Consider the following 288,358-nt stretch of genomic DNA (forward strand, 5'->3'; position numbering starts at 1 on the left):
GGCCTGCAGCCTTGTTGGAGTGGAGTCTCCTCAGCTGTCTTCTCACCTGGTCGGCAGTGAGGCCCACAGAGGTTACAGGTGGGGGAGGGGAGGAGTCATCAGACTGGAGAGAGCTGTTAACCTGAAAGCCAGAGGAGGGGGGGTTGGAGGTGTTTGAGGGCAGACAGCAGCTGAGTTAGTGGGGGGATGGGAAGGAGCCATTGAGTCAAATCTGTTAAAGAACAGATTAAGTTCGTTGGCCCTGTCCAAGCTGCCTTCAACTCCTCTGCTGCCATTCGGTCTGAAGCCAGTGATGTTCCTCATGCCGCTCCAGACCTCCCTCATGTTGTTCTGCTGGAGTTTAAGCTCCAGCTTCCTCCTGTACTTCTCCTTAGCCTCCGTGATCTTCACCTTCAGGTCTCCCTGAATGGCCCTCACCTCCTCCCTATTCCCATCTCTGAAAGCCCTCCTCTTAGCATTCAGGATGTCCTTGATGTCCTTTGTTACCCACGGTTTGTTGTTTGAGTAACAATGGACAGTTTTTGCTGGGACAGTGTAGTCCACATATAAGTTTATGTAGTCTGAGATACACTCAGGAAGCCCATCTATGTCCTCTCCATGTGACTCACAGAGTGCATCCTAGTCTCTCACCTCAAAACATTCCTGAAGTGTCTCATAGGCTCCTCCGATCATCCCTTCACTATCCTTGTAGCCTTTTCACCACAGGCACATAGCAGGGAATGATGTGGACCAGGTTGTGGTCTGTGGCGAAGTCAGTTAGTCTGGTGGTCGTGGTGACGTGGTTGTCACCCGAGATTACTATAAGGGCACTCAGGTGTTGAGTCTGGAGTTCAGCAATGGCGGTGTGGATGGCGTTACATGCCAACGTCGGGTTGGCAGAGAGTGGAATGTAAACAGCAACAGTGATTGCATGCACGGTTGGCGCATGCACACTTGCACACTATATTATATTATTGTAGAATTTAGAATCAGAATAACAAACCCTTTCTCAACATTTTACAACAATCAATTACTTGGGTTTAAAAGGAGATTTTTATTATTACCTATTTCAGTGGACATTATAAGCTAATTACAGGCCTGGAAACTATTACCTAATGATTTACAACCTTTTCTGCCACTTGAGGAGGGGACACAAACATGCTAGGACGGCCATAACAACACACTACGATACTACTGCTTTGCTCATAAGGACTGTTGATATGCTAATTGAAGACCCCAAACTATCAGAAAAAACCATCCCATCTTTTTCTCCTGGTCAGTCTTTTGTTGGAAATGTGTGTGCAAGCATGGTGTTTGAATTTGCCTCCCTTCTTGACAGCGCACCACTGAACACGTACTGAATACACTGATGAGAAAAATAACATTTGTTAATTAATGTTTTTTGAACATTAAAGCATGTAAACATTTTCTAGTAGAAACCCAAATTTAAGTATGACTCTGAAAATGAGCGTAATATTACGGAGTTTTAAGATACATTTATCTGCTGTTTAATAGCTGCTGCCCACAGCAGCAAAGCAGCTTATTTGGTGGAGGAAATGCTCTTCATGTTGATGGGAATATTATCATCTGTATATCTGTCAAAAAAAAATAAATCTGAATGAGACACCAAAACATGAGCATGGACTTTTAGTTTTAGTTATAAAGTTAATTAATAAGAAAATACAACGAACTGTCCAAAAACCATAGTCACTCAGTTCATCCACCTCTAATCCAATCACCTGCGCATATGTATACACCTGTTGTACACCATTCTCTCCAATTTGTCTCAGTTCTCACATTCCTCCAACCCAAACCTTACTTCTACCCTCTAAATGGGCAGTATGGTTGCTAAGTGGTCAACGTTATGGCCTCATAGCAAGTTTTAACCTCAGTTGTCCCAAGTCCTACAGCAGCTCTGCAGGACTGTTTTTGGGAGCACAGATTGAAGTGTGTTCAGAGAGGCCACCACCCAGGAGAGCCACATCAACCTTGAGGAATATACATGACCATTGACATCATACATCAGAAAATGTGTTGATGATTTGGTGATCACTAAAACGATCAAATCATTCCCCAATGGAGAGGCGAGGGCTCTGTCCAGAGCCAAAAAGCTGCTTTTTGGTCGGGTGATAAAGAAGCTTACAGCACTGCCAGAGTCGAGACTGCTGGCATCAAGGAGGAAAAGCGGAGACATCAGCAGAGACTTGAGAGACACCTCAACACCAACAACACCATTGTGATATGTGGCAGGCCATCAAGAACATCACAGGCTACAAAAGCAGGAGCTCCCCCATCATGTGTGAGGCCACATTACCTGATGAACTGATTTTATGTTTGCTTTGATCTCCTCAACAAGGAGTCAGCTGTAAAGTCTACTGCATTTCCAGAGGACCGGCCGCTGTCAGGATCCACAGCAGATGTAAGGAGAGTCCTGCTGAGAGTGAATATGAGTAAGGCCCCATCCACACTACTGCGTTTTTGTTTTAAAACGGAGACCGTTTGCAACGTTTTCACCTCCCGTCCAGACTAAAACGGCAAAAATGAAGACCTAAAATGGAGAAGTTTTAAAACGCTGCTGATCCCGTTTTTCAACTCCTGGTAGCGTTTTAGTGCAGATGGGCAAAAACGGAGGACTTTAAAAACAATGATGCAGCCGCTCACGTTTGGCTCTCTGATTGGGTCTTATAAGTCATGCAAAGCAGAAACACAATGCTATTGTCAGAGTTTTTGATTTGGTATTTTTATTAAAATGTCTTGTACTGTGCAAACAACACTTAGAGCCTACATGTCACGATCCTGACCTGAGCTTGTCTGTGTTATATTATTTTGGCCATGCCTTCTCTGTGTTTTGATTTTGGTTTCTCTGTGTATGGGTTTCAGTCCTGTCTTTGCCCTGTGTCCATTATATGTTATATAGTTAGTCTGTGTTTTGGGGTTCAGTCATGTCTTGTGTCTAGTTTACTCTGTGTGTTTGTGCTGGTCAGTCTGGTACAGTCTGGTTGTGCGGTTATGATCTGTTTAGTTCATTATGATTTTGATCATTCTGCTTTAGCCTCCGTGTAGCCTTGTTTATCATTTTGTTCATCCGCATCTTTTAGTTTACTTAATATCTGTCTTGTATCTTAGGTTTAGCTCTATCTTAGCTCCTCGTTCTGTGTCTCAGTTCATGTCTTAGTGTTTTCTCCGGGTCTGTGTACTTCTGTGTTGTTTTACCCATGCCTGCTCTGAGTTCTGTTTTATCCCAGCATCAGTCTGTTTTCCCTGTTGGTGTTAGTTTTGTTGTGATCTGTCTGCTTGTGTCTGAGTTAGTTTGTTAGTTATTTCTGATCTGTTACATCTTGTGTTGTGCCTGTTACCCCAGTAATCCCTCTGCATGTCAGTCTCTCTGTTTTCCCCTTTGCTATTTCTGTCTGCCTGCCTCTCTCTGTTTTCCCTGCTGTCTCTCTGTCTGCCCGTTAGCCTGATGTCCCTCACCTGTGTTGTTCCCACCCTGCTCGTTAGTTCCTGTGTGTGTATATATGCCTGGTGTTTCTGTTTACTTCTTGTCCCGTCATGCCAGTGTTCTACAGTGTGTTGCAGTTTGTTGCTCTCGTCTTGTGCCCTGCCCTGCCCTGCCCTGCCCTGCCCTGCCCTGCCCTGCCAGTTAGTTGGAGTTTGCCTTTTGAGTTCTTTTGGATCACAGGTTTCGTTTGGATTGTTTATTTATTTTGGATATGGACTCAGCCACTCAGTTGTAAGTGTGCTCACTTTTTGTTTGCTTTAATAAATCACTGAACTGCACCAGTCGGCCTTCGTGTCCTGCATTTGGGTCCACCAACCTGCTTACACTGCTCACCACACAAACTGTGACACTACACTTGTAAGTTACTGTGCATGTTGGCTTTACTTTACAACGACTCCCAAGCCCAATCCCAATGTCCACCCTCACAGACTCACAGACTCACAGACTCACAGACTTTGAGGCACGTTCATGGTAAGTCCTTGAGGGCTTAGGGCTGTCCCACTGTCAAATCATCAAGTGCGCGAGGGCTCTCTCGCAGAAATTTTGAGCCCTTTTATAGAGCCTTTTCGTAAGTCCGCATTTCTGCAGACTTTGGCTGAGGGAATTGCCCACAGTTCATAGCGGTATGACGTGAAACACGGGGGTTACCAGGGGAAGCCCGGAAGTGAGAGAAGTATCACGGCAGATCCGCGTTATAAGTCTGAAGGATTTATTAACTACCTTAACATGGTTAAGGATACGAGAACATTATTTTTCTGAACTCATTACTACACTTAAACACAATCCCAGGTTTCTGTTGAAGACTGTGGATCAGCTGGTAAACCCAACCCCTCCTTGTGCCTCAGCTGGAAGTAATCATGACTGTGAATTGGTTTTCTTATTTTACCAATAAGGTGGTGTCAATCAGAGCCTCTATTACCCCCGCGGCCTCTTACTCAGAGGTTCCTCACCAGCAACAAGAGAGTTTTAACCAGTTTTATCCCATCGACTTGTCTGAGCTTTTTAAAACAGTATCACAAATGAGTGTCCTCCAGCTCACTTGATGTAATACCTACAAAGTTTACTGAAAGTAATGGATTCTGACGGCTTGCGTGAACCCACTTTTAAAGAAACCTGGTTTAGATCCCTCCCTCCCACAAAATTTTAGACCAATTTCAAAACTGTCTTTTATTGCAAAGATTCTAGAAAGAATTGTGTCCAAACAGCTGCTCACTGTACTGGAAAATAACAAATTATTTGAAAAGCTTCAGTCTGGTTTCAGGAAGTACCACAGCACTGAGACTGCCCTGCTTAAAGTCACCAATGACCTTTTAATGTCTGCTGATGAAGGTATGTGCTCAGTCCTGGTACTCCTGGACCTTAGCGCTGCTTTTGACACCATTGATCACAACATCATGTTAGACAGACTGAGGCACTGGGTGGGGATCTCTGGTACGGCCCTAGAATGGTTTTCATCCTACCTGTCAAATAGTAAGTTTTGCGTGTCTGTAAACAACTGTCTCTTCGTTCTGTCCAGTTAAATATGGTGTGCCTCAGGGGTCGGTCTTAAGACCCATTTTGTTTTCCTTGTATCAGCTCCCCCTTAGACATATTATCCATAAACATGGTATTTCTTTTCATATTTATGCTGATGACACACAAATGTACTTGCCTGTCAGATCCACAGAGCCTGGAATGCTGAGTTCACTTAACAACTGCCTTTGTGAAGTTAAAAAATGGATGTCAAATAATTTCCTCCAGCTGAACTCAGACAAAACAGAAATCCTGGTCATCAGGTCCCAGCAGATGGCAAACCAAATACTGCCATCTGCGGGTTCCCTAGTAAATCACATTAAGCCTGTTGGTGTCTGGTTTGATAGTAATTTAAATTTCGAGCAGCACACCACAAAGCTTGTTTAATCATTTTTTTTATCAACTTAGAAATATAGCAAAAACTCGATCTATGTTAACTTTTAAGGACACAGAGACTATTTTACACGCCTTCATCTCATCATGCCTGGATTATTGCAACAGCCTTTTCACTTGTTTAACCCAAAAATCTACTGATCGACTCCAGACTGTCCAGACCTCAGCTGCCAGGCTTTTAGCCAGAACAAAGAAATATGACCACATTACCCTTATTTTAGCTTCACTACACTGGCTCCCAGTATGTTTTAGAATTGATCACTTTTAAAGCGAGGCCTCTCGCCTTGTTATATTTCTGACCTTTCAGTCCCATACACACAGCACATACCTTGAGATCCTCGGGCAGAGGTCTGTTGTCTGTTCCAGAGTCTCGACTGAAAACTAAAGGGGACAGAGCGTTTGCAGTCAGGGCCCCGAGGCTCTGGAACAGCCTGCCCGGGGAAATCAGGTCGGCTGAGTCAGTGAACTCTTAAGTCCCTTCTTAAAACATACTTTTATAGGAGAGCCTTTCCTGATCTTATTTGACTTTATTTTATCCCTTTTATTTTATTCTATTTTACTAATTTTATATTTATCTTAAACGTGTATTTTAGTCTTTTCAATATCTTCTTGCTTTTATCTTGTATTGTTTCTGTGTTATTCTTTTTTGGGTATTAATGTCTTTACACTTGTTAAAGCACTTTGTAACTTGTTTTTGAAAAGTGCTCTACAAATAAAGATTATTATTATTATAAGAGAAGAAGAAAACAGTAAACAAACAAGCATCAACACCTACGCTGATGTTAACATTGTTGAAGGTTTTCTTAACTTAAGATGGTGCATAGAACACATGAAGTCAGAGGAATGCAATCACCTCATTACACACATTTATTTTAGTTTTTGCTTAATGATGCTAGTGTATTAGTGTATTGATTATTGACAAATATATATTGACATTTATCTCTCCTCCACTCTAGGGTGAGAGCCTGCAGGACTTTAAATCAGGCAAAAACATAAAATAAAAAGTGTGCAACGTGTTTCAGCGTTGTCAAGGTGATAAAGTGGCAAAGTGCTGTCCCATTCCTGTTTACAGCATTTTGAGCCCTTGCAGCCTCTTAAACTCAATCACTTTCCGAGTGACGTCATTAAAGTCTGTGAGGGTTCAGGGCTTAGGGGGGACATTGGGATTGGGCTCCAGTCTGTTTTCTGACGCCGCACTCGCTTTCAACTCCCGTGTTATATTCAGTAACAGTCCCAGCTCATTATTGGTCCATGCAAAATAAAATCAGGTGTGGTTCTTCGTCTGTCTACTTTATTCTTTTTCGCCAAATCTTCTGTAACTACGGAATAGACCATCTGCGTCATGTTTACACTGGCACGCGCGTGCCCAGTGCGCGTGAACGGCCACTAGATGTGTGTTTTCAGTCATTTTAATGTAGACGGAGATCAACTCTGATACGCAGCTAAAATGCTGCTGTGGACGAAGAGGTGTATTCGTTGTACGATTTTCAACATATCACTGTCTCAGGAGAGGGTTCCCACCTGCTTCAAGACAGCCAACACAATCTCCCAATGAAATTGATCAGCAAACTCAGCACTCTGGGTTTAAATACAACACTCTGTAACTGGAATTTGGACTTCCTCACAAAAAAGTGATTTCTGTGATGAAATTACATACGAAAACTGTAAAATATAAAGCTTTCTGTTGCTGGCCTCTGTCAGGCGTGCGTAATGATGATGCAGTAAATAGTGAATATTCTCTCTGACCAATCAGCAGTCTGCTGTGTTTTCACGTCACATTTTAGTATCGCCTCAGCTCGCCTGGAACCTAAACGGAGGTGATATGAAAAAACTTCCACACCAACTTTTCTGCAATAGAAAAACAAAGGCGATTCGAGTTGAGGCGAGTCGAGCTGGTACTGTGCAGTGAAAAAGGGGCTTTAAACTCTAATTCATCCTCAGCACTGCTCCATTGAACATAGTTTATTTCTGTTTACCATTTTTATAATTGCTTTTAAACAACTGTAAATTGTCTGCTATGTCACAGAAGGGAATTACAAACTCAGTTTCACTCTACAACCTGTTGTATTGTGACAAATAAATCTACGCAGTACCCTTGTCCTTTCTCTGTGGAGTTCGCAGATTCTCCAATTGTTGCTTTTTTTCTATCATAGGAACCACATTGGGATGATGATGATGCAGATGCAGGCCTATTGATATGTGCCTCCCAAGTTTTTCAATTTTAACCACCTGAAAAAGGAGGAACTGCTCACTGATCACTCATCACTACTTGTAATTTGAGGTCACAAGTAGACATTGCTCCATTAAGGGTCACAAGTAAATCATTAACCTCCTTTAAGGGGATTTTCCTGTTATGGGCATCACCTCGATGACAAAGTGAGGCCATGGCTCACTGCTTCTCCTCCTCTGTTTGTTCTGTATCTTCCAGGCGAGTATAGCACTGAAGACTAACTCTGCTTCCATGTCTTTCTTTATGTGAGTGTCTCTCTTTCCAAAGAGGCCGGGAACTGGAGAGCTTTCTATTTATAGAATCTTACCCGCCTGTTCAACCTCCCACCCCCTTTGGCACAAAGAGTTACACCCACAGGCACGCATAAAGCATCCGTGGACAGCATGCATGCAAACACAACATATGGAAGTTGAACAATAATGTCCAAAGCACGCTCTTGCACACACGTTCTGAAACAGAAAGCGAATTCATGCATTCATGAACAAATGCAGGCATAAAAATGTCAAGTGCAAGGCAGTGCCTAATAAAACCCAGAAACAGACATCATAGTGCACATACTGTAGCATTAATAATGCATACTTAGTGATACATAGTGGAGAAAGAGGAGCACTCCCTGTTATGGATCAAGGGGGAGGGGGCTTCTACAATGTAACATGACAATTCCATTTCTTCATCTTCCCTTCCCTGTGTGTGTGTGTGTGTGTGTGTGTGTGTGTATTTAGAATATCACTCTCAGACACGTCTACCACAGATAAACACTAAAAGTACTACCTTGTTGCAGCTCTCTTATATCAGCATGTGATGGCCAGTTAGACCTACAGTATGCTTGTATGTGCATATAATAGTGCAAATTACCATTAAACTAGTGTTCTACAGAGCAAGGTGTGGTTTAACTAGCATTTCAGTGTATGCTTTAGTCCATTGTGGGTACCCTGTAGAGTTTCCTGTAAACAATCACAGTTGTTTACATTCAGTGTTCTCACCAGTTTTAGTGAAAACAGTATGTGGGGCACTAGTTCACTGGTTTATTCACTCTGATATTCTTTTAGCTCTGTTTTTGGTCTCTTGCTCTTTATCTACTAAATTTATTTCAGTTACTGTGCTAACATGAAATGTTTGTGGTTTGGTCCACACTTGATATACTGGGAAATAATTAGTTAATTCATTAAATAAAATAAATTTTTTGTGTTAACTAACTAATTAGAACTGCCCTAATTTGTGCAACTTTCAGCAAGGTGTTGGAAACATGCCTCAGAGACTTTGATCCATATTGACCTGATAGCATGACACAGTTGGTGCAGATTTGTCGGCTGCACATCCATGATGCGAATCTCCGGTTCCACCACATCCCAAAAGGTCTCTATTGGATTAAGATCTAGTGACTGTGGAGGCCTTTGGAGTTCAGTGAACTCACTGTCATGTTCAAGAAACCAGTTTGAGATGATTTGCGCTTTGTGACATAGTGAATTATCCTGCTGGAAGAAGCCATCAGAAGATGGGTACACTGTGGTCATAAAGAGATGGACATGGTCAGCAACAATGTTCAGGTAGGCTGTCATGTTCAATTTGTACTAAGGGGCCCAAAGTGTGCCAAGAAAATATTCCCCACGCCATCACACCTCCACCACCAGCCTGAACCGTTGATAAAAGGCAGGATGGATCCATGCTTTTCTGACCCTGCTATCTGAATGTTGCAGCTGAACTCAAGACTCATCAGATCAGGCAATATTTTTCCAATGTTCTATTGTCCAATTTCGGTGAGCCTGTGTGAACTGTAGCCTCAGTTTCCTGTTCTTAGCTGACAGGAGTGGCACCCGGTGTGGTCTTCTGCTGCTGTAGCCCATCTGCTTCAAGGTTTGACGTGCTGTGCGTTCAGAGATGGTATTCTGTATACTTTGGTTGTAACAAGTGGTTATTTTAGTTACTGTTGCCTTTCTGTCATCCCAAACCAGTCTGCCCATTCTCCTCTGACCTCTGACATCAACAAGGCATTTTCATCCACACAGCTGCCTCTCACTCTCTTTTGATGGTTGTGCGTGAAAATCCCAGAAGATCAGCAGTTTCTGAAATACTCAGACCAGCACCAACAACAACAAATGTTCAAACATACCTAACTGCATTGAGTTGCTGCCATGTGAGTGGCTGATTATTATTTATTTGTGGTAACAAGCAATTTTACAGGTGTACCTCATAAAGTGGTTGGTTAGTGTATGTTAAGGTTTGACTATTCATCTTTACTTTAATGAATACAACAACTTTGTGATTTGATTGTGGGTTTTTTAAATGAATGATTAATTTATTAACAAACATGTTGTGTCAGTTCAAATTTCTTGTATCAAATTGAGGCCACTTGACAGCAAGTTCCTGTTATTTTTTTGCAAATCCGCCGCTGACTGTCACTCAAAACAATAACATTATTCTGGGGTAGGTGTCTCTTTAAGACAGGGGGAGCCATCATACCCAGTGATGGAGGCTCTGTGATGCATGACTTGGACAAGATGAACAGTTAAAATACAACAGTGGGTTTGGAAAAAGTGTTTTACCAATCAACCTAGCCTGCATGACTTTGGATGGGGAACCCACGCAGACAACATGCAAACTCCACACAGAAAGGCCAGGGCAACCGGGGTTTGAACCCACAATCTTCTTGCTGTGAGGGGACATTGCTAACCACTGCACCACCATGCCGCCCACTTTAATGAACTCCTCCTAGAGAATTAATCCGATCGACTTCAAAGAAACGCATCAGTTCCTTTTTAGTTGTTGGCTGAGGGAACTCCTGCACAGCAAGAATTTTGGCGTGCACAGGTTGGCCAAGTGGTCACACTTTGCTGGATTGACTGTTAACTGTGCCCAGACCAACTTGTCAAATAGTGCACACACACGCTGTACACACACGCTGATGTGTCTCCCAGGTATCTGAATATACTACAACATCATCCAGTTACATTGCACAACCAGCCAGACCTGAAACTACCAGATTCATCAGCCACTGGAAAGTAGCAGGAACATTACACAAACCAAATGGCATTACCTTGTAACAATATAAACCAGAAGGAGTTATAAAGGCAGCAATCTCTTGTGCTCTTTTGGTTAGTGGCACTTGCTAGTGTCCTTTCAACAAATCAAACTTACTTACATATTTAGCTGAACCCACCTGATCAATACAATCTTCCATTCTAGGCAGTGGATACACGTCAGCTTTTGAAAGACTGTTTACTTTACGATCATCAGTGCAAGGCCTCAAACTGGAATCTGATTTTTTAACCAAGAGACAAGGGGAGGACCAGCTTGAACTACAAGGCTCTGCAATGCCATTATCAAGCATGTACTGAACTTCAGCCTCTAACAACTATTTTTTGCTTCAGATACCCAATAAAACCTCTGCTTTATGGGCTCAGCACCACTCATGTTCTATAAGGTGGGTCTGGGATGGAACATCAGGGAAGAGAGTGGAATATCTCTTAATGAGCGAGATCACTTCCTCATGCACCCGCCAACCTCTCCTTAGCCAACACACTTGCCCTGTACAGTTTAAATCTAAAGCCGTTCACATAGTCAATGAGGTTCTGGGAGGGGGGTAATCAGGTAAAAAACCATCCTTTGGAACTGCTAGTGGGCCACGCACCTTGAGTCCAAACACCAAATCCTTTGGACTGAAACCTGTGCTTTCCTGGACCACTTCACAGGCAGCAAGCAACAACCATGGAAGCCCCTCCTCCCAGTCACGTGACAACTCAGTACAGTATGCACGTAACAAAGATTTCAAGGTCTGATGGAAGCGTTCCAGCACACCCTGGCTCTGAGGGTGGAACACAGTGGACTTTTTGTGTTTAACCCACAGCTATTTAAGTACCTGAGCAAAAAGGTAAGATGTAAAATTGAAACCTTGGTATGACTGTATTGTCTTTGGAATGCCAAATATTGAAATGAACTCAATCAGTGCCTTTACCACAGCCCTAGCTGCGCATGGAAAAGCAGCTGGGTACAGTGCCCCCTCACACATCACTGTCAACAAAAACGTGTCCTGATTTAGAACGGAGCAGGGGACCAACGCAATCAATAATTAAATTCTCAAAAGGCTGTCCCACTGCTGGAATGAGATACAATGGTGCTGGTTCCACAACTTGATTTGGCCATGGGAGGTCTGGAGTACTTTATCACACAGCTGTGTAGGGACAACAATCATCTTATGTTCATTAATGAATGTTGCTACACGGTCAACCTGTGAAACTCTATCTGTTGCCACCTGCTGACCATGCTCAGACAGCTTTCCTTCCCTGACAAGCCCCAAACGGAACTGCTGAACCTCTAGTTTTGCTTGTTCAGTTTTCTGCCTCATTGATTCCAATTCTACCTCTTTCTCATACCTCAGACACTCTAACTCCACCTGCTGTTTAAGCTGTTGCTGTAACAATTCCTTCTGTTGTTCAAAAGTCAGATTAGCTGGGTCAGGTACTAAATCAACTACTGGGATGCTAACTGGCTGTCCCAAAAGCAATCCAGCCTCAATAAGTCCCTGCTTCACACAATTCTTCACACTGTCCTTATATTTCCTATCTACAATCTCAATCTGGTAATGCTCCGCAATCTTCAAAAGCTGCTCCTTAGTGCACTGGTCCAGAGCAGACACTGAAGTAGCCTGTAGGAACCCCTCAACAGAAGCCATAATATCAATCAACTGCAACCTTCATTACAGATAACAAACCTGGACTATCTGAGCAGAAGACTCCCCCCATACCTATCCTAACTTCAACAATGACTAATTAGCTAACTCTCTCCTAGTCTTCGTGCAGCTAGTTGTGGTTGGTACTTATGCACTCAAAACCAGTGGGGTGAAAAAGGGCAACCAGAAAACCAGTGACCCTCTCACAGCCATGGAGGTGCTCCCGAGCAAAGCTCTACCCATTTTCACCGCCACCTAAACCACCACACCACAAATTACCTAAGGGAAATCGCTGTTAAGCCTAACAGGGGAAAGTACTCCTGCTCACACTACAAAACCCAGGACAGAAAATAGGGATCCAAAAATTACACAGAATATATCCGTCACCCTGACAAACAGATTCCAGAACCCCTCGGACCTGAAGCGAGGATCGCGGACGAGCCCCCACTTGTCACAAGCCAGCTCTTAGCCCGTGACAAAAAGGAGGTGAGACACAACAGGTTTTCATGCTAAAGAGATGATTTATTGTACAAGTAACAGAAAAGTCAAGTAATCATCAAAAATATGTGGTGTGGCAAAGTATAACTATCAGTTGTGTCAGCAGTGAATGGATGAGTGAGATGTGTGTGTGTGTCAGTATAAACCAAAAGAAAGATACAGGACAGACCCGATAAGATGCCAGCCTAGGAGGAGAGAGAACAAAAGACTGATCAGTCCTGGCTAAATAAGCTCAGAAGGTAGAGCTGCACAGCCACCTGCAGGAGAAGAAAGTAGTAAGGGGGAGGGGCCGTAACAGTATAATGTCCAGACATACCAAAAAGCCTCTTGGTACGATGCCCTAAACCCAACAGGAAGTCAGCTATTTTGAATTTCATGGCCATTTTTTGATGATTTACACATTCCATACTTCAACAAACTCCGCACAGATAATTAGTCGCATCGACTTCAGATTTTTGCTGTGCAGTCTAAACCCATTGACAATTAAAAGTTGTACAAACAGTAACAGTAACAAACAGTAACAGTTTTCATGTAACGGCGTGCCCATGGCATAGCGTCCAATATTGATGTTTCGCCATGAAAGAGGAAGTTGTTATAACTTCAGTGTACATGTTCACATGTGCACCAAACCTTACATGGGTGATTAGAGTCCCACCCTGAACACGTCTACAAGCTAATATTCACTCATAGTCATAGCACAACCCGCTGGCAACAGGAAGTGTCTATGCTGTGATGAAGCACTTCTTGCCGGTTGGCTATATCTACTTCAAAACTATCTCAGAAAACTCTTAACAAATTGATGATGTCATGTTGTAAATCGTGTTTTTATTTAACTGCGTATCCGTGGCATTGCAACTGGAAGTTGTCACTACTTCACTGGTCATGCTCAAATCTGGACCAAAATTTATGTGCTTGATAAAAGTCCCGCCCCAAACACATCTACATGCCAATATTCAGTTATAATCGCAGCGCCAAGTGCACTGTAGCGCCACAATGGGGGCACAGGAAGTGACGTTTTTGCACCTTTGTGCAGCTTCCGATCGCTTGGCAAATTCGCAGCTGCACTGGCAGAGCTCCAGAATCTGCAACACAGCTGCCTCACACTTCGACGCGCTACATGTGCGAGGGCCCGTCCAAATTGTAGCTTTAATTATTATTGTTATTAGCACACACACACAGTCTGAAATACACACACATGCACATGCAACAACACATGGAGAGATGTCAGAGCGAGGGGGCTACCGTGTGGTATAGCACCTGACTGGTGAACTGGCACCTCTAAAGCTTCCAGTCCACACCCCGTATCTCTGGTCCGAGCTGGACTTAAATTGGCGACCCTCCAGTTTCCAGCCAAGTCTTTACGGACTGAGCTACTGCCACCCACAAGAGGCTGTTATTGTATCACCAGAGTAATGGTCCTAAAACATTTAGAAAAATGTCATTATTTGGCTTTTAAGAATTCTAATCATATCACATCATATTAAAAACTATGTTAAGATGAATTCATGAACACTAATGCACAGACAAACAAAAAAATGTGCGAGCCCACACTGCTGTGTAGATGACTCAGCCACTGGCATTGCCATGGAAACACTGCCTCTTTGCAATCAGTCTCTTAGTAACTGTGCAGTTGCTGAGAAAGGAACTTGAGTGTAGTGTTGTGTGTGTATAAATGAGTGGATACCAGTGGATACAAAATTAGAGCAATTATGAACAAATAACCTTTCAAATGCACTTCTATTCTACTATTCTATTCTATTCTATTAATTAATTAATTAATTAATTACTGAATGGTAAATAGGCTGCATTTATGTGCCTTACAACACATGCCACCATTCACCAGTTCACACACACATTCATATAGAGATGGCAGAGGCCGCCTTGCAAAGTTTATACAACCTGCCAACCTGCCAACCTGCCAACCTGCGCGTCAGGAGCTGTCTCATTGACAGTCAGCTTTCTAGTTCTCCAGAGATTTTGTTACCCATTTCCCCAGAGACTCTGGTTAGCCTCCCTGAGACTTAACTAATCAATGCTCCATAGACATTGCTATTCAGCTCACCAGAGATTCAGTTGATTAGTACCCCAGAAACTGTACTTGCTAGCACCCCTGAGACTATGATATTTCGTACCGCACAGGTACCAGGTCTGTCTGGTTCTCTGTTGGCGGCACGGCAGATACCTGCTCCTGGTTCTTTGTTGGCTGCCTGGCCAACACCTGCTCCTGGTTCCCTATTGGCTGACTGACTCCTGCTCCCTGTGCTCAGTCAGCGTTCCATTTGAGCTTTAAATTACTGAATCACATGAGAGTCCCCAATCACAGAACTGCAGCAGCTTTCTGTCCTTGCTAAGCTACAGCAGACCAAGAGGGTTTCCGCCACCTCCAGAAGGGTTTTGCTTTGGTCGTCGCACTACTGAGGGGCTGCCGTTGCCGGTTCCCTTTTGTCAGTTATACATTTGTTCTGTGTTCTCTGATATTTTGTTAAATCCATCCTCAGGTTGGTCAGATTGTTTACTTATGTTTGTTTAGAGAAACTCTGTTTCTGTTGTGGATTATGTATTTTTGTTCTTGCCTCCCTTCTCAGTTTGGAATATTGCTTTTCATTGAATAATTGGATACTGTTTATTTCTAGGACTGCCTGCCTCACCCTCCATGTAAAGCCTCATTTATACTTCTGCGTCGAATCAACGGCATAGCCTACGCATAGCCTGATATACACCTCTTCAAAAATGTAACTACATGTCAGCGCGACACGGACTCTAAGAACTGATTGGTCGGCTGGTTGACAGTGTTTTGTTAAGAACAGTTAACTTGAATGCACTGGACAAATTTGTGCATTGGTGTTCCTGATACTAACCATTCAACCATGTCTCCCAGGCTGAACCAACATGCAATAGATGCCGTGAGTACAGAATATTCACAACAGATAGTCATAGTATATACAATTATGATTACAAATAGCATTCATAGCTTGGCGCTTTTAGGGTACAATGGCAGAGGATTAAAGAAATGCAATAAATATTAAACAAGTTTGCAGTTTGTTGTTGACTTCATGTTGACTGGATAAACATGGACTGTAAGTAAACTACTTACTCAAAGTAAAGTAGTAACAGGTATGAGTAGTGAGGGATAAGTACTAGTTGAAAGGTAAAGCAACATTATGTAAGATTTGTTTTGTTATTTGTGCAATTTGGTGCCCGCACTATTTCAGAGGGTAATTCACCACTGTCATAAAGAAGGACAGCTTTACATGTGCATTTGTTATAATTACATTACTTGTGATTAAAAACTAGCAAGTCGCCAACTTTGCCAAAATCAAGCAAGTGTGACAACACAAGACATAGCAATATTTCTTATTAATCCAACAGAAAGAACGCCAGCTCAGTGATTGTCTTTCAGACTTTTATTTGATGAAACTCTCACCAACATATGGCAGCCTCTTGCCTCTGCCATTTGCTAATGTTATGTCCATAGAGGCTGCTGAGCCCAGTTATGTTGTTCCACCAGCTGTTATTGCTTATGGTTGAAAAATTACATAATATTGCTTGAAACTTGGGTGGCAAGCCAACAAAGCCAGACAGCAATCGAAACACTTCCAGCTAGCGGCTAAACCTCTGGCTGGGAGATCCGTATGTCATTTTGATTACATATGGCGTGTTGGCAAAATAACTATAAAAAAGACATGTAGAAATAAAAACGGCTGGAATGCAATAAAATAGACTGAATAATGAAAAACTGAAAATGTGCTGACTTTTCAAAAATGGTTTGGATTATTTCAGTTAGATAATTTGTATAAATGTATATGATTCTCTATTTCATAATGTTCTTTTATTCAATATTGAACACCTTGGTACTATAAATGTTAGTCAACCTACACGGCCTTTTTGGTTGTGTCTTTTCTTACATGTATAAAAATGAACCAAATCACATTGTATTCTGTGGTGACCTGAGCCTGAGACCTAAAACATAGACAAAATGCACCATGAGGTTAACTCTTAGGAAGATGTTCTGTTAAACATAAAAACTAGTATTATATTCTAAAATTTTTATCTAAACCATCCCTCCTTTCCTCATAACCAATTAAGATCAGTCCTTCAGCAGTGTCCACTTCACATTCACGTGCAAGATGGCGCTGCTCAGGGCAGCCATGGTATTTTGGTGCGCTCTGTTTGTTTTTTTCATGTTTGTTAACATTGCATTTACATTTTTCTGTGATACCTGGAGCTTTTTCTCCAGAGAGGAGGTCATAAACATCAGGGGAACAACACTAGCGGATTTCATTTCTTCTGTCATCAGTGAAATTATTGGACATTCTGGTCAAGGCTTCACTTTTCGCTGTTCATGCAGTGAGATGCAGGAGGAGAGATAAGAGGTCCGACACGCTGGTGCGACTACACCGAAGAGGACACCACTCGCCAGGAATATTTCTCTCCAACGTGCGCTCACTGTGCAACACTGTCCCCGCAAGTTTGCTAGCTACTTTCTGCTCGGTCTTTACATTGCACCGCACACCAATGTTCACGATGTGCAGCACATGCTGGCCGACAAGATGCTAAACAGCTGTATGCAGAGAGACTACAACACCAGTTCTCAAGGAATGACTCTGCTTCTGTCTGGAGAGGATTCAGACAGTTTACCAGCTACTAACCTAAATCACCCCACTCCATGAACAACTCACGCCTTGCCAACGAGTTGAACCAGTTAGTCGTGTTGAAAGACAATGAGACAAACCTGACAGCATCCCCCGTCACACCACTGATCGGCCACAGTCCACCTTCTCATCCCCCACCTCCTCCCTCTCTCTTGCCATCCTGGAGAGGGACGTCAACTGACTGTTCCTACAGGTGGGAGATTGACCATCTGGTGACCTGGTGCAGCCAGAACAGTCTGGAGCTCAACGCTCTGAAGACAGTGGAGATGGTCGTAGACTTCAGAAAGAGCCCAACTCCACCCTCCCCCATCATCCTGTTCGCCCGTCACCACTGTGGACTCCTTCCGCTTCCTGGGCACCATCATCACCATCTGGTACGCTGCTGCCACTACCAGGGACAAGGGCAGGCTGCAGCGCATCATTCGCTCTGCAGAGAAGGTGATTGGCTGCAATCTTCCTTCTCTTCAGGACCTGTACGCCTCCAGGACTCTGAGGCGAGCAGGAAAGATTGCAGCTGACCCCTCCCACCCCGGACACAAACTGTTTCAGACTCTCCCCTCTGGCAGGAGGCGGCAGTCCATCAGGACCCAAACCTCTCGCCACAAGAACAGTTTCTTTCCGATGGCAGTGGCCTACATCAACAAGGCCCGGGTCCCCTCTGTCACTGATTCTCATGGCCCCCTCCCCAAACACACACACACACACACACACACACACACACTCATACACACTCCTGACCTCACACTTTACAATAACGCTCCACTGTGCTTTATGCTCATGTTGTGAACTTTTGCACATACTTGTCAGTATTATATTATAGTATTATTGTATTTTTTGTATATTTGTAAGTTTTTTGATCTCCTTACTTTTTAATTTTTTATATATATTTATATTTATGTTCATGTGTTCTGTAAGGACCAATTTGTACCAATTCCTCGTAATCCTCGCAAATTCCTCGTATGTGAAAATGTACCTGGCAATAAACCCGATTCTGATTCCGATTCTGATTTGGTCTCTGAAAAGACAATCACATTCATTAGTGTGAGTATGAATTCTGTAGATTGTGCTATCTATTTTCCAACCCTTTCTAGGAGACAGGGTTGTTATTTTCATTTCAATAAAAATGATTGAAGAAGCAGGGTGAAATAACATTTCATAACAATGTTCTAACTTTTAAAAAATTGATTATTTTATTTCGTTTTATAGCTATATTACATCTACCTATCTCTACCTGGGCCCTCGTCCCCTCCTGAACCCGCTGTGTCTTTGTTGTCCCTGGAGTCAGAGTCCTAGGCCCCATTTCAGAAAACAGGATTGGTGAAAATTCTGAGTAAGTTAAGCCAGAGACTGAGATCAGATAAACCCTAGTAACTCCGGTAACTGATGCTGTGTGTTCACAGGACAAGTTGGTTTCTCTCTGACTCCTCCCCTCCTGCAGAGCCTGAGGCCGCTGTCTGACACACCGTTTCATTTTCTCATTCATACTGTTATGATATCAAAGCACATATCTGAACGCATTTTATCTTTAATATTTACATCTTTAAAAACATTGAAATCCTGGTTAGATAGGCTATTAGTTTTCTACCCAAACATGATCTTGAACATGACCGCTTTTATGATCAATCTGTCAATGATGTAAGGACAGAGACAGTTATCTCCGAACATCGTGGATTTTTCCTCAGCACAGAATAAAATCTATGTCCTTATTTAGGTATAACACTGTGACAGTGTGGACAGTTACACAGAAAACACTGACTGTGAGCTACATTACTGCATTGATCACTGTTTCAACAGTAATCTTTCATATTGTACTCACACTGATTGGAACTATCATAGTTATCATGCTGTAGATGCTGTGAATATTTATGAGTGAGGATGTCTCTGATGCAGCTGAAACAAATGTAATTTCATAGTGCATTTTTCATTATTAGCTGCATATATTTTGAACGTGTTTTGACATAATTTCATAACATACGAAATGAGCATTATTTTATTAATGTAAAATAGATGTAAAACTTTACAGTCAGTTTGAACCTACAGACACATTTTCCACTCCAAAAAAATAATGAATAGGCTAACCTACTGGGTCAGACTGTGACTTTACAATCATAGATCTATGAGTAAACTCCCGCGTTTTAATATAAATATAATGTTCCCCCCCACGCACGCGCTTCTATCAGGTTCAACACACTCAGAGTCAATTGAACTAATTCCGATCAGCTGTTCTTGAACCGACCTCAGGCTCAGTCAACTCAGAGCTCAGGGATAAGCTCAGAGTTTGTTTAGGCTGCTTTCTGAAACAGGGCCCCCGTCAGAGCCGATGTTTCTGTTTATGTTGACAGCTGGTTCAAGGAACTGGAGAATATAGTTGAATATTCTATTCAAATAATAATAGTTTTGCTGCTATAAGCTTAGAAGTCCATCCAGACTTGTTCCACTGGGGTTTCAATTGAAATGAGGTTGAGCATTACATTCATACAGGTAGCCCTGCAGCCTCTGTGATTTAGGGAGGAGATCTTAATTCATTAACGGGACAATTTCTGAGATTTAGCCCATCTGTATTATTGAATTATTCTGTTCTAAATGTTTTCACATATTTAAATGGACTACTTTACATGTCCACAAACTATAGAGCTAGGGAGGGGGGTAATAATCTGAGAAATAAATTCCAGCATGAAAATGGTAAATTTACAGGAATAAAACTCAGAAATTACCTGAGATTAAAGTCACAAAAAATCCAAATTGCTCGGGTGTTTTCTTCTTAATTGGCTCAGTTTACAGCAAAGTCTTTAAAGTTGTGGTGACTGTGGGCTACATGCCAGCAAGAATCATAAACAGAAGAGTTTTATTTTGTTTGTTTTTTCACTTCGCTCAAATGTGAATGCATTAAGGCTGAATAGCCGAATGAGGAATTATTTGAAAAGAGTCAACTACAAAAATCATGAATGTTGATCTCAATAACATGAAATAACGTATGACAGTGTAGTCAACTGTGGCTTATCAGCATTATGCTGTGACTGCGGATTGATCGGAAACAGTGCCAAAGAACAGTGCCAAAGAACAGTGTGCTGAAAAAAACAATGTTGCAGAATGTAGAGCACACATGATGGAGACTGTGTTAGAAACAAGACTTCCAGAGCTGATTAAAAATAAAACTGTATATCAGAAGAACAGAAAGACTGTGTCCAATTTGTGCAGTATGGAAATGGCAGAAAAAGACTCCCCTTCCTCTCTGCTGCCCAGCATGCTCCATTCATGCATTTTTGTTTCTGTTTTTTTCAATGCCATTCACGGTGCTATGATACCTAGCAAAGCTACAGGCGGGGATGCAGCAGCTAACAGACCCAGCTAGCCCACCCATAGTCGGCTTCTCCTCCACACAGAGCCCTGTTTGTTTGGATACATTGACGTCATGGCTGACGCACGACAGCCTAGAGTGGCCGGCTCCATCAAAGGCCTGTATGCTCAGGCTTGAACAGAGGTATTATTAGCCAGCAGAGGGAGAGATACACACAGAGAATGGGAGGAGAGGGGATGGAGGGGTTGTGAGGCGGGCTTTTGAATCAACAGCAGAATAACATGCAGTCACTATCTGTCATCAGATGTGATATCTCATGTCACTTAAGTGCACAGGATAAAGGTTATTTATTTGTTAGATTGGTTAATTATGGGGGACAACAACTGTAAATATTTTGCATAGACAAAATGCAACAGACTGAATACAAGGCGTCATGCTCATCCCGGCCCCAGACTTTGGTTAGGCTTTTGAAATCAGAGTTAAACAAAATTTGATTTTGATATTGATAGCAATTTGATAAAACACTTTCAACTGAAGGTCTGTTTAATATCTGGTTTGGAGCTTCTGATCATATCACATGACTGCCTCAGCAGATGGAGTTGCTCAGTTGTTATGGAATTGAAGCTGTTCAAATTTCTGTATTTTTCTGAGCACCTTAAAGACTAATTGTCTCATCATAATACATAATAATAAATCTCATACTTGTTTACAAGAGTTTTGGTAGCTAATGCTACCGTATTTTAACTTAGCACTTTGCTCGGTGTGTCAGATGTTCAGTTACTCCTCTGCCTCCTTTAGAGGTAATGGTAGGTGTATCAAGTGTAATTTATTTCTAGCCATGTCCAGCTCCGCACCTTGTTCACCTTGGTCTAACGATCAGTCGTTAGCTACTGAAATGAACCCGACGGGTCAAATACTTGCAAGCATTGAAATTTATTCTCATAAATAAGGTGAACAGGAGGACAACTTACATTTAAATTGATGCCGTTTTCAGTGCATCAGTCGAGCAAATACGAGAGCATACTTTCTTATTGCCTATTGTTATCATGTTCGTTGCCTTATTGAGCCAAACGCTATGCGCCAGCGTTTGGATGTGATGAGCTGCTTGTAAAAACACATTATGGAAAAATAACTTTATTGTATTGTCATTTACAACAAGCCACAGTCATATTTCTTTTAACTCATCGGCAGCCTCGTTAAGTGGTAAGTTTAAACACAAGTGGAATTAATTTGGTTTACTCTCTTTTCAAACAGGGGAATCCACGTCTTGCGTGTGTGTGTAACTCCAGCCAGTGACGTCACTACTCGTTTCTACACACAGTTTTATAAATGAGACCCCAGATCTGTACCAAACTTGACAAGTTTCATAAGAGTCCCGAGTGCCAATATTCAGTTACAGTAATAGCAGCAAGTGCTATGCAGCGCCACAAAGGAGGCACGGGAAGTGATGATTAACAACTTTGTGCAGCACCAGAAGCGCGAGGCAAATTCAAAGCCACACCAGCAGAGGTCTAGAATCAACGTCATAGCGCCACCCACTGGTAACAGGAAGTAAGCCGTTTCAGACAAAACGTAGCCACCTCATACCTCAACGCGCTACATGTGCGAGTGCCCGCCCAACGCTGCTTGCAGCTTTGATTCTGTTATATTTTCACGTGTGTATATCCTCATGTACAGCCTAGCCTACAGTTAGGCAACATCTACATATTTTTTTATTTTATTACAGCCACTAAATGTAGAAAGTAAAGTGGGTCAAAATATAGCAAATATAATAAATATGAAAGAAATTAGGTTAGGCTATACCTTGGTGCCTAGACCTGCCAACAAATGCCTATTGTTAGAAGAAAACAAAACACCCCACATTTCCTTAGGCCTGTAGAACAGAATCAGTTGCCCTGCCAATCTCCTGCTTCTCTCTCTCTCCTAAAATATTTTCCAAGATCCATCTGGTCAATTAATTGAAGGACACACCAGTACAATAGCATTAACAGAGACACTATGGCATTTAGTTTTCACTGTAAACTACGTTCTATGGGTACTGATTTTGTTTTGCAATACTATAGAGATAGGACATATCAATGGTTTTCACTGTAGCTAGACTAGTGTTTTCCATAGCCAACTAAAACATCCCCTTCCCTTTACCTCAAGCAAACGTAGTTAAGTTCAGTCTGTTGACTTACAGTAGGCTAGTTAATAAGCTGTCATTAATTGCATTGCACATTACATGGTTGTGCTCTGTAAATGAAAAACAGGTTACAGTTACAGAATTACTTATAGCCATGCAGTTTTATAAGTAGCCAGGTTTGGACACAGCAGGTGATACAACACTCATTATACCCCGAGAGACTTGAGACTTGACTGGAATCTTGCTCAGAGACTTGACTTGGACTCTAGCTCAAAGACTTGAGACTTGACTTGGAATCTTGCTCAGAGGATTTGACTTGGACTCTTGCTCAAAGACTTGAGACTTGACTTGGACTCTTGCTCAAAGACTTGAGACTTGACTTGGAATCTTGCTCAGAGACTTGACTTGGACTCTTGCTCAAAGACTTGAGACTTGACTTGGAATCTTGCTCAGAGACTTGACTTGGACTCTTGCTCAAAGACTTGAGACTTGACTTGGACTCTTGCTCAAAGACTTGAGACTTGACTTGAAATCTTGCTCAGAGGATTTGACTTGGACTCTTGCTCAAAGACTTGAGACTTGACTTGGACTCTTGCTCAAAGACTTGAGACTTGACTTGGACTCTAGCTCAAATACTTGAGACTTGACTTGGACTTTTGCTCAGAGGACTTGAGACTTGACTTGGACTCTTGCTCAGAGACTTGAGACTTGACTTGGACTTTTGCTCAGAGGACTTGAGACTTGACTTGGACTCTTGCTCAGAGACTTGAGACTTGACTTGGACTTTTGCTCAGAGACTTGAGACTTGACTTGGACTTTTGCTCAGAGGACTTGACTTGGACTCTAGCTCAAAGACTTGAGACTTGACTTGGACTCTTGCTCAGAGACTTGACTTTTGCTCAGAGGACTTGGGACTTGACTTGGACTCTTGCTCAGAGGACTTGGACTCTTGCTCAGAGACTTGAGACTTGACTTGGACTCGTTCTCAGGGGACTTGACTTGGACTCTAGCTCAAAGACTTGAGACTTGACTTGGAGTCTAGCTCAAAAACTTGAGACTTGACTTGGACTCTTGCTCAGAGACTTGAGACTTGACTTGGGCTCTTGCTCAGAGACTTGAGAATTGACTTTGACCCTTGCTCAGAGGACTTGAGACTTGACTTGGACTCTTGCTCAGAGACTTGACTTGTACTCTAGCTCAGTGACTTGAGACCTGTCTTGGACTCTTGCTCAGAGACCTGTCTTGGACTTTAGCTCAAAGACTTGAGACTTGACTTGGACTCTTTCTCAGAGACTTGAGACTTGTCTTGGACTCTTGCTCAGAGACTTGTGAGCAACTCTGGTGCGTAGTAACGTTGCTCAGCAGCTTGGCAGAGATGCAATGAAATCAGCCTCCCTTAGGGTCATAGTGCCCAACCATAGTAGGGATTTTTATTACGATTATTATTTTAAGCCAATAAATACAAACTATATTTGTATATTCTACCACATTTATCAGTGTTCTTGCTTCACTTTGTTGAATACATAAATGGACTGTAAATAAAATAGGCCTAACCATGTCCGTGGTCTTGCACTCTGTCGGCTTGGAACACTATTGGTATTGTATAGTATTATTGTAAAGTCAGTACTGTATTGCCTTTCAATGATGTTATTGTTTATTTATTATGTTTAGACACTATTTTTTAAATACTTTTTAATGTTTATCTTCAGTCTGTTTTACACATGGGAATCCTGAATTGTACGAGTTTCCATTCCATCTCTACTAATGTCTTTATTTATAATGTTCAATAGTAAAGTTTCACCACCACATCAATGTTACATCAGCTTTTGCGTAAATACTTAGCTTAGTGGACTGCAGTTGGATTCTCTGTGCACCATTGCTGTCTTTTCCTAAGTCCTTATGAATTCCCCATTACATCTTTCCTTAACCTCATAACGGTTTCCATCGAGGTCAAGGGAAAGTGTTTAGGAAAAGACATGTACATTTTTTGACTACCGCGGCCAGAATTCAGTTTTTTCCTACCGAGCTTCTGCTCCACACTCCATTCCGTCAGGTGGCGGTACTGTACCTATACGCTGGTTTGCCAACCGCCTTTAAGACTCGAAGAAGAAGAAGAAGCTCAAAGAAGAAGAAACATTACCCTAAGCTAGCTATTACGACAAGTTGCTAATCGATTAGGAAGACTTTACAAAACATTGCAGTGAAAAGTAACGTTTGAAGAGAGACAGAGTTACCGCTGCCAGCGGGTCATGCAGCCTTCTAAAAGGTAATGAGCCGTAAAGCCTTGGGGTCTCGGCTCAGCGGCGCCCACAAACTGCAGCCACACTGGAATGACTGGCAGACCAGGTTGGTGTTCTGCTCCGCGGGAGGCTGGTTGAAATAAATCGGGGAGTCTTTGGGCCTAACCTTATGCTAGGCTGCTTTATTAAGTTGTGGTCACATAGGAGGGAAAGGCTTTGTGTATTTACCATAACATTAAATGTTCACACTTGTCTGAATGTGGTGTCTTGTTATAGCGTGATCTTTCAATAGCTTGCCAAGCAACACAACGTTACACAAAGTCATAGCGTTTTATCCAGGGTTGAATGTTTTCGAGCCCGCCTCGCGGGCTGCAGAGCCCGGCGCTAACGTTAGCTCAGTTTGTTTAGACAGCATTGATTAGCTAAATGTTGGCATCAAACGATACGAGACATGTTAGCAAAAACGATAATGCTATCTCATGAACCGCGATGATGAATCAAGTGAGCGATTTTGAATTTGCGTTGTCCACAAGGTGATAGACATACTTAATGAGCTAGTTTGGCTGGTTAGCATTACCATGATACTGTTTGCGCTGGCTAACGATAGCCCGCTAGCATGGGGAAGACGCCAACCTACTTGAACGTTATCAACTTACCAGGGAACTTCCGGGTGTATTTTTAAAACGTTTACATAAAGATGTATGACAGTGTTGTTCTTGTAACTTTCCGAACTCATTATAAATAATAGCAAATTCGGCACATCAATTATTGTAGCATTAGACTCATTAGTTAGCTTCACATGTATAACCTCACTTCAAGACATTTGTAAAATCTGGAGTTAAGTATTTAGTAAGTACTTGTTAAGTCCAGACCCTTAGGGGTCGTAATGGCCCTGTATGGCCATAAAATAAGTTCAAATGGTAAGAGCCTTGGCTCCTACATCTTTACCAAAACCTGAGACCCTGTCTTGAAAGTTTGTCAAACTATTGGTAAATAATTTTGAAGAAGGACCTGAAACTTACAGGTCCACAGTTTAACACAATGACAGGGCCAGCAATTAATTAAATTCTGACTTTGTGAGAGGTGCCACTCTAGGCCACAAGCACTAAGTTTAGTCCTATGTTCACTTGCTACTTTCCAGACTGCTCGGAACTGGGAAGTTTCCAAGTTAAAATAGCCGACTTCCAAAACCTCAGTGTTCCAGGTGCATGGAAGTGCATGATGCCAAAAGTGAACAAAAAACATGACTGATCGTGACAAAGTCTACACACAGTTGCACCCTCAGCAGTGCCCTCAGCAGTGCCCTCGGTGTTAATTAAAAGGATGGCAGTTGAAAACAACTGACATAAATAGCCTACACCTTACTTGTTGACCGTGTACCCATCTAGCTACATCACTTAAATGCTGTATCCTATACCTCCTACTGTTTTGGCGTTTTTAACATTTTACTCTTGAATAACTTTTGTGCTTTTGGAGTTTTTTTTTTTTTTTTTTTAGTGTAACCACCTACCTAATGGTAACAGATTTCTACATCAGTTGACATGCAGAACAGGGCCCTGTTTCAGAAAGTGGGTTTAGTGAAAATTGAGTATATTAAGCTTGAGATGAGGGGAAACTGTGAAGGATAGGATAAGGATAAGTTGGGAAAACCGTCAGTTTCTCTCTGACTCCTCCCCTCCGGCGGAGCCTGAGGCGCCTGTCTGACACACGGTTTCATTTCCTCATTCATACTGTCGATTTCAAAGCTCATACATATCTGAATGCATTTACATCTTTAAAAACTTTAAAATCCCGGTTAGATAGGCTATTAGTTTTTTACCCAAACATGATCTTGTACATGACGCTGTTATGATCAATCTATCATCGATGTAAGGACAGATCTCTGCACATCGCGGATTTATCCTCAGCCCAGAATAAAATCTGTGTCCGTCTTTAGGTATAACCAGGGTCCGAAATTAACACCCGCCAAGCGCCAAATGCGGGTAGATTTTCCGTTTGGCGAGTAAATTTCAAAAGGCTATCCGCCACACTGGCGGGTGAATGTTCATACCAAAATAGTAATGTAATAATCAGTGTTTTCCCTACAATGTATTCATCATCACCGCTGCAAAATCTTTCCATGATCAGTAATATCGCGACATTCACTTACACTCTTGCTAAAGATAAAAACAGAAACAACTCCGAAATAAAACGATGAAACTTGAGAACATTCGTGACCATGAACACAGTAAGTGCCTGCGTGTCTGTGTCTCTGGCTCAATCTGAGCCTCTACTCTCGAAAACTTCTGTGACAGCGCTAATGGCAATGTCAGAGCAGACCAGCAAGAAGATGAAGCTACTGTTTAGGACTGTACATGCCATGCCACTTTCTGACTTTGAGTGGATGTGCGAGTAAGTGAAACTGTTTTTCCTCCTGTAATGTTTGCTAGACTAACATTTTATATGAAGCTATGGTAGGGTGACCATCAGTCCTGTTTTCCCAGGACATGTCCTGTTTTCACGTCCTGTCCTGTCCGCCCTGGCTGTTTTCCTTTTCTTTTTATAAATGAATACATTTTCAATAAACTGCTGGGAAAGATCAGCTCTACAGCAAAATATATGGGCAAAAATGGACAGGATAAAGAGGAAGAAAACTAAAGAGATAAATATATTTGTTTTTGTAAGTTTTCGCAAATAGCACAGCTTTTCATCGTCAATGCCTTTAGAAGGTACAGCAGAAATTTGACATCGATCCGACTAAATCCCTAGGAGGAGTTCGTTAAAGTACGAAGTGTGTAAATCATCCAAAAATGGCCATAAAATTCAAAATGGCCGACTTCCTGTTGACTTTAGGGTATGGGTTCTTGAGGCTTTTTTGTGCGTCTTGTTATGATACATGTCCCCATGTACATGTAGGTTGAACGTGAACGAAGGGATAATCTTAAATTTTCTAGGTGGCGCTAGCGAGTCATTTTGCCACGCCCATGCACGGAACCCATAAAATACAAAATTTTTCACCAGTTCTGACATGTTTGCAAAGTTTGAGTTTTCGAGTATGTTTAGGCCCCGACAATGGAGCTTACTTTGCAGAGAGGGGGGGGGGGGGAATAGATATATAGAGAGAGAGATATATCTCTTTTCATTAGCACGGTCGTGCTCGGGCCCTAATAAACCCTATAACTGCCATTGTCATCACATCATCAATTTAAAGTGCTCATACACTGCTGACGACTCCGGAATTTTGTTTTCCCTTTGATGAGAACTGGAGCGTTGCATTGACTGCTGTGAGTGGAGGTCAGGTGTGTGTGTGGGGAAAACCCTCAATATTCAAATCCCAAAATAAAAAACTTGAATACCTACCGCACGAGCGAATATTCAATGATTCGAATATTTGGGTCCACGTCTAGTTTTACCATGAGATTGAATCATGAGATTCTTAAAGATTCAGTTGTGGCGTAAAGGAGTGTTATAACTGATAAGATGATAACCAGAAACACTAAATGCAATGTGAGTTTATGTGAATCAATGGAGTTACTTCAGTTACAGGATTTGTCTTTTTCTTGTGTGTGTCTGTCCATGTATTCAGAGTTGACAGTGTGTCATCCAGCCAGGACGGAGTGAAGTCCAGAGAGCTTGGTTCAGCACAATTTTATGACGTGTTGCCCTCCACCTTCCCTGACCAGCCAGTGGTGTCCAGCAATGTCTATGCTGCTCCAGAGACACACCAGGAAGAGGGTGAGGCCTCCTTTTGGTCATTTGGATCATAAGTAATGTATCTGCCCCTATCCCCAGGAAAGAACACCTCAAATAACATACTCAAAATAAATCGGGTGTAACTCCTCAACCATTATTATAGGTTTATAAAACTAATGATTGTGAAAGGTTTTTGTTACATTGCTCTTAAGAAGGTGAAACAAGATGTGCATATAACCACTCAGTGTATTCAACCTTGTGCCGCTGCAGGCTTGAGGTTTAGCTGTGTTAGAAGAGTAACACAAATGTTACAGATGCATCCTAGTACTACTGTTGTCATGACTTGCTATTGCCATCACATTTACTAGATGCACTGGTAGCAGTAGATTTGGGGGAAGAAAATAAATTGAGAATCCACTAGGGGTGTGTGACATTGACAAAAATGTCATGGTTCAGGTCTGTTGTGGACAGCTGACTCTCAAAGCTTTTCACATTCTTGATATTCCGTGCGGTGGTTAGTTTGCGGTCTTCAACGGCAACCGATTTCAACATCTCTTTTTTTCAAAGCCAAGCCACCTCCATTTCTGAGGTTGACCCATGTCTAGAAAAGCAGACGTAGACTGCGAGCCTGGTGGTATCAGTGTTTTATTTCCTGGCAATTTTGTTCATTCATTTTTAGGGCTGACCCCCAGTAGGCGCAGATTCGATGCTTCGATGGGCGGAGCCTGATTCGACTGTCAATCTCACAGTCGACGCTTCGCAGCGAAACAAGGATCATGCCATTTGGCGATACGGGGGTGATCAACGTCCGACTTCACATAGAACTACCAGTTTTCTCCCAATAAGTTAATGTGCAGCCTAATACAATATACAGTGGGTACGGAAAGTATTCAGACCCCTTTAAATTTTTCACTCTTTGTTTCATTGCAGCCATTTTCCAAAAATCAAAAAAGTTCATTTTATTTCTCAGTAATGTACACTCAGCACCCCATCTTGACAGAAAAAAACAGAAATGTAGAAATTTTTGCAAATTTATTAAAAAAGAAAAACTGAAATATCACATGGTCATAAGTATTCAGACCCTTTGCCGTGACACTCATATTTAACTCAGGTACTGTCTATTTCTTCTGATCATCCTTGAGATGGTTCTACACCTTCATTTGAGTCCAGCTGTGTTTGATTATACTGATTGGACTTGATTAGGAAAGCCACACACCTGTCTATATAAGACCTTACAGCTCACAGTGCATGTGAGAGCAAATGAGAATCATGAGGTCAAAGGAACTGCCTGAAGAGCTCAGAGACAGAATTGTGGCAAGGCACAGATCTGGCCAAGGTTACAAAAAAATTTCTGCTGCACTTAAGGTTCCTAAGAGCACAGTGGCCTCCATAATCCTCAAATGGAAGACGTTTGGGACGACCAGAACCCTTCCTAGAGCTGGCCGTCCGGCCAAACTGAGCTATCGGGGGAGAAGAGCCTTGGTGAGAGAGGTAAAGAAGAACCCAAAGGTCACTGTGGCTGAGCTCCAGAGATGCAGTCGGGAGATGGGAGAAAGTTGTAGTAAGTCAACCATCACTGCAGCACAGTCGGGGCTTTATGGCAGAGTGGCCCGACGGAAGCCTCTCCTCAGTGCAAGACACATGAAAGCCCGCATGGAGTTTGCTAAAAAACACCTGAAGGACTCCAAGATGGTGATAAATAAGATCCTCTGGTCTGATGAGACCAAGATAAAACTTTTTGGCCTTAATTCTAAGCGGTATGTGTGGAGAAAACCAGGCACTGCTCATCACCTGTCCAATACAGTCTCAACAGTGAAGCATGGTGGTGGCAGCATCATGCTGTGGGGGTGTTTTTCAGCTGCAGCGACAGGACGACTGGTTGCAATCGAGGGAAAGATGAATGCAGCCAAGTACAGGGATATCCTGGACTAAAACCTTTTCCAGAGCGCTATGGACCTCAGACTGGGCCGACGGTTTACCTTCCAACAAGACAATGACCCTAAGCACACCGCTAAAATAACGAAGGAGTGGCTTCACAACAACTCCGTGGCTGTTCTTGAATGGCCCAGCCAGAGCCCTGACTTAAACCCAATTGAGCATCTCTGGAGAGACCTGAAAATGGCTGTCCACCAACGTTTACCATCCAACCTGACAGAACTGGAGAGGATCTGCAAGGAGGAATGGCAGAGGATACCCAAATCCAGATGTGAAAAACTTGTTGTTCTTTCCCAAAACGACTCATGGCTGTATTAGATCAAAAGGGTGCTTCTACTAAATACTGAGCAAAGGGTCTGAATACTTATGACCATGTGATATTTCAGTTTTTCTTTTTTAATAAATTTGCAAAAATTTCTATATTTCTGTTTTTTTTTTTCTGTCAAGATGGGGTGCTGAATGTACATTACTGAGAAATAAAATGAACTTTTTTGATTTTTGGAAAATGGCTGCAATGAAACAAAGAGTGAAAAATTTAAAGGGGTCTGAATACTTTCCGTACCCACTGTACATTCCAACATACAATGCTGGGAATAAAAAATGAGAAGAAATAAAAGCTTTTAGTAAATGTTTTTAAAGTGCGTGAATAAATCCAGAATTGTAACCCTCATGGTAGGGGGCATCAGTGCGCATGTGTAGGCGTAGCGTGTGTATGTGAGTGTGTAGTGGCAGAAGAGGAACTTGCGGTTGAGATGGAGCCTTTACTTCACCGTGGTTGTTTTATTATTTTTTTTATCACAGTTTATGAACCACACAAAGAATATTAGTGTTTTTAAATAGTACTTGAAATAGACCGTGAGGCAGCTGTCGGCCGCACGGCATGCATGCAAAACTGCATAAGACCGGTGAATGGCAGGCGAGCAGAGAGAAAAGGGTCAACAATAAGACTGTTTAGCTGGAAATTTAGTTAGTGACTAATGAATAGAGACTACAGCTTTGCAATCGCAACACGAACACAGTACATGATTCAACTATCAGTCGACTATAGGCAAGACTTGACAATTCTGATTCGACTATGTAAATCCTTAGTCGGGGACAGCCCTACACATTTTTTAAATTCAGTCAGGAATTTTTCACCAGCTATTGTTTGTTTTTATAGGGGCTGTATGTAATTTCTTATTAATAAAGCAAATTTTCCTTTTTTTTGTCAGTGGGCTCTAACATCACTTACAAATGAAGCACATGCCTGTTTTCAGCCACTATTGTGCTGTTAATGTGAGGATACCGGGTCGGGATGCAGCCCTGTGCGCTCCCGAGCCTCTCTCAGACTACAGTGACACCACAGCTAACGACATGCAGTCCACTAACACCACAAAACAACCGGCTACCAGCAAAACGCAGACTCCAACATAAACTCCACGTAAGGATAAAAACAGCGAAGTTTTATGTGCTGAAGCCCATCAGACCAAATGAGATTCAGACGATGTCGAGTGAAAACGCAGTGAACATCAGAAAGGCTGGAGAGAAAAGTTAGCTCACTGGCTAATGCCGAACCACATTACTATCCTGTGTACCGCCAGAATTAAGTGTTTATTTAACCTGCACGAAAGGATGTAACGGTAAAAAGCAAATGTGGAGTGGTTTGTTTACTAGCCTATAGTAATGCAAGGCATGGGCAGCCAGCTAATGCTACATTAGCTCAGACCTGCCACTGTTTGCTTTGTAATGTTCAATTTAGATTTATTGTCTTTTTACCGATACTCAGGTACGCAGCTTCTCCACCTCTCAGTCGCTGTAGCTAACATGACCCACATAATATAAAACACTGCAACAAAATGGCGACGACGACACAAAGGAAGACCCATTCACTAACACTACATCAAAGTTACTTACCACGGTCTTACTGCTACAACAGTTTCATTTTCGTGCAATACATTTAGCTGTGTTGACATTGCTGAGCCTCCAGTGAAAGATACACAGATAGTAAAGATAGTTACTGAAAGCAGCAGGTGAGCTAACGCTATAGCACATTGGCTAAATGCAGTAAATGTACCGTGATCATGTAACAAGCATGGATTAGTTCAACTGCTGTCACACTCTTTCTTTTTTATTTATTTTTTTTCTGGGAGGATTGTGCCAATATTCGACTCGCTGTGCTGTATGAAAGGTACGGTACCTCTGAGCCGGGAACGTTGAAGTAACACAGCCTGAACATGTCTGGAGAAAAGCCACAGCTTGCATGCTGGTGTTTCTTCTTTCATTGCAGGATCTCTTTATGAAAGCGGTTGTGTTTCATAAGCAAGCAATTGTGCTCGCTCATAAGTTAAAGCGACCGTATGAGCACACGCCTGGTTGCAATCTTAAAACCGCAGTGCTAGTGGCCGCTGGAAACTCCCCCATTATATTGATGATGGCTTTGTATTTTTTCATCCCCACGCTAATAACCCCACGATAATAACAATTTTGTAGTAGACAGCGATTCACAACGTTTATATAGTTTCCCAGCTCTCAAAACTCTGACTGTTAGCAAAGAATTGCACCCCTAAGTGGGTAGAATGAAATCTCAAGACTATCAAGGCATTCTGGAGGGAAATGTGCTGCTCAGTGTCAGGAAGCTTGGCCTCAGCTGCAGGTCATGGGTCCTCCAACAGGATAATGACCCAAAACACACAGCTAAAAACACCCAAGAATGCCTAAGAAAAAAACAGTCTGGAGAAGGCACCCTTCGAACCCTGAAACAGCTGGAGCGGTTTGCTTATGAGGAGTGGGCCAAAGTACCTGTTGACAAGTGCAGAAGTCTCATTGAGTTACAGAAATCACTTGATTGCAGTGACTGCCTCAAAAAGTTGTGCAACAAAATATTAATTTCTGGATACCATCATTTTTGTCCAGGCCAGTTGCATTAGATTTTTAAAAATGATTCTGTTGAACCACAATTAAAGAGCAATGTCTGAATTTAATTTAATTAATTAAATTTCAGTAAGTTTTTATTTATTAATTTTGTCAGTTTCAAGTTAATTGCAAAATTACACAGTGCCTCTCGTTTAGTTATTAGCTGTTTTTATTTTTTTATGTTTATTTCGAATTTATGTAAAAAGAACATCCGACAACAAAATGAAATCAAGTAGACAAATCACACAATGCAATTAGCAATGTGATAGCTTGCTTCGGTAGCATGATTTTTGGCAGTGGCGAAGACTTTAAGGGTGTTGGTTGATGGATTCAGCCTTGTCTGCACCATCCTTGAAAGTTTTCTCATGTTTGGTCTCGATGGCGTTTAACACTCAGTGTTAGGCAAACTACATTTTTGAGAAAATAGTACACACAGCACGTCCTTCTGAAACACAAAACCCCCGTTCTTCAGTCCATGTTGGCTGAATACCCCTGATTTAGAGGAAGGGTACCAACAATTTTGTCCACATGTGTAGTGGACCTAAGACATAACAGTAAATTGTTTTTCTAAACTTACAAGGTGCTTATTAATCATTTAACTTAAAATCTTATCTCTGCTGACTTTTAATCATTTCACTTTAACATCATCAGACTGCTCACTCTTAACAATCACTCTTTGCACGGTCCAGGAAGTATGGCCTCCTGGTTCTGACAGAGTTCTGGTGCCATAGCTTTTGTGGGATTAACAATTTTTTTTATGCAGTCTGTGGATCGTACTCCTTGCTAAAAAAAAAAAAAACCCTTAAAGCACGACTTTCATAGCTCCTAACACAAGTCGCTTTCACACTGCATTTTTTCCGGGAGCGTTGCACCAATATGCCGGTTTGCTGTTCTGTATGGAAGGTAAATGTAGATGCTCCGTATGTGTGTAGCGCCTTTCTAGTCTTTTCGACCACTCAAAGCACTTTTACACTACATCTGCATTCACCATTGACATCCACTCAAACAGAAACTAACATTCACACACATTCATACACTGGCAGAACAGCCACCAGGGGCAATTCGGGGTTCGGTATCTTGCCCAAGGATACTTCGACAGGCAGCCCGGGACTGAACCGCTGACCTTCCAATTAACGGGCAACCCGCTCTATACCTCCTCAGCCGCTACAGGTGAGGAGCTGGAGAGAGCGGGCTCAAATAGGATCCGCCTCTGAGCTGGAAATGTTGATAGTAATAGAGGTGGAACGATGGTAAAAAGCCACAGCCGACATGCTGGTGTTGTTACACGTAACATTCTTTTTCTACGTCACTGGTTCCGGTACAGCCAGATCGCTATGTGAAAGCACGCAGGGTTGCAGGATTATGCTGCAAACATTTGTTATTATTATTATGAATAATGCTGCATTTGCCGGATATTCTTTCTGCGTTTATTGCGGGATATGAAAGCGGCTACACTCTCCTCACCTTCGCTTCCGACTCCTATCTCCTAATGCCCACCGTCTTACAAATCTATATATCTCATAGATTTATATAGATCTATACATCTAAAGGAACATAAACAACATTCACTCCCTAATCTGTATGTCACACAATATTATATCTCTGAGTACAGCAGGGCCAATCTCAGTGCCACACACAACAATCAGGAACACTGGGCTGATGTTAGTTACCATCAAGGACATATTATATGGCAATATCATGCCAAACGCATAGCTTTCCAACATTTAGCCACCAAAGGGAAAATCTACCCGCATTTTTGCACTTGGCAGTTGTTAATTTCATGTCCTGATCGTAGACAATGCATATCGCATTCTCACCTGTCAAAAGCTGAACAAAAATGTTCATGCAGTTCTTTGTAACTTCAATTAAAATCTCAAACATGCATGAAACAAAAGTTGCATCTTGTTTTACAGTGTATGTGGCTTCTATGTAATACATCAGTTTACTCAAACATGGTTTGTGTTCCATAGGTGGATATGCAGCTGGCCAGGGTGTCTGTGATAATATGTTTGGTTGGAAGTCGGTGGGGCAAGAGTTGAGGCCCAATGACGTAACAACGGATTTGATGCCTTTTCAGCATGGAAACTGTGCTTTAGCTTCGAAGGACATGAAGAAATCGCAAGGTAAGCTCTGACGAACAACACAACAAGAGATGATTTTAGTGAAAAGGGCATGAGCATAAGATGTGTGCCCAGGATTTAGTTCCCACATATCCAGGCTGTTACTGAAAGTCTTCTGTGTTTTTTTTTTTTTTTTTTTTTTTTTTTTTTTTTCTTAGTGGTTTGGGATGCAGCTCTCTATCAAGGTAACTAGGGATGGGGATCGAGACCCGGTTCCAAAATTTCTCAAAACCCGATAAGGTTCGAGCTTATCGATACTGCTATCGAGACTTTCGGGTCCTATGATGTAACGTTATGTCTCGAGCGTCATTTCGTCACAGTAGTATCTACTCATGAGAAATGAGCAGTATCATCTGTCGTTGATTTTTAGTTCATAGCCGAGTCAATATGGGACTTAAAATACTAATGATGATGCGCAGTTGAACCTGCACATGGCAGCATGTGATTGTACAGAGAATGAGTGTGTGTTCCTGACATGCAGTGGTGTTGTTGCAGACAGAGGGATGGCTCACTCAGATGAATCTCGGCTGGCCAACCTCCTGCGTCGAGTCTCCAGAGAAGATGATCGCGACCGCAGGCTGGCCACCCTCAAACAGCTGAAGGAATTCATCAGCCATGGCGAGAGCAAAGTGGTCAGTCAGACTGTAAAGTGATTATCTCCCTCTTCATTATAGAAATAGTCTTAGTACGGTCAAAATTATTCTTCCCTCTTCTCTAAGGCTCCACATTTTAGAAAAGTGTTCCTGTGTGGCAGTCAAGCATACAGTTACTGACCAGCTGCCTCAGACTCTATTAAACAAGCTCCTGCAGCCCTCATACTCCCTCCCGGACTCCAGTACTGGTCTCTTTTTGACTTTTTTAATCTACCGTGTTTCCCACAGAATTAGATTCCAGTTGTGGTGGTAGCTGACGGGAGGGTGGGGCATGTGTTCAATTATTTTCCAAACCTCTCGTGATGTACCCAGTGTCCTGATTTAAATGATCAGCTTGTTATCAAGCAGCTTCAGCAATTCATAACGAGGTGATCATTTCCAATAGGGGTGCACCGAATCTTTGGCAACCAAAGTTAAAGGTTAAGTCTGTAAGATTTAGTGATATCTAGTGGTGAGGGTTGCAAATTACAACAAATTTCAACCCCGCCCCTCCCCTATCCAAGCTAGTAGTATAGTAGCTAGTAGTATGCCTTCAATGACGAAAAATATGACTGGAAAAATAGTCTGATTGGACTGAAACCACAAAATGCTAAACAATGTGGGTGCATTTTGAAATGGTACGTACAGGGTCTGAAATTGTCTGCCACTTTTAAATATATGCACTAAGTGAAGGAGTAACATTCTGCTTCATTTAATGTAAATAATGTTGTCATTCCATGTTCAATATATTTACACACAAACAAAAGGACACATGTCTTTTAGTACATGACAATTACTGCACCTTACTTAACAACCAGGTATTTCAAAGGTACCAACAGACGACAAGACAGTCAGCGCTCGGTTAAAAAGCAAGATAAGAAAAAATAGTTTAATACAAAAGTTGGCCAATGAAAATAAAACCAAGTGACTATTAGGTCTACTGGACAAGGGGCAAAGCAGCATCACACTGAAAATCAAAGTAAATAAAGTTTGATCCAACCTGAGCGACTTTTATCACACAATGTCAGTCAGTAGTGTGTATGGCCCCTATGTGCCAGATTCACTTCCAGCAACGTCTAGGCATGCTCTCTTGATGAGATGGGGAATCTCCTCCCAGACCTGGATCAGGGCATCAGTGAGCGGCCCCTGCGGCTGGGTTGATGCCCTTCTACAATCCTGTCCAGCTCTCCTCGTCCACGGCCTCCTGGGATCTCCTCCGTGCTCTTGAGATTGTGCTGGGAGACACAGCAAACCTTCCTGCGATGGCACATGTGGATGTGCCATCCTGGGGGAGCTGGACTACCTGTGCAACCTGAATGGGCTGCAGGTACTACCTCATGCTACAAGTAGTGACAAGGACACTAGCAAAATGCAAAACTAGAGAACAGTCTATCAGGAAGGAGAAGGAGAGAGCAACTCTCTGTTGCCACAACGTGCAAAACCATTACCGTTTTTGGGCTTACTGTTGCCTCTCCAGTGCACCTGTTTTCACTTTGATTTGCACCAAAACAGATGACAGTGATTCACAATCTAACTGGACAGATTGATATCTCTGAAGGTTAATTGACTTGATCTTATGCTGTGATGAGTGTCCCATATTTTTTGAGCAGTGTACTAACGCATCACTTTCCTAATGCTTTGTATTTTCTCTCGCACAGACCCTTGCCAAACAGTTGGATACCATCCTTGGCACCTTGAATGACATTCTTAATGAGAGGTAAAAGAAAGCTGGGAGTCTAGGTTTAATAGGCTCAGGTTTTGTCAGTACTGGTGGAAAGAATGTCAGAGTCCATCTTGGTCAAAATCCAAGTAAAATGGAAATAACAAAACAATATTCACATTCAGTCAAACAACTCCGTCTAAGAACCTGCCTGCACTTTTGCCTAGGGGGTAGATGTTTTCTATCCCTTTGCTGTCAGAACTGGGTTTAGCCAGAGTGGCCAGCATACTGACAATTTTAAACCGATCAGAAATCACAAAGGCTTTTTGATCTGTTTGATTTTTCTGCTACATGACTTAGTTTTTAGGAATACTGGCAAATACTCGATATGCAGATCAATGCACATCATTACACAAAGGCAGAGCCATGCCAGACATTCCAACATAAAGTACAACAATGTAATAATAAGAAATGCTGTATTCCAGACAAGAAGCAAGTTATAACATAAAAAAACAGATTATTTTGTGATAACGATTATGTTCGGTTAGGATTTTTTTTTGTGTTCATTCTGAGGAAGCATGTCAGCCTGAAACGTGTGCATAAAAAAAGATTTCATTGAAATGCTCTCCTACTGAAGATTTTTGAAATGCATGTAGTGCTTATATTTAGGGCCAGAGCACCAACTGTGTGAAATTGTAAAGGATTTTTTTTTTTTTCCCCTGCAAAGTAAGCTCAATTTTGGGGGCCTGAACATACTCGAAAACTCACCAAACTTTGCACACATGTCAGAAGTGGTGAAAAATTTCATATTTTATGGGTTTCGCGCATGGGCGTGGCAAAATGACTTGCTAGCAACACCTAGTAAATTGGAAAAAATTAGCCCCTCGTCCACGTTCAACCTACATGCACGAAATGTTCAGGGGTCATGTATCATATCAAGATGTACAAAAAAGCCTCAAGAACCCATACCCTAAACCCAACAGGAAGTCAGCCATTTTGAATTTTACGGCCATTTTTGGATGATTTACACACTTCGTACTTTAACGAACTCCTCCTAGGGATTTAGTCGGATCGACGTCAAATTTCTGCTGTACCTTCTAAAGGCATTGACGATGAAAAGTTGTGCTATCTTTGAGTTTTCGTCGATGGGCGTGTCCGTGGCGTGTCGTCCAAAATTGATGATTAGCCATGACACAGGAAGTTGTTATAAACTCAGTGTGCATGCTCAGATCCTTACGAAATTTTACATCTTTCATAAGAGTCCCGCCTTGAACACATGTACATGCCAACATTCACCCATGGTCATAGCACCACCTGCTGGCAACAGGAAATGATCTTTAACGAAGCAGCCCCCGCCGCACGTTTCACCTACATGTATGAAATTTCTGTGGCACATGTCCAGACGTACCAAAAAGCCTCTTGGAGCGATGCCCTAAACCCAACAGGAAGTCGGCCATTTTGAATTTTACGGCAATTTTTGGATGATTTACACACTCCGTAGTTTCACAAACTCCTCCTAGGGATTTAGGCGAACAGACTTCAAATTTGTGCTGTGCCTTCTAAAGGCATAGAAGATGAAAAGTTGTGCTATCTGTGAGTTTTCGTCAATGGGCGTGTCCGTGGCGTGGCGTCAAAGATCAACTCTTCGCCATGACACAGGAAGTTGTTGTAACTTCAGTGTACATGCTCACATCTGCACCAAACTTTACGTGCTTGATAACTCTCCCACCCCGCAGACATCTACACACCAATACCAATTTATATTCATAGCGGCAAGTGCTATGTAGCTCCACATAGGGGACACAGGAAGTGACACATAACACCTTCATGCCGTGTCGGAACCGCGTAGCCTCACCGGCAGAGCTCGAGAATATGCAACTCGGCTGGCGAGGGCCCGCCCAACGCTGCTTGCAGCTTTAATTATATTTTACAATTTAATATCAACAACCTAACGACTATCACATGGATGAGTGGAAAAAACTAAATGTAAACGGGGATGCATGTCTTGAGACATGACAATGGTCTGGAGAACAGGTTGTCTCAGAAACATGACATGACTCTCACCATAATGCACACCTTGTTATTTCAACAATAATTACACTCTGCTAGTCCCAAATTCCATGTGGTCTCTAACATGTGGTCTCCTTGCCGGTGGTGTGACGTGTTTAGCAGTAAGCTGCTGTGGGAGTTGCGTCAGGACGCAGCCGCCTGCCTGGGTCTCCTCTGCACAGTGCTCAGCTACGAGGCTGAGCGCATCTTCAAGTGGCTCTTTCTCAAGTTCACTTCAAGTAGCCGTGATGAGGTGAAGTTGTTGTACCTGGTGGCAGCACAGCATGCTTTGGAGGCTGCTGGAGAGAGGAAGGGCTTCTCTCACGTCATGCAGGTAAGCACATGAAGGGGCTTCAGTTGACTTCTGTACAGCTCATTTATAAAACTGTATTGGGGGGGGGGGGGTTAAAAAGACACCATAACGTTGCATACGTCCAAAACATAGAAAGTGCGTACACACAAATATTGTGATTTTTACAGTGCGCATGCACGTCCTACGCCGATTTCTCGTTATTAACCGCAGTCTACTTGAAATGTGCCGCGTGTGAGCCGTCTCCTTGTCTGACGGCAAATTCTGGCAGAAAAGCTAAAAAAATAAATTTACCCATTGTGACACTGACGTTCCTTTTGGTGAGGTTGAAGCAGGAAAAATTAAGTTGTTTGGTGGGTAAAACACACACACATAGGCAATCCTTCTGCACCAGAGGAAAGGGAGCATCGGAGCTCAACCCCTTTTTAATAAGTGATCTGCAAGAAACCGCTTCCCTACTCAGTAGTGACGGTGGCGGAGTGGGACGCATAAGATGCACTGGATGACCCAGATACATAATTTGGATTCCCCCATTTGAAAAGATTAAACTAAATGTATTCCACTGTTTACACATTTATTTAGGCTACACAAACAGTCCACTCACTGAACGAGGCTGAGTTAAAAGAAATATGACTTGTTTTACGTGACAGAAGAACACTGATTTACTTAATAAACAGTTATGTGTTTTTCCATACTGTGCTTTTACAAGCAGCGCATCCACATGCTGGTGCACAGCGTTTGGCTCAAATACCATAAGGTAACGAACATCTGATAAAAATATGTGAAACTATGCACTCGTATTTGCTCGACTGAGGCAACAAAAATGGCATCAATTTAAATGTAATTTGTCCTACTTTTCACTTTATTTACGAGAATAAATATTTGGTACATTTTTGTACAAACATAAATAAATATGTTTGTATTAATTGTCCTAAATCATGTTTCTCTTTGTGTGCGCTGCAAATGATCTGAAATTATGTTTTTATTGTGCACTTCAGTCAAACAGGTTGTTAAGCCGCAAAGGCTTTCATCTGTTTGGCAAATGAACTAATAATATTAAATAAGTTTTATTGGGCTATAATACTCAGAGGTAATATTTCGATTTATTTAACACAATAGTAAGCCTATTCATTTCAAACCGTTTCATCATTCTGTCATGTGAGTCGCCGTTTCTCATTTCTCCAATTTATGTGCGTACCCATGCCTCAGAGTTTGTGTGGAGGACCTCACATTCTCCTGTCAAGTTTGTTTTTTATTAGAGCTGCACGATAAGGAGACAAAGTCATACTGTAATGGAACAAATGGTACTGAGTCTACTTGCTTGATTATCAAGGAATGTGTGAAATACTGACATTTTGTAATATGCCAGTGTATTCCTAAACTTGAATAACATTAAACAATATAGAAAACAATAACAAGTAAAACAGAACAAGGGGAGCGTGTTGCTCTACGGAGGAGGCAGCTGGAAGCAGCAAATATTGGCACACCGGCTCAATGTACATCTGTCTGAGTCTCTGTCCACAACCTGGAGGAGGAACTGTACACGAGTGTATTTTATAAAGAGTATAATGTTTAGTTAATAGTTTACTGTTAGTATAAAAATAATATATTTAATTACTATAGTCATTAGAATTTCATATAATAGTATATTACTTACCACTTGATTATTAAAACCAGTTACACAGCGAACGTTAAATGGCCAGCGAGCCAAACCCAAACCTTCCTTATCTTGCCCTCTGTGGCCATAAAGATGGAGCTATCCTAGTTTTATGTCAGTTGAAATAGATACTGTACCTTATTGTATAGAACTCATCACATGTAAGGTTGGGTTCCAAGAGCCCGTTCCATTTAGAATCCACTTCTAATAATACCGTGTACCTCTCATTGAATTTTACCATATTAATACCACAAAAAAACCTCATGTACATCATGCTAGTACAGAAGTGTATACTGGCGGGTGGCAGGTAAGGACTGAGTGTTTTGTTTTTCTTTCAGCTGGTGATGAGCAACCTGCAGTCCATCCTGGAGAATGTAGACACACCAGAGCTGCTTTGTCAGAGTGTAAAGTGTATTCTTCAGGTTGCTCGCTGCTACCCGCATGTCTTCAGCACCAACTTCAGGGTGAGTGTCTCCGCACTCATTGGTCCAGCTATGTCTCCTTTTACTTTATTATACACTTATACATATTACAGGGCTGTCCGCTCAATGGTTGCGTTATTATATAGTTATTATTAGCACAGTTAAAAACAAAGTGTTGCTATGTCTAGGCCAGAAGACCCTAGTGTAGGACTAAGAGAATAAGGAGTTAGATAAAAGAGGAATATTTACTGCGGGGTCGAAGGGATGGAAGATTGAGCTGGGGAAGAGCGGAATATTAGGTTTGTGCCGAACCGGGTTGGTGGCTGCTGTGCACAGCAGGTTGGAACTGTACCTACCGGAGAGGATGAATTGAGCCAGTCCACAGCACAATACAGGAATATATTAGACAGACAGGCGTCCATGGAGAGCAGACGGAATGAGCGCTAGTTCCGGTAAGGGGACTAAAACAACACGTTACGTGTTATCACTTAACTTTTATTATAGCCTACTTCATGGTTTTCTTTAATCGGCCGAATATAAACTCAGCAAAAAAAGAAACGTCCCTTTTTCAGGACTGTGTATTTCAACAATAATGTTATAAAAATCCAAACAACTTTACAGATCTTCATTGTAAAGGGTTTAAACAATGTTTTCCATGCATGTTCAATTTACCATAATCAATTAATTAACATGCACCTGTGGAATGGTCATTAAGACCTTAACAGCTTACAGAGAGTAGGCACTTAAGGTCACAGTTCTAAAAACGCAGGACACTAAAGAGACTTGTCTACCGACTGTGAAAAACACCCAAAGAAAGATGCCCAGGGTCCCTGCTCATCTGCGTGAACGTGCATTAGGCATGCTGCAGGGAAGCATGAGGACTGCTGATGTGGCCAGGGCAATAAATTGCCATGTCCGCACTGTGAGACGCCTACGACAGCGCTACAGGGAGACAGGAAGGACAGCTGATCATCCTCGCAGTGGAAGACCACGTGTAACAACACCTGCACAGGATCGGTATATCCGAATATCACACCTGCGTGACAGGTACAGGATGGCCACAACAAATGCCCGAGTCACACCAGGAACACACAATCCCTCTATCAGTGCTCAGACTGTCCGCAATAGGCTGAGAGAGGCTGGACTGAGGGCTTGTAGGCCTGTTGTAAGGCAGGTCCTTACCAGACATCACCAGCACCAACGCCGCCTATGGGCACAAACCCACCTTCGCTGGACCAGACAGGAATGGCAAAAAGTGCTCTTCACTGATGAGTCACGGTTTTGTCTCACCAGGGATGGACGGATTCGTGTTTATCGTCGAAGGAATGAGCGTTACACCGAGGCCTGTACTCTGGAGCGGGATCGATTTGGAGGTGGGGGGTCCGTCATGGTCTGGGGCGGTATATCACATCACCATCGGACTGAGCTTGTTGTCATTGCAGGCAATCTCAATGCCTTGCGGTACAGGGAAGACATCCTCCTCCCTCATGTGGTACCCTTTATGCATGCTCATCCGGAGATGATCCTCCAGCAGGACAATGCCACCAGCCATACTGCTCGTTCTGTGCGTGAGTTTCTGCATGACAGCAATGTCAGTGTTCTGCCATGGCCAGCGAAGAGCCCGGATCTCAATCCCATTGAGCACGTCTGGGACCTGTTGGATCGCAGGGTGAGGGCTAGGGCCATTCCCCCCAGAAATGTCCAGGAACTTGCAAGTGCCTTGGTGGAAGAGTGGGGTAACATCTCACAGCAAGAACTGACAAATCTGGTCCAGTCCATGAGGAGGAGATGCACTGCAGTACTTCAAGCAGCTGGTGGCCACACCAGATACTGACTGGCACTTTTGATTTTGAGCCTCCCTTCATTCAGGGACAGATTATTCTCTTTCTGTTAGTCACATGTCTGTGAAACATTTTTCGTTTATGTCTTATGGTGTTGACTCTTTTAGTGTTCATACAAATATTTACACACATTAAGTTTACTGAAAGAAAAAACAGTTGAAAGTCAGAGGACGTTTCTTTTTTTGCTGAGTTTATAATGATTTAAATGTGTTCATTATGTTGTTGTTAGTAAAAAACCCTCAATTCAATTTTATTCGCCAAATCACAACAGTTATCTCTGAGCGCTTTTCAGAAAAGAGCAGGTCTAGACCGTACTCTGTGATGATATTTACAGAAACCCAACAGTTCCCACCAAGAGCAGCACTAGCGACAGGAAAATAAAAATTGAATGTGTATCCAACGATCATTCGGGTCCAGCCCTAATAAATAATAAATTAAATGAATTGGAGATCCATCCCAGAGATGGACAGTGAGTGATAAATTATCATAAACTTTGTCTTTACCTGCTGCCATTTATATTATATTGTTAGGCTTTTGATACTATTTATTGGTTCTTTATCTATACTTGGTATATTGTTTTTTTATTACTAATAATTGCTTTTTAAAAATGTCATTTAAAAAAGAATAAATTTCGAACAGTAATCAAATTTAAATTAACTGAACATTAAATATCTTGTCTTTGTAGTGTATTAAATTGAATATAGGTAGAAAAGCATTTGCAAATGAATGTATTCTGGTTTTATTTACATTTTACACAACGTCCCAACTTTATTGGAATTGGGGTTGTATGTAAACATTAGGATCAATAGAGGAAAAGTCTCAGGTGGAGCGTTTCTGCCTGTGAGGCTGTGAGGTATGGTATGATAAGGACATCCAATGCCAATGCTACTTGCGCACATGTACCTCTCCATCCTTCCGGCAGAGTTTGGTACAGCTGGCCACTCCCACAGCACCAGTACAGGTCAGGAATTTCACAGAGTTGGTGTAATAGCATATCAACACTAGGCTTGTATGCAGCGTGGCAGTCAGTGTGGTTGTCTACTGTGCATGAAGTGGTGCAGTCCCAGGTGTGTGAGCCCAGGGAAATGCCCCACTGACTGACCAGCCGTTAACCTTTGAGTCTCACAAGGAGTGGACATCTAGCATAAGTTTCATAAGTTTTGAACAGGGTCGTTTCAATTTTGTAGCCGCGTTTGAGCATGCGTGCCCAGGCTGGGGTCTGGCGAGCGTCAGAGAAATTTGGAAACTACATGTGAGCATTCCGCACAGGCTGTATAAGGCAGTATATCTTTCCCTGACATGGTGTTGGATGAATGAAATCCAACATAAAGTAATGAAAAGGCTTGTCTGGTGGTGGATGACCAGCCGCTGGCATGTAAATAGCCCCTTAGCTGCCCAAATGTACATTTCCTGCAAAAGTCCTGGGCAAAAACGGAAAACCCCCATGTGTACCACGCAGAATTAATTTCTGAGCACATCCCCCCTCACGTCATCTCTCCCATGAGCCAGTTGAGCATAACAAGGGTTGAGAGCATGTGGCAAACATCAATCCACACAGAGTTTTTGAACAACGCCCTAGATTTAGCCCACTGTACACGCTCCTGTGGAGTAGAGAGACTGAATTGTGTGAACATCATCATCATGGAGACACCTCATCCGGTTTATCCAACATTAAACAGCATGGAATAAACCTGGAGGCCGGACACTGCTGCTGTCTTAGCAGCCGCATCCGCTGCAGCATTTCCTGTGGAAATGGAATCTGTTTTGTTAGTGTCCATCACATTTTCTTACTGCAATAGCAGTAGAGAGCAGAACAGCGTCCAGCAGGCCAGACGCAAGGTTGTGGTGTGCTATTGGTTTTCCTGCAGATGTTCGAAAATCTCTGACGCCATAAAGCAGCACAATCATGAATTGTTGCAAATGCATAACGTAAGTTGGTGTAGATGTTGTTTTACCCTTAACCAATTTGCAGGCTTCTGTGAGAGCCACTAGCTCTGCAGCTTGATCAGAGAAACTTGCAGGTAATTTACCACTGAACAATGTTACATGCAGAGTGACAATTGCAAACCCCACCAAACCTTCACCAGTGTCTAAAAGAGCAGGACGCCGATCCATCCACGAACAATTCATTTGCCAGAGGAATGTCCGTTATATTTGGTCTGGGAGTGCACACCTGGTTTATGGAAACTACACAGTCATGGTGATCCCCATCTGCTGGGGTAGGGAGGATGTCTTTTGTGTGTGAAACTGCATGCGGCACCAGGAGTGTGAGACCACCATATCCTACAATGTTTTGTGATGCAACCACTGCTTTTTCTGCTGCTGCTACAGCTCGGAGGCATAGTGGTAGTCCAACAGCAACAGGGTCAAGTCTGGAGGGAAAATAACCTACAGGTCGTTTTCCCCCATGATCATGAGTCAGAACAGAAGTCATGCACCCGGTCGGGCAGGTTTTGTCCCATTGTGGGCCAAGATTGTAAAGAGCCCTTGAAGTCTGTGAAAGCTTTTTCTGTCACAGACTTTTACCATGAATCATGGAAGAGAGGGGAACCTCTCTTTGAGAGTAGTTTGGCAGCCATTGTCTACAGTATGACGTCATTCCTGGAAATCTCATCAACTGTTTCTTTGTTTTGGAACAAACTGAATAGTCAAAAGACGTTTGGGGGAGAGAGAGATTTGCCTTCTGCGGTGACCCCGTGCATCAGATGCAACGAGGGGAAAAATATTTGATGCCCCTGCTGATTTTGTACATTTGCCCACTGACAAAGAAATTATCAGTCTATAATTTTAATGGTAGGTTTATTTGAACAGTGAGAGACAGAATAACAACCAAAAAAATCTGAGAAACGCTTTTCAAAAATGTTATAAATTGATTTGCATTTTTATGAGTGAAATAAGTATTTGACCCTTCTGCAAAACATGGCTTAGTACTTGGTGGCAAAACCAGTGTTTGCAATCATGGAGGTCAGATGTTTTTTGTAGTTGGCCACCGGGTTTGCACACTTCTCAGGAGGGATGTTGTCCCACTCCTCTTTGCACATCTTCTCCAAATCTTTAAGGTTTTCGAGGCTCGTGTTTGGCAACTCAAACAGCGAGTTGAGCTGATGCCAAAGAGCTCAATTTTGGTCTCATCTGACCACAACACTGTCACCCAGTTCTCCTCTGAATCATTCAGATGTTCATTGGCAAACATCAGACGGGCCTGTACAAGTGCTCTTTTGAGAAAGGGGACCTTGCGGGCGCTGCAGGATTTCAGTCCTTCATGGTGTAGTGCGTTACCAATTGTTTGCTTTTTTGTGATCCTCCAGTGTAGTTCTAGACTGATTCCTTACTGTTGTCATGATCGTTACAACTCCATGAGGTGAGATCTTGCATGGAGCCCCAGAACGAGGGAGATTGACAGTTCGATTGTGTTTGTTTTTTTTGCGAATAATTGTACCAACTGTTGTCACCTTCCAGGCTGCTTGGCAATGGTCTTGTTGTCCATTCCACCCTTGTGTAAGTCTACAATCTTGTCCCTGACATCCTTGGACAGCTCTTTGGTCTTGGCCATGGTGGAGAGTTTGGAATCTGACTGATTAATTGCTTCTGTGTACAGGTGTCATTTATAGAGTTAACACACGTGATTAGGAGCGCTCCCTTTAATAGTGTGCTCCAAATCTCAGCTCGTTACCTGGATAAAATACACCTAGGGGACAGAAATCTTTCTGATTGAGAGTGAGTTAAATTCTTATTTCACTCAATTAAAATGCAATCAAAATCAATTTATAAAATTTTTGACATGCTTTTTTCTGGATTTTTTTGTTCTCTCTCACTGTTCAAATCAACCTACCATTAAAATTTTAGACTCATGATTTCTTTGTCAATGGGCAAACATATAAAATCAGCAGGTGATCAAATAATTTTTTCCTTCACTGTAACTCATTTCTGTCTTGGCGAACTGCAATTTGGACAGACTAGTCTTATGGCCATTGTTGGCTAAAAGCTTTAGCATCACAATGGTATCAAGTTTGCATGCTTCACGGGAGAGACTGCAGACCAGGATGTCATCAACGTACTGCAGCAGAATGGAACCGTGCGGTAGATGTAAACTATGGAGACTATCACGTAGCGCGCTGTGGAAAACCCCAAGTGATTTGCAGTATCCCATGGGGCAGCACGACCACGTGTAGCTTTTCCTGTCAAAGGAGAAAGTAAACCATTACTGGCTATCTTTGTGTATACTGAAAAATGTGTGGCATCTAGTGGAACCTGATGACCAAATTGTGTGAGGTTTTGCCACTTCTGGTGCTCGCAAGGGTGTTCAGCTGCGTTGACTGCCTGCAGGTCTTGGACAAACCGCCATTCTGTAGGTTGATCCTCTTCACAGATTTTCATTACAGGAAAAATGGGTGTGCGCGCAGGGGAGTCGGGACATGAGACAATGACTCCAGCCTGTAGCAATAAATCAAAAACTGGTTTAATACCCATGGTGCCTAAGAAACCTGTTACTGGACTTACCTCAACAGTTCAACCAATTAACCATGTTAATACATTACATTTTCATTTAGCTGACGCCTTTATGCAGGTTTTCCTACTTACAAAACACGTAGAGGTCTGTAATTTTTATCATAGATACACTTCAACTGTGAGTGACGGAATCTTAAACAAAAATCCAGAAAATCACGTTGTATAATTTTTAATTAATTTGCATTGTATTGCAATACAGTTTTGTATTCATCACCCTCTTTGCTGTACAGTGTTTTCGGATCCCATTTGACGGACTAGTCAGTCAGCCGATTCAAAGTGTGATTACATGTCCTCAAATCCCTCAATCTCCAATCAGCAGACTTAGCCAACGTCACATGCGGCAGCCCTGCTTGTCCAATAAACATACTGTAATACTGTGTTTCTACCTTTGGACTGTCCCTATTCCATAATTTCTCAAATTCCTCATCCTGTCCTTGTGTGCAGGGAGCATAGGTGTCATTTACACTGGGGATGCTGTCCCCACCACTTTTTGAAAGCACTTTCTGTAAATGAGCTTGCAAGAAATGTTAAATAACAAATAAAAATTCTATGAGAGGTTTACTTGCACAGTAGGAAAACATGAAATACAATGTAAATACAGAAGAAACAGATCTACCTTGTCCAAAACAAAAGTAACTTAGGCTAAAGAACAAGCTACTGATTAATGCATTATATTTGATATTTTTGTTGCCTATTATGAGTTGCCACCGGCCACATGAATTTTGTTTCCCTTTCATATCAGTAGACATTTCCACCATAAGCTGGTGCACAAAATGTCTCTAGAATGCAGGAAATTAAGTGTTTAATTCTCAAAACTGTGGGGGAGGACTCCCAACCCCCCCATTCAAATACCCTATTTCATCAATGAATAGTTCTTCTAAATAGCATTTGAGTATTTTGTTGTCTTGTTCTCGTGACTCCAATATTGTGCATTATCATGTGTCGTGGACTAAGTGTTTGGTCACACCCCTAATCTGAACCCTTAAATGTCCCCACCACTTTTCAGTACAAAGTGACGCCTTTGGCAGGGAGTCATTTGGTTGGTATTCAGAGGACTGTGTTGTTTTTACGAAGGCAGTGAGTTGTGGTACCACGGCAGACACAATAGATGGCGCCAAAGCCCACTCATAAACAATGCTCACTGCCTCTGGACTGTATTTCACCATTTGAGTGGTAATTGCTTTCTGGTCACTTTAACTAAGGATGAAACGATTACCGGTTTAATGATAAACCATGGTAACTGGGTTTGGTTACCACGCCCTTTTAAACTCACGGCAAATACTGTTAGCAACAGTTTCCCAGAAGCAGGCGTGCATGCGCAGAATGAAGTGGGTTTGTTTGGCTCAGCGCTGCAGAGATTTTCCAGTCACTCTGAATTCTGGTTGTATTTTATGGGGGAAACTTGATTGAAGAAAATGTGTATGTATATAGTGAATGCAATTGAGTTATCTTTTAGCTTTGGTTTGTCTGTCTGACTTGCTAACAGCTTGTAAACTGAAGCTCTCTGTTGCTGCACTTGTAAAAACACTACATGTTGTTCTGCAACTGTGGGTTGTGTGTCTGCAGACTATTCGTCCACTGCACATGATAACATGTTACTCAGTTTCCAGCAGCTATCAAAGTAGTTGTAAAAGTGCCAGAACAGGAGAAACGCTAGAGGGCTCAGTTACTATCATCGTCTTATTTTTCATGTAATTGTACATGGCTTCATTGCATTACCTATATAATATAAAATCTTTAATGCATACTTGAGAGGGTTTTCAAATGTTTACAAAAAGGTGTATTGGCTGTTAATAGGACAGTTCTCTGATAACAAAAGTGAGTGTTTCATCCAGTAGTGCATGACAATTGTGTCGTATATTGTTCTGAAATAGGGATACCTCCTGACCGCACAGTTTTGCAGTGCAATTGTCCACTTCTCTTTGGTAGAATTAGTACAGCCGATTTTTATCAAAACTGATATGGTGGCCCCGGGGTCGACTAAAAACACCACAAGATGTCCTGCCATAGTCAGTTACAGTTTGAGATGAGCCGGTCTGTCCCCAGGGTTTGCTCTGCCTCCACTCCTTCATTCCGATTTCACATAACCCCTCTTTATTTCTTTTTGCGGACGTTCATCCCGCCCATATCCCCTTTCTCCGCAATTCCAGCAAATATCTGGGTCGGCTCTTCCAAAACCCCCTCGGCCACCCCTCTTGCGGCGGACTGGGCGAGGCTCCTCTCGGCCTGGGGCGGTGAGAAATTTAAACGTGGGGAGAAGCGCGTCCTCCGGCTTCTTCTGTTTCCCTCAGCTGGTCCTCAACATGGTCAGCGCGTGCTCAAATAGCGTTTCAAGCGGCACTACTCTCCATTCAACACAGCCACTCCTTACCCCATTGGAGATTTCTCGGGAAATTCTCTTTCAAGTGCACTTCATACGGGAGCATCAGATTAGCCCCCATCAGCCAATATAACGATGTGGACATTAAAAGCCTCTGTCAAATGGGCTAGATACGCCCTACAGGTCTCTGTTGGTTCCTGCTCCACAGCAGTGATATTTGACAGATTCATCCGCACTGGGAAAGCGCCTCTGCCAGCCATCGTCAGTCCAGTGATTGCATCTAGGTACCCAGCATCGTCTGCATGGCTGTAAATCACTTCACAAGCACATCTGTTAAATGGCTATCTTGGAAAAATCCGTCTTGAACATTTTGCTCATTATGTTGGACTGGTATTTTCTGGCAAACTTCTCCATCTGCTTAGCAAAGTTCTCAAAGTGCTCTTCCTCTCCCTCAACTCTGCCTCTTCCCTCCGTACCATGTAAGCTTTCCAGTCGGCTTTAAATGGATGATTTTTCTTCTGCTGTTTCTTGGACAAGGCTGCATGTTTATCTGCCTCTCTCCTTTCCTCCACCTCTAAACGTATCTTCAGCTGCTGGAATTGATGTAGGCTAAAGCTCCCCTTTGCTGGGAATCCAAATTCAACCCACTTATCAAATTGTCCCATTTGAGTTTACGTCTTTTTCAGCTGGGGAGTGTAACAAGGGAGCGGTGTCACACTCAGTCCTTGCTTTACTCTGACACTTCCACATACTGTCGCTAGTCAGTTTGCCCCTGGCACCACACAGCAGTTAATGGGTCCACTAAGTTTGGTTAAAGTCTGAGGCTATGCGCTGCAAAGCTAACTTATCAGCTGGATCCCCAAAAACTCTTGGGCACGGCACTAAGACTAGGACACGTCTGTCCGCGAGCCAACTCAACTTCAGGCTCCCTCTGGACCCCACTTGTAAGTTTACACATGAATAGAGGTGTTCTGCTTGAACGGGGTGTAAAATCTAGGCCTATTTATACTTCCTCCACTCTGTTCACTCTTTGTCTTTTCACACTTATCTATTCATTTCTCACCGCATAAGTTCTTATCCAGGACCGGAGCGATGGTCAGTCAGTCTGGGAACGCTCATTTGTGCTGAGAAAAGAGGTGGATGCAAATCTTGGCAGGTAGCCTACATCTGTTCTGACAAATTATGCATTCACCTCTTAAAGGTCCTTTTCAGATACTGTGCTTTGGAAGCGACAATTATCACCGCATATTTGTTTGCTGAATCTCAATGAATGCTACTTTTGCTGAGTGTAATAAATTATTAACGACTCTACACGTTCATAATAAATATGCACGCATGCACACGGACGTAGTCATCGTGACATCACTGCCGTTTTGAAGCCTCGAGGTTGGCCGGTAGGTCACCGCCATGTCGAGTTTTTGCAACCAGGAAGTGCCCGGAAGTGATGATACGCCGGAGCTAATGGCCGTGTGCGGAGCTAGCTAGCTTGCTCCGCACACGGCCGCATCCGCATCTGTAACTGTCATTTTAACGGAGATGATAACTTTGTCTAGCGAACAACAGTCTTAAAACTAAATGTACTCACCAGAGAAAGTGAACAGCCGACTCCTAATAAGCTTTTTCAACGGTGCTGGCTAAATTTACTCAGTGCCACGGGTACGAGTCGGCTCTAGCCTGATTGACGGGTCACCATGGTACTTGACTTGTCATTCATAGATAATCCTGCCCTGAAACATACTCTGCTTTCTGGTCCATTTTAAAATAAATGGGACCATTATTTACTAAATGAACATTATTTTGTATTGAAGAAGACTTGAAACTAGCGACTGAGACCATAAACTCATCAGGAAAGTGTTTACTGGGCTAATTGTTCAGCTGAGAAGTAGAAACATTTTCCCATTATTTCTAATGTAGCCGGACTTCTTTTTGCAACCAGAAGAGTCGACCCCTGCTGGATTTTCAATAGAATGCATGTTTCAGGGACTTCTGCATCGGCTTCATATTGTAGACCGGAAGCTTCCGTGTATAGATTTCAGACGTTCCCATCCAGTCAACCAGAATAGTGTTGTCAAAGCACAGGCAGTGGATACCAGTGTTTCCCCTATATGCATTCAGGAGCGCATGTAGAGGAAACTGTGCAAAAATTTCACATAGTTGTTATATCAATGCATGGCTCGCTTCCTCTCCTCATTCTTCAAAGGACATCTACGAGACAGGTACTTTTAGTCTATAAGAGCAACGTAACTCCAATCGGGAGGCGCTCGTACGTAGTGAGTGTTTGATTGTCCGAGCAGCAGAAAGTGACAGTGAACGTGAGTGGAAGAAAATATTCTGGCAGTAAATATACGGTGTCTGTTACAGTGTATTAGCTTCTCAAGACCAAGAAAAGTCTGTTTCCCACCTGCTGGAAAAGTGAAGCCGGTTAGCGAACATCTCCCCTCCCCTTCAGACTGCGCTGAGCAGCTTCTACAGCAGCTACATAGCTGCTATGCAACTTAACATTAGCTCAATTTATAGAAAGTAACTGGAAGCTGTATTTTATTACTGCCTACTTGTCCAGTGTTCAGAACATCAGCTACAAACTTAGACTAAACTGACGTGGCCTGCAGCTCTGTCCTGTACAGACTGATTCAATTATTATAATTATATCAGTCTGAAAAAGTGGTTTTGGAAAAGAAAGGACGGAGGTGACTGGAGAAGCTGAGCTTTGTAAAGCTAATTAGTGATACAAAGTAGTCCTTTTAAGCTAATGAGGAGACGTCTCTTTTTGGATTTTAATGTGCAAATAAAACGCACCTCAGAAGGGAGGAGGTTTCTCATGTTGCCTGTTATTTTTATTTTATTTTTTTTATATTAATGTCTACAGATAAATGTCAGAAGCTGTAAAATGAAGACACAAAAGGCAAACATGAACAGTCGTGTGTGTATATATAATGATTCTGAGGTCATATTAACAGGGTTTTCCTGCCGTTAAGGCTTAGGGGCGACGCCCAAAACATGCTGTGCCATCACTGTGGAGCAACAGCACCAACCAATTGACTTTCTCCAGATCTAAAGGTTGTAGTTCCTCCAGTAGACTGATCTTTGGGTGTTGTTTGTTTATTATCTGCTCTAGCTATTTGTTCAGAGATATGGTGAAAATAATGGCCCAATATGATGTGAATTACATATTTTTCATTGAAAAACTTAAAATTTTCTTGGGGCTGGTCCCCCAAACCCGTGACCATGACTAACACGACCACCACCAACACATTCCTCTAAAGCTCTCAAAAACCTATGGGAAAACACTGAAATTACTACTACTACTAACTATTCTAATGTGCGTCGCATGCTCATGGACAATACTGCATGAGCAATACTGCTGAGACATGTTGTGTTGGAGCTTTCTAATCAGACATACTACGCACGCAAAAAGAAAATTTTGCCTCACCTCCGCTGCTACAACTGGATATGGTCACTAATTTGAAATATTTGGGTACTATGTTTGATAATCGTCTGAAATTTGACTAACACTGGGCCAACAACACATTTTTTGTTTAAGGAAACTTACTAAATTTCAGATTGAATTTTTAGAAGACTCTAATGTCATTATCCTATAGAGCTTTAATTGAAGCTGTCATTTCATTTTCCATTATCTGCTGGTATGGCAACTTGGAATCAAAGTGAAAAATGCCCTGGCTAAGATCACTAAAGTAGCCAGTAAAGATGGTGGGAGTTTAGTTTAGCAGTCTGAACTATATATTCATTAAATGTGTGCTTATAAAAGCAACTGCTATTTGCTCAGATAGTGCCCATCCTCTTAACTCTGAGTATATTCTTCTACCATCTGACCTGCGCTTAAAGCCCCATATCGCCAAAAAAAACAGGTATAAGAACTCCTTCATCCCTGTCTCCATTCAAGCCTCAAACGGCAATAGCAGAAGGAGGTAATCACCCTATTGATTGATGATAGGGGGATGGTTGACAACAATCATGTCAAGAGATCGGGGAGGTTTTGGAATGTACTGATAGGATATAATGCATATCTGTGGTATCTTATCTGCAGTGGTTATATTTTATGTTGGGTAAAAGTTGTGAAAATATCATACTGGTAGTGTGGGGTAATTGTTGTAGTGCAGAAGGTTAGTGGTATGATATATTGGATTAGGTGTACATATATTTCATAACTGTCAGACTGAGACAGATATGTTGCGTAAGGGTGATGTGTATATAACACAAAGGGTCAATGTTTTAGCTTGGATGATCAGCGTTGGTGTAAAGAACCCGGTGTATGCGTTCACTGGGGGGGGTTTCTGTATTGTATGTTTGTCATATTTATATATTTGTTGTGTGTTAATATGCCTGCTGCAGCACAAATTGCCCATTTGGGACAAATAATAAAATTATTTGATTTGAAAAAAAGAAAAATTGGCCGTTTGATAGAATGCAGGTTTAAGGCACTTCCGCATTGGATTCACGTCTCAGATCGGAAGTTTCCCAATTGGTCCCAGTCAAAGGAAGGTGAGGAACAGCTAGTGAGGAAAACAATAAAACAACTTCAAATCTCTGACCTGAACCCTACACATGTGGACAGACTGGGATGAGTATACTAATAAAAGGTTAAAGATTAAAAACAATATAAGACAATACAAGAAAATGGTACTTTTATAAGTACTTGCCTAAAAAAAAGTTTGCAGATGACACCACCATCATCGGCTGGATTTCAAACAACGATGAGACTTCATATTGGGAGGAAATTGATAATCTTGTAGAGTGGTGAGGACAACCTACTGCTCAACGTCAGCAAAACTAAGGAGCTGATCATTGATTTCAGGGAGAAGGAGATAAAGACACACACTCCTGTCTAGATCGGTGGAGCAGGTGAACAGTTTCAGGTTCCTGGGAATCAGCATCACAGAGAACCTGACATGGTCGTCTCACATCTCCACGCTGCTGAAGAAAGCTCAGAAACCACTGGATTTCCAGAGGAAGCTTAAGAAGGCCAAATTCTCACGCCAAGTTCTTGTCAGCTTTTACAGAGCAGCAACAGAAAGCATCCTGACTGGAAACATCACCAACATGGGATGTGCACGGCCCAGGACCGGAGGGCTCTGCAGCAGGTGATTCAGACTGCTCAGAAGATCATTGGTACCCATCTCCCGAGCATCAGTGATATCAGTGAGGTGAGGTGTCTGCAGAGCCCAAAGGATACTGAAGGACAGTACCCACCCAGCCACAGCCTGTTGCCTTCTGGGAGAAGATACAGAAGTTTCTGCTGCCGTACCACCAGACTGCAGCGCAGCTTTTCCCCCAAGTTGTCAGACTCTTAAACTCTGATTCATCCTCAGCACTGCTCCACTGATTGTTTATTTTTGTTTACCATTTTTGTAGATGTCTATGAAGATTCTCAGTCATCCAGGTCATAGTTATCCAACGAAGGTTAAAGTCAAGGGCAACTGGAATTGGTTGAAGATACTGGAAGATGTTTCGTCCCTCATCCAAAGGACTTCAATTCTGACCATTTTTATAATTGCTTCTGTATTGTATGTATATTGTCTGCTGTGTAGCAGAAGGGAGTTACAAAACACAATTTCATTACATGTTACATTGTGACAATAAATGGACCTAACAACCTAAATTTTAAAGTACAAGTAAAGTATCTCTGCTAAATAGGCTACAGACAGAGATTTCGTCTTAGCTTTATTTTTAGTTTTTTAGTTTATAACAAACTAGCTATTAGCCGAGCTAGCACGTGTGCTTGTGTAGACCGAAACACAGCTGCGGGGGATGAGACAGAGAGCAGATTAAATATTGCTTAGAACACGTTCCTGTTTGTTGTACTGATGCAGTATCAGCCTTTTACTAGTACTACTACTGCTGGTTTTGCTGCTTACTTACAGTAACAGACGTAGTTAACGACTCACTCCGCTCTGTGTGTGTTTGCAGAGCTCTGCTAAGAGAGGAAGGGAGGGGCTGCAGCGTGACTGCTCGCTCATTCTATTTTCTGCTTCCACACTATATTCAGTGTTCAGGTTTTACTCGCGACTTGTAACCAGTGAGCTAGTACTGTGGGCGGGTCATTGCATGAGCTCACAGAGTGGTGAGACGGAGAAAGGCGGCTGCAGCAGAGCCGAAGGAGCGCATTTTTTAATTGATTATAACCGCTATCTAATTTTGAAATGACCGATGCAGATTATTGGTAAATGCTGAATATCGGCCATGATAATTGGCGGGGCCGCCCCCTACCATCCACCATAGTCTCTCCAAATCCTGTGGGAAAGACTGATTTAAAAAGCACATTTTGACTTAATTTATGCAGTGGTGAAAACGGTAAAGTTTTTCATCACTCTGTTTCGACTTCGACCAGGAATTTTCATTTCTGTGCATCCCTAGTTATGGCTAGAGTAGTAGACCCAAATGCAGGACTAAGAGAAGGAGGACACTAAAGATGGATAAGAGAGATTCTTAGTGCAGGGTTGAAGGGATCGCCTATTGAGCCGGGGACCAGTGAGGCAAAATGCCAACTAATGCCAACTCCATAGCTTATTGATGTTTGCTGTTTTTCCACAGGACACAGTGGACATCTTGGTAGGCTGGCACATTGACCACACACAGAAGCAGTCACTGACTCAGCAAGTCTCAGGTCAGTTGGATTTTATTGGCCCTCAAAACATTTTCAAACTTGTGTCTTTTTGTCTCTCTCTGCTGGTAATAACTGACATTGGTGTATTCCACATTTTTGGGGAAAAATGTGTTTAATTGAACAATGCATTTAATGTCTTGTCTACACAGGAGGCTGTTCAGCCATGTTGTTAGTTGTCCGTATGTGTGCGTCTGATGTTTAACATTCGCTTTTGTTAGGGCTGTGCAATTTTAATCACAACTTCGGATTCCAATGATTATAAAAACAAGGTAATTGAAATCATACGATTATTGCGCCACATGCTGTTTCACAATGAAACTTGTTTTGTCGTCTTATAAATCCAGTGCATCCTTTCCTTTACAGCGCATACTGTCTTAGCCAGGTTTGTTGCAGTTCAGCTCGAGCCAACTTGAGGGGGTTAAAACAACTACAACTTGCTAGTCATCGTTATTAGCTTAAGTCATTTTACACTTCATAACTTTTCCTCTACTAATAGCTTAACAATTTACTTATTATATTGTTGTGAATGTAATGTATATTATAAGTGTGTTAAGCCTTGATTTACCTGGTCTGGGCTTGTCAAATATTCACTGTGTCCCCGTCTTCTAATGTATTACCGGATTTAAACTTTTCTCTGCGTTGGTTTAAGTCACTGCATCTCCCGACATAACAAGGTTTAATTTCAGTGTAACGTAACGAGTTGTTGTCCACTCAAGTAGTTCAGCTGTCACCTGCTCTGCTACACTCCGTCTCTACACAGTGTGTAGCCCAACCCCAACAAGGTAATTCAAAGTGCTTTACATAAAACATAAAGGCAACATGGAAATATAAAAAAGTAACATAAAATATAATAAAAGTTACAGTGTTACAATCAGGGTTAATAGAGTTAAATGGATAAAAGCAATGATAAAAAGATAAAAACAAAGAAAAAGAAAACAGGACAGTAAAAGTTACAGTGCAGTGTAAGTTATCAATAAAAATAAAAATCTTAAATATTTGATTAAATGCTATGGTAAAAAGAAAAGTCTTCAGTCTTAATTTAAAAGAACTGACAGTTTCAGCAGACCTGCAGTTATCTGGGAGTTTGTTCCAAATATACGGAGCATAATAACTGAACGCTGCTTCTCCTTGTTTAGTTTTGACTCTGGGCAGCAGACCTGTCCCAGACGACCTGAGAGGTCTGGATGGTTCGTAACGAACCAGAAGATCGGAAATGTATTTTGGCCCTAAACCATTTAGTGCTTTATAAACTAACAGCAGGATTTTGAAATCAATTCTTTGACATACAGGAAGCTAGTGTAAGACCTCAGAACTGGAGTGATATGATCCACCTTTTTGGTCTTGGTGAGGACTCGAGCAGCATTCTGAATCAGCTGCAGCTGTCTGATGGATTTCTTAGTGAGCCCTGTAAGAATTGTAAAACACCGTCCCCCGGCAAAAAATATAAATTTTACCGCCATGTGGAAGGTTTTAATCACCACCAACATTATTCTATTCAACAATATATAATTATGTCTGTGGAAAATATTGTTGCGTATTTAACGCGTGATATGTGTGAAGTGCCAGTCCTGTCTGTTGGTGAATGCACAAAAGGGGAGTGGCACTTCCAGACTATGTGGCCACTCATTGGTTATTGTAGGCCATTGACTGGGCATCGAATTTTCTATTGGGTCAGTAAAGGTGTCGCTCAAAAGGTCAAGTGTACTGTTTTTTAAATTTTTAAAAAAATTTTGTTTACATGCTAACTGTAGTGAAACGATGTAAAGCAGTGGGTGTGTATGTATTGATATAAAAATGCGTTTGGACAGAATATTGTACTGGATTGGATCATCTGAACCTTGGCCGACATAACAAGGCCAGTTTTGTCGGAATGTAATCCATCGATAGGCTACAGCTTTTTTGGCAAGTGTTTGGTAAATACTTTATTACGGCAATTTTAACTAACTCACTATAAGAACTAAGATGACATAAAATAGTCTCTAGAACCTGCACCACTAGGGCTGAACGATGAATAATTTTCAAATCAAAATTGCGATTTGAAAGAACGCGATGAGCTAATCATGAAGATGAAATTATACAGTGTGTCTGACCTGTTTTTAAAAGTTCAGTGTGTAATATTTCTGAGGATTTATTGACAGAAATGCAGTATAAGATCTATAAATATGTTTTCAGTGGCGTGTAAAGACCTTACATAATGAACTGTTACAGTCCCCTCAAACTATTGTAACGGTAAGACAAATTCCTTTTTTTTTTTTTTTTTGTTCACTGAAGACATTTGGTTTAAGATCAAAAAATGAGTGTGAGAAGAGTTCAGAATTTCAGCTCTCATTTCGTGGTATTCACATATAGATGTGTTAAACATCGTAGCTACGCACGTAGACCCTACGCAGGAGTATAAATCAAGCTTTAACTTCAGCAGCTCGGATAAAGTGCAGCTCACAGTCCCAAACAGAGCAAGTCAGGGCTTCAGCTTTTATCGTTATATTTTTTTCCGTTACCACTTGCTCAATGCAATTCACAGCGCGAGGTGGGTCCACTTCATTAATCTCACACACTCGCTGGCAGTGTTGGGAGCTTTTTGCTGTAGCGCAGTAATATAACACATTACTTTCGATAATATTAGACCCATTAAAATCTCGGTAAAGCGCGTTACAACATGTTTTAACAGGAAATAAAAAGTGTTTTTTTTTTAAATAAATCACCAACACTGAGAAACATTTCAGCAGCAGAAAAACAAATCTATCCTCTTCTTAACAAGAGGGTAGCTCCCCGGCCCTGATGAATCATGCCTCAATAGATATAGGCTGTGTGTTTGTGCTTTAACGAATTACTTTCATGATCAGAGAAGCTGCTGTCGGTGCATCCTGACCGATCCTGTGTCGGAAATTCAACTAATCAGTGAAGGTTTGCTGCTGTACCTCGTGCGTAAATGTCTTTCTTAATGGGAACACGATTCATGCTATTTCACCCATCCACCCCGCCCCACCCCCCGCTATAGTAAATATAAAGTAACGCAAAAGTAGTGTAAAGCATTACAATTCAGAGACAGTAATATTGTAATATAAGTAATTATGTCAAATGACACTAACTAGTAATCTATAATGTATTACATTTTGTAAGTAACTTGCCCAACACTGCTTGCTGCTGTTGCATCAGGTGCTAGCTGCTCAGTTGCTTTCAGGGGAAGTCCGACAGCGGAATATCCATTGTGAATGTGTAAACACGGCGATAGAAAGCCGTTCACGGTATGTTCCTCCGATAAATTAACGCTTTTAAAAGAGACATTTTCAAGGTTAGAGTTTACACAGTGAACACCACGTGGCTGAAATTTTACAGATGATAGCCTAGAGCTCTGACTTCCCTTTTCATTGAAGGCAGCACAGAGCTGCGCCACAAGAAGCTGACAGAAACACAAAGAGAAGAGTAGGCTAGTTACAATTCACACCATCTTGTCCAGTCACAGTGGAGTAAACTGGCAGGTTTTAATGTTGCAGACCGCATTTTTAGTAATTGAAAGTTTAAACTGGTATTGTTGTAAATCTTTGCTGTAAATTCGCCTTAAAGTTTTCACCTCAACAAACGCCCCCCAAAAGCAGCTCAGCACCCCCCTTTCCAAAATATTGCTTCCAGCAACCCCTGGGGGGCGGTACCGCCCCTGTTGATTATTAGCGCCAACTAGAGGCCGATTGACACAAAATTTCACAGAAGCCCTCGGGAGGCCGTGCCAGAAAAGATCCTCGAGTTTGGTGTAGATCAGCCATTGCAAACCTAAGATATGACGTTGCATCCTGTTTTCAGTGTTTTTGCAAATATTTGTTAGCTTATAATTGGGACATTTTTTGTTGGATCAAAAACTGTTATCGCCTTGGTCCAGAGATGCTCTGTACGACTTTAATCTGCAATAACAGCGCCACCAATGGGCATAATTGGATGAACTTTAGTCCATGGAGTCAGGGGACCATCCTGAACAATTCAGCTCAACTTTCATGTTGTTGGACCGTGACTTTAAATGACCCTTTTTAAGCTATGTGTAGTCCTTGGACCTGCGTGTTCTTTCATGAAGCAATAGGAGAAGATGTTTTTGGTCCAAGTTAATCAGTTTTATTACAAGTAAATAAATAAAGCTTACAGAGCTCTGGGTCGATCTTCCTTTCTCTGACAAACAACAAGCTGTATCAGTTTATGAAGTCTGACTGGCTATCTCTCCCTGACCCAGTGTTTTAGTATACATCGTCACGTCATAAAACAATAAAACAAAAGTGTAGGTTGGTCCATGTCCTCTGACCCCGATGTTTGTCCCCTGAGTCCACGAATCACCATGCTTTTGTTGGGCAGATTACGAGCGTAGTTCCTGAAATGAGATATTTTGGAGAAGAGATGTTTTGTTACCACATTCCAAACTCACCCCTCACCCATTGTTCAAGTCTCCTTATCTGATCATGCAGAGACCCCCTGTTTCTGCACCTCTCCAAAAAACACACACATCAGGTCTAGTTTAATAAATGATAAACCAACATATAAACTTCTACCTATAAAATATCAGATCAGTATAAGAAAACACAATACTAGTGGTTACCCTGAGTAATACACAAATCATGCTATCATAATCTCAATGTCAATGCGACTTGTGGTTATAGAGGAACTAATCTTTCAGGTTAAATATCGCCACAGAGGGGCGAGTTGCACCAATCAGCATCCATCAGTGCTTGAAGATTGGTGTCAGTCATTGTCACAGTCAACACATGACATCACTTCCTGTTTTTAGCGTTTTTCGCAAACATTTGTTAGCATAGAATTGGGACATTTTATCGTCAATCAGGATTTCCTCTACAAACTTTTATGGGCTTGGTCCAGAGATGGTCCGTGCCAAATTTGGTGCCGACCAGACTTGCGGTTTCGGAGGACTTGATCAAAAAAGGTTTTTTAAATTTTGCGCAAACAAATTATAGATGGAAATGGGCGTGGCCTATACCACGAGATTCAGCTCGATCCCCCGAACGCGTGGATATAAGGTTTTTGATATCTGCCTTTGAGAGCGGGAGTTCCAAGCCCAAACACGTTGACCTTGCTTATGACTGTAGTGAATGCTTATACCTATGAGTTTCGTGTCTAGGCCGCAGTATCAGTTTTCTTCACGGAAGAAGAATAATAAAAACCAGAATGATTCCAATAGGGTTCCCAGCCCACTCTGGCTTGGAAGAGGAAGAAGAAGACGAAGAAGAAGACAGTCTGAGTAGTCATCTGATTTATTAAAAATAAGAACAGAAGTGAAATTTGGACAAATGGAGGACTACACCTATTATTTAGCATGAGCCGACAGCGTGTGGCTCGTCGGAGAAAGAGAGAGAATTGTTGTGGATTTCCCCGATGGAAGGAGCTGATGCAGGACAAATGTTTTCAAAGCGGCACTGAAGTTGACTGTTTGTTGCTGGACAGGTAATTAAGTTAGTGTAACTTTAGCATTGGTAATATACTAACTGGCAATAAAACGGTAACATAACACAAGCTCAGATCAGCCAGCTAAACTTCACATTTTACTGACCTGCTAGAAAAACTATAGTTGCATTGTAATTTCATGTAATGTTATTTGTTCTCCAGTGCTTTGACTTACTGGTGGACAGAAATGTCTGTGTTCGTGAGGCAATCGGCTGAATATTATTGGAAATAAAACGGTACGGCATGGAAGTTCATGTTTTACTGCCGTGGTGCAGTAAAGAACTCTTTACTGCTAACAGCGTTATGATAAAAAGACTGTGTGGAGAGAGCCTTGATCCTCACCTGACAATGCCTTTGTAAACTTCATGTATTATGTGGTTTATACTGGACTGTGGTAGAAACAATGAGGCTTACATTGTTGTGATATCTGTCAGTGGTCATACTTGATGCACTAGATGTGATTGTTGAGATGTTCTTTGCTGTGGTATGTTAGTCCCTCCCAAGTTGGAAAATACTGTATTACAGGAGTATGAGACATCATGTAGCACTTCATTTCTTGATGTTGCTGTTGTTTTATGAACAATTGGCAATAATATTTGCAAAATCATGGTTTTCCTGAATAATTAATTTCTTAATATATCTATGTAAGAAAACTCATTTCTTGAGTTAGGACTTTTTTTGCAATTTGCAACCCTCACCACTAGATGTCACTGAAACTTACACACTTAACCTTTAAACGGTCATGCAGTTACAAATTCATTCTGTTTTCATCCTTGTGTGAGAGACCTGCTCGCCAATCACATGCCCCATGCGCCTCCTGTTACGGTCACCAATCACAGGGGTGTACATTTTACAACAACAAACGAAACTAGAGGAAAACGTGGAACACTGGCTGAACCCACACCGGCGGCTGCTGTGCCTCGGTTTTGTCCGGTGTCAGCTCATGCTTAAGCATTGAAGCAGCGGTTGTTAATTTGTCCTTCTGTGTGCTTCAACTATGGGTAACAGCTGTCTGTGAGCTAACTTTACATATCCACATGGAGCATTTCAGAATAAGAGCATTTTGCCCGTCTGATTTTGCTGACTTGTTCAGATTGTGGTTATTTGTTCAGTTGTCCTTGATTTGTGTGCTTCTACTATGATTAAGTAGGCTACGTAGTAAAATTGTTTCATTTGTTGCTTGTTTTAACTGTGGTTGTTGTTGATATACGATCGGGAATCTGTAAAGGGTGTTTTTATTTTGAAAATTGACTGGATTCTCTATCGTTCTGACTTCCTGCCCGGTTTAGCTGCTCTTTGCTGCTTGACACGGCTTCTGTCAAAAATAGGCTGGCAGTGAATATTGAACTTGAGCTGCGAGAAGCACACAGTTCAGCACCTCTGCTCTCACTCTCACTCTCTCACTCTCACTCTCTCTCTCACTCACACACACTCTCTCTCACTCTCTCTCTCACACTTTCTCTCTCTCTCTCTCTCACTCTCACACACACAGACACACCTTCAAATTGGCTCCTTGGCTATAATCTAGCCAGGAGCCTAGCTATAAAGGACAGCTATGTTAACTTTAGAATACGGCTGGGTTGTCGAGGTTAGCACTCTGTACATAGCTGCTAGTCAACATCGATTGCATCGATTATGTTTGACCACAATACTGCACGTTTAGCAAAACGGTTTACCCCCGCTTTGGTAAAGAAGATCTGGATACTAGTTTTAATCCCCCCTTTTTTCAAATGTGAGGGAGGTATCACATGGCTTGTAAACAACGACACAACAAACCTTTGAAGGGGGAAGGTTTTGCGGGAAACAAAGATGATAGGTCAATTTTGCAAGTCGCGGTGAATTCATGGGGATTTGTTGAATTTGTGTTAATATTTGCGATTGTAAAATCCTGGAAGGACTGATAATGACTCGCGCCTTTTTATAAATGCCTCAAAACTTGTTCTACTTCAACTGCTGCCAAAACATAGGTGACCAACACTGTGCCTGAACACATCCTGCTGCTGCTCTGGTGACATCTGGCTTTCACCACACTGCCTGTGTAGACAAGGTGTAAAGGCATAATAGCAGCCAGTGCTTTTTCTGTCTGCCACTCTGCTCTTCCTGTCTGTGTTTAGGCTGGTTACAGAGTCTGGAGCAGTTCTGGGTGGCAGACCTGACCTTCTCCACCACCCTACTGGGACAGTTCTTGGAGGATATGGAGGCTTATGCAGAGGTGAAATTAGTCCAGAGTCTTACAGCATGCTGCCAAGGCAAAACTGAGCTCTCAGCAGTCATGCTATAATGCCAGTTTCACTCATCAAGTATCATAAAGCAGCCTTTACTGGCTGGGACAACACATTTATTTGCAAGTCAATATTTGTGATTAAGACTGTAAATACTGAAGATCTTCAAGAAATATTGTTAAAATGATATTCTGTTCTCAAAATGATGAAAATCAGGTGTAGATAATGCCACGATAAATGAGTGTTTTTGCTGAAAACTTGACCGACTATATTCTCTTTTTAGGATCTCAACCATGTGGTGTCAGGCGAGGTACTAGATGAAGACATCCCTCCTCCCTCAGTGTCACTGCCCAAGCTGGCAGCTCTACTAAGGGTTTTCAGTACAGTGGTTCGCAGTATCGGAGAGCGATTCAACCCCTTCAGAGGACCACCCATTACTGAGGTCTATGTCACAGATGTAAGAGCCACACCAGAGGGACTTGTATATTTTTAAGAGAGTGAGCAAGGGCAGTGGTGCTGCAGTTTGCACAACAAGCGGATAGGAGTGTGTCAGTCACACTATGACTGTGTATGTATCACTATGAGAGCGCTAATGAAACAGCGGAGCTGGAAGACCCATGTGCAGGTTACTGGTCAGTGAATGTTACAACAGCAACGGAGAGACAGTTGTGTATGAGACGAGGACCGTATATATTTCTAGCAGCCTTGAGATGCAAAAACAGAACAGGGTGAATAATCACCGAAGCAAGTGGCATTTTATTACATTACTTTATCTAGCCAAGGTGTAACAACTCAAACTGCAAAATTTATTTTACGTTTTTGGTTTCACACCATAAAAGTTCTTAGTGCGACACATATTGTATTCATTTTATAGGTGTATCTACACTGGGGACGCTGGAGACATGTTTCCATTTACTTTTTTAAAAGCATTTGTTAAATATGTTCTGAAAAAATGTTTTGAAATGCTTTGAGAAAGGTTTATCTGAACAATAAGAAGACATGCAATGTAAATATAGAAGAAACAAATGTGCGTTGTCCAAAAAAGTTAAACAAGCTGCTGATTATTGCATTACAGTCTGTTTGAATTGTCACCTGAATTTTCTGTTTCACTTTATAGACAATTCTATCATAAATTGGTGCATAAAACGTCTCTAGAATGCAGTAAATTAAGTGTTAATGCTCCCAATTTTGTAGGGCAGGACCCCCAGACTCCCCATTTATATATTTCAGCTTTCAATATTTCATCAGAATAGTGTTGAAATATCTTCTTGTCTTGTCCTCTTGAACCCAGTATCGTGCATGTGAGCTAAGTGTATCATCACACCCCTTATCTGAACCCCTATGTCCCCACCACTTTTCAACACAGTGACGTCCTTGATTTATTATGTTATTGGTACAGACACACCCCAAAAAGCTATAGTTTATTAAATATGAATGTGAATATTAAATTAAAATGTTTTACAAAATCCATGGAAAATTTTCTCAGGTTTAAAATTCATACAGATTACCATTATACAGCTGTAAAGTTGGCTTTAAATTTAATCCTAGGTTCTATTAAAAAGGTCTTAAAAGTCATCTCAGGGCACTTTTCTTAAAGAGCAGGTCTAGACCTCCGCCAGTGTATGAATGTGTGTGAATGCTGAATGCAGATGTAGTGTAAAAGCGCTTTGAGTGGTCGAAAAGACTAGAAAGGCGCTATACAAATACAGAGCATTTACATTTAGACCGTACTCTTTATAATATTACAACAAATTCTAATTGGATGTTATGCTTAAATTGGGTGAATTTATGAAGACTTTATGGCTGAGGTTACCAGAAGTATCGGCCTACAGTATCTTCGCATCAGTGGGACAAAGAAGAGGATGAACCATGCCAGTTTATTGTAAAAGGCTTGCAGCCTTTCTGAACAGTCCAATGGCTTTAGGTGACCATTAATTAGTCTGAGACTATGTAAAGCTATTCTAATCATTGCCTATACATGCTTGTCATTGACAGAGGGTGTGGTTTTAGTCTATATATAAAAAATATTTACATGTTTTTGTTTACAAAAATAACCTATATCTTTCAGTAAATGACAACTACTCCACCTTACTTAACAATCACTAACAACCACATTTTTCAAAGAAACACAACATAGTGTATTATAGTCAGTGCTCAGTACAAAACTCGCACTTGAACCACCAATGGATGAGTCTTTATCTCAGTTAAAATCGCCACAGTAGTCCATATCTCATCAAAAAAGCTGATCAACACGGTATGCTAACTATGGGCTAATATTTGTGTCCGTAGAAATGGAATTTGAATTGCTCACCTTGAATAATTGTATTGAAAATCTGAATAGCATAATTTGAAACTGTTGAAACTCAATTCCAGTAAACTTGAAACTGAATGAAATATTGTGAAATAGAATTCAGTTGCAACTGAAACGAACTGAAAAGAGTCCGACCAATATGGGTTTTTGGGGGCCTATGCAAGATATATTGGAAAAAGAGACAATTTACGTCTCAGCAAATGATTGGCTATTTTTATTATTATTTGTCATGTAATTAACGATATTTCAATTTTGAGAATTATTTGGATAGTAGACCCCTTTACTGCATAAACTACACTTAGGACAGGCTGATACTGAAAGCTGTTCTGTATTTGGGCTATAAAACATTTTCCTGGATGGATTATGTTAATAAAATAGATTAGTCTCAAAGTGAGCATGTTGAAAGGTGCAGCTTTTTCAGCCAGCTGCAAAGAGTGAGAGAGAATAAACGTGTATTTCACTTTACACATAATCTGTCATAATTTCAATGTAGCATATATTTACATCTAGTTCATCCCTTTACAAGCACTCTAATTCTAACCAAAGCTAGGAGAAACCCTTTCTCAAGCACAATCGTCTAAGTCACGCCATCTATGAAACAGTGAACTGCTGTTAAATGCATCCAATACTTCATGACAGTCTACAACAAGGACCTGAAACTTTGAGATTTCATTTAACTACAACTACAGCCAGAACCGCTACGGCTCTGACTACAGTGTTTAACATCTACAACATCGCTCAAAGAAGAGCTAGATAACTTTGTTAGGCAGGAAGCCGTGTTAGATTCTTGTTCAGCTCACATTTATTCCACTTTATTCCACTCCAATGAAATAATTTCCGACATCTTAATAACACTAACTGCAAACACCGGCGGCTTGCAGATAACTGCTAGTTACGACATTTCTTTTTTAATAGTACTATATCTGCGGTTATAAACTTCTAATGCTGATTAAATGCAGTCGCCTCATATCAGCCGATAAATTGGTCGGGCTCTAACTGAAACTGCATTTTAGCTTCACTAAAAATTCAACTTTCTGTTCTCCCAATTAGGGCTGTTGTGATAACCGCAAAATTGATTCTACTGATGCAAATATCATCCCATAGCTAGCCTTACTACTCTTTCTGCTGGGTAGCTTCCCTGCCCACCACAGTGGTGGATGGTCTGACGATTTCACCCACAGCCACTGCCAGCAATTTACCTGCATGTGGCGGGTTCCATTTTCAAATCCTGCTTATCTGTCTACAAAATGTATTTCCCTCTTCACATCTTGGCATTTGTGAAATTAGTATTATTAGTTAACGAATTTGTAATTGCCGCAACAAATAATTATCTGTTATGGTTATGAGCCCTGAAATTCCATATTGGTGCATCTTTACTCACATGCAAATGCTTTCTATTGCTTAAAAGATCTATGGCAGTTACAGTATAGTGAGGCTTATAGACGAAGTCACTTTTAATCATTCATTAATGTGTTTATTATATTTGCAGCAGCAAAATTATCAATGTCAAAACAATGACCACATGAGTCACAATCTGTGTGTTTTTTATTTTTTTTATAGGTTCTGAACCGGGTTCTGGTTTGTGTGACCACAGCGAAGCAGGTTCAGTTTTCTGAGGCAGTTCTCACAGCAGGGAATGAGTGTGTGGGTGTTTTGCTGGCTAGTGTGGAGCCCTGTGGTCAGCTGATGGAGGATGTCCTAGCCTATGGCCTGGACCAGCTGGACTGCTGCCGGTCCTGTGGATCAGACTACAGTCTGGCGGTGCTCAGCCTTCTCACTCTGGTACTTTTCACTTGCTTTATTGGTTTAGTCACAACTATTGTTTGTTTGACTTTGATCTGAACCACAGTGGTACTCATAGTCTGGCAGCGAAACAACCAACAAATCTGGTTTCAGTTTTACACTCATGAGCATGATGAACCAAGCGGATTGGTGCTTTTATACTGAAATTTTCAGTGTAGTTCGCCCTGTCTTTATTTTATTATGCTCAGTTTTCTTTGTTTTTCTGTAACATTTTGTTGAATTCATTGTCAACTCTGCATTTTTGTTCAGATTGTGGACCAGATAAACACAAAGCTGCCTGCGTCCTTTGTTGAGAAATTGTTGGCACCTGACTCCCAGCTGCTGAATCTGCGCTTCCATCGAGAGAGAGAGGTGTGTGAGTGCGTATTAATCCACTGCTATTCATGGCTCGACAATGCCAGTATTTTTCTCGTTGGGTGGTGCTGGTGTATCATGTAGTCGTCTCTGGTTCAAAAACCACAGGTCCCACAAGCCAGTGATCAGGGTTTTAAAAAATTGTCCATGTCCAAAAGTCTTCAATGTTTTAGAAAGCTTTGTCAATGTTTTAAGGCCTTTAAGGCCTATGCCTATTGTCTAGATAGTACGGTCTTCCACTTAGCTAGGTTTTATATTTTCACATCATAATTGCATACACAAATGTATGTACCGTCTTATGTATGTTTTACTTTATCTGTGCACCTAAATTTATGTGTGCGCTCTTAGATTTTTTTTCATGTACTCCCTGTGAGAAAAGTTAGAGTCCTGCCCTGCTATAACAACCTCCACCCTTCTGGAACGGATTTTCACCAGATTTTCTGGCTGAAGGGATTTGCTCCCATTTAACCACAAGAACATTAGTGAGCTCAGGCACTGAGGTTGGCTGATAATTTAATTTCTTACACACCAAACTGGGAAAACCATTTTATTTATGGATTTGGCTTTGGGGGCATTGTTAAGCCCTAAAGAGAAGGATAATTTAAACTGGGGTTTGGTCAGGGTTAGGGTTGCCCTTGGTTATGGTTGCGATTACATTAAATAAAATGGAGCCATATTTGTGTGTATATGTGTGTGCATGCTTTCCACAGGTGATGTCAGCTGTTCATGGCGTGTACCAGGCGCTGCTAAGCCTGAAAAACATTCCAACACTGGAGGCAGCTTATAAAATGGTATTGGGTGAGATGGAATGTGCCCTGTCTAGCCTTATGGTAACCTTGGAGCCCAGTGGTAGGGCCCAGGCACCTGGCTGTGTCTGCCCCAGCATCCAGCACCCTGCTTTTGCCTACCTCACCTTACCCCTGGAGAAGGCTCAGTTCACCCTCATCTTCAACCTCAGTACCCTCACCACCATTGGCAACACCAAGAACTCTCTCATTGGGGTAAGTGCCACTCTGCTTTTCTATACTGCTGATTACAATGGTGTAACGATAGGTGTCACAGAACAGGTAGTACTGGCAATATGATTTGATTTAACTCTAAGGGATTCAGTTGCCTATTAAGTTATATGTTAATATTAACACATGTAAATGCCCTGGTTGCCTCTCAGGAAAAGTGTAAATGCCTAACTCATCACAGATGAGCTCTGCCAGCTTTTTGCTGTTGATTCACTCGTTCTCCCTCTCCAGACTTCCTCTTATTTTGGCAACCGTGCACTGAGCTCAGTTGGTTTCAGTTAATTCAGGTCAAATAGGTGCAGATAGATAGGTAACCAAAATACTTTGGGGATGCATTGTTATATTAGATTGCCCATCACAGTTTCAACAAAAAACACAGCCTGTTCCACTTTGAGGAATTCCTCAAAGTGGAGGTATGTCTGAGGCCTCAGCCTCCATCATGTCCGCCCGTGGTGGCTCGCGGCTGATGGGAGCTGGATGTGGCTTTTGGGGTGGCTGTCGACATTCATGGGTCTTGGCTGTTAGCCACTGCCACTCTCCTTTCCAGGATCTTTTCTGGCATTGACGCACAGTGAGGGCATGATTGAGGGTCAGCCAGAGATGCCTGGGCGTGTTTAGTGCCCATGCAGGCTATGCACTTTTGCTGTAGAATTTTTGAAAGCAAGCTTAAGGAACACCATTTCATCTACACTGTTTTACCTCGGTCTCGTTGCACATCTTTTGATTTGAAATAATCAAATAAATCTTAAAGTTAACTTCAGCCGAAGAATGGGATGCTAACTGACAGTTACTGGACAATGGTAAGTTAATACAGGGAGGCCGGGGGAGCGGTTCGCCTTGACGCAGACACCGTTCTGAAATTATTATGCCATAATTATGCCTAAGGTTTCCTTTTCAATAACTGAATAATTCAGCTGGTGTTTGTTAAATTTCCTTGAAAAGAAACAGACTGGCTTGTCAACCCCCAAATCATCAGCCTGCAAAACGCCTCAAACACTCTCAAATGCCTTCTGACACTCTGCGGACCAAACATATTTAACATTTGCTTTCAACAGGCTTGTGAGAGGAGCAACAAATGTAGAAAAATTCCTACCAGAACACCGGTAATAAACCACAAGCCCCCAAAAAACGCATGAGCGCCTTTGTAATTGGAGGCGGGGCACAGTCATCAATAGCCTGCACTTTTCCCCGAATTGGACACACTATCCCTTACCCCACTACATGGCTCAAATAAGTGACTGTAGCTTTCGCAAACTCGCACTTTGCCAGATAAAAGGTCAACTGTGCGTGAGCCAAGCGGTCAAACAACCTCTTGATGCGGTCAAGGTGACATCCCAATCATCATGAAAAAATAACTAAATCATCCAAATACACAGAACACCTATCCAAATCTCCAACAACCCTGTCCATCAGGCGCTGAAAGGTCGCTGGGGCATTCCGCAAACCAAACTGCATCACTGCATATGAATGCAAACCAGCAGATGTAATAAATGCAGCAATCTCTTGCGGTCTTTCTGACAAAGGGACCTGCCAGTAGCCTTTCAGTAGACCAAACTTACTGACAAACCTAGCAGACCCCACTTGGTCAATGCAGTCTTCCATACGGGGAAGCGGAAAACAGTCTGGTTTTGTGACATTGTGTACCTTCCTAAAGTCTGAACAAAATCTGGGAGTGTTATCGGACTTTGGCACAAGCAAACAAGGTGACGCCCAACTGGAACTGGAGGGCTCCGCAATACCGTTCTGCAGCATATACTTAACCTCAGCATCCAAATGTTTCCATTTCTCTGGGTGAACACGATAAAACCTCTGCTTAATCGGTTTACAATCCCTAACATCTACATCATGCTCAACCAAATGTGTACGGGTAGGGGTGTCACCAAGAAGACATGGATATTGATCAGGTCAGCTAACTGGCTACGCAGAGACTCCTCTAAATGGCTTAACAAGCCATCCAGATTCCACATAGAGTGAGTTCTTAAGCCGAACATTCATCTGGGCCTAACAAATCCTCCTCCCCTTGACCTACCACAGACTGATTGGACACAGATACAGACAAGCAAGCTGGATGCACATCAGAATGCTGTGCTTCAACTGACTGCTCTACACGAGCATAGTATGGTTTTAGCAAGTTGACATGACTGAGCTTAGTAAATGATCTATGACTGGGAATAGCAATCACATAATTCTGGTCTGACACCTTTTTCACCACTGAGTATGGCCCTGAAAACTTTGCCTGAAATGGAGAAGTAACAATGGGCAAAAAAGCAAGCACCTGATCTCCAGGCAAAAAGACACAATCCTCAACTCCCCGGTCAAAGTTTTAGAAATAGGCAACACACAGTTCTTGATTATATTACAGTGAATTTATTCTCTAACTAATGTGATATCAAAGGGTGGTTAAATACAGGGAAAATAAACAATGACAATGGTTTCCCAATGATTGTGGGAAGCATTTGACTCATACGGCAGAGGAGAACTAATGAAAGTAAACTATGAGTTTAGGAGTTAAAAGGGAAATTAACATTATGGGACATCCCTGACCACAGAATGTTTGTTAGGTCTTACGACTTGTCGACGGCCTGCTTTGGCCTGTTGCACGGGTCCCACGCTAGCTGCCCGATCCTGGCTTTTTGCTAGGGATTCTCTGGGATTCTCCGTGTCTGAAGAAAACGCTGTCCTCCGTCTGGCAATTCGGCTGTTTTCAGGTTTTCTTCGTTGCCGCTGGCGAGACCACGTGGCTTGGTCTGACCTCGGTGAAGTTGGCTCGACGAAAAAGCTTAAAAATGGAACTTTGTCGTTCCTGAATTAGTCCAGTGTAACTTAACGTACTGATAACTTTAACAAAACAAAAGCGAGAAAATAAAACAAACTGAGGGGCAGATCGATGTCGCGGCACTTCGCGTGTGGAGCTTCAAGCGAACAAAGGCCTGTTGCGCTGGTCGAACTCTTAGGCGTTGCCTGGTGAGGCACGCCGGACGCGTGCCGAAGCGTCCAGAGAGCAGAACGGAAGACAAGAGCACGAGGAGAAGAGCAGAGAGAGAGAGAGAGCACAACGTTGCGTGTCTCTCTTTTGTTGCCTGGGGCGTGGTTCCCCAGAGGGCGTTTCAGGTTTCCCGAGGGACTGCCTTTCTAAACTTAATGTCTAAAAGAAAAGAAATCTATTTGCGCATATTATAATCAAATATTTTCCACAGTCAAACCTCAATGGTCAAACAGTGGTTTGACAATTTTCGCATTATTGGTCAGGATATTTATACATTTAACGGCATTTCCAACGATGGTATGTAATATTTATTTCGTCCACTTGGGGGAGCTCAGGTTACATGAGGAAAACTTAAAAAACCATCTCTCCTTAGGAACTGGGGAATTTAGAGTATAGTATGACATTTCTTTATCATCATTTCTAAAGGAATTTTGTAGGAAAGTATTGTGAACAAGCATTGATTACACATTAGATGAGGCAGTGTCTTGCTGAAAATAAAAACACTGCAAAAGTAACTTATTTAGATTCTTTTCAGCAATAATATCAACAGATAGCAACAACATGGTAACATAACTACTCAAATAGAGGCAATCGTAATCAAGTAACTAAAAGATTTAATTAAACAGTTACTGCTTTGAGTCTTTGGAGACTGCAGTCTGTCCTGGGTTATGTCACAAGTGGGTGAGACCAGGAGTATCCCTTTGATGGGGTAATGAAACACAGACCCAGTTCAGTTGCCACGGTTACATGTGTGGGGGAAGCAGTTTTGATTTGATTCAGGGAAATGCTAATCGCTGGTTCGTGTCAGTTTAACAGTCAGGGGGGAATTTGGAGTAGCTCCAAATTTATTCAATATAAAATGCACAAATCCACACTGTTGTCCCACTACAACCTCTTTCCATTTATCCTGCGGTAGTGCTAAAGGACCCCGTCCCCTATGGCCAAAAACAAGATCATTAGGGCTAAACCCTGTACTCTCGTGGACCACCTGTCTGGCAGCCAACAGCAACCATGGCAGCCCCTCTTCCCAGTCTGTGTTCATCTGTATACAAAATGCACGCAACATGGACTAAAGAGTTTGCTTACCACGCTCAGAGCCAAGGTGCATTAGAGCGTTCTCATCAGGTGCCTGATTGTGCTCAATGCGCAACCGCTTCAGAACCTGTGCAAATAAGTGTGACGAAGAATTGGAGCCCTGATTGAATATATATGCAGGAGGTAAGCCTTATGTGACAACCATCATTTGATTTACATGACATTTTCATGTTGTAAATGTGGTGCTTACCTACCACCCGTTTGCACACCCCATCATCTTATCAGGTCACTATGTCTGCTGCCCCTTTCACTGCCAGGTGAAAGGGTTTCCAAACAGACCCTAGGTAGCAGAACATGAAGGGGGGAAAAAGAAACATGAATTAAAAAATTTCACCTTCATTATTTAGGCCAGTTTTGAAAGACTGAAGAGATAGCTGTTCAATATTAATCATTGAGGCTATCGGAAACTCCAATTGCTTCACACTGGTTAGCTGGTGAAAAGCTGCAAATGTGAAGCAGCATCAGGATGTGTTAATGTTTGAACTGCTGTTTTATCTGACCATGCACATTCATGTGTTCTATGTATTTAGATGTGGGCGTTGTCTCCTACGGTCTTTGCTCTGCTTAGTCACAATCTGATGCCTGTCCACTCTGAGTTAGCAGTCTACTACCCTGCCATCCAGTATGCTGTGCTCTACACCCTGTACTCCCACTGCACCAGGTAAAACACACACCTATATTGTGAACAACAAGCCTGCTGTCCACTACAGCATTCTGTATTGTACACACCTGTTAAGTGTCAAAGTGACTAACTAACCTCCGTTTATTTTCTTGCATATTAAGTTGAGCTGGCACTCATTCTAAACCTTGTAGAAAATTGTGGCTAGAAGAAGCTGCTAAAGTAATATTTAGATGGATGTTTGCCAAGCACTACTATTTAAGATCACTGTAATAAATGTATTATCTCCAACATTTTCTGATGTACAAAGAAAATAAAAATAAGTTTTTTGATAAACACGGTACAAGGGATGTTACTTATTCAACCTGGTAAGATTACCATCATGACATTTACAAACATGACCAGGGTTCTTATTCAGACATGACATCTGTATTGAATTGCCATCAGATTAATGTAAAGGGTGCATGTGTGAAAAGTGCTGGTTAGTCCAACAATTTAGTATTGCACTTCCATGAAGTTGGGTACTTGTGAGAGACAAAATAAAAATGAGTCAATGCAGAAGCCGAGATATGTTGACTTTTAGTCCCTAGCATGTGTTGTGTATTTTTTATTTTCCTTAAAGCACTTGTAATAATTTTATTGATTTAAGTATTATATATGTTTAAGCGTCAAAGTGTGTTCCACAGGTTGAATGACTTCACAATTATTTGTGTTCTAACCATAGTCAACTATTTTAAGCATTCTGCACTCTGAGTTAATAAATGGTCCAAGATCAAAAGCCTGAAAGAGATGAGAATCCAGGTGCAAGAAGCGAGGTGGTGTTTATCTGTGTATGCAGTGAACTGACAGACTTAGCAGAGCCATAAATTACAGAAAGGTGGTTTCAAGGAACGCTTCTGAGAAATAATGAGCATCCTCTGCCAAGAAAAGCCACCTGCAAGAAATATTGATCATTTTGTGCCAAGAACAACACTTCACAGGGCTAGAAAATAAAAGATCCTGTTAAGAGACCCAGTTGTTAGTAAAATATAATTATGTTTTGCAGAAGGGTCTTTTAAGCACAAAGGTTGATTTAAAATGATGGATTTTATGCAATAAGTGATTAACTGTGATTGTACAAGTAGAAAATGTTTAGATTGTTTTGAATATGTCAATTTGTCCCCTTTAAAGTTTTAATTTATGCATGCTTATCTTTACAAAATGTATCTCGACTTTGTGAAGTTCTAATGGTTAAGACTAAACTACCCAAAAAATTATTATGATTAGGTTTCACAAACGGTATGGCCCATGCTGACATACAGAAGTAACATAAAATATAGTTAGTTGGAAGAAAGTTATAATTAGTACCTAAATGTGTATACTAGATGGTATTTGGTAGTACTGATGGAAAGCTACAGATGAGATAATGGAAAATTACCAAGGAAGAAGATTTTGGAGTGGAAAAGTACCACAGTAGAAGGTTCCAGAGAATTAAGAACATTGGGCGAAAAAAGGCGAGAATTGAACAAAGACACCGCCTAAGTAGGAGGATATTGAGGATTATAAAATATGTTTGTGAACTGTGCACTTAGTTCATCCTCATGCCTGGTAGGATGTAACTCGGGCATAAAAACTCTTTTGCACCGAGTTTTGACTGACTCCAGAGAATTTTGGACTACAAGTTATTTACTATTTTGGCGAGTTTCTTAAAGTGGTCGAGACTGTTTTTTTTTTTTTTTTTTCTCGGGTCTTCAGCTGGCCTAGCCCCGACCTAATCCTCATCACATGAATCAATTTCCAAAATTCCTACATTCTACACTTTCCTTATCATGCAACTCGATAGCGTCTTTCAATAGACCATCCACTCCCATGTTTTTCAAATTCCACACATCCAATTTGTAACACAGGCCTTCTGTTTATGACGAGTGAACTGAGCTTCATATGTAAATGTTTGTGCCTTTTATAACCCTTATCTTAGTTCAAAGGATTCCTTCTGTTACCACCCATCCTCATAGTCTTGTTTAGTAAAATCTCAACACTGCCGTTCTTTCCTGCTACTTTACCATAAGGACTTGACTGATGAAGAGGTCACAGAGAAAGTCCAGATTTAAAGAGGTCATATTATGATTTTAGGCTTGTTCCCTTTTTATTGTGTTACAAATCTGTTTTTTGCATGTAATAGGTTTGCAGAGTGAAAATGCTCACCTCAAAGGTAGTCCAGCCTTTACTTTACTTTTTTACACTGAGCTGCAGCACACACAGTGACAAGACGTCCCTCCCTACCGAACATTAGATACCCTCCAGGCAGTCAGTGGACATAAGGTTGTTACTGTGGTGGAGAGACCGTTCAAACATTATGTATGAAAGATACATTTGCTACAAATTAACAGCTTACTACTTTGAAACATCTTGCTCCTGTCACGGTTGGGAAGCTGGTTCAGGTTGTTTTGCATGTGTTTCGGGATCATATTTGGCTGAACTGAAGCAGTGGTTATCGGCTGAAGCACCTTTTGTTTTGGATCACACTGCCTTGCTTGTTAGGACCCGCCCTACCCTGCTTCTGATTGGCTAGTAGTCCTAACCTAGGTACTGCGCATGTGCAACTCCCAATAAAGATCAAATAGAAGTGAGAGGCTTCACTCGGTAGATAAAACTGAGTGTTCAACACACACAGGATGAGAAGAGGTGATGCAGCAGTGTGCACTATCATAAAAATATGATTTTTGAGACTTAAACCATGTAAACCTGTTCTGGTACAACACACACAAATATGAACCTGAAAATGAGCATAATATGACCTCTATACAGTGCATAATAACATGGTGAAGCTGGTCTTGCTCCTCCGTTGTTACTCTTCTTAACTGGCCTTGTGTTTGTTTATCCAGACATGATCATTTCATCTCATCCAGCCTGTCATCATCTTCTCCATCCCTGTTTGATGGCGCTGTCATCAGCACCGTGACCACAGCAACAAAGAAACATTTCAGCACACTGCTAAGCCTTCTGGGAGGACTGCTGGTGAAGGAGCACCTCTACCCCGAGGCCAGGTTCTTTCTCTTTCTGTCTTTCACACACAGACACACTATGGGGATGTGTAAAGTGTCATGGAGCATGAGACGCTCGTATGTACGCTCATTTGATGACTTCCTGAAAGTCCCACACGTGTGCATGCATATGAAGCTGCATGTGACTCTTAATTAGGGCCCTATGAAATCCATTTTATAGTAGAGGAGAACTGCAAGGTGCAGAGGAGGAACACTTGCAGTAGTGACGCACCAGCTTCAGCAGTGTTGTGGCTAGTTGTCGGCACCTCACGGGACGTTGGGATCATTTATCACCATTGATGAACCACACAAAGAATATATCCTTTTTAAATAGTATTTGAATTAGACCCGTGAGCAACCGCGACTTGCATTTAGCTGTCAGCCGCACGGCATGCACGCAAAATCTCTGCACAAGACCGGTGAATGGCAGGTGAGCAGAGAGAAAATGATTAACAATAAGCCTCAGTTTAGCTGGACATGTACAGTTTAAATGAACTATTGTTTAAATTGGCTATTGTGTGGAAACCCCCCCCCCCCCCCCCGTGCGCTCGCAATCGCAGTGCACAAAGCAAATCACAAACACTATACTCGACTATAGGCAAGATTTGACAATTCTGTTTCGACTGTAAATCCTTAGTCGGGGACAGCCCTCACTGTTTCCAACTGGTAGACAGAAATTAGTGGTATGCTGTGGAAGGACACTAGCGTGTCTGGTTGACACATTAGGAGATGGCTCATTATTTGCCGGTTTCTATTTATTTATACTTTGTTGATTGAAACACATTTATTCTTCAAATCCAAAGCAAACTCCAAAACTAACAGATTATAATTTCACTGATGTCGGGAATCATTTTATCTAACTATAAATCACTTAATCCTGGCTGCTGAAGCCTGCGTTAAGAGTCACACATGCGCCCGCCTGCGTGTTAGTAGTTGCGCAAGCGCTGAATTGTACTAATGATGATGTACCTGCCATCTAAAAGAACTGAGCAGCCAAAGCCACATTTGAGGGGTATTGGAGCAAAACTGTAGAGGGAGATAAGGTGGCGCTCCATCCAATACTCTCATTCACAGACAGACAGACTTTAGCAATATCACCTTTGTGACTAGAATCTATCTGGCATTGGCAAACACTTCAGCAAGACATCTTGGTTACTGGATTCAAATGATATGATAATTTTGTGTTGGTCTCAGGAGGCTGCTGCTGACGTGGGCTCAGGAAATCTCTGTGCTGATGAAGAAGTCAGAAACTTATAGCCCTCTCTTCTCCCTGCCCTCCTTCAACAAGTTCTGCAGGGGGCTGCTGGCTAACGGTGAGCCCAGTGTCAGCATTTCCAACAAAGACGTTTTTCACCTTGTGTTTTCCACAGGCTGACAGGCCATCAGTAATTCTTCAGTAATGTTGAATGATTTTCCTCCTCATTTTCTCTGGAAAGGTCTGAATGAGGATCAAAGTATCTGCCTTCAAACCTGCCACAGCTTACAGGTCCTCTCTTCATCTCTGTCCAATGAGCTGCTGCAGAGGTGAACGCCATACTTATACACACAAGCTTAAACTGCTTTCAGACAGTCTTTTAAATTTGATCTGTAAAGTAGGCATGTTTTCTCGCTGTTAGGTGTCTTGATGTGTGCAGAGTCCAATTGGTCCATTCAGCAGTGAGGGTGAGGCAGGCCTATGGCAAGCTGCTCAAGACAATCCCCCTTGATGTGGCTTTAAGGTAAGACAACTGGGGGGCATCCCAAATAAAATGAAACTATTTGCCATATACCAAATCTGTTTGACATCTTGTATATACAGGGTACCCGCGGGGTCTTAAAAGTATTAAATTTCATATTCCAAAGTATTAAATTTCGTTCACCAAGGTCTTAAATTTGTTGTCCTTTCGTAGAATTAAATAAATGCCGTAACATAGATAAACACTTTTTATGTGTGTGACTTTATCTTTTACTCCGTTTGGTGTGACACTGTTATACGGCAGTACAGATAATGTTACTGTTTACGTCAGTGTTCAGCTTTATGCTCTGAACTGTGGAGTGTTCGCGCTGCACAAGCTCTGTCATCCAGCTCTGGGCGAATCAGTCAGTTAGGGAAAGTAAACAAAACGTTTCTGATGGGCTACTAACAAGCTAACGCTAGCTCGTCGCCTGAGAATGGGAAAGTGTCTGAAATTCAGAAAGCCAGAGACGGACAAGTGGCAGTTGATGCCGAGGACAGTGGCTGCAGGTTCCTGGTCAGTTAATGTTACAACAGCAATGGAGAGACATTTGTGTATGAGTACAGTGTCTGTGTGTCGGCGTTGCGCCGCTGTTGTAGTGTAACAAACAAACCAGAGCCCAACTCCTTATCCCTGCTGCTTTCAAGCCAATACTATATAACGCTATATTTCAAACAGCCTTAAGATGCACAAACCGAAGAGGAGGAATAATCACATTAAATTACATTACCTTATCTAGCCAATTTGGAACTAATTGTAACAGCTCATACTGCACAATTTGTTAGTATTTTTGATTTCACCCCTTAAGAGTTCTTAGTGCACAAATATTGGATTCATTTCATAGGTGTAATTTACACTGGGGATACTGGGGACATGTCTCCATCACTTTTTTTGAAGCTTTTTTAAATATGTTCTGAAAAATGGCTTGCAACAAGAAATGTTTAAAAAACCCCAATGGAATTGCTTGAGAGAGGTTTATTTGCACAGTAAGAAAACATGCAATGCACATTAAATATAGAAGAAACAAATATGAATTGTCATCTGAATCACTTTATATAAATAAAGACAATTCTACCATAAATTGGTGCGGAAATTAAGTGTTTAGTGCTCAAAATTTTCTTGTCTTGTTTTCGTGAACCCAATATTGTAAATCGTGCATGTGAGCTAAGTGATATGAATCAAGGACGTGACTTTGTGTTGAAAAGTGGTGGGACATAGGGGCTGAAATTAGGCGTGTGACGATACAAACACACCCCAAAAAGCTATAGTGTGTTAAATATTAATGTATTATAATAAAAATGTTTTATTAAATAAATGTAACTTTGTAAATAACTTCCTCTGGCATTAAAATTCATACAGATTTTTCATTATACGGCAGTGAATGAGTTGGTATTAAATTTCATCCTAGGTGGTATTAAAAAGGTCTTAAAAAGTCTTAAAATTAACTTTGAGAATCCTCGGGGTACCCTGATATAATAATATTTACAATTATCATCATAATACCACAACCGAGCATGGTGTGTGCACATGCAGAGGCCAGTAGCTCCTTCAAACTTTAAAACAATGTAGCAATCTCAATTTTTTACCTGATGTGAAGCACATCATCTCTGGAAGCAACAGTTACATGAAAAAAGACACTAATCAATGTTGGAAAACTAAGTGCAGGGATTGGAATAAGTGCAGCAGACCTTGACACCCAGCCAGTCCAGCTGGACCATACATCACGGCAGTGGTGCAGTTGCCACAGGAAGAGGGGGAAGAGAGGTGGGATATGGGCTAAACTGACCCAGCATGAACTATAGGAAGTCTATACCATTACCCATCTGCGTCTCTGCGTTGACTTTGTATGTAATCGTGCCGCCTCCAACGCTTGCTTCACTTATGTTCTTAAAAGCCCCATAACTCTGGCTAATGTCAGGTTGTAGGAAAATAAACTAGATGAGTAAATGTTATTAACAGACTTGGCTCTACCACAACATCCCAGATCAAGCTATTGCACTTGATCTGTGGTCCGCGGTTTACTTGATCGGGCACTACTCTGAAAATAAATGAATGATCTATAAATAAAAGAAGCATTCAATTATTTCTGATAGATTGACCATTTCAGGGTGTCTGCAGGGTCTTAAAAAGTCTTTAAAGTAAATTTTCGCAAAATTTAATTATTAAGGCCATTCAAAAGTACTTAAGTCTTAATCGCCATTTAACAAGGTATTAAATTTTGAAGATATATGTGAAAATCCTGTTTGTCCAAAAGTTTGTTTGCTAAAAGTGTAGGTGAATGTATTTATTTATAATGCATAGCCAAAAATACTAGACAGGCAGAGAGTAGCGACTGTGTGTTAGGCGCAGGGATCTACCATGCGCCTATTTCACCCTTAAACGCTCCAAAATTTGTACAACCGACCATAATCTCCAACCCCGCAATGCCCGGTTGGCCGGTGGTCACTTGAACAGCCCCGTTCCTGAAAAACAAGAGTGAGATGCTCAACCAGCAGCTGAAACGGTAAGACAGAAGACCACAGGGAACATTCAAAGAGCGTGTGGGTTTGGCTAACGTTAGCCAGCTTTTTAGCTAAATCGGTGCTTTTTATTGAAACAAATTCAACTTTTCATAAAGCCGATGCTCTTGTCATTGTCACTTTTTGTGAACAGATCAATCACAGCCTGGCTGGAGCGGGATTTAAAGAAAAGTTTGATGTGCTGCAACAAACTTTATTGTTGAACTCAATGTTCTGCATAAACTGTTATGATTACGGAAGAGTTAGTAGCCTGCCCAAAATCAAGGTTGGAGACTATCATGTAGCCTAGAGCAATAAAAAACAACCCCAAACTGAAACAGTTGTAATTTGAATTAATATTCAGGGCTCAACGTTACGGCTCAGGAGGTAGAGCGGGCCCGTTAATTGGAAGGTCGGCGGTTGGAAGGCCTGGCTCCTCCTGGTTGCGTGGGCAAGATACTGAACCTCGAATTGCCACTGGCGGCTGTTCCGCCAGTGTATGAATGTGTGTGAATGTTAGTTTCTGTTTGAGCACTGAGCCTAAGTGCTCAAACGGAAACTAACATTCACACACATTCATACAGTTCAGCTCAGTGTATGAATGTGTATAACTGTTGAATGCAGATGTAGTGTAAAAGCGCTTTGAGTGGTTGAAAAGACTAGAAAGGCGCTATACAAATACGGAGCATTTTAGATTTACCTGGCCAGTGGGTTTGAAACTTACTGGCCCGAAGACAATTTTTACTGTCCCTCCTCCAAGTGTTATTTATTTATCAGTGTTACAACAAAACCAAACACTTATAAGTTATGTTATACTGTTAACATGTTTAATTGGTTATTAAATATATCCTGGATATTAAAAAAACTAAGCTAAAATGTAATCAGTTAAAATTATAAAAAAAATAAAAAGGTTGACAAAACAATTTACTTTTAAAACAAAACATACTGACAGACTCAAACATGACGTGCTCTCTCTCCTACTGACAGCCGTTTAATAAAAACAACTGTACACAGAGCAGCAGATACAAGTCGCCTCTATCCTGATTGACAGGTCACCATGGTAGTGACCTTTCAATCACAAGGTAGTCCCGCCCAAAAGCATATGCTGCATTATCGTCCCCCTAAATGGGACCATCATTTGTTCAATGATCATCATTTTATGTTGAAGAATACATGAAACTAGCGACTGAGACCATAAACTCATTAGGAAAGTGTTTACTGAGGTAATAGCTGAGAAGTAGCAACATTTTACCATTACTTCTAATGGAAAACGACTTATTTTTGCCCCCTGCTTGGCCGTTAGAGAATGCAGTTTTGAGGTTCGTCTGCATGGTTTCACTTTCAGACCCAGAGGTTGCCGCTTGATTGAGATTAGAGAAATAACATTTCACAACCGCTCGTCACATAACTACAAATCTAGATTGGACAATGGTGCGTGCCATGAGCTGCAAAACAACTGCAGGATGTTGAGTTTCTAATTCTTTATTTTTTTTTTAAAAACTAATGTGTTTGCACTGGCCCGATCGGGCCAGTAAGTTGCTAGTTCAACTGTTCCGACGTTACTTTTTACTGGCCCATTATTGTCGAGCCCTGATATTTTACAAGTGGTAAGTTATATACTACTATGTGAAATTATATTGAATATAGTAACATAATGAATATATTAATATCAAACTTAGTTTTTTACTATTCAATTAACAATATACTTTTTTAATTTACTGTTGTAATTTAAACTAATCCTCCTCCAGGTTGTACCTGTGCTGCACCGCCTACACTACTTACATTGTTCATCACTCAGTTTATTCTCTTCATCTTTGTTCCTTCCTGGCCTATTTGAATTTTGTTGTATTGATCAAGTGGTCGATGAAAGTTATCACGCATATCATTGCAGGCAAGCTCACATGATTAGTTTAAACAAACTAAAACACAAAATTACACTGTTTCACTTGATTTGCTGTAATGTTGCGTACTTAATCGTCATACCTTAGGTCCATGCACACATGTCTGACAATAACTTCTATGACCAATTCCAAACTTGTTTCTGTCCCTGCCATAGCACAAAAACAGCTCTGGTAAAAATCACCAGTGATCTTCTCATGGCAGCTGATTCCGGACTTCTAACTACTCTCATCCTCCTTGATCTGAGTGCAGCCTTTGACCCCATCTCTCATAACATCCTCCTTGACAGATTAGTCTCTGTTGGATTCACTGACACACCCTTAGACTGGTTTAAATCATATCTCTCTGGCCGCACTCAGTTCATCCAGCTCAAGCATTTCAAATCAGAGCTATCCCCTGTCACTACCGGGGCCCCTTCTGTTCATCATTTATCTGCTTCCTTTGGCCATATCTTTTGTAAATTTAACATCCATTTCCACTGCTATGCAGATGACACCCTGCTCTACCTGTCCACCAAACCTACCACATCTCTCCCACCCGACTCCCTCTCTGATTGCCGGAAACGGAAATCAAATCCTGGTTCTCTTGCAACTTCCTCAAACTTAACAGTGACAAAACCGAGGTTGTCCTCATTGGCACCTGATCCACTTTGACTAAATCTGACAGTTTTTCATACTATTGACAACTCTACAGTTTCCCCCTCCACTCAGGTCAAGAGTCTGGGTGTGATCCTAGACCGCACTCTTTCATTTCAAGCTCACATTAATATACTTCCATTTACGTAACATTAATTGTCGACCGTCCCTCTCACCCACTAGTACAGCCATTCCCATTCACACACTGGTCACATCCCGCATTGATTATTGTAATTCTCTTCTCGTTGGTCTTCCAATCCATACATAAACTTCAACTGGTTCAGAACTCTGCTGCCCGTATCATCACCAGAAACCCTTCTATTAATCATATTACTCCTGTCCTTCAGCAGCTTCATTGGCTCCCAGTTAAATACCGCATTGATTTCAAGATTCTGCTCCTGACCTTCAAGGCCATTCATAATCTCGCTCCTCTGCAAAGTAACCTCCAAACTTTGCACATAATTCAGGCGTGGCGAAAGATTTTGTATCTTATGGATTTTGCGCATGGGCGTGGCAAAATGGCTCGCTAGCGCCCCCTACAGAACAGCCCCTGGACTAAGTTTCAATCTACGTGTACGAAATTTCTGTGGATGTACAAAAATCCTCCTTAGAGCGATGGCCTAATCCCAACAGGAAGTCGGCCATTTTGAATTTTATGGTCATTTTTGGATAATTTACTCACTCACTCCGTACTTTAACAAAATCCTCATAGGGATTTAGTCCGACCGACTTAAGATTTTTGCTGTGCAGTCTAAACCTTTTGACGATTAAAAGTTGTACAAATGGTGAGTTTTCGTGGAGTGGCGGAGTTCCATGCTTCGCCATGAAACAGGAAGTCGTCGTAACTTAACTGTACATGTTGAAATCTGTATCAAACTTTTGCCTGCTTCATAAATTTCCTGCCCCGAACACATCTACACGCCAATATCCACCTGTAGTCGTAGCGCCAAGTGCTCCTAAGCGCCACAAATGGGACAAAGGAAGTGACCATTAACAACTTTGTACAGTATCCGAAATGCGTGGCAAATTCACAGCTGCACTGGCAGAGCTCCAGAATCTGCTACGTGGCCGCCTCACATCTGGACATGCTACATGTGCAAGGGCCCCGCCTAACGCTGCTTCCAGCTTTAATATTATTATGTTAAATGTGCATCATCTATTGGCAACAGGAAGTAAGCCTTGTGTGACAATCAGAATTCAGTGTTTCGAAATAAGTAATCGTTGCACCCATCCTCTCATTGTCAGATCTTTTACACATGTAGGTGCAGAGTCCAGTTCAGGGCTGCATCAGCCAGCCTTAAGTTATGTGGCCGCAGCTGTCGCTCCCACCGAGCTTTAATTATTCTTCTTCTACTTTTGTAACACGTTTTTGAGTTGCTTAGGATTCTTGTTGCACAATGACAAATTAGTTTACCTTGAATACTAATCAAGTCAATTAAATTGAAAGTTAAAGCTGAAGAAAGTCATTCTCTAGTACTGCTATGTTTCTAATTGTTAATCTTAGGGTTAACAAAATACAGATCAATGTGTCATGGGTCAATGATTTCATTCACACGATTGGGTCTTATTAAATATACGTGTGTGATTTTTGTCCACAGTAACCACAGCCACCCTGAGATGAGGAAGATCTCACTGGCCATCCGCCACCACATGAGCCGAGCTCCAAGCAGCACCTTCCACCCCCAGGACTTCAGCGACCTCATCAGCTTCATCTTATATGGAGTCCTGCACCGTGGAGGGTACCTATCTTGGTGACACAGCCATTAATTGCATAGGTTTTACACAAACTACTTGGCCTTTGCACTTACAGTCCTTGGGATAGAGATGGATTCAGCATGGGTCTGTACTGAAGCATACGGTTTGACAGATTGTTAGGCTGTAATAAATCTTGCTAAATTTAGCTCATGGTGAAGTTTTTAGTGAGTAGTTTCTAGGGGGAAAATACCAGTTCACATAAGAATCATGATTCTTATCTTTAGATTCTGAATTGACTTACAACTTCCACAAATCAATTTTTTTTCATCTATTTATAGTTTCTCCTCACTGCTGTAAATGTTGAATTACTATGTGTCCTTTTGGGCTTCTGTAAAACACAGTTGCAGTAAGCATTGTGGCTGGCTACTGGCTAGTTAGCGCTCGGTCCAAAATTAGCACTTGCCACCTGCAAATATAAACTTAAGTTGGCAAATAAAATAAATGAGTTCAGGTTGACATGTTTTTGAAATAGATCTACTTAACTTCAAACTGTTATCGCCACAAAACATCGGTTAACTAACCACGTTTTGTTTTGTATCTCCTCTACACAGTGTAGATGGAGATGCATGTAACTTATGACCGTCATTAATTGTATCGGAAGTCTTTAATAGACCCTCGCTCATTGTTTCTGGTCTTGGTTAATCATCTGTGACAGCGAACGCAACACCTTAAATAACTATTCCGCTGCCACATTACTGCTCACAACAAACCTGCCAGTCTACATCACACTCACACACAACATGTACATGTTTTAAATCTGTATCAAACTTTTGGACCTGGACCTGCAACTATAACTACAATGTTTCACATTTTTCAGAGGAGCTAGATAACTTTGTCTGGCAGGAAGCTGTTAGATTCTTGTTCAGCTCACATTTCTTTACATGTCCGCTCTAGTTTAATAATTTCTGACACTCCTAGTGTAACTACAGACAAATGGCTCGTAGATATATTTAGAATACCCTACCTACCTGATGTTAGAGAATATTTAGAAGAGATGAACTAGGGAGAAGTAATAGGACTGTTGACTAGAACTGCCACACTGTTTCAGAAATCTACAATCATGTCTGTTAACAGAGTTGACAGAGGAGCTGCAGAGGGCCCTCTGGTGGGCAAACTATGCAGCACTCATGACATGAGTGAAGGATCAGACTCTGTATATCTGCGGTTATAAACGCTGATGATTTAAATGCAATTAGCTCCTATTATCGAACGACCGATGAATCGGTCGTCGGGCTCTACTGCACACATGACACAGCAGCAGAACAACGTGTAGTGTTGCCTTTCAAACATTCGCTCGGTATCTCACTATAGGGGGTACGCCCCTCTGCGTAGTCCTCAGAGGTCCGATTACAATACGCCAGCCCCACTGACTGGCAGTCTTGACGACTGCATCAGGAGGAGGGACGTCTTCTCCCAATAAAAGGGATGATGCAGAGTCATAAGCTCATTCAAAAACCTCTTTTCGCTCAGAGAGCTACATCTCTCAACGCGACTGCTAACGGGAATGTTGATTAACTTTCCACAGATTGAGTTAACCACTCGATCGCCGGACGCTAATTGTTCTGTGTCGTGGACGGAATCCCGATCTCTTCACCATAGAAATCTGGCATTTTCAGTGAGAAGTCTTTTACACTGCTGTTGCTGCCTCCATACAGCTAACCGTAGCTACTTTGTTAGGCTTTTGCCAAACCGTAACACCAAGCACCTTAGCCCAGCTAGCCACCTCACTAGTGTTGGCTAAGCCTCCACACTAGCAGCCGGGTTGCTAATTTCTGCTTCGACTATAAGTCGCTTACCATGGCGCTCTCGAAGCTTAACATACCGGCGGATAGCACACCAGCTACACCGCTGCTTGCCCCCGTGCCAGCGATAAAACCCCCACCACAGGACTCCCTTGCTCGTGGGATTCAATGATTGCATGCCAGCTGATCATTTTGATTCTCTACTGGGAGATGAGATGACAAGGAATCTGGCAACTCTAACATCTTGGTCGACATTCTCTTCTCCGAGGGGGAGGACGATGATGATCCCTCCTTCGCACCGGCACAGTTTGCTCAACCAACTGCGTCTCTCCCAATAACCCCTCCTCACCCCACTCGCCACAGGTATGGACCTGCATGAAGCGTGCAGGAGGGCGGCTGAGAAGCTGGAAATCCTGTGGGCCAAGACCAGCTGTTTGAGTCATGGGCTTCTGAGGACTACGCAGATACCTCACTCATGTTATCAGAACCGGGGTTACCTCTGAAACCTAAAGGTTTTACAAGAGTAGCTAACACTGAGAGCTTCAGTTTGCAAGCTGTTAGCAAGTCAGACAGATAAACCAAAGCTAAACGTTAACTTAATTCTGCATTCACTATAAGCCATTTTTCTTAGATCAAGTTTCCTTCAGCACCAGGGCTGGATGGGTAATCTGGCATACCAGGCAAATGCCCGGTGGGCCGATGCACCTTTGGGGCCGGTGTAACATACAGTGGGGGAAATAAGTATTTGACCCCTTGCTGATTTTGCAGGTTTGCCCACTTACAAAGAATGCAACAATCTACAATTTTAATCATATGTACATTCTAACAGTGAAAGACAGAATCCCAAAGAAAATTCCAGAAAATCACATCATATGAATTTATAAAAATTGATAACCATCTGATGAGGAAAAACAAGTATATGACCCCCTACCAAACAGCAAGTATCCTGACTCCTACAAGCCAGTTAGTCTTTCTTTAAGACACAGCCCCAATCCCAACCAATTATCTACATCAAATACACCTGCCTCACCTCGTTACCTGTATAAAAGACACCTGTCAACACCCAAACAACCAGCATCCAACATCACCACCATGGGCAAGACCAAAGAGCTTTCTACGGACATCAGGGACAAGATTGTTGATCTGCACAAGGCTGGGATGGGCTACAAGAGAATCGGAAAGCAACTTGGAGAGAAAAGATCAACTGTCGGTGCAGTTATCAGGAAATGGAAGAAGCACCACACCACCGCCAACCTCCCTCGGTCTGGGCCTCCACACAAGATCTCGCCTCGTGGGGTGTCCCTGATCATGCGAACGGTGAGGAATCATCCCAAAACCACAAGGGGGGAACTGATGAATCAACTGAAGGCAGCTGGGACCACAGTTACAAAAGAAACGGTTGGTAACACACTACGCCGTCATGGATTGAAATCCTGCAGCGCACGCAAGGTCCCCCTGCTCAAGAAGAAACATGTACAGGCCCGCATGAAGTTCGCCATTCACCACCTGGACGACTCAGAAGAGGCCTGGAAGAAGGTGATGTGGTCAGATGAGACCAAAATAGAACTTTTTGGCCTCAACTCGTCGTGTTTGGAGGGCAAAGAACACCGAGTACAACCCAAAGAACACCATCCCCACCGTCAAGCATGGTGGTGGCAACATCATGCTTTGGGGGTGCTTTTCAGCCAAGGGGACGGGACAACTCCATCGTATTGAGGGGAGGATGGACGGGGCCATGTATCGTGGAATTCTGGACCAACATCTCCTTCCCTCAGTGAGAGAGCTGAAGATGGGTCGAGGATGGGTGTTTCAGCACGACAACGACCCTAAGCACACCGCCAAAGCAACAAAAGAGTGGCTGAAGAAGAAGCACATCAAGGTTCTGGAGTGGCCTAGCCAGTCTCCAGACCTGAATCCAATTGAAAATCTTTGGAGGGAGTTTAAAATTCGAGTTGCCAGGCGACAACCTCGGAACCTGAATGATTTGGAGGCTGTCTGCAGGGAGGATTGGGCCAACATCCCTGCCGAAATGTGCACAAACCTTGTCACCAACTATAAAAACCGTTTGACATCTGTGCTGGCCAATAATGGCTTTTCTACAAAATATTAACATGCTGTTTGTCCAGGGGGTCAAATACTTGTTTTTCCTCATCAGATGGTTATCAATTTTTATAAATTCATATGATGTGATTTTCTGGAATTTTCTTTGGGATTCTGTCTTTCACTGTTAGAATGTACATATGATTAAAATTATAGATCGTTGCATTCTTTGTAAGTGGGCAAACCTGCAAAATCAGCAAGGGGTCAAATACTTATTTCCCCCACTGTAAATTATTTATTAACTGTAAAAAAAAAAAACGGGCTGGCGATCGACCCATAGCACGGACAGCGGCCCATTGGGTAGTTTTCTATACTGACGCTGGCCCAATCACATCTCTTACTAGCCCCCACCTCCTCTGCTCTCTGTTTCCTGCGTTGCGGGCCAAAAAAAACTTCAGATGGAGGCCGCCAAATGTGTGACAACAACCGATATGTTTGCTACCGGGCTGCAGTAGCTTCTACATCAGCTGGAGAGAGAGGGAGAGAGAGAGAGACGTAGCTCAACCTGGGAGGCATTCACACTGGGGTACATGTAGGCACCACTTTTTGAAAGCATTTCTTAAAAATGTTCTGAAAAATAGCTTGCACCAAGCTGACCCCCTAAATGGCCGCCTCGGCCGAAAATGCCAGGGCCGATTTTTTTATTTTTTTATTTTTTTTGGGCCCAGCCCTGCTCAGCACTCTTATAAAAAAAACTAAATATGACCAGACTTCAGGCAGGCCAAAAAATCTCTCTTCCGTTGTGTTGTCATTGACCCAAACGCGTGCCCCTACTTCTGGGAGACTATTGCCAACTTTGGTTGATGCTGAACAGTATTTACTGTGAGTTTTTCAAAGGTAATTGAACGTAGTCATGCCAATTAAAATTTGTTTGGTAATACTAACCAATTTTACCATGGTTTATAATTAAACCGGTAACTGTTTCATCCCAACTGCCGCCTAAGCAAAATGAAAAAGTGCTTTAGGAACACTACAAATGCCTGCTCACATTATAGTCACCCAGAGCTGCTTTTATACCAGCATTTACCACACTGCCTGTCTTAGCTCACAGCAGAGTGGAGTAGATCCAGAAACACCCCTGTGTACTGAATCCAGAATCGATTTTTGAATCAGAAATCTTTTTGAACAGAGAATAGATTTGTGAATCAACTCGTGACCCCAAGAGTCGAAATCGAGAGAGAGCAAAATTCACACCCCAAGTAGTTTCACGTTGTAAGAGCAACACACATGTTGGATTTACTCCACCATAGTTTTTCCCCCACAACCAAAACAAGATTTTTGTCAGTATGACAGGATGCAAATGCTGCGTTCTACTAATCTACTACTTTTCTGCTGATTTTAGTTCATGTTGATCATAATTGATTAAACGGCCTTTTCTGAATACCTCAGGGTCATGGCTACTCCCTCTGCAGATAAAGGACCTGCTCCATAGAGCTAGTTGATGTGTGTGTATGGTTACCTTGTGAATAGGTCCCGGGTGTCAGGGTAATGAGACTTTCTAAGCTTCACAGTTCTGTATCCACAGCAAGGATCCCTGGCTGGAGCGTCTGTACTACAGCTGCCAGCGACTGGAAAAACGGGATTGCCGAGGCGGTGTAGATGGCAGCAGGCCAGGTGTAGTGTCACAGGCACTGTTGAAAACTGAGGTGGTGCTGTGGCAGTGGGCAGTGTGGGAGGCTGCACAGTTCACTGTCCTGTCCAAACTCCGAACACCGCTGGGCCGAGCTCAGGACACCTTTCAGACCATTGAAGGTAAAAAGACTAGATCCAGTTTGTTCAGAGTGACTGGAACTTTTGGATTTCAAGACTTTTTGCATCTGGGGTTTCTGTAACAGCTTTTTGTAAAGAAATTCTGCACTTGGTGAACATGTGCATAGTCCATTATTTTCTGTAGGGGGGCACTAGTGACTTGAAGAGTGAATTGAAGAAAAGAAATTCAGAAGAACAAAAACTTCAATATGCTTCAGTTATTGTTATTAGCATTATTTTAAATAATTTTTGATAGGCAGTATAGAGGTGATAGAAATGGGGAAGAACGTACAGCAAAGGTCCCCTGCTGGACCCGACCCAAGTATGCTGCAGTTCAATATTAACGCCTTAACCTCTAGATCACCAGATCAGCCTTCCATTGTTTTCCATTCTGTGTTCCATTGTCTTCCATTCTGTACCCCTGTTTTTCAGGTATGATCCGCAGCCTGGCTACCCACAGTTTGAACCCAGAACAGGATGTTGGAGCGTGGGCTGGTGTTGTGGGTGATGGGGATGGTCACCACTCCAATCAGCTCCGCCTTGCTCTGCTGCTTCAGTACCTGGAGAATCTGGAGAAGCTCATGTACAATGCATATGAGGGCTGCGCCAATGCGCTCACTGCCCCACCAAAGGTGTGCAAATAAAAGCTCCAGGCTTTACTGCTGGTTGAAGATTGGTTCAAAATTACGACAATCTAGAAGAGTGCCGAGAAACACATTTTGAATATCAGGCATTAACATTGGTTCAGATTGGCAACCACATCTCTTTAGTAATGGGATTGGCGTGTGTATAAATCATATAATGAATTCCTCCCACTCTGTGTCTTAGGGCATCAGGACGTTCTTCTTCACCAACCGTCAGACATGCCAAGACTGGCTGACGAGGATCCGACTAGCACTGATGAGGGTCGGTCTTCTGTCGGGCCAGCCGGCAGTAACAATTCGTCATGGTTTCGACCTGCTTACAGAGATTAAGAACAGCAGCACCCAGGTCAGTGCAAATCCACTGTTAAATGAAGCTTTTAGGTGAGTAACATGTGGGTAACATGTTGTGTGCAGCAGGGATGTGCACAGACATTTTAATAAGCAGCTGCTCATCATTTGTGTGCACATCAGAGCCCGACCGATATGGGTCTTCGGGGCCCGATGCTGATATTACAGTGAAAAAGAGCCGAATTATGAGCTGATATCTTGATTTGAAAATGATTTGGAAACTAGACCCCTTTACTGTACACACCACACTTAGAACAGCTGTTCTGTATGTAGGCTATAAAACCTTTTCTTAAATGGGTTATATTGTCAACAACTTAATATATAAACAATTGCACATCCATAAATATTTGCTGCTAGAAGGTGTGCAACTTTTTCAGCCATCTGTAAACAGAGTGAGGGGAGAATAAAAGTATATTTGACTTTCACAAAATCTGCGGTAATAACTACTTTCAGTGTATCACATTCACATTAGCTTATCTCTTTATCAGCACTCTTAAATTCTAACCAAAGCTACGAGAAACCATTTCTCCACCATCAGGCTCTAAAACATGCTGTCTATGATACAGTGACCTGCTGTTCAATGCATCTAATACTGCATGACAGTCTCCAAGGAGGACCTGCAACTATAACTACAACGTTTCACATTTTTCAGAGGAGCTAGATAACTTTCTGGCAGGAAGCTGTGTTAGATTCTTGTTCAGCTAATGTCTGCTTCCAAAAAAAAAACAATTGACAAAATTCCAGTCTCTCTGGTCCCTCTTGATCAACTCTATCAATTAGTGGGGTGGGTGTTTATGACCTCGCTGCTCTGGGACCCGTGCGGCTGGTAGGTGGGGCTTAGGGGCTCGGTGCGTCTGGTGGCCTCCTGGGGCTGAGGGGCTGTTGCTGCTGTCTGTTTTCTTTGGGGGGCTGCGGGGGTGGCAGGCTTCTGGCCTGGGCTGGGTTGCCTTGCTTCCTGGGTGTTGGTGGGACTGTGGTTCTGGGCCCTAGGAGCCGTGGGGCCAATAATATCGGCCGACTGATAAATTGGTTGGGCTCTAGTGCACATAGCTGGTGTTTAGGTACTATGTAATAGCATTATTTGAAATATATAGGTATGAGGTTATTTGATAGTATCATCATGTGGTTAGCTGAATGGCATGTTATGGTGTGCTCATCAGGGTTCAGAGCTGGAGGTTCCTCTGATGTTACTTGTGGAGGCCCTGTGTGAGCTGCATTGTCCCGAGGCCATCCAGGGCCTGGCAGCCTGGAGCCTCTTCACCAGTGGCAGGAGTCTGGGTTGGCTGTCATCAGTCGCCCTGCAGGCTGAGGGACGGTAAGCCTTAACCCCACATCCTCACAACTCAGCCAGATACTCACTAAATCATCCACATTTTCTGGTTCATTTGTTTGGTTGTCCTCTACTAAATCGTGTGTGTAGGTTTGAGAAAGCAGCACTGGAGTATCAAGATCAGCTTTCTGCGGCTACAGGGATGGAGTGCAGCATCAAAAGCTCTGAAGGCTGTGTTCTCAGACTCTCTAGCAACACGAGCAGCCCCAAACACACCATCAACGGTAACCAGCAAATACCTGCCTTTTAATTCACTCCAACTATCCTCCTGTATTTTCATTCATTAACATTAAGTCTAAATTAATTCAATTTAACTCAGATGAACTCAAAGAGACAGACAGACTTGAGTACATTCAAAGTTTAGTACAGTACTAATATTAGAGGGCCCATTAATGACCTAAAATGTATCTGTATGTAGCTGAAAAACGGATATCTATCAAGCAGTCATTTAATATCTGCATGGTTCATGGACAAATAAATGGTTTTAATGCTTGAATATCATCATATGTGGATGAATAACTTCATGACCTGGCAACTGACAGACTCATCCCCTACCCAGTTTGAGGTTAAAACAAGTTACCTTTGTGCTGCAGGATGTTTCTTTTCCACTGTAATAGGTACACAACTCGCAGTAATGTACAGGCATGCAAACTCCTAAAAGTTAAATAGGACCTATACTAGAACCTTACTGCCGAACCAACTGTCTAATAAGTAAGCTAGCTTACAATGTTAACTGTCCTGACTGATACAGTAATGTTGCCAATTTATAACTTAGCCTACTTTTATCAACCCATAAATGTTGCATTATATTCTGTTTTCAACTGCCACCTAATTTTTGCATTTCCCTTTATATAAATAAAAAACATTTCCACCATAAATTGATGTAGGAAAGGCAGAAAATGGTGCAGAAAATTCACCACAATGCAGGAAATTAAGTGTTTAATGCTCTAAATTATCTGGGGGAGGACCGCCACAACTTCAATCTTTTTTAGCATTGATGATTTCTAGAAAATAGTGCTAAAATAGCGTTGAAATAATTTTCAACACAAAGAATTTTTCTCTTGTTGCAGTAGACAAATGCACATTGTCTGTTCAACATGTAAGCTTTCTTTGCTTGCATATCCTTCTCACCTTTTTTCCCCCTGACCAGTGTGCATGCCTGAATGTATTACTGTGATGTCGCACTGGATAAGACCCATACCTTTGGTGGTAGCGACACACCAACCAATGTGTCCCTGAGCAAGACATTTTACCCCTAGTTGCTCCAGAGGTGTGTGACCTCTGACATATAGAGCAATTGTAGGTCTCTTAAATGAGTCATTATTAATGAATTATTAGATTCCAGTAGAGCGCGAGTTGGTTTCCTCTCTACACAGGAATATAAAGCATGTCTTTCGTCTAAATAACCTAATTATATAACCTAACAAATCCAGTATGAGACATGACTTTACAGCTTTAATCAAGTTTAGTCACTGCAAAAGCACTTTTCTCCTTTACAAGAGTTATTGTAGAGTTGCTCTTTAAGTAGAGATTTTTTTGATGGCTTCAGAATGTATAATAACAATAATAAGAGAATTTATTAACATTGTAGCTCCTGGCACCTTAATCGGGCTGAGGCTGGTGCCTTGCCTTTGTTAAATACTGCTGTCAATACTGTAATGCACTGCAGCAGGACTGCAGCACAGTGTTTTTTTTATGTTTTTTCATTCCTCTGAAAGGTGACAGCAGGAAGACTGTGCTGCTGAAGTCCAGTGAGTGCTCTTCTGAGGTGATCAACTTCCTGGCCAACAAAGCCTGTCAGTGTTACGTGGCACTCTGTGATTGGGCCTCTGTTAAGGAGTGGCAGGCCACCGTCCATGCTGTCAAACAGAACTCCACCAGTCCAGTCAGCATCAATCTCAGGACAGATTTCAACTACGTCCAGGCTCTGAGCTGCTTTGAGGAGGGAGATCTGGCTGAGTGCGGGGCTCAGCTGGAGTTGCTGCCTGGAGAGGACTACAGCTTGCTCTCCAGCAGTAAGGACAAGCTGGGTGAGTGCATTATAGGACAAACTCTGGCAAATCAGTAAAAGAGAACATTTTTTTAAATGAAGAAGAAATCCTGCACACATTAAAGATTTTATTTTAAGAATTAAAACAATGAAATTTCATTCCGTTTAAAGTAGGGGTGTAACTATTCTCCATGGCTCGAATCATACCTCTTTTTTTTCTGCCCGATTCAGCCATTATTATTATTATAATTAATAAATCGCCGGGAGCAGATCAAAATAGTAAGTACTGAAATAAAGGTGGAGTGTGAAGTATGAATGAAATAACCTACTAGAAATACAAATACACCTCTGCTGCTGCCACAGTTATACTGTATTAATGAGAGCTCTACAGTCCGGGGAGCGGTTCTGTAACTTGGAATTGTGACACGAGAATGTGGACGTTTGTGGTGTTCTTTCGGTCTCGCTTTTAGAACCATTACAGCCCTATCTAAAAGGTATTTACAGGTGCTTGTCATATAATAAGAATATCATCAAAAAGTTGATTTATTTCAGTAATTCCATTCAAAAAGTGAAACTTTGATATTTTATTCATTCATTACACACAGACTGATATATTTCAAATGTTTATTTCATTTAATTGTGATGATTAAAACTGACAACTAATGAAAATCCCAAATTCATATCTCCGAAAATTAGAATATTACTGAAGACCAATACAAAAAAAGGATTTTTAGAAATGTTGGCCTACTGAAAAGTATGATCATGAAAAGTATGAGCATGTGCAGCACTCAATACTTAGTTGGGGCTCCTTTTGCCTGAATTACTGCAGCAATGCGGCGTGGCATGGAGTCGATCAGTCTGTGGCACTGCTCAGGTGTTATGAGAGCCCAGGTTGCTCTGATAGTGGCCTTCAGCTCTTCTGCATTGTTGGGTCTGGCGTATCGCATCTTCCTCTTCACAATAAACCATAGATTTTCTATAGGGTTAAGGTCAGGTGAGTTTGCTGGCCAATTAAGAACAGGGATACCACGGCCCTTAAACCAGGTACTGGTAGCTTTGGCACTGTGTGCAGATGCCAAGTCCTGTTGGAAAATTAAATCTGCATCTCCATAAAGTTGGTCAGCAGCAGGAAGCATGAAGTGCTCTAAAACTTCCTGGTAGACGGCTGCGTTGACCTTGGACCTCAGAAATCACAGTGAACAACACCAGCAGATGACATGGCACCCCAAACCATCACTGACTGTGGAAACTTTACACTGGACTTCAAGCAACGTGGATTCTGTGCCTCTCCTCTCTTCCTCCAGACTCTGGGACCTTGATTTCCAAAGGAAATGCAAAATTTACTTTCATCAGAGATCATAACTTTGGACCACTCAGCAGCAGTCCAGTCCTTTTTGTCTTTAACCCAGGTGAGACGCTTCTGACGCTGTCTTGTTCAAGAGTGGCTTGACACAAGGAATGCGACAGCTGAAACCCATGTCTTGCATACGTCTGTGCGTGGTGGTTCCTGAAGCACTGACTCCAGCTGCAGTCCACTCTTTGTGAATCTCCCCCACATTTTTGAATGGGTTTTGTTTCACAATCCTCTCCAGGGTGCGGTTATCCCTATTGCTTGTACACTTTTTTCTACCACATCTTTTCCTTCCCTTTGCCTCTCTATTAATGTGCTTCGACACAGAGCTCTATGAACAGCCAGCCTCTTTAGCAATGACCTTTTGTGTCTCGCCCTCCTTGTGCAAGGTGTCAATGGTCGTCTTTTGGACAGCTGTCAAGTCAGAAGTCTTCCCCATGATTGTGTAGCCTACAGAACCTAGACTGAGAGACCATTTAAAGGCCTTTGCAGGTGTTTTGAGTTAATTAGCTGATTAGAGTGTGGCACCAGGTGTCTTCAATATTGAACCTTTTTACAATATTCTAATTTTTCTGAGATAGTGATTTTGGGGTTTTCACTAGTTGTCAGTTATAATCATCAAAATTAAAAGGAATGAACACTTGAAATATATCAGTCTGAGTGGAATGAATGTATAAATTATACAGGTTTCACTTTTTGAATGGAATTACTGAAATAAATCAACTTTTTGATGATATTCTAATTATATGACCAGCACCTGTATAATCTTTTGTCCAACAAGAAAGGATATCACAATCAACAGATTTTAATGCTGTGCAATACCGTTACCAACGCTGCCAACTGCTCTTTTACAGCACTAACAGCAACCAAACATTGTAAGAGTTGGATTGTGGTTATTTTTGTTTGTTTTTGTTTTTTTTAGGGCCCAAGCATGAAACATGCGAGGACCCTATTGAAATTGTAAGGATTATTATTCTTTCGCCCAAATGAATCGCACTTTTGATGGCCTAAAGGTGCTCAAAAACTCACACACGTCAGGCATGGCGAATAATTACGTATTTTAAGGGTCTCGCCCATGGGCTTGGCAAAATGGCTCTATAGCGCCACCTGTAAAGTTGGAAAAAATTAGCCCCTGTGCCAACATGCGCGAAATTTTCTGGGGGCATGTATCATATGAAGACACAAAAAAGCCTCAAGAACCCATATCCTAAACTCAACAGGAAGTTAGCCATTTTGAATTGAAAGTGCGATTTTAACCTCTTTTTCACCGTTTACAGGGTGCAAAACTATACGTGCTTGATAACTGTCTCGCACCAAACACATCTACACGCCAATATTCATTTCTAGTCATAGCGCTAAGTGGTATGTAGCGCCAAAAAGGGGACACAGGAAGCATTAGGTACACAGTAGTGTATTTATTCTCTTGCATTCAATATTTTTGTGGTATTCAAATTTTTCACATCAACCTAAATGACGACAACACAAATTAGACCACAGATCTCCATTTGATAAGATTTTGTCCCAGACACGCTTATCAGATAGGATTTTGGCTTTTAGATGTTTTATTATAAAGTGATCATTAATTATCATAAAGTGTATGAAACCCATGACCCAGTCACACATTCTGTCATTGTTACTTATGGGTGGAATTATGGTGAAAACTATTTATTCTTTTAATTTTAAATAGTAAATGTATTAAATTTACTATTTATTACTCTTAAGGACCCCTGGTGGTCCAGCAAATGGCTAGTCATTTATTAGCTGCAACAGGGCTAGTCCGATAAAGTAAACATTGCCCCTCATGTTGTCTAAGATGTCCCCCAGTAATGTCAGTCTTGGGTTGGTTGGGAACAACACCCCAAAATAGATCTCCAGTATTCATGTCATGTAAACCCTACTCATGAGCCTTACAAAAAATACAGTGATAAAGTATTCAATAGTAAACTATACACTTGTACAGAAAAATGTAGACTTAAGTTGAGTCCAGTGGTCCAGCAGAAGTTGTCTTGTACAGATGACCCTGGGTACTGCAGTGTATATTCTTACAACTCAGAGAGACAAGGTCGCTACCGCCACCTGCTAGCAATAAACTGCTCTCACGTGTGTGTGTGTGTGTGTGTGTGTGTGTGTGTATATTTCTATTTTAAATTGGTAAATGGATTTGATTATGATTTTCAGTAGTTGTCTTCAAGCATTCTAATTTAACCTAAACATTTTTACATGCTGTTTTGTGTGTCAGATTTGAAAAGGCTTCTGCCCTCTATGAGTCCAGATCCAACTGAGCTGCAGAGAGCCATCGAGGTGCAGCTCCTTCGCAGTGCTGTTAGCTCCATGACGAAAGCAATTCAACAGCAGGAGCAGAGGAACACAGCCAATCCAGAGTAAGCATTCTTATTGAGACTTGCAAATGTGTGATTGATAATTACATAGTTTTTATCATAGTATCAGGTCCTGGAGGGTTTGGGGATCCAGGCTACTTTCATGCGTTGGGTCATGATCGAACAGAACTAGTTGGTAAGCCGTCCGACCATGCAGTGTTTTTTGTTTGTGTTGTTCTGAACATGGATGGAAAATGGAAAAAGAGAGCTAGAAAATCTTAGCCTCTTTCTTTCAATTGGTGTGAATGTCAGATTGTCGGACGTCTGAAAGGTATGGGGTGGAGGGGTTTTCCGAAGCCGTTCCTTCATCCAACAAGCATACTGGCATATGATGTGGTCAAACACTGTTAGGGGTTCTGGCTTAATGGTCCCACAGGTTCAAGCTGTGTGTTGTAATGTGAAATAAAAAGCTCAATGTTCAGTTCAATTTACATCATTACGTCAGAGCCATGCCGTCTCTTAGTAAATCATGTGATGTTGCAGTTCGTTGGTGCGCTGCCTGAAACAGACTGGACGGATCTGCTTTGGTCCTCTTCGTCTGTCCACACTCACACTGTCTGATGCTCTGCCTACGTTGTGCACTCTGCAGCTCCACTGCACTGCTACCCTGGAGAACACACTCACTGGACAAGAAGTATGTATACCCACACTTCTCATTTAACTGTATGTAACAGGGTGTGTTCTGACTCAAAATGAGGTGGAGGTGGTCCCGTCCGGATCACATTGCACACAAGCAATGTATTTTAAGAGTTCCCGATAATTATGTTTGAAGAAAATGTTAAACTGTATTTTATTGAAAAAAATTAAGATGCTCTGTTCAACATTAAATCAAATAAAACATTAAAAGCTAATGTGCTGATTTACACAACTGGACGTCATTTAAAATTTTTCATGTATAGTTCAGGGTCCTTGCATTTACATTTATTAATTTAGCTGACGCTTTTATCCAAAGCGACTTACAATTGCTATACATGTCAGAGGTTGCACGTATTTTAATAGTGCTCAGGAACGATCAAAATTCTGAAGTAGTGTATTGTGCACATTTCATTTAAATGTACTGCTATATACACAAAATTGCAATAACATGTGGTTTGCAAAGACTTTAAACAAATAAGGTGCTTTTTACCAGCAGTATTCCTTTTACACAATAGCAGGGCATTACCTTTTTATCTAGCTTGTTAAAACAAGTTAGAGTCCAGAGCCTAGAGTCCAGGCTCCTTCTGAGCAACAGCTTTTTCTTTTATCGGGAGCAGCATAAACAGTATGTTCAGTAGCAGGTGAAAAGCTCGGCACACGCCCGCCCACTGCCAAAGTTGAATCGTCTTCAACTGTTTGTACGCGAAAGCGGAGCTCAAATCACTGGAAAAGATCACATTGGGTTTTCTGTACAGGCTAAAGTCCTGTTTCTCCACAGCTTCACGAAAATGCTTAGTTGCTGGCCTTTTTGTGTCGCAGATTGACTATGGGGCATCTGACTGTGTATCTACAGGTTTGCCTCTCTGTCCACTTTGTCCAAACTTGATCCCCTTTATCACTCAGCTCTCAGATATGGACAGGTTAGGACACATAATTGTATACTGTACAGATTGGTAGGATGGTCATTTCTTCACATGCGCAGGCTTGAACTTTAAGATAAAGATAATTTTAGGTAAACTCATTTTTATCTTTTCAAAGCTGTCATAATCTCAGGTCACCTAACTGGCTACAGTTCAGAGTGCCTGCTATCAGAACAGAGGCTGGAAAGCTAAGCCTGTTCGATTATGGCCACTGGTCTTGGAATGATGTGCAGACCAAGCTCAAACTTCAGCCGTTGCCATGGTTACTATCCATAGAGCGCCTGCCGTTTACTCGCAGAGAGCTTTATCTGATCACCTGAGAAGCGCAGAGCGACCCCGCGGGGCCAAGCGGCTATGTTGTGATTTTAAGAACATTCCTTAGACCGACATCTTCCCCAATACTAATCACCATGCAGTGTGTAGCTATCCACTTCACTGTGGCATTTCATGGCTTGTCTTGCTTTTGTTTATCTACTTCTCCCACACGCTGCGTCCAGCGTAGTCTGCCGAAGCCTCCCTCCACTGCTTGTTTGGTTGGCTGATTTTCAGGCTGATCAACATCCCACCACTCCTGTGACCCATGGTTTGACTGTCTGTGTATTGAGAGCCAGTGAGCAACGGACTTTCAAAATAATAATAATAAACTGTGATAAAATAATTGTCAATTGTTAATTAATGTGTTAACGTGATAATGCGTTAACGTGCCAAGCCCTATATTTTAAGTAATCCCCTCACAAGTTTAAGTTATCGCTACACTCCAGGCAGACAGAAAGTTGTTACTGTGATGTAGAGACAGAGATACTTTTGTTACAGATACAGAACTCACCACTCTGAAACTCTTGCTTCAGTCCACGTTGCCAAGCTGGTCAGCAACAATGTATAGCTGAACTGAAGCGGTTTACCGGCTTCTCGCTGACCTGCCCTTCTCTGCTTTTCTGATTGGCTAGTAGTCCTTAACTAGGAACTGCACATGTGCAACTCCCAACAAAGATCATTTAGAGACTCCAGAGCTAAAACCAAGCCTTCAACACAGGGTGGAAAGAGGAGCTGCAGCAATCTGCAGTATGACCTGTAAACCTGTTCTAGTGCAACACCTAAATAAGATTAAGTATTAAGAATAAGAGAACCTGAAAATGAGCATAATATGACCTCTTTAACGAACAGTGAACAAATGCAAGAAAAGCAACTAAGTAAACTTCACTACTGTTCTCTAAGCTGGAGGTTATATTCTACCCTGTGTGTATGTGTATTCTCTGTAGGACTGTGTGATTCCTCTGTGCAGTGAGGCTCTGAGCTCTTGCAAGCAACAGGATGTCCAGCCTTTCCTTCAGGCCCTCAGATACACCATGTTCCAGAGACAACTTCTTCACAAACTCAAAGGTAATTATTAATGAGTAGAATATATGGTTTATTATGTTCATTTATGAAGGTAGTTTACTGGAGATTGAAATACAAGGCAAGGTTTGTATTAAGGTTTTTGCATAGTGGGGAGTAGTTGTCATGCCATGAACATCTGCGAGCAGTTGAGCTGTTGTTGTGTACCTGTGTTTTTTTAATTTTTATTGAAGAATGGCATTGCAAATGAAGTAACACTGATGCTGTCTTAAACTTCTTCACAATGATTGTTCCCTGCTGGTTCACCCGTGGAAAGCTTTTAATGTAAAGCAGCTACAACTGGAAATGGTGGGTTTGCCTTAGCACTAACTTAAAGGGTAATTTTGGTATCTTTCAACCTGGAGCTCATATTCCCATGTTTTTGTGTCTTAAGAGATTAATTGGGTCCACATTTTTTGAAATTGGTCTGGTATAAAGTAAGCCTGCCGCAGTTGGCAGCAGTGAAATGGACCTGCTGACGTACTGCGGTAAGCGTGTTGACTCGTTTCCAGTGCTTGTGTGTTGGTAGCGTGTTTTGCTTCTCTCGCTAAATACCAGTTAAATTTGTTAATTTGTCATTACAGCGACCAACTGTCCGCTAAACACTTATTCTTACAGTAATTCTGCCTAAGTGCTCTCAGTTCTTTACATCTTTTAGTGACTGCTGTTCAGTCTCATAATTATTTTCAAAAGTTTTGGTAGCCAACGCTATAGCACTTTAGCTTAGCCATTAGCGACTTTAGCTTAGCAGCAAGCGATGCCTTCTCCTTCTCTCGCTCCTACTTTCTCCTGCTCGGTGTGTCAGATGTTCAGTTACTCCTCTGCCTCCTTTAGCAGTAATGGTACGTGTAACAAGTGTAGTTTATTTGTAGACATGGAGGCGAGGCTCAGTGATTTAGAAGTCCGGCTCCGCACCTTGGTAGATCAGTCTTTAGCTACTGTAGCTAGCCAGAGAAATGTGAAGTTAGCGAAGCCAGCGGCCATAGTTAAGTGCATCCCTGGGGCCAGAGCGACATTGAGTCTTATTTGAAACTGCTGGCTAAGGATAAACGTAAATACAGTGAGATTGTTATTCACGTCGGCGGTAATGACTCCTGGTTACGCCAATCGGAGGTCACTAAGCTTAATGTTGAGTTGGTGTGTACATATGCAAAAACAATGTCGGATACCGTAGTTTTCTCTGGACCCCTGCCAAATCTGACCAGTGATGACATGTATAGCCGCATGTCGTCATTCCGCCGCTGGTTGTTGAGGTGGTGTCCAGCAAACGATGTGGGCTTTGTTGATCATTGGCAGACTTTCTGGGGAAGACCTGGTCTGATTTGGAGAGACGGATCCATTCCACTTGGGAAGGAGCAGCTCTCATTTCTAGAAATCTGGCCAAGTTTATTAGTGGACCAAATCCATGACAACCCAGAGTAGAGACCAGGAGGCAGAGTCGCAGTCTAACTTAGTGAAAACCCTATAGTGAGGGTGTCTGCCCCCCGACCATCCAAATTATTTAAATCAAAGGTAAACAGAAGAGGAGCTGTGCATAAAAACCTCATAAATTAAAACCACAAGAGCAATAGTGCAAACGAATAGGAGAGTTAAATGTGGACTCTTAAACATCAGATCTCTCTCTTCTAAAGGTGTACTAGTAAATGAACTAATATCAGATTATGATATTGATTTATTTTGTCTTACTGAAACCTGGCTGGGTGATGGAGAATATGTTAGCCTAAATGAATCCACCCCTCCCAGTCATATTAATACTCACATTCCTCGAGGCACAGGCTGAGGAGGTGGAGTTGCAGCTATCTTCGACTCTAGCCTGCTAATCAGCTCTAAACCTATAACTCATTTGAAAGTCTTGTTCTTAGACTTTCGCACCCAAGTTGGAAATCACTGCAACCAATTCTTTTTGTTATAGTGTACCGAGCACCTGGTCCGTACTCTGAATTCTTATCTGAATTTGCAGAGTTTTTGTCAACTTTAGTCCTTAAAACGGACAAAGTTGTTATTGTAGGGGATTTTAATATTCACGTGGATGTTGAGAATGACAGCTTCAGTACTGCGTTTATCTCTGTTAGATTCCATTGGCTTCTCTCAGAGAGTGTTCATGAACTCACTGTTTTAACCACACCCTCGACCTTGTTTTGTTTTATGGTATTGAAATTGAACATTTAGTGGTGTTCCCACAGAATCCCTCTTTGTCCAACCACTGTTTGATAACTTTTGAGTTTGTATTGCTGAACTACTCGTCATTCTATACAAGATGTTTGTCTGATAGTGCTGTAGCTAAATTTAAGGATGCGATTCCATCAGCTCTAAATTCATTATCAAGTCACAAAGTAACAGTAGACTCCTATGCTAGTTTCAGTCCCTCCCAAATCGATCATCTTGTTGATAGTGCTCCAGGCTCGCTGCAAATGACACTCGACTCTGTAGCCCCTCTAAAAAAGAAAATAATAAAACAAAGACGGTTAGCTCCATGATATAATACTGAAACTCGCAAATTCAAGTGTTGCGGGAACTTGAGAGGAATTGGCGTTCCACCAAACTGGGAAAATTCTCGTTTAATTTGGCAAGATAGTCTTAAAACGCCCTCCGTAATGCCAGAGCAGCCTACTACTTGTCATTAATAGAGGAAAATAGGAACAATAGTAACTTCAATAATTTCTTCATCTAAACCATCAACCTGCCTCTTAGACCCCATCCCGACTAGGTTGCTTAAAGATGTTTTACCCTTAGTCAGCACTTCTATACTAGATATGATCAATCTATCTCTATCAACAGGCTATGTACCACAGTACTTTAAAGTAGCTGTAATTAAACCTCTTCTGAAAAAGCCCAACCTTGATCCGGATGTTTTAGCCAACTATAGACCTATATCTAACCTTCCATTTCTTCCTCTTTGAAGGCACATTTGAAGTTTAGCTAACGGAGTTTTATCTAGCTTGATCGATAGATATAATTGAGTATCATCTGCATTACAATGAAAGTTTATGGAGTGTTTCCTAATAATAATGCCTGAAGGAAGCATATATAAAGTGAAGAGGATTGGTCCAAGCACAGTTTAGTATATATTCCTATGGACGTTTTTGTCCCTAAGGTGCCATGTGGGGTAAAAACATGAATGAGGCAAAACGTTTAAAAATTTGAAACGTGTCCTTGATGCCAATAGGTGGGGCTATCACTATGACTGGATACTGACGTGTAAGACTGTAAGGGGTTGACATGTGAAATTCAGAACAGATCTGACCATGCATTTACGTGCTCCTTCCTTTTTCATTGCGAAACATAAAAATTCAACGCCACGCCATGGACATGCCATTTGATCAAAAAAAAGCTTTGCAATTTAACATTGCAATGTTCTTTAAATGGCGCTACCCACATTTGAAGTCGATCGGGAACGCTCTGAGGAGTTTAACGTACGGAGCCTGTAAATGGAGAAAACTGTTTTAAATAATTCAAAATGGCTGACTTCTGGCTCCAAGAGGCTTATTTTTAAGTCTGGAGAAGATACATTGGTTTCTCGAGTTTCATATAGCTATGTACAACTTCGAAATCGAAACATTGCCAGTTTGAGTCTGGCTGCAAAGTTTTGTGGGTCTTTTGTGTTACCCAAATTGATTTAATGACTTCTACCCATGAGAGTCCATAAATTCTACGTGCAATGTTCGTGCAGAACTGACTATCAAGAGTTTGAAAAAATAGTTTTTGACTTTTTCCTGATTTTGTATCTGAAGTGCCAAATTTTGTATGGAGCTTTGGTGAGGCGTCGTAGGGGGTGTTATCGAGCCATTTTTCCACACCCATGCCCCTGAACCATATCAGAAAACACAATACACCCCTTCTGATGTGTGTGCAGATGTGTGTTGTGAGTTTTCAAGCATCCTTAGCTCTTCAAAAAAAAATTTCATTGGCGAATAGTGCCTCACCACAGCAACAGTATTTTACATAAAGTCACAAGTTTTACAACATAACATTAAGGCCATTTGAGATGCATCTGATCAGCATGCTAAAATGTAACATTTCCTGTTGCCAGTGGGTGGCTCTCTGGCTTCCTGTTAAGCAAAATCTCCTAAAAGAACCTGAAGTGTGGTAATTTTGGATGATGATGATGATGATGATGATAATAATTGTAGCAGTTGGTGTTAAGCAGGAACATGGCGGCAGCAGGAAGCCCAGAAACTACTAGAAAGCAGGCGACATAGCACACGACTGTGGGAGTGGGAAGAAGTCGAGTTAGTAACATGCTCTGCATGAAAAGTACAGTGACATAACTGTTGTTGTGAATTGGCGCTATATACATAAAACTGAATTGAACTGGATAAGAGTGCTTACAGAGGGAGAGGAGGAGAGAGGAGCTCAGTGCATCATGGGAAGTCCCACAGCAATCTAGGCCTATAGCAGCATTACTAAGGGATGGTTCTGGACTAGGGCTGAACAAGTTTAGCTAAAATTCAGTGTTCACTGCCAGTCTATTTTTGACGGAAGCCGCTCCACACAGCACAGAGCAGTTGAACCGGTCAGGAAGTCAGACTCAGAACGGCATAGAGAAACCGGTCGATTTTCAAAATAAAACACCCTATTCAGACTCTCTATCGTATATCAAAAATAAATACAGTAAAAAATTAAACAATTTGACTACTTAGCCTACTTAACCATGGTAGAAGCACAAAAATCAAGGACAACCGAACAAATCAACAAAGTCTGCAAAATCAGGCAGGCAAAACGCTCTTATTCTGAAATGCTCCATGTGGGATATATAGCCTGTGGAGAGCAGAATGAAACTGGCTCACGGAGAGCTGTTATCCGTAGTTGAAGCACAATAAAGACAAATTAACAACACAACAACGTAGGGCAGGCTAAACACTCTGGATGTGTGTCTGGTTTTGTCTGACTTCAACTCACACTGAAGTGTTTCAGCAGCAGAGTCTGTTCGGCTTACTCCATTATCCCATGCTTTTCCCTAGTTTAGTTCGTTGTTGTAAAATGCCCTGTGCCCGCTCCGTCGGGAGTAGGACCGTAACAGGAGGTGCATGGCGCTTGTGAGTGGCGAGCAAGTCTGTCACACAAGGACGACACGGGAATGAATTTGTAACTGCATGACTGTTAACAAATTAACCTTAATTTTAATTACCATCTTCAAGATTAGCTAATCGGGTTCTTTCAAATCGCAATTTCGATTTGAAAAGGATCAATCGCTCAGCCCTATTCCGGACCTACCTGAACCTATATCATTAGGGTTGCTATAGAGGCCCCTGGCCATGCCTGAGCCCAATCACTTCAGAACAGTAAAACAGACAAGTAAAAAATCTGTTTAAGATAAAATCAGGATTTGCATTCCAATTGGTGTTTTTTTTTTTAGAAGAGACTCAGACAGCCTATATACACCGCTCAAAAAATGAAGGCAACACTTAATCACTCATCAGATTTCAATTTAGATAGTTCAAAGTTAAATTTTTTTCAGTCAGTTGGATCCACATCAACCACTGGATTTAACTCCCTCATGCAGTGTCGAATATTCATTAAATGTAAAAATTAAATGTTTTTATATGCTGTTAATTATAGTTCTTAGATATAAAGAAAATTGCAATCAGCAAAAAAACAGCAGGTCTGTCTTTTAACAAATCGGACAAAAAAATTGCAATTACTGTGTGCATCTAGCTGAAAAACGCACAAAAGACTAAAATAAAGCCGGTATCTAACATGGACAACCCTTAACTCTCAGAGTTTCATGTGGACAAATACAGGGTTAACTCTCTCCATTCTTGTCCAGGTAACTCTTCCTCTGTAGATGGCCACCTAATGGAGCTTTGCCTGACTGCTGTAAAATTTGCCCGGAAAAAAGGAAACATTGCCCTGGCATCCCGCCTGCTCAGCCAATGCAGTGATGTAACACAAGAAGAGGAGCAGCAGCAGGATGAGCTGAGCCAGTCCTTCAGGCATCTCACCCTGGAGGGCACTCTGGGGGAGAAATGGGGACCAGAGCTGCAGATAGAAAAAGCCAAAGTCCTGAGAGCTGCAGGTGAGCAGCAGGAGATATTCAGGATCTGTGCACCACTCTTGCAGCAAAAGAATGGTTAGGATATAGCTGGGATTTACTATTACATCTCTCCAGTCAGTCATTTTATTTATATTGTCCAAATCACAATCTAGTAACCCTTGATTAATGGGGGGGGAAAGGGAATATGGCTAAACCAACAAAAGACCAACATAATGAAATTACAATATGGACAATTATGGTGACAAAATTGGGAATACATTTTTCCATAAGTCCAGAGCAGCTTTAACATACAGTCACGAGAACAACAGTACTTAACGTTCTTAACAACGTTAAGAAATATACTTGTAGAAAGTTTCATGGTAAATGTGTTGGTATGGTAAAGAAAATTTACGATGCTCGCTCAACATGCGATGGAGGATGACATCGTCTACCGGCCCAACCCTAGATCCCAGCTGACATTTGTTGCCTGATGTCTCAGCTGTATTTCTGCAGTGAGTTGATGATGTTGCTCAGGACGCGGTCTTCACTTTCCTCTAAGCAGTGTCTCTGTCCACAGGCCAGTCCATGACAGCCATGGAGATGCTGAGCAGGGCTGCTCTGTCGTACTGCCATGTGGGGAAGAATGAAGGTGCTGCCTGTCGCTCTCTGCTGACACTATGCAAATGGCTGTTGGCTGACTGGAAGGACATGACACCTCAGCTTAAACAGGCATGCTCACCTATCAATACAGCTCTGCCTTTACTTGGGTCTGAATTTCAATGTTTTGAAATGTAATCCTGATATTAACACAGTGTTACTGAGGTACTTATTGGTATAATATCGGGCTCTTGGAAGCATTTAGAAACTTTTTTGTAAAAGTAAAAATATTAGCTGTAACTGACTGCAATGAGTGCAATTTAGCTGTCAAACATTAAAAATGCTTTGCTTATTGTAGTAATTTACACCAAGTGTGCAGATGATGGTTGTGTTACTAAAGAAAAACATTAGCAATTATATAAGGAGTGGTGATGTTTTGGTCTAGGTGGTGAAGAAGTCTGGAGCAATAAACTCATCCAATGCTGTGAGCAGCATGTCTCCTCTGAGCCAGAATATCTCTGCTCTGCTGGAGCTTCCCCTCGAGGACCAGGGCATTCCCCACATAATCGCTGAGACCTCAGGTAACATTTACAGAATGAGCTCACCTAGATGAAGACACATTATGATAACATATCCACACCCATCACACATTAAAGCACTCTAAAACCTTCTAACATCAAGGACCCTATAAACTGATCAAGATTTAGGCCCATGCTCGCCCATCTGATTGTATTTTTGCTTTTAGATGTTACAGAAAGTGGATGAAACTAATGACTAAAATAGTCACATGGTCTGTCATTGTGTTACTTACGGATGAAGTTATAGACAAAATAGATTATTCCTCTTTTTGCCGGGGATCCCCTGGAACCCCCCGGGCCTGACTTGGTGAACCACTGCTCTAGACAAATGTAGACACATCCAGATATGTCCATATGGTAAACGGACTGTACTGTACCATTTAAACCCATTTCTACACTGATGGCACGGCCAGTGCTATGTCCTGTACCATTTATTAGATGTTTGTTTAGTTTTTTCAATCAGAAGGTATAGTAGGGTTGACGCTACATTTTGATGATGGTGGTCTTCCCTGTGCAGTGAGTGTGGGTGTTGGGGAACCAGATTTTGTGTTGGGCCAACTCTACCAGCTCTCCACAAGCCTGGCTCCAGAGATGGCCAAGTCCTGGGCAGCCCTGGCCAGCTGGGCTTACCGCTGGGGCCGGAAGGTGGTGGATAATGCCAGGTTAGTGGTGCCAGTTGAATATATGTATAGTTACTAGCTTAGATCTTCACCTTTTATTATCTAATGTGATCAACTCTAGTGTTGTAAAAATGATAATATTCTGTTGTAGGTTGGAGAAGTGTTAATTAAACCCCACAATCATGTTTGATTCTGTAGTTGTTGTAGGTGTTTATATTGGAATGCAACCCTATAAACAGCATACTGTCTGAATATTTATTTTCTCTCCAGCCAAGGGGAGGGATTGCCCCTTCTTCCTGGGGAGAAGAAGGAGATAGAGGATATGCTGCCAGCAACCACCAGTGAAGAAGACAAGGACAGCATCTTCAGCATTCTCGGACAAGCCATGTGTCGACCTACCGGCATACAGGTAGAGTCTGCCTTTATTTCAGTTAAGTTTTAGACAGACGCAGAAGATAGAACAGTGAATATCTTCACACTTCCACTCACTGACACCCAACAAAAACTGCAAGAAATAAAAAACAAGTCTGCTAATATTAATGATACTAGAAGGGAGAGAAACAAATGACCATTACTGTGAATGACCGATATATTGTCAGTTTTGCTGCATGTTTCAGATAGGGGTGGGAATCTCCAGAAACCTTTCAGTTATGATTCAGAGGGCTACAATGCGCTGATAAAATTATGATAATCTTGATGCATATTTTTTCTGGATAACTACCAAACATTTCATTTGCACAAAATGTCTCATTAGATTAAAGGACTAGTTTGTATCCCTGATTTGCTTTACTAACCTGAGCTGCTCCATGGTCACCACCATCCTTTTAACAACTAGTTTGCAGTCTGTCAATTCACTTTAAGGGAAATATAGGGCCATTAAAATAGTAGGCATGTTTTGACTACTTTTAGTAACTTAGCTTGTTTCTTATTTCACTGTTTTAATTATACTTCATTCTACATCTTAAGTATCACTTACTTATTGAATTCGCCTCCTTCAGTTCTCTTCCCACTCACAGACCTAACATCTCCGCTGCGTTCCCCGCTTCTTATGCCGTTACATTACAGTACCAGCTCGACTCAACTTGGTTTGGCCGTGCTCTGTTTTCCATTGCAGAAAGAACCCAGAGATGGTACCCCTCAATCTAGCCGGTCGTCATAGCGACGCCACACACAACTGCCGCAACGTAATGTTCAATGCAACACACACACCAGGGACACACAAACAGCTGTCTCTTGATTTAAGTTAAAACGTTTCAACATTACTCAGAATGTGAAGACGAAGGTGAAACGAAAAAAAATAAAACCAAAAGAAGGCGAGTCGAGCTGGTACCGTGCAGTGGAAAAGGGGCTTTACCGTCTCTCTCTCCCTGTATGTCCGCTTCTGTGACTTTCTCCATCAGGAGTACCGAAGTCACCGAAAAAACAGAACTTGTCTTCTGGACCTTTCCTCCAGTGATTGTTCACAGCAGCTTTTTAGAGAGGGAGAAGAAAATTTATTCTTTAAAAAAATGTTTTTTGTCTATTAAAATATATATATATATATATATATATATATATATATATATTATATATATATATATATATATATATATATATATATATATGAGACACGTTACTGTTTCATTTTTAATATTTTTAAACACACACACACGCTTACTGTTTTTATTTATTTTAATTTTCAATATTTCTTTTTTTTCTCTTTTTTTTTTTTTAAACACACATACACTTTGATTGCTTTAATTGTTTAATGAAATGTATGGGGCTAATTGTTCTTATGTTGTGTATATATGATGCTTTGGCAATGTTATTACATTCATGCCAATAAAGCTAATTTGAATTGGAGAGAGAGACGCTGGCAGGACGTTACGGAAACATTAATTAACTCAACATCAAACTATATTGGTATAAACGGTATTGTCTAATTTCATATCTCTCTTGAAATTATATTGGTATACCGATATACCGCCCAGCCCTATGGTTATGTAATAACTGCACTTTTTTACTAAAAGTTGTAAAAAAAAAAAAACCAAAAAACAAAGAAAATATTTAATAAATCCCTAAAGGACAGGAGTGAATGAATTGGGTTAAATAGTAACAAGGTAGGAAATGGATCCCATAGTGTCTAGTCAGATCCCAGATCAGTGTTCTTCAATCATGTGGCCATTTGTGTTTAAACAACTTTAACTTGCTCCATATTACACTAGATTAGTATCACCACTAAACAAACCGCACATGAACAGAGCAAAGGCTGAACTACTGTATGTGTGCTGTTAAATACAAAAGGGCTTGTTCTAGAAGTTATGAAAGCCAACCCTTCAGTCCCCTTGCAAAAAACCATTCCAATGAACTGTGTAGACAAACAATAAAGGATATTAACTGGTTCCCTCTTTAGTTTTATTTATTAATGTTTTAAGGTTAGTGTTTGAAGCAGACTCTGCGCTGGCTGTGTTGTTGTTGTATTGATCATTCTGATCCTACTGTTGTGTTGTGTTTCAGGATGAGGACATGGCTCTACAGCAGGAAGACGATGATGACGACATGGTAGACGTGATCTGGCGACAGCTCACTGGCTCGTGCCCCTGGCTGGCTGAGGCAGGCCGGCCTGTCACAGATGGCTTAATCCAGGTTTGGAGACGGGTGGTGGACCGCATCTTCGGCCTGTACCGGGTCTCCTGCCAGGCCTATTTTACCTTCCTCAAGCTCAATGCTGGACAGGTGAGACTTGGAGAAAGTATCTGCATGGTTGTTAGTGCTGCACTGTATGAACCTAATGACTGAAGCTGTGTTGCTGTTGAAGACCATGAGTAGGAGTGATGGCAGTCCTCCATCCTGAGTGTCTGTTGTGTATTTTAGGTCCCTATAGATGAGGATGACCCTAAACTCCTGCTGTCCTGTCAAAGCAGCAAACAAAGCAATGACGATGTGATCGTTATGGCAACCCTGCGGCTCCTCCGTCTGCTGGTAAAGCATGCTGGTGAACTGAGGGAAGGGCTTGAGCTGGGCTTAGCCTCCACCCCTACAGCTCCCTGGAGGGGTATGTCATACTGCCAAATTAGCGTCCGCATATGAATTCTTTCCATGCAAAAACGGAAGGCTTCAGTATAAATACTTTGCCTTCCAACGTGGTCGGACAACATGTCCTAGAAAGTATTTATTTTCTAGAATAACCTGGCCCTTACCGTGGCCTTTTATATTCTGATAATGTGTGTGCTCCTCAGGTATCATCCCCCAGCTCTTTTCCCGTCTCAACCATCCTGAGGCATACATCCGACAGAGCATATGCAGCCTGCTATGTCGAGTTGCCCAGGACTCCCCTCATCTCATCCTCTACCCCGCCATTGTGGGCTCACTATCCCTCGGAGGGGAGGCTCAGAATGCTGGTATTCTTTAATTCTGTTGAATGACTATTTAAAGCTTCTCAAAGACTATTTAACATGTCTCATTCCTTTTGATTAGAAGTGATTTTTTCTCTCATTCTCTTCGTTGTAACTACACACTCTCACTAGAGTGTTAAGTTTGGCTACTCTTAGCTACTACAGTGGAACAGATGGCCACTACTAGTCAAAACTAGATTAAAAATGGTATTGCACTCTAGTGTAAATATCAAAATGACCGGTGATACCAGTAAAAATGTGAACAACTAGATCTGTTAATTTATGATCAAATGTGTTGACAGGGAGTAAACTGCCATCAGCTCTGCCCACCTTCTTGGGCAGCATGCACGGAGAGGACTTGGGTGGGGAGGAAGAGGAGCAGCCGGAGAGCGGTGGGCAAAGAGGATCTCCAGAGGAGCTGGCAAACTTCTGCTCCAGTCAAGACCAAGCCATGATGCAGGACTGTTACAGCAAGATCGTGGAGAAGCTGTCCTGTGCAAACCCCACCATGGTGCTTCAGGTACGAGTCTAAGATAAGACGAGGCTAGGAAAAGCCTTTATTGTTTTGGACATTTGGAAACCACTTTCCATCATATTGTTCCCGAAGGCTTGTTTTTTCCATCTAATGCAATGTTTGATCTCAGGCGTGATGTAGTCTTTATTTTTCAGGTATGTCTTGATGGTCTTTTCTGGCACTATCGTGTCAACGCAAAAAGAATGTACCCTGTGATCGCCTCTGTAATATTGTCTTATTGTATTATTGTCTTGATAGAAAACATCCCAGTTAGGGGTGTGCATCTACACTGGTCTCACGTTTCGATCAGGATTATCCGGTCTCAGTTCGATATTGCGAAGCATCACGATGCGGTAGGGTTGGAAATAAATTAAAGATGTATTTATCTCACCATGTGACCAAGTATTTGTAACAATCCAACTAAGTAGTTGACATGCAGCTATTTAATGTTACTTCATATAAATATAGCTAACGTTACATAGCATTATTACAGAATTATTACTGACCTCTGTTGCTGCTATTTTCATTTCTGATGCTGCTGTTAGTATAGAGTCAGATACGGGTTGAACTACGCACCTTTCAATGCTCCAGCCACACCATGTTCACTCCACCTTAATATATCTGGGGGTTTTTTGTCTTGAGGGGAGGACGCTAGCTAAGCGTTACCCTGCTGCACAGTGTGCAGGTGAAAATCAGCAGTCATTCATTCAACAGCTTGTCTGCCTCGCTGAACAGGAAGAACACGTCTCTGTTGTGCTGCACTTCCGCATTTCAGAGTTCCGCCTTTTTTGTTCCGTCGACATTACGTTATCAGTTAACCTCTAGATAATCGATTATTGACATTTGTGAATCGATTAAGAATCTAAGTCTGCATCGCGGTGCATCTAAGAATCAGTTATTTTCCACACCTCTAATCCCCATCTGTGACCTGGAAACAGCTGCTTAGACTTCCTTATACCTCGATGGAAAACGTCATGACGTGAAGGAGAATTCCTAAGGACTTAGGAAAAGACGACAGCGGGGCTCAGACAGTCCGTATGCTCTTATGTAGGCGACGTAATTATGCAACGGCGGATGTTACTGATGTGGCCTGCTGTGATAAAACTACAGTGTTCTGAAGATGGACTACAAGAAGCGCATCTTTGACACTGCACCCCACGCCTTATTCAAGTATCATAAATGAGTCCAATAAAGAAAAATGTTTCCGGGCAATCCTGTGCCATCCTTAAATCCTGGAGGAGCGTAGTCTATTTTACAATGATTAGTAAAAATATCAGTGCATCCGGTTTGTTTTGTAGTGGCTAAGCGAGATATATATACAGCACAGGTAAAAATGTTCCCATAGTCTTTGGGTAAATATAATGTTTGTAAACTTAAGCATGAGAAGTTCAGGGTGCAAATCTTAATGATGCAATTATTGCACCAAGAGTCCTAAATGAAGACACAAACGTCGCCTAACCTCATTTTCCCTGATTTACTATTTCTGTCCATGCAAACATTTGAGAACCCCTGTACCTGGATCAATGGATTTGGAAAATCACCCTGAGGCCAGGTGAAAATCATAAGGCATGATCACAGTATCCACTGCAGAGCCTTGTGTTAAGGTGCAGTTCCTCAGGGGGCAAACACTGCTGAAAAGTATTGATGGCTGTGGTAGCTTGTTCCAGCTTTGGCAGAGTTGAAGTTGAATGCCACCCCTTTTTCCTCGCTTGTGCGGCCAACAGTCCGTTTTGGTGTGGCTATTTCCTGTAAGGACAACAGACTACCGTAGAACCCCAGCTAGGAAGCATGGTGTTAGCATATTGCTTGCAAAAAGATAGATGGAATTAGCACCAGCAGAAACAGTCCTCATTCCAATTTTTCCCCTGGTCAAATTAACTTGTTGAATAAAACTGACAAGTATTACACACTCGACAAACTGACTAAACCCAACTCACTCGACAAATGTTTGAGAAACCGACATCCCTTGTGCCTGAGTCGTAGCAGGGGCAGCGGAACCGGGAGTTCAAGGCTACAGACTTTGCACACTGTTTCATGGACAGTTTGTACCAGCACCAGGTCGTCCTGTCAGGATAAATATGAGAAAGTACCGGTGTCTGTGGACACATGTAGGACATTTTAATTCAGATTCACACTGTAGTCTTAACAAGCTGCTAACCAATCCTGTGTGCTGACCAGGTCCAGCAACTGGTGGGTGAGCTGCGCAGAGTGACCTTACTGTGGGATGAACTGTGGCTGGGTGTGTTGCAACAGCAACACATGCATGTGCTGCGTAGGATCCAACAGCTGGAGGACGAGGTCAAAAGGGTGCAGAACAACAACACACTGCGCAGGTGAGGCTCACATTCTCATGTCTTAGAAGCTGAGCTGGCTTCTAGTCGATTCTTCACTAACCGCTGCATTTAGCCTGAGTGTCTGTGTTCTGGTTAATAAATGAAAGGACCTGGATAAAAAGGAATAGGTGAAATCATTAATAGTCTCTGTTATCAGCCCTTCAGTTTTGACTCTTGTGTGTTTGCTCCCTTAAACCAATGGTGTAAAACAACAAAATAACCCTGTAACAAGTTCTCAGTCATTAGGGGCCCTAAAACACTAATTGTGTTGGAACCCCAGTAGTATTGTGATTACGTTTTCAGCGTTTGAAGATTTGGCAAATGCAAATTTTAAGGGAAGGTATTATAGCCTGCAGATAATTAGCAGAAAAAGAGAGTCTGCTGTAATACAGGTGAATGTGTTTTGGGGCTAGAACTCACTAACCATACATCACAAAATCCTTTGGTATGCAATTCTTCCTTATATAGAGCTGCATTTCCTGAAAAATACGTAAAATCCACTTTTTATACAAAAATATTGAAAGGGTTATCCAACGAAGGTTAAAGTCAAGGGCAACTGGACTTGGTTGAAGATACTGGAAGACGTTTCGTCCCTCATCCAAAGGACTTCTTCAGTTCTGACTGACACTCGTTTGAGGACCACCAGGTACACATCTTAGACAGAGAAGATGGATGGTTTGAAAGAGGTGTCAAGGAAGCCATCTACACCAGGGTTGAGAAGCCGTCATTGAAGAGGGGAGGGGGTCTACGCCACCACATATCCCCCACTTACAATGCTGTCCTTTCATCACTTCCCAGGAAACTCAACAAACGTAACCTATTGGCCTCAGGTGAAGATGCCAACGATGGTCGTTCAGTCTTGGCCACTGGTAGTCCTAACGATTGTAACGGCTGTCGTTACAGCAACAAGGAACACTAACAAACCAGCGGTATCGATGACCCTGGCAAACGACCCCACTGATGTTAAATAGCGGAGTTTCCCTGCCAGTCAGTCAGTACTGAAGAAGTCCTTTGGATGAGGGACGAAACGTCTTCCAGTATCTTCAACCAAGTCCAGTTGCCCTTGACTTTAACCTCCTTTGGATAACTATGACCTGGATCTTCATAGACAGAGTCTTCATAGACATATTGAAAGGGTTCTTTAGAACCTCCATCAATATTTATCAAGCACTTTTTTGATTTTTGTACTTTATTGACTAGCAGCAAGACCTAGCTCTTTGATGGTAGTGTTATTTTAGAAAACATATCTATTGTTTTTTTTTGTTTGTTTTTTTTCAAATATGTAATAAAGAATTTCTCCTGGTTTACAGTCACTTGCTCCAAATGCAGGTTCTCAAGCATTTTTAAAATATCATCTTGCAAATGTTGGTAAAAAGCTGATGTTTTATATCAACAACAATCAAATTGATGTATGACAATTCATTTGTGGTCTCATGCCGCCCTCTGTTGGATTGTCTGCATTTTGACAAGCCAGTACAACTGGTGACCCAGAGGGCTGTCTGAGGGTTTCAGTGGGTTTGAGCCCTGGGCATAGAGCTCAAGACTTTCATGCTCACTTGAGCTGTTACTTTTGCAGCACAAGCTGTTGGCTTCTGGGGTTGAATTGTGCTGGGCTGCCTGGACCCCGTTATACTTGCTTGAAAGTGTAGTTACACTCTTTGCTGTGCTGCAGGGATGAAAAGATTGCCATTATGCGTGAGAAGCACTCAGCTCTGATGCGTCCCGTGGTTTTCGCCCTGGATCACGTCTGCAGCATCACAGCAGCTCCAGCAGAGACACCACATGAGACTTGGTTCCAGCAGACCTATGGTGATGCCATCATCTCTGCCCTGGAGCGACTTAAAAATCCTGCCAACCCCGCCAACCCTGCCAGCAGCTGGCTCCCCTTCAAACAGGTGTGGGGGTTTGTATGCACAATAGTTACTGTATAGTTGTCAGTGTTGGTAGTAACGCGTCACAAAAGTAACACAATTACAGTAATGTGTTGCTTTTTGCTGTAATATAAGGCATTATTAAAAGGAAATGGGTAGTAATATACCCGTTACAGTCTCAGTAACACGCATTACAATGCATTTTAACCTGAAATTAAGGGCCATTTTGTTTTTTAATAATTCACCAACACTGAGAAAGATTTCAGCAGCAGAAAAACAAGCCATGAATAAAAGAGCAACGTGGCCGAGAATGCTGGAAGGGTGCAAATTACGGATGATTAATCAGAAGGTTATTTTTATAAAAAAGACCCTCACGATTTGCAGATATAACTGCACATCACTAGAACACACCAATGCAGCACATCAGAATAATGTGTCCATTATATAGAAGTAAAAGTAACGCAAAAGTAGTGTAAAGCATTACAATTCATAGACAGTAATATTGTAATGGAACTAATTACTCTCAAATGACAACAAGTAACAAGTAATCCAATGGATTACATTTTGGAAATGACTGGCCCAACACTGATAGTGTTATGTACATGTATACTTTCTATAAATCATTAATACAGTTGTTGCATTGTACACAATAAAAATCTTTTTACAAGCTTGATCTAAGGCGATGTGTGTGTGTCTTGGTCAGATTATGATGAGCCTGCAGCAGCGTGCTCAGAAGCGAGCCAGCTATCTGCTTCATCTGGAGGAGATCAGTCCTCGTCTGGTGACTATGACCACAACAGAGATGGCCCTGCCAGGAGAGGTGTCAGCATCAGATGCCGTCACCATACAGAGCGTAGGCAACACCATCACCATCCTGCCCACCAAGACCAAGCCCAAGAAGCTCTTCTTCCTGGGCTCGGATGGACGCAACTACCCATACCTATTCAAAGGTAGGGCATCAGCTCAAACCAGTGAAAATGTTTATGGAATAAATATATTCTGTTACATATAAAGGTAGAAATAACTTTATCACAAAATGGTTCTGAAAAGAATAGCATTTAATCCTGAGTATTCAGAGTGAAGACAACTTGAAGGTAAGAAAGTAGCACACATTTAGCAAAGACTGCTGACTGTGATCACTGTATATCTATTATAGTAAATGAAACAACATTGATGCAACACATGGCCTAGTCCCAAACCAGGCTAAACTTTGTTCCATTGCTCGTATCTCAAAGTGAATGAAAGAATGGAATGGAATCAAAGCATGACACTGCACATTTGATGCCCCCATTTGTGTTGCGCCTGTGATATTAACGGATGAAATCTGATGCTGAACTATAAATCAAAACATCAGTCAAGCATAAATCCAGGTTTAGGGTGCAACTGTAGTTGATCTCAACATTGTTTAAACCTACTCAACTTTAAAAGCTTACTGAGAAGACGTGCAGCTACAGACTCCATTCAAATTTTTTAAATTCACACAAGACTGATCTTTCCATGTTGTACCTGGGGTGTTAGAGGCTGATAAAATCGGCAGCGAGATGGCGTATTGGCACAGTACTCCCGAAGGTTAGCAAACTGTACATAGCTGCTAGTCATCGACTGTGTGGCATTTTCATTCTCATTTCTAATATTCAGTCTTGATTTATGCTGACTAGGGGTGGGAGAAAAAATTGATTATTAGATGCATCACGATGCGGACGTGGAAGATTCTAAATTGACTAGCAAATGTCAACAAATCAATTATTAAATGTTAATTGATAAGGTAACGCAAAAGGTGCAACTTGCGGAAGTGCAGCGCCTGGACAGTCTGTGGTGCGCACATAACAGAGACCAGTGTTCCCCCTTTATTGAATGAATAACCAACCTATTAAAATGTCACACAATCAGTGTGTCCTGTGTCTATGTGGCGCAAAGGAGCACCCAGTAACTATGCTTTATGTCCCAGTACATCATGTGTGGAACACATTAAGAAAATTTCTTTTAATCGCATCAGTGTCACACAAGGCTTACTTTCTGATGCCAGTAGGTAGCGCTATGACTAACTGAATTTTGGCATGTAGCTGTGTGGGGGCGGGACCATTATCAATCACATAAATTTTGGTACAGATGTGAGCATGTACAGAAGTTATAACAACTTCATGTTCCACGCCACGGACTGCCCCGGTCGTCCAAAACTCACCATTTGTACATGTAATCATTAATGGGATAAGGCTGCACAGCATGGATTAATTCTCTAGGAGTTCATTAAAGCTTTTAGGCCGTCAAAAATGAGATGTATTTGCAGAAATATTTCTAAAGTTCAGTATTGGTGTCAGCATGGCGTGACCAGGATTCAAACGCCAATCTTTGGATCTGCAGGGCAATGCCTTATCCATTGGCCTATTAATTCATAGTGCTAAGTGTGTTGGTAACCTTTTGTCATTGTGTTTGGTCACATGACATGTAATGCCCTAAAAGCACCAATAGAGGGCAATGACCAAAAAGGTCTGCTACTGCACTGTTTCTGATAAACATATTTTCTGTGACATCTACTCCACTGTCTCATGAAGACCCAAGAAGCGACTAATCTCATGAAAATGTATTCCATGTAAACAATTATTGCGACCTATCAACTCTTCTAAGGGAAAGCTAATAGCCACGTAAACATTGATTGCATTTAGAAGCACCCCAGCAAGTCAGTGGAAACTGAACTCCACACTGCTACTGGAAGTGGGATTCAAACCTGGGTCTGAAATGAAAAAAACTGCTTGGGAAACCAGCGCTCTAAACAAGTGAGCTATAGCGGGAGACATCTGATGAGGCCATAATTTCATCATTTGTTGATGGAAAAGTGCATATACATAAAAAAAAAAAAGCTTTTCAGCCACCATTTTGGTATTTTAAGTTAGGAGACATCTTTAGTTTGTAATCATACAGGTGTTTAAAGTTGAAAGCAATTATTACTGCTGTGGGATTTGAACCCATGACTGAAATAAGAGGTGCTGCTCCAGAGCCTGACGCCTAACCAATCGAGCCAACAGTCAGACTGCTTGTAATTATATAATATGATGCTTTGTTTATACAAAAAAGTGTATTTGCTTAAAAAAAGCTTTTCAGCTATCATTTGGTCTTTTTAGTTAGTGCTTGAATAGCTGAGCATAAAATATAGATCATATGTCCAATCTTCTGGAGAGATTGTGGTGTGAATGCTTGCTGTTGAAGGCTGAAGACTGGATTTCTAAACTTCATGCAAGTTCTCATTTCAGCCTCTTAAACAAGCAGTAGATGCTCCTGTCTCTTTCAGCACCACCCTCAGCTGTACAGACAAATAAAGCATAGGAGTTGCCAGTTGTTATTGAGTTACATAAGACAGAAAATAGAAGAAGCTTAATAAGTCTCCTTTAATGTGTGTGTGTGTGTGTGTCTGCACGCCTGCTGGGACACAGTTATGCATACATGTGATCTCCCATTCAGTAAAGTTTAAAGCTCCATGCTTTGAGGGCTCTGTGTGTGTGTGTTAGTGTATTAATGTGTGTGTGTGTGTGTGTGTGTTCAGTGAAGAGGACACAAACAGGTGTTCAGAAAATAGCTTAACTTCAGTCCACCAATCAGGACAGAGTCCTTTGATCTTTAATCAGCTAACTTAAGTCACCATGGTAACCAGCTCTACAATAGACACGGATCCTAGCATGAAAGTGCAAGGAACCTATTGTTTTTGCTGGGATTATTATTATTCTCCCTCAGAAACGCATTTTTCAAGGCCCTAGGATAATCGCAAGGTCATGAAAGTTTGCACACACATCAGAACTGGTGAAAATTGCAATGTTCTGTAGTGATTGGGCCTGGCCAGGGGGCTCAATAGGTTTTATGGCTAGCAGTGACAAAGCGGCCATGCCCATAATAATGCAGAACTTTTAAGGCTTAATAAAATTTAAACAGGTGAGTTATAATAAAATTCACCCCTTTGCACAGTTTTCCTGAAGGGGAAAATTAGCTATATACACTAAAACCATCTTTGAACCAGGCTTTAAATATGTTTTATTCTACTGTAAAGTTGGACGTTTTAACATGGGGGTCAGAGGAGATTGACTCAGTTTTGGAGCCAGCCTCATGTGGCCACTCAATGAATTGCATGAAAGGCATTGAAAGGCATTTCTGGCTTGGCCTAAGTTCGGAAACCGGAAAGTTGCCGCTTGGTCCCTATGTGCATTGTGTAGAGAGCAAGTTCTGAATTAGAAATTATTCAAAGTAAATTTGCTGTCTGTTGTTTGCTAAGTACCAAATTTAATAGTTGTAGTGTCGGTAGTAATGTAGTAGTTACTCAAATCTTGTCTCTCTCAGGTCTGGAGGATTTGCATTTGGATGAGCGCATCATGCAGTTCTTGTCAATTGTCAACACCATGTTCACCAAGATCAATCAGCAGGGGCAGCCGCACTTCCACGCCCGCCACTACTCTGTCACCCCCCTCGGAACTCGATCGGGACTCATCCAGTGGGTGGACGGAGCCACGCCACTCTTCGGCCTCTACAAGCGCTGGCAGCAGAGAGAGGCTGTGCTGCAGGCTCAGAAGGTAACATATGCTGGACTGTAAAGTAGTACGTAGACATATACTGGATGGTGAAACAGCAAGAATTTTTTTATCAGAACTGCACCAGTCCATTTTCTTTTGCATCCCCTTGTTCCGGGCCATTGCAATGAAAGAGTTTTTCATCAGAGCTAAATAGATTTGTGTTTTTTATTATTTTTTTTGTCCTGGCCAGACCCAAGACTCCTTCCAACAGCAGCCTGTCCCTCCAGTACCCCGTCCTAGTGAGCTCTACTACAGCCGCATCGGGCCAGCTCTGAAGGCAGTGGGGCTTAGTCTAGATGTCACACGAAGAGACTGGCCTCTCAGCGTCATGAAGGATGTGCTGAAAGAGTTGATGGAGGCTACACCTTCCAACCTGCTGGCCAAGGAGCTGTGGTGTTCCTGCACCACACCCAGTGAGTGGTGGAGGGTCACTCAGGTAAACATGACTGTTAGCAGGGCTTGAGACTAACGGCGTCCTGTCATCCTGGGGACAAAGAGAAATATTCTGTGGGACGCCTCTAGAACGAAAGGTATTGTGTAGACCTATGCGTTTATTTATTACGAACACAGCAAATGACAAACTGAACCGACTAAGCCCTGACTACAACGGAGGCTTCACACACTGTTACTACAGTCACGCCAAACTCACACAGGAGGCCGGCTGCTCACCTGTTCCCGTGGGACAGGTCCATCTGGCCTCTAAGTCACAAACTGCTTGCTGACCTCTCAATCGCGCTGTGTAGGCTAGCGTTAAGCGGCAAACATTAGTCTTCTCATGCCAGGTAGACTTTTAAAAAAAGATTAGGAATTCTCTTTAATTATTATGATGATAGTCTCATCATATTATGATTTTCTTCTGGACTTGTCAGATAACAAAGATATGTGAGATTGTGAATGTGCAGAAATTTTTGAACATGAGCAGAAAAGCTGCTGAAACAAAGTCCAGGAGTTTATAACTCTATAACTAAATAATTTATCATCGAGATAAAAAGGTGCCCCAACAGATAACTTTTCAGTTATGTTTATAAATCTTTTTGTTTGAATTAAGCAAAATAAATATATATATTTTTTATCAATTTATAATCATTAATTATGTCACTAACAACTTCAGAGGATAATAAAGTAAAGAAACAACATTTTGATTTTGGGACGCTTTACATTAACTTCAGAATGGTTCAAATTGTTTTTCAGGACGCTTCCGGGACAGAGGTGAAAAAAGTTAGTCTGGAGCCCTGCTGTTAGCATTTGGGCTTGCACAAATGTCACCTATGAATGTTCTGTTTGTTTGATATTCCTTTCTTTTATGCTGCAGTCCTATGCTAGATCCACTGCTGTCATGTCGATGGTGGGATACATCATCGGCCTGGGCGACCGTCACCTTGACAATGTGTTGATTGACATGACCACTGGAGAGGTGGTGCACATTGATTACAATGTATGCTTTGAAAAAGGTCAGTTAATAAGAATGACAAAAAGAACCACTAGCCTCTGCCTTGTCTTATGAGCGGCTGTTTCATTTATTAATGTGTCTAACTGCAATTGCTGATTAAAGTGATTTGTGCTGCATGTCATAAAAATAGCATTGAGCAAACTGTTATCCAGAAGACGGAGAAAACGATACGCTTGACATCTATTTAGGGCTGGACGATTTCACCTAAAATCAAAATCATGATTAATTCAACACCTCGATTATTGAATGATTGTTTTGTTTTTGAATGTTGTTTTTCCCCCCCCCCTCATATTTCACTGACAAGGTTGGTACTGGAAATACACTCCGCTATTAAAGCTGGGATTATTTAATCACAGATTTCACAGATCCATTAGACTATCTTAATTTTAATTAATAAGGTAATGTTGACGTGCATGCACATTACAGAGACCTGGTATGACCGCTGCTACTATAAGTTCGAGTGGCAGAAAGTGTTGAAAGCGAGAGAGTAATAAGATGGCAGTATGGCAGTAAATGTACAATGTAGGTCACAGTGTGTCTGTTAGTCTGTTTCCACAACTGCTGGAAAGTGAAGGCGGTTAGCGCAAGATTCTGGTCTGAAGGCTGAGCAGGAAAGTCGGCTACATGAACACACACAATAGGAACAGGATTAAATAGCGGACATAACCGACATGGGGAAACTATGTTGGTTAGAGGCTCTGACTTTCGTTTTAGATTACTTTTCAATTAATTGTCCAGCCCTATATCTATTTAGCCATTCTGGTTTTCCTGGTTGAATAGCTGTGTGTGTGTGTGTGTGTGTGTGTGTGTGTCACTAGGGAAGAGCCTGCGGGTGCCAGAGAAGGTCCCATTCAGGATGACCCACAACATTGAGACTGCTTTGGGAGTCACTGGGGTGGAGGGCATCTTCAGGCTGTCCTGTGAACAGGTTACTGTCATGTTATACAACTACTACTCTCAAGCTCACCCTACTGGACACCGTTACAGAATATTCTGTATATTACAATTTAATTGTAAAACCAATTGTAAACCTGTTCAGTGCATAACCTAATAGTAAATATTATATAGATAGTTGAACATATAGAATAAATCTCTAAAAATATTTGCTGAGTCTTGCAGAAAAGTTGCTGCACTGGTGGTGCTGAAGTCAGATGTGTCATTTTAGGTTGTTCAGATGATGCGTCGGGGCAGAGAGACCCTACTCACCCTCCTGGAGGCTTTCGTGTATGATCCCCTGGTGGACTGGACTGCTGGGGGGGAGGTGGGCTTTGCAGGTGCAGTGTATGGAGGAGGCGGCCAACAGGCTGACAGCAAGCAGAGCAAGAGGGAGATGGAGAGAGACATCACCCGCTCGCTCTTCTCCTCCAGGGTGGCTGAGATTAAGGTGAGCTCATGACGGTCAACTGCCACCTGGACTTGTAGGGCCCATCTCACTCTGTTATTAAATGTAGAATATTGGCCAGTGTTGACATAGACATTACTTCCATCTAATCTTGTTTATTTATTAATTAATTTCATTTCATGATTAGGAAACAAGTTTCCGACAAATCGTTTAGTTTACTGTAACTGCCTAAACTAGTGCAGTGCTCTTTCAGGGTGTGCTGCTACAGCACCACTTTTGGCCAAATGGCATCAGCTGTGTCATGGTCAGTCAGATACTGTATCTACATGTCCACCAAATATGGTTACAATAGCACAAAGCTTTCAGGAGAGAGGACATTTTTTGTAATGCTGCACTCTTTTTATTTAAAAAAGGGGGGGGTGGGGGGAACAATACATATTAATGAACATTTTCACAAATGTAAATATGCCAGATTGTAGCCTTAGGCTAATTTCCATCTGCAGACCCCCTGACAGGTTGATGTTGCACACAAATTAATAAATACATACATACAACTCCACTGCATTTTGAGCAAACTTACTGTATGGAATATAAACAATCCCAAGAGTATTTTTTTCCAGCCTAGTCCAGAGATTTTCTGGACCAAATTTGTTGACGATAGCTCACAATCATAGACAGTATATTACTGGATGAAGCCACCCCGCTGATTTGAATGGAGAACAGTGAAGCCAGTTTTGGACCAATAAAATACTACTACAGGGCTACTTCCTGTTGGCACCAGCGTCTACTGCGCATGATCGCGCAGCATAACCGTGGTTTAATGACATAAAGCAACGGCAGAAGCACCGTAATTCTGGTAGCTGCATAGCTGCAGCATCAAAAAGTCTAATGGTTCAGTGTGTTTGTCAACTCGGTTCATCACTGATTAATCAGGCCACCTACGAGGCGACAACACCAGCAGATGACATGGCACCCCAAACCATCACTGACTGTGGAAACTTTACACTGGACTTCAAGCAACGTGGATTCTGTGCCTCTCCTCTCTTCCTCCAGACTCTGGGACCTTGATTTCCAAAGGAAATGCAAAATTTACTTTCATCAGAGATCATAACTTTGGACCACTCAGCAGCAGTCCAGTCCTTTTTGTCTTTAACCCAGGCGAGACGCTTCTGACGCTGTCTTGTTCAAGAGTGGCTTGACACAAGGAATGCGACAGCTGAAACCCATGTCTTGCATACGTCTGTGCGTGGTGGTTCCTGAAGCACTGACTCCAGCTGCAGTCCACTCTTTGTGAATCTCCCCCACATTTTTGAATGGGTTTTGTTTCACAATCCTCTCCAGGGTGCGGTTATCCCTATTGCTTGTACACTTTTTTCTACCACATCTTTTCCTTCCCTTTGCCTCTCTATTAATGTGCTTCGACACAGAGCTCTGTGAACAGCCAGCCTCTTTAGCAATGACCTTTTGTGTCTCGCCCTCCTTGTGCAAGGTGTCAATGGTCATCTTTTGGACAGCTGTCAAGTCAGCAGTCTTCCCCATGATTGTGTAGCCTGCAGAACTAGACTGAGAGACCATTTAAAGGCCTTTGCAGGTGTTTTGAGTTAATTAGCTGATTAGAGTGTGGCACCAGGTGTCTTCAATATTGAACCTTTTCACAATATTCTAATTTTCTGAGATCCTGATTTTGGGGTTTTCACTAGTTGTCAGTTATAATCATCAAAATGAAAAGGAATGAACCCTTGAAATATATTAGTCTGTGTGGAATGAATGTATACATTATACAAGTTTCACTTTTTGAATGGAATTACTGAAATAAATCAACTTTTTGATGATATTCTAATTATATGACCAGCACCAGTAGATGCAAATGGGTGTGACTTATATGAATTAGATTTGTCTGAACCCACAGAATCCGGGGAAAAATCATTGTGATTCTGAGACATGCAATTCAAAAGTTGCAGGCCGAAACGTAAAAATGATTAATAGACCACCATCTGGCCATCTGGCCAACTTGCACCAAATTGGACACTCACAATGATGATTCAGTGGTTTCATCATCTGACTGTAATAAAATTGAGGAGGCTTCAATAAATGCTCACTTTTCTGTTTAAGCTGGGTCCAGGTTAAGGCACGAATATGACTAAACCCTCTGGAATGAGACCATGAGCTACTTCAACAGGGAACCAGAGATTTTATAAAGTACTGCATGCAAATGATCCGGAAGCAATGCATTTGAGGACTTTAACCGTGATTGGTGTACTGTGTGCAGGTGAACTGGTTTAAGAATCGTGACGAGATGATGTCGGTGCTACCACAAGTGGAAGAAGCCGTGGAGGAGTACCTCGTCCTGCAGGAACTGCTCTGCCAGGGGGAGAAACTACAGGCCAAACTTCAGGAGGAGATGGCCTTCCTGGAGGGGGCAGAGAACCATTCGGACCATCTTATCCTCACCCTAGAGCAAAGGTCTCGGACAGCACAATACTCACTCACTCCAAACATGAATGTAATATACATAAATGTTCAAATTAATCTTTAATACTGATGAGTACTTTAAATAAAATTATTTGTCTATGTGAACAAATAATATATATTAGTCTCCATGAAATGCTCAGTTAACTTTTATAAATGTATTACATTTTCATATCTTTTTTATTTATTTATTGTGTATTGTAAAAGTTTAAATTGCATAGAATCTGATATTTTCCCAACAGTGTGACATCGATCCATCGATGTATGAATGTGTGTGAATGGATAAATGCAATGTAACAGCACTTTGAGTGGTCGCAAAGACTAGAAAGGGGCTACAAATACAGAGCATTTACTTTTGCATTTACATTCAATGAAATGACTTAATAATAAATACAGGTTCCACTGCCTTCTTGTCAATGGGCTGTAGCCTCACTTAGAAATTAAGCACATGCCTATTTTCTCTGTTGCTTGCATCAGCCGCTATTCTGCTATTAGTGTAAGGACACCGGGTCGGGATGCAGCCCTGTGCGCGCTCGAGCCTCTCTCTGACACACGCTGTCCACTTAAACCACAAAACAAGCTCCCAGCACATTTACATTACATTTTATTTTACATTTTAGTCATTTAGCTGACTCTTTCCTAAAGCGACTTAAAACTGCTATATATATCAGAAGTCACACACCTCTGGAGCAACTAGGGGTTAGGTGTCTTGCTCAGCGACACATTGGATGTGTCACAGTGATGCACTGAATCCAGTTCACTCACGCCAAAAGCATGTGTCCTTATCCACTGTTCCATCACCCCGTAGCACAACACAGACTCAAACATAAACTGTACGTAAGGATAAAAACATTAACATTATCCAGTGTAAAATGTTATCGCTTTCTACATTACTTCACCTAACGTGATCAACATTACTATCCTGTGTACCGCCAGTATTCTTTCAAAGTGTTGATTTAGCCTGCAAGAAAGGATGTAACAGTAAAAAGCAAATGTGGAGCGACAACACAAAGGAAGACCCATCCACTAACGTTACAGTAAAGTTACTCACTACCGTTATAAAGTGTAGCAACAATCTTGTTATAATATTCAGTCTACCTCACTTACCGGTTCGTTTTCATCCAATACTTGTAAGTTAGCTGTGCTCATAATGCTGAGCCTCTGGTGAAAGATGCTGAAAATACAGTTACTGAAAGCAGCAGGCGAGCTAACGCCAATGTAGCATGTCAGCTAAATGCAGTAAATGTACCGTTATCATGTAACAAGCATGAATTAGTTCAACCTCAAGCTGATGAAAATATTACTGTAATGTTGCAGTGGAAGTTTCCAGCATGTTGTGTGAAGCAGTCTCCCTGTCTCTCATATAAATACTGTATGCAACAATATGTAACACCACACAAAGGTTATTCATCCAGCCCTCCTTGTCACAGGTACTCTGAACACACTCAGCTGCAGTCACGGCAGCAGACTGTGCGGGAGGCCATTCAGAGCAAGCTGGCTGACCTGGACCAGTGGATCTCCCAGTACCAGGCAGCGTTCTCCAACCTAGAGGCCACCCAGTTGGCCAGTCTGTTGGCGGACATCAGTAGCCCCATAGATCTTGGTAAGTCCCACTGGAAATAATGCAAGCAGAATGAATGGATGAACCAGTTGATTGTTTTTGCGGTATTTAGGGGTGTCCTCACTATTGTTGCCAGCAGTTTAGACATTAATGGCTGTGTGATGTGTTATTTTGAGGGGGCGGCTAATTTACACTGTTGTACACTCACTACTTCACATTGTAGCAAATTGTCATTTCTTCAGTGTGTCAAATATTTCACTTTTGTGATACTGTATGTAATGGGGTTAAATGTATTGTTAAAATGTCTCATGGAGCGTTTTATTTGTTTACTTGAGCTGTGTTATGTCTTGTTCTTGGTTGTCCTATTATTCCAGGTCCTCCTAGCTACGTGCCAGCTACAGCCTTCCTGCAGAATGCAGGCCAGGCCCACCTGATCAGCCAGTGCGAGAGTCTGGAGGCAGAGATGAGCTCCTTGCTGCAGCAGCGGCGTGGGGCCCTTCACGGCTGTCTGGAGCAGCTTCACAGCTATGCTACAGTGGCTTTGCTGTACCCACGGGCTACTCTGCTGCTCCATCGCACCCACCAGTGGAAGGCCTGGTTGGAAGAACTGCTGAGAGACATGACAGTGGAGCACTGCCAGCACATCTACAGACAGTAAGGACCTCAGCAGGCTTTCCCTTATGCTTTCATACAAACTACAAGAACCCCATGTACCATTTCCATGGCAAATTTCTGATTGGCTGGTAGGTGTGCTGTATTTTCCCAATGAGTGTACAAGTCATGGCTGAAATCTATGAATTAGTCTGGTCACTTCAATCAGTAAATATTGCAATATCAATATGTGCTATATAAAAAAAACGGAGCACGAAAGTACTAGGGCCCAACATCTCCCAATATGGTTCTGGGGCATTAGTGTGGAAAAATGGCTTGAGGGTACTCACTACAACATCTCACCGAAGCAGCCTCCATCGTACATTTCACCTTTCTGGAGGCAGATGTATCATCTCTAGGCTTTTTAACATGTAAAAAAATAATAATAATAAAAAAAATTACAGGCTCTGTTCTCTTGGAGAATGAGTCCAGTGGACTTAGTATGGAATTAGCTTTTAGTCATTTCCAGGTCTCTGTGAGAAAAAACATAGTGAAAATGTGTTTGCAGACTATTGCCACTATTTTCTAAATTCTAAAATGTAAAAAATAGAATTTGTAAAAATTAATTTATCATTGTGTGTTTCATTGGCACGAAGCAGGCCACCACTGTGTGAGAGCGTGGGCCAGAACACCGTGGCGCTCCCAGAAATTGTAGGAATGTCCAGATGGGGCAACTGAAAATCCTGGGGTGGTACACCAAAACCAAATGCCATAACTACATTTCAGGACTTCTATTATGCTGCTGAAGTCAGTATGGGAGTTCAGAATATACATCCTGATTCTACTTTTTTATTTTCCACTTAATGTTACTAATTATCCAGTCTTGCACAGCCACACTAAGTGCTTTGCCAGTGCTGAAGAAAGGTCTGGCTGAACTCATTATCATAGAGGGAAAGTTGGCTTGTTTATATATATTTTTTAAACCAATCACAGTTGTCAGTTGTAGGATGCAGCCCACGGTGCCATTGCATATTAGTGTGGAACCTGTTTTGGTGGAATCATTGCATGTGGGGAGGTGAAAATGGCTAAACGCAAAAGACAAGGTAACAGCTGCTAGCTTGTTTACGTTTGTTTTTACTAGGGCTGACCTTGAAAAGTCAAAGATTCGATGCTTTGATAGGAGGAGCCTGATTTGACTGTCAATCTCACTGTCGAAGTTTGAAGTAGTATTCGTCTGCCAGTTGTTGAGTACCAGCAGAGTTGGAGGATGGTCTCCTGTAGTTGGTGAGTGTCTGCAGGCCTCTCCACACTGACGCAGGGTCATTGGCTGCAAAGTTGTTATGCAGCTTTTCAGTTCAGCTCCTCTTTGCAGCTTTGACCTCCTTTGTCAGAGGCCTGGTTGTACAGGACTCTGTTCCCACTTCTGAAGGCCTCCTCCTTGGTCTGACGAAGCTGCCTGAGTTTCGCTGTGAACCAGGGTTTTTGGTTGTTGTATGTGCGGAAGGTTTTAGTCAAAAACTGATGTAAAATGTCACAGTGTCAGATAGTTCGTCCAGGTCAGTGACTGCAGCCTCAAAAACACTCCAGTCAGTGCAGTCAAAGCAGGCCTGTAACTCCAGCTTTGACTCGTTGTTCCATCTTTTTACAGTCTTTACAACAGGTTTAGCAGATTTCAGTCACTACCTGTGTGTCGGGATAAGATGGACCAGACAGTGATCAGAGAGTCTCAAGGTCCCCAAGAACAATGAGCAGGGAGTCTGGATGTTTTTTCTCCACGTTAGTTATCTGGTCGGCCAGGTGTAGTAACGCCTCACTAACACAGGCCTGAGGTGGAATGTAAACAGCGACCAGAACAAACGAGGAAAACTCCCACAGTTTACCGTTAATAATGTATGTATAATAATGTAATAACATGAATAATGTCTCTGTGAGGGCTGCATGATTTTTCCAACACTGTGACCTCTGTGCACCAACCTTCGTTTATATAGAAACAGAGTCTGCCTCCCCGTGTTTTTCCTGTAAGCTCCCTTTCGCGATCCACGTGGATGAGATTAAATCCCGGTAGGTGAAGTGCGCTGTCCGGGATGCGCTCGGTGAGCCAGGATTCAGTGAATCAGAGGGCAGCAGATCTGCAGAAGTCCAATTTATTTCTGTTGAGGAGAAGCAATTTGTCCATTTTGTTGGCCAGAGAGTGGACATTCGGCAGATGGATTGACGGGAGCGCACTGCGAAAACTCTGCTGTCTCAGTTTAACCAGAGCGCCTGCGCGTTTTCCCCTTCGCCGTCTCTGGTAGATCCTGTACAGAGCTGCTGCTCCTCCAACTAATAACTCCAGGAAAGTTCCAGTTCGATGAGCGGTGGAATAGTATGAGCAGTTGAAAGTCCAATATTTAAGAGCTCTTCTCTGGTAAAAGTTACCAGAGAGGGACGGCAGAACAGAGTTTATTTACATAATAACGGTGTAGCTATTTGTACTCGGATGTCAAATATGGTCTGAAAAATCAGCTGAGAAGTACGGAAATTGAGTCTGGAAAACTATGGAAGTTTGAAAGGGAAAATGTGTAGGAATCTTTGCTGTGCTACATTTTGAGATCAAACAGTCTTGTCGTAGCAATGCAGCCAATTTTGGCAACTGCCCGTTCAACGCTGCTTGCAGCTTTAATTATGCTATTATTAGAGGTGTGAATCTTCACTGGCGTTATGATTCAGTTATGATTCGAATGCATGATTCTCGATGCATCGCTCTACTGCACCAGGCTACTTTTTGGATTGGGGGATTGGATTGAATTAATACTGGCATCAGATAGAGTTCCATTTTTATTTGGAAAGTCCTTTCAAAAAGTCATACTACAACAGTCTGTAATATAAACAGCTGCATCTTTTCAATACCAGTATCTGTGTGACCCACCTTAGTACCTGATCAGCTGTCAGAGTTGAACGGGAAAGCTGGCGGCTCGCCATATTCTTTATGGTCGCAGATGTTAGCTCGGGGTTAAAATGGCTAACATGGCTCCTCAAATTCGTTGTATTACCAAAGTATATCCTTCTTGTGAGGCAGATGTAACACACATATATCTTGTCCAATTTGTGCCTCCCATTAAGTTTATAAAACCCCCAATGTGCCCAAATGTGTGCTGTCAGAATACTGGTGTTTTTTTTTTAGTCAGTCACTGCTGATCTCTGCTGCCCTCCACCATAGCTCCCTACATTATAAAAGTAACATTAACACACAATTCAGTGCAAGAGAGCAACATGACGACATAATCTTACAACTTAATTGTCCAGCCGAGGCGGGAAAATAAGGTTACAGGGCTATGTCATGTTTATGTTGCTGCACTCCTGTAACTTATCATGCCCACACATGAGCTTTGTTTCTCCTTCCCTTTACAGATATGAGGTGCTGTTTGCTCCGCAGCCTCCTGCAGCCTCCTGCCAGTTCCTTTCCAGTGTGGAGTTGACTTTGCAGCACCAAGTGGCTGACGCCAACGATCGTGTGATGCACCAAGCAGAGCGACTGAAGGCTGAGGGCACAACTGCAGCAGCCTGTGAGGAGCAGCTACAGGAGATTGAGCACTGCATTACAGTCTTCCTTCGGGAGAATGGAGAGCCAGGCTCCCTTAGCCTGGCTGGAATCATCACCTCTGCCCTCTGCACACTCTGCAGGTTTTACACATGCCTGTCATTCCAAGTCTAACTGTGCTGTTTGTCCACTTAGACTGTTAGTTTAATATCCATAATTCAATGCAGTTTCTTTATATAGCGCCAATTCATAACAGAAGTTATCTCATTGCACTTTTCATATAGATCTTTGTGATATTATTATGATTATTATTAGGCAACCCAACATTTCCCACCATGAGCAAGCTCTTGGTGACACAGACAAGGAAAAATGAAGATAAAAATTGTTGGTGAACAGAAGAAGTCAGGTTTTATTTTGTTTGTTTTTTTTCTCCAGGAGGAACCTGGTGATGGAGGGAGCGGCTGCCGGTGCTGGGGAGCAGCTGGTAGATCTGACATCTCGGGATGGGGCGTGGTTCCTGGAGGAGCTCTGCAGTATGACTGGAAATGTCAGTGCCCTGGCAACACTGCTACAACGCTGCACACTCCTGCCCCATGACCTGGAGCTGCCTGCACCCTCTGCCACTACCCAGGCTGTGTATTTGGCCAACGCTGTGTACACTTGCTTGCAGGTACGTGCACTCCCAAAACACTGTGAAATCATCCAGTTAGAAGTAGAAGCAGCCTATTCTCTCTTTGGATATGAGAAATTTCTTACATGTATTGTTTTTTAAGGATATGTAGAAATTATTTTCGTATTCATTCGATTATATGTAATAGTGTTAAACTATGACTAAATATGTTTGTAAAACTTTTTTTATTCCATGACTAAGACAAGTTGATGACAAAACGGCTAAATGACTAGACTAAAATGTAGTTTTAAAAAAAAAACAAAACTTTACCAAAATGTCTCTTTTAATTGACGCATAACAGGAGACGACGAAAGTGTGTGAAACTATCAAAATATAGCTGACATCAATAATGCAACAGCCACCTCACTAATGGTTGAAATCATGAACCAGCACGAAAAATGACAATAGCCCTTGCTACTTAAACCATCATGAACAGACACATTACAACAGATCTCATCAGATCTAACACACTGGACCACTGCTGCACTACATTAAATGACGCCTATCGCTCTGTTCTCTGTGCAGCCTTGAGACTCTCTGATCACTGTCTGGTCCATCTTATCCCGACACACAGGTAGTGACTGAAATCTGCTAAACCTGTTGTAAAGACTGTGAAAAGATGGAACAACGAGTCAAAGCTGGAGTTACAGGCCTGCTTTGACTGCACTGACTGGAGTGTTTTTGAGGCTGCAGTCACTGACCTGGACGAACTATCTGACACTGTGACATTTTACATCAGTTTTTGACTAAAACCTTCCGCAAAAAGCAATATTTGCATTTTGGAACTTAAAACAGCAAACTTAACAAACTACTCCGTCCATGATGGGGAAATATGGACCGTCGCTAACCAGAGCAGAGAGAGCAGCAATCTCTGCTCTGATTAGATTGCAAAATGTAGATAAATATATTTATTCAGTGACTTTTTATTGGGCATCAACCAAACACTAATATATAATAGACAATGCAGAATGATACCAATAAATGTTCAGATAAGCCCCTAGGTGACCTGCTTTCACTATTTTAATTTTCTCATAATGAAATACACTGTGGCTACTGTAGTTTTTAGTTGAGACATTTTGTAGTTCTTAAGAGATGCCACATGTTTAGAGCTAACCTATGTAAATAGCTAACTAAAGTGTTACAACTAACCACATAATGACAAGGCAAATACAGTTTGGAGCTAGTCTGTTGCCAGAGAATACTCTTATCTGCCATGTGATAAGCGAGCCGCTATTTCAGGAAATTGAAAAATCACAGAAGGAAAGTTCTTTCTTTACAGGAGTTTTTGCATGGGAGCATGTTGTTTGGTTAGCTCAGTCGGTAAAGTGCAGGACTGGCGACCCAAGGTTAGTGTGTGAGATCCGCATCCATCAACCTATGGACGCTTTTTCAATTCCCCAGTATCTCCAGGTAGAGGACATTTATGGGAATCACGTTTTCTGACGGCTCTTTCAGAGGTCGGTCAAGCAGGCTACAGACTGTCGCGCTTTTATTTTGCAGGCAAAACCACTATAGAGGAAGTGATTATGTGAGTAACTGTTGCTGCCATGACTGAGATCTATTTCAGCACCACTATCAAAGTATTTATTTTATTTATATTTTTGCTGCTATCGAAGCACCGTAATCTGTCAGCGGGCCAGATGTTATTATTGGCGGGCAGTTGTGGCGAGGGTCCATAATCACAGAGAGAATGAATGTGTTTCTTGTCAGTGTTTGTATAAACTTTATCTAAAGTGTGGTTTATAATGGACTGTGGTGCAGAAACAGTGAGTATTTCACACTCTTGGCTCAAATTTTCCATGTTATTCGTCATTGGCAAAGTCACAATAACATGTGGTTTTACTGAACAGGACGTAATGTGATGCATTCTCGGTTGTTTCGCTACTCTACACCTCTACACATCCTGACAGCGGTAGGTGACTGGTTAGCCTTATCCAAAACACTGAGTAAAGTCTGAATGCATTGCTCTTAGTATGTGTGCCATCAATAGCCACCGCTGTCAATATTGTACATCTAAATCACACAAATTACAGATTGTTACGTGTGTAAGTTAGGTTATTTGTCGTTCTACATAGGTAACGTTACGCCACGCCAATGGTGGCTAGCGTTAGCTCCTGAAGTAGCAGAATTAGCTTTTTTCCCCTTTGGATAATGTAAGCTACTCATAGACTGTATGAAGCTGTGTGTTTTTGTTTTTTTTTGTAAAGCATTTTGCAATGGCATAGGTTTGCATTTGTCTTAACATGTTAACGACGCTCATGTTAGTTATTTGTCCAAAAGAAGATAAAATAAAAAATCTGTATCGTTTAGACCGTTCGGTGTAGCTTCTCACACTTGGCTGTATGAATTGATCTTAGTTGAATTGAAGACCCCCTGTCCTGCATGATTTAATCTCTCCCTGCTTCAACACCGCTGATTGAAGCAGCTTCAGGATTTATAACGAGTTGATAGTTTGAATCAGCTGTTTTGGAGCAGTGAGATATTTAACACACACTGTTATTTAAACAGTTATCCACACAAAGATACTACTCCTCACCACAGCCACAGTTGGCGCATCCTAGTTTGCGTAGATATATTGATGGAACATGCCAAGACCCATTAATTCAGACATTTTTTTTTTTATGTTTTGGATAATGCAAATCAGTCACTGCTGCCAACTCCTTTTCTAACTGTGTAATCTGTGTGTACAGTGAATAAAGTCAAAGTATTATTACAGTATGCTATTGTCTCCATTCATTTTTAAAAAGTGGATATTTACAAAATTATCGATACAAGTATACATGTTGTATTGCATGTGTGTTCATTTTTATGGATTGTACCGTTTTGATAGTCCACATAGTCCAGCAGGGTTCTAGTTATGGTCTGAGCTCTTAATCATGCATCCTGTGGGGGTCAGTAATTAATTTACCAACAACCATTATTTTTAATGACAAATGTACATTGTACTAATAAGATAAACACACTAAAATAAACACGTTTTTCAAATGAACTATGCTGCGCACCGCATCAGTTTCATTTTGACATGATTAATAATAATTAATATGATACGATAAAGGGCGGGTCTTCGTCTCTCCTTGAGCAGTAGTGTTCGTTGGTTTATTTCAGGCTTTTAAAACTTAAACTTTGTTGCAGTATTACACATCTTGGGCAAGTAGTGGGCTGCTGTTTGAGAGAGAAAGGGTTGACCACTTAATGAGCAATGCAGTCTCTGTCCAGGCTTCTATTATTTATTTATTTATTTATTAAACCCCACCGGTAACGTCCGTTATACTGCAGACTCCCACAAAGCTCAAATTGTAGTCCAGTTTCCACAGTTGTCCGTTTTTCCTATTAAATTCAGCTGATTGCATTAAACTGCCATAGTATATTACTCTTTAAAAGTGAATTATTAATGAGAAGTGTGTGTGTTTCTTTTAAGATGACTGGAAGAGAGGCTAAGTTACACTCTTAATCGACGACAATGTTTTTCTGTGAATAGATCTGGCTGTATGGACGTAATTAACGTCATATTTTGACAGAATAAATAAAAAGTGCCTGTAAAAAAGATACTGTCACTAATTGAATGATTTAAGCGATATACAGTGGGCTTTGTTGCTACATTGGCACGTTAAGTGCTAAGTAGAATAGGCTCAAATCAATATGCTATATTTAAGGAATTGGCCTGCTAGTTTCCCGTTACAATGTTGACTTAATAATTAAATATAAATTAACAACAAAAACCCACTCCCTATGTCTGTGATTAAACTTTATAATTTTTTAATGCGTTTCCTGTCAAATCGCACGGTTTTATTTTGTAGTTTTTGCATGTATTTCCTGTCCTGACCGGCCTGACAGAGGAGGTCTGCAGTTGGACCCTCTTGGAATAATTAAGTTAATATAATTTCTTAATAAATATACCTAAAGAAAGCTAATTTCTTGACCGGCCACTCTCTGCTGTCTCAGAAGAGACACCTTTTGTGTGTCGGACACCGTAGCTGTCCTACGCTCTTTGAAAGGTTAGGGGACATTGAACCTGCTGAAGCCGCAGTGGGAGGCTGTGGTCTCAAGGTCTTAAGTGCCTCAAGGGGCGGTAACCCTTGAACACCGTGGTGGACACCAGTGGTCAGGGAAGCCGTCCGACTAAAGGACGCCTTCTGGGATTTGTTGTCTGGGAGGACTCGGGAGGGGGTTGCAAGGTACTGACAGGCCCAAAGGGCTGCAGCCTCTGCTGTGGCAGATGCAAAGCAGCGGGTGTGGGAGAAGTTCGGAGAAGACATGGAGAAGGACTTTCGGTCAGCACCAAAGTGCTTCTGGAGAACTGTCCACCACCTCAGGAGGGGGAAGCGGGGAACCGTCCAAGCTGTGTACAGGAAGGATGGGACTCTGTTGACCTCAACTAAGGAGGTACTTGGGCGGTGGAACACTGAGGAACTCGTAAATCTGACTGACATGCCCTCTCTAGTAGAGGCAGAGCTGGAGGCTGATGGAGGATTCTCATCAATTTCCCTGGTGGAAGTTACTGAGGTAGTCAAACAAGTCCACAGTGGCAAAGCCCCAGGGATTGATGCGATCTGCCCAGAAATGCTAAAGCTTCGGGTGTGGAGGGGCTGTCTTGGATGACACGTCTCTTTAACATTGCATGGAAGTCAGAGCTGTCTCAGAGTACTGAGCAGTAAGTCGGACTCTTTCCAGGTGAGGGTTGACCTTTGCCAGGGCTGCACTTTGTCACCAATCCTATTTGTGATATTCATGGTCAGGATATCGAGGCATAGTCGTGGTGAGGAGGGTTTGAGGTTCGGTGGGCTTGGGATCTCGTCACTGCTTTTTGCAGATTATGTGGTCCTGATGGCATCATCGGTCCGTGATCTCCAGCTCTCACTGGATCGGTTCGCAGCAGAGTGCGAAGAGGATTAGCACCTCTAAATCTGTGGCCATGCTTCTCAGCAGGAAACCGGTGGAGTGCCATCTCCAGGTAGGGAATGAGTCCTTACCCCAAGTGAAGGAGTTAAAGTACCTCGGGGTCTTGTTCACAAGTGAGGGGAGACTGGAGCAGGAGATTGGCTGGAGAATCGGAGCAGCAGGGGCGGTATCGAACTTGCTTTACTGCACCGTTGTGACGAAAAGAGAGATGAGCTGTAAGGCAAAGCTCTCGATCTGCCGGTCAATTTTCATTCCTACCCTCACCTATGGTCATGAAGGCTGGGTCATGACGAGAGCATGGGTACAAGCGGCCAAAGTGGGTTTCCTCAGGCGGGTGGCTGGTGTCTCCCTTAGAGATAGGGTGAGAAGCTCGGCCATCCGCGAGGAGCTAAGAGTAGAGCCGCTGCTCCTTTGCGTTGAGAGGAGCCAGTTTAGGTGGTTTGGGCATCTGGTAAGGATGCCTCCTGGACGACTCCCTAGGGAGGTGTTCCAGGTCCCCTGCTGGAGCTGCTCCCCCCCAGATAAGCAGATGAAGATGGATGGAGAAACAAATGTGGATTGTCCAAAAAATTTAAGCTTAAAAAACAAGCTGTTGAGTACTGCATTATATCCTGTTTGAATTGTCACCTGAATCCCTTTATATAATTAAAGACAATTCTACTATAAACTGGTGTAGAAAATGTCTGCAGAATGCTGCTTTCTAGGGGACCCCCCGATATATTTCAGCATTGAATATTTCATCAAAATAGTGTTAAAATATCTTCTTGTCTTGTTCTCGTGAACCCAATATTGTGCATCGTTCATTTGAGCTAAGTGCACATCACATCCCTAATCTGAACCCCTATGTTTCCACCACTTTTCAACACAAAGTGATGCCCCTGATTTATTTTAACACCCCCCCAAAAGATATAGTGTGTTAAACATGAATGTATTAATAAAATATTTTCTTAAATTCACGTAAATTTGTAAATAATTTTCTCAGAATTTAAATTCATACAGATTTTCCATTATACAGCCGTGAAATTGGTATTAAAAAGGTCTTAAAAAGTCTTAAATTTAACTTTGAGAATCCTGGGGGTACACTGTGGAATACTTGGGTTGACTCATGGTTGGTTTACATGGACCAATTGTGAGGAGAGAATGCATTTGTGTCAAATCGGTCTAATCTAAGCATTTTGCTAAATAGCTGTGTAATTATTACCTCACACATCATATGTGAAGACACGCAGTATTTTTCTAGTTTATATGACAAAAAAAATGACAAGTACATTTTTCCTTCACTTGCCCTACAAAACATCCACATGGACAAGCTTTAATGTCAAGACCTTTAGCAGTACGTTCCACTGGAAAAATTTAACAATTTTTTCCTTGTTTACTGTAGGAACTGAACACCAACTTCCGTCAGATCATCTTTCCAGAGGCTCTGCGCTGTATGGAAAAAGGAGAGCCCACCCTGGAGTCCATGTTGACAGAGCTGGAGCAGCTAGTGGACCAGAGCTCAGATTGTTTTGGCTTGCAGGGTTTGGCCGACAGCCTTAAGGCCACCACAGGTCTGGACCATGATGGGCACAACCACTGCCTCCACATCACCAGGTAAGTGATGAATTTGATCAGACACAGCATTGGCTTAAAGGGATACTAAGCAATTCTAATCCAACACACCATTTATTAAATTCAGTGAATAATTCATAATGCATCACGGTTAGCCTGTCTGGAAATGGAACACAAAGACAGTGGCTTGTAGAGATCCCCACAATATTGTTCCAGCCAATCAGCAACAGGTGGCGTTCGTACTCGTGCACAGGAGTGATGTGGGAGGGGGGCAGTGAGAGAGAGAAAGCGATCAACACCAGTACATTCAAACATGCTAGACTCACTACGGGACTCTGGGCACTGTCCAGAAGAAATGACCTAGAAACAGCCAAAGAGGAAAAGGTCGGAGAAGTACACATTGTGAAAAAAGTTATATGATCACAAAGACCCATGTTAACAAGTGAGGCGTTTAAAAGCTAGAGAAACCTCGGAGGTTTGGACGGAAATAAAACTGATAGAGAGGTTGCTGTGTGTTTGTCCAGTCTGAGTTTATGATTGTTTTTGTCAGTTGTTTTTGAAGGATTTTATGGCCACGAAAACCTAAAAATACAAGTTTTGCTAGAACAGTGGGATTATTTGGGTTGATGCATAACACAAAATGCTATACTAGATTGCCAAATATTACCGGAGACATTACGCTCCTTTTTGGCTTTGCATGAGATAAAGACTTATTGTCCTCTCATCAGTCACTGTACTTGTGTAAAAACTATTTCAAATAACTTGCACTATTTTTTTCCCCTCGTTGTGTTTTGGATGCCGTTTGTGTGCATGTCGTTCATTTGATAAGGTTTGTTGAACATTCGTTACTGTTGAAGTTACTCGCGGTAAACATACAGATGTAGTATTTTAATATTGTTACACTTTTACTTGTTACACTTACTACAACACTGCAAAAACATGCTTCTTTATTGAGGCTAATGTGCCCTCCACCAGCAGACAGTGGAATCTGCCATATTTCAGCGGAGTATTACTGGTTGCCTTGGCGATGCACGTCCATGAATTTGGGGGGCGGAGCTTCTGAGGGAACACTGAAGGGAGGGGTGTATTTGTTTGACAATTTAGTTCAAATATCAACAAACTCTCTGCAGAATTGCTTAGTATCCCTTTCACTGATTGCAAACCGAAAATGCTTAAAATCCACATCATGTCTGATTCATGAAAAATCTTTTGTGCTCAGAATGCTGCGTGCTCAGTACTCTGAGCTGATCCAGCCTCGCAGCATGGATGGACCAGGCCAGGACACACCGAAGATGTCTGCAGGTCAAATGTTGTTGGTGGCCTTTGATGGCATGTTCACCCAGCTAGAGACTGCCTTTGGGCAGCTCACAGAGAAGGTAGTACCCAAGTTGTCCTTCAAATGTAATAGATGTAATGATAGGCTGACCTACATAATGTTCTTCCCATGTATCATTTCTGTTTTGTGTATTTTTGACCTTTATGTATACAGAGAAAATCAAACTGAGACCAGGGTCTCTTTCATAGATGAGCCTTGTATACAGCGCACAAAATACCAATACAAATAAAAATGAACACTATTTACAAATAGCAATTACATTCAACAGCTATGCGTTCATTCAGCAATGCTTTAAATTGTCATGTGGAAACCAAAGCCGCACATCCAGCAAAAGTACCTGGGACTTTAATACCAGGATCTGCTTTTCAAGGAACTGAAAGGTTTCTTCAGCCCCTTGGCTGTCTTTCCAGTCCAGTCTAAAGACCTGCGAAGATTAGGCAGATTAACTAGTTGATGTATGTTCTTACTCAGACGTAGGCTATATGCCGTGTAAAGCAGGCATCATTATTTAGTAACCACTTCCCATGAGTATATTAATTTCCAATTCAGTTTTATTTATATAGCACCAATTCACAACAGTTATCTCATAGCGCTTTTCGTATAGAGCAGGTCTAGATGATACTATTATTTACAGAGACCCAGAAATTCCCACCATGAGCAAACACTTGGCGACAGGCAAGGGAAAACGTCCTTGTACAGAGTTCCTGTGGGCCTTTAAAGTCTAAAAAAAAAGTATAAAATTTCAAAATCAAAAAATCTAAATTTCAAAAAGTCTTAAATTCCCTAAAGTATTGTGTTCTAAGTACTGTCCCCTGTGGTTTATAGTTTTTCCTTCGCTAGTCCCAAATATAATTTGCTGTTACGACTACAAAGACCAACACACAGCTTTCGTGTTATTGGCACAGGTCTCTTTCATATTGTACCAACGATATTAAATGGAGTTTAGCGATAGTAGCGAATCTTGGCTGCAAAAAACAGTATTAACATGTTGTTTCTACTCTACATTATTCACTACGGCACAAGGTGCTTCCGGGTATAAAAGGGTGTAGCACTTGCGCAGAATGTTCTTCTAGTTGTTGCTGGCGGCGTAACATGTGGACATGGAGTCCCTGCCGTGCAGAGAATCAAAGTGAACAAACTGAATAAACGTTGTTTATTCCGAGAAACAAACAAACAACATAAGCATCCCGTCACTGCTTAATGAATGAGCACCGCTACTAAAATTTCACACGGTCATTAATGATTTTCAGCATGGTCATTCTACACGCATGGCGGTCTCCCTCTCTTTATTCTTCAAAGAACGAGCGAATGTGAGGGAGAGAGTGACAGACGGTGGCGGTGAAAGTTTGCGGAGGAAACAGGATGTGATTTTTCCGGATTTTCCAACCTGAAAATCTGACCCATGTGAATCATGCAGATCTGTAATAAAAAACGGAGGGGGGACAGGAGCTGGCCGAGTGAAATGGAAAGGATTTGAGGACATCTATTGGCTGACGTGTGTAAAGTTTTTCTTCCTTTCCAAGTATCAACAAGGATTTTCGTTTCCGTTCAGCTGCCCATTCCACACCTGCGCAGTGTGTACCACAGTCACTCTCGCGCATCAGTGGTACGTAACGTGTTGGGCAGTAATAATGTAAAATTACTTTTCCCAGTAAAGAATAGCGTGACTGATTACTATTTCCAAAACAGTAATGTTGTTACAGTTACTAATCATATTAAGGCTGCCTTACTGAACCTTACTGATCCCTGATCCCCACCGGACCTTATCAGCTATTGGCCAAAAAGGAAGACAGGAGAACAGGGAGGAGAGTTATTTTTGACACCTGTAATTAATGATGTTGCCATTATTGTGTCACAGAACATCGTCTTCCGTTGTAAACTTTGTGCGACCAGGAAAAAGCTTTTAACTGCGAACAATTCTACATTGACAGGCCAATTTAAGCATCAGCTAAAGCAAAACAGCAACGTGGAACTCTTTCGCCGCTGCTGCCAGTGATGCTTGGACTCATCGGGAGAGTGTGGCGTTATATCACCCAGTAATAAATAGGCTAGAGTAGCTGATATTACTTTTTTAAGGAGTAGCCTATATGCTAAGTAACTAGGTAATAGCTATATTATTTCTGAATAACTTGCCCAACACTGAGTTGACAATAAGCATCGGATAAATTGGGTATGATTTTGATTATTGCTTGTTATAGGCTATGTCTAATGTTTACTTTGACTTTGTTGTCAATTGATCAATCATATACTGTAGCCTATATACACTTTGCTGAATGGTTGCTTTTTAAGACTTTACGTCCTTATGTTAAAGGTTTTGGCAAGTTATAAAATAATTCCTTGTGAATGGTTGTGACTGGGTTTATAAGGCCTTTTCAGACGGCTTGGATCCGCGGGGTCGCTCTGCGCTCCTCAACAGGCAGGCAAAGAAGCGTTCCGCGAGGTAACCATGGCAACGGCTTCTGTGTAACTGGCGCGATCCCGTGAAACTGTCGCTCGCTGCCAGAATTGAAATGAAAAAACTTTTTCCTTCAGTTTATCAATACACAGAGACTGATGTGGCCGTTTGATCTGAGTTTCCTGAATAATAGAACTGTTTTTCAAACAGTTAGGCCACCGGGTCTTAAACAGGCAACATCCTTTGCTGCTGTCTCTTATTCATTAAAAACAATCTATTAACTTCTACTAAACTAATTTGCAAGTTAGTAGTTATATTATTTAGTTATAGAATCAATTATTTCATGCTGCATTTTACACATTTACCTGTTGAAGCTTGGTAAAAAATGAATACAAAATTATTATTATAGAGAGGTGGCGAAGGCGCAGTGGATTAGACACTTGTCTTGGATTCCCACTGCAACACCTCCACCAAAGAAGTTGTCATGGGTTCTGCTTTACCATCCATATGTTATAACAGAGCCGACACCAGTTTTATCGGGGTATGGGGGGTGTCTCGGTATATTTTGCCTGGGGAAAAGATCAGCATTAAGTTGTCAGGTTATAGCTCTGTCCTGTACACATACTGTACATCTTGATAGTTAAATTAAAAAGAAAGGATGGACGGAAGGACCATGGAGAAGCTGAGGTTAGTAGAGAAAATTGGGGATACAAACTAGTTAACGTTAGTCCATTTAAGGTTTTAATGTACAAATGAAATGCTTATAATAGGTGTTTCTCGTGTTGCCTATATGTATTTTAATTTCTAAAAATGTACAAAGCAGTAAATTAAGACACAAAAGGCAAACATGAACGATCATATCTGTAATGATGCTGAGGTCATATATACAGGGTTTTCCTGTGATTTAAGGTAGTGAGGCTCAAAACTGCTTGGTGCTTCACCATGAATGTAAAATCAGTGTGGAGAGCATCAAAACTAACCAAATGACTTTCCCAGGTTATAATTCCAACCCATTAGACTCTGCTCTAGATTTTCCAACTTATTATTCACAGATATGTTAATAACCATGTTAGAAAATTATTTGAAATTGCGTATTTCTTTATTTCAAAACAAACATTTTCGTTGTGGATGATCACCGATCAATGTGTGCGCACACATTCACTCACTCATGCATCCACAAACCCACGCTAACATGTTAACATATTTACAGAAATGTTAAGGGAGACCTGTTGTGCTTTTCTACATTTTATGACTTACCTATAATGTTATAATGTTGGAAGTTCATGTTAAACATGGCCATGACCTGGTTCCACGGGAGAGGAGCTTGATAGCTGTACGCTCTGGCTCTCATTCTGCTTTTGGAGACTCTAGGAACCACAAGTAACCCTGCATTCTGGGAGCACAGTGCTCTGGTGGTACTAGTAAGGTACTATGAGCTCTTTAAGATAAGATGGTGCCTGACCATTAAGAGCTTTGTAGGTGAGAAGAATGATTTTAAATTCTATTCTGGATTTTACTGGAAGCAAATGCAGAGAAGCTAAGACAGGAGAAATGTGATCTCTTTTCCTGGTTCCTGTCAGAACACGTGCTGCAGCATTCTGGATCAGCTGAAGAGTCTTAATGGACTTTTTCGAGCAGCCTGATAATAAAGACTTGCAGTAATCCAGTCTAGTAGTATCAAATTCATGAACTAGTTTTTCTGCATCTTTTTAGACATGATGTTCCTGATTTTTGCTTGATTACGTAGTCCTTGAAATTTGCTTAATGTGAAACTTAAACGACATTTCCTGATCAAAGATAACTCCAAGATTCCTCACAGTGGTGCTGGAGGCCAGGGCGATGCCATCAAGGGAAACTATATCTTTAGATAATGCGTCATGGAGGTGCTTAGGCCCCAGAACAATAACTTCAGTTTTATCTGAGTTTAACATTAGAAAATTACAGGTCATTCAGGTTTTAACATCCTGAAGGCGCATTTGAAGCTTAGCTAACTGATTCATCATTCATTCATTGAGTTTCATCTGGCTTGATCGATAGATATAACTGAGTATCATCTGCATAACAATGAGTTTTTCCTGATGATAATGCCTAAAGGAAGCATAAAGTGAACAGGTTTGGTCCCAGCACAGATCCTTGTCGATCTCCATGACTAACTTTGGCGTGCATGGAGGATTCATCGTTAACATGTACAAACTGAGATCGATCTGATAAATAGGACTTAAACCAGCTTAGAGCGGTTCCTTTAATGCCAATGAAATGTTCCAGTCTCTGTAATAGGATCTGATGTTCAATGGTATCAAAAGCAGCGCTAAGATCCAATAAAACCAGTACAGAGACAAGTCCTTAGTCTGATGCAATTAGGAGGTCATAGTAATTTTCACCAGTGCTGTCTCTGTGCTATGATGAACTCTAAATCCTGACTGAAAATCCTCATATACACTATTGCCATGTAGAAGGTCAACGTACAATCTCAGGCAGACATAGTCGAGACTTGGAGCTATCTACATTTACATTACATTTATTCATTTAGCTGACGCTTTTATCCAAAGCGACTTACAATTGCTATACATGTCAGAGGTTGCATGCCTCTGGAGCAACTAGGGGTTGTGTCTTGCTCAGGGACACATTGGTAGATGGGTCACAGTGGGGAATTGAACTCGGGTCTCTCACAAAGGCATGTGTCTTATCCATTACACCATCACCACCCCGTCTGACTGTTGATTGTAATTTATTGGTTTGCAAACATAGGTGGAAAAGAGGAGCAGTAGTAAAAAAAAACAGCCAACATGCTTGGTTTAAAGCCAGTAGCCTTTACTCGCCCATTCAGAAATTCACTGTACCGGTACTTTCGGAAAGTACTACCCCCCGAGCAGGGAGTTTTTAGGGGGGAAAATATAGACCCTAGAACCAAATTAAGACCCTGGTACCTGCAGTGGAAACGCAGTGAGTTCCTCCAAAGGTTCCCATTTCATAGCTCCTTTGGTGGAAACGCGGCTTTAGTTTGACGGTGGAAGAGACGAGCAGTATTAGCAAAACACCTGACATTATCAACGTAAAGTGAGTAGCCTCTCCTCGACCATTCAGAAATTCACTGCAAGGCTTATTCAGACCTCTAATACAAAGAGACAAGTTTTGTTCAGTGATAAACATTGAGTGAGTGTACAGTGATCCGCTTTTCCTGTAAGCATAATTTCTGTCAACATTATTTCCTAGTTGAATAAAGGTTGGAATAAAGGTGTATATGCTTACCAATATGAAAGTCGACTCTCTCTCACCCCATTTTCTTCTGCTTCTCATTGTCCTCAGCTTAGTTCATTGGAGGTGCCGACTGCCTGGAGAAAGGTGGATGTTCTGAGGGACGCTCGTGCCACACAGCTCCACTTTTTTGATAATCCGAATCAGCGGCAGCTGATGGAAGAGGTATTCTTCCTCAAGAGACTGCAAACCATAAGGGATTTCTTCAGGCTATGTGCCTCCTTTGCTCAGACTCTGTCTGGTAAGACACTGCCACATAGAAGCTTCACTGCCACATAGTAGCTTCACTGTCACATAGGTAGCTAAAGACTTGAACCCATTTTGTTGTTTTTTTTAAGACCAATTACACTGAACCCACCCACAACGATTGATCATTGATCTCCTATTAAATATAACCTTTTAGCCTGGCTAAACAAAAGCTGAGACATACCTAAAACTGTTTAAATAGTTGATTCTTAAGTTGTAAAATGTTAATCCATATACAGTATTTCTGCTCTTCTTAGACCAAATCAGGAGTGTGAGAAAATTGGGCATGGTCAATTATATCTGCACTTAGAGGTTTTTATGAATTTAAATTTCAAAACTATGTCTTCAGGTACATGTCCCTCATCTGAGGACCTGTTACCTACAAATGGACCAGTTGGTTTGGGGAAACCGCTGTACCAGCGGCCGAGTGCAACAGGGTCAGGTGTGACAATGGTCAGTGAGGAACAGATGACCCGCCCAATCAAGGCCTTCACAGCTGAGTTTGTTCGGCAGATGCTCATGGGTCTGCCCAGCCAAGCCCTTGGTCTGGCCCTCTGCAGCACTCTGTCTGCCCTTGGCCTGGATGTTGTCACCCAGGTGGAGGCGAAAGACTTTGGTGCTGAAAGCAAGGTATGACAGTTCTTATCCAGCTAGGCATAAGCCTGGGTTTGATTGTGTGTGCGAGTGTGTCTCTGTCCGCAGCTACTCTTACATACTGCTAGACCCATCAGCCTTATATTTTTGTGTAAATAATTTACGACTATATGATCAAGGACTTACCATGGTTGCAGTGATAGACAATTTTTGAAAAATCTGTTTCATTGACTGCTCTGTTTTTATACCACTATTAACTGCTGACTACTCCCTCCTCTTAATCGGGTGGTAGGGACAGCAACTGATGAACAACTGCTTCAGTTTGAAATCTTGTTTCCACTGGGGAAGTGATGAATGAGTGAAGCATTATAAAGTTTTGGGGCTTTCTTTCTGTTTCTGCTGAAAAAGATTGAAAGCTTCAGGGCTTCAAACTCAGCAAAAACATGTGAATTTTAAGCTAACTTTTGAAATGTTGCAAAAAAGAATCAGCTTGTTTGGACTAAATAAACCAGGCTATACAAAGCATAGTTATGCCAGAAATTGACGTTACATAATAAACAAGAAGTAGACGTTGCTAACAGGTCTTCAGAATGTGTCAAAAGTGGACAAGTTGCTTGCTTTCACACACTGTGGTAATATCCGGGAATCTGCATGTGAGGTAAATGTTCGCTATGTCAGAACTTTAGGTTATTCGCATAACCCTGGTTCTCAGAATAGCATGAGTGAGATGTCTCACTATGGGATGCGCCTCCCTGCCTATTCCTCAGAAGCATTTGTGTCATTACGCCAATCCTGATTGGCTGGTGATCGCGGTTTCTGTGTCTGGTGGGTCCACCTATCGTTAAATATGCTACATCGCAGACACCATTCAAAATAAGCACCTTTTCACCCCAGCAAGAAGGTCTCTCATGCTACTCTGAGAACAGGGGTTACGCAAGTAACCTAAAGTTCTCTTTCTTAGCATTCGTTTCGATGCCATCAGTCCCAGTAAACTCAGATACAATCTGAAGGGAGTGGACTTGCGCAGGCGAAAATCCTCGACAAGCCCTGAAGGCCTCTACCCTCTAGAAACATTATACTCCGTGCTGGGGCTCTATGTTTATTATAAAACCCAAATCTTCCAGAAGTCTTATCCCCATGCGCGTTTGTCATAGACACCCGTTCGGACTCTGTCAAAAGGAGCCAGTCGTCCAACTATGTAGCCAGACTGAAACCCTGCCGTCATAACGAGGCCAGAGTCACTTCGGTACACCACACGAATACTCTCGAAGGGAAGCACTTGCATTAATTGCAATGTGGAAATATACAGGTGAAACTCGAAAAATTAGCATATCGTTCAAAAGTTCATTTATTTCAGTAATTCAACTTAAAAGGTGAAACTAATATTATATAGACTCATTACTTGCAAAGTGAGATATTTCAAGCCTTTATTTGGTATAATTTCGATGATTATTGCATTCAGCTTATGAAAACCCCAAATTCAAAATCGTGGTCTCCGTCACAACCGCAGGGGTAGTCGGTATGCTCGCCGCAGAGGCACACACAGCGTCAGGCTCGGCAACCTGAGCATAAGGGATGAACATTTCGTCCTCGTCATCCTCTCATATGAGGAGCTCCGAGGTGTCCTCATCGTCATCCTCATAATCCAACTCCAGCACTTCCTCAATAAGCAGGGCCGTGGCTGCTAGGTCCAGCTGTGAGCCCCAGCTTGCGCTAGCACACGGTTCAGTGTCCGCATTGCTCCCCTTATTGCCAGCCGGCAAGTCGTTGGTGGACAGGTAATGGTCCTTTCCCGACAAGTTAGCTTGGCTTGCTAGCTATCAACAAAGGTTCTCCAGGGTGAAGCAGGCACAATGCCTGCGTGAACCCGGGGCTTCAACTGCCTAGCGGGCATGTTCCAGCCCAAGGCAGGAAGAGCAGATCTGGTGTCTATCCCTGCTTGAGATTTTATTCCCGCTGCGGCAGAGCCGATCACCATCTCCTCTGGTGTGAGGGGGATTAGAATCCATCAGTATTGTCCAGAGAGGTTACATAACATATTTTTGCTGACAGGAAACAATGTACAGGTGCTGGTCATATAATTAGAATATCATCAAAAAGTTTTATTTCAGTAATTCCATTCAAAAAGTGAAACTTGTATAATGTATACATTCATTCCACTCAGACTGATATATTTCAAGTGTTCATTCCTTTTAATTTTGATGATTATAACTGACAACTAGTGAAAACCCCAAAATCAGGATCTGGAAGACACCTGGTGCCACACTCAAATCAGCTAATTAACTCAAAACACCTGCAAAGGCCTTTAAATGGTCTCTCAGTCTAGTTCTGCAGGCTACACAATCATGGGGAAGACTTCTGACTTGACAGCTGTCCAAAAGACGACCATTGACACCTTGCACAAGGAGGGCGAGACACAAAAGGTCATTGCTAAAGAGGCTGGCTGTTCACAGAGCTCTGTGTCCAAGCACATTAATGGAGAGGCAAAGGGAAGGAAAAGATGTGGTAGAAAAAAGTGTACAAGCAATAGGGATAACCGCACCCTGGAGAGGATTGTGAAACAAAACCCATTCAAAAATGTGGGGGAGATTCACAAAGAGTGGACTGCAGCTGGAGTCAGTGCTTCAGGAACCACCACGCACAGACGTATGCAAGACATGGGTTTCAGCTGTCGCATTCCTTGTGTCAAGCCACTCTTGAGCAAGACACAGCGTCAGAAGCGTCTCGCCTGGGCTAAAGACAAAAAGGACTGGACTGCTGCTGAGTGGTCCAAAGTTATGATCTCTGATGAAAGTAAATTTTGCATTTCCTTTGGAAATCAAGGTCCCAGAGTCTGGAGGAAGAGAGGAGAGGCACAGAATCCACGTTGCTTGAAGTCCAGTGTAAAGTTTCCAGTCACTGATGGTTTGGAGTGCGATGTCATCTGCTGGTGTTGGTCCACTGTGTTTTCTGACGTCCAAGGTCAACGCAGCCATCTACCAGGAAGTTTTAGAGCACTTCATGCTTCCTGCTGCTGACTAATTTTATGGAGATGCAGATTTCATTTTCCAACACAACTTGGCACCTGCACACAGTGCCAAAGCTACCAGTACCTGGTTTAAGGACCGTGGTATCCCTGTTCTTAATTGGCCAGCAAACTCGCCTGACCTTAACCCTACAGAAAATCTATGGGGTATTGTGAAGAGGAAGATGCGATACGCCAGACCCAACAATACAGAAGAGCTGAAGGCCACTATCAGAGCAACCTGGGCTGTCATAACACCTGAGCAGTGCCACAGACTGATCGACTCCAATCCACGGCGCATTGCTGCAGTAATTCAGGCAAAAGGGGCCCCAATTAAGTATTGAGTGCTGTACATGCTCATCCTTTTCATGTTCATACTTTTCAGTAGGCCAACATTTCTAAAAATTTTTGGAGATACTGAATTTGGGATTTTCATTAGTTGTCAGTTTTAATCATCACAATTAAATGAAATAAACATTTGAAATATATCAGTCTGTGTTTAATGAATGAATATAATATCCAAGTTTCACTTTTTGAATGGAATTACTGAAATAAATCAACTTTTTGATGATATTCTAATTATATGACCAGCACCTGTAGGTACCATTTTGGTGTGGTGTCGTCAACCAGTGCTACTGTGGGCGCATGGTTTTTAAACTTAATGATTATTTGTGTGACATTTCCTAGTCACAATGTGACGTGATTGGAGTGTAATTCATTCCTAATCCCTAATTCATTACATTAGCCTACTACTTTTATTACATTATTGCTTGGTATCAGTAGGGAAATATTATTATATACTTACGATTGTGTCTTTTTGTTGTGTAGTACTGTGCAGAGGTTTTTAGGCAGGTGTGGGAAAATGTTGTAAAGTAAGAATACCTTCAAAAAATAGACATATTGAGGTTCAACACTTGAATTCATATTTTAAGAGGAAGTGCATCTTTGTCTCTGCCTCAGCTGTCCTACAGAGACCACACACTCTTTTACCTGTTGGTAGCTAGAACGTCTTGTGTTGTCCTTTCTGTTTGGCTACACTGTAAACACTGAATCTGGATGTGGTCAGAATCTGCCTCTGCTTTTGTCTCTGACAGTGAAGACATAGTGAAGAGTGGGGTACATTTCTATTTCTACTAGGTTATTTCTTACTTCACAATTTTAATTTTACTTCATTCTCCACCTTGTTTTAGTGTTTTCTCAGTACTTGAATCTGCCCCCTTTCACTTCTTTTCCCCATGCTCACGGCTCTGGTGTATTCACATTTGCTTTACCTGGTACATAAAATATCCTGTGTCTTTTACATAATACCAATTGCCAAATATACCTGGGTGGCTGTGAACATACCTGGGGCCAGGTGTGGGGCTCAGACCTGGGCTCTCATAATGCATAAAGCAAGAACACAAATTTCTATTTCAGTGTATGACAATGTTTTTTCACACCTAGTTTTTGTTATTTTGTTTTTTTGTTAACACTAATAACCTTACTGTAAACCTGTTATGATGAGAACTTTTTCCAGAGAGAAAAATAATACTTACATTTGGTCTAAACAACTGTATGATTGCTGAATTGTATCCCCTTTACAGCTTTACACCGCTGTAGTATTAGGTTTACTAAAACGTGAAGATTTCCTGTGAACTTCTATACATAACTGTGCCGTAATACATGCCATATCTACTTCAACGTGACGGAGACAAGGACTTATCGGCAGCGATTCTTAATGTTGATCAGTGAAATAAGGAGGCTACGGGCTTACTTTTATTTTTATGGTCGCTGGTTGTAAATATTTAGGGGGCAAAAGTTAAGGCACACAGTTTTGTTTTTTTTTCTTGTTTTTTTTTAAAGAAATAACGTGCATCTCAAACATTAAACATCCTGTCCACATGTCAGTGTCCTCGGGCAAGACACTGAACGCCAAATTGCTCTCGAAGGTTGGCCAGCACCCTAAGTGGTAGCTCACTGCCAGTGGCGTGTGTGTGTGTGTGTGTGTGTGTGTGAATGGATGAATGAGCAGTTAAAACCATTTAAGAAAGTACGGACAACTGCATCCCTTTTCAAACAGCACAGTCTATAAATTCATTTTAGGCTTTGGAATTAGGGTTGGGATTTTAGCATTATATCCCATCTGAATCCAGTATTCAATCTGTTTACTTAATCTGGATCCTTTCAAACCTATTTGTGCTTAGAGTTCAACGTTTACTAAAATAATAAATAAATTTAAAAGATTCTGTTGAAATGTGTGAATAGGGTGAATAGGGTGAATGTGATGGTAGTGTGCGCAAGTCGGCCAGGGCGAGTTGGCCCGTGGAGAACAAATGAGCAGAGTTATAAATGAAAGGGGCTTGCGGTTATGGAGATCTGAAATGAATGTCTATGTGAGTGTTATTTGATTTCCAATTAATCGGGCCACCTAGAGGCCGATTGACGGCAAATTTCACACAGCCCCTCAGGAGTGCGTTGCAGATAAGGTCCCCAAGTTTGGTGTAGATCGGCCACTGCAAACGTAAGGTCTGACATGACATCCTGTTTTTAGCGTTTGCGCAAAAATTTCTTAGGTTATAATTCCGCCGTTTTTTGGTGGATCAAAATTTCCACTAAAAACATTCTTCATCTTGGTCCAGAGATGGTCCGTTCAAAGTTTTGTGCTGATCGGACTTGCGGCGTGGGAGGAGTTAATTAAAATAGGTTTTTCAGTGTTCACCATTTAGTGAAATGAAAACATCATCTCACAGAGGCGTGTGTTAAAACATCTGAATCGGCAGAATCCCCCAAACACGTAGACATAAGGATGTAGTGATGTAGTGGCGTGTAGTTATGAGGCAAAATGTATTTTGGTTGAAAATCCCATCGAAATGAATGGGATTGTCTGACGGTATTTGAGCTTCCATTATAGCGCCACCTTTTGGCCGAATTGCACCAAAATATTCAGGTGTGATCAGGGCCCCATGGGGAACAGTTGCCCCAAATTTGGTATCAATCGGAGTTGTGGAGATATAAAATGCATGTTAGTCAATGGGATTTTTAGTAATAGCGCCACCTAGGGGCTAACTGTACCAAATTTCGCACAGCCCCTCAGGGGGGCATGCCACATAAGGTCCTCAAGTTTTGTGTTGATCGGCCATTCAAAACCTAAAACCTAAGAGATGACCTCACTTCCTGGTTTTAGTGTTTTTTGCAAACATTTGTTAGCTTATAATAAGGACAACTTTTGGATCAAAATTTCCTCTACAAACTTTAATCAGCTTGGTCCAGAGATGGTCCATGCCAAGTTTGGTGCCGATCGGACTTGCGATTTCAAAGGAGTAAATTAAAATAGGTTTTTCAGTTTTCGCGATGCAGCAAAAAAAAAAAAGTCTAGGCGGAAATGGGCGTGACCTATACCAGGAGATTCAACTTGATATGCGACTCTGTATGCAGGAGTTAGAATGATTTGAGATTGCTAAATTTTGGACCTTGCTGCTTCATGTAGTCGTGGACAGTAGTTGTGCTGCAATGAAGCGATTTCCAATTCACAGAGCTCACAGAACACCACATTGAGTGTTGGTCTAAAATACTCCCACACTTTAGAGGGTCGAAGATGTGGTCTTGTATTTGCAGCTTGTCTTGGGGAATCCCTGCTTACACCAGATGCAGCAAAACTTGGACACACACAATGCGAATCAATGTATTTTTGTAATCGATTATGTCAATGAATCCCCCAGCCCTAAGTGTAAAGCACTTTGAGTTGACATAAAGACTAGAAAGGTGCTATACAAATACAGGCTGTTTACCATTGACCATTTACCGTGACTTGGACACAATTTTTTTCAAAAGGTACTTGCTCCAAATACTAAAGCCCTTTAACAGAATTTAAGTTGATACACTTTATTTATTTATTTATATATGACTTAATCAGCTGAACTACAAAAACACCTGATGGTGTTACAGAGTGATGGTGCTTTTTCTTCAAACAATCTGGCTGAGTACCAACCTGGTAAAAATAAGAATCTGCTACATGAATGTTTTGTACACTGAGCTTTGTTAATAAGTAGGTCAAACTAGGGATGGCTATCCTTAGGATTTTATAGATACTATGCTTTGACTACTACTCCTTATCAGTTCAGTACTTACAGTAATATTTACAACAACAAAGTCACTACGTAACCTTTATCCCTTGAATATAAAATCTAAATAGAATAACTAGTATTTCTGACATTAAACACTTGAGTGAAGTCCATCTGACTACTAATGCTGATTCACTATCTGGCAGGTAAGGCTGGGGTATTAGCCTAACAAGCACATTATGGTTAAAACATACCAGCGGTGAATGGGAGACCTGGCGAAGCAGTTGGAAATTTGGAAATCTGCAAGTTTTTAAGTTTATACTTCTTTTAAAAAAAAGATATACTTACGCTATTTGTTTGACACATAAAGGTTTTATCGCACTCAAAGATACAAGCATGGTTATTAACTCATGTAATACCTTTCACCTAAGTTCACCTAGGTTCATTCTCTCCTCCGTGTGTGTGAGCAGTAGCTTAGCCCTCGTGCAACAGAGAGCAGAGGAGAGACTGCATGTGCCATTATAAATTACACCACAACCATATTTTCTATCTATCTAATCTCACTTATCACTTACCAGTTAAAATTAGGAACAAGGTTTCAGGGGGCATTCTTAGGAAATTTGCATATGCAAGACACATCTTGACCTAAGCCACTGTCTGTCCTGGCTCTAAAGGTATCTCTGGAAGAGCTTTGTAAGAAGGCAGTGGAGCAGAGCCTGGCATCAGGCCGGGTCTCCCAGCTGCTGCTGAACAGAGCCACGGTGCTGGCCTCCTCCTACGACACGGCCTGGAAGAAAGTGGACCTGCTGAGGAGGTTGGACGCCAACCTGGAGGCCGTCAAGGCCAGCCTGCAGAGGAGCCAGCTGCACATTGCCATGTTTCAGGTACAGATAGAAGTGTGTGTGCTTCTGATAAGCTATGTAAATATATCCTGTTCAAGATTGGGGTGACAGTCAAAGCAGTCACATGTTTAACTTTACCAACAGTAAAATTGGTGCTTGCTTGTGGCATGTAGAGTTGGTACTAATTGGATTATAAGGTTCATTTTTTTATCTGTTATAATGGAGCCAACATTTATCTGTTTTCCCCTACTCATACCTACCACATCTTTGACTTAAATGGCACAGTAGAACACCCACAAGTTGCTTGAATACCACTTAGATACACAAAGATAAGGATTTCTTTTTATTAAATTTCGCCTGTCAGTGGATCATATTGACACTACAATATGGCATAAAGTGTGAGCTATACTTAGTTGGGTTAGTACCAAAGTCAGCCACTTAATGATAAAAGTTTTAGACTTGAGAATGAATGTTGGCAGTGCTGCCTCCTCCAGGTATAACACTGTGTGTTTTTGTGTCAACTTTTAGTGGCAGCATGAGGATGTTCTGGGCCCCAATAGTCAGCCTCTAAGTGTTAGCATCCCTCCTCGCTCGATCATCCTCAGCAACATGAAGAAGAAACTGTACAAACTGAGTCAAGACGAGGGAGCCATAGTCACCATTCAGGTCAGTATCACAACACATAAACTATCCTGTTGAGAGAGATTATACTGGAGTTTTTGGATAGTTCAGGAGAATGTCATTTTAATCATGAGCACTTTGTTGTTGTTGTATCAAATGAAGTCATTGGTCAATGTAAGTTAGCACTGACTTTGTTGTGGTAGTCCACTGTGTTAAGAACTACGGTGCATCTTCCTTCGTCCGCCGGTAAGATGGTGATGTTTTGATCCTTGTTCAGTGATGTCACAGCTCTGACATCAACAGGACAAAGTCAACTCACTACTAATGGACATTAACACATATGAGACACTGAAGCGGGACCCAACCAGCAGGTCCAAGAAAAAGGCCATAGAATGTCTACAACAACTTCAGAAAGAAATCTCCATCACCCTTGAACAGTATTACTGTTTGTATCCTGGAGAAGCCATTCCCCATATGGAATACCCAAGATGCACAAAGAAGGAGCCCCACTCAGGCCGATTATCAGCAGCATCAACTCCGTCACCTACAACATTGCCAAACACATATCTACCATCTTGGCCCCTTTGGTTGGTAACACACCCCACCACATCCAAAACTCCATTGAATTTGTAAACAAAGTTCAAGGACTGAAATTGGACCCAGATGAAACTATGGTGTCCTATGATGTGACCTCTTTGTTCACCTGCATCCCACCATGGAGGCAGTAGAATCCATAAGGAAAAGGCAACTACAAGACAACAGAACTAGCCTCAGCCCTGACCAGATCTGTAAATTACTCGACCTCTGTCTAAACACCACCTACTTCCAGTACAATGGAGGATTCTACAGACGTGGACATGGAAGAAGGGGAGGAAAAAGCCCTCAACTCTTCAGAGGAACAGCACTGAGCCACTGGTACAGATATGTGGACGACACCTGGGTCAAAATTAAAAGCCAGGAAGTGCAAGCCTTCACAGAACACATCAACTCTGTGGACAGTAACATCAAGTTCACACAAGAAGACATCCACAACAACTGTTTGGCCTTCCTGGACTGTGCTGTACACATTGAAGAGGACAGGAGCCTGCAGATTAGTGTTTAATTCAATTCAGTTTTATTTATATAGCGCCAAATCACAACAACAGTTATCTCACAGCGCTTTTCATAAAAGAGCAGGTCTAGACCGTACTCTATGATGCTATTTACAGAAGCCCAACAGTTCCCACCAAGAGCAGCACTAGGTGACAGAGGCAAGGAAAAACTTCCTTTTAAGAGGCAGAAACCTCGAGCAGAACCATGGCTCAGGGTGGGCGGCCATCTGCCTCGACCGGTTGGGGGTGAATGGTAATGAGGTAGCCAGAAATTCGCACCCTTGAGGTGACGCATTGTGATGCATCAAGATATCGAATCAAATTTAATAGTTGAACTTATGATCATAATTGAATTGTGAGACCAGTGAAGATGCATACCCCTAGTTATAACAACTTCCTGTTTCATGGCAAATCATCGATTTTCGACACCATGCCTCAGACAGGCCCATTGACAAAAGTCACAGATAGCACAACTTTTCATTGTTAATGCATTAAGGTTATTTTTGTTAATTTGAAGTCAATCTGATTAACTCTTTCATTACAGTTTGTTCACTGTAAAAAGCCAAAAATGGCCATTCAATTCAAAATGGCTGAATTCCTGTTGGGTTGAGGACATCACTCCCTGAGGCTTTTTTGTAGGTCTGGACCTGATACATCCACCAAAAAATTTTGTACTATTTGGTAAAACTTGACCCGGGGCTGCTTTTTAAGGAGCGCTAGTAAGCCATTTTGCCAGGCTCATGTGATGATGTCATGCGACAACCATATGACATGTAAATTTTCACCACTTTTAAGTTTTGTGCAAAGTTTTTCAGCATGTTTAGGCCAAAATCAAAAATGCAATTAATTTGGGAAAATAATAACGAATTCCTTGCATTTCAAAAGGGTCATGCTCAAGTTATATTCTGTGTTGTTTGTCTGCTGGTGTCAGGAGAAGCTGGCATCGCTGGAGGCTAGCATCGAGCAGCGTCTGAAGTGGGCTGGTGGAGCCAACCCAGCCCTGGCCCCTGTCCTGCAGGACTTTGAGATGACCATCAGGGAGAGACGCGCCATGGTGGCCAGAGAGAACCAGCGCACCAGCCAGGTAACACCACTGCCTTAATCATTATGCCAGGGCGCATTTGTAAAACTTCAGTGTCTATTGACCACCATTTTAAAATGCCCAACTTTACAGCAGAAAAAAACAAGTTTACACCCTGGTACAAAAGATGGTTTGCTAAAATGCCATGGCCATGGTGTGGCATTGGATTTTGATGTTTCGCCATAAATAAAAAAACTAATATTTCATGGTCTTAGGATACTCGCATCCACATGAAAATTTGCACACACCTCAGGACTGGTGGGAAATCCAATTTTCTGCAGTGATTGGGGTGGGGCGGGTACATGGAGCCCAGTAGCGCATCTTAAAAAAAACCCAATATTTTTGATCTCCCATGAGATTTGGTGGGATTATTGGTTTTGTTACATGGACACATTTAAAGTGGGGCGGCTGTGGCTCAGGAGGTAGAGCGGGTTGTTAATCGGAAGTTCGGCGGTTCAATCCTCGGCTCCTCCAGGCTGCGTGTCGAAGTGTCCTTGGGCAAGATAGTGAACCCCGATTTGCTCCTGGTGGCTGTTCTGCCAGTGTGTGAATGTTAGTTTCTGTTTGAGCACTTAGGCTCAGTAATTGAATGTGTGTCAATGGTGAATGCAGATGTAGTGTAAAAGCGCTTTGAGTGGTTGTAAAGACTGGAACTAAACTGAAACTAAAATCTGCACTCTGTGTTCTCTATTGATTTACCTGCTCCATGCTTGTGAAATATCCACCATGTCCATGACTTGTAACATAATAGGCTACCAAGTTTTTTAGAGTGAAGTCTAAATGCGAGTGAACACATTCCTTTATAAGATGACCACGAAATACAAGCTAAATAGCAAATGTTACCATCTTATGTAAGGAATCTACCGCTAGCTGATTAAGCTCATGACAAGTAACATATAATGAAGTGGCATCCTCATAAACTACTCTTAACTATAGTTATGTGAATATGTTAATTGATTTGCTTCAAATTGTTTGTTTGAGATGTTTTAAGTTAATACGTTAAATGCTAATTCATGGTAACTGTTAATGAAAATCTAGTGTTGCAAATTACTACATTCATAAGCATTTTAAACCTCAATAAGTTATTTTAAGTGTTGTTGTATAGTTTCACCTAAACTTACGTAGTATATAAACTGGTAACGATACAGCCACTAGCTACAAACCATAAAGACCCCGGGGGTTTAGCCGAGAACCGACTTGCCCCTGGTGGATGTTCTACCAGTGTATGAATGTGTATGACTGGTGAATGCAGATGTAGTGTAAAAGCGCTTTGAGTGGTCGAAAAGACTAGAAAGGCGCTATACAAGTACGGAGCATTTACATCAATACGGAGCATTCATTCAGATAGGAGCCTGGTCTTGTTGGTCCAAAATAGCTGCCCAGAGGCATTGCCAAGATGGCTGTCAAGTGATATGCTGCCAAGAGGGCAATGAACGCCTCTGCCCACTTTCATATCCATAAAAGTAAATTTACAGATAAGAAACCTTGCTTTTTCTCCTCAGTTCAATTCTTCCTCAATTCAACAAAGAGCAATCAAAACTGTAACAGCTACATTATATTTAAAAAAAAAAATAAACCCTTGTACTTACTTACAGCTAGCATCTAATCACAAGGACAAATGCCAATGATGAGTACTAGCCAATCACAACACAGTAGGGCAGAACTTGTCAAAAAAAATAACACCTTCAAACCAGCTCTTCAGAAACCTACAGGTGACGTAACAGACACTACGTCCATTTTATATTCAGTCTATGCTTTTTCCAGGTGACCTTCTTGTGCTCTACCATCCTGAACTTTGAAGGCCTTCGGACACGATCCCCTGAGGCCCTCAACATGGATGCTGCGCTGTTTGAGCTGCTGAAACGCTGTCAACAAACCTGTTCCTATGCTGCCCAGTACAGCAACACAGTGTCTCCACTGGAGCTCCAACTACTGCACAGACTGGTGGGTCGGTCGGTCGGTCTCTGTCTGTCTGTCTGTCTGTCTGTCTGTCTGTCGAGAGATGTATATGTGTATATACAGTATCTTAAAAGTGAGTACACCCCTCACATTTTTGGAAATATTTGATTATATCTTTTCATGTGACAACACTGTGAACAACAATTTAAAGTAGTGAGTGGACAGCTTGTATAACAGTGTAAATTTGCTGTTCCCTCAAAATAACTTGGCCAGTCCATCACCTTTACCCTCAGCTTCTTTAGCGTACACACACACACACACACACACACTTATGTGCGAGTGAGAAAGAGAGAGGGTTGAGTGATAGGATGTGCTGCGTGAACGCGCTACGGCACTCTGCAATCAAATACAATTTTAGATAGGCCTAGTAAAAAAAAGTTGAAAATCAATCTGTGGCGCTCAGCGTTGATATTGTGGTGAGCCGCCGCAAATAAATAAACCTATGGGGAAACACTGGCACTATATTGCCAACAGGTTTTAGGACATGCCTCCGAATCATAGAATTTAGGTGTTCCAATCACTTCCATGGCCACAGGTATATAAAATCAAAAAACAAAACCTGTGCAATAAGCTCATTCATGAAATTTCCTCACTAAATATTCCACGGTCAACTGTTAGTGGTATTATCACAAAGTGGAAGTGATTAAATGACAGAGGAATAGTGTCTAACTATTGACAGGAATGTGTCACGAATATATGCAGTCTCTTGCACACACCAAACTAAACTCATTAAAAAAACTGCTCCATAGCACTACTAAATAAAAACTCCACAGGGTACCTTTAAGCTCTTTCTTAATCACTACAGAGTCCAGTGCTGGACTTGCCCATTGGCAGCCCTGATTGGCTGAGCTGCGCCCAAAGGCAGCTGGAAGAGGAACTGAGTGTTGAGCGGAGGGCTCAGGAGGAGCGGGAGCAGCAGCTGGAGTCCTGTGGAGAGACACTGCAGCTCCTGGTCGACTCCGTTAAGACCATTCTGTCCAACCACAACCGCCAACTAGCAGACGTCAAGCACCTGCTGAGAGCCATGGCTAAGGTGCATTCAGCTACTTCACACATGCACACGATTCTTGATGCATGCAAAACGTTTTTTCTTTGTCATTATGGATGTTAGAATTACAATTAGAAAAAGTGCAAACAAATAAGTTAAATACATTCTAAAGGAAGTCTTAAAGTGTGCAGAAACTGAAGGAGTCAGTCTCAGATAGTTGTGTCATAAAGTACATTATTCAGTTAAGTTCCATCCTGACCCCTAAGTCTGAATCATCTGTGTTCATTTTGTCATACAGGATGAGGAGGCAGCGTTGGCGGATGGTGAAGAGGTGACATATGAGGGCAGTGTGCGTCACTTCCTGTTGGAGTACAAAGCGTGGCAGGACAACATCCAGCTGGTCTTATTCACTGTGGTCCAAGCCAGTGGGCAGCCTCGCAACCAGGAGCAGCTTGAACTGCTGGAGGAGATTCCTGCGATCCTGAGGGAACTGCACTCCCAGAGCCAGAGGTAATCATATATATCTATATTCTCATAAACATTTCATATCCCTGTGTAAATCCTGTATTAACCTTCTGTCTCATCACTACAGTGTGTATAACGGCCTGGTGGGCTTTGCCTCCCCGCTGGTGACAGACAGAGACAGTGAATGTACCAGTCCTGTTTCTACAGCACAGACGAGCTTTGCAGCAGGTACAGATTTACAGGAAACACAGTTTCACTCTTCTTTGCAGTCTCGAAAGGTGGCTATGAAGACGATGCAACTCCCTTCTCTGCTTAGAACTGTATTGTCTTCAAGGATTCCAGTTGTGAGCACTAGGGCTGCACCTAATGATTATTTTTGTAGTCGACTAGTCACGATTATTTTTGTCACCTCGTAACCTTAATTAAACCATTTAACTAATTAAATATCTTTCAAGTGAATTATCTCCAACACACAGTCTAACTAGCTAACATGACCATTAAGTGAACGAGGTTTACTATTGAGAATGCACACTGGTATCAACGCCAGGGGGAAACCAGGGAAGAAGACAAGACAGCGTAGGCTCCTCCTATAATTCACTGATTTACTATTGCACTCGTTTGTTAACACAACTAAAAGAGTGTTCTCTTAGCCAGCATCACCCATGAGACATCAGAACCAAGAATGTAAAAAACTATGGAGAGGCTGCTCCAAGATAACAGCCAGGCTTAATCTCCCAAAACAACAAGCTCACAATCTGATTTATTGCTAAGTGGGTTGTAATTTTAAAACTTTTAACTGTTTAACAAAGATTTTTGCTTTGGAACTATATAAAATAAAAGCAAATTAAAAGTAAGTACTATAACCACAACTGTAACGATGTACAGCAGTCCCCTTTCATTATACTTCTGTAGTTTATATTTAATTTAGTGTTTCTAAGTTTTGTTCGATCCGGAGTTACCCCTGTTCAGGAGGTACTGGTCCAGCGGTCTGTCTTAAAGGGTTCGATCCTGCAGGCCCATGGGTTTACTCTCTTAGGTATAACTGAGGACTGTTTAAGCTGGTGTCGAAGAGACTCACCTAGCATCTAACTGTCTTCTTCCGAACACCTATCCTGCTTACTGAGTAGCCCTAGAGCCAAATACCACCTCACCAGGCCCGTTAACAGCTCTCTTCTCATTGATCAGTTCACGTAGTATGGTTGCTAGGATTGCATTTAGTGGCCAGAAAAATAAGCCCCACGGATAACTTAATTTTTATGGTCAGAGCAACCTACAGTATAAGAACATTAAAGATGTTAAACACACTTTACTTAATGAATTACCACCTTATTGAAGAAATAAGTTCAGTGTCTACTACTTGTAGGTTCAGTGTGTAATATTTCTGAGGATCTATTGACAAAAATGCAATATAAGTTCCATAACTATGTTTTCAGTGGTGTATAAAGACCTTACATAGTGAACTTATGTTATGTTTTTATTATTATTAAGTTTTTATTACCTTAGAATGAGACATTTATATCTACATAACCGCAGGTCACCCCTTCCATGGAGGTTGCCGTATTGTCATGTTTCTACAGTAGCCGACAACGGACAAACAGCGCTACAGAGCGCTTTTCGTCCTCACGGTGTTCTTCTTCTACTTGTATAATTCTGGCAGTGTAGACGCCTGTCACTACATTGAAGGCATACGTAGAAGAAGAGGAAATAATAATAAAAATAAACAGTCTCTGAGTAGTCCTCTGGTTTATTAGAAGTAAGAAGAGAAGTGACATTTGGACAAATGAATGTGCACACGTGTTAATACTACACACTGGCCATTGATACTCCCGTTTAAACTTTTAAGAATTCAGACTGTCCGCCAACCCTACTCCATAGTTCCTGGAACTATTTGGTTTGAAAAGGGCCTTTACTGACTGAGTTCAAGCTGACCACTGCTGCTGTTCCCCAGATGCTTTTTACAGCCACCCTTCAAGTGTACCAGGCATACATATGATGGATGAGATTTCATCTACCTAATGTTGATCAAAGTGTGTTGACCTGTTTTCTCTTACACCATGTCATGCTGTTTGTCTTCAGCCGTTAGATGCAGTGGAGCGAAGACCCAGCCAGACTCTATGTCCCAGAATGCACGCAAGGCTCTGCCACGTAACATGGGAACCCCAACTGATACGCCACCCAGCACTCTAATGATGAACAGCAAAGGCCTTAACCCCAGTCCCAAACGAGCCATACGAGACCCCAAAACAGGACGAGGTACAGTACTTCACTTTATGCAGTGACTGCTTGCTAGTCTGTGTGGTTGGTAATCCTATTATTCACCTGTAAAGTAACAAATATTACAGAGCAATACCATTTTACATGTGTAATAACCTCAGGATATTCCCAAGTATGATTTTCAGCAACATGTAACCTTAAAATAGGCTGCATTTACATTGAAAGCCTTAGTACTCAGATCAAGTTTTTAAGTTTGGGTGTTTTTTTGGGTGATTTTTTTAAATGTGGCCATTATCAGATTCCAGTGTGAAGCGGTTCTGAACTGACCCGCATGCTCAAAATAACAATACCAAAGATGTCACATGAAGCACGCTGTCGTACAGAAGTAAGCATGAAGGCCACTGAAGCAGTACTGAAGCAGTTTCAGTTGTAAGTCGATGTGCCGTAGAAGCTAGCGACTCCGTGAGCACATAACGAGGATGAGAAAGAGAGCCAGTTTAATTATGGCTTTTTGTGGAGCAATTGCTGCTACCTCTGCACAGAGGTGTGTGTGGAAGCAAAGTTGGAGCAAGGTGAAAATGTGACATGTATGGCCTCAGAAAGAGATTTCAAAATTTTAGGATGTGATGGGCTACTTTTTGTCTGTCAGTGCCTCTCTCCTCCCTCTCTCTGTATTCAGAGTGACTCCCGCCAGCACAAAACTGTGATGAATGTCTATCTAGACCGATGTAAAAGACACATGAGAGTTTGCATTGGCCCAAATCAGAATTAAACTTCTCTTCTGCCTGCAGTCGAACATAGCCATAAAGTAAATGTGTGGCACCTGGATATGAAGACACATTATACAAAGCAAACAAAGGTCATTCAATTCTTTTCAAAACGTTCCACAGTTTCTCAGTGACTTAGCCCAGACTCCTATACAGCAACGGTAAGGTTAGAGATGGGCTGGAGCAGTCAGGCCACCACAGGCCTCCAGAACAGCTTCAGTACTCCCTGACAAGTCTGTGGAACTCTATTCTGTATTTATGTGTGCCAGCTATTTAATCAGGTTACCTGATTGAGATCAGAATCTCTTGCAAGAGAGACCTGAAAGGGTGTACTACAAAGCAAAATGAATGGGTTAGCAAGGTATGTTGAGCCTCAAGCCAGAGGTTTCAATGCCAGGAAACTGGCTGGATCGCCTTATGGCTGCACACCTAACCTGCTTCAGATTGGACTGGAAAAGGGTTGTCCTTTCACTAATTACTTTCCCGATGACATTCTCTGAGAGTGATAGATTCTCAGCTGGTAGAATAAAATTAAATCAGTTAAAATAATTTCACTTTGATTTGGAACCTAAAGTGATTTCCATGTATCCTTGAATGACATTATAGATTGTGAATTGAAATCTTCTCTGAACCTGCTGCTTGCTGTGTTGCAGCTGTCCAGGAGAGGAACTCGTACGCGGTCAGTGTGTGGAAGAGGGTGAAAGCCAAGCTAGAGGGCAGAGACATCGATCCCAACCGGAGGATGAGCGTCACGGAGCAGGTAACGCTCAAGACATGCTGGCGGATGTGAGACACCAGTCTTCATATGTGAATACAACCATCCCATCAAGTCAGAATCAAAGAGCAATGGTGTTAATGCCGACATTTAGATTTTCACTAGACTCTAATGATGCACTTAAGAATTTAAATATTAACGTATATTACACGTAATTATATTTTTAATCTTTAAAATTTGATCTCTTAATATTTGTTTCTAAGCCTTATTTATATGGAACACCTTCCACCATTTGTCCAATCATCATAAATCTGGGTAGATGTCTAAACACGGTGGACAGAATTGTTGCTCCACATGCTCTGGTGGTGAATTAAACCAAATTCTGAAGTGTCATAATGATGGGCATGCAGGCGTGGTCTGTTTATTATAATCTGCTTTTCAATGTTGGAGTTTAATTTTCTGTGAGCTGGAATTAGCTAGAGACATGAAACCTGTAACTATACCCACGAAAAATATGATTCCAGTCGGTGAGATGGTGGCACTTAACGGCCCAAAAAAATGACACTTTATGGCCCCTCCACGCCATGACTCATTACACTTCAAACTAACTTGGGGACTTGGGATCTCAAGAATCTCACAGTTACTGTATCAAACATGACATCAGACAAAAACACGGAGGCTGACGTCATCTTCAGCTGGACTTGTGTGTACTATGTTTGAAGTATAAATGGGGCCTAAATGGTGATTAAATATGTATCTGACACATTAAGATATTAGCTATATGCTGCTCTCTGACACACCTTCTTTGATGAGCTACTTGATCCAAATAGGTTCACTGATTTGAATGAGTGTATTTGGTGGAATGCAACTGAAGTGATGCACTCAGCTAGAGAGAAGACGTGTCACTCTGTTGGAGTTGTTGGAAATAAACAGTCAGCTTGTGAGTGTGCAGTGATGTCACAGAGTGGAGATTGTTAACTCACAAAAGATCTTTGGCCAAGCACAGACACCAACACACAAACCTGACAGCCATTTAAAATGTTGGCCAAGCTTAGCGAATCCTCGCATTTGCCAACCCCTGTCTCTTAACTCAGTGTCTCTCACAAGTGCGCCCAAATATTTTTTTTTCACATTCACACACTCATGTATGCAGTGGAATGCTGCTCTGTAGAAGCCGGCTGTGGTAAAGGTGAGCAGCTGAATGAAGTGACAGTAAGACAGGTTGTAAAACATGTTTCCTGAACTGGTGGCCTGCTATTTCATTGCAGGTGGACTTTGTCATCAAAGAGGCTACCAACATGGACAACCTGGCCCAGCTGTATGAGGGCTGGACTGCCTGGGTGTGAATGCTATGCTGCTTCACGTCTTTGGTCCAGCGAAGGCTTGGAGATCCACCAGAGTCCAGTGGGTCTGGGGTGTCCGAACAGCAGCTCCGGGCCACACTGGGGGGGAGGAAATGGGAAGCGGATGCTTAGTCCTTCCTCCCAAACTGGGGCAGCGTCCTCGTAGCACCGCTGCAACCACACTCCCCCAACCATCGGCGATCGGGCTAACACAACGCTTAGTGGGACTGCGGCCCCACCTTCCTTTCTGGGGTTTGACCAGGCAAAGCAGCGCCGAATGGGGGAGGGGGGAGGAGAGTCATGATCTCTTCACCCTCGACTCGGAAATACCTCCCCCCCTCACCTGCATAGCTCACTATCAAGTTGTACCCATAAACATCTCTGCATCCTTTTGAGCCAATCAAACTCCACCTGAGGGCAGAATGAAGCAGGAAGTGAGTTTTTTTCTGAAGCACACAGTTGACTAGCTGTGGGATGGACTTCACTGGGGCTAAGGCTCAGACGGATGGGGCATTTACATGGCCACACTTGTCTTTACCTAATGTTTTCCTCAATGGTGTTATGATTCTGAAACACAGTTAGGCAGACATAAGGAGAACAAATGTTCAGCAGGATTCTTAAGGCTACATGGACACTGAAATGAAAAGAAATGCAGATGGAAAACAATAATCAAACTGTGCTTTGATAAAGACTCTAAGTGTTCAAATTTATTTCCCAAGAATAAAAGATTGAATGCAGTTGTTTTCTCAGGAAGGTTCTTTGTGCTTTCGTGGAAATAACTAAAATGTCCTGTCATGTGAAATAGTTTTGGATGGCTCATTTGTGAGCTTAGGACAGACGTGTAAAGGTAAAGGGGGAACCTCTGTCTGATTCTTTTCTTCTGTGTGCATCTTTAGTCTGTGTTGTGCTTTGCAACTGTCTTCAGGCCTCCTTTAGATAGAACTGAATGGAGTAGGCTAGATTTCTGCCTTTTTTGACTTGCCTGAGAGAAGCTGTTTGCCTCATTCGTATTCACTCCCCTGCCCTAATGCTTGCATTTTATTAATCTTGAACTTCTAGTTTTACATTTTAAGTGGGGAAAAATTATGTTTTTGGTGATGGTGCAAAATGTTCATTCTTAAAGCTTTTATTGGATTTTGTTGGATGCCAAATAAACATGGAACTCAAAAGAGTTAGGTGTTTTATTTCACAGTGAGAATCTTAATATTGACTTCATGACATAAACTGGATGCACACCAGGGTCCTGTATTACGAAGCAAGTTCAACATACCCAGGATATCTTTTCATTATCTTGCTTCACTGACCCTAACAACCACAATGACCTGCAGAAACTACTAGTGTCGCAGACCAGGTGTGTTACGGATACGGGGTGTTGTCAAAGGAGCAACGTTCTAATTTTTGCCTGTTCAAGTTTGCCACCTTCTCTGTTCCTCTTTGACATTTTTATTGATAAAATTACTACCTCCTGATGGAGCTTGCTATAGTTATGCTACATTCGGATACTGGGCAATGAAACCATGAATAGGTCCCTAAATACTGTATGTTAAAAAAAATTGCCAGATTGTTTTCTGTAACAAAAAAACCCAACAAAAAAACAGTTTTACAATTTAAGCACCTCTTGTCATCAGAAAGAATGTGTAGTCAAGTGGTGGTGAATACAATTTCAATAAGAAAATATTACAAATTGAATCAATATTAATTAATTTATGTATCATTAAAAAATACTATATATTCAAATACATATGCAGTTATTTATGGGGACAGTTCACAATAAATGAAAGCTACTGCAACAGTAGGATGTTAAAACAGGCTACAAATAGGGGACAAAATTAACTCATTTTTGCAATATTGTGAATTGTCCCCTATCAAATAGGTTATTACTTGAAAGACTCCATATGTTGCTCAACACAAGAAAAAAGTGGGTCTGACAGGGGCTACTTTTACTTGGGCAGCGCACATTCTTGTTTACAAAGCTTGACCAAATGTATGGCTTTAATTTTTATTTACGGATTATCTGACTCCGCCCACACAGCCACGACATCTTCAGCAAGCTTGCGTCTTGCATCTGCATTGAGCTTCTGGGGCAATGAGTGATTTCCCTGTGTGTGAAAACAGCCTGATCTAACGGCGCTGTACATAGCTGGTGGTAAATCTCGACTTCACAAACCTCCCTTTCACCATGCATCACAGTTACACTGTCATTCTGTGGGAAACACTGAATAGGGTTGGTTGATTAGGGGTCCAAACCCGAGTGAACCCACGAATGCAAGATATTGCAGTAATTGTTCTCGTTTTTGTTAGTGGTCCAAGAGTGGGGCTGGAAACCTCACTGGTACTGGGAACCACGAATGCAAGGCAAAATGGCTTACTAGCGCCCCCTACAGAGCAGCCCCCGGGCAAAGTTTCACCAATGTGTTTAAAATTTCTGTGGTACATGTATCATGTCCAGACGTACAAAAGAGCCTCTTGGAGCCATTGCCTAAACCCAACAGGAATTAATTTTTTGGCAATTTACACACTTTTTACTTTAGAACTTTAGATTTAGTCCCATCCAGTTAAAATTTTTCGCTGTGCACTCTAAACGGGAGATTAGAAAGGGAGATTAGTTCTCTGCATTTAACCCATCCTATTTAGGAGCAGTGGGCTGCCATCATACAGCGCCCGGGGAGAGGTTTGGGGTTCAGGGCTTTGCTCAGGGGGCACCTTCGGCATTGGTTTGTACCATTTATATCTATGCAGTGTCTATGATCAAATTACTACTTACTACTATTTACTAGGGCACAAAATTGTCAACTGTCAATTGTCATAGATCTAGCCTCTTTATTTTGCTTTTAAAGTGTACCAAGTTAATACACTTTAAAATGCACACATTTTTCTTTCGGGGGGCACCCCCCCGGATCCCCCTAGGGGGTTGATGTCCACCCACCATAGTCTCACAAAATCCTGTGGGAAACACTGGGCTCTTATTGGGTTGATCAGTGTCAGACCCAAGTTATTATAACTTGATATGGCTGGTTATTAGATTATTAAAATTTTATCTTTAATGACAGCACTGTAAAATTTGTGAATTTCTTTGTAAAGCAAGCAGTAAATGGTCATTTTATGATACATTTTGGTTATAATACGTCTTGAAACATACATCTCAAATGGGGATCTGCTGTGAATGGATGGGACAATGCTGTAAAATGTCAGAAAAATGTATATTTATTCAGTGAAAAAGTCATTGATAAAAATGCACTTTAACCTAGACCTTCTGGTTTTTGGACATTAAAACACCATATACTAATAGGGAAAGTGTGCACATAGAATGTGGCTTGTAATTACTGTTAAATAATGTTTATATGAAGTAAATCACATGCACTAATAAGAAAAGTCTGTAGATATATCGGAGTTGCTTTTTAATACTGTCAAAATGTATTATTATTGTTATTGTTATTATGTACATTAACAAGATAAAGTAGATATATTGGAAAGTTTTTAATTACTATAAAACAATGTTTATTGATGGTTAGAAAATGTGCCTTTAATTACATACATTAATGGTAAAAGCGTATAAATTTATTGGAGATGTGTTTGTAATTACTGTCAAATAAGTAAGGTAATAACAACTAAGGTAAACCCCCGTATTTAAATGGTAAAAATGTGTAGATATATTGGAGAGTTGCTTGTAATTAACATTTGACATTTTGAATGCAAATGCTTCGTATTTGTATAGTTTCGCCTTTCTAGTCTTTTCGACCACTCAAAGCACTTTTACACTACATCTGTATTCACCATTGACACACATTCATACACTGAGCCTAAGTGCTCAAACGGAAACTAACATTCACACACATTCATACACTGGCGGAACAGCCGCCAGGGGCAATTCGGGGTTCAGTAACGCTCTACCTCCTGAGCCACAGCCGTCCCGACATTGACATTTATTCATTTGGCTGATGCTTTTATCCGAAGCGACTTACAATTGCTATATATGTCAGCAACGAGGGGTTAAGTGTCTTGCTCAGGGACACATTGGTGGATGTCTCACATTACTGTCAAATTATGTTTATATAAAGTAACCCCCGTATTGAAATGATAAAAATATATAAATATAAATGCTCTGTACTTGTATAGCGCCTTTCTAGTCTTTTTGACCACTCAAAGCACTTTTACACTACATCTGCATTCAGCATTCACACACTCGGGTTTCCGCCGACCTCCCAATTAACGGGCAACCTGCTCTACCTCCTGAGCCACAGCCACCCCCAGTATATATGTAGATATATTGGAGAGTTGCTTGTAATTAATGTCAAACAATGTTTATATAAAGTAACCCACGTATTTAAATGGTAAAAGTATGTAGATATATCGAGAGTTGCTTGTAATTACTGTAAAAAACAATAACTTAATATCACTTGTTTTTTTTTTTTGTACAGGATAAAACCAATATTTAACAGGAATTAACTGTAAATATATTGAATAATGACATAAAATAAACATAAATCTATGCTTTAAATTATGGTATTTGAAGGTAATTATATGAATTTTCTTTGTGCTTTACATTGAAAAATCTGTACTTTGACAGGGAGTTCTTGTGGATGGATTGGACAATCTTAAAAATACCAAAGAATACTGTATTGAAACAGCAGTCTTCGTTTTAATTATGTAATTTTAAGGTATTTTTGCAATATTTTTAAGTTTCTATACAGATTGATACATTTGTTTAACATTCTACAGAGGTTGTTTTTAATGATTTTTTTATTCCACATCTGTTCGACTGTAAAAATATGGAAAATGTTTAAAGTAATTATCTGTTTTTAAAAAACAAAATTTTTCTGTAAAATAATTTAAGGTTTTTTACTGTAATTGACGGGAAGTGGTTGGAAACTTTGCTGCCAGACTTTTTACTGTTATTTTATGATTTTTCCTTTTTTTTTCTTTTTTTTTTTTTTTATAGTGTATTGATTCTGTACAAAATGAAGTACAAAGCAATGGTTGACAAAGGTGCTATAGGAGTAGTTGCACTGTGGTAGCAACGTGTGTAGACCTTCTGTAAGACAATAGACAACTGCTGGAACTCTGATGTTAACAGAAAAGAGGAATAATTAACATTTGGTGCTGCATCTCAGCTTTGACTCTGACATGGCCTGCTTCACCATGATTGGAACATTACACAGTATTTCCCACTGCGTGTGGACAGTTGTCTCTTGAATAAACACATCAGCAATTTTATGTGGACACACTTACACATGAGGATTCAAAGTTCACTGGCAGCCAGCACTATCTCATAACCTATGCGCAGGATATAAATGTCCAGATTGTATATAGTCATAACCATGATGTAATTAGCTAGGTTTGTTCTGACCTTCATAACATGTCTTTGTCTTGTTTTAACTGAGCAGATTGACATCCCCCTCAGAAATCATGAACTGAAGAGGCTCAGGGCTGGCAAAGCCTGCAGCAGGTTAATGATTACAGCAGCTCTGCTTATCACAACAGCCCTTCTCTTTGTGTCAGAGTGACGGACTGTGAACACAGTGTTTTGGTGTTTGAGTGGACAGCCATGTCAGGGCAGCGTGTGTGTGTGGCAGACTTCGAGGAGGAAGCCAGGAAAGTTCTTCCTAAAGCTGTGTATGACTACTACCGCTCAGGGGCTGATGAGCAAATCACACTGGCTGACAACGTTGCTGCCTTTAACAGGTACAACACACACACACACACATATTGAGAGGCTCTGTTGGACACTGTGTTTTAGCATGAAGCCAAAGTTCAACTAAAACCTAGTTCACACTACAAGATTTTACGCTCAGTGAGCTTGGCAACCGTCGGGCTGTGATCGGGGGTAAATCACCGATCGACTGGCGGTCGCCAGTCGTTAAGTGTTAACTACTCAATGATGCATTGAAACGGCTCCCTGACGCATCGCTGACATGTCGCCGACAACAGCCAGATATCTAGCACGCCAAATATCTGGAGGAGTTGGCCGACTCGAGTACTTTTTCACTGCAAAACACTTTTTACTCTCCTCCAGCTCTCTTTGGTGCACAGACAATCCCTGCTACTTGTGTGTGCTAATCCATTATTTTACTCATATTCTTTGTCTTTATCATTTTTATCATTACAATAAAAAAAAAAAAAGTGTTTCATGTATAGTTTAGCCTCATTTCCCATTTCACATTTCACGTGTGTTTTCTTGACAAAACGTGGTTTGGAGACCAGCCTTTGGGTGACAGAGTCATTGTCAGGTGGTGTAGCCTGTGACCCCCTGTCACTGATCAGTCACGTAGTGTGAACGCCACAATGACTTTAAGACTCCTGTCACAAGACAGCAAGATGTGGTCTGAACAGCATGCCAATTTGCCGACGTTGAAAGTTGTGTAGTCTGCACGAGACTTAAAGCTACAAACAGCAATGTGCCTCAGACTCTAAAGTACTATAGTACTATTTACTGTGACATTTGTGTCATCTGCAAAGCCCTGAGCAAGAAAGATAAGAAGATAATGGTGGCAGATACTTTAGAATGTGGTGAAACACCCGTATTTCAAAACAGGTCGTCTATCTTTTGTCATTCTGCTTTTACATGTATGTGCAGGTTCATCTTTTTTGTACTTAAATGTCATGTTTTCAATTTATTTTTATGATTGCTTTGTCACCATTCCCTTTTCTACAGCGTTTTTTATTGATGTAAGCAGCAGTCACACTCATAACTACTCCTTCCTATTGTTATTATTCTTGTCTTCAAAATATGTGTATAACTTTATGAAGTTTCCTATATTTTAATGCAATATGTATACATTTTACACTTACACAGCACAATTCTTCCCATCTTACAGTGTAATTATTTGTACTAACTCTGTACTAGTACAGTACATAGGTTCAAGATACCTATTCTAATATAAGCCTGACCATCCTAGAGAGCGTAAATTTTGGGGTGAATGGTATTCTTTGTGGTGAAAACGCAGCAGCTGCCTGTTTGTTTATTTGCTGGGTATTTCTAGTTGGACCGTGGGCCTGTTGAGTCAGGAAACAGAGTTTAGACCCAGATGTAAACACCAGAGGCTCTGATGCAGCTTGAAGGTTTATATAGACACCAACAGAAAATGTCAGGCCTACACAAGGTGAAGTCAAGTCCAAACAAAGGCAGGTAAACATGAACATATATCCAAACAAGGTCTCAAAATCCACAGCAAGGCAAACACGGAAACAAGCAGGGAAATGCTCGACAAACAATGACAACACTATGAGAAGTGACTACAACAGAGGACATTTTATACTTGAGCACACCAGACACACATCAAGCAGGCAGGGCAATTAACCACAGGTGAGACACATACAACTAACTAATAGAATAGAATGCATACTTATTAGATGAGGAGCCTATGATCATTTTTTAAATTTGTAAACACCTAATTCAATGAAGTGGCGATTGTGATGAAGTTATTGGACAAATTTTACTGTGTTCACCTGCAGTGTCTCAGTGTAATGTACAGTACATTAGCCTGTATGGTCACTATATATTGCCTTAGCTAAACTTTAGCCAACTTATTACATTAGCTAGTAGAAGCTTATAATGCATTTTAGCAAGAAGTCGAATGCACATGCTCAGTGTCATATCCAGAGAGTGCTGCCAGCATTGCTGCAGAGGCTGTAGGGGTGGGGGGTCAGCCTGTCAGTGCTCAGTGCATGTCCCCCTAACATTTCAAAAATCTATGTTTTGTCCCCCTAACTTTTCTCTGGTGGAGTTGGCTCAGAGACAAGGCAGTTTACAATGAGTGTCAATTACACACTCCACATCAGACATAATTAAACGGACAAAACAAAAAACGTGCAACACAACGCAAAGGTGGTGAAAAAAGTTTGCTTGAGGCAGGTGCAACAAAGTCCCTCAATATTACAGACCTTTCTTTTGTGCTGCTGTTACTTATAGCCTACCTGAAGACAGTAGTGAGGACGCCTGCAGCAGGGTGGGTAGTAACTTGTTACAAGCGACGCAAATTTTCAAAATAAATAAACAAAATAAAATAAACTAATGCCTCATGCAGACTACACGACTTTCAGTGTCGGCCAATGGACGTGCTGTTCACACTACACAACTTGCATCTTTGATTACTTTGATGGAACTATGTCCTGTGGTCTGATGAGACCAAGATAAACTCATTTGGCAAGACAGCTTGATCCACCGATCCTGCTGAAAGATAAGTCTGCAACATCTGATGTCTTTCAGAGAGAGTAAGGCAGAGGTTTTTGAAATTCTTCAAATTCCATCTCTTGAAATAACTGTGCTTACTTTCAAAGCACATTGTCCATAGTCTGATCAAGGGACCAAACTTCAGAATCATTGCTGGGTAATGATGTAATAATGATGCTTTGGTTTCAGGCTACTTTCATAGAATAAAGCTTTTCTTGACTCTAAATATTCTTGAATAAGAACATCAAGATATGCAACCTGAGGCAGAGAGATTTTCTGAGCACAAATCATGTCCACAATGTCTTTCAGCTGCAGAGTCAACAGCCACTCATCATCTGCTGTATCTTTCACTCAATTGTGAGTTATGAGAAGCAAACTCTCTGTTTCCATGACATGTGGGTGGTAAATTAAGATTTAACCTTGAAAATTTGTTTGCATCCTCTCACTGGACGACTCACAACACGTCCTTCAACAATATGCTCCTTCATGTGAGCTATTAGCTCTTTATTATCTTGGCACTGGCGTTCACATAATGCTATTCCACATTTATTCAGTCCCTGTGCTCTGTTGAAACCAGGCCTTGGAAACAAAACCTTATGAGTTTGGCTGCCCAAACGCTGAGTTTCTCTCTGGGGAGCCTGATGCGGCCGTCTGCATTTCCTCATTCAGACTGTCGATATCAAAGCACATATTGGAACGCAATTACATCTTTAGAAACATCGATATCCCAGTTAGACAGGGATTAGTGTTTTACTATTAGTGTTTTTACCCCAACGTGATCTTGAACATGAACGCTTTTATGATCAATCCGTCATTGATGTATGGACAAAGAGTTCTTTTTGGACATCGTAAATTTATCCTCAGCACAGAATAAAATCTATAAACTACTGTCCTTTATAACACAGTGACTCTTTGGACATTAAGGCAGCTGTCAGGTTGGCAACAGTTGCACAAAAACACTTACCATGCGCTACAGAGCTGCAGTAGGCTGTACTGTTTAAACTAATTTGTATAAAACTGATCAATGAACAGTAACCTTTCGTCTTGTAGTGGCACAGATTGAACATTCCTATCGTAGTTATCAGCTGGATATGAAGTGAATTTTTCTGAGTACGGATGACTGTGGTGCAGCTGAAACAAATAAATGTAGTTTAAAAGTGAGTTTTTCATTATTTGCTGATAGTCTGAATGTGTTCTGACAGCATTTCATAAAATACAAAATGAGGCAGATTGTATTAATGTGACATAGACGTCTAAAACTTCACAGTCAGTTTGAACCTAGACACATTTTACACTGCAAAAAAAACATTAATAGCCATAGGCCTACTGAGTCGGACTGTCACTTTACAATCACAGGTCCATGAAGAGCCTAAACTGTGTCTAATCTGTCCAATTAATATTTTCATCATCAGTTATTGCCACCGGCATTTAGCCCCGTCAGGTTCCAGCTGAATAAACATGCCTGTTGCTATTTAAAATGAATAACAGGCTGTAGGGGAATTCCAGCACTATCATTATCACTATCATCAATTCCAGTCTGATAAATGATGAATGAGCAACACTGTATAAAATCTAATATTAACATATCGATCTTGCGTTTTAGAGCCAATCATGGTCCGAGTTGGCAGAAATCATATTTATAGCTCCACCCGATTAAAAGGCTCTGCCTTTATTTACCCGTTGCCATGGTGAATCGTAGTATCGGAGCTCCATTGATGATGGCTTTTTTTCATCCCCACGCACGCGCTTCAATCAGGTTCAACATACTCAGAGTTGACTGAACTAATTCTGATCGGCCTTTCTGAAACTGAAAACTCTGAGTTTGACTGCTCAGAGTTCGTCAACCCAGAGTTCAGGTTTACACTCAGAGTTTGTTGAACCTGGGCTCAGGACAACAACTGGTATTCTGACGACTCCAATGACGAATACGTGTCGGACAAAGACTACGACCACAAGTACGAGGACGAGGAGAGTGATCAGGATCGAGAAGAAGGAGACGAAGAGGAAGATCGAGAAGCCGAAGAGCAGACCTTTGTGTCCAAAAACGGTACAATCACATGGTCCTCTGAGTGTCAGCATCACAATGCAGGGAGCGGCCAGCCTGTGGGACGCGGAGAGTGGACGGGCCATATTCTGGGCCACGATGCTGCTCAAGGTCCTTATGCGTAGTCGACGCTGCTGCGATTCGACGACCGCGAGACCAGAGAGACCAGAGACGTGCCGCAGACAAAGTGGCTGCGGTCAGAGACCTGTGGGACAGGTGGGCAGAGCGGCTTCCTTGCCTGTACAACCCAGGGCCCGAGATAACAGTGGACGAGTAGCTTGTTCCCTTCAGAGGTATTGCAGTGTTGTTATAGTTGTTGTTATTTGTATGCTTCTTTTTCTTCCTCTTCTCCTTCCTATTATTATTATTATCTCTCTCCATCATTCCCTCTCTCTCTCTCTCTCTCTCTCTCTCTCACCCATCACATAAATTACATAAGATTCAATTCAGTCCATAAATTTCATTACATAAATAAAAACAAGTGTGTGTGTTAATGTATTAAAAATTTAAATAAATAAATAAATAATCTTTCTCTCCATCGCCCCCTTTCCACAGGTCGCTGTCCCTTCAGTACATGTACATGCCCAGCAAGCCGGCCAAGTACGGCATCAAGTCCTGGGTTGCCTGCGACGACAAATCTAGCTACGCCTGGAAGATGAAAGTCTACACCAGGAGGCCCCTCCCTGCGGCAGCAGGAGGACCCGCTCCCACCTCCGAAATGAACCTGGGCATGTGGTCGTGCTCGACCTGACCAAGGCGCTCGCGGGTCCCCGCCACGTAACCTGCGACAACTTTTTCACCTCCTACGAGCTCGGCCAGCAGCTCCTCGAGAGGAACCTCACCATGCCTAGAACCGCCAGGAAGAACAAGCCCGAGCTTCCGCCACCAAGGGCAGAGCGGTCTTCTCAGCAGGGGTTGTAGCCAATTATGTGGTCTGGTCTCTGCCACACAGACCACTGGTCGCTGCCACACCGACCACTGGTCGCTGCCACACCGACCACTGGTCGCTGCCATTAGGGGTGCTAAAGATACTGGTCGCTGCCTTGCTGGCCCACGAACCACTGGTCACTGCCTTGCTGCCAGGCTGCCACACCGACCACTGGTCTCTACCACTAGGGGCGCTAAAGATAGTGGTCACTGCCTTGCTGCCAGGCTGCCACACCGACCACTGGTCTCTACCACTAGGGGCGCTAAAGATAGTGGTCACTGCCTTGCTGCCAGGCTGCCAGGCTGCCACACCGACCACTGGTCACTGCCACAGTCTCTAAGGGAACGCTCCTTTCTGTTCCTTGTCACACAAACTGTGGCTGTATTAAAAAAGGTCAGTTTCAAGTTTTTATACAGTCTTTGGTTCCAAAGTAGACCTAAAGTGACCTTAGATCATTTAAATGATCTCAACTGGCAGATGATACAATTTTTTTTTTTGTCTAATAGAGAGGAATGGATCAAAGCAATTTTCTACTGTATCAGGCTTAAGAATGAACTTGAACAAATCTGTTTATTTATACCGCATGACTGACAGGATGGCTGCACTTCTCCACCATCAGCCATTATTGTGCTCACAGTTTTGAACAAACAGGTTAAGGCCGCAACCAGCGAACATGAAACTAGAATTAGACTCTGTATTGACTGCTTTGTTTAGCATTATTGGCTTTTTGATGCATCCTCCAATTAGTACAGCGCTACATATGATAATATGCTTGCTATTGTGTGCCGGCGGCCATCAGTGCGTAAAATAATAACACTTAAATGTTATACCTATCATAAAGGGCGAAATTGCGGCTCTCCTTGAGCAATAGTCTTTGGTGGCATTTTTCACGCTATTAAAACTCAAACTTTGTTGCAATATTGCAGACATCAGGGGCAAGTAATGGACTGCTGTGTGTGTGTGCATGTGGGCATGAGATGAGGCTCCACACTGCTGCCACACTGGTCGGTGTGATCGCTGCCACACTGACCACTGGTTGCAGTTGGTTATATCTACTGTAATACATCTTTATCATAATTCTTTGTTAAAATATTATGGATTATGCCTATTCTTATTGTTGCACTATATATTGCAGTTTGTGTGGTTATACCTACAGTAATAGCCTACATCTATCTATCTTTAGTCCTTGCCTATAACAAGGCCTGTGTTATCACCTGTGAATGAAAGTGTGTGTGTGTACATCTTTCTATATCACAATACTTTGTAAAATATACTCTATTATATCTTATTGATGCACTGTAGGCGTACAGTATATTACAGTTTGTGTGGTTGTAGCCAATCTACAGTAGGCTAATACATCTATCTAGATCACAATACTTTGATAAATATAGCCTACAATATTATCGATTATGCCTATATTCTTATTGGTGCACTGTATATTGCAGTTTGTGTGGTTAACCTGCAGTAATAAATCTCTCTATCTTTGGTTCTTGCCTACAAGAAGGCGGCCAGTGTTGTCACCTGTGAAGGAAAGTGTGGTGACCACTTATTGGTTGAATCCAAGCTAGACTGATTTTAACAATAAGAATATAGTTAATCAAAAATTAGTAGGCTATATTTAACAAAGTATTATGATCTAGATATATTTGTTACTGTAGATAGGCTATAACCACACAAACCTCAATATATAGTGCAACAATAAGAGTAGGCATAATCGATAACATAGTATATTTAACAAAGAATTATGATAAAGATGTATTACATAGTAGATACAACCAACTGCAACCAGTGGTCAGTGTGGCAGCGACCACCGTCTTTAGCGCCCCTAGTGGCAGCGACCACAACAACCAGTGTGGCAGCAGTGGTCTGTGTGGCAGCAACCCAAGACTGTGGAGCCTCGTCTCATGCCCTCTCTCGCCAAATTAAAAGATTAAGTCTGGTTTGCGATGTCTTCTTCATACTTTGGTGTTTTTGAATTGAATAATGGCAACCATGCGGATAAAATACTATCTATTCATTTCCAGGTCATTTTATCAACTTAGTTAGCCATTTATCTTTGGAAAGTATAAGTTTAAGGTTTCAAAACTTAAAACCTCCAGACTTAATTTTTTTATGTTGCATAGGGTATCTTTCCCTAAATAATGACATTTGTTCCTCCAAATGAAATTAAATAAGATCTTATCTAATTCTTTGTATATTTCAGTAGGTATTTCCAGTGATAAGGATACATAGATCTGGATATTCCCTCTGTATTAGATAGTAGAACTCTACCATTCAGTGAAAGATGCCTCATCCACCACATGTTGGAACCTTTTTCATTATTTATTTAATCATAGGGCTGAAGTTTAGGTTATTGCAGAGTTTTTCATTCTTATCACATCCAGGTATGTAACTGGGTTCTTCACAAGGATTCCATTAACCTCTGATAGTTCACATTCTTTAAGTGGTAGCCTAATAAACAGATTTGTTCAAGTTCATTCTTAAGCCTGATACAGTAGAAAATTCCTCAATACATCTAATTGCTTTGATCCATTCCTCTCTATTAGACAAAAAAATTGTATCATCTGCCAGTTGAGATCATTTAAATGATCTAAGGTCACTTTAGGTCTACTTTGGAACCATAGACTGTATAAAAACTTGAAACTAACCTTTTTTAATACAGCCACAGTTTGTGTGACAAGGAACAGAAAGGAGCGTTCCCTTAGAGACTGTGGCAGCGACCAGAGGTCGGTGTGGCAGCCTGGCAGCCTGGCAGCAAGGCAGCAACCAGTGGTCGGTGTGGCAGCGAACAGTATCTTTAAATGTAAATGCTCCGTACTTGTATAGCGCCTTTCTAGTCTTTTCGACCACTCAAAGCTTTTACACTACATCTGCATTCACCATTCACACACATTCATACACTGAGCCTAAGTGCTCAAACGGAAACTAACATTCACACTCACTCATACACTGGCGGAACAGCCGCCAGGGGCAATTCGGGGTTCAGTATCTTGCCCAAGGACACTTCGACATGCAACCAGGGGGAGCCAGGATTGAACCGCCGACCTTCCGATTAACGGCCAACCCGCTCTACCTCCTGAGCCACAGCCGCCCCTAGTGGCAGCGACCAGTGGTTGGTGTGGCAGCGAACAGTATCTTTAGCGCCCCTAGTGGCAGCGACCAGTGGTCTGTGTGGCAGTGACCAGTGGTCTGTGTGGCAGCGAACAGTATCTTTAGCGCCCCTAGTGGCAGCGACCAGTGGTCGGTGTGGCAGCGAACAGTATCTTTAGCGCCCCTAGTGGCAGCGACCAGTGGTTGGTGTGGCAGCGAACAGTATCTTTAGCGCCCCTAGTGGCAGCGACCAGTGGTCTGTGTGGCAGCGAACAGTATCTTTAGCGCCCCTAGTGGCAGCGACCAGTGGTCTGTGTGGCAGTGACCAGTGGTCTGTGTGGCAGCGAACAGTATCTTTAGCGCCCCTAGTGGCAGCGACCAGTGGTCGGTGTGGCAGCGAACAGTATCTTTAGCGCCCCTAGTGGCAGCGACCAGTGGTCTGTGTGGCAGCGAACAGTATCTTTAGCGCCCCTAGTGGCAGCGACCAGTGGTCTGTGTGGCAGCGACCAGTATCTTTAGCGCCCCTAGTGGCAGCGACCAGTGGTCTGTGTGGCAGCGAAGAGTATCTTTAGCGCCCCTAGTGGCAGCGACCAGTGGTCTGTGTGGCAGCGACCAGTATCTTTAGCGCCCCTAGTGGCAGCGACCAGTGGTCGGTGTGGCAGCGAACAGTATCTTTAGCGCCCCTAGTGGCAGCGACCAGTGGTCTGTGTGGCAGCGACCAGTGGTCTGTGTGGCAGCGAACAGTATCTTTAGCACCCCTAGTGGCAGCGACCAGTGGTCTGTGTGGCAGCGACCAGTGGTCTGTGTGACAGCGACCAGACCACAGAATTGGCTACAACCCCCTCTCGGTCTTCTCCTCAAAGTTCGCCTTCACGAGGCCTGCTGATCTAGCCTCGTATGTGCCCAAGAAAAACAGGAACCACAAGCCGGCCCTCGTTCTCTGCTACATCGCTACCAAAGGAGGCGTTGACAACCTAGACAAGGTGATTGTCACGTACAGCTGCAGGAGGATGACCGCCCGCTGGCCCCTGGTCGTATTCCACAACATCCTCGACGTGTCCGCATACAACGCCTTTGTGTAATGGAGAGAGACCAACCCTGGGCAAGGCACTCGTCAACCCGCTCATCGAGATAAGATGGCGTCTCCGTCACGCTGAAGTCTCCACGCCGCTGGTCAGATCTGTTCATGAGTCCGGCTTCTCGAGGGATCGACGTTGAGAAGGACGAGAAGGACAACGACCCTGGCATCCCGATACCATCGCACGCTCCTCAGAATTGGGGGCATCAGCAGGGGCGGCTAGTAAGAGAAAGAGGTGTCAGATATGCCCCCCCTAAGAAGGACAGCAAAATGCACACTACCTGCCGCAGCTGCATTAAATTTGTCTGCAAATGTGCACGCTCCCCTACTGCCCTACCTGTGGTGACGTGTGTGACGAGGCGGATAGTGGGACAATTTGACCTGGAGGACGCGGCGTGTCTACACAAAGCCGGGGCAGCGGGAGGGTTAAAAAAAGTAAATGCTGCCCCGACAGTAACAGGAGTATCTAACGTTTCATTGTACCTCCGGGAAAAACGAGCCTTAAACGCTCCATATCTGCAAAATATCTGTTTGCAACCGTCTCCAAAGCATTTGAAAAAAAGAACGCAGTTCGTTACAATGAAGTTTACAATTAATAGAATAGACTTTATTAATCCCACAATGGGGAAATTCATTGTTGCATCAACTCCAGTAAAAAAAACAAACCAAAACAGTAAAAAATACAAATAAAATAGACATTAAATTATAATATAATAAATAAAGGAATTAAAATTGGAATAAATATGTACACTACTTACAGATGCAGGTATGTACAGGTAGGACCAGGGTTAAACATTGCACAGATGCAATATGATGGTCACGTTATGTTGCTTCCAAGTTAAAAAGTCTGACTGCAGCTGGAATGAAGGACCTGCGGTAGCGCTCATTCTTGCACTTTGGGTGCAGCAGTCTGCTGCTGAAGGAGCTGCTTAAAGATACCACTGTCTCATGCAGGGGGTGAAAGCTGTTGTCCTTGATGGACTTCAGCTTGAGGTCCTTCCAGAGGACAGTCCAGGACAGAGCTAGCCCTCTCAACCAGATGGAGAACATAACCTGTCAATGTCTTAATTGACTTGCAACAGAAATTACAAGTGAACCTTTATTCCATTAATCTTAAAGTAAACTTACCATTAAATACTAACTAGCTTAGCAACACAAAATTGCAGAAAAGGACAGCGTTAAAAAATGCAGGCCTTAAGGTAACATCACCATAAGTTAACTTTTTTTACAAACCCAAACAAATGCTCAAGAAAAGCTTTTACTTTTGCACTGATAGAAATTATGTACAGATGCTTAACCTAACACAATAAGGAATTTCTCCTTTCCACAGTCAGGACATTGTGCAATGAAACAAATAGTGTACATAACTTTACGACACCTCTAAAGAAGTATGAACGCCTCTAAAGAAATAAGACATCATCTTGATGTTAGTAAAAATGTTTGTGCCTGAACCAATCTCACAGTTGGTCAACATTAACACATGCACACAGGTTTGTGTGCTGTGGGTGACATCACATGCTGACCTTCAGAGTGACAGCTTTAGTCTTCATAAATCTAGTTTTCTTTTTTTGCCACGCTGTTTACTGAAAACTCTCAAGCTTCATAGCTGCCCTCTGGTGGTGATGGCGCAATGGATAAGATAAAAAATTGGTTGTTCAACAAAACAATTATAAAGAGACCTTTTTGCATGTTGACAGTAAAACAGGTGCTGGAGTGTGTGTGTGTGTCAGGTTCACGTTCCCGTCATCCTGGAACACTCTCTCTGTGTTCCTGCGGGTCTCTTTCCAGGGTGCCCGGTACCAGTACAACTGCCTGCCGTTTGGTCACTTCCTGGCACCTTCTCCAAGTGTGTCGAGACAGCTCTGGAGATGAAGGGTCCTGTTTTATCTGGACGACCTGTTGCTAATGGCACGGTCGCAGGACGAGGCGGTGGTGCAGACGGCCAGGCTTGTCGCACACCGGTATCACCTGGGTTTTATGGTGAACTGGAAGAAGAGCACTCCTCTCCCCTGCCAGAGGCTTACCTATTTGGGTGTGGTGTTGGACTCCTTTCAATGGAGAGCGCATCTCTGTCTCTCTCTCAGGAGAGGTTGGACGCTCTGACGGAGCTGCTCCGCCGTGTTGTTCCACTGACGGTGGTGACGGCTCTGTCGATCACGAGGCTTCTCGGCCTCATGTCAGTGGCTCACGTGGTGGTCCCCCCCTAGAAGGGCTTTTAACATTACACATACAACAAATAGTAACAGTAAAACAATTGAGCACATATATGTGTACCACCCACTGATTATCTTCCAAAAATTTCTTCCGTTTAGTTTTAAATTGTTGATGATTTTGTTGTTTTTAGCTCAATAGGCAGCTCATTCCAGATTTCATCCCTTGATTGAAAAGGTAGTCAGGCCAAAGGATTTTTTCCTGTAAGATATTTTGCAATTCCCTGCAGTTGCATTTTTGGTTGAGAATCCAACGGCCTTTAACGGCTGTACCATTGTCACAGAGATCCTGAGAAGTCTGTCCATGCAAATACTTCATGATGAGGTTTGCTTTTGCATTTCCTGCATATGCTACAGTGGTGGTCTGTGTGTCGACCCGGTGAGACAGAAGAGGCACGTGGTCACTGTCCTTCTGTCTGTGGGTTCAGATCTAGCCTACTACCATTTAGCAATAGAAACAATTCAATTCATCAAAATGTTCCGCTTTAAGGGCATGTGTGCTATGATTCAGCTATTTACTACCTTATTATTACCTACCTTCTTTTTGCTAACTCTTTTCAGCTTCCAGTTTTGACAGTATAACAATTTAGCTTCCAACTTTTTAGCAATGTACTTCAGCTCTTAGTAAATGTTGTTCAGCTTCAGGTTCTCAAGCAGAGCTGAGTGCATTAATAGAAGAAAAGTCAGGAGGAAAGTGCAAATAAATGCTGTAAAAATAGATATCTTCATGAGTAAAATTTTTCTAAATTTAATGAATTTGATTAGACAAAAAGAAAAAATTCTGTATTACAGCATTTACTTTGAGTGAATTCTGTCCTGGACAGTGACTACAAAGCCATTGTGCGTTTATTGCTTCCAGTATTGATACCAATAATGATAGTAATATAGCCGAAGTGGCAATCATCGAGGTCCAAGCAGATTGCGTAGCAGACCAAATGCAGATGACTTAGAGATAGAGAATATTGACTCCAGGCCAAGCTGCTTTTGAGATAATTGTGAAAAAGTACATTTATTATTATAGACATGAGGTCAATGATATTGATATTGATTTTGATATTAGCCCACATGCCAATTTTGTGTTTCTAAGTCTTGTGTTTTTTGCTGCAAAAACACTTTTGTAGCGGAGAAAAATTAATAAACTTAATAAAGCAGTTTAAAAACAGAGTCAGAGAAATGCATGTTATCAACTGCAAAAAATAAGATTTTTTAAATTTGTAAATTACATGCACTGTGTGTGTTTGTGTGTATGTGTGTGCGTGTGCGTGTGTATCCAGGTGGTATCTTGTCCCTCGGGTGTTGAGGAATGTGTCCACAGTCGATCTGTCTGTCTCTGTTCTGGGCCAGAAGCTCAGCGTGCCTCTCTGTGTTGCAGCTACAGCAATGCAGAGGATGGCTCATCCTGAGGGAGAGACAGCTACAGCAAGAGGTAAACCTACAGCTGATTTATTATTGAAACTTACTACTTCATGACGGAGCGTTTCTATTTTAACCCACGCAGCTTTTCTAGCATTTACTGTGAGTTTCCAGGTTTAGCGGACCAGGAAACTTACAGACCAATCGCATGTGCTCCAATCGTCTCATGTGACGCTGCTCAGCCAATCAAATCTGTGCATACCGATGCCTGCGAGTCGAGTCCGCGAGATTCACCAGAGACGTTTTGTAAACACACACGAACTGGGGAAAGGGAAAAGAGACTTCACATGGCTTTTAATCAAGAATGTACAGATTTTTACATGTACATTCCTCCCACAGGCAGTTCAAAACCAGATTATCTCATCAATCTACAATGCTAGCTGGCAGGACAAGCTAGAGCTCACGTTTCTCACTGAACAAGAGAAAGTAGGAAATTGGTTGCTCTATAAGAGGGAATGAAAGAGAAGAGGAGGCATTACAGATGTTCATTTGTTATGATGTGTTGTGTTTATGTAATTTGTTCTAAAAATTAGGCTCTTTATTTTAGTTTACTTAAATTTAGAATTTATTATTAGAGTAGTTATTATTTATTATCCCTCCAGTTTGATGTGAAAACTGACAGTGAATATTCTTGAAATATTTTGATTTGACAGGCCGTTGTTGACTAAAAACATATGTTGATACAACTGTTCGTTATGGTACTGAATGATAACTCAAGTTAGAGGTTTTGCTGTTCCGGAGCTTTGCTTCGGGAAATTTTCTCTAACTGGACCTCTTTGAATTCTAATTGAATACCCCTGCAATAGACACTCATAAATACTGCTGTCTGACATAACTTTAGACTACACCAAATACATAACAAAAAACTCTGTCCTTAGGCAGGCATTTATTATTTCTGACTCTGATGGTGGGAAAAACAGTTCCACAAAACTACTGTGTCTTTGAACTCTCTCTTTAGCCAAGTCACACACATGTAAGCTATTCTATGTGATCTACTTGTGATGTAGCAACTAAAGTAATAACTAATGTAATATTGTTTCATTTCCATTTATTGAGCCTCCCCTGAAACTGTTTGGAGCCCCCCTGAGGAGCCCCCCCCCCACACTTGTGTTTCCTCAGAAACTTGCTTTATCTTCCAGTCACTTGCACACACCACTCTTTCTCTCCCAGTTTATATCTGCTCTGTTGACTTTCTTCATCAGCAGTAATGTTATATAAAGTCACCCAAAAAACACATCTCATGCATTTTGGATTTTCTAACTGTGGCTCCTTTTTCACAGCAACAGGTGACCCACGTGTGAAAGAATAATGTAAATAACATAATCTATTAAAAAACGACCAACACCAATGTGGTACCGAATAACTTTGGCACCAACAGGTGTCTTCGCTTTTCACTGTCACTTTATCTGGTCCTTGCTTGTAAAATATCCACGTGTCCACGTCTTCTAACTTAATAAGTTAAAAAAGATAAAGCTGCAGCCCAATCCTCAGTTCAGGCAGGAGAAAACATTTTAAAAGCAATACAGAATGCCTTAGAGCCTTACTCTGCTTATTCTATTATATTTTGCTAGTTTGAATTTTTACCTTCTGCCTGAATTTTGTGTTTCCCTTTATCTAAATCACCATAAATTGGTGCAGAGATTTTCACTAAAATGCAGGAAATGAACAGTTTAAAGCTCAAAATGTTAGGTTTGGTCTCCTCACCCTATCTGTAAGGCTGCACAGCCACTCGACCAAGCAAACTCATTTTGACCGCTTGTATAAGCAATCTCTTTCTTTTGATCAAAATTTTCCCAATTTTGAAATTGGGAGCATTACGGAGGTATCTGTACTGAATATGAGTTTATCGAGTTTATTAGAGATAATATTTTTCGTATCTGTGTTTTTTGATATCTCATCTGGATTTAATTAATTAAGGGGGGGGGGGGGGGGTGATGGGAAGCATTGAGAACAGGTAATTAATCCGAGGTAATGTTTTCATTTTAAACGAAGCGATTCGTCCAATGAGAGTGAGTGGAAGTTTAGTCCATCGTTTAAAGTCATCTTCTATTTTTTTAACAGAGGGGCGTAGTTGAGGTGGAAGAGGTCTGACATCTTACTAGAAATATTAATGCCTAAATATTTTATGATAACGGTAGTATAGTTAATTTATTCCAGTTTATTGTGTAGTGTGAGATTATTGAGAAGTTATTAATGATGTTATACGTTTCCTGTAGTGACATAGGTGGATTTTTTTAGATACAATAAATCATCTGCATAAAAACTAATTTTATGTTGAGAGCTGGTGTCCTGGATTCCATCAATTTTATTGTTTTGTTGTATTGCTGCTGCGAGTGGTTAGATGAAAATAGCAAATAGGGATGGTGAGAGTGGGCATCCTTGTCTGGTTCCCTGATGAAGTGTGAAGCTAGGTGAGGTGATCTGGTTTGTGATTACTGAAGCTCTAGGTGACGTGTACAGTGTTCTTATCCAATGGAGGAACGACAACAACAAAATCAAACTTGCGCTAAATAGGAAAGTCCAGTTTACTTTGTCAAAAGCTTTTTCGGAATCTAATGATACGACTTGGATGCATGCACAAATTTCAAGGATTGCAGTATTAGCAGCTAAAGGTACTTTATACAGGGTTCAATTATATAAAATGTCTTCTTACACTAGTGCACTCATTTAAACTTTCTCTTAGGGGAATTCAGGTTTGTCTGTGGTGGTCGGCCTTTGTGGAATGGTGAAGTAGGCCTTTTTAAAGGGCCTTCATCTTTATCTTATTTTGTATTTGCTCTTCATAATTATAAAATTAGGACTAAAATGCTCAGCAGCAAGATTCTTTTTTTTTGTTTTTGTTAGTAATCGCTAAAACAGGTTTATCAACTTTTACAAAACCTTTGGAATAATTCTGTCCCCAAATATTGTGAAATGATATTGACCAATTATTACAACCACAGGATTTCAATCAATTTTGCAATGAATTTGTTTCTTCAATCTAAATTTTATAGGAATGCATTTTATTTGTTGACTGTTTGTTGACAACCTCAGATCTTTCCAGCCTGCCCCCGTCTCACCACCCTCTCACCATTTCCTTCTGCTCACCGAAACCTGGCAACAACCCAATGACTTCTTCTCTCTCAACCAAGCATCCCTCACTGGCTACAATTACATCTGCAAACCCCGCCCCTCGCCATTATCTACAATCACAACTTCTGGATCACTGAACTCACCCTACCCTTATTATCTTCATTTGAATATCTCGCCTTCAAAGCTCTTTCCTCATGACAGTTATCCTCATCTACTGGCCACCTAAACCAAATCCTTCCTTCCTCTCTGATTTTACAGAACACCTCACACTAGCCTCATCTCTCTCTTCATGTCTGCTGCTACTCAGTGACTTAAACATCCAAATAGACTCCCCCACCTGCAAGCTGTCATCAGAATTCACCATTTTACTGGACAACTTCACTCTCATCCAACATGTCACATTCCCCACCCATGACAAAGGACACATCCTCGACCTGGTCTGCTCCACTAACCTACCAGTGCTCGACCTCCATCCATGCCTCTTTCCCCTCTCTGATCACAAACTGATACAGTTCACCATTTCTTCTACAACCACACGCCCCCGCCTCCTCAGAGAAATCACCTTCCACAAACCTTAAATCTATTGATCCCCACCATCTCTCTGAACTGCTCTCCACCACGACTCAACCCTCACCTCACCTGATGATCTCACTAACCACCTCAACTCCGCTTTGTCTTCCTCCCTTAACACTCTGACCCACCTCAAAACAAAAACTGTCACCTTTAACACCTTGTCACCCTGGTACACACCTGCACTACAGAAAATGAAACAAACTGGCCGCCAACTTGAGCGTCTGACAAAAAAATCATCTCTTACAGTCCACCATGAAGCTTATAAACTCCACCTCATTGCCTACAAAGATGCCCTCATTGCTGCCAAATCTGCCTACCTCTCCTCCATCTTCACCAACCCCTGTCATAACCCCAGAAACCTCTTCTCCACAATGAACAACCTCATCATCTCTCGGACCAACACCCTCCCTACCTCTACTCCGGATCTCTGCAACTCATTCCTTCACTTTTTCGCTGATAAAATCAACACTATTTATCAATCTGGGGGTGGCGATTGCGCAATGGATAAGACTATGCCTTTGGTGTGAGAGACCCGGGTTCAATCCCCCACTGTGACATATCCACCATTGTGTTCCTGAGCAAGACACTTAACCCCTCGTTGCTCCAGAGGCGTGCGACCTCTGACGTATATAGCAATTGTAAGTCGCTTTGGATAAAAGCGTCAGCTAAATGAATAACTGTAATATCCCCTGCATCTGACCTCCCAGTATCTACTCCAGCACCTACCACGGACCCTGAGTGCAGCCTTCGATACCGTGAGCCATAACATCCTGCTCACCAGACTCAAAGACCTTGGTATCGAAGGTACTGCACTCACCTGGCTCCGTTCCTACCTTTCCAACAGATCCCACTTCATCTCTCTTCATAACCATACCTCTGCTACAGTCACAGTCACCCAAGGCGTTCCCCAAGGCTCCGTACTCGGCCCCCTTCTCTTCATCATCTACATCCTCTCCCTTGGTCAGATACTCCGCCACTTCAACCTGAACTTCCACTGTTATGCCGATGACACCCAGATCTACCTCCGCACCAAATCCCCCCACAATCCCCCCCCCCCTCTCCCACATCAACTCCTGTCTGTCAGCTATTAAAACCTGGATGCAACACAACTTCCTCAAACTAAACAGCATAAACCAGAATTCCTCCTCATAGGCTCCAAATCCACTCTCAGCAAAGCCAATAACCCCACTCTCACCATCGACGGCACCATTGTCTCCCCATTTCCCCAGGCCCTCAACCTCAGTGTGATTTTTGATTCAACCCTCTCCACCATTGACACACTGAGCCTAAGTGCTCAAACAGAAACTAACATTCACACACATTCATACACTGGCGGAACAGCCGCCAGGGGCAATTCGGGGTTCAGTATCTTGCCCAAGGACACTTCGACATGCAGCCTGGGGGAGCCGGGATTGACCCGCCGACCTTCCGATTAACGGCCAACCCGCTCTATACCCTTTGATCTTTGCTTGAAACAATTTTAAAATGTAAAGTTAACATAAAACAAGTAATAGGCAGAATACTTAATACACATAACATGAATAGTCTCGATAGCCTTAGAATCAAATGGGAAACGGACCTAGATGAAACGATTCCAGAAGAAATATGGCAAAAAATTATAGCATGTCTAAACTACCTATGAATTTTAATAAATTTATGAGAATACCCAATTATGAATTTTAATATTCAGACAACATTAATCTATAAATCTCTCGTTTCACGGGGCACCACCGGAGTTGTTATTAACCTAGAGTCTCTGGACCTCTAGGTAGCTTTTAATAATTATACAATTATTCACCAGTGATCAGTTAGTTAATAATCGCTCAATTATCTTAAATCAATCAGTCAGTCTCATATCTAAAAGGGTAAATTCTCTTGGCAGGGACTTAGAAGTAGGCAAAACACACAATTCCTTGGTTACAGTGAATTTATTAACTAACTAAGGTGATATAAAATGTGGTTAAATACATCAGAGAAATAAACAATGGCTAAACATTGAGAATGGAGGTTCGATTGTGGGAAGCATTTGACTCATACGGCAGAGGAGAACTAATGAAAGTAAGCTATGAGTTTAGGAGTTAAAAAGACAATATTAACATTATGGGACATCCCTGACCACAGAATGTTTTGTTTTGGTCTTACTGCTTGTCGGCGGCCTGCTTTGGCCTGTTGCTCGGGTCCCACGCTAGCTGCCCGATTCCTGGCTTTTTGCTAGGGGATTCTCCGTGTCTGGTTGAAGAAAAACCCTCAAGGGTTGGCCGTCCTCCGTCTGGCAATTCGGCTGTTTCGGCTGGTCTAATTCTTAGGGCGTTACCAAATATTTTCCACAATCAAACCTCACTGGTCAAACGGTTGTACCGTTCTAAGTTTAAGCATTTGGTAACAGGAAAACACTTGTCAAATTATTGGTCATGATAAATAATGACTGACATTTTGTAACGGTGGGTGGTGTGGAGGCAGGTTGGAGGACCCAAACGCAGGACACAGAGCGGAGCAGGTATAGTTCAGTAGTTTAATTAAACAAACAAAAGGCGAGCACACTTACTGATTGAGTGGCTGATACAAAATCCAAAACAAAGGTAGTTCCTAACAGAAATCCAAAATCCAGAGGTACAGGGTGACAAGACAAGCAAGACTGGTTACAGGAAGGCAGAGAGTACACAGACAACAGGCAACAGACGACAGACTGAGGGGGTAACATGAACAATGACCGGACAAGGGCTGAACAGAAAGACCACACATATATACCAGGAATAACGAGCAGGGCGGGAGCAACACAGGTGACAGACATGAGGCTAACGAGGGAGGCAGAGAGACAGCAGGAAAACAGAGAGGCAAGCAGGCAAAGACAACAGAGAGAGCACTTAAAAAGCAGACATGGGGCAGAGAGAATAACCAAGAATGCGACAGAGCTAAACAGAACTAGTAAAAGAACAAGGGAATACACAAGACTAAACAGGGAACACAAGTAAACACAAAAGATATTAACTAATGTACAGGACTAGGAACTAACTGAACAAGACTACACAGAGAAACACAGAACCTAAAACAGACTTAAACAGGAAAGACATGAACACAAAAACCACACTCCTAACACATTTATACATTATACAACGGCATTTCAGACGATGGTATGTAATACTTATTTCGTCCACTTGGGGGAGCTCAGGTTACATGAGGAAAGCTTAGATTAATCCAAAAACAATCTTCTCAGGAGCTGGAAAATTTAGTTATTTAGCCTTAAATTCAAGCTGGCAATTAATAGCGTGTAGTATGACATTTATCATCATTTCTAAAGGAACTGTGTGAGAAAGTATTGCAAACAAGCATTGGTTACACATAAGATGAAGGAGTGTCCTTAACCTTGCTGAAAATAAAAACACTGCAAAAGTAACTTATTTAGATTCATTTCAGCAATAATATCAACAACAGATAGCAACAACATGGTAACATAACTACTCAAACGCCACTACTAACTTAGCAAGGATTATTATTTGCGTGGCTCTGTTGGATGCCACTTTTTCTGGGTGCCACCTGAACATGATGGCCTTCTGCTCTTTGTTGGCTAGGAGGCTTATCCTGTTTAAATGGAAAGATACTTTCCCCCCAACATATGGCCAATGGATTAGGGAGGTCATGAGTTATGTTCACCTGTAAAAAATTAGATACACTGTAAGTAAATTTTATGTCATTTGGCAGCCATTTATGTCCTTTGTAGAATGCACAGCAGCTACTAACATATCTATGTAACCCAATTGTGTGTGCACACCTGTGGTTTTTTTTTGTTTTTTTTTTATTGATGCTGTCTTTTTCTCTTTTTTTACCTAGATATTTTAAATTATATATGTATGAATCTGCAGAGTCATATTTGAATATGTCGGGATGTATGGAAATTTGCTGGTGGTCCAATACTTGTGGGTGGGGGGTATTGGGCAGTTGGTTTGTTTGTCTGTCTGACAGGAACTAGGTTTGTCTATTTCATGCATGAATTGTATTTCTCTGTTTGTTATATTTGAAAATAAAAGAGACCTTGATCAAAAAAAATAAAATAAACAGCACTGCCCCTTGGCGGCAAGGGGGCTGGCTGCTGCATCGCTCCATATTAGCTGGTAGTTTGACGCTGTGGTTCCTTTTTCTTGGCCGAGTTTCCCTCATGTAATAAACAAGAGGCACAAAATCATTAGTCTGTATCTTAATTTTTCAATAATTTATTAACATACAAAAAGTACAAAATATATGAAAATGACAATTAATATAAAGTTATAATTAAAGAAAATAATAAAAATAGAATGGAAAAATAGAAGTGTAGTTTAGATCAGCTTTGTTATTTTACCCTCTAAATTGAGGGTTTTATCCTCCTATTCAGAACCTAGACAAAAATCCTAAAGATTACTCAAAGACCTCACATTTACTCAGATTAGCCTACTAGAATCATTGGACATTAAATTTAACATTACATTGGTATTAAATGATTCAATTCTTAATCCAAATGATTAAAGAGAGATAACTGACCCCTTTTGTCGGAGACCTATTCCCTCCTTCCTCTGGAATCAAGTCTACCGGCCACTCCTTGTTTCTCAAATATAAACCTCTAAATCTACAGCCATGTAGGCAACATGGCCGATTTCTAAACTCTAAACATTTCTGATGTTCTAGGTACTTTCCAGGATATTAAGGTTCAACAAAACAAGTCAATTAGTAATTAGTTAATCTAAATCCCCTTGTGTATGTGACCCCTCATTTCCAGGAAGAGCCTCTTTCTTCCTCTGAAACACATGAACCTTTTTAAACTTTTTTTAAAGTAACATGGTTCTCACAAGAAATCAAAGGTGAAACAGTATAATTTGTTTGTTTTCTTAACAGGAATATTCTATAGGTACATACACACTTTTTATAACATTTTATGATAACTGTGATTACATTTTCCCCAACTCCTCTCGAGTCTGTTCTCTCATGTGCAGAGTGTTCCTGAATTTATCACTTTATTCACTTATCTTTGTTTTATTCAATTCAATTTTTTTTTTCAATTCAATTTTATTTATATAGCGCCAAATCACAACAACAGTTATCTCACAGCGCTTTTCATAAAAGAGCAGGTCTAGACCGTACTCTGTGATGATATTTACAGAAGCCCAACAGTTCCCACCAAGAGCAAGCACTAGGCGACAGAGGCAAGGAAAAACTTCCTTTTAAGAGGCAGAAACCTCGAGCAGAACCATGGCTCAGGGTGGGCGGCCATCTGCCTCGACCGGTTGGGGGTGAAGGAGAGAGAGAGAGAGAGAGAGAGATAGAGAGAGAGAGCAGGAGAGGAATAGAGAGAAAAAGAGAGGGATGTTAGGAGAGAGCGAGGGCAGGGAGGCAGCCTACACAATATACACACAGAGGTACAGACAGTGAAGGTGATGTTGCTATAGACTTAATGAAAAATGGTACAGATATTTATAATAGTGTTAATGGTAACAATCGTACTTTTAATGATTATAATAACAATAATAACAATAAGACTAGCAACAATAGTCGTTGCAGCAGAGGGTGTCGAGCAGGAACATGGGGGCAGCAGGTGACCCGCAACCACAGATCCAGACTCCACAGCTCCAGAGCCAGAAAACCTGCAGGAAGTGATAGGAGAGAGGAGAGAGACGAGAAAGCACAAGACTACCAGAAAGGGGAGAAGTTGTGTTAGTAACATGCAATAATGGGATGAGGTTGCATACAGAGGGAGAGAAAGTAGAGGAGAGAGGAGCTCAGTGCATCATGGGAAATCCCCCGGCAGTCTAGGCCTATAGCAGCATAACTAAGGGATGGTTCAGGACTCACCTGAGCCAGCCCTAACTATAAGCTTTATCAAAGAGGAAAGTCTTAAGCCTACTCTTAAATGTGGAGATGGTGTCTGCCTCCTGAACCCAAACTGGAACCTAGTTCCACAGGAGAGGAGCTTGATAGCTGAACGCTCTGGCTCCTAGTCTACTTTTAGAGACTCTAGGAACCACAAGTAACCCTGCATTCTGGGAGCGCAGTGCTCTGGTGGGGTAGTAAGGTACTATGAGCTCTTTAAGATAAGATGGTGCCTGACCATTAAGAGCTTTGTAGGTAAGAAGAATGATTTTAAATTCTATTCTGGATTTTATTGGAAGCCAATGCAGAGAAGCTAAAACAGGAGAAATGTGATCTCTTTTCCTGGTTCCTGTCAGAACACGTGCTGCAGCATTCTGGATCAGCTGAAGAGTCTTAATGGACTTTTTCGAGCAGCCTGATAATAAGGAATTGCAGTAATCCAGCCTAGAAGTAACAAATGCATGGACTAGTTTTTCTGCATCATTTTTAGACAGGATGTTCCTGATTTTCGCAATATTACGTAGGTGAAAAAAGGCGGTCCTTGAAATTTGCTTAATGTGAGACTTAAACGACATGTCCTGATCAAAGATAACTCCGAGATTCCTCACAGTGGTGCTGGAGGCCAGGGCGATGCCATCCAGGGAAACTATATCTTTAGATAATGCGTCACGGAGGTGCTTAGGCCCCAGAGCAATAACTTCAGTTTTATCTTAGTTTAACATGAGAAAATTACAGGTCATCCAGGTTTTAACATCCTGAAGGCACATTTGAAGTTTAGCTAACTGATGAGTTTCATCTGGCTTGATCGATAGATATAACTGAGTATCATCTGCATAACAATGAAAGCTTATGGAATGTTTCCTGATAATATTGCCTAAAAGAAGCATATATAAAGTGAAGAGGATTGGTCCGAGGACAGATCCTTGAGGAACTCCATGACTAACTTTGGCATGCATGGAGGACTCATCGTTAACATGTACAAACTGAAATCGATCTGATAAATAGGACTTAAACCAGCTTAGAGCGGTTCCTTTAATGCCAATGAAATATTCCAGTCTCTGCAATAGGATCTGATGGTCAATGGTATTAAATGCACCACTAAGATCTAATAAAACCAGTACAGAGACAAGTCCTTTGTCTGATGCAATAAGGAGGTTGTTAGTAATTTTCACCAGTGCTGTCTCTGTGCTATGATGAGCTCTAAATCCTGACTGAAAATCCTCAAATAAACTATTGCTCTGTAGAAAGTCACACAGCTGTTTAGCAACTGCTTTCTCCAGAACCTTAGAGAGAAATGGAAGGTTAGATATAGGTCTATAGTTGGCTAAAACATCCGGATCAAGTTTGGGCTTTTTCAGAAGAGGTTTAATTACAGCTACTTTAAAGTACTATGGTACATAGCCTGTTGATAAAGATAGATTGATCATATCTAGTATAGAGGTGCTGACTAAGGGTAAAACATCTTTAAGCAGCCTAGTCGGGATGGGGTCTAAGAGGCAGGTTGATGGCTTAGATGAAGAAATTATTGAAGTTAGTTGGTAAAGATTGAGGGAAGCAAAACAGTCTAAACATGTATCTGGTTCTACAGCTGTTTCTAAGGTTCCTGAGTTAAGAGATAAGTCGGTGCCAGTTGAGGGCAGGTCTTGGTGAATTTTGTCTCTAATAGCTAGAATTTTATCATTAAAGAAGCTCATGAAATCGTAACTACTGAGAGCTATGGGAATACTTGGCTCAATAGAGCTGTGACTCTCTGTCAGCCTGGCTACAGTGCTGAAAAGAACCTTTAGGTTGTTCCTATTTTCCTCTATAAATGACGAGTAGTACGCTGCTCTAGCATTACGGAGGGCCTTCCTATAAGTTTTAAGACTATCTTGCCAAATTCCACTTTGGTGGAACGCCAATTCCTCTCAAGTTTCCGCGATATTTGCTTTAATTTGCAAGTTTCAGTATTATACCATGGAGCTAACCGTCTTTGTTTTAGTATTTTCTTTTTTAAGAATAGGTTTCAATGTCAAATCGACCTTCCATTTCCTGTCTTGTGTATACAGCGCTGTTCCCAATATCACTTTCACAGCTGCATCTCTCTAACCTTTATCCTCTTCCCATAACTCACAGTTCACTGTTTTGGTAACAACAACCAATGGGAATATCTTTTTGGCAGTCGCCGCTGAGGGAAAAGGTCCCTTAGCAATGAATATCAAAGGAAACACCTTTACTCTGAAGCTTTTTATTCCCTTAATTATCTTTCCAACCTTATGACTGTTATTTATAAATTATTTCTCTGCACGTAGGCCTTTAACTACTACAAAAACACCATTAATACCAGTATCATTATGTGTCTACCCAGCATGTGGAGCAATGGGAACAGGGATGATGCTGAGCTCCTGGGCCACCTCCACCATAGAGGAAGTGATGTCTGCATCGATAACCATGCTGGGCCATAAGGGTGTCCTGTGGCTGCAGCTTTACATCTATAAAGACAGAGAGCTGACACTATCATTGGTCCACCGGGCAGAGGAGGCGGGCTATAAGGCTATCTTTGTTACTGTGGATACTCCATACTTGGGGAAGAGATGGGACGACATGCGCAACCGCTTTAAACTACCTCCACATCTGAGGTAGGAACCAAACACAACAGCAAGAACAGAGGAAAATGTAATCAATTCCCAAATTGTGTGTGTTAGTGTGCTTTTGTATTGTGTGTCCCCAGCATGTCTAACTTCTCAGGAGACTCCCTGGCTTTCTCTGAGGGAAACTATGGCAATGACAGTGGTTTGGCTGTTTATGTTGCAAAAGCAATAGACCCAACTCTCTGTTGGGATGACATCACCTGGCTGAAAAAACACACACATCTACCTGTGATTGTGAAAGGAGTCCTGAGTGGTATGCACAAACCTTATGCCCCAATTTCATCATAGTCCTGATAGTTATGTAAAACTGTTTTTAACAGATTTTAATGTGATTCTCCAAAAAGTTAAGTTTTTGCCCACATTGTCCCAATCCTGAACCCAAGTGAGATGGCATAGAAGGGGTTCTTGAGGTAGCTGCTCACATACAGTCCCCTCCAAAAGGTAAGGCAAATTCCTTTGTTTTTGTTGTTCACTGAAGACATTTAGGTTTAAGATCAAAAGATGAGTATGAGACAAGAGTTCAGAACTTCAGCTCTCATTTCATGGTATTCACATCTAGATGTGTTAAAAAACTCAGGACATACCACCCTTTGTTTGAATCCACCCATTTTTCAAGTGAGCTAAACTATTGGAACATGTGACTGACAGATGTTTCTTGTTGCCCAGGTGTTGTTTTTTAGGTTGATTGTCCAAACATTAAAACTAGTCTAAGTTTTCATCCTTGGTTCAAACCTATAAAGACTGCATTTCCTGTTAAAGAGGATAAACCAACATGAAGACCAGAGAGCTGTCTATGGGAGAAAAGCAAGCCACTGTCAAGCTGAGAAAAGAAGGAAAATCGAGCAGAGTCTTTGGACAAACTACTGGTGTAGTCCAACAGGTCAGCCAAGGAAAACAACAGTAGTTGATGACAGAAATATCATGAGAGCTGTGAAGAAAACCCCCAAAACATCAGTAAGTGACACCACTGCTTATGATCCGAAGCATACAAGCTCATCTGTGAAGCATGGTGGAGGTAATGTCATGGCTTGGGCGTGCATGGCTGCTTCTGGAACAGGCTCATTAATATTTATTGATGATGGAACTGATGATGGTAGCAGCAGAATTCAGAAGTGGACAGAAACATTTTGTCTGCCAATTTATGGAGAAATGCATTGAAACTAATGGGGAGGAAGTTTATCATGCAGCAGGACAATGAGCCAAAGCACACTGCCAACAAAAAAGGACTGTGGAAGGTTTTAGACTGGCCAAGTCAATCACCTGATCTTAACCCAACAGAGCTGCATTTCACCTCCTTACGAGGAGACTGAAGGGAGAAACACCCCGAAACAAACAAGAACTGAAAGAAGCTGCGGTAAAAGCCTGGAATAGCATCACAAATGAAGAATGCAACAGTTTGGTGATGTCGATGGGTCGCAGGCTTGAGGCAGTTATTGCAAGCAAGGGTTATGCCACCAAATATTAAATGTTATTTACTTTAAGATTGCTCACCTAAGAATGCTGTGGTCTAATACAAACGGTGAAATGTCCTGAGTTGTTTAACACATCTAGATGTGAATACCAGGAAATAAAAGCTGAAATTCTGAACTCATCTTTTGATCTTAAACCCAGATGTCTTCAGTGAACAACAAAAACAAAGGAATTTGCCTAACCGTTCCAATACTTTTGGAGGGGACTGTATGTCCAATTTAGAGGTATCAGCAGTCAGTTTTTGATACTTAACCAGATCTTTTTCTGGTTCAAGATGAACTTGTTCAGCAGTGTTTGTGTGTGTGTGTGTGTGTGTACGGTCAGGTGAGGATGCTGTCCAGGCTGTGAACTATGGTGTTGATGGGATCCTGGTGTCCAATCACGGAGCTCGACAACTGGATGGAGTTCCTGCCACGGTCTGTGTGTGTGTTTGTTGTGTGTGTGTAATATTCCTTTATGAAATAATATCATATCAGACAGTATCTTCCATCTTATATGATGATGTTAAGACATACTGTACATATAACCTTGCATATAATTTATACTACAATTATGCCAAATTGTAGATTTACAATAGACTTAAATCTGGCATCTACAGAAAGCTAGTCCTCTTTTTTTCATAGCTTCTTCGATATTAGGGGTCAGCCCTAAATTACAAGGCAACACAGATGAATCAGGGACTAATAACCAAATATGAAAACAGTCTGCAAAAGGCTTTGTCCACCTATAAATGTCAATAATGAGACCGTGGACCAACTGTTACTACAATACTGTACACAAATTACCACAGGCAACAAATCCTTAAAATTACTATGAGCTCTTTAAGATAAGATGGTGCCTGATCATTAAGAGCTTTGTAAGTGAGCAGCAGGATATTCTGGATCAGCTGTAGTCTGAGTCTTAATGGACTTGAGCAGTTGCCATAATCCAGCCTAGATGTAATGAATGCATGGAATAGTTTTTCCGCATCATTTTGAGACAGGATGTTCCTAATTTTTGCAATATTACGTAGGTGAAAAAAGGCGGTCCTTGAAGTTTGTTTAATGTGAGAATTAAAGAACATGCCCTGATCAAAGACTTCAAGATTCTCTGAGGTGTTTGGGCCCAAGTACAACGACTTCAGTTTTATGAGTTTAACATAATTACAGCTCATCCAGGTTTTTACATCCTGAAGAGAGCGAGAGAGAGAGAGAGAGGGAGAGGGCAAGAGACGAACAGAGAGAAAAAGAGAGGGATGATGGAAGGAGAGAGAGAGGGGAGGGAGGCAGCCTACACAATATACACACACAGAGGTACAGACATTAAAGGTGATGTTGCTATAGACTAAATGAAAAATGGTACAGATATTTATAGTAGTGTTAATGATAACAATCGTAATGTTAATGATTATAATAACAATTATAATAAGAATTTAGGACATGTCCTAAATTAAGAAAATTCTGGGAAGAGGTGTTTGAGGCAACCTCTTACCATCTTGTAAAACACTAAGAGTAATAATTTATTTTATTTCTGAATGAAAATGTTTGCTTAAACATGCATACAGACAGCTATTGGTGGGACTTATTAGCGGGAAAACACGTTAGGGCCACAGCATAAAGCCTTACCTAGTCCAAGTTTAAATTTTATAGCAATACCACAGAAAATTATATTAGAAAGGTTTTACTAAGGGTATGTCTAAGCGTTTAAAAAAAAAAAAGATAACAGCCAGTTCAGTATCTTCGACACGCAACCAGGGGGAGCCAGAGATTGAACCACTAACCTTCAGATTAGCGGCCAACCCGCTCTACCTCCTGAGCCACAGCCGTATCATGCTATACTGAAGCACGTATCGTGCACATACCGGGCATGACAGATCCAAAGGTGGCACTACTAGATCTAATACTGATTGGCATTGATGGAAGAGCTTAAAGATACCTTACAATGTTGCTACCAACAGCACTTAAATGCGTCACAATTAAGTGGTTAAAACCTGTTCCCCCAGTATACAATATTTAGACTGAAAGTTATGGGAAATTTACCAGATGGAACAAATAACGCACTCCTTGAGACTCAAAACAGATATATTTATTGAAAGGTGGGGCCTTTCCATGGCTATATTAATGCAGTAAAATGTTTTGAATGTTTTAAATTTAAAATAAGTGTGTGTATGTGTTTTTGTCTGTAGCTGGATATGTTGGAAGAGGTGGTGAAGGCAGTGCAGGGTCGCTGTGAGGTCTACATGGACGGAGGAGTGAGGCGAGGGACAGATGTCCTAAAGGCCTTAGCTCTTGGAGCAAAAGCTGTCTTCATCGGCCGACCGGTGCTGTGGGGACTTGCCTGTCAGGTGAATCACCACACTCATTTACAGTCTCATTAGCCTTAATTAGAAGAACACTGACACAAAACTAAACAAATATGTTACATGTGTGTGTGTCCAGGGGGAACAAGGAGTAACTGAGATTCTGGAACTTATAAAAGAGGAGCTGAGACTGGCTATGGCCCTGTCAGGTAACACCCCCCCCCCACCCCCCACCCCCCCATAGCTATATTGTGAAAATACCCATCTATAAACAGTTCTTCCTAAACCACTGTGTGTGTGTGTGTGTGTGTGTGTGTAGGTTGTCGTTCTGTATCCGAGGTGAGGAGGTCCCTGGTCAGGAGAGTCGAGTTCACCTCCAGGATGTGAGAGAAGGAATTGTTGCAAGAATCACAGGACAATACATTCTTTATGAATAAATCTGTCAAATGATTTAGCCTTCTTTGGATTTAGACAGCTGGTTCTCATGTAAGACTGAAGTATAATACCGTCCATTGTCTTGAAATAAGTAAATAAAGTGGTTGATTAAAGGGGCACTCCACTGATTTTACAAATGAAGACCAGTTTACTGGTCATGATTAGTACTACTCAGCATTATTTAATGTCTTCTGTGCCTCTGCAGAAGCTTTTTCAAGACAAAATGACTCAAGGGTCATTACTGTAATTGCAAATTTGGGACGTCAAGTTTGAAAGATGTTGGTGTAGCAAACCTACTTACTGTTAATGAAATTATGAATAATAATATTCGGAAATATTATATCTGTTCGCCTAAGGCCTTCAGGACGCCTTAGGTATGGTTTTAATAATTACACAATTATTTACTAGTGATCAGTTATCATTTTGGTCAGTTTAATCAATAGGTCAGTCTCATATCATCCAGTCGTCCAGTGACTTGGATTTAAACAGTACACACACACACACACAGTTCCTGTGATTAAGGTGAAATTTATTAACTAACTAAAGTGAATACAAGTGATTAAACAACCAGAAGGCAATCAATGAGAGTAACAGAGTGGTGAATTTAGTTGGTCTATTGTGGAAAGAATTTGGGAGTAAGAGAACTAAGGAACGCAAATTATATGCTCATAACTAAGTTCGATTTGGCTACAACTAAAGGTCTAAAGGATTAAAGCTAAACTGGCTGCTGGTTGTTACATTCACAGTGGCTTGTTACGCTATACGGCAGTCACTCGGCTCTGTCAGGGATTATTCCGGGGGTCCGCCCGCTTCGGCTTGTGATGAAGAAACTCTTGCAGTGATACAGTTAACCCTGGCTCGGTTTGTTGTTTGATGTCTTCTGTGTGATACAGCTGGTGTAACTAACCGACGTGGCTGGCCTCCGACTTGTTGGGAGGAGTGAGGTTAACGTTAACTTGATGGAAATAAAGCTGAATAGAAACTTAGTTGACCCTGAATTCAAAGTTGCGTTACTTAAACTGTCTGATGATAACAAACAAAACAAAAGGAAATTAACTTCAATGACAGTTCGCGAAAATATGGCTAAGTATGTTGCTGGCAAACAAAAAAAATTTCACGGACAATGCTGGGCTGAAGTCTTAAAGGAGACCTATTATGCTTTTCCACATTTTACAACTTATCTATAATGTTATAATGTTGGATGTTCATGTTAAACATGGCAAAAGTTTCAAAAAATGAAATGAAAAGTATTTAAAAGAAATCCCTGTGAGCAAAAAGCTCCCAGTGCTAAGGAGCACAGTGTAATTAAACCAAACAGAGCGAGTGAGCAGGGCTGGAGGGAGGACTGTACTTCATAATGTGATAACTTCAACTTGATGAGGGCGTAACATTTCTGTGGCTTCACACACAAAGTCAACAGTGAAAGAAGCGCTATTGGTCTAACGAGAAAGCAGCAGACAGTTCAGCAGGTAAGATACTAACTTTAGCCACTAGTTATATTAGCTGGTATTGCTAACATGCTTTAGTAGGCTATTGTTATATCAGGATATGCTGGGTTTTAAAAAAAACTGCGGTTAACCCCACTGGCACACTCCTTTCACATTGCCAGTAGATGTGCCTGTTTCTGTTTTTTGCTCTCTCTCTTTCTCTCTCTCTATATATACAGGTGCTGGTCATACAATTAGAATATCATCAAAAAGTTGATTTATTTCAGTAACTCCATTCAAAAAGTGAAACTTGGATAGTATATTCATTCATTCATTACACACAGACTGATATATTTCAAATGTTTATTTCATTTAATTGTGATGATTAAAACTGACAACTAATGAAAATACCAAATTCAGTATCTCCAAAATTAGAACATTACTTAGACCAATACAAAAAAAAGGATTTTTAGACATGTTGACCAACTGAAAAGTATGAACATGAAAAGTATGAGCATGTACAGCACTCAATACTTAGTTGGGGCTCCTTTTGCCTGAATTACTGCAGCAATGCGGCGTGGCATGGAGTCGATCAGTCTGTGGCACTGCTCAGGTGTTATGAGAGCCCAGGTTGCTCTTATAGTGGCCTTCAGCTCTTCTGTATTGTTGGGTCTGGCGTATCGCATCTTCCTCTTCATAATACCCCATAGATTTTCCATAGGGTTAAGGTCAGGCCAGTTTGCTGGCCAATTAAGAACAGGATACCATGGTCCTTAAACCAGGTACTGGTAGCTTTGGCACTGTGTGAAGGTGCCAAGTCCTGTTGGAAAATGAAATCTACATCTCCATAAAGTTGGTCAGCAGAAGGAAGCATGAAGTGCTCTAAAACTTCCTGGTAGATGGCTGCGTTGACCTTGGACCTCAGAAAACACAGTGAACAACACCAGCAGATGACATGGCACCCCAAACCATCACTGACTGTGGAAACTTTACACCGGACTTCAAGCAACGTGGATTCTGTGCCTCTCCTCTCTTCCTCCAGACTCTGGGACCTTGATTTCCAAAGGAAATGCAAAATTTACTTTCATCAGAGAACATAACTTTGGACCACTCAGCAGCAGTCCAGTCCTTTTTGTCTTTAGCCCAGGCGAGACGCTTCTGACGCTGTCTTTTTCAAGAGTGGCTTGACACAAGGAATGCGACAGCTGAAACCCATGTCTTGCATACGTCTGTGCGTGGTGGTTCTTGAAGCACTGACTCCAGCTGCAGTCCACTCTTTGTGAATCTCCCCCACATTTTTGAATGGGTTTTGTTTCACAATCCTCTCCAGGGTGCGGTTATCCCTATTGCTTGTACACTTTTTTCTACCACATCTTTTCCTTCCCTTCGCCTCTCTATTAATGTGCTTGGACACAGAGCTCTATGAACAGCCAGCCTCTTTAGCTATGACCTTTTGTGTCTTGCCCTCCTTGTGCAAGGTGTCAATGGTCGTCTTTTGGACAGCTGTCAAGTCAGCAGTCTTCCCCATGATTGTGTAGCCTGCAGAACTAGACTGAGAGACCATTTAAAGGCCTTTGCAGGTGTTTTGAGTTAATTAGCTGATTTGAGTGTGGCACCAGGTGTCTTCAATATTGAACCTTTTCACAATATTCTAATTTTCTGAGATCCTGATTTTGGGGTTTTCACTAGTTGTCAGTTATAATCATCAAAATTAAAAGGAATGAACACTTATATCCACCAATATATCAGTCTGTGTGGAATGAATGTATACAGTATACATGTTTCACTTTTTGAATGGAATTACTGAAATAAATCAACATTTTGATGATATTCTAATTATCACACCTGTGTATATATATATTATAGGAAACAGTAAGGCAGCATGAGTGACGATGTCATGATGGTTGTTGTAAGATGTAACGTTAAGCAGGGTTTTTGTGCAGTGTAAAAAGAACCGCAATATATTACTATATATGCTCTGAAATCGTCTTGTGGTGTTGTGGTGACTTTGGCTGCTTCAGCTGATATTCTGCTAGTCACTTGCAGTCTATGGCATTGGGTCACTAACATAACATTGTCTTATGTGGAAAGGTTTTACCACCACAGCTAACACTGTAGTTCAGTGTTGTATTACTACTCACCTGAAGTCAAACAGGACGAAGGAACTAGAGGGGACAGATTTAGAAAAGCTTGTACATTTTGTTGCCATCTGGGAATCATCATAACCCTCCAAGTATTAATAAACTAGAATACACAGCAACAGGGAAACATGGTCATGTATCAAATAAAATTTTTGACTTCACTGTAAACACAAGTATAAAGTCAGTGAAAGTCCTGGGTGCTTGCTCCACAACATTGTATATGTGTAAGACACAGACTCTGACAAATACAGTCTAGATTAAAGTTGTAATTTAATACAGTTACTGTAATGCAGTGTTTAAGGTCAATAAGCACCACTTTTTTCCCCCACTGACTTATCATCCTTCTTGCAGATAAAGATTTCACTTGGACATGAAGGACCACTTGGTGTCAGCGATCTGCTGCTGTGTTTCCACTCAGGTCACAGCCAAGCTGGACGCTACAGCTCATTTCTGTAAAAACTGGATCAATAGACACCACTAGACTCAAGACTTTGTCACTTCACAACACTTCATTCTCAAGTATTATAGTTTATTTTCTCCTCTAGTTTTTTTTTATATGATGTATAATTACATGTTTTTACAGTACAAAATCCAAATAAAAGCCAAGAATCAGAGCGTAAATGCAAGCTTATGAGTTGCAACAATTCATTCCAGTGACAACTTAAGAATCATTCAACTACAGGAACATTCTCTAATGTAAAATTTTTTCAACAGGGAAAACATTATTGTTGACATTGTGATTGCAGACATTTCAGAGCAACTGCAGCTAATGTTGTATTACTTTGGATCACCAACACCAATTTTGACGGTCTTAGTCTTGTCTCAGAATTGGACTGCGTTTTTAATTTGTCTTGTCTCTGACAAAGAAGACTCTATTTCAATGAAGGTAAAGAACACAACTACACTAGTCTGACTCACCAGGGCCCTGTTTTATAAAGCAGGTTTAACAGAATAATCTTAAAAGACTGGAGTGGGGGAAGGAGTCAATACGTTAAAAGTATAAAGTTTTATTCAGCGTAGTCTGCTCATTCAGCATTTACTAGACTCAAATTTCTGTAGTGCTGTATATCATACTGTTAGGTATTAAGTATATCCAATACTGTATGTTACATTGTATTTTTTAATATATGTATTTACCTGTAACCTGACAGGACAAAATGGTAGTTGCAATAACTGAACTGAACTGATTGAAATGTCGTTTCAATCAATTACCAATCAAGAAATGATTGGTAATACAAGGCACGACTGTGCCAATAATAATTCAACATTCTGAGCATAGGCTACACTAGTCTACACATTTTTCTGTATTGAAATAATTTAGTACTGCTACTGAACAACAAATTTTCACTGGAAGACATCATTGTGGGTAGTGATAGCACATAGATAAGATGCTTGCCTTTGATATGGGAGACCTGGGTTTAATTTGCACTGTGACATCTATCAAGACACTTGACCCATAGTTCTCTTTGGTCCCCTGCTGGTACACCACCGTCATGCATGCGTGTCACTGTCGAGCCTTGAGGAGGAAAAGCCTGATAATGACACGCATCCTCTAGTGGACCAGCGTGAGTATTACACGCTTTGGCATGATTCCGGGTTGGTCGCTCTCTTTGCTGTCTCTGTCCCCCTCCCTCAGAGACACTTTGCTCTGTTTGACTGTCTCTCTGCTCCAGGATGCTTCATTCCCTCTGAAGCGGGCTGTGAGCTGCACCTTATCAGAGGGGCTGAAGTGAACATGTGTGTGGATCTGTGTGTGTGATATTTCTGTCTGATCACTACTGTTTTAAGTTTCGATTTTCTGCCTCTGATGAAGAGCAGTGAGCTACTCTCATCCAGTACAGTCCTAGACGGCACTCTGTCTGTCAGACGGTCTAAAGGGGGTAGCAGCCTACCTAAATGTCAGAGAACACAGATATGTGGGTGAGATTTTTCATGTGCAGAAAGTTTTGAACTTGAGCAGAAAAGCTGCTGAAACACAGGAGCTATTAAGGTGCAGGGGTTTATAACTGAATTAACATTAATTAATTTATCATTGAGGAATTATATTATTAAATATATTACACTATATTTTTATTTTTTGAATTGTCATCTGAATTTTGTGTTTCCTTTTATATAAATAAAGACATTTCCTCAATGATTTGGTGCAGAGAAATTTACCAGAATGCAGGAAATGAAGTGTTTAAAGCCCAAAATTGTGACTTCCGTTTGAAAAACAATGAAAAACAAATTGACTGAAGTTCACAGACAACCAAGGTACATTCTAACCATTTGTTTTTTCGATATAATTAACAAAGGCAGAAATCAGAAACAGGCCGTTTTTCCGTTTTTTGAATTTTGGGCCCAAAATGATAAAAAACAACATTCAGCTTGATTTTTTTTTAATCAAAACAAAACAAAACAAATGAAATCAGCACAATGTTTCGTTTTCCATTATCACTGACAAAACAAATGTATTACTCAATATTTCCTTTCATTGGTGGGTGGGACTTCATCAACCCCTTGCTTCTGATTGGATAGTGTGCTCTATCAGTTATGTTTGTGCTTCAGGCTACTCTTCAACATTAAAGTTCTCCCAAAGAATTTCTATTACGGCTGTGGCTCTCCCTCTTTGCCTTAAGGTGATGCAATGTCTAAACAAAAATATACACTTAGATGACAGTTTATTAGCGAAAACTAATTAAGTAATGCAAGAAATCCCCCATCATCATTAAGAGATTTTTATGTTTATGAGAGGTGTATGATAAGTTTGGAGCATGAGGTTTGTGGTGCTGTTAAACGGTAATGAATTAAACAAAGGTGTTTCTGTTATTTAGTCTAGCCTCACAGATTAAGGCTTATTTAAGTAAATGCTGTGGACAGTAAAGTGTTCTTAGTATTCTAAAGATCGATGGCATCGAACCAACAGCATGCACACTTGAGTTACAAAATATGACCAGCAGGTGTCGCACTGCACCTCCCTCAGCTCACCTGGAGCCACTTGATAAAACACGCTCAGTGTTATTCTGCAGTGTTTGCAGATTCATCCTACCTTATATGGTCTAGTTAGGCCTAATTTTATACTCAAGACTGCACACATTTGCACAAATCCCAGAGAAAGAAAAAGGAGGTTTGGACCTCTGTCCAACCAGCATGTTGCTGGCATGTTCGATACACTTTGTTTTTCTTCTGTTTGTTTGTTCCAGCTTTATTGCTGAAACACGTGTTACCTATAATAAATATACAGTAATTTGAAAAGAAAGACGGGGTTTTTGGATTAGGCTCGATGATGATTGGTGCTAAAACGCAATCAAGATGAACACTGTTTCCCAAATGTCAGACTTTTCAAGTCTCTTAATTGCATCCACCTTTCCCTCACTTGCGTCTTTTCCAACCAAGCAATAAGAGAAGGAATGAGGAAAAATGTTTTTACAGACATGAGACGTCCTTTCCTCCACAGCGTCACATAAAGCGATGTCCGTTTCTGATGACTGCGGCCAGGGGCGTTTTTAGGATCTTGAAACATTTGGGGCTAAGCCCAGCCCATAAAACTTCATATCTTCACATAATAATTGACCCCCCCCCCCCACCCCCAAAGCTAAGTCTGTAAAGCAGTAAAGCAACAGAAAACATCCACTTATACAGCACAACAAAACTCACAACAACGCTATTAACTGTCTAATTTTGATGTTGCTAAATTGTAATGTCGTGTCTAATTATAAAAATATAACAACAAAACTGCGACAGTATGTACCGGGGGGTCTGGGGGCAGTCTCCCAGAAAATTGTGAGTGTTAAACACTTAATTTCCTGCATTCTGGTGTTTTTCTGCATCAATATATTGTGGAAATTATTTATGTAAAGGGAACACAAAATTCAGGTGCTGCTGAATTGTGGTGACTATTTAAGAACATTTTGATATTTTATGACCTTGTAACTGATTATTTATTTCCATCTTAAATGTGCAATTGTACTACTGTCTGCCTTGGCCAGGACACTCTTGGAAAAATAGTTTTTTGGTTTAATAAAGGTATAATAAAACAATTTAAAATCTAAAACTGTAACAGAATATAATGCAGAGCAGCTTTCACATATGTTTCTCCTGTAGATCAACTTTTAATATCATTACTGCTGAATCAACACACACAGACATGACTGATTGAGGTAACCTCTTTAAATGTGCATGTGGCAACTTTTTACCTCTTCAATAATAAATGAAATTATTTTAATTCAGTTACAAACTACTGGACTTTAATAGCTCCTGTGTTTCAGCAGGTTTTCTGCTCATGTTCAAAGTTCTGCACATTCAGAATCTAACTGGGTTCTCTGACATTTCCAGAATAAAGGGTATTTTGAGTGGTCAAACAGGATAAATCATTATAGACTTTGCAATCAATCCGTGTTCCACCTGCGTGCCGCACCGTGTGGAAGGGATCCATACCATGGATTCTGCAACCTGTTGCACCACTACTATCCACGGTAGTGTGGGGATTTAATTGTTGCGTGTTTTGTTGTACAGGATCACTGCCCCTGTGTGTCCACATGAGGAAAGGTCAAGATAGGCTATCAGAGTAAAAATGGACTTGTTACCTGTGCCTTTTATTATGGAGATGTAGCCAACCTAACCACTTGTTTTGAAGTAGCACAGGCTGCCAATACAATCTCATTATTCCTGAAGCATCTAAAAAATCTTCACAATGCAAAGAATTATTGTGGCAGTAACAGGAGAGCAGCTATTGTTGAAGCAGGTAAACCTGCATACAGAGGAAGCTGTGTGTCATGCATAAAACCCAACAGAACTATTTTATCCACCATATTCTCTCTCTCTCTCTCGCTCTCTCTCGCTCTCTCTCTGTGCATCTCAAAAATAAATAACAGCTGGTAGCTGCTGAGTGAAAGATTAGTTTCACCGGCGACATTCTGTTTATGGACTCACCATCGGTCATCGCTATAAAACAAATAGTAACCGGCTAATGTCCAAAGCCATGCTCTGTTCAACAACAGGACACCTTTAATATATCTCAATCAGTGCAGTGATCGTCTGACATAGATCGTACAGTGTGTAGTCTTCATTTGCTCTGCAGAGACTAAAGACGCTTTTAATGCGCCCTTATGGAAGGTGAAAGTTTTTCACTTGCCGGCTTGTTCAAGAGTGACGCAGGTTGCTTTCCAACACGGTCAACAGTGCCACGGTGTGCGCTCACTAGATTTCAGTTGTATTAGTAGAACATAATGCCTTAAACTGAAAAGACATTTGCCTGATTTTCTAAATGTTTGCATCTGCCCAGCTCTGTGACTGTGACAAGCGCCCGACCAGCGCTTTACACTGCCTGGATGAGCTCATTTCGGTTGATGAAGCAAAATGCAGATTACAGACTGGTTAAGTTATAAAAGGTATGAATGGAAAATGTCGCGAAATTAAGAGTAGGCCTACATTAGATGTACCCACCCCTGCTGCAGACATCATCACTGCTGCCTTCAGCTAAAACTTCTTTTTTTCTCCCTCAACATTTCTATAGGCTACATTTTGTCCGCGACTGATGTGGAGTGTGTGAGTGATTGACTGGTCACTTAGTAAACTGCCTCCTATATGAGCCAGCTCCGAAATCGCTGGAGCCAGGAAGGCAATGCGAAATAAAACTTTACATTAGGAAAGGGGGGGGGGGGCAAGGTGATGAACCTCACCACAAATCCACACAAATTAATTCTGATAAATTGCAGCTCACAGCTGCTTCAGGTGGAGCAGAGAGGACAGACATAGAGCTACAGCTGGATCATCTTATTCTCCGCTAATTTGCAGGAGAATAAATAATAATAATAATCTCTCTCTCTCTTGCTCGCTCCCTCGCACGTAGCCTAACATTAGTTAAGCGAGTAAAGTTCAATTTTCGACCTTTTGTTGTTTGATTTTTAAAAACCCTTCTGAGATCAGGGGCTTTTCAAAAAAAGGATGCCCAGGGCTAACGACGCCACTGAGGTCTTCATAATAAAAGTTGAAGGGAGAAATAAAATAAGGGTTGATAAGTTGAAAAGTTTTGAATATTGAAATCACGTATCTGTATACTTATGCCTGCTACTTGTGTTTAAACACGCATTTAAGTATCCAGTTGACAGACATTTATTCAAAAGTAAGAAAATAGGTTTAAATGTGTGTTATAGAGAATCACATCAAAAACCCGAGCAAGAAACCAACAAAAAGAATTGTACAGAAACTTGAGATGCTTGTTGATGAGGTGCAGGTCTTAACTTATTACACTATGCACATACTGCTCTCTAAACATGTCTTCTTACGATGTCTATAAGGTCCTTAATTCAGTTTTGAAAAGGCCTTGGTTCATGGTTAACAGCACTGTCAAAGAGTTTTGAAATGTTTAAATTGTGCCGTGCAAATCCTTGTTCAGCTGCTGCCTGGTGATCCACTGTGGAAAATGGGTTTCGGCCAAATAGTGACACACTGGCCATAGCAGTCTGCAGCCTCTGGCAAACGATCTCCAGGCAGTTTTTTTGGCCATCCACCTAAAGCCAGTTGATTGGGGATACCCTTGCCTAAATAAAATAAGCAAATCAAAACTAATCACAAGACTTCAGTTACTTATCATCATCATCATCCATATCAATGCACCTTGACAGAAGTATATCTTTAGGGAGCTTATAAGGGAAATTATGAAATTACAACAAACCTTGGATCCTGTGTGCATTCCAGGACTGCACCGGTCCAATTGCAGCCACCTGACAAGTTAGTGTGGACACACAGAACCATGTCATGGTTTATCACATCATTTCTACTATATATAAATGCTCCGTATTTGTATAGCACCTTTCTAGTCTTTTCGACCACTCAAAGCGCTTTTTCAAAGCACACTACATCTGCATTCACCATGCTCAAACAGAAACTAACATTCACACACATTCATTCACTGCCATCTCCTTCCTTTTGAGTTGCAGCTTTTTTCCACTATTTCATAGGAAATAGCTGGTAATCAGCAGTATAGCTATTTGACAGACATTGAGACAACAGTATTCTCAACTAGCAGATGAGTGATTAAGGGAAAGAGACAATAAACCAACTCACGTGTGTTGACCGTGTTTGCATGTAGGGCTGCCTTTCTGTTATTCCTGTAGCCTGCCAATTCCTCCTGCATGAAAAGAGTTAAATAAAAAACTTGTAATCATTGATTACAGATTAATTCATTAAGGACCGAATGCACACAAGAACTGAGATTCAACATGGATCTGTCATACAGAATGAGCACTTTTACTTTTGATACTTAAGTACATTCCCTATGGAATACTTTTATACCTTTTACTTGACTAGAATTTTGAGGACTGTGGAAATGATATTTCTCCTCTTTTAAGTAATGGAAAATTGTATTCTATTTAAAGACAATCAGTCATTCACTGTTGATTTTAGCTGGATGGCAATAAGCAAGACATTAATGAACTCAAAAAGATACAATGATGAGATCTCATCTGTTACTTTCATTTGTCCTATTGTAATCTCAATTCAGTATCCATCTGTCTCACCCAAGTCTCAAAACCTCAATCTTTCTTCATCTCATCCTTTTCTCCTAAGGGGTTTTAGGAGCAACAACTGAGATTGTAGTGATCTCAAAGACGGTATTGCATCACAAGTTGAGCATTTGCCTGGCCACAGCTGACTCCACGCTGTGTTCGGGCGGAGTGTAACTCAGCCTAAACATCCAGACTGTTTCACTGACAGGCTGGATGACAAACTGTTCTCAGGTTAACTCGACGTCTGATAAATAACGACACATGATACAAATGTTGACAGGCAAGCCAATATTGGTAACGACGGCAAAGATAGCGGAATATAAAGGTGATCGATGGTACGAAGCTGTGTCACAGGTTAATCTGGGCGCTCTGCACAGCTAACAGCGTCTCCACTTTGCGCTCCATCTGAGCGTCAAACACCTCAGCCTGTTTCCTTATGTGAGTAAGAACACATTTCCCTTATGTAAGTAAGAACACATTTAAACCAACCGTGGCACAAATCAGACAGAAAAACATGAACATTTGGACGATTTATTGAAGTCTTACATTGTTTTGAACAGCGACACAGTCGCCTCCATGATCACGCTCACAGTTCTTGCTTTAAACTAATCTGCAGGGGGGAGAGGTCCCTGTGAATCATCGTGCAGCTAACGATGTAGCCTGCAAACTACATTCAGAAGCATATATCTATACAATGATACATTACGTAGATAAAAAACGTTTTCGGAACGTATTTCCTGGTTTGCAGTCAGTGGATCCTGAAGCTACTCCTACGACACATCTGGGAATATCACCAGTTAATTTTGCCACCAGTTAAACTGTCACACCGGAACATAAACAATGCTTTTACCTTTGCAGTCCGGATGAGTTACACTGTTGCACCAGTTTGAGCTTAGTGACCGATGAGGGTGTGCTTTCTGAAGTTGCTATCGAAAAGGTATCTGAAGGCATCTGTTGTTTGAAACGAGTTAATCTTTCGCCTATTCAGATAACTGCCGGTGTTATACCATGTTTTGCCTGCCTGCCGAGAATTGCATGCACCTCCAAAACGCTATAATATTCTTTGTGGGGTTCATCAATGGTGATAAATGATTCGAAGTATATATTTTCTGAACGTGTACAGTCTTTAATATTTTAATACACTTAGTAGAAGTACCATTCCTTGACATTCAGTAAATATATGTGATAATCGCGTTTGATCAATGAGCACAGCAAAGTGTCTGAAAAGGACCTAAAGAGGTGGAAGCATAATTCGGCAAAACAGATTTTTTAGGCTAACGTTACCTGCCGAGATTGGCATCCACCTCTTTTCTCAACAACCGTATATCACCCGCGAGGTGCATGCAATTCTCGGCAGGCAGACAGTCAGAATTCGGCACAACAGACAGATGTTAACATGATAAAAATTACTTTGGTGTAATACACCTTCCTAAAATTAAGATTTTAAACTAATAACCTTACCGATATGAACTCCCTGGCTGCAAAAAGTTCACAGTGGGAGCTAATTTCAAAAGCTATCCTAAAAGTTTTGCATGCACTTTCCTGATGTTCCAGAATTTCAACATTACTGTTAGATCTACTGTCCACTATGAACTGTAAAGCAAAGCAAAGCAAAACTCTGGGCATAACTCTGGGCTACCACTTTCTGTGCAGACACTTACAGTTTCCTCCAAAAGAGTATCAAAATCATATTTTTGATACAAAACTAACTCAACCAAGCCTGCTATGCCTGTTTCACATAGAATTGAAAATAAGCTGTATGTTGTAACTGTCTCAAACTGTGCTCACCCACTCTCCCCAGGTAATTGGGAAGCAGATGACCAGGCCAGGCTGCTCTACTGTTCCAATGAGCAACCATGGACCAGATCACCTTTCATCATGATACTGTCCTGTCAGATGTTCACATGCTCCTGCCCAATGCCCGCCACCTTATGATACGCCTCAACAGTGTTGGACAGCCTGGTGTGTATGATTACAGTTACAGTTATTTAAGACTTTGTACTAGGCTACTAAGTGTTGTCTAATGTGTTATATGGGTATGAAAGAAATCATGAAGTGAAATCATGTAAAAGAAAAGGTTGAATTTAGGCATTAAAATCATAATATAAACAACACATCTTAATACTAAAACCACAGGCAAAAAGAGGAGCCAGACCAGTCAGCTGATTGTGTCATCATTTTCAGAGATGCATTCTTCCAACTTTAATTGATATGTCAGTAATTTGTGTCACCTTGACAACTGAATATATTGGTCAGGCAAAACAAGACATTTGAATATGTGAAACTGGAATGGACATTGTTCAGTGTTAAGTTATAAAGAAAATAATTGTTGTAGCTGTAGTTTCAAACAAAGACCACCAGATCAAGAAGCTTGTGAAAAATAAGGTGTAGTTAGTAAGTATTTAGTAAGTTACACCTGTTTTTTTTTAGTGTGTCAAACATATTTTTAAACATTTAGTATCAGCAGTTACCCAATATGAAAGTGCTCTGATCAGGATTTGGGGGCAAAAAAACTTAATCCCTAACAATTATCTGATATTTACTGAATATTTAAAACTGGTTAGGAAGAGGCTGCTTCAGGCAGGCCATAGCAGAGTGACTGCCAGTAGTGAATTGTAAATATTTGACTTGAGCCTGTCTTGGACTGACATGATCTAGTCACTTGTGTAAATGAGCAAGGTCAGAGCATAAAGACTGCTGGTGGGAGTAAAAGTAGTAAATGTAAGATCAGACTTCCAGTTTCAGAATCTGATCTAGTGTGTGAAGTGTGATTTCTGGTTTCTTATGAGTTTGTAGTAATTTGGGAATACGTACCTGTCACTGAGTGGACATATATATATATATATATATATATATATATATATATATATATATATATATATATATGAGAGAGAGAGAGAGAGAGAGAGAGAGAGAGAGAGAGAGAGAGAGAGAGATGTTGGCAAACTCGCATATAAAACGATTGATTTTAACTATTTCACTTTTTATTTGCCAAAAGTATTCACATATGTTAAAGTAACTTAAATAACAACTGTTCTGAGTTTGTAATTAAGATTTGTTAAAAAATCATTGAGATTTTTTAAGGTATTTTTAATTCTGCCTAAGAACCCCCCCAAAAAAGCTTAACTATTGTTTGCCATTTTTTACTTAATTAAAGCTGCTAAGTCAGAATGCACTTTGTGTTATATATTTCTACTCACTTTCTAACGTTGCCGTATTCATCCATCTAGTCTTCATCTCCAAATTCAAGATCTTCTCACATGGTGAAAGTCTGGACAACAGTGACCCAGAGAAAGGTATACATGAGGCAGAGAAATATGATGACCCAAGGGAAGACGAGGGAAAAGACACAGAAGGAAAAGATGGACAGGAAGGTGTGGAGGGAAGTCTGGAATCATTCTTGGATGAGGACGGAGACCTTGACATAACACATCGGTATGGATAAAACTCTTGTTCCGTCAAATGTTAAAACATGGTTGGCTGTTCTGTTATGGTGTGTGCTATAATGGTCAGGGGATGAAACCAGGGGCCTTATTTTTCTTGTAGGATTCATGTCAAAATGTTGCATACGGACAAAACACAGAAAGTGCTCACACAAAAATATTCAGATTTATAACAGTGCAATATACAGTAAACCCATACAGTTATTTATATACATACACATATATAACCAGGAAATTTGTGCAGTGCATTTTATGAATTTGCATCTGTAAGAATGTAAATAGCGGTTACAAGATGATAATATAGTTTCATATCCACATAAAAAAAGTCTGATAAACTGTACATGTTCTCAGTCAAGTTAAAAAGATAGTACATCTCCATTCAACCATCCATCCATTGTCAACCACTTATCCTGCGTACGGGGTTGCGGGGGGCTGGAGCCAATCCCAGCTTACATCGGGCGAAAGGCGGGGTACACCCTGGACAGGTCGCCAGTCCATCGCAGAAGATAGTACATCTACACATGAAAAAAACTACAAAACAAAAGATAAATAAAGGAAATAATGCAGTTGGGAGTTGTTTTTATTAGTCAATCTATTTTAACAGTTCTTATCTTGAATAATGTTCCCATTCTGCCATTTTTCAGACAGTTGTGTTTCTTGTGGTCTCAAACGATGTCAGTTTTTCCATTATGTAGATGTCCTCTAGTATATCTGACAGGATCCACCTTCCACCATTTCTTGGTAATAGCTTCTTTGCTAGCAATTAACATCATTTTGAGCAAATTGGCTATCCTTCATTTGGACATTTCTCATGGTAAAATTACTGAAAGGTAGAATCAAGTAAGCCATAGGAAGATCATATCCCAATATCTTTTGTGTAAATGCTATAATTCTTTGACATGTGTGTGGTCTGCTTCCAATGCTCCACATTCTCGTCAGCATAGAAGGTTTATGTTTGAGTAATTACTCTTAATCTTAGGTGTGATAAAGTATCTAATAAATATTTTCCAAACAGAATCCCCTCCATGTCTATGTATCCAGATGGCTTAAAATGACTATCAAATGCTATACATTTAGTAGATGAGGATCTTTTTTATCCTGTGCTTTTTAATCATTAAAAACCATCATTCCAGAGTAAACAATGTTATTGCATCCAACTGTTAAATGAATTTGTACTGTATGCTTTTCATCTCCGATAATGTTCTAGATTGGATGTTCTGCAAACTTATTGGGGTTCAAACCGTATGTGTTTTAGTTATTAGTGTGAGAGCCGTGGCTCTCACACTTTTGTTGTCTTCGCTCTTTATTATTACAGTTTTATTTATTTATTCCAAATGTCTGCGGTATCTATGTTCTCCTGCACTGTTTGTCCTAGAAACTTGAAAATGTACATCCTGTTCAGGAGATGTATGCTTTATTGCTGATATCTGTAATGGTTGATTTTATATTAATATTTTCATTTTAAAATGAATGGGTTGCTATGGGAGCAGAGGCTCAACTTTCTTCCAACCTACTCAACTTTAAGAGCTAAATGCTCCGGCATATGTGCAGCTACAGACTCCATTTGAGCTTTGAGCTGTAGAAAAGATGGTGATCTTTCAAAGTTGTATTTAGTGTTTTCTGGGAAAAAAAGTTTAGTTTAGGAGCTATGTCCTTCTAGAGTAATAATAATAATAATAATAAAAATAATACATTTTAATTGTGGGCGCCTTTCATAGCACTCAAGGACACCTTACAGATTAAAACAGTTAAAATACATTTCAAGGAGGCAGTACAATAAAGAAAATCAAAACATGAAACAATTTAAAGATTAAGAAAAACAATTATATATAAAAAGCAGTTCACCATGAAGCCGGTGGAAGGTGGAATTATGTGTGGTAGGCCTTTCGTTTTGAGCAAATTTAAAGGAGGATAGGGACTCTGTTGTATGGATGAATAGAGGGAGGGAGTTCCAAAGGTGAGATGCACAATAGCTGAAGGCTCTGAACCCATTGTGGACATGCGGGCTGAAGGAATGGAAAGTATTGAGGAAGAAGAGGATCAGAGAGTTCGGGATGGGGTGTAGGGCTGAAGGACTTCAGAGAGTGATAAGGAGGAGCAAGATTATAGAGTGCTTTGAAGGTGAGAAGAAGAACTTTAAAATCAAAATGGTATTTAAAAGGAAGCCAGTGCAGTTGTTTTAGAAGTGGAGTAATGTTTTCAGAGACTGGGGCTCTGGTGATAGTACGGGCAGCAGAGTTTTGGACCAGTTGGAGTTTATGAATTAACTTGTGAGATAGACCAGAGAAAAGGGAGTTAAGTAATCAATACAGGAAGTGACAAGAGCGTGGATGAGAGTAGCAGTGTTTAAGAGTTTAAGAGGGCCTGCTGCTGACATTGTCAGATTTTAGAAAGCCAGCACTCACACTGCCACAGACACTGAACAGCTTATGGCACTACAGAGAGTGGAGCAGACATTTTGGCCAAGTTCAGTCACCCCTATCAGAATGCAGGAGAAAACCTCTCTTCTGTTCTATATCGCCTTGACAAACTACTCCATCATGCTCTTCTGAAGGGACATGGTTGCACTACGTGTGAGAATGAGACACACCCTCGCAAATCCTCCATATTTTTCCCAGCTGATGGGCAACATAAGAGAGGAAGAAAGTTGGATTAATGCCAGAGAAGGGGTGAAAACTGCTGCTACAGCCGTCACCACTACTGTACCTCAGTCTCCAGTCACTAGTCACATAAGAGCTCGACAACCTAAAAATGAGGTAAAGGCACTTTCTTCACAGGTGGCTAGACTGTTGAACGCCGCACCAGTTGCCACAAAGCCTGGCAATATGACAGCCAAAAATGGGTCCAAACAGCCAGCATCAGAAGCCACCACTCTAGACACATTAGCCAGAGGGAGAGCTCCCAGATCAACGCCTCCTGGAATCTTTTGCTACCAGTGTGGACAAGATGGACAGAGTGCCAGGGACCCGAGGACCTGAGAAAAGTGATTCAGAAGCTTATGGCACTAAAAGAAGTCTGTGTGAGAAAATGATGGAGAGGGAAGATGTTTCTCCCACCGTGAGTGGGACATAGGTGGTTCTAAAAGCACCAGACATGAAATCAGATTGAAGGATGCAAGGCCTTTCAGAGAAAGGCTGACTTTGATGATGTACGGCAACACTTGGAGGAATTAAAAACCCATGGCATCATCTCTGAGTCACGTAGCCCCTACCCCTCACCCATAGTGGTTGTACGTAAGAAATCAGGAAAGGTACGAATGTGTGTGGACTACAGAACACTCAACCTCAGAACAATACCAGACCAGTACACCATCCCCAGAATAAAGGATGCACTTCATTGCTTATCTGGGAGCAAATGGTTCACTGTCCTCGACCTGAGGAGCGGGTACTATCAGATACCCATGAGCGAGGTAGATAAGGAGAACACTGCTTTTATCTGTACTTTGGGCTTTTATCAATTTGAATGCATGCCTCAATGGATTTCAGGGGCACCTGCCACTTTCCAGAGAGTTATGGAGAAAACTGTTGGCGACATGAACTTTCTGGAAGTTTTAGTGTGCATCTGGATGACCTGATAGTGTTTGGGCGAACAGTCGAGGAACACGAGGAGCGGCTGCTCAAAGTCCTTGACAGACTTACAGAAGAAGGCCTGAAACTGTCACTTGACAAATGCCAGTTTGGCAGAACTGGATGTGCACATCCATCTGACAAAACCTACTTTCAATCTTCTGAACCTTTTGGGTCTAGATGGAGTGCACTGTCCTGGCGTCCACATGATAGCACCAGATGATGTATGGCAGGAAATTCCAGTTCCTGGGGTGCAAGCTCTCTGTCAGACTGTGTCAAGTAGCACACATGCCAGACACCTCCAATCATGTGTTATTACACAAATTGGGGCACCTCTCAGATCCAGACCACATCCAGCCAAACTCCCACTACACCTGCTGAAGGACAACACAGCCTTGAGTAGTTCCTTCTCCTTCTCCTTGTATCCTTCTCATGGACTCTAATGGAAAGTTCCTGGATGAAAAGACCTTATTCCCAAGGCACAGAACGGAGAAGATCTGGTGCCCCAACACCAGGAGAGCCCTGGAGCTGTTAACAGTGCCTGAACTAGGCTCACCTAGCCACATCATCATTCATACAGGCACCAATGACTTAAGGTCCCAACAGGACAGACTGGTGGACTTTCTGAGGAGAGTCATTGAACAAACCTCCACAAATTTCCATACCAGCAAGATAGTCATATCTACGCTGCTGCACAGGAGAGACTTCTACCCCCACAACATTCACAGAGTGAATATCAGCCACCTGGACTGCCTGTATGATAACATACACCTACAATGAAATGCAGTCCCCAGTAGGGCTGCAGCTAACGATGATTTTAGTATTCGAAGCTTCGATAGATTATTTCAATGATTCATCCATGTGTCGTTTAAGAAGTACTCTTGCTTGGCCGCCCCTCCCCGTAACGGGATCAGCTGTGCACATTTATAGGTGATGGATATTTATTAGTCCTTTTGTAAATTCATACTGTGTCATACAGCAAACATCAGACCAACTACTAGACAGCCGCTTTATAAACACAAACATCACTCCAGTGCTATACCAGTTATACTAAAGGCTCGTGCAGACTACACAACTTTAAGCGTCGGCCGATGGCTGTGCAGTTCACACAACCTGCCATCATCACGGCAGTCTTGAAGTCGTTGTGGTGTTCACACTACGTGACTGATCGGTGACAGGGACGGACACACACACACACACACACACACACACACACACACACACACACACTACAGGAGCTGAAAGCAGCTGTCACCTGACGCTGGTCTCCAAACCACGTTTTATCAAGAAAACACACGTGAAATGTGAAACAAGAAATGAGCGATCCTGCAAACGAAACAGCTGTTAATTGTTATTATAATAAAAATAACAGTTATAAAGACAAAGAATATGGGTGAAGGATGGATTAGCACATGCAGGTAGCAGGGATTGTCTGAGCTACAGAGAGCTGCAGGGGAGTAAAAAGGTACAGCTCCCGACACGCAGTTAACTCCTGACTGTGAGGTTACAACTCACAGCCCAAAAAGGAGGACAACAAACGCAAGTGTGAACATTTTTAGCTGAGGACTGCGGCTTACTTTGACTTCAACTCAATAATCAATCAAGATTTCAGTTAACTGCTAAAGCTGCTGTTACTGTTACAGCGGTTACTGTGATACAGCCAGACTGCCCCCAGCCTGGAGGTCCTATTCCCACCTCCCCATCCCAGCGGCAGAATCACGATGTAGTGGGACAAGGGTGTGGATTTGTGCATTTTATATTAAGTAAATTTGGAGCTACTCCAAATTCCTCTTTTCCCCTCCCAGAGAGGAGCAGGGGGGTTAAAGATCAACTTCAACAGACTGCTAAAGAGACCCCAACAGAAAGGGGGTGGAAAAGTTGCTTTCTCTAAGTGCTATCCCTGATCATAAAACTGGCACCTTTTTGATCTACGAAGCTGATAACACGGTGCCTGACTGTTAAACTGACAAAGGGACATTAACCAGCGATTAGCACTTCCCTGAACAGCCTATCGGAATCTCCTTGGATGGGGCAGGAATTCCTTTACCAGCTAGCGTGGGACCCGTGCAACAGGCCAAAGCAGGCTGTCGACAAGCTGTAACACCTAACACACATTCTGTGGTCAGGGATGTCCCGTAAGGTTAATATCTCCTTTTAACTCCTAAACTCATAGCTTACATTCATTAGTTGTCCTCTGCCGTATGAGTCTAATGCTTCCCACAATCGAACCTCCATTTCTCATTGTTCAGCCATTGTTTATTTTCCCTGTATTTAACCACCCTTTTATGTCGCATTAGTTAGTTAATAATTAGTTAATAATAATTAGTTATTAGTTAATAAATTCACTGTAATCAAGAACTGTGTGTGTTGCCTATTTCCACGTCCCTTCCAAGAGAATTGACCCTTTAGATATGAGACTGACTGATTGATTTAAGATAATTTAGCGATTATTAACTAACTGATCACTAGTAATAATTGTATAATTATTAAAAGCTAGAGTTATAGAGTTATAATCCTAGAGGTCCGGAGACTCTAGGATTATAACCACTCCGGTGGTGCCCTTTTAACAAGAGCTTTTATGGATTTTTGATATTTTCAGAATATTAAAATTCATAACTGGGTATTAATTCTCATAAATGTATTAAAATTCATAGCTAATTTAGCCATGCTACAACGACTACAGGAGCAGCAGCCTATTGGACTGAACTAGTGGTGAGAAGAACCACAGCCCCACCCCCCTCTGGTGACATATTACACATGCTAAACCTGCTCTGCTCTCGCCTCATATAGCTTTAAGAGCAGGGACCTCTTAAAGACATCATAACAATTCATAGTTTAGCATGTTGGATATCATTTTAAATGAACAGTAAAATAAGGACAATTCTTAACAGTATTTCACACATGAAACACTAAAATGTCACTCGAAGTTTAATATTTTATTCATTTATCTAACTATACTTAGCTTTAAGTATAGTTTTTATCTGTTGTCTGTTTTTATTGTGTTTGGCAAGGGTTTTATTCGGCTATTTATTATGCTTTTTATCTTATGCTGTTCTCTGTATCTGTACAGCACTTTGGGGCAGTAGTGACTGTTTGTAAACATGCTATAGAAATAAACTTTGACCTTGACCTACCTACAATGCTATTTTCCTCATTACACATTTTTCATTTTTTTTTCTTTTCGTGTGTTAGTATTATTTTTTAATATGTAGTTTATTATTATGTGTTTTTCATGGTGTTTGTCTAATTTTTTAACAGATTACACTTGAGAGATGAAATCACAATAACATGTTGGAACATTCAAGGTCTGAGATCTTCAGCTTTTGGTTTAAAGAGCAGAAATTCAGATTTTAATAGAGAGTTAAAAGAGTCTGACATCATAGTTTTACAGGAGACATGGTGCAGAGAAGATGTTTGTCGTCCTCGCGGCTACACTGAGATTATTATACCATCAACAAAAAATCCCACAATAACCCAAGGCAGAGGTTCAGGAGGCATGATTATATGGTGTAAATCAAAACTGAGCCAGTCCATCACAGTTATTAAAAAAGAAGAATCTTATATATGGTTGAAAATTAACAAACAGATGATTTGTGCTGAGCAACATGTCTACATGTGTGCCAGGAGGAAGTTAACCATTATAAAACCATGGGAGCTTTTACAGCTCTGCCGTACACTGGGTCTGTACAGAGTCAACGGCAGGCTATGAGGGGACTCTCTGGGTCGCTACACTTACAGCCTATCTCTTGGCAGTAGGTAGATTATTTCATTACAGATCTAGATCCAATGTCTCTCAGAGCTTTCACAGTCAGCCCCCTCACACCCCTCTCAGACCCCAGCAAAATCACTATCTATCTGAAAAGGGCTCAGTCTAAAGGCCCATTTATACTCCTGCGTACGGTCTATGTGCGTACCTACGCCGTAGGCTACGCACATAGCCATGCATTTATACTTGTGCGTAGGTGTGTCCGTCATTCTGCAATTACACCCCCAAACGCCAGTCGGCAGTAGCGCTACAGCGTCCACTGTGTTGACTTTTGCCGCCCGAGCAGGCTAACTTCCGTTTTAGCCCTCTGCTAACATAAATGGGGGTAAAATTGTAAACGTGCAGCTGGTGTAGCCTTTTCAAATGTTACCGACAGAATAGATCACATTCTGATAGCAAAACGAGTCATTTCCCTCGGGTTGCGACGGTCAAATATATTAATTCAGTGTGTTACAGCCGCCGTTTTGGCCGCTAGTAAATGTTACTTTAAAGTTCGGGGTACTTCTGGTCCACTCGGAGGCATTGCGAGGCTACCCAGCCGACCAATCACAGAGCTTACGGTCCGCGTCGACTCGACGTAGTTACATTTTTGAGGAGGTGCACGTCAGGCGACTGCGTAGCCTCTGCGTAGCCCCGTAGCCTACGCTGTCACCTACTCCGTCAATTTGACGCAGAAGTATAAATTGCACTTACTGTAAGTCTGGGGCCCCTAGTGCCTGTGAACTGTTTAACAGCACATACCCATTCAGATGGACCCCAGACAGCATGGGGGCGTATCAAAAGGCACTACAAAACATACATGATTTAACAAATTTATTTCTAACTGAAACATTTCCACAGAATAAATCTGGTATAAATTCTGCTGTGGACAAAATCAATTACATATTTCATCATTTGGCTTTATTGTCTTATTTGAAAGCCTCCAAACCAAAACCTCAACAAATGGACAATAACAAATGGTTTGACACTTAATGCAAAAACCTAAGGAAAACTTAAATAAGGAAATAAGGAAATAATCAAATGAAAAGCACAGGGACCCAGATAACCACAACATACGTTGTCAATATGAAGCCACTCTGAAACAATACAAGTACACCCTAAAAACTAAGAAAGAACAACACAGCAAGAACCAGCTCTGTGAATTGAGGAATCCTTAGAGTCCAACCAGTTCTGGGAGAAATGGAACAACCTAAACAAAACCCAGCAAGATGAATTGGCAATCCAAGATGGAAATACTTGGATTAATCACTTTAGTAAATTGTACAGTAATATTACAAAAAATTATGATCAGTACAAGATATTCACATAATGGAAAACTCTGGAGGTGGTGATAAAAAAACAACCAAAACCCTCTAGATTACCCGGTAACAGAACAAGAATGAACAGAAGTCATCCAGTCCCTGAAAGGAAAAAAGGCTTGTGGTATTGATGGAATCCTTAATGAAATGATCAAATACTCAGACCATTAAATCAGATTGGATATACTAAAACTATCCAATATCCAATAATATTCTAGCAACTGGAACTTTTCCAGACATCTGGATCAAAGGTTTAATAACCCCAATTCATAAATCCGGAGATAAATATGACCCAAATAACTACAGAGGGAAAGATATTCTGCAACATCATTAAGAAACGACTTGTCAACTTTCTTGATGACCACAATATTCTGCATAAAAGCCAAATTGTTTTTTTGCCAAATTGCCGCAAAAGGGACCATATATTTACTCTCCAGACTCTAATTGATCAAGAATTAAACATTAAGAAAAGAAAGGTATATGCCTGTTTTGTTGACTTCCAAAAAGCCTTTGAATCCATCTGGCACGAGGGCCTTTTCTATAGGCTACTTGAAAGTGGCATTGGAGGAAAAACATATGATTTGATTAAGAACATGTACACATAAAGTGAATGTGCCATAAAGACTGGAAACAAGCTAACAGGGTTCTTCTCCCAGGGCTGGGGAGTGAGGCAGGGATGCAATCTCAGTCCAATTCTCTTCAACCTATATATCAATGAATTAGCAAACCAATTAGAAAGTTCCACGGCACCTGGCCTACTCCTGAACGACACAGAGATCAGAGGTCTGCTGTATGCAGATGACTTAGTGTTGCTCTCACCTACTAAAGAAGGTTTGCAGCATCACCTTAACCTCCTTCAGAGATTCTGTCAGACCTGGGCCCTGACAGTAAACACAGCAAAGACTAAGATAATAATCACAAACAATACAGAAATCAGGTTACACACAATTTCTATTTAGACACCACTAAATTACAACATACAAAAAACTACACTTACCTTGGCCTCAACATTACATACACAGGGAACTTCAACATGGCTATGAAAGATCTGAGGGACAAAGCAAGGAGAGCTTTCTATGCAATAAAAAGAAACATTAAAATCTATATTTGAAATCTGGCTTACAATTTTCCAAATTGTACTAGAACCAATAACTCTACACTCACCTAAAGGATTATTAGGAACACCATACTTATACTGTGTTTGACCCCCTTTCGCCTTCAGAACTGCCTTAATTCTACGTGGCATTGATTCAACAAGGTGCTGAAAGCATTCTTTAGAAATGTTGGCCCATATTGATAGGATAGCATCTTGCAGTTGATGGAGATTTGTGGGATGCACATCCAAGGCACGAAGCTCCCGTTCCACCGCATCCCAAAGATGCTCTATTGGGTTGAGATCTGGTGACTGTGGGGGCCATTTTAGTACAGTGAACTCATTGTCATGTTCAAGAAACCAATTTGAAATGATTGGAGCTTTGTGACATGGTGCATTATCCTGCTGGAAGTAGCCATCAGAGGATGGGTACATGGTGGCCATAAAGGGATGGACATGGTCAGAAACAATGCTCAGGTAGGCCGTGGCATTTAAACGATGCCCAGTTGGCACTAAGGGGCCTAAAGTGTGCCAAGAAAACATCCCCCACACCATTACACCACCACCACCAGCCTGCACAGTGGTAACAAGGCATGATGGATCCATGTTCTCATTCTGTTTACGCCAAATTCTGACTCTACCATCTGAATGTCTCAACAGAAATTGAGACTCATCAGACCAGGCAACATTTTTCCAGTCATCAACTGTCCAATTTTGATGAGCTCTTGCAAATTGTAGCCTCTTTTTCCTATTTGTAGTGGAGATGAGTGGTACCCGGTGGGGTCTTCTGCTGTTGTAGCCCATCCGCCTCAAGGTTGTGCGTGTTGTGGCTTCACAAATGCTTTGCTGCATACCTCGGTTGTAACGAGCGGTTATTTCAGTCAAAGTTGCTCTTCTATCAGCTTGAATCAGTCGGCCCATTCTCCTCTGACCTCTAGCATCAACAAGGCATTTTCGCCCACAGGACTGCCGCATACTGGATGTTTTTTCCTTTTTACACCATTCTTTGTAAACCCTAGAAATGGTTGTGCGTGAAAATCCCAGTAACTGAGCAGATTGTGAAATACTCAGACCGGCACGTCTGGCACCAACAACCATGCCGCGCTCAAAATGGCTTAAATCACCTTTCTTTCCCATTCTGACATTCAGTTTGGAGTTCAGGAGATTGTCTTGACCAGGACCACACCCCTAAATGCATTGAAGCAACTGCCATGTGATTGGTTGATTAGATAATTGCATTAATGAGAAACTGAACAGGTGTTCCTAATAATCATTTAGGTGAGTGTATATGGTAGTGAAATTTGGGGGCCAAAACTTAATAATGAATTTGACAAATGGGACTGAGTTCTGTAAGAGCATCCTGCAGGTGCAGAGAAAAACGCCAAATAACCTGTGCAGAGCATAGCTCGGCCAATACCCGCTCTTACTGAAAATACAGAAAAGATCAACTAAATTTTACTTAAAATCACAGTAACAAGTCCCCAACAGCCTCAGGACAGCAACGCCAACTCAAGCAGAAAAAACTAAGAAAAATGCGGACTGAGTGAACACAGCCTTGCCATAGAAAAGGGTCGCCACAGACAGAGCTGGCTACCACAAGAGGAGAGACTCTGCTCCCAGTGTGACAGGGAACAGGTAGAGACAGAGATGCTCAAGACAAAAAAACTTTGCAAGCATTTCCCATATATGCCCCGAATTCAAAATCATATCAGACACGCACAAACTCCCCTATCAGAATCAGAATCAGCTTTATTGCCAGGTATGTGTACACATACGATGAATTTGACTCATGATTGTACATTGCTCACGGTGTGCTTACTTATACAATAATAAAATAATAATAATAAAAATAAATAATAAAAAAAAACAGTATTTACTGGGAGAAATGCCCAAATGTGAAATTATTGCAGCAAAATATGTCTCCTTATGCCATGAAGTGAGGACAACCAGTGGAAAGTCAGACTGATAAATTGTACAAATTTTCAAATTATTATTATTTTGATTATTTGATATTTTAGTATTTGTTGGCCCTGGCCCTCTAAACTCCACACCCCATTATTTTTCCAATAGCTACAGTGAATTGTGTCGTTATTACACCGGCGCGCTGTGAACAGTTGGTGATCATTCCTTCTGGCTGGATGAATTTTACGCGTGATCCATGCACTACTGCAGCTGGGGGCTCTCCGCAGCGCCAAGCAACTTTCTAAATTCTTCCATCTCATGGAGAAAAGAAGTCAGGTCGAAACGAAATGTACTTTATTGGCATGAATGTTAACAGTATTGCCAAAGCTAAAGGAAAATACAAAATAATAAGAACATTTAAATTCATATAGTTCATCAAATAAATTAAATCGAATACAATAATATCTAACAAATTTAATCTTCTAGGTCTTCTTTCATTACAACTGTGTCTCCTTGCAACGATAACAGCAGCCATCTCTGCGCAACACTTGCCGGTTTGCACCTTCCTTTCAAACGTATTAAATACAGAAGCTCTTACCCTCACATGAAATTGTTTTTAGGCTTGGTAGATCACATTGCGTGTAATAAATAAATGTATTTGCAAGTTACCCTCCCATTACTTTGCACAATAAAATTGAAACGCCCCAAATTGCATATTCATTAAGGCAAAAGTAGTAAATGAACAGCAGGTGCTATCTTGCACTTTTGAAAGACGTCATTCTGCGTGCACACCGTTAGTAGATCAACTTACGTGTTAACTTGCTGGTGATCACACGTTTTTACTCACGCAAACCTTTAGTAAATCAAGCCCTTAATGTGTTAAAAGTAGTGGTTAGGACTATGTTTTTAGTCTAACGTGTGTAAATAAAATTCTTTGTGAATTCTGCTTTTCTTCAACATCAGAATTTTTACATTGAATATATCTTAACCTCAATAATCTGAATAACATTTTTCTGCTGATTATTCCTACAATAACTATTGTTGCACCAAAAATTGCAGTCCTACTAAATGTTATTAGATGTTACTTGAGACTAAAGATTGCGGTGTAGTTCCTTCAAGCAATCACAGACTGTAAAGGTGTAGCGCGTAGCGTCTTGTTAAAGTTTTGTGCATTTGGTAGAGGTAATGTTACTTATAGCTTTGGATGATGTACTGCTGTCTTCAACAGATGCATTTCATACCATTCTTATGATTCCATAGGCCAAGAAAAATCCCTATGGGGGGTAGTGACCGAGACTTGGTCTGTCCCGTCATTCTCAAACAGTCCAACCCTTCACTGGAAGAAGAAGAGAATATGGACGATGGAGTTCAGAGCTTCGAAGATGTTATAAGAATTGGTAAGAACCTAGATTTGATCATGTTTTAATAATTTTCTCGTTATCTTAGTTATCATAAATGCCGCAAAAATAAATCTGTACAAAAGTAAATACTTTGTAACACAAATTTTATTATCCATAAAGGTACAGGTAACCGAGATTGGAATTAGATGCATGTAAATGTTAATTGTGTCTGTGGCCTTGCCATTAGCTCATAGAAATTATATAAATTACTGTTAATTAATTCATGTATTATTTGGATTATGTTGTTTTTTTCATTTATGAATATGGAAAAAAACAATTGTCAATATAGCCCACAAACTTTGCAGTGACAAATAAGACACTTGAGAAGCACTCATTGATATCACCATTTACAGGCTTCATAATTTACTCATTTGGCAGACGCTTTTATCGAAAGCAACTTTGAGGAAAAACAAAAGCATCAACAAAGCATCAAATACAGATCTACAACTAACAAACGTCTCTTAAATTGACTTCAAATTTGCAGTGAAATCTAGAGACCTCTGCAATGTTAAATTGCAGTTTTTGAATCCTTATCAAACAGTGTTGCCACGGCTATGTGACGGTTTTCTATGTAGATAGATTTGCTGGTTCCAAATAAGTAATTGTTGCACCTCAAGCACACATTGTCAGGTCTTTTCCAGCCAGCCTCAGGTGGCGAGACCACGGCTGTTGTGCCCCCCGAGGCGCCCTTGGGGGCAAGGGCTCGTTCAAAGCTGCTTGCCACCTGAAAGTGCAAGGAACTTATTGTTTTTGTGAAGATTAATATTATTAGGACCCGAGCACAAGTGCCAGGAACCTATTGTTCAGGGCCTGAGCAATTTGCACATACACTCACCTAAAGGATTATTAGGAACACCTGTTCAATTTCTCATTAATGCAATTATCTAATCAACCAATCACATGGCAGTTGCTTCAATGCATTTAGGGGTGTGGTCCTGGTCAAGACAATCTCCTGAACTCCAAACTGAATGTCAGAATGGGAAAGAAAGGTGATTTAAGCCATTTTGAGCGCGGCATGGTTGTTGGTGCCAGACGTGCCGGTCTGAGTATTTCACAATCTGCTCAGTTACTGGGATTTTCACGCACAACCATTTCTAGGGTTTACAAAGAATGGTGTGAAAAGGGAAAAACATCCAGTATGCAGCAGTCCTGTGGGCAAAAATGCCTTGTTGATGCTAGAGGTCAGAGGAGAATGGGCCGACTGATTCAAGCTGATAGAAGAGCAACTTTGACTGAAATAACCACTCGTTACAACCGAGGTATGCAGCAAAGCATTTGTGAAGCCACAACACGCACAACCTTGAGGTGGATGGGCTACAACAGCAGAAGACCCCACCGGGTACCACTCATCTCCACTACAAATAGGAAAAAGAGGCTACAATTTGCAAGAGCTCATCAAAATTGGACAGTTGATGACTGGAAAAATGTTGCCTGGTCTGATGAGTCTCAATTTCTGTTGAGACATTCAGATGGTAGAGTCAGAATTTGGCGTAAACAGAATGAGAACATGGATCCATCATGCCTTGTTACCACTGTGCAGGCTGGTGGTGGTGGTGTAATGGTGTAGGGGATGTTTTCTTGGCACACTTTGGGCCCCTTAGTGCCAATTGGGCATCGTTTAAATGCCACGGCCTACCTGAGCATTGTTTCTGACCATGTCCATCCCTTTATGGCCACCATGTACCCATCCTCTGATGGCTACTTCCAGCAGGATAATGCACCATGTCACAAAGCTCCAATCATTTCAAATTGGTTTCTTGAACATGACAATGAGTTCACTGTACTAAAATGGCCCCCACAGTCACCAGATCTCAACCCAATAGAGCATCTTTGGGATGTGGTGGAACGGGAGCTTTGTGCCCTGGATGTGCATCCCACAAATCTCCATCAACTGCAAGATGCTATCCTATCAATATGGGCCAACATTTCTAAAGAATGCTTTCAGCACCTTGTTGAATCAATGCCACGTAGAATTAAGGCAGTTCTGAAGGTGAAAGGGGGTCAAACACAGTATAAGTATGGTGTTCCTAATAATCCTTTAGGTGAGTGTATGTCAGGACAGGTGAAAAGTTCTACAGTGATTGGGCTCTTGTGTAGAGAGGGGGCTCTATTGCGCCCCCTCCTAATTTTCATCGAAGCAGCCCCTGGTATACCTAGATGTATAGCATACTCTGCTTTACCTAGATATATGAAATTTGGGAAACTGATGTTTTGTCTCTAAACTCGGCCTGTCGTATTTTGAATTTGGGCACTCATAAATGGTGCAGGGTAAATGTAGGACATTATGTAGTAAATAAGGAGTTATTTAGAATACTGTATTTAATGTATGAATCCAATCTAATTACAGAGCACACTATGGCCACACCCCTGGAAGATGTCGGTAAACAGGTCAGTAAAATTTAATCACCTCAACACTCTCCTTTTGTCTGTTGCTCCTCCCCTCAACATTAGCCCTCCCAGTTCAGTCATGCTAATGCTCAAACACATGAGATGTAGTGGTTTTAGATGATAATTTTACTTGCATTCAATTTACACCTAGTGACCACCCACAAAGACGGGGAAATGAATCAATTAATTAAGATTAATTGATTCAGTCTAATATATATTAAAAAATTACATAGATAACATTAAAATATAAAATATTACATAGATAACAATAAAATATAAAATATTACATAGATAACATTATCCTATAATAAATATATAATAATAATGTGGCTTACGGCCACACCGCCCTGGGAGCGCCCGATCTCGGAAGCTAAGCAGAGCAGGGCCTGGTTAGTACTTGGACGGGTGACCGCCTGGGAATACCCGGTGCTGTAAGCCTTATGGGGCGGCTGTGGCTCAGGAGGTAGAGCGGGTTGGCCGTTAATCGGAAGGTCGGCAGCTATTCCGCCAGTGTATGAGTGAGTATGAATGTTAGTTTCTGTTTGAGCACTTAGGCTCAGTGTATGAATGTGTGTGACTGGTGAATGCAGATGTAGTGTAAAAGCGCTTTGAGTGGTCGAAAAGACCAGAAAGGCGCTATACAAATACGGAGCATTTATATTTGTATACATGCAATGCTACTATGCAAGCAATCCCGAAACAAGGGAGAAGCAGAAACCAGGAGAATAAACTGGAAGGTCTTCACCGAACCATCCACCTAAGGTAGTTGAGAATGACCTGTGGGACTTCAAGATCCAGACTGAAGATCAACAAACAGCTGAAGAGGGCTGCAGTGATAGATGCGGCAATCCCAAATAACAGCAACATCAAGAAGAAGAACATGAGAAGCTTGAGAAATACCAAGGGCTGAAAGAGGAGCTAGAAAAGATGTGGAAAGTAAGAGCAACAGTGGTGCCAGTGGTAATCGGAGCACTGGGGGCTGTGACCCCCCAAACTGGGAGAATGGCTACAGCAGATTCCAGGTAAAACATCAGAGATCTCTGTCCAGAAAAGTGCAGTCCTAGGAACAGCTAAGATACTGCGCAGAACCCTCAAACTCCCAGGCGCAAACTCTGGTAGAGGACCCGAGGGGTAACTTCCTTTTTACGCATTTCTGAAATTTTGTCCAATGTTTTGTGTGTAGAAGTCACTCTGTATTTTTGTGTGCATGATTTTACACATCACAAATGTAAAAATACATATTTGTAGAAAGTGAAATATTTGTGGATTGTTTTCTGTGGGTCACAAATATTAAAGTCCAATAAAATCTTCCATATCTTGTTGTTGACCAGGATTGAAGTACACCAAACTGTGATGACCAAAACAATGGTAAACACTGCAGCTAATGTTTTGCAGCTGCTTTTCCATCCATTTTCCATCTGTCAGATTGTCTGTAGGACAAGGCATCAAAGGGGAAAGCTTTAAACTGGAATATATGTACCCACGTGTCTGTCTCAGCTCCCCGGACAGCAGTTGGTGTCGTCCACATTACCTGGGATGGTCCTAAACGCAGGGGATAATGCCTCTATTTTCTCCATAGGTCTGGATGTTTTGGAGTTGTGCTGATGTAGGATCAGGAAAATCCTGCTCTAAACTTATATATATAATATATATAGTTAGATCCCGAGTGTTCAGGAGGTACTGGACCAGCTCTCCGTCTTAAAGGGTCCGATCCTCTAGGCCTATGGGTTGTACTCTCTTAGGTATAACGAAGAGATTCGCCTAGCTTCTAACCGTCTTCTTACGAACACCTATCCTGCTTACTCTGAAATGGCACCTGACTGAATAGCCCTAGAGCCAAATACCACCCCAGCCACGCCTGTTAACTCTCTTGTCATTGATCAGTGCACTTGGTATAGTTGCTAGGATTGTATTTAGTGGCCAGGAAAACAGGCCCCAAGGATAATTCAATTCAATATAATTCAATTTTATTTATATAGTGCCAAATCACAACAACAGTTATCTCACAGCGCTTTTCATAAAAGAGCAGGTCTAGACCGTACTCTATGATGTTATTTACAGAAGCCCAACAGTACCCACCAAGAGCAAGCACTAGGCGACAGAGGCAAGGAAAAACTTCCTTTAAGAGTGAGGAACAGAGAGAGAGAGGGAGAGCAGGAGAGGAACAGAGAGAGGGGAGGGAGGCAGCCTACACAATATACACACACACAGAGGTACAGACAGTAAAGGTGATGTTGCAACAGACTAAATGAAAAATGGTACAGATATTTATAGTAGTGTTAATGATAATAATCATAATGTTAATGATTATAATAACAATAATAATAATAGGACTAGCAACAATAGTCGTTGCAGCAGAGGGTGTCGAGCAGGAACACGGGGGCAGCAGGTGACCCGCAGCCACAGATCCAGACTCCACAGCTCCAGAGCCAGAAAACCTGCAGGAAGTGATAGAGAGGAGAGGGACGAGAAAGCACAAGACTACCAGAAAGGGGAGAAGTTGTGTTAGTAACATGCAATAATGGGATGAGGTTGCATACAGAGGGAGAGAAAGTAGACGAGAGAGGAGCTCAGTGCATCATGGGAAATCCCCCCAGCAGTCTAGGCCTATAGCAGCATAACTAAGGGATGGTTCAGGACTCACCTGAGCCAGCCCTAACTATAAGCTTTATCAAAGAGGAAAGTCTTAAGCCTACTCTTAAATGTGGAGATGGTGTCTGCCTCCTGAACCCAAACTGGAACCTGGTTCCACAGGAGAGGAGCTTGATAGCTGAACGCTCTGGCTCCTAGTCTACTTTTGGAGACTCTAGGAACCACAAGTAACCCTGCATTCTGGGAGCGCAGTGCTCTGGTGGGGTAGTAAGGTACTATGAGCTCTTTAAGATAAGATGGTGCCTGACCATTAAGAGCTTTGTAGGTAAGAAGAATGATTTTAAATTCTATTCTGGATTTTACTGGAAGCCAATGCAAAGAAGCTAAAACAGGAGAAATGTGATCTCTTTTCCTGGTTCCTGTCAGAACACGTGCTGCAGCATTCTCGATCAGCTGAAGAGTCTTAATGGACTTTTCCAAGAAGCCTGAGAATAAGGAATTGCAGTAATCCCGAATATCTCTACCAAATTTCACACATTTGATAAGGGTCACGTCCTGAACACATCTACAGGTCATAATTCACTCAACCTCATAGCGCCACCTGCTGGAATCAGGAAGTGTCCCTTCAACGCGCGTGGCAAATTCACATCCACACCGGCAGAGCTCCAGAATGTGGCCCGCCCAACGCTGCTTGCAGTTTGTGTTTGGTCATGTTTTTCTACAAGCAAACAAGGGTCAGCCTGAGAGTGATTCACACAATGAAAAAACAAAGAGGTCACTATACCACCTTTAATAGTTGAGCATATTTACAGTATAAACCTTGTCAGTGAACTATGAGGGCAAAACAACAAAAACAAAATAATTGTTTATTAATCATAATCATGATTTTGATTTTACGTCATATTGTCCAGCCCTTTGTGGACATTTGTTGTCGTGGTTTTATTCTCTGTTTCAGAACCGTAACAGCCCAAGCATTAGCTTACACATGCAAGTCAGACAACGGCAAATGGAAAGTGCTCAAGCCCATCCACCCTGCAAAATGAAGTCCAAATCAGAGAGTGAGCACTTCAGCTTACCAGACCAGGTACAGAAAAAAGACTTTAACAGCCAATGATGGTTACAGGTGGGAAAGGGGCGTCACTTTGTGTTGAAAAGTGGTGGGGACATTTTAGGAATAGGAATATGAATCTGGTTTTATCATCTGCCAATTTTCAATGCACACTTCACAGTGCGAGTTGTAACTATTATTAATGGAAAGCTGAGGCTTTCAGTTGCAGTAATAACGATGAACATAGGCCTGTGCAGTTCTATCACCAAAACTTATTCATTACAGAATATTAGCACCGAGGACACCAAAAGTGGTCCACATCCTCTCAAGCTCACTTATCTTCCAAAAACCATTGTCAAACGTAGGTTATGTACTGTATCAGCTTAAATGCATGAGCAAGCATCCAGGAACTGCTACTACTGTGTATATACACACACACACACACACACACACACACACACTCACCAGGTAATGTTACGACAGCATCAGCCGGACGGAAGCCGCAAACGTCAGTTCAGACCTTCGCAACACAAATGGGGTGAATTTATGAATGAACGTTTGAAAGTTCTGTCACAAAACAATGTTAAGTATCATCTCGCTATTTTAAGTGGGTATACGGAAAACTCTGACCATTCCTAGTGGGTATACGGTGTATACCTGCGTATCACGTAGACTACACCACTGACTGTTAGAAGAAGACTCAGAGAGCAGAAATATAGAGGCCACACCACAAGATGCAAACCACTCATCAGCAGGAAGAATCGGAAGGCCAGATTGAAATTTGCAAAGAAGTACAGAGATGAGCTGCAAAAGTTCTGGAACACAATCTTACCAAGATTAATCTCTAGCAAAGTGATGGAAAGGCCAAAGTGTGGAGAAATAAAGGAACTGCTTATGATCTGAGGCATACAAGCTCATCTGTGAAGCATGGTGAAGCAAATATCTTCAGTGAACAACAAAAACAAAGCAATTTGCCTTACCGTTCCAATACTTTTGGAGGGGACTGTATGGTTCTGTGGCTAGCGACACTTGGAAATTTACTTATTAAGTGTTAGGGTTAGTATTAGCGTGGAGATCAGAGAAGGACCTCTGATATGTGTGATCTAAAAGGACTACTGGACATTTTAAAGGGCAAGGAAAACACAGAGAAATGTGCTACAGATATCACTTTCGACCCCATCGGTAACCTCACTTGCTCATTCACTATATGAGTGAAGTGCCTGTTTTAAGATCTATGGGAGAGGGTAATCAGTTGGGATGCAGCTACCTCCAGAAGGCTAAAAAATGGGTTCAGAGGTTTGCAGAACTGCCGCAGCTTCACCTTGTGGCCATTCCAAGATGGAACTAAACTCACAGACAATCTTGATTTACCCACCAAAGCCAGAGCATCGACAAAGGGATGGTTTAGCTTTTGTAAATATACACTGATGTGTTTTTCAGAGTTTTTTTTTTTGTTGTGATCTTTGTTAACATGAGAGTATGTAACCATAGTTTTCAGCTGCTGCTAAATTGTTGTTAGAAATGTTATGCTTCACACAGACAGTCCTTACATACATGTACTTCTATTGGGCCTTAAACAACCACACATGCAGGAGGAGTTCCCCCTCACATTCTTTCTTCCACGTGTGCTTGTGTATGCAAAACATACTGACGGCAGAACAAAGGCACACACACACTGTCCCTATCAGATACACACATCTCTTTGTCTGCTCTTTGTCTTAGTTTAGTGCGTTAGACTCATATGGTGTGTTTTGGTTTGTTTACCTTGGAAATAAATGCTTGTGTATATAAGTGCTGGTTTTCTTTAATATTGCATAAGAATGAATATACTGCCAACCTCTTCTATGTAGAAGTCCAAATCCTTCAACTATCTGTTAATGGTAATTTTGTTATAGCTCTTAATTAGTTAAAACCACAGCCACCATTTAGCCCTGGAACAAATTCTAACTTTATTAATCGAATAATTTATTTATCATCAGTCATGCTTTATTTATTTTTAAGTTTTTTTACATAATAAGCTGAGCCACTCATTTCTCAAAAAGGGTGTGATAACCCAAATATTCTTAGCCCTAGTTTTTAGGTGTATTATTTATGTGTATTGAAAATAATTTTTTTTAGCTGATGAAACTGAATGTATCATTTAACAGTCTTGGAAAAACCTAATGCCAATCTGTGCCATGAATTGTTTGTGTAAGTGGTGGTTATTTTTTGTCTTTTTCACTGTCTTCATCAGGTGTGGCGAGGGGCATTCCTCTTGGGTGACTTCATCCTCTGTAATCCTGTCATGTTCAGAGGAGTGACAGTCCTTGAGCTAGGAGGGGGAACGGGCTTAACCAGCATCATCACGGCAACCATAGCCAAAACAGTGTACTGTACAGGTATAATGCCATTCTAAATAACATTAATAATGATCAACATTCAAAAAACAATTGAGAATTCTGTGAATACAACTCAATCCATTTGAGCATCAAAGGTTATAGTCAAAGGTTATTGCTTTTTCTGAGTTTCAACAGCATCTCATGGTTTTTATCAGTGAATGGACCTGGCTCAGGTGTTATCAAGACTGCTGATGAAGATGAGATACTGTTTAAAAGCACAGAAAATGCTAGTAAATCGATTTTGGTGCTGAGATTATTTTGTCACACATACTGATCCCAAGGTCAAGAATGAACTTCAGCATGGAAGTTCATTCACAGAAAACTCAATATTCAAACATATACAACTAAGGCTGGGTATCAAATAAATTTCATACATTTCATTAGATAAGGAAATAAAATAGCAAAAGTTGTGTTTGTGTGTGTTAATACAAAATAAAATAATAATAATAAAAAAAATATAAAATATAAAAATTATGTAACAATAAATATTAGAAAAAAGTAAGTAACAATAGGCGTATGTGTGTGTTAGTATGTTAGAAAATGAAAATAATATAGAATTAAAATATATAAATAAAACGTTAAGCGGGTGTGTGTGTGTGTGTGTGTGTAAGTAAATGACACAGTGTTTGTATATTAATAGGCAAAAAATAAATAAAATGAATAAATTAAAAATCAAAGCTCTTTTATTGACCGAGTGGCGCAGTAGCTTCCACACACGCTACATTTTCCCCTGCATTTCTGAAGGATCAGTAAGTGATGCCACCGCCACACACAGACCTGCATGTGCAGCCGGCAGAAGAGCTGCCGTGTGACGGTGACATCACGTACCGATCCTTGGGCTGATGTCTGTGACTTTGCTGCAGGGGAATAAAGACACGCGACTGAGTTTACTTTCTATTGTGATAGTTATTGTTACACCTCATATGAGAAGGATCAGGGTCCAGCCTGGGCACCTCTTCTTCTAGTGAGGAGGAAACTTTGATATGTAGTGGCAGAAACTTTTCCATGAGATGAGATGAGACATTTCTCTCTCTCTCTCTCTCTCTCTCTCTCGCCCATTGCCATGAATGTTTAGGTTGAAATGTTGCCAGAGCACAAATTCACATATAAACAAACAAACAAAAAATTAATAAATAATGAAATGACACTATAAAAACTAAAGAAAGACACAATACAGGCCTATGCTACATTGAAAATATGTCTTTTCAAAGGAAAATCTTTGAACGATACCCAGCCCTATATAAAACACTTGGCCACGGTGAAGTAGCCTTAGCATCTACCTCCCTGATTAGCTCCGATCATCATTCAGAAATGTAACTAATGATGCCAAGACGGCACCGCAGATGGCTGCCTTGTTGTTACACTCTCAAGTCCCTTTTTTGTTTTTGTTTATTTGTTCAGTCTTCAACTCTCTTTTTCCAATTACATTGACCATTGAGGAACTGTTGTACATTCCACAGTTCACTCCACAAACATTTTCACTATGGGAACCTCACTTAATGGAGTCAAAGAAGAGGCCTATAGGCCAGAAGCCTAACAAAGCGGCCTGCATGTAACACAAAAAGCATGTAACAAAGAAACAACGGTTCTCTCTCTGTCTGTTTATTCACCCTTCAGCGTTAATTTTAAGTAAAAACCAAATACTGGTTTTCTATTGGCCAAGCCCTCACGGAAGTGTGGAAACCCCCGAAGGTGCAGTCATGATGTCACTGAATGCGCTAGCAGAAACAGGAGGTGTTTCGCAATCAACAACGTTACTTTATAAAGGACTCAGCATTCAAGAGCACACAATTTTTCATTTGTTCCCTTTTGTAATTACCGAAAAGTTTTTTGGATCCAAAGGAAGCTTTTATACACAACATAATGGTCTTCATACCTGCAGAAGAAGAAACAAACCACACCATTACCATCGAGAGGAGAATAAAGTGCAATTTACACTTCTGCGTCAAATTGATGGCGTAGCCTCTGCGGAGCCCCCTACCCTACGCTGTCACCGATGGAGTAGCCTGACGTGCACCTCCTTAAAAAATGTAACTTGACTCGACGCGGACCGAAGCTCTGTGATTGGTCGGCTGGAAGCCTCGCAATGCCTCTGGGCCGACAGGAAGTACCTTTGCTTTGAAGTAACTTTTACTAGCAACCAAAACGGCGGCTGTAACATGGTGGATCAGTAAATTTGACCGTCATAACCGAGCAAAATGACTCGTTTCAATATCAGAATGTGATCCATTCGGTTGATAACATTTGAAAAGGCTAGACCATGCCACCAGTGCTGTATCCCGACGATCATCAGAATCTGAGCCAAGAATGCAAATGTAAATGCTCTGTACTTGAATAGCGCCTTTCTAGTTTTTCCCTCACTAAAAGCGCTTTTACACTACATCTGCATTCACCAGTCACACACATTCATACACTGAGCCTAAGTGCTCAAACGGAAACTAACATTCACACTCACTCATAAATTCCGGGTTCAGTATCTTGCTCAAGGACACTTCGACACGCAACCAGGGGGAGCCAGGGATTGAACCGCTGACCTTCCGATTTCCTAAACTGACTGATGCATTATAATTGCATTATAATTACGTTTCATGTTTTGTTTCAGGGCCACACTGCTAGACGTGTTACTGTTTCTTCCTGTTACTGTGTGTGAAGGCAATAACATCACTGTATCAAGACTGAAGTCCAGGAACACCACTGTCCAATGAAGTTCGCTGTCAGTTACTGTGTGATAAAGTGGCAGTTATTGAATTTTACCACAGTAAATTATTTACAATAACGTCCTGGCAGGAGACAAATGCCTCCTGTGAGAACTGGGATTAAATAAAAACATCAAACAATAGAGGGAGGATACAGGACAACAACACAGTCCCAACAACCAACTTTAAAAACAGGCACAAGGACACAAAGAGACCAGATGAGAAAATAATTACAAGACAGATAAAGAAACATGATAACAGACTAGACATAAGATAATCTACAGAGAGTAGACGATACAACAAATGGCACAATAGTTGAATAATGAAAACAAGCTAGATTGTAACAGAGCGACATATAACAACAACACATAACATTACATGAAGCAATTACAGTTTTCAGTAAGCAAGTTTGTGATTTTGCCTTTAAAAGTGGCAGTGGTGACTAGAATGGAGAGTTTTATTGTTTTTTGTAATTGTCCCAATCGTTGGGTGCAGCGAACTGGTGGTGCGACCTAATGATGTGATAGCTGAAGGGATTTGTAGCTGGATGTGACTAGCAGAGTGGGCGCTGTAGGTGACGGAAGAAGGATGAAGTAGACATCCCAAATACGGAGGAGTTAAAAGAATTTTGTAAATGAGCATAAACTAGTGGATTTTATGTCGAGTATGAAGTGATGTCCAGTTTATGGAGGTGTATAGATTGCAGTGGTGTGTCCTGTAAGGAGCAAATCTGATAGCTGAGTGTTAAAGAACATCTAGCCGCTTACCTGCAGACATGTAAATGACATCACCAAAGTAATGGTGTAGGTAATTTAGTCATCTGAATCAGAGTGAGTTTAGCACACACACACACACACACACACACACACACACACACACACACTTACACGTGCTTGCTGATTGTTGTATGCTTTTATTTCTCCTCTATTTTGTTTAGAATAGATGATAGGGGTGTATTGGCTGAAGTTGTTGATTGTTGATCAGTGCTAAGCAGCAGTGTAAATTAACACCCACCAAGCGGCAAATGCAGGTAGATTTACCGTTTGGCAGCTAAATGTTGGAAGGTGTACATATTTGGTATGATAACGCCAGATAAGAGCTTTTTGACGGGATCTAACAACAACCTAAAATGAGCATAATATGACCACTTTAAGATTTATACACACCAGAAGCCAGTTTGGAAAACCTGCGTTTTCCAAACTGAGAAAGCAGTTTTAGTCTGGATGGAGGGCTGACAAAGGGTTAGGGTTTACATTACATTAATTAATTTAGCTGACGTTTTTATCCAAAGCGACTTACAACTGCTATACATGTCAGTCGCACGCCTCTGGAGCAACTAGGTCTCCCACACCAAAGGCAAGCATCTTATCTATGCGCCACCACCACCCCTTTACTACTTCAATTGGCTTAGTAGGGCATAAATAGGGCATAAACACAAATACGTGAAGCAGCCTGAACACGTGACGCGAAAGTATCCCGGAACACTGCACGCCACACTCTCAGCACGAGGACACGTAGTCCGTTAAAATGTTTTTTACAAGTATTTCTTTATCGCCTTCATGTTAAAAGTAATTTCTGCCCCTCTGCTGGGTGTCATCTAATGTTCGGCCGTTTCATATTTTCTGTTTATTTAACGGCCGAGAAAACAGCTGAATCTAACATTACAGACCATCTGTGAGAAATACATTTGATTATCATACTGCATTGCTCAATATTGAAATAAATCCATGTCAGAAACGTTTAAAGTTTTAAGTAAAGTGGCCTAATTAATGTCTGTTATTGTTATTATCACAACACATCAGTGAGGTGGAAAGTGGATTCATTTTAAGATATGTGCTTCATCAGGATGATTGAATAAAATATTATTGATTAGACATGTTTTTGATATTTATTTTGGATAAATTGGTATGTTAATCAAGTAATAGGCAACTTTTCTTTCTTTAGAATACACAAAATTTGTTGTTTAATCGACTTATTGAAAAAATAATCGTTAGATTAATCGACTTGAAAAATAATTGTTATATACAGCCCTAATATAGAAATAATTTACCATAAAAATGGTATATAGGAATAAACTATAATCGATGGAGCAGTGCTGAGAATGAATTTTAGCTTAAGAGTCTGACAACTTGGGGGGAAAAGCTGCTCTGCAGTCTGGTGGTACGGCAGCAGAAACTTCTGTATCTCCTCCCAGAAGGCAACAGGCTGTGGCTGGGTGGGTACTGTCCTTCAGTATCCTTTGGGCTCTGCAGACACCTCACCTCACTGATATCACTGATGCTCGGGAGATGGGTACCAATGATCTTCTGAGCAGTCTGAATCACCCGCTGCAGAGCCCTCCGGTCCTGGGCCGTGCACATCCCATGTTGGTGATGTTTCCAGTCAGGATGCTTTCTGTTGCTCCTCTGTAAAAACTGACAAGAACTTGGCGTGAGAATTTGGCCTTCTTAAGCTTCCTCTGGAAATCCAGTGGTTTCTGAGCTTTCTTCAGCAGCGTGGAGATGTGAGACGACCATGTCAGGTTCTCTGTGATGCTGATTCCCAGGAACCTGAAACTGTTCACCTGCTCCACCGATCTAGACAGGAGTGTGTGTCTTTATCTCCTTCTCCCTGAAATCAATGATCAGCTCCTTAGTTTTGCTGACGTTGAGCAGTAGGTTGTGCTCAGAGCACCACTCTGCGAGATGAATTTTCTCCCAATATGAAGTCTCATTGTTGTTTGAAATCCGGCCGATGATGGTGGTGTCATCTGCAAACTTCACAACAGAGTTCCCTTCATGTTGGAGGATGCAGTCGTGGGTGTACAGAATCAACACGAGGGGGCTGAGCACATAGCCCTGGGGGGCTCTGGTGTTGAGCACTAGAAAAGTGTTTGAGGGCTGAGTGGAGGGCAGTGGAAATGGCATCCTCTGTGGATCCGTTGGTTCTGAAAGCAAATTGGTGAAGGATGTTGTTCTTTATGTGCTGAAGAACCAGTTTATCAAAGCACTTCATCAGAATGGGGTTGAGTGTCACAGGGTAATTTTTACTATCTTAATGCTTTTTTTAAGCTATAGGATGAATTTAAAATTAAAATTAATACTTCTCTTCTTGAGTTACCTGTTCCTGGGGAGTTGCTGCTGGGTGTCTGATTGGCTGACAAAAGGACGTCCAACTTAATCTAAGGTGTTTAAGTAGGGGATGGATAATTGGATTGCACAATGTTCTCCCATATCATGGGGAGGGGCAGAGTTTACCATTTTGAGCTGTGTTCTTTTCTTTGCTAGTTAGGCTTTTGTTGTTATAATAATTTTTATTGATTACCTTTAGTTCATATTAGGTAGCATTGGCTTAACATGGTTTGTAGTTATTGGGGTTTGTTTATATATTATGTTTGTCTACACCCTTTGTGTAAGAATGGCCTGATGGCCTGAATGACAGCCACTATATAATTCAGAATTAGAAATACTTTATTGATCCCCGAAGGGAAATTCTGTGTTACACTTTCAAACATTGCACAAGGGCAAAGGAATATAATAAAGATAGTGGTATATAGAGAAGTATATAAATATCAGAGTAAAATATAAAATAATATAAGGAGTGTGGATATGTACAATATTTACATAATTAAGGAATTGTTTTGGTGAATCAGAATCAGAAGGAGCTTTATTGCCAAGTAGTGTTTTACACATACGAGGAATTTGCTGTGGTGATAAAGTGCTACATGTAGACAAACATACAGTCAACATAAATAAATGTAGAAATATATAAATATGGAATGGAAGAACAATGTTGCAGATATATACATGTGCATTATTCTGGGTCTGTGCCGTGCAGAAGTAACGCAACGGAAGACAATATTGTGTAAATATAAATATATAAACTGACAACATAAAAATATACAACAACAAATATGTGCGACGTGCCAGGTCTGTGCCCGACACGAGATGAAACAGTATTTACATGTGCAGAGATATTTGTATCATTTGCAAGGGGGGGAGTGTCAGTGAGGGACCCGGGCCTTGTTAATGAGGCTAGCTGCAGATGGGAAGAAACTGTTTTTGTGGCGAGATGTTTTGGTCCTAATGGACCGCAGCCTCCTGTCAGAGGGGAGAGTCTGTAACAGTTTGTGTCCAGGGTGGGAGGAGTCAGCTGCAATCTTTCCTGCTCGCCTCAGAGTCCTGGAGGCGTACAGGTCCAGAAGAGAAAGAAGATTGCAGCCAATCACCTTCTCTGCAGAGCGAATGATGCGCTGCAGCCTGCCCTTATCCCTGGCAGTGGCAGCAGCGTACCAGATGGTGATGGAGGAGGTGAGGATGGACTCAGTGATGGTGGTGTAGAAGTGTACCATCATTGTCTTTGGCAGGCTGAACTTCTTCAGCTTAACGTGCTGCTTCCTGTCCGTCAGGAAGTCTATGATCCACCTGCAGGTGGAGTTAGGCACGATCAGCTGGGAGAGCTTGTCCTGCAGCAGGGCCGGGATGATGGTGTTAAAAGCAGAGCTGAAATCCACAAACAGGATCCTGGCGTAGCTGATCAGCACAGTGCTTCAGGGATGGGGAGACAGAGTCCGGCCCAGCTGCTTTGCAGGGTTTCTGCCTCCTGAAAAGACCATTGACTTCCCTCTCTGTGATGGAGAGAGGAGGGGAGGGGGTGGAGCTGGCCAGCTCTGGGAAGAAGTGGTGGAGTGAGGCTGAAGCTGAGCGGAGGAGTCACGGGGGATGGTGTCTGATTGACTCTCAAAGCAGCAGTAGAACTGGTTCAGCTCATTTGCCAGGCAAGGATCATTTATAGAGTGGAGGACTTTGAGTTTATAGTTTGTGATCTGTCTGAACCCCCTCCAGACAGAAGTGGCGTCGTATGTAGAGAACTCGTTCTTTAGTCTCTGCGTACAGTATTTTAGCTTCTCGCAGCTCCCTGCTAAACCTGTACTTTAACGCCCTGCACCCGGCCCTGTCTCCACTCCTAAATGCCTCCTCCTTTTCCAACCTTAGCTGTCTGAGTTTAGCTGTAAACCAGGGTTTGTCATTGTTATAACTCTCCCTGGTCCGTGTTGGAATACAGCTGTCCTCACAGAAGCTGATGTAGACGTCACAGCCTCTGTAAACTCATCCAGATTGTTGATAGCATTCTTGAAAACGTCCCAGGAAACCCAGGTTACCCAGGAAACTCACCAAACGTAACCTATTGGCCTCAGGTGAAGATACCAATGATGGTCGTTCAGTCCTAACGACTGTAACGACTGTCGTTATAGCAACCAGGAACACTAACGAACCAGCGGTATCGATGACCCTGGCAAACGACCCCACTGAGGTTAAATAGCTGAGTTTCCCTGCCAGTCAGTCAGAACTGAAGAAGTCCTTTGGATGAGGGACGAAACGTCTTCCAGTATCTTCAACCAAGTCCAGTTGCCCTTGACTTTAACCTTCGTTGGATAATAAAAGTCTAGTTTCTAGTTTTTGTAAATGAGTTGTTTCTTTTGTTTTTTGTAAATAAAACCTATATTTTTGGAAACCTATTTTCTGACTCCTCATGCCTGCTTGGTCCCTCACACCGGGGAAGAGAAGCGGTGTTGTTGGTCTGTGGGCCTGTTGCAGGCTCTGATGGGTTCTTGGAGAGCTCTGCACTTGAGTCAGTTGTCCTTGTTCCTCTCGCTGTCAGTGGACCACTGGATGGCGCGGCCACCATGTGGCTTGATGCTGGTGGAAATGTGTGCATAGCATCTGCCATGTGGTGACTTAATTCCAGCTTACACTTGAGGTAAGTTACCTGAAACTATACAATAGCCCTTAAAATAACTATTTATCTGTTTGACAATAGAATATATAAATTTGGTAACATTAATTTGCAACACTAGATTTTGTCAAGACTAACATCAAAGGTTCAGTGTGTAATATTTCTGAAAATGAATTGACAGAAATGCAATATGATATTTATAACTATGTTTTCAGTGGTGTATAAAGACCTTACATAATGAACCGTTATGTTTTTATTACCTTAGAATGAGCCATTTATATCTATATAATTGCGGGCACCCCCTGCTGTGGAGGTCGCTGTATTTTGTCGTCATGTTTCTACAATAGCCGACAACAAACATCGTTCAACAAATGAACGTGCACATGTTATTTAGCATGAGAGCTGACAGCATGTGGATCTTTATACCATGAAGCCAGAGGAGTCGGTGTGGATTTTCCCAGATGGAAGGCTTAGAAGCTGGCCATAATCACCGAGAGACATGGCGTTTTTCCCCAGTCAGTGGTGAATAAAAGTGGTAAATATGTAGTTGGATTAATTTCATGTAGCCTTGTTGTGAGCGGGACAATCAGCTGATCAGTAATTGGCAATAAAACGGTAACATTAGCTTAGAGCAGTGGTTGTCAATCTTTTTTGGGCCAGCGCCAACCATCAAAAAAGATATTGAATGTATGAATATTGTTGATGATTATTGTTGTTGTTGTTTGTTGTTCAATTTCAATTACATTTTATTTATTTATATAGCGCCAAATCACAACAACGGTTATCTCTGAGCGATTTTCATAAAAGAGCAGGTCTAGACCGTACTCTATGATGTTATTTACAGAAGCCCAACAGTTCCCACCAAGAGCAAGCACTAGGCGACAGAGGCAAGGAAAAACTTCCTTTTAAGAGGCAGAAACCTCGAGCAGAACCATAGCTCAGGGTGGGCGGCCATCTGCCTCGACCGGTTGGGGTGAAGGAGAGAGAGAGGGGGGAGAGAGAGAGAGAGAGAGAGAGAGAGAGAGAGAGAGAAAGAGGAACAGAGAAAGAGGGATGGAAGGAGAGAGAAAGGGGAGGGAGGGGGGCAGCCTACAATATACACACAGAGGTACAGACAGTAAAGGTGATGTTGCTATAGACTGAATGAATAATGGTACAGATATTTATAGTAGTGTTAATGATAACAATCGTAATGTTAATGATTATAATAACAATAATAACAATAAGACTAGTAACAATAGTTGCAGCAGAGGGTTTCGAGCAGGAACACGGGGGCAGCAGGTGACCCGCAGCCACAGATCCAGACTCCACAGCTCCAGAGCCAGAAAACCTGCAGGAAGTGATAGGAGGAGAGAGGAGAGGGACGAGACTACAGAAAGGGGAGAAGTTGTGTTAGTAACATGCAATAATGGGATGAGGTTGCATACAGAGGGAGAGAAAGTAGAGGAGAGAGGAGCTCAGTGCATCATGGGAAATCCCCCGGCAGTCTAGGCCTATAGCAGCATAACTAAGGGATGGTTCAGGACTCACCTGAGCCAGCCCTAACTATAAGCTTTATCAAAGAGGAAAGTCTTAAGCCTACTCTTAAATGTGGAGATGGTGTCTGCCTCCTGAACCCAAACTGGAACCTGGTTCCACAGGAGAGGAGCTTGATAGCTGAACGCTCTGGCTCCTAGTCTACTTTTGGAGACTCTAGGAACCACAAGTAACCCTGCATTCTGGGAGCGCAGTGCTCTGGTGGGGTAGTAAGGTACTATGAGCTCTTTAAGATAAGGTGGTGCCTGACCATTAAGAGCTTTGTAGGTAAGAAGAATGATTTTAAATTCTATTCTGGATTTTACAGGAAGGGCCTGCATCTTTGAAGGCACACTTCCTGATTCCAGCAGGTGGCGCTAGGAGGTGAAGTGAATTTTGACTTGTAGATGTGTTTAGGGCGTGACCCTTATCAAATATATTAAATTTGGTAGAGATATGAGCATGTACAGCGAAGTTACAACAACTTCCTGTGTCATAGCGAAGCATTGAACTTTGACGCCACGCCAAAGACACGCCGTTATCCGAAAACTCAAGCATCATCAATGTCTTAAGGCTCTTCTGAGGCACGGGCTCCCCCCCAAACCCGCCACCGATTACAGTAGTAAAACATCAAACATGTAAGCTGAACTCTTGCTAAGGGACATCGATATAGTATCAGTTGAAAAGTGAAAATACTCCCTAACATGTTTCATGTTTCACATGAAATGTTGAAAAGTCATTATGCAGTGTGTTTCTGTGTGCAGCAGTATTTTCACTTTCTACCTCACACTTAGAGCCAAAATTGTTTTAAGAGTGCCTTGTTTGCTGCTCTGATATACATCTAGTTTAAACACAGAAGAATGTGCGCACATCCAAACCATCCTGTGGGTAAGTGCTGAAATAAAGAATGACCTGCAATGAGTATTATTTGTATTATTATGAATCCAACTAGGTGGTAACCAATCTGCTGAAATACAGCAGAATCCACAGTGTCTGCTGTCCGAGAGCATGTTAGCCTCGATAAGAGGGCATGTTTTAGCAGTACTGTAGAAGGTGTGACGACAAGCCTGTCAATATTTAAACATGTACTGCAGCAAAATACTTTTCTAAGCCTAAATCTAAGACAAAGTGTCTAGTTTATTTATCGGTAGGATTATCGAGAGGAACTTCAATAGTTACAATTAGTTAACAAACATCATCAAACAAATGACATTTAAGCATACAAACGCAGCATCCAAAACACAACAGAGTAAAAAAGTAGCGAATTATTTGAAATAGTTTTTACAAAAATACAGTGACTGATAAGTGTTGGGAAGCACAGAGAAGTCAGTGCTAACTTTGGGGCTAACCTCCTTCACTTTATTCAACAGTTAGCAGCAACACACGGGAGCGGGAGCTCCTCTTTAGTCCTGTGAAGCTGCAGTCTTTATTCACCAGCCACTGTAACTTGTACTGTACATTTACTGCTGAACAAGGAGCTGACCGTTTCTCTCTATTCACCGGGGCTCCGTTCAGACACACGCGCTTCGTCTATTTCTCCTCTTCCACACACACACTGACCACTGCGGCAAAGCTAACATAGCTAATCAGCCGGGACCATCACAAACATGACAACAGACACACAAGACAGTAATACTGAAGCTGTCGTTTATGTGGAACAGCAAAGCTAACTTTACTCACCTGTCAAGCAGAAACAGAGCAACCTCAGCATCAATTTTCCTTCCTTTCAAATCTTGTAGATTTATCCAGCATTGAAACCCCTCACAGATGTTAACACAGGTCTTCCCCTCGCCTGTAGGGCTGAACGATTTTGGAAAATTCATTAATTCATAGCTTTCTTCTATTGCCAATATTTATTTATTTATTTATTTAACAGGAACAATGCACAATATATGTACTGTACCAGATTTAGCTAAAAGCTCATTTCCATCTGCAGTCCCTGGGCAGATGCCAATAGCGTGCAAAATATTACAAAAAAAAAAAAAAAAAAAGATATAATCCCAAAACCAAACCTTACATTTCATAAATATATAGATAACTGCCAACCAATTCAAAAAAGCCACATCTTACGGAAGCGTCTTGATGCCATGGCAGAAAGAGAAAAGCAGATCAGTATCATGTTATAACATGAAAAGTTTGTTGTTATAACAACATATTTTTCACGTTATAACATGATAAGTTTATTGTTATAACAATATGTTTTTTACGTTATTACAACATAAAAACATATCACGTTATTACAAGAACAGTTCCTTGTTATATCAATATATATTTATCTTTAAACTGTTTGTTATAATGTGGGTGGAGGTGGATTTCCCAGGATGAACTGGCATGACAATGGCCCGCAACACGGATACCCCACTGTTGAAATTTCTACGAAATCGCGGTTTATCAGAAGAGTGCCTCTCACACATGGAACAAGAACATGTAAGTAACATTTGAGTGTATTTTTTACGTAGCTCATTAAATGTAAGACCTGTATTTCCTTGCCTTTCTTCCTTGGACCTACCAATATATTATGCATAGCATGTTAGCTAACTTCAAGCTAGCCAGCCAGCCCTGGGTAACACAGTCCCCCATGTTAACGTTAACGTTACCCAATAGCTATTCATCGGCTGCGTAGTGTTGAGATTTACTGCGTGGCCAGAGTGAAAGTAGGCAGTAGGCAGTTGCAGTGGCATTACAGTGTGCCCCCCGCCACCGTAGCGGTAACGTTACGTTTAGTTACGTTACCCTCCGCGGTTGGGGTTAACGTTAGTACTGAGCCCCTATGGGGTCAGTTGAGAAAAAGGAGCCATGTGTAAAAACCTGCCGGTGTTGTGCCGAATTCTGCCTGCCTGCCGAGAATTGCATGCACCTCGCGGTTGCTAACGGTCATTTATGCTGAGAAACGAGGTGGATGCAAATCTCGGCAGGTAGCCTACAAAATTTGATCTGCCGAATTATGCATCCACCTCTTTAGGTCCTTCTCAGACACTTTGCTTTGTCTGCTTATTGATCAAACACCTTTATTGCCATATATATTTACTGAAGGTCACCATTGATGAAGCCCACAAAGAATATTACAGCGTATATTTAAGCATTATTTGGAGGTGCATGCAATTCTCGGCAGGCAGTCAAAACTCGGCATAACACCGGCTTCCAAATCTGTGCGCATTCACAATCCGTGACCATGAATTTTTAAACGGTGCCCACCGGCACACTTTAGTAGCCAGCATCAGCACAATGTAGCCAACGTTACACATGCGTCTTGGGTAAACAATATTTTTTTTATGCACACATCATGTGTAAACAATACAGTTTTCATGTGTCAGCAATATATCAATAATAAATGATGTGAGTATTTTAAATGAATCATTATGATGTCAAATATAGATATAAAACAATTTGGGCTGTAAATGTTATAGATGACTGCAGCTAGGTTCTTATTGTACAGTGACATGTTTGTGCAAGTGCAATTAATGAAACAATTTGCACTTTTTAAACAGAGTTACAAAGTGCTTGTGTGTGTGAGTGCATGCATGTGGGTGTGGTTGGAGGATGATCCAGGTGTTTCCAGTCTTGTCCTTGAGTTATAATAATTATGTCTATCTTGACAGATTGATGCCACAGTCATTGACATAATGGATGATGACACTCTTGCTGGCTACATTCCAGCATATGGAGATCGAATAGCAGCAAGACGGTTCTGTTTGGAAAATAAAGGTACAAGTACAAAAGAATCCAGGAAACATTCCCTGCTTGAAAAACTAAAGAAAAAGATGGGCATTGATGGAAATGATGATAAGAACACTGACCAAGAGGAGACTTTTGTTGCTCCAAAGCGGAAAAGAACTCATGCAACAAACAACAAATGGGCTGAAAAGAAGACCAGAAAAGTTGAGTTGGGGTGGATTCATGAAGGTAAACAAGTAAGAAAACGCAGAGGAGGGGGAACAAGGACCCTTGATATACCCAAAGAATCAAAAAAAGCTGACATATTACAGTGCGCTAAAGACCTTTTCTTCCCAAACGGGAAAAGTAAATTTGGAAGATTTGAGACATTCAGTCATGACATATTAGACTATCAGGAGGAAGCTGTGTTTGATGAAGATATCACAGTTGGGGAACTGTACACGGTACTTAGAATGGGAGTGTTAAGATTTTACCTGTGCACCAAGAGCCTGACAGATGAGGATGGTGATACATCTGATTTAAACAATGATGAACAATTGAGAGACACACATGAAGAAGATGAACAATTTACTCAAACTGTTGTCATATTGTCAAAAGATTTAAAGGATGTTGATGTAGATGCATTATCAGACACATCTGAGGTGATGTTTGGCCCCTTCCTTGGAGAACTCATGACTAGTCAGATGGAGGACACTTTGATATAGCAACCCAGCCTACAGTTTGAAGGAGATGAGCTGGTCATCACGCTTCCCCCAACAAGCACAGCACCCGTTACTCCAGACACAACATCTGTTGGTGATGAGTCAAGGACTTCTACTGCTTCATATGATGTTGTGTGTGTCACAATAAAGCTTCACAGGGTCAATCTTCTGGAGGAGATGATTAACCAGTTCAAGGATCCAGCACTCCTCAAACACCCCCTAAAATACACCTACATAGATGAAAAAGAAGCTGACGCAGATGGTGTCTCAAGGGATGTGTATGTTACATTTTGGTTTGGCTGGTTTGGAGTTTATGGACCACACAGCTGAAGGGGAGGACCTGAGGGTTCCATCACTGTCTCCTAAATGGCAGGAAGAAGAGTGGAAATCCATTGGCCGAATTCTACTCAAGGGATTTCAAGATCATGGAAACTTTCCGTGTCGGCTTGCCCCTGTTTTCACAGTGGCACTTATTTTTGGTGAGAAAGAAGTCTCAGATGATATGCTGTTTGAAAATCTTCTCCTGTACATAAATCAGTCAGATAGGGATCTGATTACCACTGCCTTAAAAGAAGATCTTTTAGATGAGGACAGGGATGAACTACTTGATCTTTTGGACCGCTTGGATGTAACAGTACTTCCAACTCGAGACTTGATCCAAAAACCAAGATATGCAGCAGAAAAAATGTCATTAATTGCTAGCCCCTTCCTAAAAGAAGCATCTGTGAGCCCACAGCATGTCCTGCGAATGTATGAAGATAAAAAGCCAACAACAAGGAAGCTTTTGAAGTTGCTGGATGCATCTCCTGCAACGCAAGCAGAGAACCAGAGCTTTCATTTTCTGCAACAGTACATCAGAGGACTGGATGATGCAGGACTGAGAAGGATGTTAAGGTTTGTCACAGGGTCAGATATTATCTGTGTCAACAAGATTGAGGTCCTGTTCACACCAGTAGATGGTCTGGCACGGCGACCAGTAGCACACACTTATGGGCCAGCTCTGGAACTGCCATGGACATACACTTCCTACCCAGAACTACGCACTGAAATGGACAGTATACTGGTCGCTAAAAGTTCCGCATAGCTTAGGTCAATTTCATTTTTTCAGGGCCAAGCCTATTAATGAAGAGGGCTGATGAATCCATTATATGTGAATGGTTAGATCCATTCAGCACATACACACAAGGCAAAGCATAGTAACATGAAAAAGAAAAGGAGTTGCATTTGGAGTGAATATACATGTCTGCCATCAAGGAACTAAAGGATTCCAATACTGAATGTTTCAATGACAAAGACAGAGGGCTTTTTAAAATAAGAAGTTGAGATGTTTTGAACAATAGTAAAATATGTAATCAACAATGCTGCGTTTGCAGTATCGTTTGAGGGTACTGTTAGACCTCATTTCTAAGTTTTAACTGTCAGAGTAATATTTGCTAAGTACATTGGAAACAATAAAGTACCTGTCTGTGCTTGATAGCTGGACGTGCACGTAATGTTTAGAAATGTAGAAATACACACAGCTTTTTATTATCGTTTGTTCTATACAGGTATGTTCCTTTTTAAAGCTGTGTGTGTGTGCGTGTGTGCTGGTGAGTTGAGGGAGTGAGTGATTGGGTTGATTATGTACTGCTATTGCTTTTTGTTTTCTTAACTTGCTTTTGTCAAGTTTAGCTACACCAGTTGTACTGACCTAAACAGCAGTCTATAGTTTCGGACATCAAATTTTATTTGCTGCTGTTTGTTCAAAGCAGGCATGTTCTTTTTTTGTTTTTTAAAAGCTGTTTCTGTTACCTGTTGATGAGTTCCCACAGAAAGCAGTGAGTACAAGATCTGATGTGTGTGTGAGAGAGAGAGAGAGAGAGAGAGAGAGAGAATGAGTGTGTGGGTTGGTGAGGGCCGATGATTTGTATTTGTACTGCTGTATTTTTTGTACTTGTTTTTAACAAGTTTTAGTAAGAGTAATTGCACTGACCTTAACAGAAACCTATGGTTTTAGACTTGAGTTTTTGGGTAGACACATCACTTTGTGACGTTGCTGTGCTGCTCTGCATGTTGTTACTACATAAATACAAAAGTAAATGCACAGTTGCACCTTTCAACCTGAATATTCACTTTAGGTCATTTTCTGGCAGATGTTTGTTTCCTCCTATGTTTTATTATTATGTATATCCATAGGGGGTGGAGCTTGAGCCATTAAAGCATATCAAGAATCAATACCTCTTGCTTTTGTTCTCTATAAATGAAATAATTAAAAAAGAAGTTACTTGATCTCTGAAATTGTTTATTTATTCTTACATATTATTGACATTTGTGATTTGTTTATATTTTAGCAGTTCACAAAAATCTGTTAATAAGTGGAACTGTTGGTAGTTTGAATCTTGTCATCCCAAATCAAAACTATAAAATTCAAATTGAATTCACATTGAAAGCACAGAGATTTGGCAAATGTTGTATCAACAGTGAAAAATGTCTCACACTGTTGATAACAAAAATAAAGGGATACAAACCCTTGAGAAATACAAGGAAAAGCCCTTAAGTTGAGAGTGTTTGGTGCCCCTTCTCCTGAAGCAGAAAGTGCAAATCCTGGTATTGGTAAACATAACTGAACAAACACACTGTTATTTGATCAAACACCTTTATCGCCATATATATTTACTGAAGGTCAAGGAATGGTACTTCTACTAAGTGTATTAAAATATTAAAGACTCTAAACATTCATAAAATATATACTTTGAATAATTTGTCACCATTGATGAAGCCCACAAAGAATATTACAGCGTTTTCTATTTCTATTTAGAAATATCTTGGCAAACACTTCATCCCTCTTCCGTTAACTTATTATATCGAAGTCATAAGTTGTCAAATGTTAAATTAATTGGCAACTATTTTGATAATTGATTTATAATTTTTTGATGACACATGACGTTTTTAATTCACTGATTTCTGTTTATGAAATGTGAATATTTTCGGTTTCTTTACTCCTCTATGACAGTAAGCTGACTATATTTGGGTTGAAGACAAAATAAGCCATTTGAAAACATCTCTTTGGGCTATCAGTATTTTCTGACATTTTTATGGACCAAACAACTAATCGATTATTTGAGGTAATGATTGACATATTTATCGATATTGAAAATAATCCTTAGTTGCAGCCCTCCTATTCAGAAGCTCCTCTCATTGCAGGCTAACCACTCCATATCAACCATTCAGTCTGGGGCCATCACATCAAAACAAAAAATGTTTTTGACACTCCATAATCACAAATTTATGAGAATCACTTTTGGATCACTATCTTAAAGTACATTAAGGGGAGGTCTTTCAAAATGTAAGCCTATTATATGTCAAATTTAAGGCCAGCATCAGGCACTTGGACATCCTCTTCTTAGACCATTAACAAACACTAGTCTATGTTTTATCTTTGTTTCATTTGTTTGTGGGTCCAAAACAGTCTCAGATTTTTTCAGCAGGCAAGGACCTCTTCCCCTGATGACACCACATGAACTGCCATGTGGGACTGAATTGAATTGTTGACCTCAGGGACCTTAACCCATTTCAGTAGTTTTAATGGCCAAATGTACAGGGTAGGTTAAATATTTTGTTGAAACCACACATTTTTACTCTGCACTGAAACATTGTGATTATTTGTTTTGGATATTTACCTCACAAAAATGTTCAAAAGTAACCACGGGATCAGTTGACATAATGTAGCCCTGCCTTAATCCACTGGTCAGAATTCCTGGTGTAATTTAAAAGTATTTCTGAATGTATGCTCTCAAGAAGAGATATAGCTCTCTGGCTTCATCTGCCATGGTGGGTGAGAGTAAGAAGTTCTCTGCCATTATAAGGCAACACAAGCTGAAAACTGTTTCATCGCGAGGATAAGGTCCTCTCTGTTGGCACTCGGGTTTACAAGCCTCCACTGCTTCCTGAGAGACCTCTTTCAGGTGATGTTGTCCTCCAAATAGACGAGGGATGGTATACATGAGAATTGGGCGTCCCCTTGGAGCTACTGCATTTCTGCTGCCTCGGATAATGTGCGTATTCCACAAATGTGCAACTTGCTGCAGTTGTTCCTGTAGAAGAAAAATACCAGTGAAAACGCAGATCAATGTAACACTTCCTATTTTGAGTCAATATTGTACATGCAGACATATATAAAAATAGTGATGAAGCAGCAGTCAGGCTGTGTATCGTCGTCATAACAATAAACTTATCATGTTATAACGTGATTTGTTTGTATGTCAGAATAACGTGAAAATATCTTGTTATAACATGAAAAATATCTTGTTATAACAACAAACCTTTCATGTTATAACATGAAAAACCATAACCAACATAAACCATTTATGTTTATATATATATATATATATAAATTTGTTTCATGCACTTGTTTTATGTTATGTTTCCATTTGCTGATCTTTGTTTAGCTTGTTGTCTAAATGTCTGTCTTCCTGAACATTGTTCTTGTAATTGTGTGAAAGTACACTGAGAACCAGAAAACAGTTAAATTCCTCGTTTATGTAAACATACTTGGCCAACTAAGCTGATTCTGATATGTAACACTGATACTAAATTAAAAGGACGTATTTCATGCTGAAGCTTGACTTGAAACCAATCACTATATTTGTTTTTGAATGAATTCAAATTCAAATTAGCTTTATTGGCATGAATGTATAACAACAATATTGCCAAAGCTGTGTAGCTTTGATTTTTGATGTTGAAGTCACATTTTCCTTGTGAGTCAGTATTATATGCCAGTCAGTCTTTTTCAGAGTGATTCCTTAATGTACAAAAATCAATTATATAGTTTAAAATTATTAGTGCTACTCATTATATTGTCATAAAGGTGAAAACTGCATTTAGGGAAATAAAGAATAAAGTGCAGCCCTCTCTCTCTCTCTCTCTCTCTCTCTCTCACCCCCAACCGGTGGAGGCAGATGGCCGCCCACCCTGAGCCATGGTTCTGCTCGAGGTTTCTGCCTCTTAAAAGGAAGTTTTTCCTTGCCTCTGTCGCCTAGTGCTTGCTCTTGGTGGGAACTGTTGGGCTTCTGTAAATAGCATCACAGAGTATGGTCTAGACCTGCTCTTTTATGAAAAGCGCTGTGAGATAACTGTTGTTGTGATTTGGCGCTATATAAATAAATTTAATTGAATTAAATTCAGTGCATCTAACAGTTACAGTAAGTGTGCTCTTCTGCCCTTTGGATAGGTATGACAGTGCAAAGCTATTTTGGAGTTGTCTCATGTAGATATCTTATCTTTGTTTTCATTGCTGAAAGACCTAATTTGTTTTACAGATGTGGGAGAAGACCTTCTAAGCATGTGCAAGAGAAATGTGTCGTTAAATAGACACATTATGGAGCCTGCAGGTGAGATAACATTGTCAGATTACTCTATTCCCCTCATTCCCTCCTTATTTCCAATTCCAGCTGCCATGGGCAGTATTAACATACACTTCTTGAATTGGCCTGGGGGACCTGTAGATATACCAATGACATCTCATCCTTTTCGTCCAGCAGTGGAGAGCTTCACTATGAGAGTGTAATTTGTAAGTTAACGCTGTCTCCTTCAAATTAACAAAATGTATCAATATTTTTCTCAATAATAAGAGTAGTTAAATACCTTAATAAATAAGTAAATTTTAATGAAGTAGGCATCAGAATTCTCTACCCAATAAATGACGAAACTGATGAGATCCACTACAAAAGGAGAGGGAGCGAGACATCCATCAGATTCACTGAGGTCACAAATTTAGGCTTTAACAGAAAATCTTGTTGTTGTTTTTTTTAAGTCTATCACTATTGCAGCCTGTAAGAAAACATAAAACAATCTTCTTCCTTCCTTTCATTAAACTTAACTCATTACTGTACCTGTCAAATGCTACATGAGCTTGTGGCTCTTTCCGTGAAAGTCCTGCTTTTTTAGTTTACTTTGTCATTAGATTTGTCATTTTGTGATAATATCAGTAGGGGAGAAATTGTCATAATAAATTAAAACACACTTCCCTTGCTTACATACAGGAAGCAATAGTACTTTGACTCAATTCAGAATACACTTCTGAAAAAAAACATCTAATCAAAACCTTACAGTAATGTCCACAGTCATCCAGCTGTTAATGGCATCAATATGCAACACAAGGACATTAGACAAGGATGCTCACTCTCCATTGCAAGCAGGAGGAAAGACAACACGCAAGTTTGACAGAGATATAAAATAGTAGTAATAGTAGAATAGAATAGAATGTACTTTATTGTCCCCTAGGGGAAATTTGTCATGGACTCAAAAGTGCGTAGTGCATAGTAGTAGCTGCCCTTAGAAACAATAAATACATGTAAAATACAAATAACAGCTAGTAGTAGTAGTATAGCAGCTAGTAGTGGTAATACCATTAATAATAAAAATATCATTAAAATGAATATTAATAATAATCATTGCAATATTATATGTTGCATATATAATAACAACAACAACAACAACAACAATAGGACTATTATACAATCTATTATACAATCTTAATATTAATAGAGAGATGCTGTGGGCATTTACACACAAGGCTCAGAAGTGTAACTTTAATTGTTTAAATCTCCGACTCGTTGAGAGTATCGGTCAGGATGCACTGACAGCAACCTCTCTAATCATTAAAGTACGTTGTTAAAGAAAACACACATCAGTACAACACACAATAAAGAAATCACCTGGGGCCTCATGTATAAATGCTGAGTACTCACAAAAAGGTTATGTACGCAGGTTTTCATGCACAAGTGTGATGTATAAAAATGTACCTGATGTGAGAATGTGCAGACCGTCCCACAAACTTTTGTCTGTCTTTTGTCTTTTGTCAGTAAACTCCAGTACCAAAACTCACCAAATGTTTCAAAATAACGTCTCCACTCCAGTTTCTATGCTATGTCAATGACGTAGTCTATGAAAAAATGCTGATACACCATTAAAGTTTGATTCTTTATCTGGAGAATGTTTAATATCAATATAAAATTGAATGTGTGTACACTCTGTCTCACATTTACTTTTCACTTTAAATCATATGTTATTACTTTATCAAACATTCAAACCAGCAGTGTTATTTTTGCTCACGCTAACTATTCCTAATTCATCAGCCCCCCTGAACAGAAGAGGAGTGTATACCACTGGCACTTAGTCTATTGTGGAGCACCGCACCTGTTGAACAACCAGCATAAGGCCAGGATAATGTCAGATGGCAGGGTTCCAGCTTGCCTTTCCCTGATATTAGGCGTGAATTTGCGTCCCTTTCAGACTTTAACTCGGCTAACTGATGGAATTATCATCATTGTAAAAATCCTATATTTCATCAGATGGCATTAAAGGATTGCAGCACAGAGCGTTAGTAGCCTTTTAATAATATCCTCTGTGCATATACTGTATCACCATTCATTCTTCAGTTTAGTTTTTGTGTGTAAAATTGCTGCAGTGAGCCTGCACAAATAGATCTATCTTCTCACCTTGACTCACAATGCATTCAGTTGCTAAATAATACATTGATTGCTTATTTTTGTATTGTATTTATATATTTTTTCTATTCCTATTAAAATAAAATTGTTTAATGAGGGGGGAAACTGTTACATTTTGACTTTAACTGTAGAGTTCAATAAAAACCCACAAAAAGCTTTTAACAGTTTATCTGTCTTTTATCTGTCTTTTCAGGTGGTGAGGTGAGAGTGAGACAATTGGATTGGCTCCAGCAGGACCTTTGTACAGGTAACACATACTTTTTTTTTTCTTCAAACCAACCTGCTACAGTATAAAACCCAGAGCTACATCATTATTCAACCATCTATTGGTTGGGAAAATGGTGCCTTGAAAATGTGTTCTGGAGTTTTCCGTGATTTGCGTGCACTGCATGCCTGTCGAAGAAGTGCCTAACTTGGTTCTGGGTCCCTGACCTTGTTGAACATACAAAAGTTTTTACACAGACATTTCATGAACCTTAGAATTAATTTTACACCAATGACAGGCTGGGATCAAATTCTGGATAAAGTTTAGCAATCCTACTAGAAAGATGTAGTCTCTGAAATATTTATTTATTTGAAATATTATTAATGTTAAATTTGATTAGACTATCTGACACTTAAGGAGGTTGTATGGCTCATCGCAATGGATGGGCTTGCCTTGCAGGCTACTCACTTCAAGAATTTTGGGTGTTTTGCTACTGTTGAAGAACACTTTCTTCAACAGCTATTACTGCTCATCTCTTTTAAATAAATAAATCACAATCAACAGTCAGATAGCACACACAAGTCTCGCCAATGTCAGCCTCAGATCGTAGGCATTAAATTTATAGCTCAAAAATAGCAGCCAGTTTGCAGCCAGTCCTGCGGTGTGTTTACAGCTAATAGCTGATGGAGTTAAGCTAAATACACGGGTCTACATGGAGTCGAATACAGGGTTCTACACGGAGCCAAAGTAGGTCTCCCGTTCTCCAAAACAAACGGAACAGCTGATTCTATTTCGTATAGGCTTTGCCCTACAAGGCCATCGCCATTGGGTTTACCCCTACGCACGCCTGCGCAGCACTGATAAATTTGGTCTACGCCCACCCACAGCATGGGCCTCTCCTACGTCCGCACCCAGTCTTCGGCTCCCATTTTTCTTCCGCACTGAGCTGTCTAAAAAGCAGAAGATTTGTCTAAGAGCAAAAGACTTTCCAGCCGGAAAACAAGAAGAAGAGCGAAGTCTAAGAGGCTGTGTTTGGTCCCGGTCCAGCCATGTTCACTGGGAGGTTGCTGAGCCCTGTACCATTGCCTGCTTGCCTGGCTCCAGTTCACGTGCCCATTCCCTGCTCAGTCAGCTAATAGGACCACTAAGTTAGCTGCATGGCTAAGTGACCTAACGGCAGTTCTGACCTGATATGTGATATGCTTGCCCCTTTTTTTTTTTTTTTTGTAAGGAGGAGAGTAGTCTCAATTACACATTACACCTTTTAATGCATATAAAGGAGTGAGTAAAGTTTTAGTGACATCTAGTGGTGAGAGTTGCAAATTGCTCCCCCCCCTCCTCTATCCAAGCGAGTTGTATCGCTACGGTGCCTGAGACAGGACAAAAGAAGAAGGAGAAGAAGATATACTTTATTAATCCTGCGAGGGGAAGCTCAGTATTTTCACTCTGTTATTATTATTATGTTAGTATTTACACACTGGTCTGAAAGACATCCACATGCACAAACAGGACCCATAGCAACACAGGGAGAGATGTCAGAGTTAGGAGGCGCTGAGCTTCTTTTGGGGTGCGTTTGTTGAGGTGAATGTTTCAAGGCCAGTTTACACCAAATATTTACTGTGGTCTGCAACATTAAAACCTGCCAGTTTACTCCACGACTGGACAATACGTTGTGAATCATAACTACTCTTCTCTATGGTGTTTTCTGTCAGCTTCTTGTGGCGCAGCTCTGTGCTGCCTTCATGGGAACGGGAAGTCAGAGTAACCGATCATCTGTAAAATTTCAGCCACGTGGCGTTTACTGTGTAAAATCTGGAAAATGGAGCTCTCTTTCTTGATATTAGGCCTACCGTGGAAAATGTCTTTCTCTTAAAAGATTAATTTCTCTGAGGAACAAACCGTGAACGCCTTTCTATCGCCGTGTTTACACATTCACAAGGCAGATATTCCGCTGTCTGTGTTGCCCTAAAAGCAACTTAGCATCCAGCACCTGATGCGACACCAGCGAGCAGTGTTGGGCAAGTTACTTCCAAAATGTAATACATTATAGACTAGTTACTGGCATTTGAGAGTAATTAGTTATATTACAATATAACTGTCTCTGAATTGTAATGCTTTACACTACTTTTGTGTTACTTTGAGTTACTTTCACAGCTATTTAATGGGCGCGTTATTCTGATAAGATGTGCTGCATGGGTTCTAGTGATGTGCGGAGTCATATCCATGGATCAGGTGGGTCTTTGACATAAAAAACAAGCTTCTGATTAATAGCGTCGGGAGGGACGGGGTGGATGGGGGAAATGGGATGAATCGTCTCCCCATTAAGAAGGACGCTGTGCGCATTTATGCATGAAGTACAGCGCCATTAATTATTTGAATCTCCCAACACTCAGACATGATCGGTCAGGATGAACCGACAGTAGCCTCTCTGATCATGAAAGTAATTCGTTAAAGCACAAACACACAGCCTATTTACTCATGATCCATCAGGGGAGCTAATGTCTTGTCAGGAGGAGCTGAGCTCCCCCGTAGTTTGCACCCTGACTACAATCTCGACCACTGGATTCCCGCAACAGGAAATTTTACTCATAGATTTGTTTTTCTGGTGCTGAAATATTTCTCGGCGAATGGTGAATTACTAAAAAACACCACTTAATTTCAACTTAAACTGCATTGTAACGCGCTTTACTGAGATTGTAACGGGTATTTGCCGATTATTTTTTAGTAACACGTCATAGGCCTAATACTGCGTTACAGCAAAAAGCTCCCAACGCTGCCAGTGAGTGCCGTGAGATAGATTAATTATTTAATTAATTAAGTGGACCCTTCTTGTGCTGTGAATCGAGTTTGTGCCCAAGCGGTAATGTGACATGGAGAGTTTCAATAAAAAAAAAAGTGAGACTGGCTGACGTTGCTGACGTACTGCGGTAAGCGTGTCGACTCATTTCCGTTTTTAGTGCTTGTGTGTTGGTACCGTGTTGTGCTGCTCTCGCTAAATACCAGTTACATTTGTTAGATTACAACTGTCCGCTAAACACTTATTCTTACAGTAATTTTGCCTAAACACTCAACAGTTCTTTCCATCTTTTAGTGACTGCTGTTCAATCTCATAGTTGTTCAAAAGTTTTTGTAGCTAACGCTACAGTACTTTAGCTTAGCCATTAGCTACTTTAGCTCAGCAGCTAGCGATGGCTTCTCCTTCTCCTTCTCGCTCTCCTACTTTCTCCTGCTCGGTGTGTCAGATGTTCAGTTACTCCTCTGCCTCCTTTAGTGGTAATGGTACATGTAACAAGTGTAGTTTATTTTTAGACATGGAGGCGAGGCTCAGTGATTTAGAAGTCCGGCTCCGCACCTTGGTGGACCAGTCTTTAGCTACTGTAGCTAGCCAGTCCCCGGTAGTCGGTGCGGAACGGCCTGAGTTAGCCTGTGGTAGCCGTCCCCCGGCATCTCCTGTGCAGCCAGGAAGGGGGGGCTGGGTGACTGTCCGAAGGGGGAATAGTCGTAAGCAGTCAAAGCCCACGGGTCATCACCAACCTGTTCACGTTTCTAACAGATTTTCCCCACTCACACACCCGCTGAGAAACCAACTCTGATCATTGGCAGCTCCATTTTGAGAAACGTGAAGTTAGCGAAGCCAGCGGCTATAGTTAAGTGCATCCCTGGGGCCAGAGCGTGCGACATTGAGTCTTATTTGAAACTGCTGGCTAAGGATAAACGTAAATACAGTAAGATTGTTATTCACGTTGGTAATGACTCCCGGTTACGCCAATCGGAGGTCACTAAGATTAATGTTGAGTCGGTGTGTACATATGCAAAAACAATGTCGGACACCGTAGTTTTCTCTGGACCCCTGCCAAATCTGACCAGTGATGACATGTATAGCCGCATGTCGTAATTCCGCCGCTGGTTGTCGAGGTGGTGTCCAGCAAACGATGTGGGCTTTGTAGATCATTGGAAGACTTTCTGGGGAAGACCTGGTCTGATTCGGAGAGACGGCATCCATTCCACTTGGGAGGGGGCAGCTCTCATATCTAGAAATCTGGCCAAGTTTATTAGTGGACCAAATCCATGACAACCCAGAGTTGAGACCAGGAGGCAGAGTCTAACACACTTCTCTGCTCCTCCATTTCAGGAGTTACTTAGTGAAAATCCTATAGTGACGGTGTCTGCCCCCCGACCATCGAAATTATTTAAATTAAAGGTAAACCGAAGAGGAGCTGTGCATAAAAACCTCATAAAAATTAAAACCACAAGAGCAATAGTGCAAAACAATAGGAAAATTAAATGTGGACTCTTAAACATCAAATCAGTTCAATTAAATTTTATTTATATAAAAAGAGAGGGATGGAAGGAGAGAGAGGGGATGGAGGCAGCCTACACAATATACACACAGAGGTACAGACAGTAAAGGTGATCTTGCTATAGACTAAATGAAAAATGGTACAGATATTTATAGTAGTGTTAATGATAATAATCATAATGTTAATGATTATAATAACAATAATAATAGTAGGACTAGTAACAGTAATAGTAATAGTAATAGTCGTTGCAGTAGAGGGCGCCGAGCAGGAACACGGGGGCAGCAGGTGACCCGCAGCCACAGATCCAGACTCCACAGCTCCAGAGCCAGAAAACCTGCAGGAAGTGATAGGAGGAGAGAGGAGAGGGACGAGAAAGCACAAGACTACCGGAAAGGGGAGAAGTTGTGTTAGTAACATGCAATAATGGGATGAGGTTGCATACAGAGGGAGAGAAAGTAGAGGAGAGAGGAGCTCAGTGCATCATAGGAAATCCCCCGGCAGTCTAGGCCTATAGCAGCATAACTAAGGGATGGTTCAGGACTCACCTGAGCCAGCCCTAACTATAAGCTTTATCAAAGAGGAAAGTCTTAAGCCTACTCTTAAAGGTGGAGATGGTGTCTGCCTCCTGAACCCAAACTGGAACCTGGTTCCACAGGAGAGGAGCTTGATAGCTGAACGCTCTGGCTCCTAGTCTACTTTTGGAGACTCTAGGAACCACAAGTAACCCTGCATTCTGGGAGCGCAGCGCTCTGGTGGGGTAGTAAGGTACTATGAGCTCTTTAAGATAAGATGGTGCCTGACCATTAAGAGCTTTTTAGGTAAGAAGAATGATTTTAAATTCTATTCTGGATTTTACTGGAAGCCAATGCAAAGAAACTAAAACAGGAGAAATATGATCTCTTTTCCTGGTTCCTGTCAGAACACGTGCTGCAGCATTCTGGATCAGCTGAAGAGTCTTAATGGACTTTTTCGAGCAGCCTGATAATAAGGAATTGCAGTAATCCAGCCTAGAAGTAACAAATGCATGGACTAGTTTTTCTGCATCATTTTTAGACAGGATGTTCCTGATTTTCGCAATATTACGTAGGTGAAAAAAAGGCGGTCCTTGAAATTTGCTTAATGTGAGACTTAAACGACATGTCCTGATCAAAGATAACTCCAAGATTCCTCATAGTGGTGCTGGAGGCCAGGGCGATGCCATCAAGGGAAACTATATCTTTAGATAATGCGTCACGGAGGTTCTTAGGCCCCAGAACAATAACTTCAGTTTTATCTGAGTTTCACGTTAGAAAATTACAGGTCATCCAGGTTTTAACATCCTGAAGGCACATTTGAAGTTTTACCTAACTGATGAGTTTCATCTGGTTTGATCGATAGATATAACTGAGTATCATCTGCATAACAATGAAAGCTTATGGAATATTTCCTGATAATATTGCCTAAAGGAAGCATATATAAAGTGAAGAGGATTGGTCCAAGGACAGATCCTTGTGGAACTCCATGACTAACTTTGGCATGCATGGAGGACTCATTGTTAACATGTACAAACTGAAATCGATCTGATAAATAGGACTTAAACCAGCTTAGAGCGGTTCCTTTAATGCCAATGAAATGTTCCAGTCTCTGCAATAGGATCTGATGGTCAATTGTATCAAATGCAGGACTAAGATCTAATAAAACCAGTACAGAGACAAGTCCTTTGTCTGATGCAATAAGGAGGTCGTTAGTAATTTTCACCAGTGCTGTCTCTGTGCTATGATGAGCTCTAAATCCTGACTGAAAATCCTCAAATAAACTATTTCTCTGTAGAAAGTCACACAGCTGTTTAGCAACTGCTTTTTCCAGAACCTTAGAGAGAAATGGAAGGTTAAATATAGGTCTATAGTTGGCTAAAACATCCGGATCAAGTTTGGGCTTTTTCAGAAGAGGTTTAATTACAGCTACTTTAAAGTACTGTGGTAAATAGCCTGTTGATAGAGATAGATTGATCATATCTAGTATAGAAGTGCTGACTAAGGGTAAAACATCTTTCAGCAACCTAGTCGGGATGGGGTCTAAGAGGCAGGTTGATGGTTTAGATGAAGAAATTATTGAAGTTAGTTGGTAACGATTGAGGGAAGCAAAACAGTCTAGACAAATATCTGGTTCTACAGCTGTTTCTAAGGTTCCTGAGTTTAGAGATAAGTTGGTGCCAGTTGAGGGCAGGTCTTGGTGAATTTTGTTTCTAATAGTTAGAATTTTATCATTAAAGAAGCTCATGAAATCGTAACTACTGAGAGCTATGGGAATACTTGGCTCAATAGAGCTGTGACTCTCAGCCTGGCTACAGTGCTGAAAAGAAACCTGGGGTTGTGCCTATTTTCCTCTATTAATGACGAGTAGTACGCTGCTCTGGCATTACGGAGGGCCTTCCTATAAATTTTAAGACTATCTTGCCAAATTAAATGAGAATTTTCCAGTTTGGTGGAACGCCAATTCCTCTCAAGTTTCCGCGATATTTGCTTTAATTTGCGAGTTTCAGTATTATACCATGGAGCTAACCGTCTTTGTTTTATTCTTTTCTTTTTTAGAGGGGCTACAGAGTCGATTGTCATTCGCAGCGAGCCTGCAGCACTATCAACAAGATGATCGATTTGGGAGGAACTGAAATTAGCATAGGAGTCCTCTGTTACTTTGTGACTTGATAATGAATTTAGAGCTGATGGAATCGCATCCTTAAATTTAGCTACAGCACTATCAGACAGACATCTTGTATAGAAATTTTTGCCCAATGGCGTGTAGTTCAGCAATACCAACTCAAAAGTTATCAAACAGTGGTCGGACAAAGAGGGATTCTGTGGGAACACTATTAAATGTTCAATTTCAATACCATACACCAAAACAAGGTCGAGGGTGTGGTTAAAACAGTGAGTCGGTTCATGAACACTCTGAGAGAAGCCAATGGAATCTAACAGAGAGACAAACGCAGTACTAAAGCTGTCATTCTCAACATCCACATGAATATTAAAATCCCCTACAATAATAACTTTGTCCGTTTTAAGGACTAAAGTTGACAAAAACTCTGCAAATTCAGATAAGAATTCAGAGTACGGACCAGGTGCTCGGTACACTATAACGATGAGAATTGGTTGCAGTGATTTCCAACTTGGGTGTGAAAGACCAAGAACAAGGCTTTCAAATGAGTTATAGTTTAGTTTAGGTTTAGAGCTGATTAATAGGCTAGAGTCGAAGATAGCTGCAACTCCACCTCCTCGGCCTGTGCCTCGAGGAATGTGAGTATTAATATGACTGGGAGGGGTGGATTCATTTAGGCTAACATATTCTCCATCACCCAGCCAGGTTTCAGTAAGACAAAATAAATCAATATCATAATCTGATATTAGTTCATTTACTAGTACACCTTTAGAAGAGAGAGATCTGATGTGAGTTGAGACCAGGAGGCAGAGTCACAGTCTAACACACTTCTCTGCCCTTCTAATTCAGCAGTTCTGTAAATAACATCACAGAGTACGGTCTAGACGTGCTCTTTTATGAAAAGCGCTGTGAGATAACTGTTGTTGTGATTTGGCGCTATATAAATAAAACTGAATTGAATTGAACTGTGAGCTACACTTTATCCAGCTGCTTAAGTTAACGTGTGGATTTGTGGAGAGATCTTTGCCTGGTCACAACCGTTTACCGTTCTATACTGCAGTTATCCCGTTTAAATACATGAAAAATGTAAAACGGAGCTAGTCTATTAAAGTCCAGGAGTTAATAACTGAATTAAAATGAATTAATTTATCATTGAGGTGAAAAGGTGCCACAATCACATTTAAGAGGTTAATTCCCCAAACAACAGATACAAAGAGGAAGGAAGACTAAATCATGTGCTTTGACTCAGCAGGGATGATATTTAGTAAGTTGATCTACTGGAGAAATTTTAAAGCAATTAAGAATATCTGTTAGCCTTACTGCATTGTATTCTGATATATTTATTTATTCTGATACAAATAAAATTTCCACCATAAATTGGAGCAGAAATTCTTACCAGAATGCAGGAAATTAAGTCTTAATTCTCAAAATCTTCTAAAAAAAAAAGAAAGTGCACCATCCGAGAAAACTGTCTCTGTGTTTACAAAAAGTTTCTGAGGAACATTAATTAATTAAATATAATTACTATTGGCATGGCTTTTTGTTCCCTGGGAAAATCATAAAATTGTTTGTTATTCACTTATGTCCTTTTTTCATGTTTAGTAACAACAAACAACAACAACAATAATAATAAGCAACAATTTTTATTGCCAATAATATTCATCAGCGGTTTATCTCAGGAAGGTAAGGGCACATTTCTGTCCACGTAACAATGCCAAAGCTGTAAGCTAACATTACCATTTTTAATGCCAATTACTGATCAGATGATTGTCTTGCTAACGTAACCGGAAAAGCCAAACCACAGCGCTGGAGAACAACAAGGCTACATGAAATTAATCCAACTAACGTTACATATTTTATTCCGTCAAAACAGAAGGTGGAGGTGTCTGTTTTTATATTAACAATGGCTGGTGTACCAACGTGACAGTGATTCAGCAGCACTGTTCTCCTAATCTGGAATTTCTTATCATTAACTGTAAACCGTTTTACTTCCCCCATGAGTTTGTTTCATTCATTCTGGTTGGTGTTTACATTCCAACGCACACCAGCGTGCACGACGCACGCCAACATGCACGACGCACAGCGCATGCTGACCAGATACTGTGTGTGGAGCAGACAAACCCGGACTCCCTTGTATTGTACTCAGTGACTTTAACAGGGGAAATCTCAGCCAAGAACTCCCCAAATACAGACAGTTTATAAAGTGTCCAACCAGAGAGGGGAACACTTTTGATGTAAACCTGTATCGCGGACATCAAAGAAATGGACCAGTGAAGCTGTAGATGATCTCAGGCGTGTATTCCAACACGGACCAGGATGAGTTATAACAATGACAAACCCTGGTTTACAGCTAAACTCAGGCAGCTAAGGTTGGAAAAGGAGGAGGCATATAGGAGTGGAGACAGGGCAGGGCGTTAAAGTACAGGTTTAGCAGGGAGGTGTGAGAAGCTAAAGAACCAGTTCTCTGCGACACCACTTCTGTCTGGAGGGGGTTCAGACAGATCACAAACTATAAACCCGAAGTCCCCCACTCCATCAACAACTCTCAGCTGGCAAATGAGCTAAACCAGTTCTACTGCCTCCTCTCTCCATCACAGAGAGGGAAGTCAACAGACTATTCAGGAGGCAGACCCTGCAAAGCAGCGGGACCGGACTGCTGATCAGCTGTCTCCGGTGTTCACAGACATTTTTAACACCTCACTGGAGACATGCCATGTGCCAGCCTGCTTCAAAGCCTCCTCCATCATCTCTGTCCCCAAGAAACCAAGGACCACTGGACTAAACGACCAGTCGCCCTGACCTCTGTGGTTATGAAGTTCTTTGAACGCCTTGTGTTGTCCCACCTAAAATCCATCACAGACCCACTCCTGGACCCCCTGCAGTTTGCCTACAGAGCCAACAGGTCTGTAGAAGATGCAGTAAACATGGCCCTTCACTACATCCTCTGGCACCTGGACTCCCCAGGAACCTACGCCAGGATCCTGTTTGTGGATTTCAGCTCTGCCTTTCGTGGAAAGAGCCCAGCCTCACCCTCCCCCATCATCCTGTGTGACTCCTCAGTCACCACTGTGGACTCCTTCCGCTTCCTGGGCACCATCACCTCCCAGGACCTCAAGTGGGAGCTGAACATCACCTCCCTCACCAAGAAGACCCAGCAGAGGATGTACTTCCTGCGGCAGCTGAAGAAGTTCAGCCTGCCAAAGACAGTGATGGTGCACTTCTACACCGCCATCATTGAGTCCATCCTCAACTCCTCCATCACCATCTGGTACGCTGCTGCCACTGCCCGGGACAAGGGCAGGCTGCAGCGTATCATTCGCTCTGCAGAGAAAGTGATTGGCTGCAATCTTCCTTCTCTTCTGGACCTGTACACCTCCAGGACTCTGAGGCGAGCAGGAAAGATTGCAGCTGACTCCTCCCACCCCGGACACAAACTGTTTCAGACTCTCCCCTCTGGCAGGAGGCTGCGGTCCATCAGGACCAAAACCTCTCACCACAAAAACAGCTTCTTCCTGTCTGCAGCTAGCCTCATTAACAAGGCCTGACCCTCCATCCATCCATCCATCGTCAACCGCTTATCCTGCGTACAGGGTCGCGGGGGGGCTGGAGCCAATCCCAGCTGACATCAGGTGCAAGGCGGGGTACACCCTGGACAGGTCGCCAGTCCATCGCAGGGCTCGCTAATGTCAAACAAATGAATTACCTGTCCAGCAGAAATCAGACAACATCTGTCCTGCATCAAAGCCTTCCATCTGGGAAAATCCACACTGATTATGTCTGTGATTTCTCCTGCCATCTGTCTGCATCTGTCCCAACTCCTCTGGCTTCATGGTATAAAGATCCACACACTGTCGGCTCTCGTGCTAAATAACACATGCTCGTTCATTTGTCCAAATGTCACTTCTCTTCTTACTTCTAATAAACCAGAGGACTACTCAGAGACTGTTTATTTTTGTTATTATTTCCTCTTCTTCTTCCATGGATGGATTTAATGTAATGTGTCTAGACTGTTGGAGTTATACAAGCAGAAGAACAATGCCGTGATGACGAAACGCTCTATGGTAGAAACATGACGACACAACACGGCGACGTCCATGGAAGGGGTGACCTGCGGTTATGTAGATATTAATGGCTCATTCAAAGGTAATAAAAACATTAGTGTTCATTATGTAAGGTCTTTATACACCACTGAAAACATAGTTATAGATATTATATTGCATTTCTGTTACCAGAACAGAGACCCGAGTCGACATGAAAACCATGTAACAACTGACTTTCACCTCCTTTTGGACCTCCTTTTATAGCTCTGTTTCTTGGCTTTACATCATCTCTTGGCCCTCTTTCCTACTGCACCTGGGTCTGGGAAAGTCCCTGACTGCCTGCTCCTCCTCTCTGTGTCCTCTGCATGAACTCTGCTTGATCATGCCATTTCTTCCATAACCTGACTTTTGTGGAATAAACTGGTGTTGTTTGTGCTCTGTGCTAGAAACAGGACATTCTTACTGTGATGGACTATATTGATGTATGTTTTGTAATACAATTTTCACAAAATCTGCTTCTATATTTTTGTTTGCAAGTGTTTTTGATGCTATCTTACTGTGCTCCCTCCCTTTTCTCCCAAAGCACACGAACTTGCTCACGCACATATGTGCTACTGCTGAGCCTGGGCGGTTAGATACAGAAAGAAGCACATACACTCAGAGCTATAGAGTTTTCACACTGTGATCCTAACTTTACACTATAAAATAACACTTTAAAAGATGAAAATGTAGACCACCATTGCTCTAGTATTTAATGATAACAATTTAGGCTATAATGCTCCAAAATAATTCACAACACACTCAACCTTTAATTTTATGGAACCATTAATCCTATATTATTTATCAGTTTTAAAAGAAGGGCCACTTTGTAGGGCCACAAACAAGATGAAATCATGAAAAAAACAATGCTTACTTAATCATGAATGCAACACTCTGAATTTAACAGAATTTCACGTAACACTGTTTCCATGTATTTTGTGTCGTTGCCAAAACAATGTTACTTTAACAAAACAAAACATTGTTACTTTTTTACAAATAAAGTGAGGCTACCAAGGATGATACCAAGGATGATACCAAGGATGAAAGTCAAAGATATCCTATGTCAAGTACACCCTGTGACATGGAAGGTCTTCCAAGTCTACTTGGGTGTATAGCCCCTTTTCAATTGCTGGTACTAGCTCAACTGGCCTCGACTCTACTCGAGTCGGTGTTGGCCCGCCGTCCTCTGTTTTCCATTGCAGATAGTACCCTCTTAATGTAGCTGGTTGTCATAGCAACGTCTCACACAACTGGCGCGACATAATGTTCTTTGCGACACACACCCGCGACTCGCACACACCAGCTGTCTCTTCATTTAAGTTAAATGTTTTGACATTACTCAGAATGTAAAGACAGAATAACGGTATGAAAAGCTTGCGGCTGCCATTGTTGTTGCAGTCTCTGTTACGTTAGCTGCACAGGCCTGTGAGCTGACTGGCCGGTGGCCCATTAGCTTTCCCCGGCAGCAGTTTGTTAGCTTTACCCAGCGGCACTTGCGAAGCTCCTTAACTAATGAAAAAAATTACCAGTTAGCAGGTACATGTACAACTTTTCCCTGCTGGAAAACCAAAAATGAGTCAAGGCGAGTCGAGCTGGTACCATGCGGTGGAAAAGGGGCATATGAGTTGCTGCTATTTTAAGAAACTTCTGACCATAGAAAATATCTTGTCTTTCCATTTATCTAATCTTTGTAGATGCTGATGTCGAGTTTAGCTGGACAGAGGAGGAAGTTGTGGATATGTATAACAACACTAGCTTCATCATTGCTGCGGATGGTAGGTTATTGTGCTGATCAAAATCAAAATGATCCGCTTTGATTCATTGAGGCCTAAAGTGATGGGCATAATGTGACATTACTGCTTTGAGTGTCCGCCACTATCAAAAGTTAAGTCCATGCTCTGACTGAAATGTTTTTTCCCCATTCTGTCATCAAACTAATCAAACCTCTGTTTTTTTCTGTGAAGATGCTACACCTCAAGCCTGTCAGTGAAGTGAATTGTTCTCTCCCCAATAACCTTTCTTATTGTACCCTGAGTAAAAGTATCACTTACTCAGTTGACAGGTCTGTTCCAGATTGGAAGTGTAATAGTGTGCATAGGGTGAAATACACCAGCTCCATTGTTTAACAACAGATTATAAGGCTATACTGTTAACATGACATTACTCTTAAACTGCTGGATGACACAATTTTGTTAAAATGGCAGGGATGGGGTCACCATCATATCATGCTTCTATAAATGGAAGTCAGACAAGCTTCAGTTCCTCATGTGGATTTGGTAGTGGGAGAGGTACAAAAATGGGAAGTCCATTCCCATCAGGTGGCAACAATTCAGTCGTTCATGTTCATTTAACGGAAACAACGAGCCCCAAAGTCTAATTTTTATAGATTTACCAGTGTAATCTGGTACAAGAGAGGAAAGTAAAAAAAGTGCTGACTGCCGTTAAGTCCGAATGTGTCCGTGCCTTGATTATTTATCTTCCTTTAGTCTGTAAGGGTCCACCGATCAAAAGAATCAAAACAGCTTTTCATAAAAATTTATCCAAGTTGTGGATCCTGTCCGTTGCTATCTGCTAACTTCTGCCACACTTGTTGTTTGTGTGCTGTTGCTGCCTTCAGAATTAAAGCGCATAAGCTGTCTGTCGGAGCTAGATCAACTGAATGACAATTTTATACAAGTATTATTCGAAATTTGAAATAAATAAACTGTTTCATAGTAATGTCAGTTTTGTGCAAAAGGAATTAAATGCCTATCCCATATGGACGCCGGTCCCAAATATAGGCAGGGTCAATTCAGTGATTTTGGCAAATAAAAGCCCGGGCCATTATTCAAAGTTTTACAGTAAGCTATATAATACTTGGGGAAATAATAGTTGGTGGAAAAAAGGCAAGCCCTTACAAGACTGCCCCACCGGGAAAATTCCCAAACTTCCCATTGGCCAGCCTGCCACTGCCTCACCTATACTTCTTGATTAACTTCACACCCCCTACAAATATTGTCTTTACTGCAACCTCCAGTGATTTCTTTTCTCACTTTGCTGTACTAAAATACTGGTGGGCTCCAGGACCCATGACATCACTATTGCATAAATGGTAAATGGACTGCACTTTTATAGCACCTTTCTAGTCTTCCAACCACTCAAAGTGCTTTACACTACATGTCACTCATTCATGACGAGTGGCATCTCCACAGTACTACAATTCCTTTCAGATTAACAGCAAAATCAGAACAGTCAGCTTGTTGTTAACTATACATCTCAGTACATGGACAGAGACACTGAGAAGTAGAAAACTATGAAAAGTAATATAATTTGCAGCTTAAATTTTAGCCATAATGGCTGCAAAATAAATCACAAAACCACACAATGACAAACGGGCAGAATCAATATTTTGTGTTGTGTGTCACCAGTTTGCTATGATGATGATCTGACAGATGGCCTTTTCCGAACACTGTACCAACTCTGCAGTAACTTTCCTCACACCTGCACAATCTTCATCTCCATAGAGAAAAGGTAAGGAAAACCCTACAGTCCATACTTTGTTAAAGCAAGTTCCGCTTGTTATTCTGACAAGGTATATGTTTTACCAAAGGAGTTCCTTTCATACAGCAGCATAACTGACTGAGTATTTTTTCTGCAATCTCTGATCACAGAGGCATTGCGCACATTCTCAGACATTCTCCCAGATTTAGGGACACTGGGGACATGTCACCACCACTTTTTGAAATGACAGATTTTGTCCCCATCACATTTTTAAAACATAATTTGTTACAAAAACATTCAGAAAACATGCTATGCAATTAAGATTTAGAAGAAACAAATGTGCATTGTCCAAAAGAAGTAACTTAAGCATAAATGTAAATGTGAATGCTCCGTACTTTTATAGCGCCTTTCGAGTCTTTTCGACCACTCAAAGCTCTTTTACACTACATTTGCATTCACCACACACATTCATACACTGGTGAAACAGCCACCAGGGGCAATTCGGGGGTTCAGTATCTTGCCCAAGGACACTTCGACATGCAGCCTGGAGGAACCGCCAACCTTCCGATTAACGGGCAACCTGCTCTACCTCCTGAGCCACAGACGCCCCTAAAAAAACAAACTACTGATAATATGACCCAAAAACGTGCATGCACCAGTCAGTAAATTTAACTACTTCTTGATGTAGTTTCTTTTTTGGCCAAGTTTTCCGTTCTCTCCCTGTGAACATGACAAAAGAGGAGGGAAGACTAAATCATGCCTGCATATGTGTTGCCTCAGCAGGGATATTACATTAGAAAAGTTGATCTACAGGAGAAATTTTCAAGCAACACAGAATGCCGAGAGCTGCACTGCATTATATTCTATTATATTTATATATTTTGAAATGTCACCTGCCATCTGAATTTCGTGTTTCCTTTTACATAAATCAAAACATTTCCAACATAAATTGGTGCAGAAACTTGAATTCAGGAATTCAGGAAATGAAGTGTTTAATGATCAAAATGTCCTGGTGGAGGTCCCCCCAGACACCCGCTTATATATCTCGGCATTAAGGATATCTTTAAAACACTGTTTAAGGTTCTTTTCGTCTCAGTCTCGTATTGTGATGTCTCGCAAGCTAAGTGTCTCTTCACAGCCCTAATCTGAGCCCCTATGTCCTCACCACTTTTCAACACAAACTGACACCCTTGCCATGACTGCTTTCTCCCTCTTTGCACAGCTGGCCAATCAGAGCGTAAAGTGAATGTTGAATTATCGTTTTCTGAAAGTTACAGAAATGCTAAATCTAAAAGGGGTGTTGGGGAAGGAGGTTTTAAAAGCTATTCAGCTATGTGCCGTAAGCGGTTTTTCCAAAGCAAAGTAGGCGTACATCATTATCCTTTAATAAACATTGCAGTGTAAACTTTTTAAAACAAGTTCAAAACATGAGAGGCAACAAACAGTCATGTTATTTGAATTATTATCTTTGAATTGTGTAGTTTTCTGAGCTAGTGTGTTATTTTACTGGTGATGTTCTTTTAATTAAAAACTTCTTAAAAATTTCTGCCACCAGCAAGCCTCCACTAAGCCAACCCATCCTCAAATGAATGATATCCTCACCATTTCTCAACATAAACACACAAAAGCCTTTTTGATAATTCACCAATATGATAAGATAATTTCATGGCAATCAGTTTGAATTATTTCTCCATTGATTCTGAGAAATAAAGGTTATTTAGTCTATTTTATGAAAGGTCAGCAACGGCGGCTGATGGGTAATGTAGCATGTATTAAAAAACCTGTAAGAAGACATTCAAAGATCACTGGGTCATTCCATCGATCTAAAATGTATGATTTTTATTGAGAGAACATCATGTACGGAAAATAAGAGGGAGGGATTATTACAATTGCAATGTAGTTGGTGGGGTATTAATATGATTATAAATTCAGATCAAGAATTGTTGGAATTTAAACACCACCATACTTTATTTATTTATTTATGTTATTTATTACAAAGTGGCCGTGCATATTAATGAACATATTAGCTTTGCAGAAATGTATACCAGATTTAACCAGGAGGCTATTTTCCATCTGTAGTCCCATGGTCATTACAAGAATCAGAATTAGCTTTAATGGCCTGGTATGTGTAGACATACAAGAAATTTGACTCTAGTCTTACATTGCACTTGATGTACATACACAGAACATGCATGAACAAAAAAAGCTCAACAAAAACACACACACAGACAACAGTGTGAAGTACACACATACACACACCGTAAACGAACAGTTACAAAAATGACTAATAAATAGTACAAGTATACAAGTTGATGTTAGGGTCTCACGGATTGTTCCTGACCGTGTGTCTGGAGTTCACTGTTCATCAGAGTAACGGCCTGTGGGGAGAAACTGATCCTGGTTGTTTTGGCATACAGCATTCTGTAGCGCCTGCCAGAGGGGAGAAGCTTCAACAGGTTGTATCCTAGATGCGTTCAATGTCAAGGTCAATAAAGAAACAACATAAAATTAAATAAAGAATACATCACAATATATTAGACACCAAAATTATCAAGACGGTCATTATGCTTCACTAAACAGATCATGAGCTGGTTACTAAACTAAATAGTAAAAGACCTGTGCCGGGGCAATGAAATCAAGGGTTGCTTGTTTTTTGGGGGAGTATGAACTACAGTTAACCTCTCTGCATGTGCACTGGTGCTCACTGCCTACTACCTGAACGTGCATGCTTACTGGCCAGCAACACCCAACAGTTTGAACACCAGGTGAAACTAAATACTTTTCCTGTACTAAAGATAGTTTAGCATTAACAATATGCTTCCCAAATAACCTCTCAGTTGCTGTAAGATGCATAAAAGTGATTTCACTGGTCAATGCCAGGTTAGCCACTTATCTGATTAGAATGGTCAACAAAGCTAATCTGAACATTGACTCTTGCTAAACCAAGATAAATGTGTTAATGGTGGAAAATATTAATTACATTGCTGCTGCTTCAATACATATTTACTACAGCGCCCCTTCTTTTGTGTGACTGACAGTCATTAGTCAAATTAGTTTTACCAAAGAGAACTTCTGTTGTAAAGTGTACACTTGGTTTATACCACTGAGGTGCAGCAACAGATGATATTGATAATCAGGAAGTAATCAGGTTTCCTGCTGTGCCTGGATGTCTTACAAGGATGAACTTCTCCCTGCGAGACATGGATGTTTCCTGTGAGGCCTATGACCATTTCAGCCACTGTCTGTCCCAACTCCAGGACCTGGTGGATGGAAGATGCAGCTTCAGAGTGGAACAGCTCCCTTGTAACTTTACACAGTGTCTTCTATATGAACGCATAGAGCAACTGGTAAGGGAAACACTACACACATCATTTTATTCTAGTGGATTGGAATATTTATTGCTTAACTTAAAGGTTCAGTACGTAGGTTTTAGTGGTATCAAATGCTGAAGGTTGCGAATTGCAACCAGCAGCTCATGGTGCATTTATTTGCTCCTCAGATGGACCCATTTCCCGATTTGTGAAGTCATTCTTCCGACTCCTTTTGTATTCATATGCTCTTAAGTGGAATCAAAATGGGCGCTACTACAAAGATTTGTTGGATTAGCATTATCATAGCATATAAACAACACATAGACATCCAGTTCACTCTACATGGACAGCAAACTAACCGTTATAATCATATTACAAATTACATAAGCAACGTGATTTTGCACAAATCATATTCTATCTATATTCTATTTTATATCCCATGTACACTTTATTTCTCTTTTTGCTTCAAGATTTAAGGAGGAAATAAAGATTCTGATTATTCCGACCACGTGAATGCATGTCACTGCTCCCTTTCCAAGCACGCTGGAGAAGTTACGCTGGCCAACACGCTCTGTTAGCGTTTGTGTGGGCCTCCATTTGTCCAAATTTCTCTTCTTTTCTACTACTACTACTACTACTTCTTCTAGTAAGTATTCAACGTAGTGACAAAACATGCTCTGTAAAGTCCCTTTGGGCTACTGTAGAAACATGGCGGCGCAACATGGTGACGTCCATGTAAGATGACCTGTGGTCTATGTAGATAGAAATGGCTCACTCTAAGGTAATAAAAATATAACAGTTCATTATGTAAGGTCTTTATACACCCCTGAAAACACAGTTATCTAGATTATATTGCAGTGTGTCAGATTTGTTGTTTAGGCGGTATGATCTGCACCATCAGTCTGTACTACCTATATTGTTTATAATGTAAATGATAACAATAGGACTAGTAATAACAATTGAAGCAGAGGGTGTCCAGCAAGAACATGGTAGCAGCAGGCGATTCGCAACCACAGATCCTGTCTCCGGAGCTCCAGAGCCAGAAACACCTGCAGGAAGTGATAGGAGGAGAAAGGGATGAGAAAGCACAAGACTACGGGAAAACTCTTTAAGCAGCCTAGTAGGGATGGGATCTAAGAGACAGGTTGATGGTTTAGATGAAGAAACGATTACTGTATATTAGGTTTAACCTCTGTTTCTAAAGGTTCCTGAGTTAAGAGACAAGTCGGTGTCCGTTAAGGGCAGCTCTTGGTGAATTATGTTTCTAATAATTAGAACTGGATCATTAAAGACGCTCATGAATTTGTTACTACTGAGGGCTATAGGAATACAGTACATGGCTCAATAGAGCTGTGACTCTCTGTCAGCCTGGCTACAGTGCTGAAAAGAAACCTGGGGTTGTTCCTATTTTCCTCTATTAATGACGAGTAGTACGCTGCTCTGGCATTACGGAGGGCCTTACTATAAGTTTTGAACAAGATTCTTTCAGATTGGTGAAACGCCATTTCCTTTCAAGTTTCTGCAATGTTTGCTTTAACCCTCTAGGTCCGAAGCCCTTTCTGGTACATTTTCTCTATTTATACATTTGCGCTTATAAACCATATGTAATGGAGATGGAACACCATGTGTTTGGTAAATGTAAATGCTCCGTATTTGTATAGCGCCTTTCTAGTCTTTTTTCGACCACTCAAAGCGCTTTTACACTACATCTGCATTCACCAGTCACACACATTCATACACTGAGCCTAAGTGCTCAAACGGAAACTAACATTCACACTCATTCATACACTGGCGGAACAGCCGCCAGGGGCAAATCGGGGTTCAGTATCATGCCCAAGGACACTTCGACATGCAGCCTGGGGGAGCCAGGGATGGAGCCGCCGACCTTCCGATTAATGGTCAACCCCTAAGCTAACATAATCATGCATGTAATATGCTTATGAAGAAAATATGAGTGAAAAATTCACAATAAACTAAAGAATTTCATAAACGATTTTTGTGATTTATACATATGCAGGTTTTCAATAGAATGTGCCTACAACAATGAAATAATTCAGCCTTTTGTGAAAATGTCCAAGGTGTTTTTCTCATGCATCCCTCTAACCAAAGCAAGGCATCTCTAAGAAGATGCAGAGAGGCTCCTGGCATGCTCCACACTGCCAAGGGGTCTTGTTATAGACTCTGCTTGCCTTACAGAGTGCTCACAGTACTTGATAACATCTGCAGTCCTGTGTGCATGGTTTACTGGGTCCACAGGGGCAATGGGCACAGTGTGTGGTCAATCTTCTGGTCCGCAGCCACTGTAGTCTATATGGATGTTTCCAAAAGCATCCCAGATGATGCAGATGATGTGCTTGAAATATGCTGTAATAATGTAGAAAGAGAGAGCAATTACACATTGAGCTTGTGAGATTATCTCTGTGTCAAAATTCAAGGAGCAAAACACCAACTCCTCTAAAAACTCACGTAATCTGATGCCTGACTAAACAGTTTGCGAGCTCAGTGCAGAGGGGAGGGGGAGGGAGACAGTCGAGCCAGACTGGGTGAGGGAGAACGAGAGAGGAGGGAGGGGAGGGGAGGGGAGGGGGACTCCGCCTCATGTACAGCGTATACATTATAGATAAACAATACGACGTGTTTCTCTCCAAATCATCCCATCCACGCATATGCATCCAAAACAACTGGCAATAAACTATCATGATCGCATTCTATTACATTATTTTATGATAAGGATGGTATTTGAGTTACATACCTGTGGGATCGCTGATCCTGTTGTTTTGTTTCGTCGGTAAACAGCTTGTGGCTGCGTGTAGCGTTCCAAACTTCTTACCGATGCCATGCTTCTGCTGTGTAAACTCTTCCTCTTTCCCATTATAAAAGCAATAAAACAACCATAAGAATCACACTTGGATAGTTCCATTGTCATAAGTCAACCACTTCTCCACATTCATCACAGCCTGTGTAGATAAAATGGCTGGTCATATATTTCTGTATCGGCCTCCTTACTTGGGGTGCAGAACACTACAGAGTCGTCATTGGCTAGAAAGCATCACATTACCTTCCTCTGATTGGGTAAAATAGAACATACCCCCATTTTCCATTGGTCTTTTGCGCTTGGATGACAACATTGATTTCACTGGATTTGCCAAAGAAGTGACGTACATAAATAATCCGGATATCCCCGTTTTCGAGTAGCATGTAGCTGCAGTTTCAGGACAATCCTAGGACCGGAACTGCATTTCCAGGACCCTTGTTTACTTTGATACTGCCAGCTAGCTGGCTGGCTAGCTAGCTATGTTACTCTTTACAGCCCCCCGAAGCCAATTACCCTTACCACAACCATCACCGAGTGTGTGCCTAAACCTAAGTTACTGATTATATGCATGTTGACCGACGGAGGTTAACGGTGTCTGCTAGCACTGCGCAGCTGTAGGGTTAACCTCCTTTGTGTTGCTGTGCATTACCACCACCATTCCACTAGATGGCGCTGTTGCTAAAGAACTAGGCTCCTAGAACTGCGTTCCAAGGATTGCGGGGGTCCTGAGACTGCAGCCTTCGGTACTGCAGCTTCATACTATTGCCGTTTTCAGTGGAGTCTCAGGAATATGGCAAAAAAGACCGCAACTCTCTTATCATTAATCGTTTGTTAGCTATGAACACTTATTTTCATTTATTGGGCGGTACTGCCCAATTCATCCACTAATTAGTCTGAGTCTCGAGTGCCCAAGTTTGTCACTGTCAGTTATGACAGGTCAGGTGTTACTATCGCACTTGTTGATTGTGTTAATAAATAAATCACTCTTTTTGTATCATTCTTCTTCTGGCCTGAAACACCTCATACTCAAAACCCTGAAAACTCAGACATTCAATATATTTTGAGGTCCTACTCCAGGGATATTGATGCAACTTAACAATCAAACACTATTCTGACTGTACTTGTCCATGTTACTGTAGGTACGGTGTTAAGTAAAGTTTTTATTAATTTACATTATTATCAATTTTTTTATAGGAGCTGTGGAAGGTGACTGCCACTCCACTCACGAGACGAGTCTGATTTTGAGCTGTTTTCATCCTGACCTGGTCTCACATCTGAGCAGCATGAACACTGTACTCTCCCCAGAATTTAGCATACAGAGCTCCAATTAACAGTTGAAGGTTTAAATTGAAAATCTAAAAATGTGAGACAATATCACCTGTTCCTACATATGTAAAATGATATATTTTAGTCTATTCAGGATAGAATCAGGCAATGTTTTTAACAGTAGGTCATTGATCCATTGCATGAATGTAGCATAATTTATTTTTACTTGATTCATGCATTCTTACATGACAAGTAGCCATGAAGCCATTCTGAGGTAATGGAAGTTCTCTACCTTTGCTAATGGAAAGTCAAGTAGCACTGCGTGTGTCCCTTGATGTTTGTACAGTATGTCTGATTAAAAACAAGGTTGAATAAATTATTACCATGGGTACAGTGTGCTTCTAATTTGTATTATGGCTGCATGCTATTTAAAACTCTTCGTTTAAAAAAAAAACAATTTCACATTTAGTAAGCAACAATTATTTTTACTTAAATTAATTAAAATATTTAAATCACTTATATGTGAATAGACTTATAATAATAGTAATGAGTCTCATTATATGTCATCCTGTCTGATCTGTGGGTAAAGAAGCCAAAAACAGAAACGTCCCGGCTTCTAGCTCGCACAGCTTTAAGCTGTGTGTAGCAGACATGGTGGAGGCTTCATAGGTGGCCATGACCTCCACAACAACCGACCACTGAAAGAAATATGTTGTAACAAATATGAAAGTGCCTTTGTGTGTCAATGGTCATATTCAATACAAAATTTTTGCATGGCGCTGTCTATTGCATTAACACTCAAGTCAAAACTTGCGTAGTCAGGGATCCACTATTTCCCAGGACCTGAAGTGGGAGCCCAACACTGACACCAAGGCCCAGCAGAGGATGTACTTCCTGCACCAGCTCAGGAAGCTCAACCTGCCTAAGGAGCTGCTGATCCACTTTTACACAGCTATCATCCGGTCTGTCCTCTGCACGTACATCACTGTCTGGTTTGGATCTGCGACCAAAAAGGACAGGTGCAGACTACAACGGACAGTCAGGACTGCAGAAAAGATCATCAGTGCCAACCTGCCCTCCATTCAGGACCTATACATTTCCAGAGTCAGGAAACGCCGGACACAACCTGTTCCAGCTCCTCCCCTCTGGTAGGCGCTACAGAGCACTGTATGCCAAAATCAACAGACTTAGGAACAGTTTCTTCCCACAAGCCATCACTCTGATGAACAGCTGATTTCTGACTCAGTGTCAGGAACAATGCTTGTGGATGCCTGGAATGAACACAGAATCCCTTGTATGTTAAACACCATTAAAGAAGACCATTATATGATCCAGACAGTCTTTATTAGGTGTATTGTACTCATTTGAACAATTTAATTACAGGAAAAGGTGTCCCCAATCAACTTGCAGGGGGTGGGTGCCCAAAATAGGTCTCACAGGTGTTATTGCCTCAGGCACCTGAAGCAGCCAACCTTTACGCTGAGGAACTGGGAGGCACCTTAACAAGAGAGTCATCATTTGGAACAGACCCCTTTTTGACGGAAGAAGAGAAGGCTACGGTTGAACGTCTTTTTGCTGAAACCTACCCTGACATGGCAGATCTGTTCAATAGTGCAGTTAACAAAACTCTTTCACCTTTTAAAGATGCTGTGATCTTTCTTATAACTTAACTAAAAGACAATCATAGTCAGGTTATGCATGTGTCTAACACTTATCTAGGGAATCTATCCAAGTCCTAGGGTTGTGTTACTGTAAACATTTTAGTAGCACTGTAACAAAACACAACATTTAACTGAACACTGTAACTCAAACTTAGATCCATTGATGCAGCTTTTAATTCACTTTTATGATATCCTTTAAGGCTAACAACCCCTCAGACAGACCACAACAATTACATTGGCTCTGAAGTTTTCCTCTCTACAGTTCACACACTGCGATGCATTTTGAAGCCACTGATCAATGCAGACCTTGCATCCTAGGAGGGTTTTACAGCAGGCGGAAAGAACTGGCTCACTCACTTGAGAGATAAATGAACAAACTCCACTATAGGTTTTGTAGACAGTTTTATACAGCAGTTTAAGTAAAAGTATAAAATATCTGCATACTCTTGCACACAGTGCAGTTGAAAGTAGCTCGCACGTGCTCTGCCTGTGCTTCTGTCAAGATGTGTGTCACTCTTTCACTGACGGCCAGCTCAGAAAGCCTTTTGTCAAGGTCACGTCCGGAAGACTCTAGGCAGCGAGTATCACCTCTTCTACCTTTTCATAGATGTCCTGCAGGCCTGCAGTTTCATCCTCTTTTCGACTTAAAAAAAAAGAGTTAACATAGTCAGATTATTTTTTTAGTGTAATTTAAATGAAGTACTCTGTTCAATATTTAATGGTAGCTACCTTGATCTTCTTTGTTTGCCACTCTGCAATTCCACAAATTCGTTCTTCTGCTTCCAATAGATGGAACCTGTGGGGTGGGCACAATCATTAGTACTTTTCAATAATGGGAAATGCACAGGACATTCATAAAATACAAACGAGGTGTTGACCTTTAATGTTGTACCTTCTACAATAGAAATAACACACTAAAATTAGCTTTGTTAAACGTTAGGTCTTTGGCAGGAAAAACATTTTTAATCAATGATTTTATAATCACTCTCAATCTTAATTTCATGTTTTTAACTGAAACTTAGTTGGACCAAGATAACGTCTCGGGTTACGTATGTAACCCTTGTTCCCCGAGAAGGGGAACGAGACACTGCGTCGGTGTCGACACTATGGGAACGCGATATTATATCCGAGAACCACACTCGTGCCGGCCAAAACGGGGCTACTAGTAGTAGACTGACGCCGTCCTGGCGGACCCGCTCCAGCAACCCCGGGAGCAGAGTGACTGGGGGAAACGCATACAGACGCAGCCTTGGCCACGTCTGTACCATGGCATCCAGCCCTAGCGAGGCTGGGGATGATAGGGAGAACCACAGGGGACAGTGCGCCGTCTCTCTTGACGCAAACAAGTCCATGTCTATGGGGCCGAACTCTTCGCATAATAACTCCACCACCTCGGGGTGGAGTCTCCATTCCCCGGGCCTCAGCCCCTGTCTCGAAAGCAGGTCTGCTCCTTGATTCTGGGTCCCAGGGATGTACATCCCTCTGAGGGATAGCAGTCTCTGCTGGGACCACAGGAGGATCCGATGTGCCAGTTTGCATAACGGGCGCGAGCGCAGACCCCCCTGGTGATTCATATAAGCCACTACTGCCGTATTGTCGGTTCTGACAAGGATGTGGCGACCGCGGAGGGCAGACAGAAAACTCCTCAGAGCTCTGAAAACCGGCAACATTTCCAGGCAATTTATGTGCCAAGAGAAATGATGCTCCTCCCAGGAGCCTCTCGCGAAGCGGCCGTCCATGACCGTGCCTCATCCCGTGAGTGAGGCGTTTGTTGAAATAATTGTTCGGCGACAGATCGCTCCCAACACAGGACCTTGGGATAGGAACCAAGATTGAGGATAAATGGACTCGATGCATGCGGGAGACAGGTGGGCCCACATCGTCGTTGAGTCCCACACCACTGCTAGGAACGCAGTCCGTTGGGCTGGTGTCAGCACGCTCTTCTTCGCGTTGAGCTGCAGCCCCAAACGCTGAAGGTGGGCGAGGACGACATCTCGATGCCGAACTGCTAACTCTCAAGACTGGGCCAGGACGAGCCAGTTGTCGATGTAGTTCAGTATGTGGATGCCCTGGAGCCTCAATGGAGCCAAAGCTGCAACCATGCATTTGGTGAATGTGCGGGGAGATAGTGCTAGGCCGAACGGAAGAACCCCCGAAGGCGAACCTCAGGAACTTCCTGTGAGAGGGACGGATGGAGATGTGGAAATAAGTGTCTTGCAGATCTATCGTGACAAAACAATCCTCGGATTGGATGTGACTGATGATGGCTGGGATGGTAAGCATCCTGAACCTGAATCTCCTCAGAGATTGGCTCAGGGACCGCAGATCCAAAATCGGACGCAATCCTTCTTGGGAACCAGGAAGTATCGGCTGTAGAAGCTGGCTTCTCTGACCGGCAGGGAAATTAGTTCTATGGCCCCTTTCTTCAGCAGACAGCGGACTTCCTGTCCCAACACCAGGCTCTGTTCTGCGTGTACTGTAGTCCCGAACCATCCCACAGAATCTGGGGGGGGCGAACCCGGAACTGCAGCCTGTAGCCATCTACTACTGTGCGCAGGACCCATGGGGACATGT

General features: G+C 41.5%; 3 protein-coding genes, 1 long non-coding RNA gene and 1 pseudogene across 8 annotated transcripts; all 5 read left to right on the forward strand.

The window, feature by feature from the left end:
- The first annotated feature begins 24,954 nt into the window (after positions 1 to 24,954).
- smg1 (SMG1 nonsense mediated mRNA decay associated PI3K related kinase) lies at positions 24,955 to 170,259 on the forward strand. 2 transcript variants are annotated; one of them, XM_038739044.1, is made up of 64 exons: positions 24,955 to 25,201; positions 28,661 to 28,809; positions 35,565 to 35,717; positions 36,210 to 36,346; positions 38,005 to 38,063; positions 40,176 to 40,389; positions 42,361 to 42,486; positions 57,664 to 57,736; positions 65,287 to 65,384; positions 65,678 to 65,851; positions 69,266 to 69,487; positions 69,758 to 69,859; positions 70,573 to 70,863; positions 75,490 to 75,620; positions 78,443 to 78,604; positions 79,796 to 79,914; positions 80,038 to 80,125; positions 80,218 to 80,319; positions 86,947 to 87,087; positions 92,471 to 92,697; positions 93,127 to 93,326; positions 93,523 to 93,684; positions 94,847 to 95,001; positions 95,107 to 95,240; positions 96,735 to 97,046; positions 100,597 to 100,738; positions 101,219 to 101,369; positions 103,551 to 103,671; positions 109,433 to 109,681; positions 110,217 to 110,368; positions 110,682 to 110,817; positions 111,332 to 111,476; positions 111,705 to 111,843; positions 113,931 to 114,149; positions 114,288 to 114,468; positions 114,653 to 114,814; positions 115,111 to 115,328; positions 117,501 to 117,655; positions 119,328 to 119,550; positions 120,230 to 120,476; positions 123,850 to 124,079; positions 124,270 to 124,515; positions 125,392 to 125,530; positions 126,348 to 126,457; positions 126,695 to 126,913; positions 129,141 to 129,334; positions 130,771 to 130,943; positions 131,276 to 131,555; positions 134,883 to 135,155; positions 135,448 to 135,682; positions 141,963 to 142,174; positions 143,352 to 143,508; positions 149,170 to 149,359; positions 149,714 to 149,994; positions 157,677 to 157,886; positions 158,373 to 158,510; positions 160,488 to 160,640; positions 162,402 to 162,581; positions 163,402 to 163,629; positions 163,883 to 164,094; positions 164,177 to 164,277; positions 166,126 to 166,302; positions 167,684 to 167,790; positions 169,014 to 170,259. In XM_038739044.1, exons 1-64 carry the CDS (start codon positions 25,125 to 25,127, stop codon positions 169,089 to 169,091), a joined length of 10,971 nt encoding a protein of 3,656 aa, XP_038594972.1. In that variant the 5' UTR covers positions 24,955 to 25,124; the 3' UTR covers positions 169,092 to 170,259. The 2 variants fall into 2 exon arrangements, with proteins under 2 accessions (XP_038594972.1, XP_038594980.1); XM_038739052.1 differs by having other exon boundaries at positions 40,179 to 40,389.
- A 4,302-nt stretch (positions 170,260 to 174,561) lies between these two features.
- hao1 (hydroxyacid oxidase (glycolate oxidase) 1) lies at positions 174,562 to 204,892 on the forward strand. Its single transcript, XM_038739065.1, has 8 exons — positions 174,562 to 174,770; positions 187,883 to 188,034; positions 199,849 to 200,119; positions 200,212 to 200,384; positions 201,926 to 202,017; positions 203,766 to 203,924; positions 204,019 to 204,088; positions 204,199 to 204,892. Exons 1-8 carry the CDS (start codon positions 174,634 to 174,636, stop codon positions 204,264 to 204,266), a joined length of 1,122 nt encoding a protein of 373 aa, XP_038594993.1. The 5' UTR covers positions 174,562 to 174,633; the 3' UTR covers positions 204,267 to 204,892.
- Positions 204,893 to 216,236: 11,344 nt separating this feature from the next.
- Positions 216,237 to 284,514, forward strand: mettl22 (methyltransferase like 22). Of its 4 annotated transcripts, none has more exons than XM_038739075.1 (13): positions 216,237 to 216,306; positions 217,171 to 217,331; positions 218,600 to 218,804; positions 231,698 to 231,834; positions 234,185 to 234,225; positions 237,773 to 237,901; positions 240,099 to 240,243; positions 259,843 to 259,914; positions 262,226 to 262,279; positions 274,946 to 275,026; positions 276,659 to 276,761; positions 279,910 to 280,078; positions 284,052 to 284,514. In XM_038739075.1, the coding sequence occupies exons 2-13, from the start codon at positions 217,226 to 217,228 to the stop codon at positions 284,094 to 284,096; spliced, it is 1,287 nt and encodes a 428-aa protein (XP_038595003.1). In that variant the 5' UTR covers positions 216,237 to 216,306; positions 217,171 to 217,225; the 3' UTR covers positions 284,097 to 284,514. The 4 variants fall into 4 exon arrangements, with proteins under 4 accessions (XP_038595003.1, XP_038595012.1, XP_038595021.1 ...); XM_038739104.1 differs by having other exon boundaries at positions 216,242 to 216,306; positions 279,989 to 280,078; XM_038739084.1 differs by lacking the exon at positions 274,946 to 275,026.
- On the forward strand, positions 234,555 to 234,663 carry LOC119896632 (annotated as a pseudogene).
- On the forward strand, positions 250,393 to 256,813 carry LOC119918394. Its single transcript, XR_005447430.1, has 2 exons — positions 250,393 to 252,596; positions 253,769 to 256,813. It is a non-coding gene; the product is annotated as an uncharacterized LOC119918394 (long non-coding RNA).
- Positions 284,515 to 288,358: the final 3,844 nt, after the last annotated feature.

Source organism: Micropterus salmoides, unplaced genomic scaffold (genome assembly GCF_014851395.1).
Source record: "Micropterus salmoides isolate LMB-PRFRI ecotype aquatic unplaced genomic scaffold, ASM1485139v1 Ms_hic_scaffold_10, whole genome shotgun sequence".
NCBI classification, from domain to species: Eukaryota; Metazoa; Chordata; class Actinopteri; order Centrarchiformes; family Centrarchidae; genus Micropterus; species Micropterus salmoides.

What these genes read in the sequence shown, in the direction of transcription:
- hao1 (XM_038739065.1), top strand. Translation starts at nt 174,634, where the DNA reads ATGTCAGGGCAGCGTGTGTGTGTGGCAGACTTCGAGGAGGAAGCCAGG. An exon ending in AACGTTGCTGCCTTTAACAG is followed by an intron (nt 174,771 to 187,882) that starts GTACAACACACA and finishes GTGTGTATCCAG; the next exon opens with GTGGTATCTTGTCCCTCGGG. An exon ending in TGGATGGAGTTCCTGCCACG is followed by an intron (nt 202,018 to 203,765) that starts GTCTGTGTGTGT and finishes TTTTGTCTGTAG; the next exon opens with CTGGATATGTTGGAAGAGGT.
- smg1 (XM_038739044.1), top strand. Translation starts at nt 25,125, where the DNA reads ATGAGCCGTAAAGCCTTGGGGTCTCGGCTCAGCGGCGCCCACAAACTG. An exon ending in ACACACTCACTGGACAAGAA is followed by an intron (nt 101,370 to 103,550) that starts GTATGTATACCC and finishes TATTCTCTGTAG; the next exon opens with GACTGTGTGATTCCTCTGTG. An exon ending in ATCCTCACCCTAGAGCAAAG is followed by an intron (nt 129,335 to 130,770) that starts GTCTCGGACAGC and finishes TCCTTGTCACAG; the next exon opens with GTACTCTGAACACACTCAGC.
- mettl22 (XM_038739075.1), top strand. Translation starts at nt 217,226, where the DNA reads ATGGACCAGATCACCTTTCATCATGATACTGTCCTGTCAGATGTTCAC. An exon ending in ACTTCAGCTTACCAGACCAG is followed by an intron (nt 237,902 to 240,098) that starts GTACAGAAAAAA and finishes TGTCTTCATCAG; the next exon opens with GTGTGGCGAGGGGCATTCCT. An exon ending in CAAAACAGTGTACTGTACAG is followed by an intron (nt 240,244 to 259,842) that starts GTATAATGCCAT and finishes TTTGTTTTACAG; the next exon opens with ATGTGGGAGAAGACCTTCTA.